The 265,842-nt window shown below is 42.6% G+C and overlaps 6 protein-coding genes and 1 long non-coding RNA gene across 17 annotated transcripts; 4 read left to right on the forward strand and 3 right to left on the reverse strand.

Annotated features, from left to right (window-relative positions):
- Positions 1-3,576: 3,576 nt before the first annotated feature.
- mthfs (5,10-methenyltetrahydrofolate synthetase (5-formyltetrahydrofolate cyclo-ligase)) lies at positions 3,577-92,033 on the reverse strand. 2 transcript variants are annotated; one of them, XM_059639293.1, is made up of 3 exons: positions 91,915-92,033; positions 36,565-36,826; positions 3,577-4,120 (listed from the first exon to the last, which is right to left on the reverse strand). In XM_059639293.1, the coding sequence occupies exons 2-3, from the start codon at positions 36,770-36,772 to the stop codon at positions 3,897-3,899; spliced, it is 432 nt and encodes a 143-aa protein (XP_059495276.1). In that variant the 5' UTR covers positions 36,773-36,826; positions 91,915-92,033; the 3' UTR covers positions 3,577-3,896. The 2 variants fall into 2 exon arrangements, with proteins under 2 accessions (XP_059495276.1, XP_048418478.1); XM_048562521.2 differs by lacking the exon at positions 91,915-92,033 and adding an exon at positions 40,899-41,096.
- Positions 15,076-29,154, forward strand: LOC125467104 (complement C1q tumor necrosis factor-related protein 3-like). 2 transcript variants are annotated; one of them, XM_048562523.1, is made up of 5 exons: positions 15,076-15,206; positions 15,290-15,367; positions 23,521-23,614; positions 27,794-27,896; positions 28,480-29,154. In XM_048562523.1, the coding sequence occupies exons 1-5, from the start codon at positions 15,189-15,191 to the stop codon at positions 28,484-28,486; spliced, it is 300 nt and encodes a 99-aa protein (XP_048418480.1). In that variant the 5' UTR covers positions 15,076-15,188; the 3' UTR covers positions 28,487-29,154. The 2 variants fall into 2 exon arrangements, with proteins under 2 accessions (XP_048418480.1, XP_048418479.1); XM_048562522.2 differs by lacking the exon at positions 28,480-29,154 and having other exon boundaries at positions 27,794-28,203.
- LOC125467105 (bcl-2-related protein A1-like) lies at positions 60,878-61,964 on the reverse strand. Its single transcript, XM_048562524.2, has 2 exons — positions 61,354-61,964; positions 60,878-61,226 (listed from the first exon to the last, which is right to left on the reverse strand). Exons 1-2 carry the CDS (start codon positions 61,774-61,776, stop codon positions 61,080-61,082), a joined length of 570 nt encoding a protein of 189 aa, XP_048418481.1. The 5' UTR covers positions 61,777-61,964; the 3' UTR covers positions 60,878-61,079.
- On the forward strand, positions 61,055-67,550 carry LOC125467106 (uncharacterized). The gene is made up of 3 exons (XR_007250569.2): positions 61,055-61,854; positions 63,973-64,136; positions 66,211-67,550. It is a non-coding gene; the product is annotated as an uncharacterized LOC125467106 (long non-coding RNA).
- zfand6 (zinc finger, AN1-type domain 6) lies at positions 91,609-130,472 on the forward strand. Of its 9 annotated transcripts, XM_059639285.1 has the most exons (8): positions 91,648-91,762; positions 91,964-92,145; positions 100,068-100,230; positions 103,136-103,247; positions 107,197-107,292; positions 117,409-117,518; positions 120,773-120,889; positions 127,264-130,472. In XM_059639285.1, exons 3-8 carry the CDS (start codon positions 100,083-100,085, stop codon positions 127,410-127,412), a joined length of 732 nt encoding a protein of 243 aa, XP_059495268.1. In that variant the 5' UTR covers positions 91,648-91,762; positions 91,964-92,145; positions 100,068-100,082; the 3' UTR covers positions 127,413-130,472. The 9 variants fall into 9 exon arrangements, with proteins under 9 accessions (XP_059495275.1, XP_059495268.1, XP_059495269.1 ...); XM_059639292.1 differs by lacking the exon at positions 91,964-92,145 and having other exon boundaries at positions 91,609-91,762; XM_059639286.1 differs by lacking the exon at positions 91,648-91,762 and having other exon boundaries at positions 91,946-92,145.
- A 13,424-nt stretch (positions 130,473-143,896) lies between these two features.
- On the forward strand, positions 143,897-187,144 carry fah (fumarylacetoacetate hydrolase (fumarylacetoacetase)). Its single transcript, XM_048562892.2, has 14 exons — positions 143,897-144,148; positions 150,511-150,621; positions 151,997-152,118; positions 154,608-154,657; positions 158,396-158,486; positions 161,273-161,370; positions 162,874-162,926; positions 165,656-165,755; positions 168,320-168,450; positions 171,974-172,049; positions 178,920-178,966; positions 181,663-181,764; positions 184,624-184,741; positions 186,804-187,144. Exons 1-14 carry the CDS (start codon positions 144,068-144,070, stop codon positions 186,875-186,877), a joined length of 1,254 nt encoding a protein of 417 aa, XP_048418849.1. The 5' UTR covers positions 143,897-144,067; the 3' UTR covers positions 186,878-187,144.
- Positions 187,145-221,751: 34,607 nt separating this feature from the next.
- Positions 221,752-265,532, reverse strand: LOC125467317 (cortexin domain-containing 1 protein). The gene is made up of 3 exons (XM_048562991.2): positions 265,272-265,532; positions 264,999-265,192; positions 221,752-223,664 (listed from the first exon to the last, which is right to left on the reverse strand). Exon 3 carries the CDS (start codon positions 223,608-223,610, stop codon positions 223,431-223,433), a length of 180 nt encoding a protein of 59 aa, XP_048418948.1. The 5' UTR covers positions 223,611-223,664; positions 264,999-265,192; positions 265,272-265,532; the 3' UTR covers positions 221,752-223,430.
- Between the last annotated feature and the right edge of the window lie 310 nt (positions 265,533-265,842).

The following is a 265,842-nucleotide window of genomic DNA, read 5'->3' on the forward strand; positions in this document are numbered from 1 at the left end:
CCAAACCTTCATTTTCGCTCTGGCCATATTTGAGTTCGGCAGCGACCAACATTCGGGAAGCATATGATATCAGGTGTTCCTCTCCAATGGTCCACCAGTGAGCCAACACTACCCCTTTACCACGTGAAGAGACATGGCGTGTCAGCACCACATCTCACTTGCGATCACAGTGGGCCAAAGCCTGAGGCAAGGACAGCTGGTTTTTGAAGTATCTAAAACGGTACCTCTTCATTAAACGCCCATTTCCAAGACTGACCTTTTCCTCTAGCTGGTGTACAGGTGCCAAGATGGATGCCAGGTTATGTATGAATTTTCCATAATAATTCACCAACCCAAGGGAAGACCTCAGCTCTGGGACTGAAGAGGAGCTGGGGCATCTTTCACTGCCCTCACTTTATTTTCCAATAGGTGCAACCCTGTCTTGGCAATTCTGTAGCCCAGGTACTTACTTGGCACGCTTGGAACACACGTTTTTCCAGTCTGAGGCTTATACGTGCCTGGGAGAAATGTTTAAGCAACATACCCAAGTTCCCCAAGTGCTCTTTATTGTTCTTCCTGGTTATGAGCACAACATCCAGGTGAACAGCAACCTAGGATAGACCTTGTAAAATGTTCTCCATCATCTGCTGGAAGAGGGCACAGGCTGATGATACCCCAAGTGGCAGGCTTGCCTATTGGTACAAAACCAATACGTATGGGCATTAAGTATGGCATACATCTAGTCATGATAGCAGGTACGCATGGTTCATGTCCAGCTTCATGAAGACAGCACACCCCCACCACTTTTACATACAAAAATGCTCTATGCAAGGTGTTAGGTATTTATCCAGCTCCAATAAGTGGTTTAACATTTGCTTAAAATCCCCACAAAGGCGAACTGACCCATCAAGCTTCATATCGGTCTGTCCAGTACTGCCCATTCCACAAACTATACTGGTTTCAGGATTCCTTTGCTTTCCAGTCTCCCGATTTCTGCCTCCACTTTACACGTAAGGTAAATGGCACTGGGCAGCCTTTGCAGAATCACTGAGTTGCTTCCTGGCCACCTTACATGTTGACCTTGGTTCCTTTGGTATTCCTTTGACCTTCCTGAAAAACATCTAATTATTCAATTCAGACTTCATTTAGGCAGCCATTTTCTAATCAAAAAATGTTGAGCCAATCAAAGTGAATCTTTCTTAACCAATTCCACCCTCTTGAGCTTGGGCCTGAGCCTTTTACGACATTCAGTGGTAATTGTACTATCTGCTTCTCATATGAGACCGGAATTGAAATCAAACACTTAATCTATTATGGTTCCCTAAGATACATTCTCAGTCTAACCAAAGTCTTACACAAACTTAAGGGTTTGAATCCAGCATTAATCACATTAAAGACTGGCTCTGTAATCACTGATATTGGCCTCCGTTAAAAACGAGCGACCATTTAACTCGACATTTATTTTGATTGGCTCTGATTTGGATATTGCTAATCATCTGCAGGTCGACTTTCCACAGTGCACTCTCCTGGATACTAGCCTACGAGTTCTCTTACTCAATCCAGGCCTAGTGGGACGAGTGACATAATCTGCTTACGGGCAGTAACTACAGTGGCTTGCAGGCCTGGATTTTGAAGGATATTTTAGCCATTTGGCTGAGGTACACCTTGTTTTGGGGTTTTGCTGTGGGCTGACCTAGGATCCCTCCGCTCAGCATATGTCCTGCGTGAAGCTCTACAATTGCCTACACTCAAGTGGTGTTTCCCAGGCTCAGCCTGGGGAGGGCATCCACTCCAGCTGCCTACTCTGTAGCTCACACTTTCCATTTGCCACGTTTTCTAATGACAAAACCAGTTGTAATGCCTGTTTGAAGTCCAGTTGGAACTCAGCTAGTAGACTCCCTTGCTTGGTTACATCATTAATTCCATACACAAAACAGTCTGTCAGCATCTCATTCAAGAATAACCCAAAATCACATGCCTCTGCCAGTCTCCTTAATCTCATCAAAAACCTCTGTATAGACACCCCTGATCTTAAACTGTCGAATAAAATCAATAGCATCTCAGAATTAGAGGAAATTTGGCGTTATAATATCCCTTAACTAAATCTGTGGACTCCTGAAAGATTTTAGTATCTGGTGCCTCATGGAAAGTTAGGCTACTAATAACTAACGATGCTGAGAGTCCACAAGCAGGCAGAAAAATTCCTCCTTGCTTTTCATCTGCCTGGAAAAACAAGCACTTTCCACAAATTGGGCCCAGGCTTTGGCAGTAGGATCAAATGATTCAAGCTTCCCAAATAAACACATTGTACCAAAAAAATACTTACTCCAACTCAAAGACGACTGTTACAAGTGAATTTTCTTAAGCAGCAAAGATAGTAGGAACTGCAGATGCTGGAGAATCATGAAATAACAAGGTGTAGAGCTGGATGAATACAGCAGGCCAAGCAGCAAAGGAGCAGGAAAGCTAACATTTTGGGCCGAGACCCTTCTGAAGAAGGATCCAGGCCCGAAACGTCAGCCTTGCTACTCCTCAGCCTGCTGCGTTCATCCAGCTCTACACCTTGTTTTCTTAAGCAGCATCCTGTTTTCTCTCGTCACCAATGAAACAACTCCATGGAGGCTGGATTCCCATCACCAAGTTGCCCTTTACTTCCATATGTACAGTTCATAGTGTCTGACCAGCTAGTTCAGAGCCAGTCCCTAAAGTGAGGAGAATCTTTAAGTTGCCTGTTTATATCTATCAGCCAGGACTCCCTGATTGGCCTAGGTTAACAGCCACTTCAGGGAACTCATTCTCAATGAGATCCAACTGATCAATCTTGCTCCAATCACTACAAGGTGATAGCATCTGTTCTTTAAAGCTAGATTAAATAGCCAGGAGTTCATGCTTGTCTCTCCCTCCTTTTTATATGTTTTCATGTGGTGCCCAGAAGAGGGCATAACACAAGTCTTTTATAGAGCTTCATCCTAACCTCTTTGCTTTATCAAATCTAGGATCACATATGTCGTTTTAACTGATTTATCGATTTTTCAATTTTTCCATGACACCTTCAATATTTTGTGCATCAACACCCCAGCTAGGGATTTAGTATAGTGCTAATGTTACTGGGCCCAGAATTCAGAGACCAAGCATAATGCTCTTAGGTTCAACATTCAAATCCCTCCATTGCAACTGACGGAATTTAAATTCAATTATTAAAAGAAAAAAATCAGAAAATAGTTGCAGTAACGATAACAATAAAACAATCATTGATTACGTAATGCGAGTGCATGATAGATCTTAAGCATTAACTTTGCTTTCTTTTTACCAATGCTGTCAGACCTGCTGACTTTCTCCAACAATATCGGTTTCTCATTCAAAATTTTTTTTGCTTTATTTTAGTTGCGTTAGACTAGACACAGCTCAGTTTTGGGCACGATCAATCAATAACTCATTTGTCAAAATACAATGAAGGATGAGGATAGAAGTGTTGAAGAGGAGCAGCAAGTGACAAAAGTATGACAGAGATTGGTTCTAGAGTTAATGAGGTATTTTCTGCCCAATTTCTCCAGAGACAAGTAGACAAGTTAAAACACAGTGCAGCAGGTGCCCACATTCATGAAGCAAATATTTTATTAAATCACAAAATTAAAGATGAATTACATTTGGATAAAAATATAGACATTATCATTGTTTTTGACTGCTTTCTGAAACAAAAGGTACAAAATTTGCTCATCAGTTTTACTTATCATTAATATTTGCTACAACAAATAATTACCAGAAAAAAATCATCAGTTTCCTTTTTTAAAAAATAAAAATTATTTTCCTCTTCAAATGGAATTGATGCATGATTCTCTTCACTTACGTGACCAATTGCCGTGTAATATTTAGAATGAATCCCAGCTCTGCTCCTCTGCACTTTTTAATGAACTCAACTATGGGGAATCATACAATACCTCATCAATTTGCTTATCAGTTTCAACCACAGGGATCTGGTCACAGATCTGTTCCTTGAAGGCCAGAGCAATGGTGTAGGGTCTGCCCTTTGGATGATGCCAGCAACGTTCCAGGTAAGTATCATAATAACCCTTCCCTCTGCCCAGTCTGTTTCCATGTTTGTCAAATCCCAGACCAGGCATCAGGATCAGATCAAGCCCTCCTGTTCAAAAGATAAATAATGGTAATTTCATTATTTTACAGCAAAAGCTAAAGACAAAATCCAAAAGAATAAATTTGCAGTAACAAATATATCCTAACTTTCTTTTTCAAGATAACAAAGTGTGGAGCTGGATGAACACAGCAGGCCAAGCATCATCTTAGGAGCAGAAAAGCTGATGTTTCGGGCCTAGGCCCTTCATCAGAAAAGGGGGATGGGGAGAGGGTGAGGGGCGGGGATGGCCCACTCTCTCCAGGACTCCCTTGTCTGCTCCACACTCCCCTCCAACCCCACCATACCCGGCACTTTCCCTTGCAACCGGAGGAAGTGCTACATTAGCCCGCACATCTCCTCCCTCACCCCCATCCCAGGCTCCAAGAAGACTTTCCACATCAAGCATATGTTCACCTGCACATCTGCCAATGTGGTATACTGCATGCGCTGTACCTACCCGTTGTGGCTTCCTCTACATCGGGAAACCAAGTGGAGGCTTGGGGACTGCTTTGCAGAACACCTATGCTTGGTTCACAATAAACTACTGCACCTCCCAGTCGTGAACCATTTCAACTCCCCCTCACAGTCCTTAGACGATATGTCCATCCTGGGCCTCCTGCAGCGCCACAACAATGCCACCCGAAGGTTGCAGGAACAGCAACTCATATTCCGCTTGGGAACCCGGTAGCATAATGGTATCAATGTGGATTTCACAATCTTCAAAATTTCCCCTACCCCCACTGCATCCCAAAATCAGCCCAGTTCGTCCCTGCCTCCCTAACAGTTTCTTCCTCTCACCTATCTCCTCCTCCCACCTCAAGCCGCACCTCCATTTCCTACCTACTAACCTCATCCCGCTCCCTTGACCTGTCCATCATCCTGGACCGACCTATCCCCTCCCCACCTATACTTACCTCTACAGGCTCCATCCCCGCACTTTAACTTGTCTGTTTCCTCTCCACCTATCTTCTCCTCTACCTATCTTCGATTTGCCTCCCACTCGTTCCCTACTTCTTTCAGAACGCTCTCCCTTTTCTGATGAAGGGTCTAGGCCCGAAACATCAGCTTTTGTGCTCCTAAGATGCTACTTGGCCTGCTGTGTTCACCCAGCTCCACACTTTGTTATCACGGATTCTCCAGCATCTGCAGTTCCCATTATCTCCGATACAATTTCTCTTTCAAGTGTTGTTTGTTACCTGTCTAATGTCTAATTTGTATTAGTTTGTTTATTCTTAAAACAAAATATGAGAAAGATAAGGGTCTCGGCCCAAAACGTCAGCTTTCCTGCTCCTCTGATGCTGCTGGGCCTGCTGTGCTCATCCAGCTCTACACCTTATTATCTCAGATTCTCCAGCATCGGCAGTGCCTACTATCTCCAAGAGAAAGATATAACATAGCTTTCAGATAGAAAGATGGAACTGTGTTATGATCCCTGTGGGAGAACTGCCGGCAACTGTAATCAGATTTACTAAGTGACTGAAATGTAGAAATTGCAAAATGTTTCCACTTTCTGAAATATTTGTTTTAATATAACTCAATCAACACAAATGAACTAATAAATAATATTTCAAATAAAAATGTAAATCATTGACACAGCAAAGGTATATCTTACACAATCGCAAGTAATACCCTTCAGCAATTACAGCATTATCTAACTAATAGTCCCACAATGCATAATTCTTTGTTCTGAGGCCCAAAATGCCCTCTCAAATGGACATAAAGGATAGCACAGCACTATTAAAAACAAACAGGGGAGTCCTGAGACTAAAATTGTGTCAGTGATAATGGGAACTGCTGATGCTGCAGAATCCAAGATAACAAAGTGCGGAGCTGGATGAACACAGCAGGCCAAGCAGCATCTCAGGAGCACAAAAGCTGACGTTTCGGGCCTACACCCTTCATCAGAGAGGGGGATGGGGAGAGGGAACTGGAATAAATAGAGAGTGAGGGGGAGGCGGACCGAAGATGGAGAGAAAAAAAGATAGGTAGAGAGGAGAGTATAGGTGGTGAGGTAGGGAGGGGATAAGTCAGTCCAGGGAAGATGGACAGGTCAAGGAGGTGGGATGAGGTGGTAGGTAGGAAATGGAGGTACGGCTTGAGGTGGGAGGAAGGGATGGGTGAGAGGAAGAAGGTGTGGACTTGTTGGGCTAAAGGGCCTGTTTCCACACTGCAGGGAATCTAACCTAATCTAAACCAGGTTAGGGAAGCAGAGGCAGGCTGGGCTGGTTTTGGAATGCAGTGGGGGGAGGAGACGAGCTGGGCTGGTTTTGTGATGCAGTGGAGGGAGGGGAAGAACTGGGCTGGTTTTGGGATGCAGTGGGGGAAGGGGAGATTTTGAAGCTTGTGAAGTCCACATTGATACCATTGGGCTGCAGGGTTCCCAAGCGGAATATGCGTTGCTGTTCTTGCAACCTTCGGACGGCATCAGTGTCGCATCATCGAGTGCTTTATAACTGTCTAAACTTTTCAATGTAGGAATTTAAATTGTGGCAATCATTTTGATACAGGACTCCGATTCCAAATATTAATAGAATCAAATGTTGACATGAGAGCATGACCAATATACAGAGAATGGGAATGATTCTTAGTAACATGCTTGCAAATCTTCAATCAAGAGAAAGTATAGGGCCAAAGCATTCTTATGTAAATCTGTTCTCATTTTAAAGTTATGCATTTGGTTGTTCTTATTATTAAACAGTACTTTGTCATGGCATTATGAGTCATATCATTAAGTATCAAAACTCTGAAGTAGATTTAGGCAATTTCTCTGCACCTCAGGCTGAGGTGCTAAGAGCTGTAAAACTAAGGTGCTATAACACCATGCTTTACAGTGAAGAGTTTAGCTATGCAAACTAATACGTTTGCACACGTAGTTTTTATGAAACGAGTACAGAAATTTACAATGAAAAGCAAGCAGTTCATGCAAAGAATGCCAAGGAATTTGCTGCTTCTATTTCTAACACAAAGTTTATTCCAAGTAAAGTGACTTCTTCTTTCTGGCTGCTACTGTACAGTAAAAGTGAATTTCAGTCTCAATTCCTGCCTAGAATTTGTCAAGCTGCTTGTCTGACTTCTAGAACTGAGTAAGCAGATATTCCTCCAATTAAATATTGAGAAACAATTATTTTGGTTTTACATACAAATTACGTTTCCAATCAAGGACTCTATTCCTCCCCTATGCAAGTGTTTAAGTTTGACCCAGTGATTTTGAAAATTAGCCACTTTTATGCGTGAGCTAAGCCTCCAACAAAATAATTGCCTCCATCACCCTTCCTTCTACATTGGCAACATGGCCCATCTCCATCTATGTTTCAACTCATCTGCTGAAATCCTCATTCATGCTTTCATTACCTTAAGCTTGCTTATTCCAACAGTCACGTGGTCAGCATCACATCTTGCACTCTCTAAACTTGAATTCCGCACATTCTTGCAGTCCGTAACCTAATCCACACAAAATCATATTTACCATCACCTGTTCATATGCCTACCTATTTTGGCTCTTATCCCAAATACTTCTGTACGGTTGTATTTATTTCATAATAGTACTGTTAAAACTTAAATGCCATGCCCATTTGAACATTGATTAGAATTCTATTTTTTGGAAGCTAACCACAAACATATGATGGATCAGTCAACAAAGTTAACTTGAGTTCGGTAGAAGTCATCAGAGATAACGGGAACTGCAGATGCTGGAGAATCCGAGAGAACAAAATGTGGGGCTGGATGAACACAGCAGGCCAAGCAGCATCTTAGGAGCACAAAAGCTGATGTTTCGGGCCTCGACCCTTCCTCAGAAAAGGGGGATGGGGAGAGGATTCAGCTCGTTCCAGCCTGCCTAACCTGTTCTTCCTCTCACCTATCCCCTCCTCCCACCTCAAGCCACACCTCCATTTCCTACCTACTAATCTCATCCCACCCCCTGACCTGTCCGTCTTCCCCTATATTTAACCTTGTTATACCTCGTCTGACCAAGAATGTTTGACAAACAGTTTTAGTCTGAATCTGACTAACTGTGGAGAACATGATGTTGACTTGTGTGACTGAATTTTGGGGCGGAATGGTGGCTCAGTGGTTAGCACTGCAGCCTCACAGCCACCAGTGACCCAGGTTCAATTCCAGCCTCGGGTGACTGTCTGTGTGAAGTTTGTACATCCTCCCCGTACCTGCCTGGGTTTCCTTCAGGTGCTCCAGTTTCCTCCCACAGTCCAAAGATGTGCAGTATTGGCCACGCTAAATTGTGCTTAGTGTTCAGGGGTGTGTGGGCTATAGGGGGATGGGTCTGGGTGGGGTGCTTCAACGGGTAGTGTGGATTTGTTGGGCCAAACGGCCTGTTTCCACACTGTAGGGAATCTAATCTTCTGTTTATTAACCACTACCTCACTGTTCACAAAATGTTGATAAATTGCACATGATGCTGAAATAGTCTGAAAAACCAACAGTTCAAGTTATTTTTGTCTTTGTTCATTGTTCACGCATTGAACGTGTGTGTAACTGAGCTACGTGCTTAAAATTAGTGGAACAGTGCCTGTGGTTTCCTGCTGCTGCTGTCTGAGAGAAGCTAAATGAAAGTCGATTACCCGAAGACCAAGCACCTCATGGTGACTGATTATGTGAATCTGCACTATATTTCCCCAAGTGTGAATGCCAAATGTGAAAAACAAAATGGTCAAGACTAACTACTCAAAGTGAAAGTCAGAGTGGCCCACAGGCTTGGAACCAGACATGAATGAATTTGGTTTGAAGTTTGGCCTCCCTGCATGCTACACTATTCAGGGCTATGCTAAGAACGAATGCCAGAGGCTACAGTTTCTGCTCTTGACTGCTGGTAACAAAGACATTTATAGAGGTTATATTTCATAAAACATCCTCAGGATGTTCCAAACAGAACAAAGAACAAAGAAAATTACAGTACAAGCACAAGCCCTTTGGCCCTGCAAGCCTGCACTGACATGTTGCCCATCACAGCTAAAACCCCCAACCCTTCTAGGGACTGTATCCCTCTATTCCCATCATATTCATGCATTTGTCAAGACCGTCTTTAAAAGTTACTATAATATCTGCTTCCAGTACCTTCCCTGGCAGCAAGTTTGAGGCACCCACACCCTGTGTAAAAACAAAACTTGCCTCATACATCACCTTTAAACCTTGCATCTTGCACCTTAAACTCATGGCTCCTGGTAATTGACTCTTCCACCCTGGGAAAAAGCTTGACTGTCCACTCTGTCCATGCTCTTCACGATCTTGTAGACATCGATCAGGTCATCCCTCAACCTCTGACATTCCAGTGAGAACAACCCAAGTTTCTTCAACCTCTCCACAGTTAATGCTCTCCCTACCGGGCAACATCCTGGTAAATCTTTTCTGTAACCTCTCCAAAGCCACCACGACCTTCTGGTAAACGTGGCAACCAGAATTGAACACAATATTCCAAATGTGGCCGAACTAAAGTTCCATAAGTAATACAATCAACAATAAATACGCAACTTATTTCTAACACAAAGTTAACAGGTGGTAAATACGGATAATAGACTTTAGAAGTCCTCCTGTCTTGAGATCTTTCAAAAAAAATCAAGAGGTAGTAAGTAGGGCATGAAGTGGAATCATTGAATCAAAGGAGGCCCTTCAGCCTACTGAGTCTGTACCACCAAAAATATACAATTACCTACACTAGTCCCACTTTCCTGCACTAGGTTCATTGCCTTCAATGTTATGACATTTAAGTGCTCATTCAAGTACTTTTTAAAAGGTTGTGAAGTTTCCCATCTCAACTACTCTCCCAGGCAGCACATTCCAAAACCCCAACATAATCTGAGTGAAAATCTTTTTTCTTAAAATTGCCTTCTGAACCTCCTGCTTTTTACTTTAAAATTATGATCCCTTTGTAACGACTTCAACTTCAGTGAACAACTGCTTTCTAATCACCCTGTACACAACCCTCATAATCTTATGCACCTCTATCAAGTTGCCCTCAATCTTTTCTGCTTCAAAGAAAACAACCTATGTTTGTCCAGCCTCTCTTCAGTTGAAATGTTCCAACTCAGGCAACATTTTGATGAATCTCCTTTGCAGCCCCTCCAGTGCAATCAGATCCTTTCCATACTGTGGTGACCAGAACTGCACATCGTACTCCATCTGTGGCTTAACCAAAGCTTTGGGTGGCTCCAGTGTAATCTCCCTGTTATTATATTCTATGCCATGAATGATAAAAGCAAATATCCTGTACAAATATCCTTAACCACCCTATTAACCTGTCCTGCGACCTTCAGGGGTCTCTGGACAAACACCCCAAGATCACGCTATTTCTTAATTTCCTCATGTCTTGCCATTCATTGAGTATTCCCTTGTCGCAATATTTCTTCCAAAGTGCATCACCTCACATTTATCAGATTAAATTCCATCTGCCACTCATCTGACTACCTGATCATTCTGTTTAAATTCCACCTGCAATTTAACATCTTTCTCTTCATGGTTGACCACCCCACCGATCATTGTCATTTGCAAACTTATTCATCATCACCCCTGCCATCCCCAACATTCTTAGATCCATCACTTATGAATATTTCAAACAATAAAAGACTCAGCACTAATCCCTGTAGTATGCCACTACACACAGGCTTCAATTACATAAACAACCTTCTAAAATCACCCGGTCTCCTCCCACAAAGCCAACTTCAGATCCAATGAGCCAAGTTACCTGGATTCCACGAGCATTCACCTTCTTTATCAGTTTCTTATATCGGACCTTATCAAAGCCCTTGCTGAAATGTATATAAACTACATCAACTACAAGACCCTCAACCAAACACTTGTTCACCTCCACAGTAAATTCAATTAGATTTGTTAGGCATGGCCTCTCTATGACAAAGCTATGCTGATTATTTGATGAAACCATGCATCTATTAAATAGAGATTAAGTTTTTCCTTCACTGTTTTCTTCAACACTTTCTTGGCCACTGATATTTGGCTCACCGCCTATAGTTCCATGGTCTATCTCTACCATCCTTCTTGTAAAGTGAAACCACATTAACTGGACTTCAACAGATCGACAACGAATATACTGAATGACAGAACATTCTCTTGGGGCTAAATGTTTTAATTCTCTCCCTATTTCTTGTTTATATGACTGTAAACAAGGAATAGGAGTAGGCCTTTAAAACCTTCAAGCCTGTTCTGCCATTTAAGTCCACAGCTGATCTGACTGTACAAAGTACGTGACTAACTTCTCCTGTAGCAGAATGGGCACCAATTTCAGCAGGTGAGAAAGGCAGAAGCAAAATCATAAATACAGGAGGAACTGGTTTCAGTGGATTCTCTTTTTAACTAAGTCCAATTGCTCCTCTAATGAAAACATTAATAAAATCCTGCTTAAAGCTGGCAACCTTACATACTATAGATTTCAGTCAGATATTAACAATGAGTAGAATCAGATTCGCACAAAAGGAATTTCGATCCTCCCACTGACCAACTGCTAGCATTCAGTCCTTCTCTTGCCTTCTTCTCTAGGTGCTGTTGACTGACTATCTCAGAGTCTTCCACTTGCCTGCTGCACTAGGCGTTGTGACTGCTTGTATCAGTGTTTGCCATTCACCTGCTCCTCTGGGTGCCATTGATTTCTGCATCAGCTCTCTTACCTGTTTCTACTAAATATTTTGTTTCTTGCTTTACCTGCAGTGCTAAAAAACAATTTCTAGATGATTCTACGCAGTCTTTTAGATTGCTTCAAATAATTATTTACATTATCTTTCCATTCAATGACCCACGTACTAGTTGAAGGCCTTGTGACTTCACTGTTTACTCTTTCTGATAGAACCATGGTCCCGGAATGAAGCCTATCCCAATATTTCCTTCATGTCCCAAGCTGGTGCCAGTGTTGCAAAAAGTACAATCCATCTTTCCTGCACCAGTCTTTCAGTCAGATAAAACTAATCTGTTTATTCCTATGCAAATCTGCATGTAGTTTAGGTGATAATCCAGAGATTATAAACTTTGAAGATCTGTTCCATAATTTAGCTAAATTAGTTAAAATGTCTTCAAACAGGGCTCCTTCCTTTCTCCTCAGTGCTCTTCCCCATGTTTCTGCTTCCAACAAGGATCTTCCAGATCTTTCTCCTAATCCTTTCAAACTGATTACAGGTCTCCCTCCCCAGGTACCAGGGTGACACACACCATTTGGGGCTGTCGATCCTGCTTGCAAAGATGTGATCTATCCACAGAATTATTTAATTATCTTTCACTACCACAACAGATTTTTCTCCTCCACTTTGGGAAGTTTTCTGCTCCAATGTGCTTTGGGCGTTGTTCTGGCTATCCTTCCAGTCCAGAGCTTTATCTATTACACACAAAACAGTGTACTTGATTTGTCCTCCCTCTATTTCAGTTTAAGTATGCAACAATTCAAAGGTGCTTTGCCAGCACTTTTTCAAGAGGAATTACAGATATGCAATCCATGATAGCCTGGCCTCTGACGTCTCTGTTCCTTGAATTAATATTTAATAAAAGTGACAATGTACTTACTGCTGCTACTGTTCAGAGTTATGGGCCAGACTAGACCCCCTGAAAGTATATTAAGAAGATAGTCTAGACCTTACCTTACCTCTAAAATAAGAAAAAGGTAAGTGGCTGCATTCCAGATGCAATTCATTTGGGCAAATTACTCAACATTGAGCAAAACACAATTTAACTAACTCTACTGACGTGCTTAACAAAATAATAGATGAGGTAACGATTATGAATTAACTATTACAATACAGTAACATAATAAAAAACGCATGCTTGGCAAAGTCAATAAAACAGATTGTCTCAAGGCAACTCCAGCAGCTCAGGAAGAAACACATCAAGAGAATTTGGAGAGTGTAGCAGGGAGTGATATACTGCAGCAATGGACCCAGCAACAACTGCTGTTAAGAAACTGAAATTCCTGTTTCTAGGAGGGTTTGGCTACACCACTTCAGGCTGCCTCTATTGTTCCAATGCTTTAAAAAAACCCAAGGCCTCACAAGCTGTTTACTTTATTCACTATCTTAATAAACAGCTCAGCACAACTATCTTAAAACCTCTATTTTAAAAATAAACAGGACAAAATAATTTCTTAAATCCACAGTATCATCACACGAGCTTCTTGAGCTTTGTTCATCCAGGCAAGGGGAGATATTCTATCACATGCGTGATCTGTGCCTTATAGATGACAGGTAGGCTTTGTGGAGCCAGGTGAGTTATTCATTAAGATTTCCCAGCCGCTGATCTCATGTGCTCATCTACTTAGCGATGATGTGGCTGGCCCAATTCAGGTTCTAGTCACTGATAATGCTAAGGCTGTTGAGAGTAGGGTATTCAGAAATGATAACGCAGATAGTTAGCTGGTAATATTAGTACTGCGTAAATGTTCTTTGTCACTTATCAGCCCAAACCAGAATATTGTCCAGGAATTGCTACATATTAATATGAACTGTTTCAGCAGTTTAGGAGTCACGAACAAGAGCACACGGTGCATCATGTGACCATCTAAGTCCTACCATATGATTGATTGAAGGTCATCGATGAAACAGCAGTGGGCCCAGGTCTCTGAGGAATTCCTGCAGAGATATCCTTGGGTGATGGTGTCAAGTCTCCTGGAACAACAGCTATCTTCCTGTGCATGCTAGATACAATTCCAAACAGTGGACCAAAAGACCAGAAAACATGGACACAGAAGTCAGTCATTTGGCCCATCAAACCTGATCCACCATTCAATGAGATCTTGGCTGATCAAATAGTTCTGAATTCCAAGCAAAAAACAAAGAACTGCAGATGTTAGAAACCTGGAGGAAAACAGAAACAGTCAGAGAAACTCAGAAGTCTGGCAGCATCTGTGGAGAGAAAGCAGAGTCAATATTTCAGGTCCAGTGATATTATTTCAGAGTAAAATTCTCAACTCTCACTTCCCTGTTTATTGCGCCGTAGCCCTCAATTCCTTGGCTGATTAGAAATCTCTGCCTTGAACTCATACTATAAGACACAGCATCTATAGCTCTCTGGAGTAAAAAATTCCAAGTATTCACTTTGACAGTGGCTATTCCTCCTTAGCACCGTCTCAAACGGCAGAAGCTCACTCGGGAACTATGCTCTCTGGCCCTAAATTATCCTACAAGGGGAAAACAACCTTTCAGTATCTACCTTGTCAAGCCCTTCAAGAATCTTATGAGGACAGGCCCAATCTACTCAACCTCTCCTCATAAGAAAATTCCTCCATGCCCAGAACAAACCTGTTGAATCTTCATTGGACTACTTCTATTCGCAGCATATCTTTCCTTAGGTAAAGGGACAAAACTATTCACAGTATTCTAGGAGGGGCCTAGCTGCTCTGCACAGTTTGAGTAATAGTTCTTTATTTTTTATACTCCATTCCCTTTGAAATAAAACCAACATTCCATTCACCTTCCCTAACACCTACTGAATTTGGGTGCTAGCTTTTGATATCAATAACATTATTTCCTCTCTCCTCTACATCAACTTCCCCACTCTTCCAAATTTCTGATATTTCCTGATTGGGTGCTCCACGCTTTTCTTCATGACCACACTCTGGAAGAATGAGTTAGACTCGGAGATGGAGCAATGAGTCTAAATTTTCAGTTCAGCAGGGATGCAGGGGACATACGGTATATGGGATATGGTATTTGATTGGAGGAACGGGTGGAGAGGATTCATGGCAGCAAAGGTCATGCCAATGCATTGTAAAAATAACAAAGGCGAAAAGTGCTGTTGTGAGAAACCAAATGCTACTGCTGACAGAAGAATCATCTAACTGAATGGCACTTGGTTGCTACGAGAGACAACGCCTTCAGTTACTGGAGTTTGTGAGCCATGCATGTGGGTGATTTGGTTTTAACACCTGCATGTTTACCAAAATCTGAATGACATTAGATGGCGGTTGCGGTTAGGGGCACTTTTTTTTATAAAATCTGAAGGAAGGAACAGGAAATTGCAGAAAAAGCTAAAAAAGAGCTAAGATCTATAAAATGTGGAGATCTAGCACAGGCTGAACAACATTAGGTCGAGGACAAGTTGAAGAGAAGTTATTTTGGCCTCAAAGTCAATAAGAATGGATTCCTTTGGATTGGTAGGTTCAATTAACAATGACTGTTGATGCTTTGCATGCCTGCTTCCTTCTATTTCACATAAAAGAACTTTTCTTTGTTTCAGGGAAACTTGTTGTGGTTAATCCTGTTTCACAGTATCTATCAGACTTATGCCTTGGAAAATACACAGGAAGATTTTCAGGTAAGGATAACATACTAACTGAATTTGTCTGTCATCCGTTTCACCCTTTATCTTGTAAGGCATGTTTATTTCTCTGTTTTTGATCTCCATTTCTGTCTCCTTTGCCTGCTTGTTACATTTCCTTGCTCCTTTTTACATAGTTTCCCTTGATTAACTCGGCAGTACATATGCCTGTCTGCATTTGCCTAACCATTTAATGCCAGGCCTTGTTAGGTCAAGTAAAATGTTATCAGTTGTGTTCATATGTACCAGAATTGAGCATTATTTTAGGAACAGACTGGCATTCAAAAGTAACATCCAGCTCCTTCTCTATACTGCAACGCTTCTTAAATCCCTTCCTAAATCTATACGACTCATATCCAACATGCTCAAGGAATTCATGGTCTTTGAGTCATTCAGACATAGATTGTCCAGTTAGCTGTCTCTGTTACTTTATTCCCTTCCCTTATTTTTCTAAGGTTCCATCCTGCCATAACAATGAACTCACTTCTTTCTCTATTTGCTCCCCTAACTCCCTTTATGCAGACACTGAACAGACATTGTTAATGGGACTTCTCACTCCGTTCAATCCAATTCTCCTCTAACTAGTGTAAAAGTTAAATATAGTGGCTGCTGGAGACCAAAAGATACAGGAGTAGAAATAGGCCATTCAGCCCAATGAGGAGATAATAGCAGATATGATAATCCTCAATTCTACATTTCTGCCTTTTATTCATAACCCTTGATTCGCTTACTGATTAATTTTATTCAAGGCTGACATACATTTTTAATGACCATTCTCAACAGCCCTCTATGGTAAAGGATTCCACAGATCCACGGCCCTCAGAGAAAAATCCTCTTCACTTCTATCTTAAACGTGTGGCCTCTGAGATTATGCCTCTGCTCCTTGACTCTCTCACAAGGGGAAGAAACCTTTCCACATTTACCCTATCAACTCCTCTAAGAATCTTATATGTTTCAATAAGGTCACCTGTCATTCTTCTTCATTCAAAGTACACTCCCAAATCACTCAACCTCTCCTCATAAAGACGGTCTTTCCAGACCTGATATCAGCTGAGTGAATCCTCTTTGCACTGTCTCCAATGCCAGTACATCTTGCCAAGATAAGGGGCTCAAAACTGTTTACAGTATTCCAGCTGTAGTTGAATCGTACCTTGCACAGTTTTAGCAAAATCCCCCTATTTTTGTACACCATTCCCTGAGAAATAAAAGCCAATATTCCATTTGTCTTCTCTATTACTCACAGAACCTGGATGCAAACTTTCTGTGATTCATGTCCCAAATCCCAAACAGTTAGTGCTGGAAAAAAACTTAGCAGGTCTGGCAGCATCCGAGGAGCAAAATAAGAGTGAATATTTTGAGTCCAATATGGCTTTCTTGAACTTCCCAGTCAGTTGACATTGGTAACAGTTCTCTCTCTTCTGGTTCTGTCCATTTCTCTTTCAAGTCTACCATCATCATCCCAACTCAAAGATAATGCCTAATCCCATTGTCTTTGTAAACCTTCACCCCTATCTCCAATCCTTCTTACGTCTGAATATATTTTTCCCAGAAAATTTGGGGCCCATCTTATGCTCAACTCAATATTTGAATCTCTCCAATCAGGTATCTATTCCGATCAGTCATAAATGGGTTCTTAATCAAAAACTCACAAATGGCATTTTTGGTCATGTGACACAGGCAAACCATTTCTCCCTATCCTTGTCAACGTGTCTGTAACCTTCAGTGATGGCTGACTACACCTTCCTGCAATCAGCTGTAACTGCTTCTCTTCTGCTTGTGTACCACTACTTCTAGTATCCCTTGACAATTTTTCCTTGTCCTGCTCCTAAATATCATCTAATAACAGTGTCCACACTAACAGCTGCCAGCTCCAACTCATTATCATCTCTCCTGACACTTTCATCACTTCTATAAACTATCAGACTGTCTGATCGCCAATAGCATACAAGCAGAAATTGCCTCCAATTAAATAACTGGAAATAAAATTTACTGTCTTTCAATCCTTGTGGTAAACTTCAGTGTCTATATACTAGTTCCATTCCTCTGTCTGGTAACTGCTTGAGGCTGAACTACCCTGTTCACAATCTGAACATCAGCTACCCATGTAATTGAATTTATAATCCAGAAGTCCTAGCTAATGTTCTCAGGATCAGGGTTCAAATCCCACCACAGCAGATGGCAGAATTTAGATTCAATTAATATACAGTGTCATAGAGAACAGAAGCAGAACCTTTGGTCCAACCAGTCCACGTCAAACATAATCCCAAACTCGACCCACCTCCCTGCTGGCTCCTGGCCCATATCCCTCCAAACCTTTCCTATTCATGTACTTATCCAAATATCTTTTAACAACTGCCATTATACCCACATCCACCACTTCCTCAGTAAGTTCAATCCACACGTGAGCCACACTCTGCGTAAAAAAACTGCCCGCCATGTCTTTTTTAAATCTTTCTCCTCTCAACTTAGACATATACCCCCTAGTCATGAAACCCCCATCCCAAGGAAAGACGACAACCATTAACTCTGTCTAGACCCACCTCTTAGTTATGGAAAAACATGGTGATTATCATGAAAAAAACATATTTGTTTCACTAATGTCTTTTAGAAAGGAACATGTGACTCTACACCCACATCAACGCTGACTCTTAATTGCCTTGAAATAGGGAAGCAAGCCTCTTACTTCAAGACTAGTTATGGGTGGACAACTAATGTTGGCCTTGCAAGTGTGTGTATATCCCATGAAAATATTTTTTTAGACAATATGATTTTTGAGATGAGAATCTGATCAGAGATCCATGCCATCATCAAGATTATTTATTTCTACCTCCAATCACATCACCATTACCATTCTCTGTTCATTTGTTGCTGAAACTTTCAGTCAGACCTTTGCTCCCTTTAGAATTGACTATTTCCATGCAGTCCTCATTGTCCACCCTCATAATCTTCATAAATTTTACAATTATCCAAAATTCTGCTGTCAACACCCAAACTGTCATGCCCTGGATCTCACAAAGTCCCATCCACCTGTGAGCTTGCTAACCTACTCTGGTTCCAAGTCAAGGAAGCCATTGACCTAAAAAACTCTCAACCTTGTTTTCAAATCCCTCCATGACATTGTGCCTTTCTACTTCTATAATATTCTCCAGCCCACAATGTTCTGAGATATCTGTGCTCATTTAATTCTGGCCTCTTTACTGAATTCTAACCTTGATTTTAATTGATTCACCATTAGCGGTCAAGTCTGGCGTCTCTTGTACCTCCAACTCTCTCAACTTCTTTCACCCTCTGTACCTTTTCCTCTGCATATGTTTGTGCCCTCTCACCATGTTGCTTGCTCCTTTTGTTCGTCTGTATTTTCCTATCCCCTTGCAACTGCCTCCTCTCTGTCTCTCGTGTTCTTCTATAACACTTCCCTAAGGGGTCCCCATGTAATTTGCTATCTTTCAAAATTAATTAAATTATCTTCACTGGATTTTCCCAATATGTACACATGATGTGTGCAAAAAACATGTCCAATAAAATGTAAAGTTATGGGTGAAGGTAGAAAAATGGCACCAGGCAAGACATTCATTCAGTGAGCTGACACAAACATGAATGGACCAAATAGTCTCCTTTTGCACTGTATGAATGCTATAATTCTATGAACATTTGAAATTACTTGCAATTTGTCCGAAAGGAGCTGAAGGCAGAGCTCGGGAAACCAGTGTTAGGCCATTGTCGGTCTGCCAAACGTCCATACACCTACATTTCTGCAATATCAGAAATTTGGCTAATCTTTTGTCTCTCCTGCCCCTGCCCAGTTCAGCTCAGCTCAGCCTAAAATCGACAAAAAAAACTGAAGGAAAAATCAGAGGGAGGAGATAAATGGTGTGTAAACTTGCTGTGTAACAGCAACACAGGCAGCTGAAGCTTCTTTACAAACCAAACGGAAATGAGCCCCTTAGAAATGAGGTTGGGAAAATAATAATTGGAAACCAGAAAATAGTAAAGGAGTTGAATATATGCTTTGCATCAGTCTTCATGGTGGAAGACATTAATGGCATCCCAAGATTAGTAAATGTTCGCAGGACAAATGCACAAGAGGAAATAGGGCTAGTTCAGTTTGTCAAACTTAGTTGGCATCGAAGAGTTAATCAAAGGGTCTGTTTTTATGCAGTTTGACGCTGAAATATTATAATTATCACTGCAGAAAAAGGTGCTAGAGAAACTAATCAGGGACAAAGACCCGTAAGTACATGGGCCTGAGGAAACTCTAAGGATAGTAAAGAGAGTAGCTACAGAGGAAGTGGATACACTGATAGGATTCCTGGAAGATTACTTCAATTACAGAAAATTCCCAGCGAATTGGAAACTGTCAATGTAACACCTTTGTTTAAAAAAAGGGAAGAGGGCAAACAAAAACAGGTAACTACAGGCCAATTAGCTCAACTGATATTGATATTGGAAATGTGATACTCCAATATAAAGGATGTAACAGCACAGCGTTTAGAAATGCATAACAGTTCAAGCAGAGTCAGCACAGCCACACAAAGGGGAAATCATGATTCACAAATTTACTAGAATTCTTTGAGGAGTCAACAAGCAGGACAGATAAATGAGAAGCAGTGGATATTATATAAGTGATAATGGGAACTGCAGATGCTGGAGAATCCAAGATAACAAAGTGTGGAGCTGGATGAACACAGCAGGCCAAGCATCATCATCTGAAGAAGGGTCTAGGCCCGAAACGTCAGCTTTTGTGCTCCCGAGATGCTGTTTGGCCTACTGTGTTCATCCAGCTCCACACTTTGTTATAGTGGATATTACATATTTGGATTTGCAGAAGGCATTTGATAAGGTACCACACATTAAGCTACTTAACAATACAAGAGCACATAGTGTTAGAGGTAGTGAATTAGCATAAATACAGGACTGGCCAGCTAATAGACAAAGTTGGCATGAAGAGGCATTGTTTCAGAGACAGTAGGAACTGCAGATGCAGGAGAATCTGAGATGACACGGTGTAGAGCCAGATGAACACAACAGGCCTTGCGGCATCAGAGGAATATGTAGGCTGACATTTCGGGCCTAGGCCCTTCTTGAAAGGCCCGAAATATCAGCCTTCCTGCTCCTCTGATGCTGCTTGGCCTGCTGTATTCTCCAGCTCTACACCTTGATATTTAGGAAGAGGCATTTGCTAGATGGCAACCTGTAACTAGTGGTCTGCCACAGCGATCAGTCCTCAGTCCTGGGGTCACAATTAATTATCATGTATCTTAATGACTTGGATGAAGAAACTGAACATACCATCACCAAATTTCTGGATGATACAAAAATAAGTTAGAAGGCCATTGGTGAGGATGACACACAGAATCTGCAGAGGGACACAGACAGGTTAAGTGAGTGGGCTAAAACCTGGCAGGTGGAATATTAGGGAAAATGCGAAGTTATGCACTTTAGCAGCAAGTTTAAAGGAATTCAATACTTACTTAGATGAGGAAAGACTACAGAAAGCTACAGAACAGAGGGATTTAGGAATCCTCGTCCATGAACACAAATGCATCCAAGTTCAATGGTTCATAGGGAAAGCAAATGGAACACTGGCCTTTATTTCAAAGAGAGTGATGTATAAATGTAAGGTGCTAATGCTCCAAATTGGCCTCCTCTCACCTCTGTGAGCACGGGGAATCACCCAATCTTGTCCTAATTTACCAATCCAGCTCAAAGTAGCCCAACACCATCAATTTAAAACACTCATCGCTGAAGTGAAAACCCTGCATGACCATATTCCTTCCTAATCCAGTTACCTTTCCCACAGATAATATACAATTTATCACAGAAGCAGGGCATAACTATCTGGCTGACTATTTGAAGATTTGTGGGAGTAACAGCAAAATGTGATCATAAAGAAGACGTATATCTTCCTCCATCCAATACAGCATAGGTACAGTGGTCCGAGGGGAATTTTGATTCATGAATATCTGAAAGGTCACTGGATTAGAAAAATGAACTCTTTTTCTCTTTCCACACGTGCTGTCAGACCTGCCGAGTTTGTCCAGCAATTTCTGTCATTGTCAGCTCAGCCCAGGATATATTTGATAAACTTGCCTCCGTTGCTCACTGAGGAGATACTGCAACAATTACGAAAAACACAGAATCCTCACCATGATCTATCTTAAATGGGAAAACTTTAGTTTCAAACAAAGCCCCTAACTTCTAGATTCCCTCAGATGAAGAAAAATCTTCCAGGGTCTCACAACCCACATCTACCTACTTTCAAAAATTTACAAACAAGACTGACCCATCGCTTCAGCCTGCTCCTGCAGTTCTTCATATTTTGATTCTACTTTTTCTCCCTTGGTTCAGTCTCTTCCCGCTTACGTTTGGGATTCTTCTGACATGTTACATCAGTTCCACAATTCCCAGTCGTCTGGCCTGAACTGCTTCCTCTTCACCATAGATGTGCAATCCTTCTGCACATCCATCCTCCATCAGGACGGTCTGAAGGTACTCCTCTTCTTTCTTGAAAGGATGCCTGAACAGTCCCCGTCACGCACCATACTCCACAACTTGGCTGAGCCAGTTCTCACTTTGAAAAAGTTTTTTTTACCCCATCTCACCCTTCAGGTCAAGGGAGTGGATATGGACACTTGCATGGGTCCTAGTTACACCTTTCCCTTTATCAGGTATGTAAAATATTTCTTGATACAGTCCTCCTCAGGAACTGCTCTCACAACTCTTTCTCCAATATGTGGATGATCACTGATGCTCTCAACTGGAATTGGAAAAAATATCAGTTTTGATTTCAACTTCTATGCTTCTTTCACCTTAACCAGGTCTGTTTTCGATGCTTCCTTTCCCTTCCTCAAGTTTGCTGTTTCCATTTCTGAGGACAGGCTGTCCACCATGATCATCAACAACCTCACCAAGGCCCAACAGTTAACACCTCATACCCTGCTACTAGAAGGACTCTATAGCATTTATCCTGTTTCTCTGCAGCACCTGTTTTCATAGCGTAACCTTCCACGGGTGTGTCTCCAGTGGGCACTCCTTTTTCCTCAATTAAGGATTCCCAGCCACTGTGGTTGACTCAGTTCTCAGCCAGATCCAATCCATTTCCTACAATTCCACCTCTACCTCTTCTCCTTCCCAGAACAATGATAGTACTTCCTTTGTTCTCACTTTTCACTCCTTCAGTCTCCTGCATTCAAGAGATCATCCTTCGCCAATTCCTCTGTGTGTCTCTTTCCACTAGCAAGAACATCGTTCCCTCCCCTCCATTACGAGCACTCCCACAGACCACACCCTAGCTTGTTTACACTTCCATCACTCCTAACACCTCTTCATCCCCACCCTCCCCGTGGTACATCCCACGTCACAGCAGAAGATGTCACACTTGCCCTCCTCCTCGCTCATTGAGCTACGTCTTATTCTAGATGAAGCAGAAATTTACTTCTACCTTTCTCAATCCAATCTACTGTATTCATTACTAACAATGCAGTCTCTTTGACATTGGCAAGATCAGACTGGGTGGCTTACTTTGCTGAACACCTTTGCTTTGCCTGTCATAACAATATTGACCTTCCAGTTTCCTGCCATTTCAATAAATGATCTTACTCCCATGCTAACGTTCCTGTCCTGAGCCTGCTATATTGTTTCAACAAAGCTCAACACAAGCTTGAGAAATTGTCTCTCATTTTCTATTCAGAATCTTTACAGGCTTCAGGACTCAACATGGAATTCAACAACTTCAAACTATGACCTCATGTTACTCACCTCCCTATCTTGTTAACTTTACACCCAGCAAATCTGACCTATTTTCTCCAAGTCATACCGATCATTAACACTTACTTGATATCTCAATCTCTCCTTTATGAATACTAAAACCCCTTTTTGTCTGCTCTGGACACCCTCACAGTATGTTCCTCTTGCTCCGTCTCTCCCTCTATCAACAGCATAAAAAGTACCATTTTCTCGCCCCTTTCAATTCTGAAGATGGGTCATATCAGACTTGAAACACTAACTCTGTGTCTGTCTCTGATAAATCCTGTCTGACCTGCAAGGTTTCTCAAGCATTTTCTGTTTTTATCATCCTGCAAATGCTGACCTTCAGCTGTGCATATCAGAAAATGAACAATCATTTCCTCCAATTTTCCAATTTGTTCCAGGGAGCTGTAAATGAAAAGATGAAACCAATTAATCTGCTGAAACAGATCACAGAAGCAAAAGCCAGGCTCGGACCTACTTTCACTTGGAATAAAGGTGAGTTCAGGCAACATTCCCAACAAGCTTCGGGAACAAGTCATCAGACAGAGTGTGGAAAGGGCAGGAATCTGACTTCAGGCACATCAGATGAGGGGACAACTACGAGGATTGGGGCAGTCAATGCAGGACCGAGGGTGCCGTCCTTAAATGCAAGCAGTATACAAAACTAGATAAATGAGCTTGTTGCACAGAATGAAATCAGTGGGCACTATGTTGTGAGAATCACAAAGACTGGGCTACAAGGGAATCAGGGCTGGGAACTAAATATTGAAGGATAGGCATTTGATTGAAAGGACGGGCAAGTGTGTAAAGGGAGCAGGATTTCCTTGTTACTAAAAATTAAAACTAAATTGGCAGTAATAAGTGAAATGGAGGGGGGTGGTGGAATAGGCTGTATTTGTATTGAATTGAGGAACCACAAAAGGAAGAAAAACCCCCGATGGCAGTTATGTACAAGCTTCCTAGCACGACTCAGGACGTCGGTTAGAAAATAAATGAGGAGATAGTTTGACAGCAAAAAGACTGAATCAGATCTCATGGTATTATAATTGAATGAAGGTAAAACATGATGGAGAATCTGGCCCAAGCTGACTGAAAAGGAATCTCGCAGGAAAGACGGAAAAGCAGCAATGGCAGGGGTTTATGCGAGTAATTTGGGAGGGACAGATATTCATCCCAAGGAAGAAGAATCATACTAAAGGGAGGACAAGGCAACCATGGCTGACAAGGGCAGTCAGGAACAGCATAAAACAAAAGAAAAAGTACACTATGTGGTGAAAATTAGTGGGAAGCCAGAAGACTGGGAAGACTTTAAAACCAGCAGAGACTAACTAAAAAAAACAGTAACGGAAGCAAAGATGAAATATGAAAGTAAGCTAGTAATATAAAAGATGATTGCAAGAGTTTTTTTTAACAAATATGAAAGGTAAGAGAGAGGCAAGAGTGGACACTGGAGAAGTAATAATTGCAAAAAAGAAATTACAAAGGAATTGAATTGATATCCTGCACTTGTCTTCACAGTGGAAGACACCAGTAGCATAGCAGAACTTTGAGAGAGTCAGGGAGCAGAGATGAGTGTTGAGACCATCTATAGGGAGGTGGTGTTAGGAAAGTTGAAATGTTTGAAGTGGATAGATCTAGACTGAACAGACTACACCTCAGAGTTCTGAAGGAGACAGCTGGGGAGATTGTGGCAGAAGTGATGGTGATGACTTAGAAAAATATACTGGAGGGATTGAAGGTCCCAGAGGACCAAAACAGAAATGGCTAATGTAATATTTCTCTTTACAAACACAGGGAAACAGAAGACAGAAAATTATAGGCCAGTTAGCCTGACCTCTGGCATTGGGAAGATTTCAGAGTCCATTATTAAGAATGACACTACCGAGTCCTGGTATTGTGAGAATTTACCATAGTATAATTGAGTGAAGGCAACTACAAAGACATACAGGAGAATCTGGCCAGAACTGACTGGAAGGGAGTCTCGCAGAGAAAACTGTAGAGCAGCAGTGAATACATGGTGAAATCAGACTGAGTCAGCATGGCTTTGTCGACTCATGCCTGACAAATCTGTTAGAATTCTTTGAGGAGGTAATGAGCAAGTTAAACAAAGGGTAGCCAGCAGATGTGATCTACGTGCATTCCCAGAATGCCTTTGACAAGGTGTCACACAGGAAGCTATTAGATAAGACAAGAGCCCATGGGTGTTAAAGAGCCAAGGTACTGGCCTGAATAGAGGATTGGCTAACTGGCAGAAGACAGTGAGGGGAGTTAAAAGGATCTTTTTCAGGATGATAGCTGGGAAATAGTGGAGTTCTGCATGGCTAACTATTGATGTTAATATATTAAAGAACTGGACGAAGAAATTGAGGGCATTGTTGCTAATGTTGCGAAGCTTGCAGATGACAGAAAGGCAGGTGGAAGGAGAGATCATTTTGAAGAGGCAAGAAGGCTGCAGAAGGACTTGGACAGGCAAGGAGAGAGGGAAAAAATGTGCAAATAGAATATAATGTAGAAAAGTGTGAGGTTATGTACTTTGGTAGGAAGAATGCAAGCATGGGCTATCTTCTAAATGGGGAAAGGCTTCAGGAATCTGAAGCACAAAAGGGACTTAGTAGTCCAAGTTTAGGATTCTCAGGCTTAACATGCAGGTTCAGTTGGCAGTTAGGAAGGCAACGCAATGTTAACATTTATTTTGACAGGGCTAGAATATAAGAGCAGGGATGTATTACCGAGGCTGCATCAGGCTCTGATCAGAACTCATTTGAAACACTGAGCTGTTTTGGGCCCTATATCCAAGGAAGGATATGCTGGCCAAGAGGATTTCCAAACAAAGCGCCAAAAACGATCCCAGGAATGAAGGGTCTGTTAAATGAGGAGCAGTTGAGGACTCTGGGTCTGCACTTAAACAAATTTGGGATAAGTGGGGATCAGATTGAAATTTTAAAAATACTAAAGGCCTGAATAGAGTGGAGAAGATGTTTGCACTTGTCAGAGAGACTAGGACCCAAGGGTACAGGCTTATGAAGGCATGGCCCTTTAGATCTGAGGTGAGGAGGAATTTTTTTTCAGCCACAGGGTGGTTCCTCTGTGGAACCTAATGCTGCGGAAGGCAGTGGAGGTCAGGTCATTGACTGTATTTAAAACAGAGATAGGTAGATTCTTGATCAGTAAGGGAATCAGAGGGTAGGGCGAATAGATAGGAGAATGGGACTGGAAAGCATATCAGACATGATCCAATGGTAGAATAGACTCCATGGGCCAAATAGCCTAATGGCCTAATTCTGCTCCTAAATCTTAGGGTTTTAAGGTCTTATACAACAAGGTCTTTTACCAGGTCGATGAGACGTCCATTAATAACTAAAAACATGAGAAAGAAAAAGAAAATCATGGAGTGTAGATGTGCTGGATGGTGTATTGTGAAGGCTCAGTGTGGCTCAGGTGGATAGATGCACAACACATGGAGGTACTAAAAGATACAAACTTGGTGGTAAAGCCAACCAGGATCCTCAAACCGGGTTCACAACCTTTGGATTGGCATACAAGAAAAGAAAATTAGCCAGGGTTTTCATCTTTGATCATCATCCATTGATGCCGGCTGAAGGTGCAGATGCTCAGCACAGACATATTCAGGGTTTAGTGTCTTTCCAACTATAACTGAGTACGTAAACCCATGTGAATAGGCAACGACAAGGTGAAGTGGGAAAAGACATTGCTCTTCACCATCTGGGTTCAAATCTAATCCAGACAAGACAGGATGAACTTTGCTGAGCTGTGAAATAAGTTTGAACAGCCTCAGTCAGTCCCCAAATGGTATGAGGGTACAGCACAGAAGTAGCACTGCCCAACAGAGTGTGGCTGGTGGCAGCAGAAATTTTACACTGAGGAGGTACAGGTGATGGCTCTGTGAGATGGGAGCAGAGGGTTTTTCTTAGATCAGAGAGAGAGTGGGGCAGTGGTGGTGGAAGATTAATTTAGTATCTCTCCTTGGATGATTTTTTTTTATTCATACTGATCATCTGAAAGAGGTGCTGTTTGATCACCCAACACAAGTTCCCCTCAATAAAGTGCATCAACTGGGCAGAGGTAAGGTATACCGCTCATACATCTGTCCACGATTAAGGCACACACCGTCAAGTATGGGAAGGGAAAATGAGAGGAAAAATACTGACATTATCCATAACCCAGGGCATCAGAAAGTTTGAGGGAAGACCCAAGGTCATCTTAACCTGCCAAGTGAAGAAAAATAGTTGCAGAATGATTCATTTGAAAAGCCACAACAATGCTAAAGTACAGGTGGGTCCTAAATAAAACCAGAAGAACTTCAGATGCTGTAAATCAATCAGAAACAAAAACAGAAATTGCGAGAAAAGCTCAGCAGGTCTGGCAGCCTCTGTGAAGAGAAATGATTTAACGTTTCTAAGGGTTACCAGACTTGAGAAATCAACTCTGATATCTCTTCATGGATGCTGCCAAACTTCCTGAGCTTTTCCAGCAATCTCTACTTTTGTTTCTGAAGTACAGGTGACTGTCCTTCACTTCCACGTTCTTATTGCGCATTCTGCTGTTGCTTAACTAGATTGCATCCCTACATTTTATTAAAAAGATCTCTCAATTGAGAGATTAAAAATGCTTTTAATACTCATCATATTCAATGATCGTTTTCTACTTTGTCAGAATTGGATGTGGTTTACGATGTACAGCGCTCCACAATGAACCATGTGCAGACTCCTGTGGATCCAATCGTGTACGATGAGGTCAATGTGAATCTTGGACACGGGTACAGTAACAAGACTGGAAAGTTCACATGTCCCAAGTGTGGGCTGTATTTTTTCTCTTACTCTTCATTGCCAGGGAGGGGAGTGATGACAGATGTGGCCCTGATCAAGAACAACAAGACTGTCAGTGTGATCCATAGCGTGCTTCCAAAAAACAGCTCCCAGATGTCACTCAAAACTGTGATCCTTGATCTCCATAAAGGAGACCAGGTATGGGTCAAGCTGATTTCTGGGAATCTCTGGAGTCGGAATGGATCACTCAGCTTCCAGGGATTTCTACTGACTCATTCTGCTCAATAATGATTGAGATAAATTTTTCTCTTCTGTGTTGGTGGGCCAGAAGCCTTTGCCACAAATTGGTCAATATTTTCTGGCTACCCAATGAATTATCGTACCTAAGTGTATGATAACAGCACACATAGTTAAGCTCACCTTCACCAAAGAGGAAAATCTAATACGTTTATCTCTGGGATACAAATGTTGATTTCAAGATAGTTATGAATTAACTAATGCTTAATATCTGCTGTACAGTCTGCTCCAGGAAGCTATCCTGTTAACAAATATCTCTTTAAATAATTGGCACAGACAGTAAAGGAGACACCAAGACACCGGGATAGAGAAAAAAAGGTCAGACAGAATGAAGGATGTAAGAATAACAGATCGAGAAGCAGAAGTAGCCAATTCAGCCCTCAAGCCTGTTCTACCATTTGACACAATCAGGACTGATCTAATCATGGCCTCAACTTTCCTGCCAACTCTCCATAACCCTCCAACCCATCACTAATTAGCTATCGCTCTATCTTCTCCTTAAATTTACTTAATGTGCCAGCATTCACCACAATCTAGGGTAGTCAATTCCACAGATTCGTGACTGTTTCAGAGAAATAATTTCTTCTCTGTTTTAAATCTGTTAAACTACTGAAGCAAACTCAGTTTTGAGATGCAGTTTCCACTGCAAAAAGTACATCACAGTGCAAGGCTTTGAGAGTAAGCTCAGATTTCCAGTTAGGAACTATACCAGTAGGGAAGGTTGTAGAATTGACACCGTGGTGGTAAAACCTATGATTAACCCACATTAGCACCTGGTATCAAAATCTCTTATTGAGAAGGACACATTGAAATGTAAACAGTGGCTTTCATGTACGAATTCTCACATTTAAAGGGTGTTTGCCAAATGATTTTCATGCCTGTCTACATGGATGTGACTATCTAGAATCAATGCAAATAGCTCTGTGCATCAGATTTTGAAATAAAGCTTCTTTCAGCATTGAAGTTCAAGCTGTAATTGATTGAAATGACAGCATTCCGAATCAGACTAAAGTTGGGATAAGAACAAAGTGCTGGAAAAATCCAGCAGGTCTGGCAGCATTTCTAGAGAGTGAAACAGTGTTAATGTTCCAAGCCCAGTATGACTTCTTCAGAACAGAGTACGACTAAACTCAGCAAATAAAACAAAACAAAAGTTGCCTCAAAGAAGTCAGTGGGTAAAAGATTTGTGCAGGCTAACAACAAGCAGCCATGGACTAGGTTTTATACTGAGCTTATCATGATTTAACCTTTTTCTTGGGCAGTCCCTCATGCTGGAGGATGAATTAACTTAAAATTAGTCTCAGGTGAATGATGACTCCAGTGAAAGACCTACAGTATCAGTCACAGGTGGGACGAACTATGGTTGGGGAGATAGAAAAGTGGGATGGCGAGGTTGCCAAGCACTCCCTTCTCTGTCTAGTCAGGACTTCCTCAGGGAACTGCTGTGTTGAAGCTCTGAGTGGAGTACTTGATTTGGGAGTTTCATCTCTGGCAATGCGATGTGGCCTGCCCAGCAGAGCTGATCATGCATGTTGATGTGGTGATACTAGGCTGAGCAGGAACACTGATACTGATGCACTTCTCCTGAAAGTGGATTTCCTGGATCTTGCACAGGCTGGTGGTACTTCCCCTGGGATTTGAACTGCTTTGTGTAGTTTGTCAATGTCTCTGACCCCTACAGGAGGGTGGGTGTCATGACTGCACTATCGAACATGAACTTGTTATTTCCTCTGTTTGAGATATACATTCTCTTCTTCAGGATGCCAAAGGTTAGACTGGCACAATGAAGGTCGTTATTCCCCTCTTCATCAATGCCTGCCCTTGGTGACATTAGGTTCCCGAGGTATGCACATGACCTACACTGTCTAAGGCGTCTTCAGGAATTTTGATAACGGAGGCAGGGTACAGTGTGAGGTGGGGGTTTCCTGCTCGGCCTGCTGTGTTCCTCCAGCTCTACACCTCGTTAGCTCAGCATTTGTGCTGGGTATAGGGGCTACACATGGATTCAGCATCACTGGATCCAATGAGACAGTAAAAAAAAATCGCATGGTTTACAGCTATTGCTTCCTATCGACTGACTGTCTACTGGACCACACACCTGGAAACTCAGTTCAATTTTCATTTCAGAATGTTATATTAGAGCAAATAGTCTTCCATGCCGTGGTATACAGGGACTTGAAAACAATTGCAAACTTCATGACAAGGGCAGCAAAGAACAGCAAAAAACTAAACCAGGAAAGGGAAAATGAGAAACAGGAGAGAGAGGGAAGGTTCATGATAATGTAGAAACAGATGGTTAATGATGCTCTTATAAGTTTACAAATAGTTGCAATATGGAGATAAGGAAGTAATGGTTTAGAGAAGGGGTAGCACGAGCTGAAAATCACACGGATTACAATTCCAGCAGTACATCAGGGACAAATCAGGACTGAAGCTGATAGAGAGAAATCAGTTGATGAAATGTCAGTAGTGGGGGGTCATGGGGGCCCAAGATGAATTAGGCTCTACAATGACATTTACTTTCTTTCTTTCCTCTACATTACTGTGTAACTCTTCACATGCGTCTCTCTTATTTTCATTCAATAATCACTAGTTTTCAAAACTAAACTTAGAATCAGAAGATCCCCATAAATAGAAAAGGGCCTTCCTCCAAATACAGAGCCCAAATATCTCAAGTAAATGACTGGTCTCCAAAACTGCGAAACCATGGAATCATTGCGAAGACACAAGAATTAAAATCTGCTGTCATTAAGCAGTCTCGCCCACACCAATTTGGTCAACTCTACCGCAGTCTGCAAAGGCCTAGAAAGCCACTCAATTGTACCAAAGCACAACAAAAGAAATCTGAAAAGAACTCTGCACCTACTCCACACAGACTGAAACAGATCAAAAACAGTGACAATGATATTTGCATTGTGTAGCCTGAGTACAATGAAACAAGTGAGAGAGGATACTGATCAAATATTTCAAAGCATCATAGATTCCAAAATGCTCCTACCCACCTGCATCATACACACATGTGCGCGCGCCCACTCACCCACGCAATAAAACAGGCAGACACACCTACACATCCTACTCACTATCTGCCCTAGCTTTGAGAAGTACCTGGGAGCACTACTGTGAACAAAAGCAAAATGTAAGGCTAACCAAGATTTTCTTCAGAGTGCTTCTTGCACCAACACTAAATCTTCCCTCGAAAAGGGACTGAAGCCCTATCACAGTTAGGGACGCAGGGTGGCAGTGGCTCTGAGACAAGTCCAGCCACCAAGTAGAATTTTAGTTCGTGAATGTGAAAATAGAGAATGAATTCATGTCTGAACTTCATTGTGGCAGATTTCACGGCAATAAAATTAATTATTCCAATTTGTTCCAGGTTGCTGACTTTACATTGCATCTTTGATTGCTGCAGGATGTCCTCTGAGGAACTGACTGATGCAAGTGTAGTGCCTCACTATGCATTACTGTCCCCTCATTACCAATTGTTTCAGCTTTAATTTTTTTTGGTGTGGAAGAATGCTGCTTAACCCACAATTTGCTAAATTTTGTCATAGTCTGCCACCTGGTGGGGAAATTATTTACAATGATGGTGACACCGAAAGAATTGCAATTATAAGCAAAATAAATCTGAAGAAATATCTCTTCAAATACAAACTTATAATATCAGTAATGGACAATGCACTGAGAGGGGTTTTTAGGCTGCAGACCTCTTGTGTAGGCTGCGTACCAGGGGAGGAAATACATCTTGGGATCTTTCCTTTGGTCATGAGAATGTAAGCACCACAGGCAAAACCAGCAATTATTGTCCATCCGTAACTATCCTGAAAAAGGTGCTGGTGAGCTGCTTCATGAACAATCGCAGACCATGTGGTGTAGGTACCCCCACAGTGCTGTCAGAGTGTGTGTTCAGGGACTTTGACCCAGTGACAGTAAAGGAGAAGTGATACTAGTTCCAATTTAGAATGGTCTGTAACACAGGTGGTGGTGTTCTAATCGGTCTACTATCACTGCACTTCTAAGTGGTAGTCATCGTCAGCTGGAAGCTGTACTCATCAATGCAAGTGGAGGATATTCCACTGCACTTCTGACTTTTGGCTTGTAATGGTGAACAGACCTGATGGGGGAAATCAAGAGCCAAATTACTCGCTGCAAAATTCCCAAACTTTGATCCGCTCGTTAACTCCAGTAGTTATTTGAATGGTCCAGTTTAGTCAAAAGTAACCCGGGGAATGTTGATGGGGATTCAATAATGGTTAACAACAATTTATGTTTACAAAGTTCCTTTACATTATAGTACATCATGAGGAATTTCACAGGAGCACACTGAGCAACATCAGGAAACATTAGGATGAAGATTAGAAGTTTGGTCAGAGGTGTGGCTTTTAAGATGCATCATAAACAAGGAAAGCAAGGCAGTGGGGTAAAGAAGTACAGTCAAGAATTCCAGAACTCATCATCTTGACACCTGAAGACACAGCCACCAAGTGAAGTGCAAAATCAGAATGTGCAGGAGGGTAGTGTGGTTGCAGCTGATTAAAGTTAGAAACTCGGCCATGGAGGAATTTGAGAACAAGATGAGAATTTTAGAATCAACATGTTTCTTGATCAGTAATAAATGTGGATCAAGAACAATGTTAATAACTGAATAGAACTTGGTCCAAATTGACACACCTGGAGTTTACAGAGGGTAGAAGGTGGGCAAGCAGCCAGGAGTGAATTAATAGTCAAATCCAGAGATAATAAATACATGAATGGAGGGCATCACCAGGAGATGAGCCCAGATAGAGGTGAAGTCAAGTGGAACTAGGTGGTCTTAGTGATGCCATAATGAGAAGCTCAGTTCTGGAATCAGTTAAGTTACAGATGTTGCTAAACATGCAGGAGCAAATTACCACAGATGCTGAAATCCAAACCAAAAACAACAAATGCAGAGGATCACAGTGAGTCAAGCAGTATCACGGAGAGACAGCAAGCTAACGTTCTGAGTGTGGATGGCTCTGATAAAGCTTGATCTCTTTCCATGGATGCTGCCTGACCCACTACAGCATTTGTTGCTTTCAATTGCTAAGAAGCAGCTTGCAGATGAGAAATAGGAGGGGGCCAAGGAGAAATCGTTGCCCAGGGTTAGGGTACAGATGAAGGAAGAGTAGCTGTTACATACAAAACACGGCTACAATCAGAAAGGTAAAGGAATTAGCACGGGATCAAAACATATGCAAGACGCATCCCTCAAGCAGATGAACGCACTGTTTAATCTCGTTAGGGATATAGAGATAGCTCAGGTCAGGGAGCCAATTTTAGGAAGTACTTTTTGGGTAGTGATGACAGCATAAGGTTTCAGGTCGAACTGTAACAGCTTTCAATTGTGTCACACCTTTTTGTAGAATTAAAGTTGCAAACGCTTCAGAGGAATTGTAAAGCAAAATTTGACACTGATTAACTTAGGGAGACTTGCGCACAGATGGCCAAAATCTTCATGGAAGGAACAGATTTTAAGGAGCATCTTAAAGAAAGAGAATTGAAGAAATATAGAAGCTTGAGTCCGGTGGGGAGGGTGGGAGATTGGATTCTAGAGCTAGCACCAAGAGATTCTCAAAAAGCAATAACTGGAGGAGCACATAGATTGCAGAATGAGAGATATTAATGGAAGAGGTAGCCCAACTTGATGGGGGGGTGGGGGTGGGAACAAAGTGCTGGATTGGACTCGGGTAGACTTTCGGAAAATGAACAAAGCAAGTACAGATGTGAAGTGGAGAAAGGAGATGAAAGTGGAAATTGCTAAGACCCTAGAAATTATATTTCAGCACTCATTCAATGTCAGTATGATCTGCAAACTGGAGAACGGCCAATGTACAATGCCTTTTTTAAGGAAAGATGACAACTAATCTTGGTAAGTGCAGCACTGTTAGTTTAACATCCATGTCAGGGATAATTTTAGTGTGTTTAGCTAAGAATGGAGGATCTAGTGGTGTCGGAACTTGCAGATACCACCAAAATAGAAGGTGCTAAGGGACACGATGTGTGAATGGGCTAAATGGAAGACAGAATATACTATTACTAAATGTAAGGCAATGTAATTTGATCTGAAATATCACAGTGGTGATTTAACTGTGAATGAAACAACAAAGGGAATGTGAGGGCTATATTCATTAGATATTAAAAGCAGCACCCCCAGGCTGATCAGACTGAAACAAATAATAGAATTCTAGATTTTATCACAAGGTCAAGAATATGAAAGATTATGGATAATGATAAGCCACATACAAATTTAGAAACTTCAAAGGAACTTGGGATCAAGATTAGCTCATTTAGCTCTTCAAGCAATAGGATTGTGGCTGATCCCACTTTCCACCATAAACCTTGAATCCCTTGTCTATCAAAAATCTACCAACTCTGCCTTGAATGAAGTCATTGACTCTACCTCCAACACTTTTAGAGGACAAGAATTCCACAAATTCGCAACACAATGAAAGAACAAAAACTCCCTTATACTCTTCATTTAAATAAGGAAACCAAAACTATACACAATACTCTAATTGTGGGCTCATCAATGCTTGTACAGGTTCAGGAACACTTCCCTACTTTTACATTCTATTTCCTTGCAATAAATATTAACATTCCATTTACATTCCTAATTACTTGCTGTGTGTCCACATTAACTTTTTTTGGGATTATGTGTACCAGGTCACCCAGATCCCACTGCAGCAACAAAACCTGCAATATCTCTCAATTTAATAGAATATATCTTTTCTATTCTTCCTGCCAAAGTAGAAAAGTTCACATTTGATCCCCATTGGTGTTCCATGCGCTTGGATTGACATGGATATTCAGCCTCTTATCTTGGAGCAAGTGCCCTCCAAGGCAGCCTTTGAGATGCACAAACATGCAGAATCGGCGAGCAGAAACTGATAGCCAAGTTCCATGCCCATGAACAAAAACAAAGTTGCTGGAAAAGCTCAGCAGATCTGGCAGCAGTGAAGGAGAAAACAGAGTTAACGTTTCGGGTCCGGTGACCCTTCCTCAGAACTCATGAAGATACCCATAAAGATGGCTTCAACCGTGATCTTGGGCTCATATTGCACTACATGCGACCACACCATATCTGTAAAATCTTCCTTACTGTCCTGTTTTGTCACCATCAGCTTGATAAATTGTCATGATCTCTCTACCCTAATTAGTTTGTACAGTTTTGGACTGCTTATGACTTTGATTAGACCCTCGGCATGTGACTCTTATACCTATCATGTTATTCCAGTAATTTGGTTTGTCTCCAACACCACCTTATTTTGAATTTTTTGTAATTGTCTCTCTGCCTCATTGATCATATTTTCAGTGAACACACTGTTTGCTATTCAGCTGTTGATACTTACTCACACCGTCAAACACTTCAAATCACCTGCAGGGGCTTATTATTCATCACTCAACTCGCACCATTTGTAGGGTCTTTTAATCCCTCTGCCCTTGGTCTTTCTCTGCCCATAAATTCTGTGTTCTGTGTGATTCCCTCTCACATCACCCGACAAAGGGGCTAAGGTCCAAAAGTTTGTGATTTTGAACAAACCTATTGGACTGTAATCTGGTGCCGTGTGACTTCTGATTTTAAAAACAATCTCAGTAGCCAATTTGCCAAGCTAGTTAAAATTCAATCTAAATTGAGCTTGGTGAAAAATTAACTGAGGCAACATTCAACCTATCACCACAAAATTCACTGCATAGACACATTATAAAAAGGAACAAAAGTAAAAGAAAAAAATCAGTCATTTGTTTTCCTTAAATTTCTTTGTGGTATTTTTAGGAAGCCCAAATGTTACCACAGTTGATGAGGTAAGTACTCCAATCATGACAGAAAATCACATACTTTTAACCTGTAACTTTGAACATCAGAGCCTAAATCCTGAGGTCTGAGTTTGAGGAGCATAGAGTTTCAGATAGTTGGAGGAGGTCACAAAGGTTGGGCAGTATATTTTGAACAAAAGGATGAGAACATACAAACTGAGGTGCTGAGAGCAAAAATGGACCAGTGTGCACAAGGATGAATGGGGCTAAGTGCAAGTTTGCACACAGGCAGCAGAGTTTCGGATCTCTAAAGAGATATACTTTTGGAGGCTGAAAAGCACTGAAATAATCAGGTTTGGAAGTAATACAGGCACGTATGAAGGTTTTAGGAGATGCACCGATAAGGGGCATAAAACAGTGAGGTTATGTGGTGTTAAAAGCAGAACTCTTAATCAAGTAGAATATTGAAGATTCTGAATGGTTTATCATAGAATCCCAACTGTGTGGAAACAGACCCCTCAGCCCAACAAGTCCACACTGACCCTCAGAGCATCACAGGTCCTAAAATCCTAAACATTCACTACCAACCTGAAGTTAAAGCTTCTTCCAGTGAACCATCTTCAGCAGGTTGACGAATGTTCCAAGATGTCAGAGGAAGGCAGTGAATTTCTTCAGCAGAGCCCAGTTTCACCATATCCATGTGATTGCTTCCAGATTTATATCGAGGAATGAAACATTCTTTTCCACACTGGAAAACATCTTTTATTATATCTTCCGTCTGTATTTCATCAGACATGCTTAAAAAGACTGCAATTCTTTGGCAATTCTGGTACTTGGGGTGAGCGATCAGCTGAAATAGAATGATAGATGTTGTCAGTAGGAATCCTAAGAACATAGGAACAATAGGAAGCTATTTAGCATCTTAAGCCTGTTCTTCCAATGAGACCACAGCTGTTCTGTAACCTAATTCCATAGATACACACCATATCCCTTAATAGTTTTATTTAATAAAAAGCAATCAATCCCAGAGTTAAAATTAACAATTGACCTAGCCTTCAATTAGAGGATATAGAAAATCTCTGCAAACATCTGCCACACTCTGTACATGAAGTCTATCCTAAGATCAGAGACAGCAGGAGCTGCAGATGCGGGAGAATCTGAGATAACAAGGTGCAGAACTGGATGAACAGAGCAGGCCAAGCAGCAGAGGAGAAGGAAAGCTGATGTTTTGGGCCTAGGCCCTTCTTCAGAAATGGTGGAGGGAAAGGGGGTTCTGAAATAAATAGGGAGAGATGAGGAGGGGGATAGAAGATGGATAGAGGGTAAGATAGGGGAGAAGAGACAGACAGGTCAAAGAGGCGGGGATGAGCCAGTAAAGGTGAGTATAGGTGGGGAGTTAGCGAGGGGATAGGCCAGTCCAGGGAGGATGGACAGGTCAAGGGGGCGGGGTGAGGCTAGTAGGTAAGAGATGGAGGTGGGGCTGGATGTGGGAGGAAGGGACAGGTAGGAGGAAGGACAGGGTAGCAGGGCAGGGAGAGGCTGGGCTGGTTTTGGGATGTGGTAGGAGGAGGGGAGATTTTGAAGCTTGTGAAATCCACATTGATGCCATTGGGCTGCACGGATCCCAAGCGGAATATGAGGTGCTGTTCCTGCAGCCTTCAGGTGGCATCGTTGTGGCACTGCAGGAGGCCTACGATGGACAAGTCATCTGAAAAATTGAAGGGGGAATTGAAATGGTTTGCGACTGGGAGGTGCAGTTGTTTAGTGCGAACCAAATCTAGGTGTTCCACAAAGCGGTCCCCGAGCCTGAGCTTGGTTTCCCCTATGTAGAGGAGGCCACATTGGGAACAGCAGATACAGTAAACCACATTAGCAGATGTGCAGGTAAACTTGGGGCCTGAGATGGGGGTGAGGGGAGAGGAGTGGGGGCAGGTGTAGCACTTCCTGCGGTTGCAGGGAAAGGTGCCGGGTGTGCTGGGGCTAGGGCTGAGTGTGGAACGGACAAGGGAGTCCAGGAGAGAGTGGTCCCTCCGGAAAGCAGATAAGGGTGGGGAGGAAAAAATGTCTTTGGTGGTGGGGTCGGATTGCAGATGGCAGAAGTGTCGGAGGATGATGTGTTGGATCTGGAAGTTGGTGCAGTGGTACGTGAGGACGAGGGGAAATTATGTTTTGGTTGTTACTGCGAGCAGTGGTGTGAGGGATGAGTTGCAGGAAATGCGGGAGACATGGTCAAGGGCATTCTTGACCACTGAGGCAGGAAAGTTGCGGTCCTTGAAAAACAAGGACATCGGAGATGCTCGGGAGTGGAATGCCTCATCATGGGAGCAGATGCAGCGGAGGTGAAGGAATTGGGAATAGGGGGTGGCATTTTCGCAGGATGGTGGGTGGGAGGTGGTGTATTCTAGGTAGCTGCGGGAGTCGGTGGGCTTGACGTGGATATTGGTTTCCAGGCCCAAGCAATGCCTGCCTCTGAAGGTTATGGGGAACAATCCCTCTTCCGTAACTACACTGGCCCTAAACCCAACCTCTTCCTCCGTTACACTGATGGCTGTATCGGCGCTGCCTTGTGCTGCCACGAGGAGCTTGAACAGTTCATTCACTTCACCAACATCTTCCACCCCAACCTTAAGTTCACAAGGACCATCTCTGATACATCTCTCTCCTTCCTAGACCTCTCTGTTTCCATCTCCAGCAGCCATCTGGAAACCGATATCCTTAGGTCACACCTGACAGATCTAATTCTAATATTTAGACCATGCCTTACTTCTAGACTCCCCAACAAGCAGGAATTGTTTCTACCTATCTTATTTGTTCATCTTAATATCTTGAAAACAGTGATTTAAAAGAACCACTCAACTTTTTAATTTCCAGATAATACAATTTAAGGCCCTTAAGGCCAATATATGCTTTATAAAGGTGTGGTGCCCACAAATGCACATAGGTATAGTACAACCAGGGTGTTGTACAGCTGACACATGACTATTCGACAGCCCACCTCCCTTCAATGCCATATGCCTTTCTGACTATCTTCTTTACCTATTCACATTTTAATTATCTGTGTGCATGGACCTCCGGGAATGTACCTTCTCCAAGCTTTCCACGTTTGGAAAGTACAAGGTTCAATCTGTTTTAGATCCAAATCTGATGACCTAATATTTGGCTGCCGTGACATCTATCTGTTGCAGTTTTACCCCTTCATTTAATCAATTAATATCTCATTGCAATCTTATAATTCATCTATACTGCTAGAGATAATGAAAGGAAAATTTTAATTTTCTTCCTATTAATTGTTGTGGGTTATGTGAACATAAACTGGGCATGTAAATAAAAATAACATCAGCTTTTACAGGAAAAAAAACTACCATTTCTGAAAGCTGCAGTATGGTCTCTGGTTTGAGTTGACTGAATACCACCATACATGATTCACCATTGTAACATGTCACCCGAATTTACAGGCTTCTCTTCATGTTTTATGTAAACACTAGTCGAGTAAGGCACAAAATGCAGCCACTGGCTAACAGGGAAATGGGGGGGGGGGGGGGGGGGAGAAGAGCGGGGGGGGGGGGAGAAGAGCGGGGGGGGGGGGGGGAGAAGAGCGGGGGGGGGGGGGGAGAAGAGCGGGGGGGGGGGCGGGGGGGGGGGGAGAAGAGCGGGGGGGGGGGCGGGGGGGGGGGGGAGAAGAGCGGGGGGGGGGGGGGAGAAGAGCGGGGGGGGGGGGAGAAGAGCGGGGGGGGGGGGGGAGAAGAGCGGGGGGGGGGGGAGAAGAGCGGGGGGGGGGGGGAGAAGAGCGGGGGGGGGGGGAGAAGAGCGGGGGGGGGGGAGAAGAGCGGGGGGGGGGGGGAGAAGAAGAGCGGGGGGGGGGGGGGAGAAGAAGAGCGGGGGGGGGGGGGGAGAAGAAGAGCGGGGGGGGGGGGGAGAAGAAGAGCGGGGGGGGGGGAGAAGAAGAGCGGGGGGGGGGGAGAAGAAGAGCGGGGGGGGGGGAGAAGAAGAGCGGGGGGGGGGGGGGGGAGAAGAAGAGCGGGGGGGGGGGGGGGGAGAAGAAGAGCGGGGGGGGGGGAGAAGAAGAGCGGGGGGGGGGGGAGAAGAAGAGCGGGGGGGGGGGGAGAAGAAGAGCGGGGGGGGGGGGGAGAAGAAGAGCGGGGGGGGGGGGAGAAGAAGAGCGGGGGGGGGGGGGGAGAAGAAGAGCGGGGGGGGGGGGGGAGAAGAAGAGCGGGGGGGGGGGGGGAGAAGAAGAGCGGGGGGGGGGGGGGAGAAGAAGAGCGGGGGGGGGGGGGAGAAGAAGAGCGGGGGGGGGGGGGAGAAGAAGAGCGGGGGGGGGGGGGGAGAAGAAGAGCGGGGGGGGGGGGGGAGAAGAAGAGCGGGGGGGGGGGGGAGAAGAAGAGCGGGGGGGGGGGGGGAGAAGAAGAGCGGGGGGGGGGGGGGAGAAGAAGAGCGGGGGGGGGGGGGAGAAGAAGAGCGGGGGGGGGGGGGAGAAGAAGAGCGGGGGGGGGGGAGAAGAAGAGCGGGGGGGGGGGGGAGAAGAAGAGCGGGGGGGGGGGGGAGAAGAAGAGCGGGGGGGGGGGGGAGAAGAAGAGCGGGGGGGGGGGGGGAGAAGAAGAGCGGGGGGGGGGGGGGGAGAAGAAGAGCGGGGGGGGGGGGGGGAGAAGAAGAGCGGGGGGGGGGGGGGAGAAGAAGAGCGGGGGGGGGGGGGAGAAGAAGAGCGGGGGGGGGGGGGTGGGGAGTGCAGTGGGGAAGGGAGTCAGTGAGGGGGCAGAGACAAAGGGGTGAATGGTTCAGTCAGGGGGTCGAGGTGGGTCAGTGAAGCGGAGTTAGGTCTGCCTGATGGAAATTGCAGTAAAGCCTCCTCCCGGGACGGGGGGGGTTCGACCTGCTGTAATCGGGAAGACATGGCGGTGGGCGTGTGTCGTCTCGCTGTCACTCACCCGCCGGCTGACGGCTTCTGTCTGCCTCCGCTTCTCAGCGTCACTCAGCGCCGCCACCTTGCGCTTCATTTCCAGGCGCAGTGCCGTCTTGGCAGCTCGCAGCGCGGCCATGTTCCCCGGGATGGGAGCGAGCGGCGCGCCACCACCCTCCATCAACAACGGGAGCGCACGTGTTGACCAGGAGTGTAGTTTGACCTCCGAGGCTCCGCCCATCGGCCCCGACCGCGCCCCTGACGTCCCGCCCCTCAGTCCACCCTCACCCTCGCCATGACCCTGTCCCTAACCTTACCCAAATATATCCTTGGTGGTAACCCTGCCGTTACTCTTCATGCAAACGCTACTCTGACCATAAGCAAACATAGCCACCTGCTAACATTCTCACAGTAACAATTTCTGCAGTTTAACGCCTGGTCTTTTTATTTCTTTTTAGGTTGTGGCAACTCTATCAATTCAGTATGTCCTGAATTAAGTTAACTGGAATGTGGGGCACAAATCATGTGTTGGTCACATCAAAAGCACGACAAGTTCTTTCCATTGAAAGATGCTTAGGAAAGCTGATGATTTTTCTAACATAAATAAAGCAGCTTTTAGGATCGGAAATAATCAGTTCTGTTAAGTTGAGCATTACCTACGTTCTGTCAGCAGAAAGACACTGAGCTTCTGGTTGCCTGCCACTTGAACACACCACCGTGTTCCCCTGGCCTGTCTCAGACTTGTTACAAGTTCATTACAAGCTGGAAGAACAGCACCTCATTTTCCACTGGGGAACCCTACAGCCTTCTGGACTTAACATCGAGTTCAACAATTTTAGGGCTTGAACACCTCCTGTGTCTTTACCCCAACCCCTATAGACCTGGCCTTGTCATCGCATGACCTGCTACTGCAAAAACCCATTGTCAGCCATGAAAGGTCCCCATTAGCTGCTATTCATTCTTCTCAGATGATGTTTACTCATTCCTTTTCTAGCCAACTGTTGTTCTCTCTCTCTCTGGGCTCCATCTTGACCTGTCATTTACTCTTGCCCAGTCTACTCCCATGCCCCCTCACCAACCCCCAACACATCTTCAGAATATCTACCAACATTTTTGTAGCTACAGTCAGTTCTGAAGGAGGGTCACCAGACCCAAAATATTAATTCTGCTTTCTCTCCATAGTGTTTCTAATTGGAATGTAGGGCAGTGTAGAAAAAGCTTTTCAGTTCTCTAGCCACATTTTACAGTTCTGGATGTGAGTTTGCTCGCTGAGCTGGAAGGTTAGTTTTCAGACATTTCGTCACCATTCTAGGTATCCCTCAACCTGAGCTACAAATCTTCTCAAAACTCACTAACATTTTAGAGTCATAAAATCACAGAATTGTACAGCATGGAAACAGACCCTTTGGTACAACATGTCTGTGCTGGCCAAATATGTTTAATCTGGCTCCATTTGGCCCATAACCCTCTAAACTCTTCCGATTCAAGTGGCCATCCAGATGCCTTTTAAATGTTGTAATTGTACCACTCTCCATTACTTCTTCTGGCAGCTCATTCCACCCATGCATCATCCTCTGTGTGATAAAGTTGTCTCTTAGGTTCCTTTTAGATATTTCCCTTCTCACCTTAAACGTATGCCCTCCAGTTTTGGACTCTCCTACCCTGGGATATTCATGCCCATCATGATTTTATCAAACTCTATAAGGTCACCCCTCAGTCTCCAATGCTCCAGGGAAAATAGTCTCAGCCTATTCATTCTCTGTCTATTACTCAAACCCTATAACCCCTTGCAAATCTTTTCTGAACCCTTTCAAGTTTAACAACATTTTCCTATAGCAGGGAGACCAGAATTGAATGCAGTATTCCAAAAGTAGCCTAAACACTGTCCTGTACAACTGCAACATGATATCCCAACTCCTACATTCAATGCACTGACCAATAAAGACAAGCATACGAAACGCCTTTCTCACTACCCTGTCCACCTGTCACTCCACCTACAAGGAACGATGAACTTGCACCCCAACGTCTCTTTGTTCAGCAACACTCGCCAGGACCCTGCCATTAAGTGCCAAGTCCTGCCCTGATTTGCCTTACCAAAATGCAACACCTTACATTTATCTAAACTCCATCTGCCATTCCTCAGTCCATCTGACTAAGGATCACTGAGTACGCTGAGATAACCTTCTTCACTGACCACTACATCACCAATTGTGGTGTCAGCTGCAAGCTTCCTAACTTATTTCTCCAATATTCAATTCCAAATCATTCATATAAATGACAAAAAGCAGTGGACCCAGCACCGATCCTTTCGGCAACCTGCTGGTTAAAGGCCTCCGAAAACAGTCCGAAAAACAACCCTCCACAACCAGCCTGTCTCCTATGTTCAAACCAATTTTGTACCCAAATGGCTAGCTCCTCCTGGATTCAATGTGATCTAACCTTGCTAATCAGTCAACCACAAGGAACCTTATTGAACGCCTTACTGAAGTCCACACAGACAACATCTATTGCTCTGTCTTCATCAATCTTCTTTGTCACTTCTTCGAAAAACTCATTCAATTTAGTGAGGCATGATTTTCCACACGCAAAGCCTTGTTGACTATCCCTAATCAGTCCTCACCTTTCCAAATATGTGATCCTGTCCCTCAGAAGCCCCTTCAGCAACTTTCCCACTTCTGACGTCAGGCTCGTTGGTCTATAGTTCTCTGGCGTTTCCTCACTACCTTTCTTAAATAATGGCACCACATTAGCCACCCTCCAGTCTTCCAATATCTAACCCAGAGCCATCGATGATCCAAATATCTCAGCAAGGAGCCCAGCAATCACTCCCCTAACTTCCCATCAAGTTCTGGGACACACCTGATTGGATCCCAGGGATTTATCCACCTTTATGTGTTTTAAGACATCCAGCACCTACTCCCCTGTAATATGGACACTTTTCAAGCTATCTCTGTTTATTTCTCTGAATTCTCTGATTTCCATATCCTTGTCCACAGTAAATAATGATGCAAAATAGTCATTTAGTATCTCCCCCATCTTCTGCAATTCAACACATAGGCAGCTGAACTGATCTTTCAGGGGCTCTATTCTCTCCCTAGTTACTCTTTTGCCCTTAATGTATTGTTGAATCTCTTTGGATTCTCCTTAGTCTTATTTTCAAAGCTATCTCATATCCTTTTTTCACCGTCCCATATATACTCCTTACTGCCCTGATACTCTTTGAGGGATTCACTCAATCGCAGCCATCCATACCTGTTTCCTTCTTTTTCTTGATCAGACTCTCAATTTCTCTAGTTATCCAGCACTCCCTACACCTACCAGCCTTGCCTTTCACATTAATAGGAAATCTGCCTCTGGATTCTCATCTCATTTTTGAAGGCCTCCCACTTTCCAACCAACCCTTTAGCTGTGATATACACTTCCACTCAACTATTGAACATTCTTGCCAAATACGGGCAAAATTGGCCTTCCTCCAATTTAGAACTTTAACTTTTGGATCAGGTCTATGGTTTTCCGTTACATTTTTAAAACCAGTAGAATTATGATCACTCGCCCAAAGTGCTTCCCCACTGACGCCTCAGTGATTTACCCTGCCTTATTTCCCACAAGAAGGTCACGTTTTGCTCCTTCCCTAGTAGGTTCATCCACACACTGAACAGTAAAATTTCTTGTACACACTTGACAAATTCTTCTCATCCAAGCCCTGATCATTAATCTATGTTTGGAAAGTTAAAATCTCCTTACTACCCTACCATTCTTACAAATATAAGTGAGATCTCCTTACAAATTTGCTTCTCAATTTCCCACTGACTATTGGGGATCCCTGTAGTACAATCCCAATAAAGAGATCATCCCTTTCTTATTTCTCAGTTCCACCCAAATAACTTCAGTAATGTACTCCCAGGAATATCCTGTCTAAGTACAACTGTAATTTTATCCCTAATCAAAAACTCCACTGCCTTTCCTCTCTTGCCTCTTTTCCATCTTTCCTATAGCATCTATACCCTGGAACATTAAGCCACATTTCTGTGTTAGCTATGATATTCCAGTTCCATGTTCTCAACCATAGACTGAGTTTATCTGCCTTACCTGTTATGCCTCATGCATTGAAATAAATGCAGTTTAATTTATCAATCTTACTTCATTCTCTGCCTTGCTGTTGCCTGCCTTGATTGTTTGACCTACACCACTTCTCAAATGTATTAGTCTCAGACTCATATCTTTTCTCAATATCTCTTTGGATACCACCCCCACCCGACCCCGCCTTTCCATACTAGGTTAAATCTTCCCAAGTAGCACTAGCAAATTTCCTCACCAGGATATTAGTCCCCGTCCAATTCAGGTGCAAAATGTCCCTATACAAGTTACTTCTACCCCAGAAGAGATTCCAATGGTCCAAAAATGCTAATTCCTGCCCCCTGTACCAACTCAGCCACACACTCATCTGTTCTATCCTTCTATTCCTACTCTCTGGGTGTAATCCAGATATTGATACACTTCAGGACCCACATTTTAAACTCCTGTCTAGTTTCCTATATTCTCTCTTCAGAACCTCATTCTTTTCTCTTCCTATATCATTGGTACCAATGTGTACAATAACCTCCTGCCGGTCACTCTCCATTCTGCACTGTCTCCAAAATATCTTTACCCCAGCACCAAAGAGGCAACAGAACATTCTGATGGCTTGCTGTTGGCCAAAGAAACGTCTGCACCTCTGACTAGAGAGACCCCGACTACAATTGATCAGTTGGAACCTGACATAGCCCCATTAGAGCCAGTTTTAGTACTGGAAACTTGAGCTGCCAGTGCTATATTCCCCAGTGAGTCCATCAACCCCCAAATTTTCCAAAACAGCATACTTGTTTGAGATAACTGAACTCTAACCAATCCAATAGGATTCACAATCAAACATACTCCTGTAGGCTTAGTAATCAGGAACTTCTCTCTAATCTCCCACATCTGACAGGAACAGCCCATCACTCTCACTAAAGGCCATCACCAGATCTTAATCTAGACACTCGGAAAATACCACAGTTTTACTGCCCTAAAAACACTGCTCTGTGATAACCACACTTAAGTTCTAAGTTATAAGTTTTATAAGTCTTAAAGGCAAACATTTAGCTGATTGATGAAATCCTGACAATCCCAGCTGTGACTAATTCGGATAATGAGGTCTCTCCAAGGTCAGCAATGAAATTTCACTGTTTTGTTTGTTTTTCTTCTGATTCTGATTTCCAGAGATGCTTGTAATTTCACAGTCAGTCTGCTGTGAACTTGCACCAGTACTTTTTTTTGATGAACTTTGGACCTGTTCTCAGACCTCCCACATGATCTGTTCCAGAGTTCCTGCTCTCTCTCTTACTTGGAGTTGTATGGAAACAGCATATTTATTAAAATGAGTTTACTAGCAGACCAAGTCTTGCCCATCTGTTGGTTAAAATCTATGCTATTTTGCATGATTCTAGCTTTTCAGGCATACATGTCCAGCAGTTCCTTTATCTGACTTATTTCCATGGTAATTGATATTGGCAGATTCTTCTAAAAGAACAAGACCCATATAGGAATCCAAATATTGTAGCAAATCCCTTAGCATTTCTCAACGCCACACTCCATCTGACAGTTCATTTAATAAAATCTATGATTTCTAATTTAATACGAAATTAATAATTCTAGCACTCCTCTTCTTTTTTACTCTACCTTAAGAAAATACCATAGCTGGGAGTATCAAGTTCCAAACCTTTCATTGTTTAAAGCCATGTTCCTGCCAAGGGTATGAAATTCTTCCACTGTATTCAGTATGTTGCTATTTCTGATGTTGTTTCACATTCGTACTAAACCAAACATCATTGTCCTTCCATTGGTGTCCTGATTTGATTCATCTTAATTTTTCCAGTGTCAGCTCACATGTGGTTTTGAAGTCACATGTAGGCCAGACGAGGTAAGGACAGTGAAGTTTTAAAATACACCACACCGCTGATTTATGATCATTATTACTGAGACTAGATTTTATTTCCAGCTTTATTAATTGAGTTTAAATTCCACCAGCTCCCATGGTGGAATTTGAAGTTATGTCTCCTGAGCATTAACCTGGGCCTCTGGTTGACATTAACACGATATCACTGTGTCCCTGTACCGAATTTTAGTTAATTACTGACAGTAGAAAAGTAAACAAAAACATTGAAGGTATTTCTGACAGATCTTACTACTCCAAGGTGACAGAAACCCAAATCCCAACTATACCCGAAGTGCCATAACACAATGGCTCTGTTTGCAAACCAGTAATGTCGCTTGAACATTTATCACAGCCTCTTTGTTTCAGTAAAGCTCAAATCTCAATTAATAGGTTATTTAAAACTATATGTTTTCAGTTTCTGGGTGAAACACAGCATTTCGAACTTTTGGTCAAAATCCTGGAGCTCCTTCATTAACAGCACTGTAGGTGTAGCTGCATCCAAGGATTGCAATGGTTCAAAAATGTGACTCATCACCACTTTCTCTGGGGTAATTAGGGGCAGTCAATAGAAACTAGCCTAGGCAGCAATACCTGTATCCTGTGAATGCATTCAAAAACAACATAATAATGCGAACAAATTCCCTTCATGAATCAGCTTTCACATGTTGGAAAGCTTGCTATGTGTCAGTCATCTTCCTATTTTCAGTGTTGGTAGATCACAAAGGAAAATTGAAATTGAGGGTTGTACAGTTGATGTAGTCTACATGGACTTCAGTAAAGTTTTTGTCAAGGTGTGAACTGAGAGACTGCTCAAGGAAGGAAGAGGCCATGGGATCCAGGGCAATTTAATAATTTGGATCCAGATAGGCTTATTCACAAGAGGCAAAGGGTAATGTTCAAAGGTTGCTTTTGAGATTCAAAACCCGTGTCTAGGGGTGCAAAGTGACGTTCAGTGCTGGACCTTTTGCTGTTTATCATCCACAAAGGAAAGTCTTTGACTCCAAGAAAGTAATGACTGTCAGGACAGATGGGCAAAACAATGGAAAGTGGAATTTAATCTGGAAAAGTGTGAGGCGAATTTTGGGTGACTACCAAAGCAAGGAAGTACCTAATGAATCGTAGGACTCTAAGTTGTACTGAGGATCAGAGGGACTTTGCTGTGCATATCCACAGATCCTTGAAGGCAACCGGACAGTAGATAAGGTGGTTAAAAAGGCCTATGTGGTATTTGCTTTACTAATAAAAGTATTGAGTACAAGATCAAGGAGGTTATCATGGATCTGTATTAGACATCAGTTAGGCAACAACTAGAGTACTGTGTGCAGTTATGGACAACATACCATCAGAAGGTTGTGACTACAGTAGGGAGGATGCAGAGGAGATTCACCAAGATTTTGCCTGAGCTGGAATGATTCAACAATGACGAGAATCTGGATTGGCTTGGAGCTCCTTAGAGCAGAGAAGGCTCAGGGGGAAGCCTGATTGAAGTGTACAAAGTTATGAAGGGCATAGATAGGGTAGATAGGAACAAATCTTTCCATTGGTAGGGTAAGTGCCAGATGGTGAATAAAAGGAAGGCAAGGAGCGAATAAAAGGAAGACAAGCTATAGCACAGTGGCCATTTTTGGAGCAGCCATTTTGAGAAGGGCAGCTTTGTGGTGCTGGAGGTTTAAGTGTCGGCTTAAGTGAACACTGGGCTTTGCTGAGGAAGGAAAGCAGCAGTGAGGCAAGGCAGCTGGAGCAGGAGCGAACTAGTGCAGCTGCTAAAGACACAAGTGTAAAGGAGAAGTAGAAGGAAGTGTAACAGTGAAGTCGCAGACAGCAGGTAAGTGAGTAGCTGGTGACTGGTAGGAAGTCACTCCTCTCTTATCTTCTCTTCACTTTGCTATTGTTGTTAACTTAAGGGTTAAGTCACGGCAGGAGATCCCAGACCCATATCATGCTCCTCCTGTGCAATGTGGGAATTATGATGTCCCTGACTCCTTCATGTGCAGCAAGTGTGTCCAGCTGCTGCACCTATCTGATCACTTGACAGCTCTGCAGCTGGGTTCACTTTGGAGCATCCATAAGGCTCAGTAAGTTGGTCACTCCACAGATAAAACTTACCGAGGAACTTAGGGAATGGGTGACCAACAGGCAGAGGAAGAATAGGAAGGTAGTGCTGGGGTCCCCTATGGTCATCTTCCTCCAAAACAGATAAACCATTTTGGGGGAGATGGTTCACCAGGGGAAAGTGCCAGCAGCCTGGTTCGTGGCACAGTGACTGGCTCTGCTGCATAGGAGGGCACGAAAAAGAATGGCAGAGCTGTAGTGATAGGGGATTCAATTGTAAGGGGAATAGATAGGCTTTTCTGCGGCTGCAAATGAGAGTCTCGGATGGAATATTGTCTTCCTGGTTCAAGGGACAAGCATGTCTCAGAGCAACTGCAGGAAATTCTGCAGGGGGAGGGTGAGCAACCAGCTGACGTGGTGCATACAGGCACCAATGATACAGGTAAAAAAATTGGATCCTACAAACTGATTTTAGGGAGTTGGGAGTTAAACTAAAAAGTAGGACCTCAAAAGGTAGTAATCTCCCAATTGCTACCAGTGTCACATGCTCATCAGAGTAGGAAGGGAAGGATAGCAAAGATAAATATGTGGCTTGAAGGATGGTACAAGAGGGAGGGATTCAAATTCCTGGGACATTAGAACCGGTTCTGGGGGACGTGGGGCCAGTACAAACCGACAGTCTGCACCTGCACAGGACTAGAACCAATTTCCTAGCAGAAGTGCTGTTAGTGTTGTTGGGAAGGTTTAAACTAATATGGCAGGGGGATGGAAACCAATGCAGGAAGTCAGAGGGAAGTAAAGTGGGGACAAAAATGAAGGACAGTCATGGGAAAAGTGGAAGTGGAAGACAGAGAAACCAAAGACAAAAATCAAAAAGGGCCACAATGATTCTAAAAGGGTAATAAATGTCAAAAAAATGTTTCTGAAGGCTCTGTGTCAAAATGCAAGGAGCATTTGTAATATGGTGGATGAATTAATTGCGCAGGCTGTTATTAATGGATATAATGTAATCAGGATCACAGAGACCTAGCTCCAGGGTAGTCAATGATGGAAACTCAACATCTAGGGTTATTCAATTTTCAGAAAAGATGAACAGAAGGGAGAGGGGGGTGGGGTAGTATTGCTGGTGAAGGAGGAGATTAACACAATCGTCAGGTAGGAAATTAGCCTGGATAATGTGGAATCACCATGGGTAATGCTGTGGAACACTAGAGGAAAAAAGACATTAGTGGGAGTTGTGTACAGACCACCAAACAGTAGTTGTGATGCTGGGGGACTGTATCAAATAGGCAATTAAAGATGCATGCAATCAGTTATTATGGATGACTTCAATCTACACATTGATTGGACTAACCAAACTGGTAACAATGTGATGGAGGAGAATTTCCTGGAATGTATGAGGGATGGTTTCTTCAACCAATATGTTAAGGAATGAACTAGACATCCTAGACTGGGTATTGTGAAATGAGAGAGAATTAATTAGTAACATTATGGTGCGAAATCCTTTGGGGAAGAGTGAATATAATATGGTAGAATTCTTCACAAAGATGGAGAGTGACACAGTTAAATCAGAGGCTAGGGTTCTGGACTTAAGGAAAGCTAACTTTGATTGTATGAGGCATGAATTGGCTAGGATAAGCTGGCTAAGGATACTTAAGTGGTTGACAGTGAATAGGCAATGGCAGACATTTAAAGAACACATGGATGAACTTTAGCAATTGTACATCACCGTCTGGCACAGGAATAAAACAGAAAAGGTGGCTCAACCATAGCTAACAAGGGAAATTAGGGACAGCATTAAAGCCAAAGAGGAAGTATATTAATTGGCCAGAAAGAACAACAAACCTGAGGACTGGGAGAAATTTAAAATTAAACAGAGGAGGGCAAAGGGTGTAATTCGGAAAGGGAAAATAGGATATAAAAATATGCTTGCAGAAAATGTAAAAACTGGCTGCAAAATCTTTAGTAGATATGTGAAAAGAAGACTGGTGAAGACAAATTAGGTCTGATGCAGCTAGAATTAGGTGAATTCATATGAACAACAGAGATGGCAGACTAGCTGAACAATCACTTTGGATCTGTCTTCACTAAGGAGAAAACAAATAATCTTCAAAAAATACTGGGGGACAAGGGGTCAAGCATTAAGGGAGAACTGAAGTAAAGCCTTATCAGTCAGGAAATAGTATCGGGGAAATTAATGCAATTAAAACCCAATAAGTCCCCAGGGCCTGATATTCTGCAACTCAGCGTATATAAGGAAGTGGCCCGAGAAAGAGCAGATATATTTGAGATCATTTTCCAGAAGTCTGTCGACTCTGGAAGAGGAGTTCCAATGGACTGGAGGGCAGATAATGTAACCCCACTCTTTTAAGAAAAGAGGGAGCAAGAAAATGGGGAATTACAGGCCAGTTAACTGGACATCAGTGGTGGAGAAAATGCTGGAGTCAATTATTAAGCATGTAATAACTGAGCATTTGGAAGAATGGGTTCCATTCAGCATGGATTCATTAAAGGGGAATAATGCTTGACAAATATTCTCTAATTTTTTGAGGATTTGACCAGTAGAGTGGACAAAGGTGAATCAGTAGATGTTGTGTATTGGAACTTTCAAAGGCTTTTGACAAGGTTCCACACAAGAGATTAGTAAGGAAAACTAAAGTTCATGGTATTGGAAGTAATATATTTACATGGACAGAGAACGGGTTGGCAGACAGGAAACAGAGAGTTAGAATAAACAAGTCCCTTTTAAAGTGGCAGGTAGCGACAAGTTAGGTAACACAGGGTTTAGTGCTGGACCTCAGCTGTTCACAGTACACACTGACGATTTGAACAAAGGAATTTAATGCAGTATCTCTGCAATATTGCAGACCACACTAAGCTGGGTGGCAGTGATTGCTGTGAGGGGGATGCTGAGAGGCTGCACGGTGGCTTGGACAGACTGGCTGAGTAGGCAAATAGTCGGCATATGCATCATAATGTGGATAAAAGTGAGCTTATCCACTTTGGTCACAAAAGTAGGGAAGCAGATTATTCTCTGAATGGTGGCAGTTTAGGAAAAGGTGAGGTGCAACAAGACCCAGGTGTCATGGTGGAACAGTTGCTGACGGTTGGTACCCAGGTGCAGCAGGCAGTGAGGAAAGCTAATGGCATGTTGGCCTTCATAGCGAGGGGATTTGAGTATAGGAATACGAATGTCTAACTGCAGTTATACAGGGTCTGAGTATTGTGTTCGGTTTCAGTCTCCTAGTCTGAGAAAGAACATTTTTGCTACTGGGGGAGTCCAGCGAAGGTTCACCAGACTGATTCCTGGGATGGCAGGACTGACATACGAGGAAAGGTTGTATCAAATGGGCCTATGTTTGCTGGAATTTGGGGGGGTATGAATGAGGGGGTAGCATAGAAACATGCAAAATCCTAATGGGACTGGACAGAATAGATGCAGGAAGAATGTTCCCAATATTGGGGAAGTCCAGAACTAGGGGTCACAGTATAAGAATAAGGGGTAAGCCATTCAAGACTGAGATGAGGAAGAATTTCTTCACTTACAGAGTTGTCAGCCCATGGAATTCTCTCCCACAGGAAGCTAAGTTCATTAGATATATTCAAGGAGGAGCTGGATGTGGCCCAAGTATCAAGGCATGTGCGGAAAGGGTGGTAATGGGATAGTGAGACTGCATGATCTGTCATTATCGCATTGAATGGTGGTGCAGGCTCAAAGGGCCGAATGGCCTGCTCCTGCTCCTATTTTCTGTGTTCCCATAATAGTAGAGAGATCAATACCAAAAGGCATAGATTAAAATAAAGGTCAGGAGGTTTAGAAGGGGTAAAGGATTTTTTGACTCAGCAGGAAGTGAGTATACACTTTTCTTTTGCTTTGTTTTATTCATAATCAGCCAGGTACACTGATAGCTTTGTTTGTTTTTCCTCCATGTGGCGATGTAGTCTGACTATCCCTAAACAATCTCCCCTTTAAAAGCAGCCCATTTCTCCATTACAGTTTTAGATTGTAAGACTATAAGAATTAGGAAGAGAGGTAGGCCATTCAGCCCCACAAGCCTGCTCCACCATGCAATAGGATTGTGGTTGATTTGACATTTCTCATGTTCACTTTCCTGTCTTTTTCTCCCATAACCCCTGATTCCACAACCGATCAAGAATCCAACCAGCTCAGAGTTCAATATACACAAGTCTCTGCACAAAGTCTCTGGCCCCACAGCTCTCTGTAGTTAGGAGTTCCAAAGGCCCACAACCTTCTGAGAGAAGAAATTCCTTTACATCTCAGCCTTAATTCTGAGACAATGCCCTCTAGTCCCAGACTGTCCCATGAGAGGAAGTGTCCTCTCATTGTCTATCCTATGAAGCCCAGCAAGAGTTACTTAATTTCAATGAAATTACCTCTCATTTTTCTAAAATACCAACAGGTAGAATCCCAGCCTCTTGCTCATAAGCTAATTCCTCCATATCAGGGATCATCCTAGTGAACCTTCTCTGAACTGCTTCCAATGAAATAATGTATTTTCTTAAATAAGTGGACCAAAACTGCTCATAGTGACCAGAACTAGCTTTCTTTCTCCAAGTCAATAACATACGTAGTAAAAAAGATAGTTGCCCCAGTGCTCATCGCCATGGCAAAACACAAGTAACAGGTTCCATTCTGGAAATGCCTTCCTTATCTCCATTCCCTGTTTAATGCCCATGACCCAATTCTCTATTCATGTCAATATCCTACCCCAAACACAGTGTACTCTTATCTTATTACTTAACCTTTTGTGAAGTACCTGGTCGAGTGTCTTCTGGAAGTACAAATGCAACATTTCTACTGGTTCACCTCTATCTATTCAAGTTGAGACTTACTTAAAAACACTGATAAGTTAGTCAGACCCAATTTTGCATACGTGAAGTCATGCTGACTCTCTGCTAATTAGATTATGATTTCCAAATGTTCTTGTACTACTTACTAATTGATTCCAATACTTTTCTCACAATAGGGGAGGGGATGGTCCAGTGGTATTATTACTAGACCTATTAATCCTGTCTCGGAGAACTTGGGTAATGTTCTGGGGTTACAGGCTCAAATCCTGCCATGGAGGAATTTGAATCTAATTTTTAAAATGTAGAATTGAGTGTCTAATGATGACTACAAAACCATTGTCAATTGTCAGGAAAACCTATGTGGTTCACTAATGTTCTTGAGGGAGGGAAACTGCCATCCTTACCTGGTCCAGCCTACATGTAATTCAAGACCCACGGCAATGCGGTTGCCTGTTGACTGCCCTCTGAGCAATTGGGCTTAGGCAATATTTGCTTGCCTACCGAGCAATGCCTACATCTACATGATTGAATTAAAAAGATGTTAGGCTACTTTGCCTCCTCCTTTTTGAATGGGGCATCACATTGGCAGTTTTCCAATACTCGGTTACTTCTCCAGAATCCAAGGAATTTTGGAAAATTACAACCAATGTATCTGTTATCTCTGCAGCTATTTCTCTGAGGAAGCTACTTTGCAAGACATAAAGGCCCAGGGGACTTATCTGCCTTTAACCCCATTAGTTTGCCTAATGTTATTTCTCCAGCAGTGTTGATGGTACTTAATTCTGCTCCAACACCCCCAACCTCTGTATTCTCTAATCTCAATGGTATGTTTGGTATGTTTTACATCAGTAAAATATCTGTTGAACTCTTTTGCCATTTCCTTGTTCCCATAACTGCTTCCCCAGATTCATTTTCTAAGAGACCTATGTGGCTTTGACCTCTCTCTTCCTTTTTGCCCTAGTGTTTTCTGTGTCTTTATTATCTTTTTAGTCCTCTGCTGGATTCTGAATTTATCCAGGTCTTTGGGGCTATCACTGACTTTTGTCTCCTTATATGCTTTATTTTTTCAACTTAATACTCTCCTTAACTCCCTTGGTTAACCATGGTTGGTTTATTCCCTCTCTCGGAAAATTTCCCCAACTGGGATGTATTTTTGCTGAGAGTCATGAATTACCTCCCTACATGCGAACATGTATGAAATCTCCTTTCAATCTTCTTCTCTCCGAAGAAAACAGATCCATCTTTTCCAAACAGTGCAATAATTGAACTTCCACATCCCAGAAACTATTCTCATGAAATCCCTCTTGCTCCTTTTCATTTGGGCAGCATGGTGGCTCAATGGTTAGCACTGCAGCCTCACAGTGCCAGTGACCCAAGTTCAATTCCAGCCTTAGGTAACTGTCTGTGCAGAGATTGCACACATTCTCCCTGTGTCTGTGTGAGTTTCCTCCCACAGTCCAAAGATGTGTGGGCTAGGTGGATCGGCCGTGCTAAATTGCCCATAGTGTTCAGGGGTGTGTGGGTTATAGGTCTGGGTGGGATGCTTCAAAGGGGTGGTGTGGACTTGTTGGGCCAAAGGGCTTGTTTCCACACTGTAGGGAATATAATCTTTCCTAAAGTGCAGTGTGTACAATTACACTCAATCCTCCAGCCAAGGTCAATCTAATGTTTCATACAGCGTTATCATAATTTCTTTGCTTACACGCCAAAGCCTCTATTTACACAACCTAGAATCCTGTATGCTTTACTAACAACATTTCAAAGTGCCCTGCTACCTTCAATGCATTGTGCCAAGGTCCCTCTGCTTCTGCATTCCCTTTAGAATTGCACCCTTCATTTTAAATTGTCTCTCCTCATTCTTCTCACCAAAATGAATCAAATGACTCTTCCCTGCATTAAATTGCATCTGCTAATTGCTTGACTGTACAACTGTCCTTTTGTAGATTAAAATTATCCTCCTTGTATTTCCTAATATTTACAAGATTTTTTTGTCACTGCAAATTTTGAAATTATGCACCGAATACTTGAGACTAGCCATTTAATGTGTGGCAAGAGAAGCACTGTCTTAGGAATAACAGTTGGTCTGCAAAACAATTGGTCACCATTAGTCTCTGTTCCCAGTCATTCAACCAATTTTGTATCCATGTTGCTAATGTCCCTTTTTATTCCATGAGTTCTAACGTTACTCACAAATCTGTTGATTGGCAACTTGTCAAACAAATTTTGTCAGTTCACGTACACAACATCAACTGCATTGCCCTAATTAATCCTGTCTGTTGCTTAATCAACATAAACAAGTTAGTTAAACACAATTTGTGCTTAAAAAATCTGTACTAGCTTTGCTCAATTAATCCACATATCCGAAGTGACAGCTCCTCATTCATCCTCTGTTACATAATCAATGTACTCAAGAAGCTAGTTAAACAGAATTTGCACTTAAAAGGTCCATGCTTTAAAGGATCCTTGTTTAATTGATCCATTAAGCGATCATTAATTTTGTCCCAAATTGCCCTTTCTGAGGACGTCTGTATTACCAAGATCAAACTAACTGATTTGTAATTGTTTGGTTTATCCTTAAATCTTTCATTGAACAAGCATGTAACATTTGCAATTTTCCAGATCCCAGCACCCATATCTACATTGAACTGAACGTTTATGGCCAATGCCTCCACAATTTCTATTCCCATCTCCCTCAATATCTTCAAAAGCTTCTCATCCAATTATGGTGTCAAACCAACTTTAAGTACAGCCAACCTGTTCAGTAACACTGAAGAAGGGTCTAGACCCGAAACGTCAGCTTTCCTGATCCTCTGATGCTGCTAGACCTGCTGTGTTCATCCAGCTCTATACCTTGTTAATTCATGTTCAATAACACCACGTTAGCAATGTTCAGTCTATCCATTATTTCAGTTACCCCTATCATAATGACTCAGGCTGATCTTTCCTTCTTTATTTAAAGACTCATTTTAATACGTAGCCATGACTCTGTCTCCATTTGGTAGTCTGTATTTAGTTAGTTAAAGTCTCTCATGATAATTAGTTATAGTTGCTGCACTTTTCTGCATTTTGCTGGCAAATTTATCCCTCAGATTGTTTTCCATACAGATGGCAGCCAACAAATGTTCTCGGTGATGTAAAGGTAAACTGCATTGTTGCTTAGCTCTAGCTAAGTAGATTCTTTCTTTAACTGGGATATCCTGTTTTTGTACTTTCTAATGCTGCCCTTAATGAATACTGCTGTCCGTCATACTTTCTTTTGCTATTTTTCCTGAAGGCCAATATTTGAACCCAGGCACCACCCTTGTTGAGCTACAACATTATATTTCCATGCAGCTACCTGCACTTGCAATTCAAGAATCTTGTTTGCCAGATGCCATTCATTCATGTACACGGAAAGCAAACATAATGTAGATCTTATTACTTCTGTCTTAGTCTGCCCCCACCTCACATCTTATACTTCTTTCTTTAGTGCGACCTATCTTTCTACATTCTTTAAGCTCTGTAGTTTTTCTCTCTAGTGTTACCTCCAGATTCCCACATACCTGCTCTACATTGGCAAATTGGACTGCAAAGGTAGAAAATGTCAGTTAACTCAAAAGTGACATAACTGTTTGATAGAGAAACAAATAAAACACAGTAACAAACACATTAGCAGTGGCATGGTGGCTCAGTGGTTAGCACTACTACTTCATAGTGTTGGGGACCTGGGTTCAATCCCACCTTTGGGCAACTGTCTGTGTGGAGTTTGCACATCCTCCCTGTGTCTGCATGGGTTTCCTCCCACAGTCCAAAGATGTGCAGGCTAGGTGGATTGGCCATGCTAAATTGCCCATAGTGTTCAGGGATGTGTAGATTAGGTGGGTTATAGGGGGCTGGGTCTGGGTGGGATGCTCTGAGGGTAAGTGTGGACTTGTTGGGCCAAAGGGCCTGGTTCCACACTGAAGGGATTCTATAAAAAATTGTCTGCCACTCTTGAACTGAATGTTAAATTTTATCACGTTATGATCACCACTTCCTAGGGATCTTTTACTCAGAAGTCATTTTTTAAACTTGCCTTATTATCCATTACCAGATTCCAAATAGCCTGCTCCTTGATTGGCTCCATGATATATTGCTCTAAGAAACTATCCCAAACACACTCTATAAATTTCTTGTTGTAGCTGCCTTCCCGGTTTGATTCATGCAATTGTCTGTTAATCTTTTATTTCAATTTAGCAGGGCCAGATTCATTCTCACTGAGTTGAAGATGGCCTTCTTCTGATTAACGAATTTTAGTCTGGATTGCTCCTTGTCCTGTTCTATGGCTAACTGAAATGCTATGGCACAGTCACTGTCTCCTAAATGTGATCCTACTGACACATCATATTCTTACAGGACTGGCTGCACCAAACTGATATTGACATTCAACACAATTACGGTCAATCATAATTCATAGAATGCTGGTCTGAGGTAATGGACGAACTCCTACACCACTGCTGGGAGTTGGTGGACAAGTGCACATTTAAGAACTCAGTGGCCAACCTGCCGTCATGGACTTTATCAGTAAGTGTGTTGAGGACTGCGTGCCTAAGAAATTAATCCCAGTGTTCCCCAACTGGAAACCATGGATGAAACAGAAGACTCACTCCCTGTTGCAGTCTAGGTCTGAGGCATTCAAATCAAATGACCTTGACCTATACTGGAAATCCAGGTACGATCTTCGGAAAACCATCAGGTATGCCAAGAGACCATACTAGACAAAACTAGAGTCCCAGACTAACCACACAAACAGACGTCGACTGTGGCAAGATGTACATGATATAACGGGCTACAAAGCAAAATCGACTAGAATCGCTGATGACAGCACATCCTTCTCCTATGAGCTCCAAGTATTCTGCGCTCGTTTTGAGCAGAATATCAGTAAAATGTTGTCACCTGCCTCAACAGCCTTGGGTGCACGTGTACCCACGGTCACTGTCACAGATGTCAGATTGACCTTCTTGAAGATGAACCCATGGAAAGCGACTGACCAGGATGGAAGCCCCAGCTGTGCACTCGGATCCTGCACAGATCAGCTGACGCAAATATTTGCAGACAATTTTAACATCTCCTTATTACAGTGTAGGGTTCCCAAATGCTTCAGGAAGACCACTATCATCCTGGTGTCAAAGAAAAATCAAGCAATGTGCCTTAATGACTTCCGCCCCTCTGACATCCATCATTATGAAGGGCATCAAGAGGTTAGCCATGGCACACATCAACCTTAGCCTCTCAGAATGTCTTGATCTGCTACAATTTTCCTATCATCACTATAGGTCCATGGCATACACCAGCTTCTTGGCCCTACAGTCATCCCTTGAACATACGGATAACAAAGGACACCTACATCAGATTCCTATTTGTATCAGTGGATAATGGGAACTGCAGATGCTGGAGAATCCAAGATAACAAAGTGTGGAGCTGGATGAACACAGCAGGCCAAGCAGCATCTCAGGAGCATAAAAGCTGACATTTCGGGCCTAGACCTTTCCTCAGAGAGGGGGATGTGGAGAGGGAACTGGAATAAACAGGGAGAGAGGGGGAGGCGGACCGAAGATGGAGAGAAAACCTATGTAACATGCAAATCCTGTCCCTCAGGATTCCCTCCAACAACCTGCCCACCACCGATGTCGTGCTCACTGGTGTATAGTTCCCTGGCTTTTCCTTATTATCTTTCTTAAATAATGGCAGCACATTAGCCAACCTCCAGTCTTCCAGCACCTCACCTGTGGCTTTTGATGATACAAATATCTCAGCAAAGTGCCCAGCAATGAGTTCCCCAGCTTCCCTTTGTGTATTTTAAGACATCCAGCACCTCCTCCTCTGTAACATTGGATATTTTTCATCTACATTTCCAACCTCTCACCATTTAAGAAATACTCTACATGTTTCTCTTACTAAAGTGGATAACGTCACATTTTATATGCCATGTTCTTGCCCATTTGCAAAACCTATCTAAATTCTCCTGAAGCCACTTTACATCTTCCTTTCAACACATAATCCACTTAAATAAAAGGCAAAACAGAGCAGATGCTGGAAATCTGAAATGAAAAAAGAAGTGCTGGAGAAACTTAACAGGTCTGGCAGTATTGTGGAGTCAGAAACAGAGCTGATGTTTCAAATCCAATATGACTGTTCTTCAGAAATATTACACACTCCCACTTAGCTTTGATTAATCCGCAAATTGGGAAATATCACATTTGGTCTCCAAATTCAAATCACTGTTATATATTGTGATCAGCTGGAGCCCAAGGTGTGATCCTCACAGACTCCCATAGTCATAGCCTGTCAACACAAAAATAATCCACTTTATTCCTATAGTCTGTTTTCTGTCTGTTAGTCTATCACTAATTCAACATCATCAACCTCTAACCAACCTATACAGGATTTTATCAAAACCCTTCTGAAAATCTAACTGTACTTGCTTTGATCAAGTTTGTTTGTAACAACTTCAAAAAATTTCAGAAAGTTCATCAAACACAATTTCCAATTCACAAGATAGTACGGGTCTAGGCCCGAAACGTCAGCTTTCCTGCTCCTCTGATGCTGCTTGGCCTGCTGTGTTCACCCAGCTCTATACCTTGGTATCTCATATTCCAATTCACAGAATGTACTTCCAAACGTTTAAAGGCTGTCCCTCATACGTATGTAAAAGATAGTACCACTCTCCTATCTTGGGGTCCTAGCCAAGGTTTATCCTTTAACCAACATCATTAGAACAAATCACTTTTCCCCAGGGCAGGATTAACTGCCACGAGGGGTCATAGCTTTAAGGTGTTAGAAGGAAGGTATAGAGGAGACATCAGAGGGAGGTTCTTCACCCAGAGAGTTGTGAGCGCATGGAATAGTTTGCCAATGGTAGTCGTGGAAACGGAGTCATTAGCGACATTTAAGCGACTGCTGGACATGCACATGGACAGCAGTGAATTGAGGGGAATGTAGGTTAGGTTATTTTATTTTTGGATTAGGATTATTCCACGGCACAATATCATGGGCCAAAGGGCCTGTACTGTGCTGTACTTTTCTATGTTCTAAATTACGTGGTTATTATCGTATTGTACTTTGTGGGATATCCAACATTACAACAGTGACATCACATCTGAAGCACTAGATTTGGCTTTAGTGTTTCCAAATATCCTGAGAATATGACAGGCTCTACACAAATGCAAACCTTCTCACTGAAATATTTATTTAAATAAAAAAGTACATTTTATTACAAATCAAAGTTTCTGTATTTTAACGTTATGCATTCGCTGGGATAAAACAAACTTTATAAAAGGTTAACAAAACCCAAATCCAGATTCTCCCGTCAGGAGTCAATGTTCTTCCGCTGGTCGCTTACTGTGTGTAAAGAGCTCAGCCACTTCCCTATTCTCAGTGTTGGTAGAGCACAAAGGAGAATGCAGCAATAATCCCTGTGACCGCTGCTAACTTCGCATATGAAAATCGGGGACTTTTCTGCCGATAGTGTTCCATAAACCCGGGGTTTTCCTGTTTAAAGTATTCTACGAAACCCTTCTCCTAGATGGAAAAAAAAGTAAATTTTATGAATGAACGCAACACCGTGACACAAATTTCCGTCATCTGCAAAGAGCGGAACAGTGGGTAATCTTAGTGGTGAGTGTTTGAAGTGGAAGCAATTTCCTACCCAGCCGCCTTTCTCCTGGATCCACGCAGCTTTGAGAGTACACGTGTGATGAGCCATACACTGAGCCATTTCCTCAACCAGTTCTTCCTCTGGAATGCCTCTCCTTCTCAACTGCCTCGCTAACTCTCCACAAAACGCGTACAAAGCCACAAGTCTGCCCCAGTTATCCTCCCCATCTGAGGAGATCTCGCTCATTAGAATGGGAAACGCTCGCTTCACGTCCTCTATGGAAGCGAATCTAAGTTGTTTGATGTAGAGTTCAAACTCGTGTTCCCTGACTCGCTGGAAGAGGGCGGCCGCCTTACGCAGAGTTTCAGCCGCGCTGCTGGTGGCAGGAACTGACTGAGATCCATCTAACGCAAACTTCAAATAATCCTTCACCAACCCGTAGACGAACTGCTTGGAGTGTGAATCGTGGCCCATAATGATCAGTGCTGGTCTTTCTCAGCTGCTTGTTGAGTCTGACACACTGACCTCTTCGTTTTTATTAGCAGCAGCCTGGTACGGACTTTCCATTTTGGTGAACCAATATGTTATTGGGATCCGCCCACTTCTTTCCGAAGTAAAATTTCCCCAAGTACTTAAATGGAACAAATTCTGTTTTGGTTACTCTCTCTCTCTCTCTCTCTCTCAAGAGGGAAAGTGAAGATCACCCAATTGCCCCAACTCTGTTCTAAGCTGAAAACAAAATCAAATGTTTCCTCACATACCACCCCACCAACCTCCAGATCCGTCGCAGCATTCTCTGACACTTCCACCACCAGCAATCTGACCTCACCACCGAAGACATTTTTCCCTCCCCACCCTTCTCTGTTTTCCGGAGGGGCCACCCTCTCCGGGACTCCCTTGTCCGATCCACATTCCCCTCCAGCCCCACCAAACCCGCACTTTCCCCTGCAACCGCAGGAAGTGCTACACCTACTCCCACATCTCCTCCCTCAACCCCATCCCAGGCCCCAAGAAGACCTTCCACATCAAGCCGATGTTCACCTGCACATCTGCTGATGTGGTATACTGTATTCGCTGTTCCAGTGGTGGCCTCCTCTACATTGGGGAAACCAAGCGCAGGGTTGAGGACCGCTTTGCAGAACACCTATGCTCGGTTTGCAATAAACAATTGCACCTCTCCATCGCAAACCATTTCAACTCCCCCTCCCATTCCGCAGACGACATGTCCATCCTGTGCCTTCTGCAGTGCCACAATGATGCCACCTGAAGGTTGCAGGAACAGCACCTCATATTCCGCTTGGGAATTCTGCAGCCCAATGGTATTAATATGGACTGCACAAGCTTCAAAATCTCCCCTCCCCCTACAGCATCCCAAAACCAGCCCAGCTTGTCCCTGCCTCTCTAACCTGTCTTTCCTCCCACCTATCCCCTCCTCCCACTTCAAGCTCCACCCCCATCTCCTACCTACTAACCTCATCCCGTCCCTTAACCTGTCCGTCCTCCCTGAACTGACCTCTCTCCTCCCTAACTCCCCACCTACACTCACCTTTACTGGCTCCATCCTGCTTCTTTGACCTGTCTGTCTCCTCTCCACCTATCTTCTCCTTTATCCATATTCCATCTGCCTCCCCCTCTCTCCCTTTTTATTTCAGAATGCCCTTCCCTTCCCCCATTTCTGATGAAGGGTCTAGGCCCGAAATGTCACCCTTCCTGCTACTAAGATGCTGCTTGGCCTGCTGTGTTCATCCAGCTCTGTACCTTGCTATCTCAGATTCTCCAGCATCTGCAGTTCTTACTATCTCTGAAACAAACGTTCAAAACATGATTTGTGACGGCTCTCTGCCAAACTATTTAGCTTTTAAAATCGAATCTGTAATGGGCAGGAAGGTGTACTTCACGAAAGAATATTGCAAAGCATTTGCTGCTCTGTAGCCGATTTAAGAATCTCAGGCCACCCCTAAAAGTACCCAATTGGGTACCACCAAGGTATAGTTACTATTTCAATGTCGGAGTCAGCTAACTTGAGCACAGCAGGATCCGACAAATTGAAATGTGATCATGACCAGATAACCTGTGGACAAAAAGTTATTTCAGAGGTCATACTTGGAGACTGGTTGCATTTGGTCTCCATTTTGAAGGATTGGAGGAGACAGATCAGCATTGTCTCATTCACCATTATTATTGATGTCGATTTAAGGATAGTTAACCCAGAAAGTATCACAGAGATTACCTCAGCTCATTGACCCATGCCACACTATCTGCTATATTCATTTTGATTTGATATTGTCACATGTACAGTGAAAAGTATTGTACTGTGTGCTATCTAGGCAAATCATACCTTACATAAGTACACCAGGGTAATGGCATATAATGCAGAATATAGTGTTACAGCAATAGAGAAGGTGCAGAGAAGGATCAACTCTGAATATATGAAAGGTCTGTTCAAAAGTCTGGTAGCAGTGGGGAAGATGCTGTTGGTACGTGTTTTCAAACTTCTGTATTTTCTGCCCAGTGGAAGAGGTGGAAGACAGTATAACCAGGGTGGGAGTGGTCTTTGATAATGTTGCTCCTTTCCTGAGGCAGGGAGAAGTTTAGACAGATTCAGTGGAATGAAGGCTGGTTTGCGTGATGGACTGGGCTGCATTCACAATGTTCTGTAATTTTTTACAGTCTTGGGCAGAGCAGATGCCATATCAAGCTGTGCTCCATCTGGATAGAACGTCTATAAAAATCATTAAGAGTCATTGTGGACATGCTGAATTTCCTTAGCCTTCTGAGGAAGTGAAGACATTGGCGTGCTTTCTTGACCATACCATCAACATGGATTTGACAGGGTAAATGAGGTCACAGATTAACTTCCCATCTGAAATCTATATCAATGCAAAATTTAGGCTGACATTCTGGTGTGAGGTTATTGCAGAAACCACTGTTCAGATGGCACTTTGTGAAAATAAAAACAGGTGGGGAGTTTTCCTTGTATTCAAAACAAATTATCTCCCTCAACCTAGGTCAGCATTACAGGTATTTGGTCACTTATCTTATTATTGCTTGTTGAGCTTGTCCACCATATTTTCCAATGTGCAACATTAACAATAATTAAAATAATTCATGCGTGTGCAGTGTTTTAAGATATTTTGAGGTTGTCAAAGGCACTGTATAACCACCAGCTTACTCTTTCAAATATGAATGACCAATTCCAGTTATTTACTGTACATCAGAAATCGATTCCAATAAAAACTGGGCAGAATATTTTAATTCATTGCGTGACAATAAAAACAGTTTATTTAAGGATAAGAATGTCATCATGATTCAGTTTTTAAAATAGAAATTACGTTCATTGAAAAGGCCAGAACCCAAACACTTCCTACAGCATTAGAACTCATCTGTCCACACACAGTACAGTCCCATTGCAGAAACATTTACTGTATATGTAATTGCAATAGCACAAAAACAACAATAATAAACATCTGTGAAATAACTCAGTCTGCTGTACATCGGGAAAACATTTTGCTTTCTTTCAGTAGAAGAAGCTAAGAGTATGCAGTAAAGCACAGCATTAACCAATGCTCTTCAGGTCAGAACTCACCTCTAGCCTGTACTCCCAAGGTGCAGCAATCTGCTCTTATATAGGTTATTAAAATGAATGTGGGGAGTCCTTAACTTGCTGTGGGTGCTGGAGTGATTCTTATGTTTAACATTTTTATTCAAATATAAAATACAGTTGGTTCTGTTATAATGCGATAGTTGCATTCTTGTGCAACATTGCACGATAGAAAATCACACTATAGAAATAACAGGGCCTGTGAGGAAAAGGGGATTGGGGCAAACAACTAAAAGAAAAATCACTCAAAAGCTTAACACAAAGGATAGCTCAATTTGAATAAATGTTTAACTCGTATCTAATAATGAAATAAAAGTAAATTTAATACCTTATCTTGAAAAATTGTCAAGATGACTTGAGGGGGGAGTAGGTTGTGCTGTACCTCTCACAGAAAGCACTTCACGACAAAGTCCATAAAATGATCACGTGATGCTGGCGTGGAGACTCTTTTGGCACTAACATTGTACATATTCACAACTAAGGGTGTCAAACGATCATGTGATGTTGACACATACGCCTCCATGCACTAATGTAATCGCGTTATAGCCAACACAGGTTCACATTTTCGAAACAGCATTCCCCTATTTATCAATTGTGTTACAGCCAATTCACATTGACAGAATACATATTAAAGCAGAACTGACAGTAAATTTGTGGTGAGCATTCTCTGTCTATATAAACAAATTCTAGTTGCCATAACTGTTTAAATGCATATTGATCTTAATGGGCGCACGTGTAGCGTTGCCTTTAATTTGCATAAATATGGCTACTGCTAACTGACCCTGTGGTCATGTTTGGGATTTAGCACTGTTTGAGGTCTTTCTGCCAAAGTGAAATGGGGGTCCGTTCAGTTATCAGACCATCCTAGTGCTTCAAATGCATGTAATGTAGCCTTGTATGTCTAAGAGATTTTGGTTTGTTTGGATAGAGTCAAACTCCACATTTTGTTTGTTTTTTTGATATGCTACCATATAAATAGAACTGCATTTGTATATAAAAAGTTTTTACGAATAAAGTATATTTTTAAAATGAAAAAAAGAGACTGGAGAATGGCAACAGAGTATTGAAATCACCCAGTCTGGCAGTTTCAGCCAAACAGCATGAGGCAGGTGACTGACTGGCAATGTCATGGAGGAAAAAGAATTTTCACTCTTTGTGATGAAGAAATTATGTGGTTTTTTTCAGTTTTCCCTTTTATTGAGTACCTTTTCCCTCTCTAAGTATATCATTTTAAAGCATGGCACCTTTTAGTTTACACTTAAGTGATGTAGCATTATAATTCAGCATTCTTTTTGTGTTGTTCATAGTTGCCCTATGGTGGGACTACACAACAAATGTACTATAGTCATGGCTAACATCAGCTCTAGCCTCCCCCAGCCTGCCTCAATCCCTTTGCCAACTGGCACAACAGTCCACAGCAGATTCCATTTCCTTAGCTGTACCTCAACTCTGGAACATCTGGATAATAAGCTTACCTACATCAGGTTTCTACTTATTGACTTCTGCCCCACCTTCAGCACAATAATCCCAAACAAGGTAAACTCCAAATTCCAAAACTGAGCTCTCTGCTCCACTCTCTGCAACTGGATCCTCAATTTCCTGACCCAAGACTGCAATCAGTGAAGATAGGCAATAGCGCCTCCTCTACAAGAATCCTCAACACTGGCACCTTGCAAGGATGCATATTCAGCCCCCTACTGTACTCCATGTACACTCATGACTGTGTGGCCAAATTGCATCTGAACTCCATCTACAAGTTCACTGACGTCACCTGTGTTGTAGGCCGGATACCAAACAATGACGAGACAGAATACAGGAAAAGAAATAGAATGCTTGGTGAAATGGTGCAAAGATAACAATCTCTCCCTCAATGTCAGCAAAACTAAAGAGCTGATCATCAACTTCAGGAATCAAGGAGAAAAACACACCTTTATCTACATCAACGGAGCTAAGGTGGAGACAGCCAAGAGTGTCAAGTTCTTAGGAGTGATGATCGCCAACAGTCTTGTCCAGGAACACACACGTTGATGCGAGAGTCAAGAAGGCATAACAATGCCTCTTCTTCCTCAGGAGGCTAAGGAAATTCAACATGGCCATAAGGCCCCCCCACCAGCTTTTACAGTTGCAACACAGAAAGCATTCTGTTTGGGTGAATCACATATTGGTATGGCAACTGCTCTGCTCAGGACCATAAGAAACTACAGAAAGTTGTGAAAACAGCCCAGACCGTAAAGCAAGCCAACCTTTCATCCACTGACTCTATCTATATTTCTCATTGCTGCAGAAAGGCAACCAACATCATCAAAGACCCTCTCATTCTGGTTATAATCTCTTCCACCAGGCAGAAGATAAAAAAAGTTTAAACACGCATACCAACAGGTTCAACAACAGCGTCTTCCTTGCTGTTATTTGACTTCAGAATGGACCTCTCAAATGTGAAATCTAATGTTGATCTTGCTTTTTGTACAACTTCTTTGTAGCCGTAACTTAGTATTCCTCAGTCTGTACAATCACCTTGTCACCTTTGTGTCTTTGAATGTTATGGTCTGCTGTACTGCACACAAAACAAAACTTTTCACTGTACTTAGATACACATGACAATAATAAATCAAATCAAATTGAATCAAATCAAATCACATCCCTTTCTCTTAACCATCAATTATATCTATATATCTTATCAATGATATTTTGGTCGCATTTGTTTTACTTTTCATTATTAGTACCTTCCATTTGTCCAGAGTCAACTTCACCTGTTAATAAAGTACCCAATTACAGAATGTATTTAAATCAGTTTTATCAGACCCCGTGCATGACATCCATCTCTATAACTTTTCCTAGTTTAGTATCATGTATAGCCTTAATCAGTTTGCATTTAGTTCAGAGCACAGATCAAAATAGTGGAGCTCCAGCACTACTCCTTTAAACACACACAAGGTTCTTTTACATTTTTCAATTTCTTTAAGAGCCTTATAAACTGTACCACTGCCATCTTTCTCAAGAAATAGATATTCAGCTGTGTATAGTTTTGTACTTTACCAGCCATTTCAACTGTTAGTTATTTAATTATGCACAACCTTTGTAGTTTTCCTCCTCGTGATTAATTCCAATATTTTATGAACTATTGTTGTATTATTCTGATGGATCTTTCCATTGCCTGGTTGAGATTTCTCCAAATTCTTGTTCAAACTATGTCAGCTTGTCTTCATACTAAATATATATCTGCTAATTCACCAGCTTTTAGCTCTGCTCAAATATTATAATATGTTTCCCTTCATCCAATAGGATCAGGAATAAGGTTGCTCTGAGCCATCCTCTTAGCTTGGCTATAATTCAAGGTCTTTAAGCCTAGATTCATCACAATCATCAATCAGCTGCCTCTGGGAAGCAGTTACTAAGTTTTTTGTGAATAGTCTAAGTAAATCTGCATTGAGCAATACAATTATTTGATCTTCAACTTCATTTCCTTTGGCATTCTTTAAAGTTCTGATTCCTTCCCTGACGACCTTCATCATGTTAGGAAAACACAGACATTTCTTGCTGTTGTTTAGCATCTCCAGTTGTATTCATTTCCACTTCCTTTCAATGACACTTTTGAGTGCTTCTGAAAATTCTGATGTATACCAGGAGCTTGACATCTCCTCCCCACTACTTCCTGCTGGGTTTTTGGCACCCACTTTTCTTCCTCATTTCAGTTCTGATTTTCTCAATGAACCATATGTATGATGCTATGTGAATGTTCAGTTTAACTTTACCTCAATGATGAGAGTTGTCCTTTTCTGTAGTTTCCCTGTGCTTTCCCTAATCTCAGTGACATGATAGGTCATGAATTTTAATGCTATCCAATTACTAATATTGGTTTCTATTCACTTCCTGTTCACAATTTGGTGGGCTTAAACGTCCATTTATATTGTTTCCTTGTTTTTCCTATTACTTCAGAAAATATTTTGTCTTTACTTAAATTAGGATGTTCAATAACATTTGAGTGATTTTTTTTGGTTGCATTAAAAATCTCCAGCCTAGCTATATCACTATGTATTTTCCCCTTCCAACAGTATGTACTTCCTTTACCATCTGTGAATGATAACATGCAGAACTACCTCCATTTTTCTATTTATTCATAGAATTCATAGAACCCCTATACTGTGGAAACGGGCCCTTTGGCCCAACAAGTCCACACTGAATCTCAGAGCATTCCACCCAGATCCTATCCCCCTATAACCCAACTAATCTATACGTCCCCAAAAACTATGGGCAATTTAGCATGGCCAAGCCACCTAGCCCGCACATCTTTGTGGGAGGAAACCCACGCAGACACGGGGAGAACGTGTAAACACCACACAGACATTTGCCTGAGGGTGGAATTGAACCCGGGTCTATGGCACTGTGAGGCAGCAGTGCTAACCACTGAGCCACCGTGCCACCCCAAAAGTAATTCCAACTCTGAAGCTGCCAGGGATTGAACCCGGGGCCTCATACATGCAAAACACACACTCTACCACTGAGCTACATTTCCAATTGTTACAGGACATGAAGGGGATATTTGGCCCATCGTGTTCTGTTATCTAGTGTTAATCTCCTACCTTCTCCACATATTCAGGCACACCATTTCTATCAAAGCAACCATCTAATGCCCTCTTGAAAACCTCAATTGAATCTGCCTCCACCACATCTCTAAGTAGTGCATTCCATCCCTAACTACTCATACTGTGAAAGTTTTTTCTCACATCTCCCTTGCTTCATTTGCACAGCGCTTCAAGTCTATGCCCTCTCATTCTTTTCTCCTTTACGAGCAGCAATGGCTTCTTCCTATCCACTCTGTTCAGCCTCCTCATGATTTTGAAAATCTTTATCAAATCTCCTCTCAGCCTTCTCCTCACCAAGGAGAACAGTTCCAACTTCTTCAATCTGTCATCTCAACTGGAGTTTCTATTCTATTTTCCCCGAGCTTTTCACGAAACCTTTGCTTGTATCCATCCTCATTACTAGGGCAAGCTAGGTTGGGACAATTCGATTAGGTCTTAGCTTTGCTCAAATTGGTTGTAAATTTTTCCAAACGTAATTATACTTGAGAAAAGTTCAGTGGTAATAAGGACTCATGCGGTTATGAAAATGATTCTCTTGGCTATCCACTCACTCCTTTTTCCCCAGTCCCTGTCAGTACCTTAAATATCACATTTTCCGAACTGCTAATATTTCTGAACAAGGGTCAATAGACTGAGATTGTTAACTTTGTTGCCTCTCCACAAAAGCTGCCAGGCCTGCTGAGTTTCTGCAGCAATTGCTGTTTTTGACCTTTTATGTTGATTGTTATTCTATTAGAACATATAGAACATAGAACAGTACAGCGCAGAACAGGCCCTTCGGTCCTCGATGTTGCGCCGACCCGTGAACTAATCTAAGCCCATCCCCCTATGCTATCCCATCATCATCCATATGCTTATCCAAGGACTGTTTAAATGCCCCCAATGTGGCTGAGTTAACTACATTGGCAGGCAGGGGGTTCCATGCCCTTACCACTCTCTGAGCAAAGAACCTGCCTCTGACATCTGTCCTAAATCTATCACCCCTCAATTTGTAGCTATGCCCCCTTGTACAAGCTGACGTCATCATCCTCGGAAAAAGACTCTTACTATCCACCCTATCTAATCCTCTGATCATCTTGTATGTCTCTATTAAATCCCCTCTTAGCCTTCTTCTCTCAAATGAAAACAGACCCAAGTCCCTCAGCCTTTCCTCATTAGGCCTTCCTTCCAGACCAGGCAACATCCTGGTAAATCTCCTCTGCACCTTTTCCAATGCTTCCACATCCTTCCTGTAATGGGGCAACTAGAACTGCACGCAATATTCCAAATGAGGCCACTCTAGCATTTTGTACAGTTGCAGCATGACATCACAGCTCTGGAACTCAATCCCTCGACCAATAAAACCTAACACACTGTAAGCCTTCTTAACAGCACTATCAACCTGGGTGGCAACTTTCAGGGATCTATGTACATGGGCACCAAGAACCGTTTGCACATCCACACTACCAAGAATCTTTCCATTGACTCAGTATTCTGCCTTCCTATTATTCTTCCCAAAGTGAATCATCTCACATTTATCCACATTGAATTCCATTTGCCACCTTTCAGCCCAATTCTGCAGTTTATCCAAGTCTCCCTGCAACCTGTAACATTCTTCCACACCGTCCACCACTCCACCGACTTTAGTGTCATCTGCAAACTTACTAACCCATCCACCAATGCCTGCGTCAAAGTCATTTATAAAAATGACAAACAGCAGTGGTCTCAAAACAGATGCTTGAGGCACACCACTAGTAACTGGACTCCAGGCTAAATATTTTCCAGCAACCACCACTTGTTGCCTTCTTATAGAAAGCCGGTTTGTAATCCAAACTGCTAAATCTCCCTAATCCCATGCCTCCGTATTTTCTCCAATAGCCTACCATGTGGAACCTTATCAAAGGCTTTACTGAAGTCCATGTACACCACGTCAACTACCCTACCCTCATCTACATGCTTGGTCACCTTCTCAAAAAACTCAATGAGGTTTGTGAGACACGACCTGCCCTTGACGAATCCATGTTGACTATCTCCAATCAAATTGTTGCTTGCTAGATTATTATAAATCCTATCTCCTATAATCCTTTCCAAAACTTTTCCTACAACAGACATAAGGGTCACAGGTCTATAATTACTTGGGTCATCTCTATTGCCCTTCTTGAACAAGGGCACAACATTTGAAATCCTCCAGTCCACTGGTACTAAACCAGTAGACAATAATGACTCAAAGATCAAGGCCAAAGGCTCCGCCAACTCCTCCCTAGCTTTGCACAGAATCCTCCGAAAAATCCCATCTGGCCCAGGGGATTTATCTACCTTCACAGCTTCTAGAATTGATAACAATTCTCCTAAAAACCTCAATCCTTTCAATTCTAGTAGTCCGTAACTCAGTCTTCTCCTCTATAATATTCTCCTTTTCCTGAGTGAAAACAGATGAGAAATATTCGTTTAGCACCTCTCCGATCTCCACAGGGTCCACACACAACTTCCCACTTCTGTCTTTGACTGGCCCTATTCCTACCCCAGTTATCCTCTTATTCCTCACATACCTATTCTCACATTTTCTTTGCCAAGCTTATTTTTCTATTAAATTTTCCTCTCAACTTATTGTATCTTGCCTCGATCTCTGTTGGAGTGTTCACCTGATGTGCATCATGTATTTGCTTTTTTTTTGTTTAAACATATTCTCCATCTCCCTTGTCTTCCAAAAACTTAAAAAGTTTATTTCTTAAATCAACCATTATTCCATGACATTTTTCCTGTCAGTTCTTGTTTCCTGTTTACTCCGTATAGATCCCTTATCAGTTAATTGCAATCAGTACTCTTCTACTTAGACGTTGTAATTTGAATTTTTCTTACTTGGTTTTATTATATGTGTTGTGGAACCAACGCTATTGGATAATAGTTGGGGTAGTGTGCTGTTACCAATTCTTCTTTCTACTCTTCTGAAGTAAATGTTAAACAGTCCCTGGTGGATTCCTCCATTCAATATTGAGTCATAGGAAGTATTTGTGAGTCTTGGGAAATTATCTTAACAACATTATGTCATTTATTGCATGATTACAATAGGTGCAAATTACCATAAGACTATGAGAAATAGGCACAGGAGTTGGCTATTTGGCAGCTTGAGTCAGCTCTGCCAATAGACAATAGACAATAGGTGCAGGAGTAGGCCATTCGGCACTTTGAGCCAGCAGCATGATTCATTAGGATCATGGCTGATCTGACATTCTTCATGTCACTTTCCTGTCTTTGCCCCTGATTGAGAATCTCTTTATCTGAGCCCTAAATATACACATGGACTCTGCCCTCACCAATCTCTATGACAAATAGTTCCAAAGACTCACAACACTTTTGAGAGTAGAAATTCCTTTTCACCTTAGTTTTAAATTGGGGACGCTTTTGTTCTCAGACAATGCCTTCTGGTATTAGACTCTTCCATGAGTGGGAATGTCCTTTCAACATTTACCCTGTCAAGCTTCTTAAGAATCTGATATGTTTCAATAGGATCATCTCTCATTCTTCTAAACACCAGTGGGTACAGTCCCAACCTGTTTAGACTTTGCTCATAAGACAATCCCTCCATACCAGGTGTCATCCCAGTGAACCTTCTCTGAACTGCCTCAAATGAATTGGCATCTTTCCTTAAACAAAGGGACCAAACTTGCGCACAATGCTCCAGATGTTGTTTTACACTAACACCTTGTACAGCTGTAGGAGGACTTCCCTACTCTTCCACTCCAGCCCCCTTGAAATAAGAGCCAACATTCCATTAGGCTTCCTGATTGCTTGCCGTACCTGTGTGCTAGCATTTCTGATTTTCTGATGAAGGGTCTAGGCCCGAAATGTCAGCTTTTGTGCTCCTAAGATGCTGTTTGGCCTGCTGTGTTCATTAAGCTCTACACTTTGTTATCTCGGATTTTCTGGCATCTGCAGTTCCTATTATCTCTGCTAGTGTTTTGTGTTTTGTGCACATGTGCCCTACTCTCTTCGTGTTACTATTTTCTGCAGTTTTTCTCCATTTAAATAATACTCTTTTGTTCTCGCTTCCAAAATGAAAACTTCCATATTTTTTCACAACATTCCTCAACATTTTGCCAACTTTTTACCCCCTTATTTTTGGTTTAGACTTGATGGCCTGAAGGGCGTCTTCTGCACTGTATGAGTCTATGATTCTACCTAAACTATCACTGTCTCTCTGCAAACTGTTTGTATCCTCTTGTACCTTGCCCTTCCACCTATTTTTGTGTTGTCTGCAAATTTGGCAGCAGTAAATTCACATCCTTTCTCTGAATTATTAATATATATTTTAAACAGTTTACAGTCCCAGAACTGATCCCTGTGGAACCCCAACAGTGACAGATTGCCAACTTAGAAAAGAACCTCATATCCCCAGTTACTGTTTCCTGCCCGTTAGCCAATTCTCTATCCATGACCGATAGACGAACTCCAACACCACGAGCTCTCGTCTTAATGATTTAACCTTTTTGTAACGTTCCTTGTCGAATGCCTTCTAGAAGTTCAAATATAACACTTCTACTGGGTTCCCCTCTATTCACTCTCATTGAGACTTCCTCGAAAAACGCTAATAAATTTTGTTTATAATCTTGTTTATAATGGATGTCTAGAATGCTTTAGGAATCTCCTTAACCTTACTTGCCAAGGTCATTTCTTTGCCCCTTCTTGCTGTCCTAATTCCCTATTTGAGTTCCCTGCTTTCCTTATACTCCTCACAGGCCCTGTCTGATTTTAGGTTCCTAAACCTTACATATGCTTGTTTTTCCCTCTGGATTAAATTCACAACCTCCCTCATTGTACAAGGTTCCTTAACTTGCCAATCCTGTCCTTCCTCCTCGCGGGAACATGCCAGTTTCGAACTCTCCCCAGCAGGTCTTAAACAATACCCACAGGTCAAATGTGAACTTGAATGATAACAGCCCCTGTCAATTAACACTCCCTAGCTCCTGCCTAATACTGATGTAATTTGCCTTCCCCCAATTTAGTACCTTTCTGTGAGGTCCTGATTTATTCTTGTTCAAGCTATCTTGAAACTTAAGCAGTTGTGATCACTGTTTCCAAAATGTTCTCCCACTGAAAGGTCAGTCACCTGCACCAGGCTTATTAGCCAACACTGGCTCCAGTATGGCCTCTCCTTTATTTGGATTATCCACATACTGTTTCAAGAAACCCTCTTGGATGCACTTGAAAAATTCTGCCCTGCCTAAGCCTCTTGCTGTAAGGAAGTCCCAGCCAATATTGGGGAAGTTAAAGTCACCTTGTTTCTATTGCATTTTTCCATAATCTGCCTATATATTTGTTCCTCAATGTCTCAGTGGCTGTTGCGAGGCCTGTAGTGTAATCCAACCAGTGTTGCACCCATCTTATTTTTGAGCTCTACCCACATTGCCTCAGTGGGTGAATCTCTATGATGTCCTCTCTAAATGCAGATGTAACACCCTCCCTGATTTGTAATGCCCAACTCCTCAACCTCTTTTACCTTCCCCTCTGTCTCATCTAAAATGACGAGACCCTGGAATGTTGAGCAGCCAGTCCTGTCCCTCTCTCAATCAAGTCTCTGCAATGGCCAGAAATATCATAGCCGCATGGACTGATCCAGACTCTAAGCTCATCTGCCTTACCTATGTACTTCAGCCCATTCGTACCATCATGTTCATTCACCTGTCTCTGAGTGTCCTTTCTTTCCAATTTACTGGTCCTAACATCCACCTTCTCCTCAATCCATCTACTTGCTGACCTGCTGCTCTGGTTCCCAGCTCCCTCCACTCAACTTTAAGCAGCACTACCAAACGTCCCTGCGAGGAATACTGGTTCCTCTCCAAATTTGGTGTATTCAGACCTTCTGGTACAGGTCACCCCTACCCCAGTGCTAAGAGAAAATTCACTGTGATCCTTGTACTATCATTACAAAGGATTATAGAATCATTGCAGTGTGAAAGCAAGCTATTCATCCCATTGAGTCCTCATCAATCCTCCCAACAGCATCCCACACCCTACCCTATCCCTGTAATCCTGCATTTCCCAGAGTTAATACAACTAACCTGCACATCCCTAGACACTTCAACAATACCAATCCACCTAAGTTGCACATCTTTGGACTGTGGGAGGAAACCAGAGGAAACCCACACTGACCCAGGGACAACATACAAACTCCACATACACCTGAGGGTAGAATTAAACTCAGGTCCCTAATCCTGTGAGGCAGTAGTGCTAACCAATCAGCCATGTGCATTTGATATGAAACCTCTGTGTGTAAACTTGGCTCCAGCATTTTGAAATGTAAAGCAGATTTAAGAAGTTGGGTTTCTACAGCACGGTGGCTCAGTGGTTAGCAATGCAGCCTCACAGCGCCAGGGACCCGGGTTCGATTCCAGCCTCGGGTGACTGTGTGGAGGTTGCCCATTCTCCCTGTGTCTGTGTGGGTTTCCTCCGGGTGCTCCGGTTTCCTCCCACAGTCCAAAGATATGCAGGCTGGGTGGATTGGCCATGCTAAATTGCACATAGTGTTCAGGAGTGTGTAGATTAGCTGGGTTATAGGGGGATGGATCTGGGTGGGACGCTCCAAGGGGCGGTGTGGGCTTGTTGGGCCGAAAGACCTGTTTCCACACTGTAGGGAATCTAACCTAATCTACTGTGGAGGCATTGAGAAAATGACCTTAGGCAAGAGAAATGGAACGAAAGAACCAGCATACCAGCTAGTTATGCAAATTCCAAGCCAGTTACTCCCTTGCGGGTGTACACATTTAGACTCTCGTGTTTGGTTTTGGATTCACTACTATTTGAAAAAAATAAAGCTCTTTCTGAATTACCAGAAACACAAAATGCAAATGGTCTGAACAAATAAAATTTCAAAGTATCAGGAAATAAAGTTGAGAATTTGCTGGTTCAATAATAGTAAGTTTAATGCCCATTGCATTACAGTTTAAAAGAAATGCCAATTTTAGCAACAAAGAAGCAGGGCACAAGTTATCTGTCAGCACAAATTTGCCTCATGGGGTGACAAGTGGGCGAAGAACAGTAAACTACAGTTGATGAAACACTATTCTCTTGGTTTAGTATCATCTGTGGTCTTCACCAGTTGTATTAGTTTCACGAACACAGATCGAAAACAGAAGTGGTTTTAACACCATTCTCTGGACATTCAAGCTAGAGTTTAATTCCCAAAACAAATTATTTCCTCTTGGGTTATTGCCTCATTCAAACATTAGTGTTTGTCACTGGTTTTAGTTTCAGTAACAACCTAGACTTCCTTTTTATTCATTCATGGAGATGGATGGGGGTGACTTTTCTCCCATTTGTTATGAATGTGATTGGATTTTTTAAGATATTTGGAGGGTTTGTGGGTGATTTCACCTAGCAGCCTTGTGTATTTTGAGCAATGTATTTTAAAACTCTGTCGAGTATTCTAAAAAGCTACAGCTGTCATAACAAAAGGACAGCGTGGTGGCACAGTTATTAGCACTGCTTTGTCACAGTGCCAAAAACCCCAGTTTGATTCCAGCTTTGGGTGACTGACTTTGTGGTGTTTGCATGTCCTCCCTATGTCAATGTCTGTCTTGTCTGGGTGCTCTGGTTTCCTTCTGCAGTCCAAACATATGCAGGCTAGCTGGGTTGGCCATGCTAAATTGCCCTTAGTGCCCAGGGATGTGCATGCTAGGTGGGTTGGCCATGCTAAATTGCCCTTACTGCCCAAGGATGTGCAGGCTAGGTGGGTTGGCCGTGCTAAATTGCCCATAGTGCCCAGGGATGTGCAGGCTAGGTGGGTTGGTCGTGCTAAATTGCCCATAGTGCCCAGGGATGTGCAGGCTATGTGAGTTGCCATGGGAAATGTAGGGTTACAGGAATAGGAATCTCTAGAGGATCAGTGCAGACCCAATAGGCTGAATGGTCTCTATCTGTACTGTACAGATTCTATGAAAATAGAACCATACATTGATGGTAGTGGCAGATCTTACTAGTCTCCTATTTCCACATCAAGGCAGAGTGTCAATTAATCAGTTGATGGAAGAGGATGCTGAGATCTGTTGTTCAAGTTTTCAAAAAAACATCTTAACAGCCTGCTGTCAATCAACTGAAATCACAACGCAAAATATAGCAATAGACGCTGACAGGACATTAGTGTATTATGACAATTTTGATTTTGAAAAGAACTGTAGTACATGACAATAAATACACAAAGCTAGTCAACGTAAGGGTCAACACAACCTTGCACCTGGCCGTCACAACCAAAGCCTTACTGGCCTTGCAACCCTGCCTGGCAGCCCCTCTTGCCTTGCTCCTCCAACCACAAGCTGTTCTCTCTCAGCTTTACTGCTAATTTATTCACAATGAACCTATCAATAGCAAACAAGGGAGAGAATTATGCTGTGACTGGAGGAGTGGTACCACACTATTTCCTTCCATGTTTTTTACAGTAGAAGCCTGAAGATTTGTTTACTCTGTGAGTGGATTTTCTGAAGTAATTTCAGCATTTCAGGGATGGATTCACCTGCTACATCCATATATTTTGAGTGTTGTCCTCAGCTATTTAGAAGTTATACTAATGTTTTAAAACCAAGAGGCTGAATATAATACATAATTGCCTTGGAGGCAACAGTTTAGGCATATTATTATGAGACTATTAATCCAGCAACCCAGATAATGCCTGAATTCCAAATAGCCAAAAGGTAGAATTTGAATTCTGCAGTGACTGGAACAAGGTCAGCCAGGTAGGTATCATAGATTGTGAGTTCCCTGATTAGGGCTGTTAATCTGGTACAATCAGCGAGTCATGGCTTCTGCTCACTCTAGCAACTGGCTGTGAGCTAGTTGGGTCAGTGTCATCTACTATGTATGTGTAAATAAAAGGTGACTTGGTAAGGGGATACCGGCCTTTGTGGAGCACCAACAGAAAAACATGTCTCTGAAGAGATTCACTCGCAATAGTCATCTTCGAGACAGGGGTAAGCATTTCTAGCATCGTGTTGCTATTCAGGAAGCTTGACTCATTTGATCCTGCCATCAAAGACTGGGCCCAGTATGTGGAAAGAATGCATTATTTCTTCCAGGCAAATGACATTGGGGCAGACAAAAAGCAACAAGTAATTCTCCTGACAACTCATGGACCCAGAACCCTTTCAGTTATTGGAAGCCTTACTTTCCCGGAAGCACGAAATACTAAGGCCTTTCAAGAATTGACAGATTTAACTGAGGAAATCACAACACCAAGCCTCCTTTAATTCTTACATGCTATTAGTTTAACTCAACAGTTCAAGAACCAGGGGAATCCGTACAAGAACTTTTGATGAGGTTAAGATGACTGGCAGAGGCATGTGATTTTAGTTTAACACTAAGCGAGATGCCAAGAGACTGTTTGGATGTGGGATTAATAACGTGACCATGCAAAAGCGCCTACTAGCTGAAGCCATCTGGATTTCAAACAGGCACTACAACTGGCTTTGTCATTAGAAAATGTGGCAAGTGGAGTTTATCAGTTACAGGATATGTTGATGAAAATGGACACCCTCATCAGGCCAATTTAGAACATATCCCAAAAGAGGGATCCTAGGTCAGCACCCTGCAAAACCCCAAAACAAAGCCAAGCTTCAGCCAAATGGTTAAAATTTTCTTGAGGATCTGAGCCACTGTAATGGAGAGCATTTTACAGGTCCATCCCAGGTTGCCATTTATCTGGATGACGTGCTAATGACTGGGAAGACCAATAGAGAGCACTTGGAGATCTTGGATATGGTTCTTAAATGATTCTCCAAGGCGGGTGTACTCCTTATAAAGGAAAAGTATGTATTCCAGGCACCCAAAGTGACCTACTTGAGCTACAGAGTCGACAAAAGCAGGTTACACCCATTGGAAGATAAAGTAAGGACAATCAAAGGTGCCCCAGCTCCCATACCTGTACCAGAATTTAGATCTTTCCTTGGGTTGGTAAATTATTACAGAAAATTCTTACGGAACCTGGTCTCCATTCTGACACTGTTACATTTGCTATTGAGAAAGGGTCAACCTTGGAAATGGACTCATAGCCAAGATGTAGCCTTTAGGTAAGAGAAGCAGCAGCTATCATTGCCTAAGGTGTGGACACATTACCATTCCAAGCAAGATGTGGTGCTGAAATGTGATAGCTTCCTATACAGTATCAGGGTAGTGATGGCTCACCGATGGCCCAAAGGAGAGGAACTCTCAATAGCATATACTTCCTTCATGTTTGCTAATACCAAATGTAAATACACCCAGTTAGACAAGGAAAGTTTGGTAGTCATCTTTGGTGTGAGAAAGTTCCACCAATACCTTTTATGGATGTAAATTTGTCATAGTAACAGACTACACATCCCTGCGAGGGTACTTAAGTAAGACAAGGCTGTGCCTCCAATAGCTTCAAGTCAAATTCAGTGGTGGGCTCTTGGTCTGAGTGTGTAGAATTACAAGTTGGAACATTGTCAAGAGGCCAAGTGACAAATGTGGATGCCTTGAGATATCTCCCATTGACAGATACACCACCAGTGGTGCCGGCACTGAAAGTGTCCATTCTGATGTGGTAGACACCCTTCCAGACGCTGATGATAATATCAGACTGTCGACACAAAACGATCCTGCCTTTTCAAAGCTAAAACAGCTGGTGTTGACGGGGGTAACAAAAGGGCAATCACTACCAGAATTGAAACCTTTCTGGACCAAGCGAGACCTGATCACCATAGAGGACGGCATATTCTTAGGGGAGCAAGAGTGATTGTCTCAAGCAAAGGTCAGTGCCAGATACTGGCTGAATTCCACCAGGCTCATCCAAGGGTTTCCAAAATGGCAAGAAGTTATGTCTGGTGGCCAGGATTGGATGCCAACATAACCGTGTTAGTGGGGCATTTCCCAGAGTGCCAACAAAGATAAAGATTACTGCCAGCAGCTGACCCACATTCATGGGAATGGCTGGGTACACTCTGGAACTTGATTGCATGTTGATTATGCTGGTCATTTCATGGGCTCCATGTTTTTAGCCATTGTGAACGTCCATTCAGAGTGGTTGCACATACACAGAGTTCATTCGTCAAACACAGGGATAACAATTGAAAAGCTGCGAGCATTTTTTGTGATATACAGATCCTAGAAGTGTTGGTCACAGATAATGGGCCATCACTTACCAACAGGAAATTTGAGTATTTCCTAAACTTGAATGGGATTCAGCATGTAAGGACAGCTCTATACTATTCAACACCCAATGGTAGAAAGAGTAGTCTGAATTTGGATGGCAGGTTTAAAGAAACAGCCTTCAGCATCACTCAATGCCAAACTGTCCTGGGTTCCTGTTTGATTATAGGACCATTCCTCATGAAACTACAGGGATAGCTCCAGCAGGGTTGCTAATGTGGAGAAGACTCAGCACCGGGTTAAATCTGATCTTCCCAGGCCTTCTAGGAGGGTGAAACAGCATCAGGAACGCTAATGCTGACATAAGCATTAAACGACTAAACAACTGACGCAGTTTACTTCAGGTGAATAAGTTTGATGTCAAAACCATGGGAATGGCCCAGCATGGGTAACAAGCATGATTGATGCAGGGTCAGGTTCTATGATGTACAAAGTTTGGGTAGGAGAGATGGTCCTGAACAAACAAGTGGACTATATCAAAGCTAGAGTCTTGCAAATCGTGTAGGAGCAAAACATACCCAGAACAGCCAGCTCATTGTTGTTTTCCCCCTCTCTTTAGCATTACAGCAAACTCTGAAGACAAGATGGACACGGCAGATGTCACAGCCTCAACACCATCACCACCTAAAAAAGAAGAGTTACGGCCGAGATGCTCTGGGGGCAAGAGGCAGGCTACGGTCCAGTATATGCTGCCAGTATCCAAGAAAGAGTCCGAGGAGCTAGACCTGGTGCAAAATCACCTCAGAGAAGCTACAGGAAAAAGAAACAGTCTGTGTCCCAGGACTTGAACAGGGAGGGATGTAGTGGTCCAATCAGGGAATCCTGGCTGATAGATATAAACAGGATTGTCAGGAGCTCTGCTCAATCTCGAAGCTGGCTGTGAGCTAGCTGGGTCAGTGTCATGTACTATGCACGTGTAAATGAAGGGTGACTTGGTGACGGGATACCAGTCTTTGTGGAGTTATTTCAAATTCAATCAAAAATTCTGGAATTAGGAATGTAATGATAATGATGTAACCATTGTTGCTTGTTGGAAAACTCATCTGGTTTATTAATGTGCTCCAGGCAGGGAAACTGTTATCCTTGTCTGGTCTGATGTATACATGACCCAGCAATGTATTAGTTGATTCTTAATCACCTGCTGAGCAATTAGGCATGAGCAATAAATGCTGACCTAGTCAATGACACCCAGATCCCACAAATCACAATCACCCCAACAAACTTCACATTCAACGTATCATTCTCTGCCACATTTGCCCCTACAATCCAACTCCCACAACCAAAGATATATTTCCCTGCCCACTCCTATCTGCCTTTCGTAGGGACAACACTCTCTGTAACTCCCTTGTCTGCTCCACACTCCCCATTAACCCCACTCCCCCGGCACTTTCCCCTGCAACCAAAGGAAGTGCTACACCTGCCCCGACATCTCACCCCTCACCTCCATCCAAACACAAAATAAACCTTCCACATCAGACATGGATTCACCTGGACATCCGTTAACGCGGTCTTATGTCAAGGTAAGCATTGATTATTGGGTTCCAGTGGTGGGGGGAGGTGTGGAATTAGCGTCAATGTCCGGAGGGTGGTGACATTTCCACCAGAGCAAGGTCCAGTAGCAAGCAGCAAGCAGTTGGGTTTCAGGGAGGCCAGGAAGGGATGTCAAGTCTGGTAGCAAGAAACAGGTGTTGGGTTGGATTGCAGGAAGGCAGTTGCTTGGTCCGGCGGCAGCGCCAGTCAGGTCTGAAGTGCGTAGGAGAATGCTAGGAGCAGGAGTTGTTGGGTCCAGTGGGTAGCGAGAAGTTAGATCATGCAGTGAGGAGGAGACTGTCCACTCCCAGGGGAGTAGGATGGTATGGGGTCAGGATGTGGGAGTATAAGGGATCTGGGGAAGAGTACTTTGGGGGTGTGTGAACTATGTTGTGGGATCAGTTGAATAGTTATGCAGGGGTTAGGCTAGGTATTTAATTGACTGACTTTTCCTGAGTAACTACTTACTTAACTGCAGTAGAAACTTCCAAATTCTCCAGTTTAATTTAATTTTTCAAGAGGTTTCCAGGCACAAGCAGAATTTTAAGTTTCCCAGTCAATGCAATCAGGATGATGCTGAGCTCAGGATTCTACAGGGTTGCCAAAGTGCAACTCCCCTCTACAGTTCAGAAACAATTATCTGCTATTGCAAAATCCAGGCCATTGTCTTTAAAGTTTTAGCAAAGATCTGTAGCTCGGATTAAGTATCAGTCTGTTGACTTGCTCGCTGAGCTGGCTTGCTTTTGTTAAGACATTTTGTCACCATGCTAGGTAACATCATCAGTGAGCCCTCCGATGCAGCACAGTTGTTCTACTCTGCTTAGAATTTATACTGTCTGGTCCGTTATGGTGAGTACTGTGATTTCTGGTTTTAATCTGTATGGGTTTGTAAATGGGGTCCAATTCTATACGTTTGTCTATTATATGACAGGTGGAGAACCATGCCTCTAGGAATTACCGTGCATGTCTATGTTTGGCTTGGACTACTATGGTTACCTTGTTCCAGTTAAACTGATTAAACGTCATTGTCTGAGTGTACAGATATTAAGGAAAGTTCGTTGTGCTGTTTTGCTGCTAGCTGATGTTCCTTCCTGTCTGTCTAATGTAAAGTTTGTGGCAGTCGTTGCATGGTATATTGTAAACCACATTCGTTCTGCATGTTGTGGGAATGGGGTCTTTAATCCTTGTGACTGTTTGTCGTAGAGTGGCTGTAGGCTTATGTGCTACCATGATTACTTGTGGTCTTAGGAGTCTTGTTGTCAGTTTTGATGTTCTTGACGTAGGGCGGTGCGGCTAGTGTGTTACGGCACACTGTGTCCTCCTGTTGTTGTCTGTTTAGTGGGCATCTGCAGATGAATTTGCGGGCATATCCATTCATAGCGAAGATTTTGTATAGGTGCTCTTCCTCTTCCATGCATAGTTCTGGAGTGTTGCAGTGTGTCATGGCCCATTTAACTAACGTCCTAATGCAACTTTGTTTGTAGGTGTTGGGGTAGTTGCTGTGGAAGTTGAGAATTTTATCAGTGTGGATTGCTTTTCTGTATACCAAGGTTTGGAACTCCCCGTTGGTCGTACGTCCAACTCTAACATTCAAAAACGGAAGTTGATTGTTGTTTTCTTCTTCCTTGTGAATTTAATCCCTGTGAATACACTGTTGATGAGGTCATGGGTCTCTTTTAATTTGTTGTGTTTAATAATGACAAATGTGTCATCGCATACACATATTAGGTTGAATGCAAGAGAGTGTGGTGTGTTCGTCATTGCATGATTGCGTCTGCAATGAGTCCTGAGATGGGTGACCCCATTGGCGTACCGTTGATCTGTCTGTACAATTGACCATTAAAGACAAAGTATGTGGTGAGGCACAGGTCTAGTATTTTAAGTATGTTGTCATTGATAACGGGGCTGCTGGTCTGCATTGCTGCTTCCCCTAGTAATGTGGCCACTGTTTCTTTGGCCAGTGGGATTTCAATTAATGTGAATAAAGCTGTGACGTCTATGGATACCGTAATCTCGCCATCGCTGACTTTTTGTTCTTGAGGGTATTGAGGAATTCTTAGATTGAGCGGATGGAATGAGGTGATCCATCAACTTGGTATTTCAATCTCTGTTGTAGGTCCTTGGCCACTTTGTGTTAAGGTATAACACAGCATGGAGCTGGAGGAACACAGCAGGCCAGCAGCATCAGAGGAGCAGGAAAGTTGATGTTTTGGGTTGGGACCCTTCTTCATTTTTTTTCTGAAGGGTCCTGACCCAAAATGCCAACTTTCCTGCTCCTCTGATGCTGCCTGGCCTGCTGTGCTCTTCCAGCTCCACACTGTTGTTATCTCTGACATCGGCAGTTCTTACTATCTCGGTGTCTGGGTGATCCTATTACCTAGCTGCGGTGTTGGGTCTATCACCACCTGTTGGGAAGTGGTTGTATCTGCGAGTAATGCTTGTGCTTACTGAACTTCTTCAGGGGGTCTAGCCCGAAACGTCAGCTTTCTTGCTCCTCTGATGATGCTTTGCCTGCTGTGTTCATCCAGCTCTACACCTTGTTATCTCTTACTTAACATAGTCTAGTTTGCTCGTAATGATGGTCATGTGCCCTTTGTCTGCTGGTAAAGTTATAATGTTCCTGCCTTTCTTGAGTTTATCTAGTGGTTTTCTCTCTGATATGTTCAGGTTGTCTCCTTTGTTCCTTCTGTGTAATGTGGGCATGTTGTGTTTCATTTATGGGTCTGTTGTCTGTTGTCTTTTAATGAAGCCTCCAGGGCGGCCATGAAGTCTGTTCTGTTTGTATCTTTGTAGCTGTAGTTCAGTCTGCGTAATAAGACAGCTTTCTCAAGATTCTGAGAGTCGTCTACAGGATAGGTTTCTTATCCATGTGTCCAGTTTGTTGTTGCCACTGTCTTTCTGGTGGAACAATATTATAAATTTCTCCTGTAGCCTGTGTCTCTTCTTAGTTTTGATCTTGTGTTGATTGATGGTAATGGCCTGTTCTAGGGCTGTAGTCCACTGCTGGTCCATAGTGTTTAGATACTATGATTTTTGGCACAAAATTTCGCATTCGTACTTTGGAGTCAGTTACGCGCGTCATTAATTATTACCCGTAGCATTCTGCGTCTGTTCTGTTCAGCTATTTTATATGCCTGTGGGTTGTTGCGTGAAGGTTTGTACTTCACGCTGTGGGGTAATACCTGCGTCCTGAGGCATTCATGGAGAAAGTGGAGTTGTTGTCGTAGAGCTCAGTCGGTTGGCAAAGGCTTCGCATTGCTGGGCAATTTGTAGTGTGTTACACCTGTAGGTGTTTAAAGTTTTGGCAAAGATTTGTAGCATAGATTGTCTGTGAGGTTGTTGACACAAACATTACATCAGACAGACAAGAAGGAAACTAGCCATCAGAGTACACGAACATCTGCTACCAGCAAAATGGCATGACAAACTCTTCTCAATATCAGTAGACTCAGACAATCAGTTAAAGCCAGCAGGGTAAAGTAACCATAGTAGCCCAAGCCAAACATAAATGGGAATTCCTATAGGCATGGTTCTCCACCTGTAATGCAATCAACAAACATATAAAATTGAACTCCATTTACAAACCTATACAGATCAAAGCCAGAAATGATGCTACTCATCATAACGGACCAGACAGTATAAATTCCAAGAGGAGTAGAAAACATTGCTTCATCGAGGCCTCACGTATGATGTCACCTAACATGGTGTGGAAATGCCTGAATGAAAACAAGCCAGCTCGGCGAGCAAGTCAACAACCTCCCCAGGCCATTTTTTTAATCTTAATTTTTATTGGCAATCTTTAGGTTTCTCATCGCACCCCTGACTACCTTCTATATATTAAATGATGAAGAAATGTCTTGCTGTTGTTTAGCATCTGTGGCTTCATTTATTTCCACTTCCTTTTAATGACATTTCTGAAATTTCTCGTCTCTACCAAAAGTCCATTTCCCACCCCCTCCTTTCTGTGGGTGTTTTGGTACCTTCCTCATTTCAGTTCTAATTCTTTCAACAAACCACGAGTGTGATGCTATTTGATTGTACAGTTTATCTTTAGCTACAGAATGAGAATTGTCCATTTCAGTAATTTCTGTGTATCTTCTCGATTCTCAATGACACGCCAGGTCACGAGTTTGTACGCGTTACATTTTGCTAAATTTGACTTTATGTCACTTCCTCATTTATATTTAGGGGAGGAAATCTCCCATTGATAGCACTTTCTTGCTTTCACAAACCCTCCTTATGACTTCAGAAAATATTCTGTCCTTCCTCGAATTGGAAGCTGATGAGTCAATAACAAACTAAATATTATTTTAGTCTTGTTGCAGTAACAATCTCCAGTCAGACTACTGTACTCAGTTTAGCTCAGATGGCCGGACAGTTGGTTTACGAAGCAGTGTGATGCCAACAGCAAGGGTTGATGTGAGAAATGTGAGGTGATGAAAGGACAAGTACAGCTGAGCTGGAAATTATACAGTGAATGGCAGAACCCTTACAAGTATTGATACACAGAAGAAAATGGATGTGCAGGTCCATAGATCACTAAAGGTGGCAGCACAGGAAGATAAGGTAGTAAAAAAAAGGCCTATGGCATGCTTCCCTTCATTGAAAGGGTACTGACTACATGGTTAGACAAGTTATGCTGCAGCTTTATAGAACTTTAGTTAGGCCACACTTGGAATACTGCATACAGTTCTGGTCAACATACTACCAGAAGGATGCGGATGCTTCGGAGAGGGTACAGAAAAGGTTTACAAGGAGGTTGCCTGGAATGGGGGATTTTAGCTATGAAGAAAGGCTGGATAGACTGGACTTGATTTCACTGGGATGCAGGACGTTGAGGGGCGACCTGATAGATGTTTATAAAATTGTGAATGACATGGATAGAGTTGAAAGTGAGGATTTTGAGGGTTTTTCCCGGGGTGGGGGATCAATTACTAGGGGACATAGGTTTAAGGGGTGTGTGTAAGTGGGGAGGGAGTGGATTTCAAAAGAGATGTGCAAGGCAAATTTTTCACACAATGTGTGGTGAGTGCCTAAAAACGCTGCCAGAGGAGGTGGTGGAAGCAGACACAATAGCAGGACTCAAGAAGCACCTGGACAAACACATGAAGTGTGTGTGAATAGAAGGATACAGATGCTGCAAGTGAAGGCAGTGTCAGCACAAGCATGGAGAGCTGAAGGGCCCGTTTCTGTGGTGTATTGTTACTTGTTCAATTCCTGCACCAGCTCAGGTTACAATGAAGGAATTTCCTTCTCAACCTCTCCCCTCGCTTGAAGTGTGGCGGCCCTCAGATTAAATCACTGCCATCAGACATAATGGGAACTGCAGATGCTGGAGAATCTGTGATAATGAAGTGTGGAGCTGGATGAACACAGCAGGCTAAGCAGCATCTTAAGATGCTGCTTGGCCTACTGTGTTCATCCAGCTCCACGCTTTGTTAAATCACTGCCAGTTGTCTCTATCAAATGAGAGAGCAGCCCCACGGTGTGTTAAGACTATGGCAACTTGATTCAACTGTTTCGTAAAGATTACCACTTAAGTACTTCCCATGATCAACACAGGCAAATACAGGGTCACAGTTCAGGTTTTGTGGACTGTTGATGCACAGAAAAGGTGCTAAAGCACAGTTGCCTTCAAATGTAAGATAACGAAGTGTGGAGCTGGATGAACACAGCAGGCCAAGGAGCATCTCAGGAGCACAAAAGCTGACGTTTCGGGCCTAGACCCTTCATCAGAGAGTGTGATGTTTCCAAGTGTTGTCTGTACATTGTTTATTAAATTCAGTATAAGAGAAAGCCATTCATCACCACAGGTCTAAATTACTCAAAAATATCAAACCATCAAAACTTGTGATTGTGGTCTTAACTCCACTTTTCTGGCTTCTTCCCCATAATCACCAACACTTGTCAATCAAAAATCTGTCTAACTAATATTCGATGACCCAGGCATCTCTCCTTTCTGAGAAAGAAAATTCCAATTGCCGAAATCCTGTCAGAGAAAAAACTGACATCTTGAATGGCAGACTCTTTATTTTAAACTGTGCCCCTAGTTCAAGATTTTGTTGTTCCCTGCAGGCTCTAAATAAGCTCTTCAATGGCCTGTCTTATATCAAAATAATGCAATACTGTACGCTTTGTAATTCTGTCCATTTCCCATGAACTCTGTGAATCAGTGGTTTTGTGAATGTGATTTTTTTTCTTTCTTCAGTGGGTAAAAATGTGAGTATCATGATCTAATGGTTAAGCAAACATTTAACAGAAGAAACATGACCAGAAAGATAATGTGATTATCAAGATTGTCACTGATATCTGGCATTAAAAATTTGCTTTCCAAACCCTAATATCGTTGAATACGTTACTTCTTGAAGTGTAGTCACTGATGTAACGTGGAAACAGGCAACCAATACACAGCCCTTCATCTTGTGTACCTTACTGTTCTATTTGAGTTGCTTTTCCCAGCCAGCTTTAAATTTGAGAGTCAGGTTCCTCTGTATTGCTGCCTTGGCGTTTGTCAAAACCTCAGGATTGAGCCATCATTCACTATCATTCTAATGTATGGCAGGCTGTGGGCTACCAGAGTTCCCAACAAGTTATTTTTGGCAAATCCTACTAAATACAATCATGTCTGGTTCCCAGTAGTCTTTAGTCACTTGCCTGCAAATAGATCTAATGCCACTCTGCTAGCTGTTGAGTCTGCTCTAAGTGGAAGAATAGCCTGCCCTAACGCAACCGAAAATCACATCTTTCAGATCACTGGTGTTGACCGCGCCCCCAACTTAGTGACTGCAGATATGCTTCCGTATATCATCCTGTCTAATGAGAACATGTTCAGCTTTTTCACTTCATTACATCATAGTTGTTAATCTCCCCTATCAGCTCAATACTAGCAAAGCAATCTGAAGTATCTCGTTGGTGCATCAGCTTCAAAACAACAGCTAGCATCTTCTCTAAAATGTCACAGGGCGCACCACGTAATCACCTTGCAATGGTGCCAGACCTGGTGCTCTGGATGAATGTTTGCTGCTGCAAGGGCCACACTGATTTTGGTGGACCAGGCTGAGAGGATCTTGCCATCATTCCACTATATTGGATCCCATCATTGGGCTCTTTCCTCTCTTCATTCCAGTTGATGCCACCTTCCCTAATGCAATGAAACAAAGTATAGCCCAGGCCTCTCAGATTAATTTCCTATAGGGTCCATGGTCAATCTCTTCATGTACCCAACTCTGAGTTATCCTGTAAGTTACCTTATCCTTCAGTTGCCTCTCGGCCTTATCAGCCCTCTCCAGGTTTTGGCACTTTGTTCAAATCAAGGCTGGAACTCACTCTTACTCTCAAGAGCCAGACATTGTAAATACTGCACCCACTGTTTAACTTCTCCTCCTGTGCTTTCCTCTCCTGCCTTTCACTAGTTAATTCTGCCACCAGCGGATTCACCAGGATAGCTGGTGTACACAAATGTCCTGTCTTCCAACTCTGTCATTTCTTTCTGAACCCACTTTAAGTTTCCCTGTCAGAATGCCTCTGAGTACAGAAATGTTCTGCTCATCCACTGCCTTGTCCTCTGGATAGCTAATGCATATTAGGAGATGCATTTACCATACAGAAACCCTTAACTTGCTTCCCGTACACATGACCTTACACTGAGATTTGACCGGGTCAGGATTTTGTTGTCAACTTTAAAGTCCTACTATGATCACCAGATTCTGTAAACAGTTCATGTTCCACTCTAATGATGGTTTGTAGACTTAGATTTTTTATAACGAACAAAATCATAGACACAGGGCTTGGATCAACTATGAAATTCTTGTTTATACGAATAACCCCTAAAATGCCCTTACAGACAGCCTCTACGCTAGTCTAAATGACATACCTAGATGGCTTCTTCAGATTTAAATCCCTCCATGATTTAACCTCTGCATTCACCCAAAACACACAAAGCCACCACAACTTATTAGAAAACAAAATGGAAAAAGCTGGAGAAACCTCAACAGGTTTGGCAGCATTTGTGGAGAGAAAGTGGAGTCAATGTTCCATGTCCAGTGACCCTTCTTAAGAACCGACTGTAGCTGGAATAAAGTTGGCATATGTGGTACAGAAGAGGTGGGGGAAGGGTGAAGGAATAAATGATAGGTGGAGATGCTGTCCAGAGAGTGAGGGGGAAGGGGAGAGAAAACAGCAGTTGAGCAGACAAAGGAATGAATAATGGTAGGCCTGGGAGAAAGAAAAGCTGGTAATGCAGACTGTGGGCGGAAATGTTGTGGTGAAAACAGCCCATGTGATGACAAGGCCTGATGTGTGGGAAGAAATTGCAGTGTGGGGCTGGGGGAACTAAGGCCTGAGGCGGTGGACGGAAGGCCACCAGAAGCGGAGAGGTCGTAGACAGCGTGGGAGACAGTAGCTTGATGGGCCACGTTGGGGTCATGGAACATGGTATTGGAGAGTTGACATTCAGCCTTTGCGACAGAGGTCTGTCCTCATGACTAATACCACCCCGCCTTTGTCAGCAGGTTTGATAGTTAGCAACAAAAAGGTCCAGGGTGGGGAAGAGGCTGGCAGGGGGTGTCGAGGAGGAGGAGGAGGAAGGCTGGAGGCAGGAGCAGGTGTCCTGGGTGGGTGGTTGGAAGTCTTTAATCGAAGAAGGAGGCACAGAGGCAGAAGCAGTGGAAGAAGAGTTCCATGTCATGGCAGACATAAAACTCGTTCAGGTGGGGGTGGAATAACACAAACATGAGCCCTTTACTGAGGACAGAATGTTTGGCCTCAGAAGTTTCGAGGTCAGGGAAAATTAAAGCCCTTTCCATTTCCATCCATTCCTCCAAACTATAACATATATCTGAAAAGTGCATGTTGCTGTAGCAGCAGGGACTCTGAGTGAACAGTAATTACCACATATTTTGTGTGGCCATGTGTAACAGATAATAGGCATCTAATGCATATCAAGATAGAACCATACTTTTGACAAATATTTTGTACGATTATCTTTGCCGATAGCTTGCAGACGGTCAGAAGTCACATGGCACTAAGTTATAGTCCAACAGGTTTATTTGAAATCACAAGCTTTTGGAGTACTGTTCCTTCGTTTGGTGAAGTTATGGTAAAAGGGCAGGAGAATAGCACCAAATCAAGATCCTCTTCGACAATGGCCAGAACAGCTTTACTTGCAATATAACAATTCTGTAAGGCAACTTAATTTAATACCAGAGAAAACTTGAAGATAGCCAATCCTTTCATGACATCCCAGACGGTTTAGCCACGCCATAAGAGTGACAGCTGTGAGGCTCTAATAACACTACCAACAGTCGAAACTCACACACAAAAAGCGACATACAGTATTTCCTACAGCTGGCTTGCAGCAGCAGTCCTGCAAGTGACCTTACTCTCCCAGGGGCTTTGATTGACAGGAGCAAAGTTTCCCGTGCTGGTGATGACGCGGCGGCCCCACCCGGCAGCCAATGGGCGGCGCCGCGCCGTGTGTGACGTCAGGGGCAGGCTGAGCCGGCCGCTTTGTCCGTGTAAACAGGCCCAGGGAGGCCAGGCCAAGCCCAGCCGAGCTGGCGGACACAGGCCGCTCGCTCTTTGCCCTTTTTTTCCCGTTATTTTAATTTTGGAGGTAGGTCACCGCTGCCGCGAGATTTAAGAGGAATTCTACCTAATCAGTATTCCCCCCACTTGCGTTGAGATGTACTAGCCACCGCGGGCTTGCGGCCTCGTCAGGCAATTCCCCTCACCCCGCCCACAGCTAAAGGGATTGATGTACCCTACCTGTACATGCTTTATTTTATAACTATTATTCTTGCTCCCCTTCACTCAGGCCTCGCACGCCCTCCACTTGAACCCCGTACCGACAGAGGAAGCGCCAAGAGGGGACGCGGCTAGCTAAAGGGGCGGGGCCCGTGTCGATCTGATTGACGTCGCCGTAAGCCAATGGGAAGTGGGCGTGTCCGGTTTGGCGGCCGTGATTGACAACTTCGCGGGGAGGCCGTGTCCAATCAGGTTGGGCATGGTGGGCGGGGCTTCCGGCTGTCTGTTTGAGCGGTGGGGCGGAGTTCGATGATGGTGGGATCAGGTCTCTCTGGCCTGGGCAGTGTTTGCTGCCAGGGCACGGGAGAGGCTGGAGCGGAAAAAGGCCATGGGGGGGGGAGGAAAGGCCCGGTTTGATGTCGAAGGATATTCTGTTCATTCACCGAACTTCCAAAACATGAGTCGGGAGGGGGCCGGGTTTATCGGTGACTTCTGGGCGAGACAGTTGCCATGGTGAGAAGGCGCGGGTGGGTGGGGCTAAATTGCCCTCTTCCCCCGGAACCTGCTACTGGGCGGTGGTATCATGTACAGCACCAATCGTCCAACTCCTGAGCCTTGTCATTAGTATATTGTAAGTAAAGAGATTCAAATTTGTTTTTTTTTAAAAAAGCGTAAAGCCCGTGTAGTGAGTTTATTAGAAAAATCTCAAGGAGCCTGACTACATCGAAACGATGACATTTGTAAGAAAAAGATTTACTTTCTACATTTGTTACTGTACAATTTGTCAACAACGTTTAAGGATCTAATTCCTATACTCAGCTGCTGTAGCCTTTTTCTTTTAAAATAGCCAATAACTCTGACTAATTTAAATCCTATATTAGTTTTGCATTTCTCTTCCTCTTTAAATTATATTTTCTTCATTAATTTGTCTCCAAATCATGAAAGTTAGTTCCCATTTTCCCAGACTAAAAGGCTGGATGTGTGTGACAATCTGGTATAGAGCAATAAAGGCCCATTAAGACTGAAACCAGAGATTGCGAGGGCATCAGAAGCTGACATGACAACGGCCTACCAAGCTTAGTCAACCCTGCAATATCCTCCTTGCAAATTTGCTAGAACTGGGAGGGCTGTCCCTCAAACTGCTCGAACCACATCATTGTCATTTCTACAGATTGTCAGTAAGATAGCATTCAATTTGTAAGAGCAACCCATTCCTGATTACATTCCTATCCATCAGAAATGTTGTGTAATCCAGACCAAGGCTCTGAGAATTCACAGCATTGATATATTACTGCAATAGCTTAAATTTGGGCAAGGAAACCTAAAAGAGAATGTCTGCTGACATCATGTAAACGCAAAACGCAGAGGCACAGTAACCCTGCCAGTGGTAACCAGTGATATCTGTAAATTGATGCTTCACCTCAATGCTGTGCCTGTGGCCTTTGGAGGGGTTGGACAGCTTGCAGGTGGAAGGGCCAATGTGTAGGTGCTGTGGGACAGGCAATTGGTATTGAGGACTCAGAGTGGACCACGGTGCCACAGAGCGAATAATACTTTTGCACTTCTGAAAAAGGTACTATGCTGGAAGTGGATGTTTTATTTAGTGTGACAACTGATGAGTTGGGAAGGGAGAAAGATGACATAAGGTTTGAGGGTTTCATCCTGGAGGAATGTCCTTGGTTGGGTGGAAAAAGATGATGTCAGAAACACTGATGGAGTCAGACAAATATGACAGAAAATCTGGAAGAATGGACCATTGGATAAGTTGTGGATTTGCATCAGAAGCGAGAAGATTGCGGGAGGAAAAATGTTTGAGAAAGCAAGAAATACATACTATGGGGCAAGAACAAATTGGAATAGTTGGCTTATTCCAGAAGCAACGTGTGATCCTACAAGTAATGGTTCATCAAAGCTCTGTTGAATCCGAACACAGTGGCTAGTTAAGCAACTGTTGAGAGAAGGATGCTGTATGAGCAGCCTAGATGGAAGAGCCTGATGTGTGAATGCAAAATACCAAGAGAACTGTTTGCAACTAACTTCAACCAGAAGTACCAAGAAATTTATCCATCTACTCATCCTGAGATCCTCAATATCACAAATGCTAGCCTTCAGCCAATTGAATACAATGTAAGTCATACCAAATAATAGCTGAGCGCACTAGATCCACTAGAGCTGTGGGACCTGGCAACAATCCAGGTGTAGCATTGTGTTAGGAAATTCACATTGCTCGTTTTATCAGTTCCCAGAACTAGAGAGTGATGGTCTAGTTATTCGTTCTTGGGACATAAATATGTACCTGATAATTCTGTAATGGGAGATTTCCGGTGTTGTGTTTTTGTTTTTGAAAAAGTTAAATTTTCTTGTAGTAAAAGGGTTAAGCACTTACATTGTGCCTTTCCTTTAGGAATGTTATTAACATTAAAAATTAACACAAAAATACATGGAGCTGCAAAAGAGTTTGGGTAGGTGAATCGTAAAGAAATTTGGGGAGTAATTCCAGAGTATGGGGGCTGTGGAGCTGAGAGCACAGTCATCAATGCTGGTACAGTTCAAATCAGGGATATGCAAACGCCACATTGTGAGCATTGATCCAAAGCATTATATTTCATGCTTTTTGTATCGTTGCTGCTTGACCTACTGAGTATACTCAACATCAACAGTATTTTACTTCAGTCATTTGGGAAAATATAGTTATCCAGCTATCCATTTTGAAATGCATGGGTTGCCCCCAGTAGTAGCAATGCAGTGAGCCTCTCTTTGCTCTTAAAGGAAGCCCTGATAATGAATCCAGGCAAGGTTACAGATCGGTTATGTTAAATAGCCACACTTGGAACTCTTGTTAATTCAGGAGATTGCATAATATATATGACATAGAAACATGCTGGCCTAATCAACAAGCCCATGCTGGTATTATACTCCAAGTAAGCTTCCTCCCTTTCCTCATCTATATCTCTCATTGTACTCCTCTAATCCCTTCTCCCTCAGTTGCTTTTCTAAATTCACCTGAGATGCTTCCAAACTATTCAATTCAGCCACTCCCCTGGCAATGAATCTCACAATGAAAAAAGTTTCTTTTGAATTCTCTTATGTGTTGGTGAAGAATTTCATTTTGGTAGCCCCAAGTTGCAGCATGCAGTTCTCTCTTTCCTCTTACAATGTCCCTGTATCCACTCTATCAAAACATTTCAGAGTTTAAAGTTAGTAGATCATTTTCAGCCCTTTTTATGTCCTTCAAAATAACAAACTGGTTGTCGAATCTTCTCCTGATTTATGTATCAATGCATTTGTGGTATCATTTTTAATCTTTTTTGCATCTTCTCTGGTGTCTGTATGCCCTTTTCATAATACGTCAAGTAGAATGATAACGCAGTACCATTATAAATTTGATCTAACCAAGGCTCAGTACAGGTTGAGCGTAACTTCTTTCTTTGCAATGTTATTTCTCTAGAAATAAAACTGACTCTTCTTTAAACATCACCTAACTCCAGTTGCAGCTTTGTGATTGCTCAATTTGTGCTTGCAGAGAAGTTCTTGTGCATCTAAGATAATAAAATGTGAGGCTGGATGAACACAGCAGGCCAAGCAGCATCTCAGGAGCACAAAAGCTGACATTTCGGGCCTAGACCCTTCATCAGAGAGGGGGATGGGGAGAGGGAACTGGAATAAATAGGGAGAGAGGGGGAGGTGGACCGAAGATGGAGAGTAAAGAAGATAGGTGGAGAGAGTGTAGGTGGGGAGGTAGGGAGGGGACAGGTCAGTCCAGGGAAGACGGACAGGTCAAGGAGGTGGGATGAGGTTAGTAGGTAGCTGGGGGTGCGGCTTGGGGTAGGAGGAAGGGATGGGTGAGAGGAAGAACAGGTTAGGGAGGCAGAGACAGGTTGGACTGGTTTTGGGATGCAGTGGGTGGGGGGGGAAGAGCTGGGCTGGTTGTGTGGTGCAGTGGGGCGAGGGGACGAACTGGGCTGGTTTAGGGATGCAGTCGGGGAAAGGGAGATTTTGAAACTCGTGAAGTCCACATTGATACCATATGGCTGTAGCGTTCCCAGGCGGAATATGAGATGCTGTTCCTGCAACCTTCGGGTGGCATCATTGTGGCATTGCAGGAGGCCCATGACGGACATGTCATCTAGAGAATGGGAGGGGGAGTGGAAATGGTTTGCGACTGGGAGGTGCAGTTGTTTGTTGCGAACTGAGCGGAGGTGTTCTGCAAAGCGGTCCCCAAGCCTCTGCTTGGTTTCCCCAATGTAGAGGAAGCCGCACCGGGTACAGTGGATGCAGTATACCACATTGGCAGATGTGCAGGTGAACCTCTGCTTAATGTGGAATGTCATCTTGGGGCCTGGGATGGGGGTGAGGGAGGAGGTGTGGGGACAGGTGTAGCATTTCCTGCGGTTGCAGGGGAAGGTGCCGGGTGTGGTGGAGTTGGAGGGCAGTGTGGAGCGAACAAGGGAGTCACGGAGAGAGTGGTCTCTCCGGAAAGCTGACAGGGGAGGGGATGGAAAAATGTCTTGGGTGGTGGGGTCAGATTGTAAATGGCGGAAGTGTCGGAGGATAATGCGTTGTATCCGGAGGTTGGTAGGGTGGTGTGTGAGAACGAGGGGGATCCTCTTTGGGCGGTTGGGGCGGGGTGTGAGGGATGTGTTGCAGGAAATACGGGAGACGCGGTCAAGGGCGTTCTCGATCACTGTGGGGGGAAAGTTGTGGTCCTGAAAGAACTTGGACATCTGGGATGTGCGGGAGTGGAATGTCTTATCGTGGGAGCAGATGCGGCGGAGGCGGAGGAATTGGGAATAGGGGATGGAATTTTTGCAGGAGGGTGGGTGGGAGGAGGTGTATTCTAGGTAGCTGTGGGAGTCGGTGGGCTTGAAATGGACATCAGTTACAAGCTGGTTGCCTGAGATGGAGACTGAGAGGTCCAGGAAGGTGAGGGATGTGCTGGAGATTGCCCAGGTGAACTGAAGGTTGGGGTGGAAGGTGTTGGTGAAGTGGATGAACTCTTCTTGTGCATCTATTCTGTTTTACTTCATATTTCTCCCATTTTCTGTCTTCAGTACTTTAAGATCAAAATAATTTGTAGTTCTGTGTGAATATTTGGATGAAGTGAAACGATTTGTAGGAAATTACCTGAAGTAGCTTAGTTAATTAACTATGGATCTGGTGTTTTCCCCACATTGGATAAGGTGTTGTAGTGGGTGTGGCTTGCTGATATGACATCACATTGACTGACAGCTGATCTTGTGCTGACGAAACAATAAGTATTACGGTAAACCTGGGGGTGGGGGAAACCTGTATGCAGTCAGGGATACAAATTATGCAAAAATCAAGAAATTGAGGTATATGCTGACTTTTAAACTCATTTTAATAAGCAAGTTGGTTGGTAGAAAAGTTTGTATGAGGGTGAATTTCTAGCCTAAAATCCTGCTACAGACTTCTAGAATTAATCTAGCATACCTGAAATCTTCAGTGAAAAGAGTAACTTATTTTCTTCTTTCCTTGAACATATTTAACATTGAACTATTTGTGCAGTGATTTAGTAGGTGATGTCTGCTTAAACTGAGTTCAGATCTCCAGAATTGGTAAAATTGTCAGTTTCTTTTGATTTTCAGTAATGATGACATGCTGTTTGTCAAGAATTGGTTATTCTTTACTTTGATTACTCCAATGGACTTAATTCTTGTTAAGATTCTTTCTTTTTCAGCTTGCATTTTCACCCCTACTGGGAGAGAAATGTGTTCAGTTCACATGCTTTGGTTCCCTGTACATATTTGTAACAAACTCTAGTTGAGCTAATCTGAGGGCTGTTGTCAGGCAGTCTTTCCTTAACTCAATGACTCTTGGTGCCACTGTATCTCAAAGAAACAACCTCACTGTTCCAAAAATCAGTATTATCTTTCACTAGGTCAAATCTGCACTACCTGATTATCATCCCCCCCCCCCCCCCCCCCCCCCCCCCCCGCCGCCAAGTTGCAAAACTCTCTTCGTATTTCAAGTACATAATGATCTACAACTTCCAGTTTATAGTCTAAAATGGAAAAAAAGTAGTCCCTTGCACGAGCATAGAAGATTACAAAATTGTCAAACTACAAATTTCAACTTTCTAAAATTTAAAATTGTTCCACAATATAATGGTTCTGAAAAGGTTAATGTTGGAGACTGAACAAGGACTTGGGTCTTTAAGACTTGGATGAAGAAAAGGCAGTAGAGCTTAGAATCTGTTGGAGTAAAACTATATTTTGGATCCTTTCGTATGTCTAACTTACTGATGTTCCTTTTGTACATGTTTTCTATGAGGCAGTAAACCACATGAGTGGGTTTTGTAGTGCAATGGTAATGCCCCTCTCTCTTAACCAGAAGAAGTTGGTTCAAGTCACAGCTACCCCAGAGATGTCAGGTGTCCAAACAGGTTGATTTTAAAATAACATGAAACAGTTTCACAATATTAAAGGATGTTATCTTTTAATGAAAACAAGCTGTTTTACAGTTAATTCATTTTTCTCTGCCACTGTAAGCCAAGTAGGCCCTTTAAACCACTGAAGGAAATGGGATGGTGGCAGGAAAATACCCTAGCTATAATCTGGTAATTGGCATCACAAAATATACAAGAAAAACACAAATAAAATAAAGCGAACCAATTGACATCCCTACACTATCTTCGCATTGAAGCTGTGAGAAGATGGCCCATTTGAGGTGCTGATCCACATATGCTCACTGTGGTGTTTGTCACTGTATAACTGGTGTAATCAATTGAATGCTTTCCTTTACTCCTTTAGTGAAAGTTTCTAATTTTTTTTTCTAGAGATTGAATTCTCCCTCTTATTCTGTACTATCCCTTTTACAAATGTGTAGATTAATGTGTAAATTAGTAAATATACAAATTCCCTGACATGGTAATGGGAAGTTTTTTTTTTGGAAATATCTGTCCTCTCCCTGTTTCTCTTCGTTCCATTTCTCCCACTTCCAGAGCAAGACTTAAATGTAGAGATAGTGGCCTGAGATTCTGAAATTGGCTACAGAGCAGCAAATGCTTTGCGATATTCTTTTATGAAGCACACCTTTCTTGCCAATTACAGATTCGATTTTAAAAGATTGGCGGAGAGCCGTCACAAATCATGTTTTGAACATTTGTTTCAGAGATAGGAACTGCAGATGTTGGAGAATCTGAGATAACAGGGTGTAGAGCTGCATGAACACAGCAGGCCAAGCAGCATCAGAGGAGCAAGAAGGCTGATGTTTCGGGCTTAGACCCTTCAGAAAAACCCCAGAAGAAGGGCCTAGACCCGAAATGTCAGCCTTCCTCCTCCTCCGAAGCTGCTTGGCCTGCTGTGTTCACGCAGCTCTACACCTTCTTATCTAAGACTTAAACGTACCTGTTTTGTAATGTTAAGTACCTTGGTTACCTTAGTCACGTTTTTTAAAAATCCTTTACTGGTGTTGTACTCTCCCAGTTATTTTACAATAATGCTGATTTTTTTTTTGAAAGGAAAAAAGTTATGAATTTTAAGGCAACAACCCAGTGTGATCCTATTTGTTCAGATCAGTAATACTCTGGACCACAATTGATGAAAGCTTGCTTCCTTCTAAGATGAATCAAGTTTAGTAGATATCACAGACCTAGCCACAGGTGTGGAAATAAGCATTCTGGCTGCTGCAGCCTCATCTTAGAAAATATTTTTTCCATGGGCACACTATATAGCTAAACGTATTACACCTGTGTATATTAACAAACATCTACATGCAACTTCCGTGGAAGTAAAGCTCATGATAGAAGCAATAGCACAGTGCTGCAACCATTGCTCATTTATTTTACCAAAATATGTATGTATACCATCATGCAGTGATTTTTTTCAGTGTAAAAATCTATGTTCAGGTTTATTACTCTTGCCTAATTTGAAATGCTATTAGGCGTATCTGCCAACGAGCAAATCACCAGTGTCGTCTTATGCTTAATACTCAGAGTTAAGACCTCGACAAACAAGGAAGATTTTAATTGTATTGTGGCAACACATTGTTCTGCAAACACTAATTTGAAAGCCTTTTTTTTCCCTAATATTCTTCCCAAACTGTATTTTACATAGATGTCAGTACAACCTACAACACTATTGCATTTCTGGCTTTGCAACTGTCATATCTTGTGACTGTGTGACTCTTTTAAATTTCTAACTTTCTCTTGCAAGGTCTGTTGGAGGAACATGGCTCAAGAAACCAATCAGACTCAAGTGCCTATGCTGTGTACCACTGGCTGTGGATTTTATGGGAACCCACGAACGAATGGCATGTGTTCAGTTTGCTATAAGGATTTTCTTCAAAGGCAAAACAATAATGGCAGAATAAGTCCTGGTAAATATCTAACTAAATAAACATGCAACCTATAATTGAAGTTGATCTTTCTTTGTTAACCTGCCATAAATTTGTTTGCCTGTGAAATGTGGCTTACGCTAGAATTACTTTCTGTTTAAAGCCACTCTGGGAGTGAAAGAGATTTTTGTTTGGATTTGAAAACTAATGCCACTTCGTAGAATTCAGTTTCCTCCTGAAGTGCTGGTTAGTGATTTTCAGTATTTTAAGATTTGTGATATCGCCTGGTACTAAGCAGTCATGCAAGTCTTGAGTCTCAAGGTAATACATGGTTTTATTTGATTATTGTCTGCATCCCCCTTTTAGGGTGTGTTCTGATTGGTCTTTACTTAATTAATTGTGCAAATAATCTATCTTGTATGCTTTCAAATTTAATTTTTAATTGCATTTAAAAATACTGGAATCCATCAGAACATGGTGCTGCTAATCTGTGAAAACAATTTTGCTGTATTATTTCATATTTTTTGCACTGTTGTAACTATGTAGTCTTTCAAACAAAGTATAACGTTCCCAGCAGGGAACAAAAGCCTTCAACCTATTTATCTGTGAAACTAGAATAATTTTAACTGTTTAATCTTTCATCAGCTGATAGCTTATAAATGAATTCCAGCTATTCAGTTAAAATGATATTTGCTGTATAAGATCACGAGATAGGTTGAACCTATGGAATTACTCGGGCAATTGCATTCAGGCAAGTGTTGGGAAGTGGGGAGTTTTGTGGAATGAGGGGTATCTGTTCCTTAAAACTCTTGTCTCTTTCAATGTCTGTTTTAAACTGCTTCTTTAAAAAGGTGCATATCCTTAAGTATTCTACATATCAAACAATTCATGTTTGTTTTTGCATGATTTCTTAAAGTCCTAATGATTTGTCTTATGAATGTGATAAAATGTTTGCTTTCTTTACTGTATTTTAAGACTTCCCGTATGTTCATGTTGCACCATCCTTGCAAGGTACCAAATCATGGTGCATCATCTTTTCATCCATGAAGGACATGACTGTTACCAGGCTTTTCTCAACTGTCATGATTCTGGGCTCCTGCTTGTGCCTAATATCAGTAAGACCCCCACTGTTAAAGAGCAATTATGACGACATTTGTATGCTGGGTATGTCATGGCTCCTTCTATGTGCTAGTGGTTTGGTGGGAATTGCCCTGATGGGCTTAGATTTGACTGGAAAAGAGAAGCTAATGTTGGTTGGATCGTTGAATTGTTTTTTTTATTTCCGATTTTGTTCCCTGCCTAAAGTGTTTTGGAATTGAATCCATTGACTCAGTGTTGATTACTTTGTCTCCTCTAATTTGAGCCATATTTAAATTATTAATGTCACTAGTAAATTGTAAAGCCATACTTTGAGATTGTGATCTATGTTCAATCCCAAAATGTGGGATGGAGTTCATCACAACTTGCAGTGTGTCTTCGGTACGTTGTAGGAAAACAGTTTGTGATACAGGAAATCAATCCAATAGAAATAGCGACGACACCATATTACCTGCTACTTTTGTATTTGGTGAGCAGCTTTCCTAGTCACCATGTATGTCCCTGCAATATCCTCACATATTTTATTTGTGCCCACTAACTGCTTCAAATGTTAAACTATTTTTGTATTTTAAATAGCTTGCTGTATAATTTTACTTCAGATATTTTATAGAAACAAACCTTTTGGTCCTGTGCTGTCTATGCTGATCAGGTTTCCCAAACTAAACTAGTTTGCCTACATTTGGTCTGTATCCCCCTCTATCATTTCCTATTCAAAATGCATCTACCACTTCCTCTGGCAGCCCATTCCACATATGAACCAAATTGTCCTGCTATTTTTTTTTTGGCCCCTCCATCAGTGTTAACTTTCTGATGTTTGTTGAAATAAAGATTAAAAAGATTTTCTATTTAGTATTAATAATGTTTTTTTTAAAAACTAAATTGCGTCCTCAGAATACTGCCCAGTTTGAGATTCGATTGCTATTTATTTTGCCTTATTCTGTGAGGGTGAGTGGCCTCTTGGGGCTTCAGCAGGATCATCCAATGGCTGAAGATTGGGCGGTGCATTAAAGATATCAATTTTTGTATCCTTTCCTCCTACCTTCCTCACATTTCCTGTGGGAGAAAATCACAAGGTGTTTCCTGTGAACTAAATAAAGTTTTTAGCAAGATGGCGATTGTGCACCCACCATTTTGTATCCACTCGTATCAAATGCTCGTGGCTACACCAACTAATTTTAAATTACATTTTTGGAAAGTTGGTATTCCACAATTAATCTGACACAAGTTACCCTATTTTAACTGAGCTAGCAGTAGGTGCATACAATATATATGATACACTTGCTTAGTAGTAAGAATAAGAGTACACTTTTAAAAAGTTTGAATTTAGAACTTTTTTTGCAAATTCATGATGTCCCAGGTGTTTCATGACCAATGAAGCACTTCTGTTACAATGTTTAAAAGAGAAACTCTAATTTGCACTCAAGAATGTCCTTTAAAAATCTAACAATGACCAGGCAATTAGTCTTTGTGATCTGGTTTCATGGATAAATGTTGACTGGGTGCTGGGAAGACTTCTGAGTATTCTTTTGAGTAGACCTGTGAGATCTTTGCATACACTTGTGAAGAAAACTGGAATCATGAGTTAGGGTTACATTGAAAGATAGGAAGTGCTGTGCTGTCTGAAGTGTCAGTCTGTATTATATGCTCAAACCTCAAGTAAATGTGTAGCCTTCTGTATCAGAAGTCAGTATGCATAACTGAACCACACTGATACCAACCATGTAACCTTCCAATTGCCCTTCACAATTTGTGTGAAGACTAGAAACTCCCATAGCAATGCTAAATAAATAGCCTTCATAAAATGCATATTTTATTGTACATTGTACAATTCATTTTTTTCCTCATGCAGTGTCTCCCAATTTGAACAATTTAACTGAAGTGTATCCTGTTCACTGTACAGAAGAGAATCTCCCAGAAATACCATCATCATTCTCTTCTTCCTCCACTTCAGGCCAATCAAGGTATGTAAACAATTTCTGGAAAATTGAAAAATTTAAAGCTCTGCTTCAGGCACCATAAGAAATGTCAGAACTCAGCTGTTTTTGCATAAGTCAAAAACTAATTGAGTATACTTATTAGTGACCAATAATATACTTTCATAACTAGCAGGTCTACCTACTAACAACTTTAAAATGTTAATTTATTCTTAAAAACTAGCAAAGGCTTGGTTACTTGAGTCAAAGACAACTGTGTGCAATTACTGGTTTCTATTGGTCCTATTCAGTTCTTTTCTAGTTGAATTGAGCACATATTGTAGTTGACTTTGTATTCGGCTACAGGCAACAAGTGGTGACAGAAGGATTGATGTAGCTTTGCAAGTAATAATTAATGTAACAATATAATCTGTTCAGCGGCATTGTCTCTGGAATTATTTTTTGGTATAACTGAAAATATCTTGCCTCTGAATTGAATGCTTTTGAAATGTTCCACTAACACAGTGCACAAATCACATTTCAGTAATATGATTTCAAATAAAATAAATCTACACAGTAATAGAAATTGTATGTCCTGAATAATGTTACAAACATTTTTGCCATGTGTTTGAAGTCTTGATCAAAAATTGACGAATTGTTGATGAGAATTGATTTTAAAATTAGTCAGTTCAGCTACAGAAAAACTAGTGAAGTTTATTCTCACCAAGACCTGTGCCACAGATTAGCAATGTAATTTAAAAAGAACAAAGAAACAGATCAAGCACAACTTTTATTTCTAGAAGGATACAATTGAAGATTAACGAAACTTGCTAAACCTATCAAACCTTGGCCTGACCACACTTGGATTATTATGTGCAATTCTGGTTGCTCTATTAGATATAGGGTATAGAGCATGCAGAAACAGAATGCAAGTCAGAAATCTTCGAAGATTTACTGTGTGGATTTCTTAAATCTGTTACCAATAGAAGACACATGTCTTTGTTCCTGCTTTCACCCCTCCAGCTTGATCTATTTAGCCTTAAGAATGAATATTTTCAACAAGGAAATATGTGTTGGACCTTAACTGCTTTCTGGGTGAAGAAATTCCTTCTCCTCTCAGTCCTAAATAGAACATAGAACATAGAACAGTACAGCACAGAACAGGCCCTTCAGCCCACAATGTTGTGCCGACCACTGATCCTCATGTATGCACCCTCAAATTTCTGTGACCATATACATGTCCAGCAGTCTCTCAAATGACCCCAATGACCTTGCTTCCACAACTGCTGCTGGCAACGCATTCCATGCTCTCTCAACTCTCTGCGTAAAGAACCTGCCTCTGACATCCCCTCTATACTTTCCACCAACCAGCTTAAAACTATGACCCCTCGTGCTAGCCATTTCTACCCTGGGAAATAGTCTCTGGCTATCAACTCTATCTATGCCTCTCATTATCTTGTATACCTCAATTAGGTCCCCTCTCCTCCTCCTTTTCTCCAATGAAAAGAGACCGAGCTCAGTCAACCTGTCTTCATAAGATAAGCCCTCCAGTCCAGGCAGCATCCTGGTAAAAAAATGACACATCCTGTATCTTTTAGTCTGTGACTGCCTCCACTACACCCACTCTTACCCCACCCACCTACCTCCACTCCAGTTCTGGACTCATTGGTAGCGCACAAGGGAGCACTGCAGTGTGCGTGTGCGTGCGTAATCAGAAATACATCTGTGAGAGGAAGCAGTGTTACCGTTTCGGATCCGGTGACCTCTCTCGCGAACCAAGCATGTTACACATTGGAAAGACTACAGTGGAGATTTTTAATTTACTGGATTACTAGACCACTGGGTTTTTTTAAAGTCTGATTGAGATCTAACACAATAAGATTAATCATTTCTCATTGCACAATCTAGAATACTGTTCACTGGTCCCTTTTAATATATTGGGTTTAAAAAAAACTATCACCTGCGGTAGGGTTATCAGGCTATCAGAAATCATCCTCCAAAATACTATTGCAAGTTTGGTTTGTCCAATTTATATATAAATTGTAGTCACTCGTGACTACAGTTGTACCTTTATTGCATGTATCTCTGATTTCTTGTTTAATCCCTTTCCTTATGTCTTCAGTACTGTTTGCGGGAGGATGGACTTAATGCTCCCAGTATTTCTTATCTCCTCCAGTAGATTCAATATCCTGATTTTCTGAGCCAGTATCTTTCCTTGGTGTGGCATTGAGAGCCTCCTTCGCTTGCAGTGCTACTTGACAACTTTCCTTTTTGTCTATCCTTTCCAAGTAGTTCCCATCGTTGATCATCCTGCAACCATGTCTTTGAAATCACAACTGTCATAAATTAGTAACATAAGTAGATATAAATGGTTATGTACCTAATTGCAAGCACTCTGCGTTAGAGCACAAAGACTTCAGATCTATTTAGTTCTATCTATCTTGTTAGTCATCTTAGTATAATTTTGTACTATGACCCTATTTGTTTATCACTTGATTTTTCTGTCTTCAGTTTTGGCTCCTGACCATTCTGTCTCTTGGCCTTTTACTTTTATCCTTATTTCTGCTGCCTCTGTCTGCTCAGATTCCTGCAACTTTGCCATTCTAGTTTGAGCCCTTCCCCACAGCACTAGCCAACACTCCAACTCCCCAAAATCACTGATAGTGATTTTGTCTGGGTAAATTCTGATGAAACCAAAACATTAACTGTTTCTCTAGACTCTGCCAAACCTGTGGGCACATTTAGGATTTTCTGTTTTTATTTCAAATTTCTAGTATCTGCATAAGCTTGTATTTGTGATATTATAAAGTGCTTGGGTTTGATTGCAAGGGAGAGATATAGTCATCGTTCAATTCAGTATAGATTGTATAGATTAATTGTATACTGTTGGAAGAATGGACAAATAGAAACCAGTAACACTTATGGTCAGTGGATGAGTGTCTGGGTCCCACGTCGTTGTGATTTTGTAATGGCAAATGCACACAGGTTTGGAACCTTTAAATTTGGTGTCCAAAAAAGTCTGGAAAAAAAATAGTAATTTACCATAAGTAGTCATAAACCTCTATGGTTAATTAAATCACTAAAATTAACCGGATGATTTCAGAATTCTTTCTCTTCTATCTTCTGCCATTGAAATTTGTAGAACCTTCCACTTTGTTCTGTCCTGCAGCTGAATTGGTGTTTTAACAACCATACCTGTTGTGATTTTTTAAAAAAATGCTGCTGGTTTAGAGCTTTATCTTGAGGACAGGTTCTTGTGTTCTACTTTCTAGTTATTGAACATTGCCATGTCAGTCAATTCTACTGCAATTGCCCCTTATTCCTGATCTCTGTGGGAAGTTTAAAAATAAAATTTAGCCAATAGAATAACTGTACACTTTTTTTTGCTTTTGTGGAATCATTTCAAGAGCCAAACTATTTTGTTATCCAGTATTTTTCTCTTGTGAACAACTTGAGTTTTATAATCTGCATTGGTTTTGTGTCCTTAGCTGTGGTTCTCGTCCGTTTAAAGACCATAGTGTTCACAAACAGATGTCTGTTGGTTGAAATTCTTTACTCTAGGTTTTAGTGGAGGTGTTGGATCAATTTAAACATGTCATCTCTTCTAAAAGAAAAAGCAGAGTAAAGCATTTCTTGCTAACATGTTCATAGATCAGTGCCCCTGAGTGTTATGTTACGGCCACTTGTCAATCTGGCCATGTAGCAATCGCTAAAATAGACTTGGGAATTCTACATTCGACCATTATTTCTCAACTCTGATCAATTAATTTAAATAATGAGGAGAGGGTTTTAAAAGAATTGTGCTCCTGTGAAAATCCCAGTTATAGGACACTATATTTTTAAGCTTGTTATTAACTAAATAAAGTAAGAGCTATTGTAAATTGTTTGTTTTTGCTGTTGTTTTTATTAATCTGATTTTAAAATAAATTAGTTTAATATGGTAAGGTAATTAATGGCGAAAGATGTATGAACTGTTGTATGTTTACTCAACCTTCAGTCCACAACCAATAATGGGAAGAGGGAAAAGGGGAAGAAAGCAAAGAGAGAAGAAGGGAAGATCTATTAAAAGAGAGGGAAGAAAGGGAAGGAAGAGGTAAGAAAAAGGATTAGGAGAGCACATAAATTTTAAAGGAAGAATAAGAAAAATATAGGAGGAAGTTAGAAACTCTTAAGATTTGGGAATATGATAAAATGACTTGTGCATACAGCAAAACCAGTTCATGATATTAAATTCTGTGAATGGTTCATCTTTTCTCTATTAAGCTCTATACTGATCTCTTCCACAGTAAGAAGTCAATTTCTGTGATTAATTAAATCTTTTAATTAGCAGAACTGTAATGGAGATAAGGCAATTTTTAAGGCAGATTTCCTGATATTATTTGGTGCCAGTTTCACACTTTTGGCTATTGTTTTTGCTGTATTTTCCCTGCACGGGATTTATCTAGTCTCAGTTGCTTTTCTTTAAAAGAACTCTTCAGGTGAAATGTGTAATTTAATTGAATCAATTTTAATAATGCAAAATTTAATTGATAGATCTGAAACTAAATGTGTTAAACAACCAAAATTGAAGGTTACTTCGTATGACACACTTTTTAAAAAGACACAAAAATATTTCCATAAAGATAGCCCTTTATGGCAGACCCTCACTACAAGTGAGAATAATTAAATGTATGTCTGTACAAAAGTGGCCTGAGAATTCAGTTTAGTCAATAGTTAAGATTTTGTTTGATTTGTGATTTTCAAAAAAGTTGAGGCCAATATAGACGTGGAGTCATATAGTACGTACATAAGTTTTAGGGTACGGAACTGAAGAGAACTCTGCAATTTGGGAAATATTTTTTGAGAATTGGTAAATGCCCACTTGGTCTGCTTGGTTAGGTTAGTAACAGGGTAATAGTTTATTGGGAAGAAGTCAAATCGGACACTTCCATAGAAATGGATTGGTAAGATTAAGAGGGTTTTATTCAGTCTTGGTTAAATGGGTGAGATTTACTGAGTGCATTCAGACTGCTTCCTCCTAGTAGTACATGAAAAGGAAAGAAGCAAATGAGACTTGGCTGTGAAGGAAAAAGTGGGACAGATGAACTTGAAAATGGCGGGGGGGGGGTGGTGGTGCGGGCGGCCGGGCAGGATATAGCGGGGTAGGTGAGACAACTGATCGGCATCCACTTAGATTTGCTATTAAAGTTGAGAGGGGGATAAAAGGTTTTGTTAAAGAGACACAGGAACCAGTTAAGGAATATTTAACCTGGATAAGCTAGGGATGCAAGTAACCTCACGTGTGAAATTGATGCAATATTGTTTAGTAGTATTTGAAGTTGAACAAAGATTATTTCCAATGTTGGGCTGAGGACATGAGACAGAATTGAAGAAAGATATGTGTAATGCCTTAATCTGAAAATTTTTAGTTGAAAGTGAAATTACAAAGTGATGACTTTTGTTATTTCCTCTAGAATTGGTATAATTGTGAAAAAGAAATATGAGCAGAATTCATAGTTTATAAGTCGCGCACTGCTTTCTTTTCCCAATGTCTCAGGTTGGGCAGGGTATATGTGTGCACTGTTTCCCAAGCTTGTGCAGTGATTTAACGGTATTGGCTATATGGAATTATGCTGTTCTATTTCACCTCCATTCCCTACCCCATCCCATCCATACACAGATACACACGCAACCATTTAGCATTTGTCTTAATTCTCCTTAGAATCTTACATTGGATGAGACCAGGATTACTATGGTGTCCTTTCACTAACTTTTGACTAGGCAATCTTCATCTTTTCCTTTGCCAGCTTCATGATTGGATGCCTCAGCTCCCTGTTTGGGATGTCAGCAGATTTCCAACAGTCTTGTTACAGCTTCCCAGACCAGCTCCACTGATTTGTTTTCTGCTACGTGGTGTAGATGGCTTTTACTAACTGTAAATAAATGCAAACCATTCCCCCATGAAATTCAAAAGGTGAATGAGCCTCACTTGCATTCCGTTTGAATAGTAAAGTTAGGCATTTCAGGCAGAACAAATTCTATTTCTTCCTGCAGGTTCCTTCAATTAATGAAATACAGTCGTCACCATTGCAGAGCTACATTTGCCTTTGTTTGTCCCCAGATGAAGCTGCCCACTTCTGTCATGGAACATGTACAGCTAAATTAAATAAAATAGCCTTCAATTCACTCTGAATTACTACTTCCATGGTGGTGCAGCATGTTTTGGAATGATTGAATCAGAAATGCGATGAATTATTTTACCTTCAAGTTTGTCCTTGTATCAATAACCCATTTGAATAATCTGTTATGTAGCGTTATGACTTTCTTTCCCAGAATTGTCTGCTCTAACTCTTAGATCAACATGAGGATAGATTTTGGTTTGATTCCCAAGACCTTCTGTTCTTTGGTCTCCATTCTACAGATTCTTTTACATCTTTTTTCAGAGACCGCTGCAGAGCTTGCTGCATCAAATTACAGAACTTCATTACTGGCAACAACTTATAGCAACTGATGAGAGAAAATAATTGGCTTTCTACTGATGCACAGTCTGTTCTTCTGGTACTCCAGAGGCATCTCACTTTCTCTCTACATTGTAAACAGCCAAGCTCTTCACTTTCCAAGAGCCAGTCAAAGCGCTGTTGTCAAGTTGATGACATCCACAACTGGTCACACATGTACAAGACCAAAGAACTGTAGATGCTGGAAATCAGAAAAGCTAACAGAAATTGCTGGAAAATACCAGCAAGTTTGGCAGTGTCAGCGGGGAGAAAGCAGGCTATCACTCTGCTCACAAGCCCCAATGCTTTGTTTCTTTCCTCTCGCATTGCTTAACCAAAGCTCATAATACGGCTTATAATGAGTTCCTTGTATTTTCAAAGCGCAACAATTCCATTTGTGGTCTCTGGATTTAAAGTCAGAAATCACACAACACCAGGTTACAGTTCAGCAGGTTTGTTTGAAAACATTGCTTTCGGAGCCTCAGCCGCCCTCCTGGTGTTAGTGAAAGAGGTAGTGTCAGACACAGAATTTATAAGTGAAAGATCAAAGGTTCACCTCATTAATGAGGATGTGCTAATAACCTAAGATGCTGCTAAATTTTTAATCAGTTAGAAGGTTTTAATTGATTTAATATGATTAGATTAGATTCCCTACAGTGCGGAAACAGGCCCTTTGGCCCCAGCAAGTCCACATTGCCACTTGAAGCATCCCACCCAGACCCATCCCCCTGAACCCACACACCCCTGAACACTGCGGGCAATTTAGCATGGCTGATCCACCTAACCTGCACATCTTTGGACTGTGGGAGGAAAACGGAGCACCCGGAGGAAACCCACGCAGACATGGGGAGAATGTGCAAACTCCACACAGACAGTCGTCCAAGGCTGGAATCGAACCCGGGTCCCTGGCACTGTGAGACTGCAGTGCTAATATGTATCTGTAAATCCCCAAATTCCTTTCAAGTCACAGACCGAAGAGAATTAAAGACTTTATTGGTATAAAGAAGAGATGATATTTTAGGTCTAGCAATGCATCTCAGGTGTGAGACCTTGTTTAGAATCTGTGTTTTAGTTTGGAGTAGACTAGTTTTAGTCCTAAAGGAGGTATTTATAAAAACAACCATGTTGACGATCCATAAATTATGTGCTTTTTGAACAAAACAAAATAAAATTGTATCCAAAGTAGGAGGAATTTGAGTAGCTTGATGGAATAGCGAAATATGAACAAGGGGATGCAGTAGAGAGACTTCCAGAAAATGTTTGTGCCAAGTGTAGAGACTTGGTGTCTGCACAACAAGGAAGGCAGTAATACAGAAAAGAGTACAGGAAATATGCTGTGGCCGGATCTTTCTCATTTAGCTAGGAAATAATTCTCCAGGTAGAAGGGTGTCTAGGTATTGTGGATCGGGGTGACTGTCTGTGTTGTGTTTGCACATTCTCCCCGTGTCTCTGTGGATTTCCTCCCACTGTGCATAGATATGCAGGCCAGGTGGATTGGCCATGCTAAATTCCCCGTAGTGTTTTGGGGTGTGTAGATTATATGGATTACAGGGGGATGGGTCTGAATGGGATACTCAGAGTCAGTGTGGACTTCTTGGGCAGAAGGGCATGTTTTCACACTACGGATTCTATGATCAGCAATAATTACTCATACCAACCTGAGGGAGTGGCAGACCTAAGCAAAAGTAAAGTGAAAGCTGCATTGGCCAGAAGGTGGTGTAGCAGGTGAATGTGGTGCTCTATATCTTGAAGCTTTAAAAATAATCAGTGGCTAGTTTTGATTTGTGTTGGATGAGGTGACTAGTGTTGCAAAATGAGTGAAGAGTGAAAGTGGAAATTATTCATTTTGTGTAGGTACATAAATGAAGTGTGCTGAATTCATCATGAGATTTTGGAGTTTGAATTGAGAGTATTGGGCAGTTTATGATTGCAAAATTACAGTTAGACCATATTTTGGAAGCTTTGGAGCTCGTCCTCTTTTTTTTTAAATAATCATAGCTGGCCTAGGCAATACAGTAGATTCTGTTACATAGGGGAGGTCAACACCTCTCTGAAAATTAAAACTGAAACCCACAGAGGAAGTGCGAAGAGTGGTATAATCTGCCTGTTGTCTCCAATCTGTTATGATGGAACAGTTAAATGAAAATATACTTGATATTCACTCTAAAAGCAACAATTGATTTATCTAAATCTAACAGTGAACAAGTTAACAGAACTAACAAACAGAACAATTTCACCCCCTTCCCTTAACAACTAATTATTCCCAAATAAAACAATTCTAATGGTAAGCTGTTCCAATAGATACAAATCCCACTTATATAATGCAAATTAATAAATTAATCTCTCAAAGTTACAGTCAAGATAAATCTTCCAGATATTCTTTGCCCTCTCAGTTGTTCATCAGACACGGATGCCTTCGTTGAATTCTTGTGTCGGAAATATTAGCTAAGAGTGCTGTAGTACATTCATTTAGATGGTGCTTACTCTGAGAGCTTAGAGATTCACCTAATATAGCAGTTTGCTCTCACCCTGATTCTCAAATGGCCTCTTTTATACCTTTTGACCTACCAATTTCTTACAATAGGATTGTCTTAGGTACCCAAAACCATCAGATTTCAATTGGGTTTTGGTATCTAGGGCATATTTTAAATTTAACTGGCTAAATTGAAAAACATTTTGTCTTGGTAAAAATGCTGCTTTGCCTGCTGACAGTATGGCCTTTAATACCAAATTTCAATTTCAAGAGCTCTCTGTACATCTGTCGGCAGACAATTATTTTAAATCTCTAAACCTTTTTTAAAAAAAACTTCTAAAACAGCCGTGTACACCCCCTTTTCCATCCCCCCCCCCCCATCGTTTTACAAACAAATTCTAACCTCCTGTGTACCAACTTCACAATTCATATCAGTGATAATGGGAACTGCAGATGCTGGAGAATCCAAGATAGTGTGGAGCTGGATGAACACAGCAGGCCAAGCAGCATCTCCAGAGCACACAAGGTGACGTATTGGGCACCTGGTGTGGCGTCCTCTACATTGGGGAAACCAAGCGGAGGCTTGGGGACCGCTTTGCAGAACACTCCGCTCGGTTCGCAACAAACAACTGCACCTCCCAGTCGCGAACCATTTTAACTCCCCCCCACCCCCCCCCCCCCCCAATATTCCTCAGACGACATGTCCATCATGGGCCTCCTGCAGTGCCACAATGATGCCACCCGAAGGTTGCAGGAACAGCAACTCCTATTCCGCTTGGGAACCCTGCAGCCCAATGGTATCAATATGGACTTCTCAAGCTTCAAAATCTCCCCTTCCCCCACTGCATCCCAAAACCAGCCCAGTTCTCCCCCTGCCACCCCCCCACTACATCCCAAAACCAGCCCAGCCTGTCTCTGCTTCCCTAACCTGTTCTTCCTCTCACCCATCCCTTCCTTCCACCTCAAGCCGCACCTCCATTTCCTACCTACCACCTCATCCCACCTCCTTGACCTGTCCATCTTCCCTGGACTGACCTATTCCCTACCTCCTCACCTATACTCTCCTCTCTACCCATTTTGTTTTCTCTCTATCTTCGGTCCGCCTTCCCCCTCTCCCCATCCCCCTCTCTGAAGGGTCTAGGTCCGAAACGTCAGCTTTTGTTCTCCTGAGATGCTGCTTGGCCTGCTGTGTTCATCCAGCTCCACACTTTGTTATCACAATTCATATGATCACTTACTGGAACTTATTGAGTCTTGATCAACGTAGGTATAAATGTTGGTGTTTTCTATTATGGACACAAACTTGGCTGAGTGATAGCAAACAGTAATGTTCAATGGATAGTTTTCCTTCTGGTGGAAGGTTTCTAGTAGAGTTCCATTTGTCCATATTGAGAACCTTGCAATATCTTGAAGTGGACAATTTTAAGTAGAGGCAGAAATCTTGTAACATTTAAATTCAGATTTAGATGTACACTCGTGATGCCAAGGTGTATAACGTTAGAGACCAAGTGCTGTAACATGTGATTAGAATTGTTGGGTCTGTGCCAGTCCTTTGATCCATTTTTCTGAGCTGTAGAATCAAAAGCTCTAAGTGTGAGGTGATGCATTTTGATAGGAGAAAGTGGACTGATGATATAAAATAAAGGATGCAGTTCTAAAGGGGCACAGGAGCAGAGTACAGGATCTGGGTACATATGTGCACAGATTACTGAAGGTATCAGGACAGGCTGAGAAAGGAATTAATAATGCAAGAGCAAGGAGGTGATGTCAAACTTGCATAAGACACTTGTTAGACCTCAGCTTGAGTATTGTATACAGTTCTGAGTGCCACATTATAGAAAGGAATTCATTGGAGACAGTTCAGAAGTGATTTACAGAATGATTCCATTGAGAAATTTTAGCTATGAGAACAGATTGAAGATGTTTGGACAGTTCCTCTGGGAGAGAATAAAAGTGGAGATCTGATAGAAATGTTTAAAATCACGAGAGTTATCCAGATAAAATAGATGGGAAGAAGCCATATGTTAGGGGTGGCACGGTGGCTCAGTGGTTAGCACTGCAGCCTCACAGTCCCAGGGACCTAGGTTTGATTTCAGCCTCAGGTAACTGTCTGTGTGGAGTTTGCACATTCTCCCTATGTCTGTGTGGGTTTCCTCTGGTTTCCTCCCACAGTCCAAAGATGTGCAGGTGGTTCGGCCATGCTAAATTGCCCATAGTGTTCAGGGGTGTGGGTTATAGGGGGATGGGTCTGGGTGGGGTGCTCCAAGGGGCAGTATGGACTTGTTGGGCCGAAGGGCCTGTTTCCACACTCTAGGGAATCTAATCTCTTTAGGAAAAAAAAAAGTAAAAGTGAGAGAACGAAGATTTAAAATGATTTGCAAAAAACAAAACCTTTGCACACAACTTTGAGACTGGGATACCTGCTGAATTTTTGCTGTACTGCGATGTTAGTAGTATATCTTCCTTTAAATACGTATTCCAGTGTGATCTCACCAAGACTGTTTACAGTTATAACAAAACTCATAGTCCCCCTGCAACAAAGGTCAACAAACCATTTGCCTTTCCAATTGCTTGCTGTATCTGAACCCTGCAGTTGTTTGGGATACCAAGTCTCTGGATACTGATATCTATACATAGTATCAGAGATAATGGGAACTGCAGATGCTGGAGAATTCCAAGATAATAAAATGTGAGGCTGGATGAACACAGCAGGCCAAGCAGCATCTCAGGAGCACAAAAGCTGACGTTTCGGGCCTGGACCCTTCATCAGAGAGGGGGATGGGGAGAGGGAACTGGAATAAATAGGGAGAGAGGGGGAGGCGGACCGAAGATGGAGAGTAAAGAAGATAGGTGGAGAGAGTATAGGTAGGTAGAGGGGATAGGTCAGTCCAGGGAAGACTGACAGATCAAGGAGGTGGGATGAGGTTAGTAGGTAGATGGGGGTGTGGCTTGGGGTGGGAGGAAGGGATGGGTGAGAGGAAGAACCGGTTAGGGAGGCAGAGACAGGTTGGACTGGTATTGGGATGCAGTGGGTGGGGGGGAAGAGCTGGGCTGGTTGTGTGGTGCAGTGGGGGAAGGGGACGAACTGGGCTGGTTTAGGGATGCAGTAGGGGAAGGGGAGATTTTGAAACTAGTGAAGTCCACATTGATACCATTAGGCTGCAGGGTTCCCAGGCGGAATATGAGTTGCTGTTCCTGCATAAGACAAGTTGCTGCCCCTCCCTTCCTCCCCACCTATACTCTCTCCACCTATCTTCTTTTCTCTCCGTCTTCGGTCCGCCTCCCCCTCTCTCCCTATTTATTCCAGTTCCCTCTCCCCATCCCCCTCTCTGATGAAGGGTCCAGGCCCGAAACGTCAGCTTTTGTGCTCCTGAGATGCTGCTTGGCCTGCTGTGTTCATCCAGCCTCACATTTTATTATCTTGATATCTATACATGTCTATTCTCAGATCAAAGTGAATACTTCACACTTTCCCACATGATAACTCAAAATGCCTACCTATATAACTTTTGTGTGTATATCTTCGCAGTCCCTCTGGGTCATCCCTAAAGCTTCCGGCTAGATCTGTTTATAAGCAACTTGATTACATTACTCTCTCTTCACCTTCATTAGTATACCTCATAAATAAGGGGCCCAAGTACAGATTCTTATGGCACTCCACCGATCACAGCCTGCCAACTTGAAAATGTTCTGTTTATCCCTGCTGTTTACTTCCAGTGTCCTCTATCCATGCTAATATTATGCCTAACTCCATGAAGCATTACCTTACCTATTAAACTTGTGTTTTATCTTTCATTGATTTTGTTTTTCCTTTGAAATCTGGGCATACTACATCAGCTAGTTCCCTGTTTCAACCCTGGTAATTCCATCAAAAAACTCTCTCAATTTGTCAAAACAAGGAAACTTTTTGCAAAACCACTTTGAATTGTTCTCACGATTAGAACTTGGTGCACGTCTAACTGCAAACTTTTGAACCCAGCTAATAATCATACCAGGCAAGTTGGAGCCCAGAGTGCAAACAGCCTCATTGACCATGACCACAAACAAGTTGCTAGAAAAGCTCAGCAGATCTGGCAGTATCTGTGAAGAAAGATCAGAGTTAACATTTAGGGTCCAGTGACCCTTCCTCAGAACTGATGGTAGCTTGGAACATGTTGGTTTATATTGCAGAAGATAGGGTGAGGGAGGGGGTAAAGATTAAATCGTGGGTGAGGATAGAGCCCAAAGAGAGAGAACAGTTGGACAGACAAACTAGTTGATGATTTGGCTAGGAGGGTGAATAGTTGTTAACCACAGATTCCATTAACAATAGGTAGTGTGTAGTGACAGGCTATGCGATAACAAAGCCAGGTGTCTGAGGTAGAAGTCTAGGACATGAGTGTTCCGGCCCTAAAGTTATGGAACTCTATTGAGTCCAGAGGGCTACAGGGTCCCAAGTGGAAAATGAGGTGTTATTCTAGCTTACATTGACCTTCACTGGAACACCTGCAGCAAGCTTGAGACAAATGTTGGCCAGGGAAACAGGGTGGTGTGTTGAAGTGCCAGGCAGCTGAAAGCTCGGTTTTTTTTTAAATGGGCAGAACATAGATGTTTTAGATCTGGTGACTTTTCCTCAGAATTCAGCAAATTTCCTCCTCATCTTCTCTCTTTCTGGAATACAACATTACTTCACTGTCTCTGCTATACCTTCACACTCCATAATGATTTCTCCTGTCCTGTTTCAAATGTTTCTTTTTATGTAATACTTTTTTAAATAAAATTGAGTTTATGGTTGGTTTACTGTTTTCTCCCATTTTTAACCTTTTTAGTGATCCTTTGATTTTTTTTTTAAACACGCCTAATCCTCAGACCACTATTTTCCTTTGTAATATTGCAATCAACATTGGTTCTGCATCTGCCACCATTGGTCTTGTGGTGCAGTGGTCCAGCTGCTCACTTTGCCTTTGAGCTATGCCAAAACAGAATTATAGGGAGTTCAACCTTATTTTCAGGCAGTGTCATGTGTGTTGATGAGTGCTGAACTCATCACAGCATTTGTGGAGGTACTGGATAAATGGATGTGAGAAAACAATATGAATGAAAAAGCAAAAAAAAAAGGGGCCGTGTAAAAATATCCCCTGGGTTCTTGAAGAACGCGTAGAATGTTCTTTGCACTTGTAAACTGTGTGTAGGCTAAACGGAATGGTCATGTTTTTAAATACCTGCTTTCTAAACTTTAAATTTTACTTGTTTGGAATTTAAATTCTGCTTTCTTTTGCAGATCAGTGTCCAATCAGCTGCTGCTACTATCCCGTGAATCGGTAACGAGTCCCCAAAGTGATGGGGACCACACAGAAGATAACCAAGCAATGACTAAAAAAGAGTTGCAGGGTAACTTTTTTATTTTCAGATATCGTTTTCAGTGCCATCTGATTGAAAATTTAACTTTAAATCTGCTTGAACACAAAACATTACAACATGCAAATTAAGTACTTTAAAAGTAAACATGTACGATCAGCATTCCAGGAGAAATGATTTGATTGAAGATATCTCTAGATAGGGAGAATAAGTAGGTGGCTAATGTGTCTGAATTGTTCCTTTGCATCAAGTGCATGGAGCATTTGCGATGTGATTGAGATTTTATCCAATTTAAAACACAGTCTTCACCTCTAATTTGAAATTTGTTCTGAGCTCCTAATTTATTAAAAAAATCCGTGGTCTCTGTGACTTTGTTACCCTCCTTTTTCTTTCTCCTCTTGCCTTTTCTGCCCTTTTCTTCTCTCCCTCCCTCCCTCCCTCCCTCCCTCCCTCCCCCCCCCCCCCCGCCCCCCCCCCCCCCTCCCGCCCCACTACTCCTTACTCAATCTCTATACCCTGTCCTGATGTCCATGTAGTATATGTATCAAGTGCTTCTGTTTTTGTTGGCTTGTTACAACCACTGCACTATTATAGTTGGCCTTGCCATCCCCATGTAGCAGAGGAAAATCAGTTCAGTTCTGGCATAATGTTGTTTTACACCTGTGGAAATAAGTCCCCTGTGGACATGTGATGAGACGGCTGGATGAATCCGGTATGGCTGTGATGCCCTTTATGGTTCCAATGCCTGCTGAACCAGCCTCGTGCAAAATAATGTTTGGGTAAGTTGAAGAGCTGGCATCTACAGGAGGGAAATAAAATGGAACCAGAAGTATTTGGTAAGTTTTAAGTAAACTCTGAAATTTGACCAAATAGAATTAAGAGTTTACAGCCTTGTTTGGAAATGATAGCAAAGTACCATATTTATAAAAAGAAAACTCCAGGTTAAAATAGTGGAATGGAGTTGGAGAAAAGGCTTGAAATTTCAACTGATCTGATTCTTGTGGCAGATTTGGGTGGGAATCAACAGTTAGAGCGAACAACGCTGGACAGTTGTGACAGATCATTAGTGGGGAATAATGGCGAAGACTGTTCAGATTACTCCAGCTCATCCAAGAACACAGACACAGGGTACAGCTATGATGCTAGCACAGAGAGTGAGGCAGATGACTGCATACCGCTGGAGGAGGTTTCACGGAGGACTAAGAGAAAAATAGAGGAGGCATACACAGACCTAGGTAAAACTTTCTTTTTAGGATATATACTATGCACAGATAATACTGTAGCAGTTCTCCCTTTCCCCTTTTTTAATACCCCATTTCACACATGTTGCATGTGATTCACGTACAGGTTTTTGGCACATACAGCTTTTGGGAATAGGAGTAGGCCTTTTGGCCCTTGTGATGTACTCTGCCATTGAATAAGATTGTGGCTGATTTGGCTGTGGTCTAAACCTCCATTCATCTGTCAGCACCCATGACCCTCAACTACTTGTCAAAAATCAACCTAACCTGGCTCCAAATAAACTTAATGATCAACCTCCTATGCTCTGGAGAGGAGAATTTCACATTCGGAAGACTGAGTGGGGGTGGGGGGGGACCTCTAATCCCTTAAAGCAAGACCTCTTATTCTTGAGTTATTACCTATGTTTAGTCTGCCCACAAGATTTCTTCCTGGTATCTACCAATAGAACCCCCTTAATCTTCTGTTTTGATTAAAATCACCTCTCGTTCTCAAACTCCATTAGATATAGGTTTAAACTGTTCAATCTTTCTTCATAGGCTCTCCATCCTGAAAGTATTAACAGCCATGCCTTTAGAAGACTCTAGGATGCTGGCCATCTTGTTCTGGAGCTTGTCAGCCTTTTGCTTCAAGTTTTCCTCGTGTCTGTCCTTTGATTTATTTGGTTTTTAGTTCATGCTTCCCCATTTCCTCTTAATTTTCAATTATCCTTAGGAAATTTACCAAGTCTTCATGATAGAAAACAGAAAATTCCTGTTAAAAGCCTCTGCACTTCCATTACCAATCACTTACTCTTTTCCTGTCTAAATACCTATTTTAAAAACTGACATTCCATTATATATTGCCAAGCAGCCTTCTCTAATACCATGCTTACTGCCTGTCTCTTTATTCTCTTTTAGTGATTCTTAAAGTATACCCAGTCCTGTGACCTACTAATGCTTTAATATTAAATTAAAAATTTGATCTACAGTTTTTGTTAATTTATTTAGCTATGGATAATGCATGTTCTGAAAGACCATTACTTTCTCACTAGGATAATGCATTTGGATAGTAACTGCTTTCATACCCTAAAGGTCGTCATTATTTGGTTTTAAAGCACCAGACATGGCCCTCCACTTTACTGTTCAAACTGAGCATTAAATTCTGTTGCATTGTGATTGTGTTACCAAGATGCTGCTTTAACATGAAGTAATTGATTGATCGTGTCTCATTGGCTATTTTAGAGATTTGGTAATATACAACCTGGAAACAGGCAATGTAACATGCTGTTCTGAGAAACACACTGAAAACTCATTCCACTTTTGCCAATCTAAATATAAGAATTACAGGTGACTGGCTGCATGATCTCTTTTACATGCCTCATTTACTTCCTGTATGCTCCTTCGTACAGTGGAAGTGTTTGGGATCTACAATTATACCCACAAATGGCATCTTAACTTTTACTATTTCCTGTCTGTAACCAGACTAAGGTCATCTGTTTAGTATTGAAGTAGTGCCATTCTTGATGTGTCAGAGTAGTTCTTTTAATTTTGTTTTAATCTTTCTGTCATTCCAATAGGTTATATATCCTTCAATATTTAAGGTTCCATTCTTGGTCACCTTTCAGCCATGCCTCTATAATGTCTGAGTCAATAATTCATCCCTTTTTGTTAAAAATGCTGCATGCGTTCAGATCCAGAGTCTTACTTTAAAAAAAACACTTTTGCAATATCTGGATTTGTCTGCTGATGCAGTCCAAATGACTGTACAATTTATCACTGGTAATCCTCACTCAGATTTCTGCTCTATTGTATTACTACTTTTTTTCCTTTTACTATATCCCCTCTCCTGTGATCTCCTCAGCCCCCACACATTTTTAATTTTAGTGACCTCTTTACCACCCTGATTATACAATTTTGCCAAAATACTGCCCTAGCAATTGTACAACCCTCCCTTTTTGAGCCAGGTCTTCTCAGTCTTGTCTTATTTACTTTGACAATTTGTTTGTCACTCTGGAAAAAATCCAGAAATTTGGTGTTTGATAATTAGTTCATTATTATCTGTTAAAGCTTCTACATCTGAAGAAATTGCAGAGACATCTTCTGACAGACAGGATAAATCTCCTGAAAAACCCAAGCAGAAGAAGAATCGTTGTTTTACCTGCCGGAAAAAAGTAGGACTTACAGGTCAGTATTGCCTGCTGGACAGGATTCAGTGCATAGGACATGTATGTGTAGCTCAGTTATGAGTATCTGATTGGACATGTCTCTGTGTAGGAATGCAGAAGTGGTGGTGATTGTTCTCGTGCTGATTTTGAATTTTTCATCTGTCTAATTCACCACCTTATTAACTCACTGTTGTGCCTATTTTAACTTGGGATCAAGTCACTGCCTTGGCTAGAATTTTCATGTTTTTAAAAAGTTCTGCCATGGTGATTGTGTATTCCGTGTCTTAGCCAGTGAAGCAAGATGGGAATTTATTGCCTTGTTAATGCTACTGTTAGTGTTTGACCACGTAATGGAGTAGCCTGATGTTCTCACCCCACTAGCTGATCCTTGCATGAAACTGAGTTTCTTGAAGATTATATATTTGCTGTCAATCCATAGCTCAGTTTATTGATGTGCTAACTCTATTGGGCACACTATATAATCTTGAAGCTATAGAATAATTTGACAAGCAAGGTGTTTGCATGGAAATAGTGCTGCACTGTATGAAATTTATTTAATTGTTATTTCTTGGCTGTTTTACTACTCTAGCATCAGAGAAGTAAGGATAACCCCAACCTGTTACCCAGCACAAGCTGAGAGAGGAGCTCATCAATTTCCTTCATAATATTGATATTGTTTATACAGCTATCCCTTCCTGCTTCCCTGTCTGTCCCCACCCTTAGACTTCTTATGAAGTTCTCTGTCTGCCCCCTCAACTCCTTTCTCCTTTCCACAATCTCCCCTTAGCACAGTGTTTCTGATGCCTGAATGTGTCTCCTTTTGTTTTCCCCTTTGTGCAGATTGTGTATCTCTCTTCCAGTCACTGGCCTACAAAACTGAGATTACCCTACAGCTGTGCACTGTCTCATCTTGCCCGTCATGGCTTCATAGTTATCCATACAATAACTTTTTTTTTGTTCAATATTGTCTCCACCCTATCTTGATTTTTATTCTTGCATGTTCCAAGGTTCCAACAGAGCTTGGTGATTCTTGAGGAGAGATTTTACATTAATGTGGAGTGTGTACAATTCTGTATTTAACTTGTGTTGTAACTGCCCTGAGGACATTTGATTGGGAGGTTCTCTTTGAACTTCAAAGAAATTAGTAAGAGGGGAGAAAGTAAAGAAATACAAATGTGGTGTTGGATTGGGGTGGACAAGGTCAGAAATCAAATGACACCAGGTATTTGGAAAAACTGACAGTAAAGGCTGTACATGTGTTTAGACAAGGAGAATTTGCCAAAGCGAACATCCTTCCCTTAGGTGAGATATGGGGAAATAATAGTCTCATAGTTTGGAATATCAGAGGTTTTGAACAGAACGAACAGTAGAAAATGAGGAGGCAAATGAGAGAAAAACTTATACCAATCACTATTGCTGGATGGAATGTAAAGGGAGAACTAGAGGAACTGAAGGCTGTCAAACACCTCCTTCAAGAAAGGAAAACAGGAAATTTATGTAAATCACAAAGAACAGTGGTGAACGACAGCAAATGACACTGAAACTGGTGGTTTAGTGGACAGTGGAGAAGGTGACCACGAGACAAAATAAGAGATAGACAAGTAGTTAAGGAATCTCCTGTGGCCAATTCACTGGTATTTGGTAATAGGGGATGGCATTTTTACAGGAAGGTGGCTGCGAGGAGGAATATCCCAGGTAGTTGTGGGAGTTGGTAGGTTTAAAATGGATATCGGTTTCCACGTGAGATGAAGACAGAGGTCCAGGAAGGAGAGCGAGATGTCAGAGATGGTCCAGGTAAACTTAAGTTTGGGGTGGAAGGTGTTAGTGAAGTGGATGAACTGTTCAAGCTCCTTGTGGGAACACGAGGCGGCGCCAAAACAGTCATCAGTGTAATGGAGGAAGAGATGGGGAATAGGGCCAGTGTAGCTTCGGAAGAGGGATTGTTCCACGTAACCTACGAAGAGACAGGCATAGCTTGGGCCCATGCGGGTACCCATGGCCACCCCCTTTGTCTGTAAGAAGTGGGAGAAATTAATGGAGAATTTGTTGAGGGTGAGGATGAGTTCGGCTAAGCAGATGAGGGTGTTAGTGGAGGCGGACTGGTCGGGTCTTTGGGAGAGGAAGAAGCAGAAAGTTTTTAAGCCATCGGCATGGGGAATGCAGGTGTCCAGTGTGAAAATGAGGTGTTGGGGACCAGGGGAATTGGAAGTTCTGGAGGAGGTGAAGAGCATGGGTGGTGTCACGGACATAGGTAGGGAGTCCCTGGACCAAGGAGGAGAAAATGGAATCCAGATAGGTGGAGATGAGTTTGGTGGGGCAGGAGCCACCATGATGGTATGTTGCCTCCCTGGCGCCAAGGTCAAAGATGTCTGAATGGGTGCAGGACATTCTGGAGGGGGAAAGTGTGAGCAGCCAATGGTCGCGGTATACATTGGTACAAACGACATAGGTAAAAGATGAGATCCTGAAAGCAGAATACAGGGAGTTATGAAGAATACTAAGAAATTGGCCCTCAAAGGTAGCGATCTCAGGATTTCTACTGGGGCCACATGCTAGTCAATAGAATTGACAGGATTTATCAGACGAATACGTGACTGAAAAGATGGTGTCAGGAGGAGGGTTTCAGATTCCTGGGAAGGTGGGGCCTGAACAAATTAGACGGGTCATACCTCAGCAGAATGCTCGCTAGAGCGTTTTGTGGACGGTTTAAACTAATATGCCAGGGGGATGGGAACCTATGTAAGGAGGTCAGAGGGGGGAGTGAGGACAAAAACAAAAGTTAGAAAAGGGAGTAAGAAAAGAGGCAGAGGAACCAAGGACAAAATTCAAACAGGGCTACTGAGAAATGAGTGAGACAGAAGATCCTGAAAAGACAAGCTTAAAGGCTTTGTGCCTTAACGTGTGGGGCATCTGCAATAAAGTGGATGAATTAATCATGCAGATTAATGTAAATGGGTACAACATTAATTGGGATTATAGAGACAAAGTTGCATGGTGACCAGGGATGAGAACTGAATGATCCAGGTTATTCAGTATTTAGGAAGGACAGGCAGAAAGGAAAAGATGGCAGAGTGGCTTTGCTGGTTAAAGGAAATTCTCACAATAGTGAAAAAGGATACTAGCTTTGACAATGTGGAGTCTATATGGTTGAAGTTGGTAAACACCCAGAGGCAATAAATGTTAGTAGGTGTCATTATATAGATCCCAAACTGCAGTGGTGATGTTGGGAATGGTATTAAACAGGAAATTAGAAAGCACATGGTAAGGGTATATCGGTGATCATGGGTGACTTTAATCTGCACATAGATTGGGCAAATCAAATTAGCCACAATGCAGTAGAGGAATTCCTGGAGTGTATACAAGATGGTTTTCTTGACTAATATGTGGAGAAATCAACTAGAGAACAGGCCATCTTATACTGGGTGCTGTGTAATGAGAAGGGAACCATTAGCAGTCTAGCTATGCGAGATCCCTTGGGGTGAGAGACCATAACATTTATAGCATTTTTTTCTTTAGTCAAGATGGAGAATGAGAAATTTGACTAGGGTGCTGAATTCTAATAGAGGAAACTATGAAGATATGAGGCATGAGTTGGCCTTGATTGGGGAGAGTTACTTAAAGGGATAACAATGGGTAGGCAATTACAAATATTCAAGGAACGCATAGGGGAATTACAACAACTGTTTTATTTCTGTCTGGCACAAAAGCAAAATAGGTAAGAGGACCAGTCCATGGCTTACCAAGGAAACTAGAGACTGTCCAATCCAAGGATTGGATTGGTGAGCCACACCTGGAATATTGTATCCAGTTTTGGTCTCCTTTCCTGGGGAAGGATGCTCTTGCTCTTGTGGGAGTGCAGTGAAGGCTGATTCTGGGGATGGCAGGACTGACATATGAGGAGAAATTGACTGACTAGGTTAGAATTGTTTTCGCTGGAGTTCAGCCGAAATGAGGGGAGTCTCTCAGACTTATAAAATTCTAACAGGACTGGTCAGGGTAGATGCAGGAAGGATGTTCCTGATGCTGGGTGTTTCCAGAACGATGGGTCACCAGTCTGAGGATTCAGGGTAGATCATTTAGGATAGAGATAAGGAGACATTACTTCTCAAAGTAGTGAGCTTGTGGAATTCATTACATAGTTCACTACACGTAGTTCCTTGAAAGTAGTGTCACAGGTAGACAGGGTGGAAAAGAAGGCATTTGGCCCACTTGCCATCATTGCTCTGAGCATTGAGCACAAGAGTTGGGACTGCACATTATGGCTGTACGAAATCTTGGTAAGATCACATTTGGAGTATTGCATACAATTCCTGGTTGCCTTGATAGAAGAACAAATTTATTAAACTGAAAAGGGTTCAAAAGAGATTTTACAAGGATGTTGCTGAGGTTTACGTTATAACGAGAGGCTGGATAGGCTGGGAACTTCCTCCCTGAAACATAGGAGGCTGGGGTGGGGTGGGGTGACCTTCACTCATGATTTTATAAACCTCTAAGATGAATAGCCAAGGTCACTTCTTCCCCCCCTCCCCCAACCTGGAGGGCATGAGAGGGAAAAGATGTACAAGGGCCCTGAAGGGCAAATTTTTCTTGGTGCATGTATGTGGAATGAAATGCCAGAAGAAGTGGTAGAGGGGAATAAAATTGCAACATTTTAAAATATATTTGTACAGGTATATTGATAGGAAAGATTTAGTGGGTTATGGACCAAATGCAGGCAGATGAAGCCAGTTCAGTTTAGGAAACCTGGTTGGCATGGCTGAGTTGGGCCAAAGAGTCTGACTGTGTTGTATAACTATAGGCAGGGCAGTATGATATGTCACTGGGAGATACTTGAATACCTTATTTATGAGGTCATAGCAAAGACATTTTGGTCAGGCAGTGTCTGTAGTTTTGGAACATAGTAACTTATGCTTGACAGACCTATTGGAGTTCTCTTTGAGGATATGAGAAGCTGAGCCTTTAAAATGGAGTCGTAGATGTCGCGTTCATTTGATATTCTGAAGAGTTACTACATAATGTAAATGTATATGTTGTTTTGGCTGATCTATTAGCATGTATTGAGGTCTGGCTAATAGGAAATAGTCAGGATAAATGGGCCATTTTCAATTTGGCAGACTTTAACTATTGGAATGTTAGAGAGACCTCCTACGAAGGCCTCCTCTAACTAGGGTCCATATAAAAATGACTTGGATGAACAGACTATCTTGCAGTCAGATCTCTGAAAGATACTTGAGTAAATAGGGAAGTAAGTTGCGAGGAGGCTACAAAGTGGCCAAAAGTGATATGAGTGACTTAGATGAAGGAGCTGAATGTGTCGTTGCTAAATTTGCCGATGATATAAAGATATTGTTTTGAAGATATGAGTTAACAAAAGGATATCGACGGGTTAAATGGGACATAAGATGGGAAAATGTGAAGCTGTACATTTGTTGGAAAGAAGAGAAAGAAAAAACCCATTTAAATGGAGAGACCTTGCAGAACTCGGCAGTATATTTGAGTATCGTTGTATGAGAATCAAAGTGCCAATATGCAAATTCCTCAATTAGGAAGGTAAATCAGTGCTGTGTTTATTGTTTTTTTTTAAAAAGTAGACTGTAAAAGTAGAAAAGTCATGTTATGGCTGTATAGGGCATTGAGACCAATTGACCACTGTACATCTTGGTTAAAGAGGGATATGTTGGTGTTGGAAGCAGTTCAGAACACACTTAGTTAACTGGTTCCTGAAGTGAAGGATTTGCCTTTATTATGAAATGTTGAGCAAGTTGGACTTTTACTTAGTTTAGAGAAAAGGGCGCTATCTGATTGAAAAGAATAATACACTGAAAAGACTTGACTTTATAGATTCTAGGAGTATGCTTCCTCTCCTATAAAGGTATTTAGGACTAGGAGACAGATGTCCCATCTCACATGGAGCTTGGGAAGAATTTGTTATTCGTGGAATTCTCTCTTTTGAGAGAACAATGGAGACGAGAGCATTGAGCATATTCAGTGCTGAGTTAGATGGATGTTTGACAAAGGAGTGAAAGGTAATGGGGGGGTGGGGGGGGTGGGGGGGGTGCGGGTGGAGACAGGGAGGTGCTAAATGAAAATGGAATGAAGGCCACAACCAAATCAGCCATGATCTTGTTGAATTGCAGAGCAGGACCAAGGCACCCAAACTACCTACTACTACTCCTAATTCTTAATTCTCGTGGAGCACTTAGCATGTCCCTGTGTACATTGTTAAATATTTGGTAAGAAACTTGAATAAAATGTAGGGAGGGAGAGAGGTGCTACAAACACAGTATAATCTTACAGTATCAGTGAAATAACAGTGAGTCACCTGTAAGTATTTGCTCTTTCAACTCCTAAATTTATAATGGATGCATGTTCTAACTCTGTTCTTGTTTCCAGGATTTGATTGCAGATGTGGAAATTTGTTCTGTGGATTACATCGTTATTCTGATAAGCACAGTTGTCCTTATGATTACAAAGCTGACGCTGCTGAAAAAATAAGGAAAGAAAATCCTGTTGTAGTTGGAGAGAAGATCCAGAAAATTTGAACTGCTACTTACATTAAATTTTTTCTTTTAAACCACGTGAACCTAATTAAACAGCGGAGAGGATAAGCTGAGCTTTGTAGTTCATTCTGGGAGTTTGAAGCATTGTACTTGCATAGAACTTTAAATCATGCATGCCACGAACAATAGAATTTGAGAACAGACTGAAGTTCTTTTTTTCTTTTAAATATTCTGTGTTTGAACAATTACTGCTTATTTAAGAACAAGTCCATTTGCAGCCATTTTAATCTTAGGTTAATTGTTGAGCTTTTTTTAAGTGTAGGTGTTCAAGGGCAGCAGTTTTTCATATTAAGCATGCATGTTTCAAATTCACCTTTTCTTCCTTTGTGTATGTGGCCTTTCTCAGTAGCACGATTTCTCTCAAGGCAGTGTCACAAATGGGCCTATCAGTAACTGTACTCTAATCACTGCTTTGTTCCATTCATGAAAAGGCCCCATGTGTTACATCATAGCTTGTTTGCTGCTCCATCTCATTGATAATTTATGTACATAAATATATATGGTTTATGAATTGTCCTGAATATGTCATCAATGCTGACTACAAGTTTGATAAGAAAATACAGTAAGGCTTAACCCTAAGCATAAGTCAAACACAAGTTGGTAATAGTGCTGTATTTATGTTAGTTTATGCACTGTCTTAATCTTGATTTAAATAAAGTTATAAAGGAAAACTACTGATTGTTTGGAGAAACAAAAAAGAATATCTTTAGAGAGCTCCTATCTGTGCCTTGATATAAATATAAGACTTGTAATACAGAGTTTTTAAATATTGCTGAACGGAAGGACATATTGTTGAAGCTCTGCATTTTGTGCTCATCAGGGCAAACATAAATGAATGTCAATTTATGCTCCAGGTAAAAAGAATGTTGATTAGTTGGCAAGTCATTTCTGGTCACGTCATTGCCATAAAGAAAAACTGTAGGTTTCCCAAGCTAGTGTCCAATTCAAAAGCATATTCCCTTTCCCTGCATACAAATGATTCTGATGCATAATGTATATTACTTACAGCAGGCATAAGTGAGTCATGTTACAAGCCTTGCCCAGTTTAAAATTACCTGGAAGCTTGGAGACCCTATTATTGGCTGAGAAAGCAATCAGAATCAACTTGTCAGTCAATCAACACACTTTTTTTTTCTCCTGCAGTATGAATTGCTGTGATTATTTGACATTCTTACAATTGTCCTGATGAGACACAGCTTCGGCAGCATGTCCCTTCTCAGCAATCTATGTATATGGAACTTTGGTTAAAGCATTCTCCTCTTGCACCCTGCCATCCTCCATTTTGATGATGTTTTTAATTATTTTTGTGAGTAAGTTCATTGGTTATTAAACCCTACAGATTGGTTTCATATATGGAAACATATATATAGTTTCTTGACTTGTGTAACTAAGCTTTGCAAATGTGGACCAGTACATAATGCTACTGAACCAGCAATGAAATGTATTTCATGTGGATACATATTTAAAGAGGATCGTATTTTGGAGTATTAATGTTAGTTACTCGAACAATAATCTTTTCCAATTCTCTTTTTGGTCTGGTGCTTATGTGGGGGATTTGGTTTAAGCTCTATGGTTTAACTCCTTAATTAATAACAGTGCATTTTATGGCTTGTTGATTCAAACAATTATGGGCAAAAATAGAGCCTCATGATGTTCCTCCTGGAAGTCTTGACTTTGAGCCCTGGAGCACTTGGCTATGCCACATTCGTTTCCAGGGAACTAAATAAAAATATGAACTAAACATGTGCAATGTTAGAAAGAAGTAATGATGGTGGGAGTTTTTATTTCAGGTGATTGTGTTGATTTGAAGCTGCAACAGTGATTCAAAGTAAAACTATTTAAATAGCAAGTTGAAAGCAGCAGGTGCTTTTTTTTTACATTTTCCCACTGATACAATTCTAGGAATGCTGAGTAATGTTTAAACATGATCCTGTGGTCAGCAACCGCTGTCTGTCCTATAACACTGGAGCTTTAGATAAAGTGAGTTCACTGTATAACAGCTGAGCCCATTCTTGTTTGCTGCATCTGTGTACATTCTGCAGCTGGAGTAATAAGCAGGAAGCTCACCTCAATTTTCCGTTCCTCCTTAAACTCTACTTCAGATTCTAGCATCTCCAGAAATAATGTTGAATGAGATGGGGACAAATAGCAGTTCTGCCAATGCCACCAGAAGCAAAATCTTTAGAACCAAATACTTTTTGAAGTACAGGTGTATTGTATCATGGTAGTAGCCTGTGAAACAACACAATGGCAACAAGGCTTTTGCTATTTTCTAGAAAAGTATCAAATTATTAGATTATTCTAAAATTTTACTTCAGCGTAGGGAATAGAGTCTCAAATCAGTAGAACAACATTGTGATTTATGATCTCTCGCCATTTATTTATAATACATGACTACAAATCCAGCTGTGAAAGCATTTTGTCTGCATGTTTGCTTTACTGGCAGCAAATTTAAATGCACTCTGAGTTCAGGTTCTCAAAACTTCCTTGAAACCGGTTCTGTTTTGATTGGCATTCCAGTCTGACAGGACCCTTTTATCCAATCACATCACATCTGATGTGACACTGAAGCATTACGTCAAACTTGTGCTAATGTCATTGATGTGAAGCTGATATTAACATAATGTTTCCACAGTAATAGCATAACCCAACAACAAACAATTTCTCAAATTATACTTTTTGTTTTAGATTTATTTTCAGACCTCCTAAATGGTGCTTCCACATAACAAGTACATTTCATGGGAATTAACATGTTTTGTTTCACTTTATCATTAATCAGAATATCTTAAGTCTTTCTTTTGTCTACATAACTATCTTTCATACTTAATCGAATGTATCTGATCACTCTGCAGTCAGTTTCAATTAGAAGGCAAGCATGTGTGATTATGTATTTTGTAAAATTTCACTTTCCAAAAATGTGACTATGATTTCTGTATTATATTTTTATATGACTGTAGATAGCCAAGGTTAATGTATTTTAGGAATTATTATTAAGGTCACAGTCTTCCTACTAAATTTGAAATTGCAGACCAGAGTCCAGCTGCTTATGTACAGAAGCTAGGTTTTAGCAGCTAATCAAAGTATTGCTCGTTTCAAAGAGCATTAAGTATCTGCCAACATTTGGAGTTGACATTTCAGTTAAGGAATTTTTTCAATTCCTGGCAAAATATAAAAATTTACTGACATAATTTCCTCAAAGTATCTTCCATCAGCATCCTTAAAGCAAATTTTAAGAGTATTAAACGTAAGTTGACCATCCAGTTTGGGATTGGTTGAGATTGACTGTCGACATGCTGTTTACAAGAACTTGCTAATGGTTGATATTGGTGGATCAATGAGAAAAATCAGTTATGTTGAACGTTGTCTTGAGCTGAGTTGGTGAATGATTGTCCATTTCCAATAACAGATACTCTGAAAGCTACTGGAGCAAACACAATCACATCACATCTGATGTGATACTGAAGCATTACATCAAACTTGTGCTAATGTCATTGATGTGAAGCTGATATTAACATAATGTTTCCACAGTAATAGCTGGATTGCAGTAATAGCAAGGATTTGGGCTTTGCAAGCATTTTTGCGTAAGACAAATATTGTACTAGTTTCTTGCTGTGTCTTTCTGCTTCTGTATAATACTTGTAAATAAATTTTGATTTTAGTTTTAGTCTTCCTTTTGGTCTGGTATGGTGGACTTACTGACATTGACATTGAAATTGACAGTAATGCATTCTGTCCCACATGGTCTCCAGTATCCAAAGTCAGTTGGGACTTAGGAGTAAGTTTTGTAGTGTGCCACTTCACTTCTACCGAAAACATGCAGATTTTCCTAAGATGACTTGTGGAATTTGCTATTTTACTGTAATGAAATTCAAACCAATTTTTTTTTTCTGTAGCATGTAGATGTAGAGATTTTAAAAGCAGAGTACATCTTATCTCTGACCTGTCAAACGTACCCTCAACCAGCATTATTTGGTTTAGATATTGTTTCCAAACAGACTTAGTTGCTGTTTGTTACATCTTGTGCATAAATTGGCTGCTGCAGTGCCTACCATTACAGTGACTGCATTTCAAATGTATTTATTTGTAAAGTGCTTTGGGGTATCTTTTTGAAAGATGCTAAATAAATGCAGAACTTACTTCACTGTTTGGTTTCTCAATTAACTTCACACTATTTGCAGCTTATGCTTCCAAAGTATAAATTACATAATATCACTGCCAGAAGGGCAGCAAAAGTACGAGTGTTTGGATCCCTGATTACTACTTTGTTCAGCACTTGCTATCATACAAGACAATTCCACAGATTTGGCTGGTTTTATGACAAGCATAGATGCAAAGTGCAGGACTCTACTTCGAAGAACTGTCTGGCTGCCAGGAAAGAAATGTAAACTTAAAAAGGCAAATCTCTACCCATAGGGGCAGCATGGTGGCTCAGTGGTTAGCACTGCAGCCTCACAGCTCCAGGGACTCTGGTTCGATTCCAGCCCTGGGTAACTGTCTGTGTGGAGTTTGCACATTCTCTCCATGACTGTGTGGGTTTCCTCCAGGTGTGCCGGTTTCCTCCCACAGTCCAAAGATGTGCAGGCTAGGTGGATTGGTCATGCTAAATTGCCCATAGTGTTCAGGGGTGTGTGGGTTATAGGGGGATGGGTCTGGGTTGTATGCTTCAAGGGGCGGTGTGGACTTCCTGGGGCCGAAGGGCCTGTTTCCACACTGTAGGGAATCTAATCTAATATCTTAATCTGCTGCAAGTCCTGTTAGCATGTAATATGCAGCATTCCTGTGAAGTATCTTGGTGTTTTATGTTCAAGGCACTATGAACTCCAGTTGTAGGTTGAAGTTTTCAGTATGGCATGGATATAATGGACTGATTCTGGTATAAATGCTGTGTTACCATCCGTAATAATAGTGTTATAATCTTACTGGAATAGTTATTCAATAGCCTGATCAAGGGCTCTAGAAGTAGGAATTAAAATGGTACAGGAGCAGGTGAATGAATTTAATAATTAGGAAAACCTGGATTGTTTGAATTAAAAAGTTTATTAATCCAGTTTGGCCCCCAGCAATGTGTCTGGCTTTGAAATGTCCTAGCAAGCAACTTGGTTATGTTTTTCTCCAGCTACACTGCATTATACATGACAAATGTCCATTACTTGCCATGATTTTTATTGAAAATGTATGAATAAAATTCATGCAGTTGCCAATGACCTTTTTAAAAGGACAAAAAGTTTAAAAACCAAAGAACTGCAGATGTAAATCAGGAGCAAAAACAAACTTGCTGGAAAAGCTGAGCAGGTCTGGCAGCATCTATGATGGGGGAGAAAAAAAAACAATTAATGTTTCTGGTCCGGTGACCCTCAGAACTGATGGTGGCTGGGACGCCTTCCCATTTGAATCTTCCCTTGCAATAACCCCTCCCTTTTAAGTGCTTGTCTAGCTTGTTCTGAATGTTGCTACTACTCATTTCAACAACTCCCTGTGTGGTAGGTAGTTCCAAATTCTCACTATCTTTGTAGAAGTAATTTGGTATGAATAGAAATTCTGTCCTGAATACACAGGTGAGAGAGAGGACTACCAAAATGTATTGAGCACTTGCATGTGGAATCTCTGGAGTGGAAAAAGCATTCCAACATGTGACTAACTGGTAGAATGATGACTTTAATGATATATTGTACTGACATTTGTCATGCGTAATTGAACCTATAAAAGACACCATAAACTGAAGGCCTGGGGATCTCTAATCTTACTGATGCTGATGTAAGTAGTCAAAGATGACACTTGTGACCTGTGCTTGTTATAATTGATGTCAGTCTGTCATGCACACCATGTAGGGAACCATCTTATTATGAGCAAAAGAACTGTGAATGCTGGAAATCAAACAAAAATAGAAATTGCTGGAAAAGTTCACCAGGCCTGGTAGCATCTGTGTAAAGTGAAGATCAGTTTTGAAGAAGGGTCACTGAACCTGAAACATTCGGTGTTGAGAAATCATGGTTAGATTTCTCTTAAACAGAATGTATCTGGTTCAGTAACTCTCCTTCAGAACTCTGATTTCTTTACATAGATGCTGCCAGGCCTGCTGAGCTTTTCCAGCAATTTCCATTTTTTGTCTTATTTGATCAGTAAATCAAGATAATGAGTCCCTAGTCTTCAAGTTTTGAAGACAAAGAAAGTATGGAAGTAAACCATACCTTTTTATGAAAGGTCAGAAGAGGTAAATAATAATGATATCTTGCATAGACAGGTTACAATGCAGTAGGAAGAGCTTTATTTTCTATATTTGTTCATAGGCAGCATTTATTGCCCATTCCTGATTGCCCAAAGAGCAGTTAAGAGTCAACCACATTGCTGTAGGTCTGGAGTCACATGTAGGCCAGACTAGATAAAGATGGCAGTTTCCTTCCCTAAAGGACATCAATGAACCAGGTGGGTGTTTTCCCAATCCAATTGGCAACAGATTCATGGTCACTGATTTTTTTTTTCTCTCGCGCTCTCTCTCCCTCTCCATTCAAATTCCTCCATCTGCTGTGGCAGGATTCAAACTGGAGTCACCAGAACATTACCTGGATCTCTGTAATAACAGTCCAATAATAATAATACCAGTAAGCCATTGCCTCCCTGAACTCTAAATCCTGCCACAGTAGCCACTTCCTCAGCTGACAGTCCAGTGTGGTACTGCAGGCATGCTATGTTGTTGCCAATGTTTTCTTCTGCCTGCTCAAGTTAAAAATTCCATGGCACTATTTGAAAACAGTAGATTTTCTGGGTACAAATCAGTTGCCAGATTTGTGAAAATAATTATTAATGCATTTCAGAGGTACTTTGTTGACAGTAAACTACTTTTGAGAGTATCTGAGGATATGAAAGGCATTACGTAAATGGAACTTTCAAATACCCTTCCTGTACTTTTCCTCATGTTGTCTATCTTTTAATTTTCGCCCCACTTGTCCTTTTGCTTCCAGTTCTCTCTTTCCTACCCTACTTTTTCCCTTTCCTTTTTATTTTACTTGTCACCCTCTGACGTAGTGGTAGTCTAGGTAAGGGAAGATAGGGGTGAAGAAGTGATGTTTGCTGGAAGTACTGAATTTTCTTGGTCAGTGAGGCAAGGTGATGACCTAGTGGTATTATTGCTAGACCATTAATCCAAAGACCCAGATAATGTTCTGGGCTCCTGGGTTTGAATCCTGCCATGGTAGCTAGTGGAATTTGAATTCAATAAATATCTGGAGTTGAGAGTCTGATGATGACCATGAATCTATTGCTGATTGTCAGGAAAAAACCCATCCAGTTCACTAAGTCTTATTAAGGGAAGGAAGCTGCTATACTTATTTTGTCTGGCCTACATGTGACTCCATACCCACAGAACAAAATTGATGTAATAATATCGAGAGGATTTCGGACTCAGTGCTGTAGACATGGTTAAACATGATGCTCAAGGATGGAAGAAGCGTTGTGGGGGAAAAGAAACTTAAAGGCAAAATAATTTTCCAAGACTCTGGTTTATCTATGGATGTAATGTCATGTTTTTATCAGCTGTGAGGACCCTCAATTTTCACCCAGTGTATGTTTTTTGTATTTTTTTTAATGCCTATAGCTAGTAAGGCCTTGGTAGCTACCATCAAAATCTTTGGACAGAGTGTACCAAGCAAAATAGGTTTTGCTATTGTTCTGTAATTTCCCATAGTTGTACTACGGTTAACTCACCTGACCAGCTGTTGAAAGTAAGGATACATTGGAAGTTTTAAAACTGAGTTCACTGGATATTTGTCAGCTATGGCAGGTAAGATACAGATCATTCATGAATTGAAAATCGGGACAGACTCGGCTGAATGGTTTGTACTAGCTTGAGATACTGCAGTGGTCTGTTTTCATATTCAATAAGACTTGGATAACAGGCAGACTTGGGCTGATAAGTGGCCTTTGCCAACACTGCTCATCTTTAATAGAAAATATAATCCTATCTTTCTTGCATTCAGTTGCATTTTCATCACTGAAACTTCCACCATTAACTACCTTGCTGTCATTTATTGACCAAAAGCTGGATCAGCTGTATAAATAATATGGCTGCACTTCACCGGATGATTGCTGTCTAATACTGGTCAAAAAGCTCAACCATCATTTAGTCAAAGCAACTCATTTGACTGCTGGTTGGTGGGTTGCCAATGAAGCGAACTGCTGTGCATGGTGAAGGAAAATTAGATGGAACATCATCGTATACCATCTATGTGCAAGATGCACTGTGACAAATTGCCAATGCTCCTTAGCACCTTCCAAGTGCTAGACAATTGTTGCTTTGAACAACGGCAGCATTTACATTGAAACACAATTAGCTGTAAATTCTCCAAGTCATATACCAAGTGAGTTAATGACAAAAGCGGCCAGAATGGCTAAACCAGTTCCTGCACTGCATCCATGATGTGGAAATATATTTTACTCCTTTACTGTCTGAGTCAAGATGCTGGAACTTGCAGACTAGGACCGTGAGCACATCTATGCCACATTTGCTGTAGCAGTTCAAGAAGGTAGCTCACAATGATCTCTTGGGCAATTTAGGAATGGGTAACAAATGCTTCCATTTAAGTGATTCCTATAGCCCCTGAGTAAAATAAAGCAGATCTTATTCTGTAATGTGTTTCGGTATCCCTGCTGGCTTTCCTTTCCCTAGGATGTCAACTGTACCTTTTTTTGATGGAAAATAAAAACCAAGAGTTGTGGTCCTTGTAAATGTAAATCAAAAACAGAAGTTGCTGGAAAAGCTCAGCAAGTCTGGGAGCATCTGTGAAGAAGAGTCAGAATTGAAACATTTGACTCTGATTTCTCTTCACAGATGTTGCCAGAGCTGCTGAGCTTTTCCAGTAGCTTCTGTTTTTTTTTGTCACCTTTTTTGAAATCCTCTGAGAAAGGCTGACCAACTTAAGGAACAAGTGCACCTCTGTCAAAAACCCTTTAAATGACAACTTGGATTTAGCAGTTTGCCATAAGTGAGTCTGCTATGTGACAGAGCTTATGGGAATACACTTTTTGATAGGGCATGATGTGTGTCTAAGACAGCAGCAGAATGGTAACAACACACTCAGATGTGTGACTGATTGCAATATATGTGGAAAAAGCATGTCAAAATTAAACTCGTAACTAAGGTCAGAGATCTTCGATGATAAACGAACTACTTCCTGTCTTTTGGTTAACCCATGTTCTCTTTCGATTTTGTAATGTTCCACAGGGATTGATTAAAGATCATTGTTAGTTGCCATTGTTAGAATTGTAGTGAAATGGACTATCGTTAGTCAAAGTTCATCATTTGACTTTCGTGGACTAAAAGGCTTTTAAAAAGGACATTGCTATGTCAAAGTGGCTGCTGTAACCATCAGATAAGCCCATGTAACCCAGATGTAACATGCAAAACTAGCTACAGTAGAGTTACAATGGTAATTAAGAGGCAAATTTCAACTGCGCCTAGAGGACCATCAACTCCATGAAAGACGCACTTAGCACAAACTTGCTGGTCTTCCAGTGTAAAGAGTTGCCTTCAACTAAATGTTTCGGACTGGCACGTTCCAATATCCAGGCCTGTGTGCCAAGGGACATACTAAGGCTTTGGGCAGCTGCTGACAAAGTGCAGTGGGGAAAGACCATCCTCTAAGCCTTTCTGCCAAAGTACAAGGGTGATCAGCTCAGTTATCAGATACTATCTTCACCCCCCAATGCAAATGTTTAATTCCTGCATGAATTTAAAAATATCCTTGTTATTGTAACTGCAGGGTAGCTCTGTAGGATGTAAGATTCCAATGTATCATTTGTGTTTCTATTCCCTGATAGAAAAATTCTACAGAACAGCATGAGAAACGTCTTGTACTACTTATAGATGGTTCTTTTATGAACATTGTAAATTTTTGAAATAAAGAAGTCTCTTGTTCTTTCTCAAGCTCAAAAATTAGCTGCAGGACAGGATACTGCAGCTTTGCAATTACAGAGGAAACAAGCACCCTTTTGTAAATGATGTGAAACCCACCCACAACCTCCCGGTCTTTACAGTCCTCTATCACTGAGGCCTTAGATAACAGTACATGGCAGAATCTGGACAAATTTCTCTCTCTGGGTGAGCTAGAGTCTGTTTCTGGCTAGTAGCATGTGTGAATCTATCTACAAATGGAAAGGGGACAGGGAGAAAATTAAGAATTGGTGACCAATCTCACCGTTAAATATTGAATACAAGTATTTGTCCAAGGCCATCACTCACCCTGACCAGACTGTGTGTAAATCTGGGGATGTTCTATGCAGTTTTAGTCTCGTCGCCTTATGAAGGATGTGCTGGTCACAGAAACAGTGCAAATTAGGTTTACCGGACTGATTCCAGGGGTGGCAGAACTGACACATGAAATGGGATTGTATTGGTTTGGACAATATTCACTGAGGTTTTGAAGAATGTGGGGGATCACATATAGATCTATAAAGTTCTATTTAAGACTAAGATGAGGAGAAATGTCGTCTTCAGAGAGTGGAGAGTCTGTGGAATTGTCTGTCGTGATAAACGGTTGAGACCAAAACATTGAATGTTTTCAAGATGGAGATATCATTCTTGGGGCTTAAGGGATCAAAGGATTTGGAGGAAAATGGGAACAGGGTGCTGAGTTGAATGATCTGTGATTGTATTAAATGACTGAACAGGCTCAAAAGGCCTGCCTCATCAGCCTCAAGAAGAAGGCGGCCTTTGGCAGGATATTGGACACCTACATGAGGGATGTGCCCCCAAACTGGGTTTTGGGCAGGGAATGTACAAATAGATCCAACTGCTTAACGTCAACAGCAGTCAGGCAAAGTTAATCAATAGGTGGGAATCAGAAAGCTTCAAGATTAGATCTGGAGTGAGGCAGGGCTAGACACTCTTTCTCCTGCCTTGTTTGTGTGTTGTACAGAGCCTTTTGCAGAGTCCATCAGGAAGGAAGCGAGCCTGAGAGGGCTGACTATTCTAGGCAGTGGAGGCGTGCAGGTCAAAGCCTCCTTGTACGTGAATGATGACGTCATTTTCTGCTCAGATTCTCTGCCAATGCATCGACTCATGAGCATCTAAGACCAGTTTGAGCTGGCCTTGGGAGCCAAAAAAATTGAGGCAAGAGCGAGGCCCTGTTCTTTGAGAACTGGGGCCCATTGATCCTTTATCCCTTTAACCATGAGGTCAGATTACCTGTAGGTGCGTGGTAAAGGGTTCAGAGGGACTGGGTACATGTGCTATAATGTAGAAGGAGTGTATCACCAATGTAATTCAAAAACTGGGCATGTGAAAAATCTGTGCCATCTCCGTGGCGGGTATAAACCTGGTCACTACATGTGAGATTCTCTTGGTGTAGGTCTGGCCCATTCCCCTGTGCTACAGTGATCACCCAAACCAGTTTCTATTTCACCTGAAAATCAAAGATGGATCATGTTCACTGGGAAGCTCTGTACAATTCTCTGGACGGAGGCAGGAAGAATATATCCGATGTCACCCTCATCCTGATGGTTATCTTTGTGTGCAACTGCATCATGCTATGCATAGACTCGCAGTACACAAATACCAAGTGTCACTATGTGATGAGATTCTACCTGTCCCTGGTATTATGAAGCATATGTCTAGTCACATTGCTGCAAATGCTCCAAGTAGTTGAACTGTACTGTATCAAATGCAATACTTTTATTTTCAGTAATGATCATCTTGCATTGTTTTATTATGTACTTATAGATAATTTATGAATAAAGCATTTTCTTGCAAACTAGAAAAGATCAGAGAGGGTTCAAAGCAGCAACCAGTAGATGATGAAGCATCATCTAGACTTGAAGCGTTAGCTTGCTGTCTCTCCATGGATGCTACCTGACTGTGATCTCCAGCATTTTTGTTTTCAGTTCACTGAATAGTTGGATTTTGGTCTTTATAAATACTGCAACTAAAGGAACTCTTAAGAGCTAAAGCTGTGCTGGATTTTATTATTCCTTTCTGTACAAGTGACCCTTCTTCCCAACCATCTGTTTCAAAGTTTATTACCTGAGTTTGTGTTTGAGGTTGCATCTTCTTATTTTTCTCAAGTTTGATAGGTAATAAAACTCCACTCTCTCTCTGTTATGCATATCTAGCAATCGTATGACCTTCATTTTTCATCCGGTCAACTAAGAATTAGAATTAGAATCCCTACAGCGTGGAAACAGGCCCTTCAGCCCTTTGAAGTACAAAGGGATCTTGGAGTGTTGGTCCAGGATTCTCTAAAGGTTAACTTGCAGGTAGAGTCCGTAATTAAGAAAGTGAATGTAATGTTGTCGTTTATCTCAAGAGGGTTGGAATATAAAAGCAGCGATGTGCTTCTGAGGCTTTATAAAGCTCTAGTTAGGCCCCATTTAGAATACTGTGTCCAATTTTGGGCCCCACAGCTCAGGAAGGACATACTAGCCCTCGAGTGTGTCCAGCGGAGATTCACAGGGATGATCCCTGGAATGGTAGGTTTAACGTATGATGAACGGCTAAGGATCCTGGGATTGTACTCATTAGAGTTTAGAAGGTTGAGGGGAGATCTAATAGAAACTTACAAGATAATGTATGGTTTAGAAGGGGTGGACGCTAGGAAGTTGTTTCTGTTAGGAGACTAGGACCCGTGGGCACAGCCTTAAAATTAGAGGGGGTGAATTTAAAACTGAAATAAGACGACATTTCTTCAGCCAGAGAGTGGTAGGCTTGTGGAATTAATTACCACGAAGTGCAGTGGAGGCCGGGACGTTGGATGCCTTCAAGGCAGAGATCGACAAATTCTTGATCTCAGAAGGAATCAAGGGCTACGGGGAGAGTGCAGGGAAGTGGTGTTGAAATGCTCATCAGCCATGATTTAAATGGCGGAGTGGACTTGATGGGCTGAATGGCCTTACTTCTACTTCTATGTCTTATGTTCTTATGGCCCAACAAGTCTACACCAAACCTCAGAACATCCCACCCAGACCCAGCCCCCATAACCCACCTAATCTGCACATGCCTGAACACTATGGGCAATTTAGCATGGCCAATCCACCTAGCCTGCGCATCTTTGGACTGTGGGAGGAAACCGGAGCACCTGGAGGAAACCCACACAGACACAGGGAGAATATGCAAACTCTACGTAGGCAGTCGCCCGAGGCTGGAATCAAATCCAAGTCCCTGGTGCTGTGAGGCAGCATTGCTAACCACTGAGCCACTGTGCTGCCCTAATTTATTTCTATTGACCATGGAGGTAAAACAAGGAGAAATGAATCACCCCTCTTCACCTGACAACATCACCATTTATCTCAACAATTCAGAGTCTGGAAAGAGGAGCGTTATCTTAAATTTAAAGAAGTTCAGCATCAAAAGACCAGAAGACATTCATAAACATGCAGAACTTGGGTGTAATTGACTTTGAGATTGGCAAATATAAGATGTTATATTTTGGTAGGAAGAATATTGAAGCCACATACTCCTTGTACAATAGAGGTCTAGATAGAGTAAGGAACAGTGAAATCTGGGGGTGCAAGTGCACAATTAGGTAAAAATAACAAAAATGATTTATAAAGTGTTCATTTCTAGAAGAAAAGAATAGAATTGATGATGGGATTAAAGTTAAAATATTAATAGCTAGACTGCATTATCAGCGATGTCAGATGGTGTCATGTCATATGAAACTGGAAACTGATTGCAAACCTGATTTATCCTCACTATCAACATCCTGGGGGTTACCATAGACCAGAAACTGAACTGGACTAGCCACATAAATACAATGGTTACAAGAAAAGGTCTGAGGCTAGGAATCCTGCAGGAAATAACTCCCCCCACCCCACCCCCCCAACGAGTCTCCAAAGCCTGTCCACTGTTTACAAGGCACAAGTCAGAGTGCAATGGACTACTCCCCACTTGCCTGGACTGTTGTTCCAACAACACTCAAGAACAGAACACCACTCAGGACAAAGCAGCCTGCTGGACTGGCACCACATCCATAAGCTTTCTCCATCACTGACACTATGTAGCAGTAGTGTGTACTATCAATAAGATGCACTGAAGAAATTCCCCAGAGCTCCTTACACAGCATCTTACACAGCATCTTCCAAACCCACACCACTGCCATCTAAAAGGACAAGGGCAGCAGATACATGGGAACATTCCCAGTAGCAAGCCACTTACCATCCTGACTTGGAAATGTATCGCCGTTCCTTCGGTGTCCCTGCATCAAAATCATGGAATTCCATCTCTCATGGCATTGTGGGTCTACTGACAGTACGTGGGCTGCAGCAGTTCAAGAAGGCAGTTCACCATCACCTTCTCAAGGGGCAACTAGGGACGGGCAATAAATGCTGGCCTGGCCATTAGCACCTATATCCCATGTCTGAATAAAAACATAGTCCTGGCAAAGTCCTGCAGCATCATGTATCTGATTACAATGTAAGTTGTTGGTAAACGTTCCATGGTTTTCACTAGTATGGTGTTTAGTCTTTGTGTGTCTAAAGCTCCCAAAAGCTGCTCAACTATTTCTATGCTGGAAAGCAAACAGGTTGTACTAAAATTGTATGAAGACTTCGGTGGCAACGCATCGGAGTCTGCAAATATTTCTGGGGTCCATTTCATGAAAGTGACATAGATGCACAAGAAAGTTACCAGAATGATGCTGGAGCTGGGAGGCTATCTTCATCAGGGAAGTTTGAGGAGGATGGATGTTCTTCTCTAGACAGAACATCACGAGGTAATCTAATAAAGGTCTTTAAGGGCTTGATCTGAGTGAAAAGATGATGTTTCTATTTGAAGGGTGAAAATCTAGGGGCAATAGGGTTACTAATGAATCCAATGCGGAATTCGGGAAAAACCTCTTCGGCTGGAGCGGAGAGTATGTGAAACTAGCCAGAAGCTGGATAACACAGTGTGGAGGTGGAAGGAACACAGCAGGTCAGGCAGCAGCAGAGGAGCAGGAGAGTCGACGTTTCAGGACGGGACCCTTCATCAGGCCTGCTGTATTCTTCCAGCTCTGCACTGTGTTATCTCTGACTCCAGCATCGGCAGCTCTTACTCTCTCCGTGAAGCTTTCATCCCAAAGAAAAGAAAGATTATCTGGTTGGTGGGGGGGGTGAAATTAGACAGTCATGGCTGATAGAGGAAGTCAGGAAATGTATCAAAGAAAACGAGACAGCCTATAAAATGGCCAAGAGTACGGGGAAATCACAAGATTGGGAAGGCTACAAAAACAAACAAAGGATAACAAAGAGAGAAATAAGGAAGGACAGGATCAAATATGAAGGTAAGCTAGCTGGTAATATTAGAAATGATAGTAAAAGTTTCTTTCAATACATAAGAAACAAACGAGAGGTAAAAGTAGACATTGGGCCAATCCAAGTTGATGCTGGGAGGCTAGTGATGGGAGATAAAGAAATAGCTGAAGAACTTAATAATTACTTTACGTCAGTCTTCACAGTGGAAGACATGATAGTATCCCAACAATTAAGGAGAGTCAGGGGGCAGAGTTGAGTATGGTAGGCATTACAAAAGAGAAAGTGCTAGAAAAGCTAAAGGGTCTAAAAATTGATAAATTTCCTGGCCCCGATGGGCTACATCCTAGAATTCTGAGGGAGGTCGCTGAGGAAATAGCAGAGGCTTTTGTTGTGATCTTTCAAAAGTCACTGGAGTCAGGGAAAGTCCCAGATGATTGGAAAATTGCTGTTGTAACCCCCTTGTTTAAGAAAGGATCAAGGCAAAGTTGGAAAATTATAGGCCAATTAGCCTAACCTCGGTTGTTGGTAAAATTCTAGAATCCGTTGTCAAGGATGAGATTTCTAAATTCTTGGAAGTGCAGGGTCAGATTAGAACAAGTCAGCATGGATTCAGTAAGGGAGGTTGTGCCTGACAATCAGAGGGGGTAAATTTAAAACGGAAATGAGATATTTCTTCAGCCAGAGAGTGGTGGACCTGTGGAATTCATGGTCACAGAGCATAGTGGAGGCCGGGATGTTAAATGTCTCAAGGTGGAAATTGATAAATTCTTGATCTCACAAAGAATCAAGGGCTACGGGGAGAGTGCAGGGACGTGGAGTTGAAATGCCCAGCAGCCCTGATTAAATGGGGGAGTGGACTTGATGGGCCGAATGGCCTTACTTCCACTCCTATGTCTTACGGTCTTATGGAATAAAAGACGGGGTTCAGGGTGCGGGAGGGGAATGGGAGGATATGATAACAGTCTAGAGAGGGTGAGGCTGGAACATGCGGGCTGTTTGGGCCAAGTAGCTTGTAATGTTTAGAATGCTGCATGGCACATGGGACTGTTACAAAATAAATTCACCCCAAAAGTGCGATTATTCCAGTGTTACTTAAATATAGAATGAGTTAAAAATAGAATTTCGTGTTTACAGAATCGCGGAGACTTTCAATGCTTATAGATAGTAGGAACTGCCGATGCTAGAGTCTGAGATAACAAGCTCCATTAGCTTTCCTCCTCCTCTGATTCTGCCAGGCCTGCACTGTTCCTCTCGCTCCAGACCTTGTGTTCCAATGCTCAGTTGTACTTCGTATCTTGTCAAGATACAACACGATTGGCGGTGCAGCTACGAATTGACTCGTATTGATTCAGCTCTTTGTTGAACATTGAAAAGGAAGTGCCTTCCCTCTCACTGTGTCAGTCTGTCTCCTCAGAAACATGTCCTTCCTGAAAGTGGAAGAGGACTCGGATTTCCCAATCCAGAACCTTCCGTTCGGTGTATTTTCCACTCCGGATAACGTAGGTGACTCGAAAATATTTCACACCATGGTGGGGGCGGAGGCTTTTATCAGGAGCGGTGTGAGTTTCAGTTTGGGCAAAGTGTCTGAAATGGACTCAAAGCCTATGAAAACTTAACGATGTTGGGATAACTCGGCAGTTCCGGTGTCGCATTCGAAACGTTAAACTCTGTTACAGATTCAGCTAGCTTCCCAACACTTTTTTGTGTTTCATTTTTCCAGAACCCGCAACGTTTGCTTTAGCTTTGATGTCTGGTCTGTGAACCAGTGTACACCATTTTACCACACCTAGTGCAGCGAGAAACAGGAGCTTTACAATATTAACTCTTTCCCCGTGAAATTGAGCCGTGAAACCCCCACTTCAGGACAAAAGGAAATTTCTCTGTGCCTGGATAACTCCCCGATGTTTCTGTCACTTTTCAATCAATTTATTTAGCTTGGGAACGCGTTTGAAGTGTCTACCATTGCGTTATCCCTGAGTAGTGTTCATTTGTGCCCATCAAACGTTGAGCAGCAGGGCTGAACTTAGATAGCGCCTTTCACAGTATCAGCAATGTTCAGAATGAAATATTCCCGAAAGTTACTCACCGTTGCAATGTCCCATTGTATCAGTCAGAACAATTCCCCAGACACAGCAATGAGATAAATAATCATAATGTTTGTAGTGATATTGCTGTCAGGACAAATATGGATCGGAAAATCAAGGAAAACTTAATTGAACTGGTCCTATGGAATCTTGGGTGTTTACTTGAGAGGACAAGTAATTGATTTAACTTTTGACCCAAAAGGGGATCTGACTGACAGTGCCCTCAGTGCTGTGCTAGAGGTGCAAACCTAGGAGAGGGCATACAGCAATGCTTGTCCAGCCTCGAACCTCTGGTTTACGGATTACAGCTAGTGCCATATGGTACAATAGACCTCCTTTGAAAGTGACACAGAGGCTGAGCAAGGGTAAGGCTAGGTGAATGGATTTGGTGAATATGCGCTCAGGTGAACGCTACATAACTGCAGATTGTCATTACCATGTTTATAGTGAAGAGACGTCTCAGAGTTTGTTTTCGAGAAGCTGCAAAACAGGGTCCACTGCAGGGACCTGATGTTCAGAATGCATTAGCAATTGGCCAGAGATTTCACAAGATTGTAAATAAACCATAATCAGCATCAGAAACATCTGAAAAACAGTTTAGCAACCTGGTCAAAGGGGAGTGTTTAAAGAAATTCACATTTATTTAAAGAAAGATACAATTGCATGGATCAAGGGTATCCATTTGTAGGTTAAGCCAAGGGCCACAGTCAAACAGTGTCATGAAGCCAGCAGTAAAACTAGTTCCTGCCAACAGTACACTGATCTTCACAGGCTCTGGGTCAGAGACCTCTGCCGGCAGAGTTATGCAGTCCTTGGATTGCTATCAGGAGACAAACTTCATCATCAATCATTGTCAGAAAAGTCAACAAGGTCTTTAAAATTATTGAAAGTAAAAGTTACTGCTGAAAATATGTTAATGATTTACAACTTTTATGTGAAGTGTGGCTTAAGCAAAGCCAGAAAGAGCAGCTCTGCATTTGTCAGTGTCTTGCTTTTGGACAGGAGAAAGAAGCTGTAAAAACAAAGGGGGTTGGGGTCTCAGAACGTTGGCTAAAGAAACAGTCGTTGGCTGGAATGACAGTGGAGATGCCAGAAATAAGATCAAGTGTGTTCACACAGGTTGAACAAATGAATAAAAAACGGAGAAATCACACTGCCAGGAGTCTTCGTCAGATACCAAACAGGAAGAGAGAAAAGCAGCCGTGTAGGCAAATTACGGAGAAGTGATGACACAAGTGGACAGTAACAGTGGGGCGAATATTCCACCTGAATATTAACTTGGATAAATTCAGTGTAGTAGGCGCAGAATACCAGAATGCATGCAGTCAGAAAATATGTCAGAAGGTAGCAAGGGCAAAAAGAAAAAGATTCAGTTTAAGGATATGAAGCTGAGTAGATAGAAGAGAAATTAGTAGGGGAATATAATGATGGTTACTATCATAATTCAGATAGATTTGACATTGTTACAGAAAAGTGCACAGTAGACCAAAAACAATGTTACTAAACTGAGATGTGATTGACAAAAGTAGCCCGGAAACAGCTGTAGGTGTTGAAGGTAATTTAAAAAAAAATGTTTACTCTTGGGATGTGGGCACCATTGGCTGGTAAGCGTTTATAATCTGTCCCTGGCTGCCCTTGAGAAGGTGGTGGTGAGCTGCCTTCTTGAACCGCTGCAGTCCACATGCTGTAGGTCGACCCACAATGCCCTTAGGGAGGGAATTCCAGAATTTTGAACATTGAAGGAATGGCAGTATATCATAGAACATAGAACATTACAGCACAGTACAGGCCCTTCGGCCCTCGATGTTGTGCCGACCTGTCATACCGATCTCAAGCCCATCTAACCTACACTATTCCATGTACGTCCATATGCTTGTCCAATGATGACTTAAATGTACCTAAAGTTGGCAAATCTACTACCGTTGCAGGCAAAGCATTCCATTCCCTTACTACTCTCTGAGTAAAGAAACTACCTCTGACATCTGTCCTATACCTTTCACCCCTCAATTTAAAGCTATGCCCCCTCGTGCTCGCCGTCACCATCCTAGGAAAAAGGCTCTCCCTATCCACCCTATCTAACCCTCTGATTATTTTATATGTTTCAATTAAGTCACCTCTCAACCTTCTTCTCTCTAATGAAAACAGCCTCAAGTCCCTCAGCCTTTCCTCGTAAGACCTTCCCTCCATACCAGGCAACATCCTAGTAAATCTTCTCTGCACCCTTTCCAAAGCTTCCACATCCTTCTTATAATGTGGTGACCAGAACTGTACGTAATATTCCAAGTGCGGCAGCACCAGAGTTTTGTACAGCTTCACCATAACCTCTTTGTTCCGGAACTCGATCCCCCTATTAATAAAAGCTAAAACACTGTATGCCTTCTTAACAGCCCTGTCAACCTGGGTGGTAACTTTCAAGGATCTGTGTACATGGACACCGAGATCTCTCTGCTCATCTACACTGCTATGAATCTTACCATTATCCCTGTACTTTGCCTTCCGGTTACTCCTACCAAAGTGCATCACCTCACACTTGTCCGCATTAAACACCATTTGCCACCTCTCAGCCCAGCTCTGCAGCTTATCTATGTCTCTCTGCAACCTACAGCATCCTTCGTCACTATCCACAACTCCACCGACCTTAGTGTCATCTGCAAATTTACTAACTCATCCTTCTACGCCCTCATCCAGGTCATTTATAAAAATGACAAACAGCAGTGGACCCAACACCGACCCTTGCAGTACACCACTAGTAACTGCTCTCCAGGATGAACATTTCCCATCAACTATCACCCTCTGTCTTCTTTCAGCAAGCCAATTTCCGATCCAAACTGCTATAACTCCCACAATTCCATTCCTCCGCATTTTGTACAATAGCCTATTGTGGGGAACCTTATCGAACGCCTTGCTGAAATCCATATACACCACATCAACCGGTTTACTCTCATCTACCTGTTTGGTCACCTTCTCAAAGAACTCAATAAAGTTTGTGAGGCACAACCTACCCTTCACAAAACTGTGCTGACTATCCCTAATCAATTTATTCTTTTCTAGATGATTATAAATCCTATCCCTTATAACCTTTTCCAATAGTTTACCAACAACTGAGGTAAGGCTCACTGGTCTATAATTACCAGGGTTGTCTCTACTCCCCTTCTTGAACAGGGGAACCACATTTGCTATCCTCCAGTCATCTGGCACTATTCCTGTAAATATATCACGCCATATATATGGCAATATATATTACGGGGAGGCGATGGCCTAATGGTATTCTCTCTGGACTATTAATCCAGAGACCCAGACAACATTGTGGGGACCTGGGTTCGAATCCCGCAACAAGAGATGGTGGAATTGAATTTAATAAATATCTGGAATTAAGAGGGCAATGATGACCATGAATCCATTGCCAATTGTTGGGAAAAAAACCACCTGGTTTATTAGGGAAGGGAACTGCCATCCTTACCTGGTCGGCCTACATGTTACTCCAGACTCACATCAATGCAGTTGAGTCTTAACTGCCCTCTGGGCAATTAGGGGTGTGCAATAAATGCAGCCTGGTCAGCGATGCCCTCATCCCATAAATGAGTAAAGAAGAAAAAACGCATTCCAAGTCAGGATGGTGAGTGACTTGGAGGGGAACTTGCAAGTGGTAGTGTTTCCATGTATCTGTGCTCTGTTCCTTGGAAGTGGTTACGGGTTTGGAAGGGTCTCGACCTGAAACACCAACTTTCCTGCTCTGATGCTGCCTGGCCAGCTGTGTTCCTCCAGCCCCACACTGTGTTATCTCTGACTCCGGCATCTGCAGTTCTTGTTATTCCCAGCTTCTGTTCTGCTCTTGTAGCCACTGTGTTTGTGTAGTGAGTACAGTTGAGTTTCTGGTCAATAGTAATCTCCTGAATGCAGATAGTGTGGGATTCAGAGGCAGTGGTTAGATCATCTCTTATTGGAGATCTATGAATTCTCTCTCTCTCCCTCTCACTCTTTCCCTCAACCACATACATATGCGCACATATATGTATATCTATGGGGTGAATCTGTATTTGCAGATACATTCTATTTTGTTTAGAAAGCATGCAATTTATAGATAGCCAGTCAATGCGGTATTTTATAAATTCCTACTTTGGAAATATAACCAGTCTGACTCCAAACCAAAACACTAACAGATTCTAAACAAGGTTTCACACCTAACATGCATTGTCTGACCTAAAATCTCACCTCTTCTTTACACTGATAAATCCTTTAATTCTCTCAGGTCAGTGACTTGAAATGAATTCAGGGATTTAGATGTACAATCAATTAAAACCTTCTAACTGATTAAAGATTTAACAGCATCTTAGGTTTGTTTAATACATTCTCATCCATGGTGTGACCCTTTGATCTTTTACGTATAAATTCTGCATCTGGTACCATCTCACTAATACCTGAAGGAGGACCGAGGCTCCGAAAGCTTGTGTTTTCAAATAAACCCTGTTGGACTATAACCTGGTGCTGTATGTTTTCTGACCTTGTCCACCCCAGTCCAACACCAGCACCTCCATATTATGAATAATGAAATCAGTGAGCAGTGGGAAGTATTCAAGAAGGAGAAAGAGAGTGCTCAAAACAAGTGTGATCACAGAAAGAATAAGAGCAGTTATCCCAACTCTTTAGCCCCAGATGTCAAAGACCATGTAGGACAGGACAAGGCACACAAAAGGGAAGCTTGTCCCAATACTGTAGAAAACCTAGAGCATTACAAACATGCATGGTAAAATTTCTAATCACATTAGGAAAGCAAAGAGTATGCATGAAAAGATATTGGCAAGTAAGTTAAAAAGATCCCTAAATCCATAAACAACAAAAGGATAACTAAGGAAAAGATCAAAAAGTTCAAAGGTAGAAGATGTAGACATGTTTATTTCAACACGTGCAGAATCTCTGAGGTTGTCAGTCATCAACTGGAGTGTATTCATTGGGAGAACAGGCCAGATATTGTCTTTTACTAAGAGACTTTCTAGGCTACATGAGAACAATAAATCAGGAAAAAGAAATAAATATTTGCAGAAAGATTAAAACCAGAGGCAGGATGTAAATGTCGTGGGCAGACATCACAGAACATAAAGGAAGTATTTCCAGTGTAAGGAAGCAATACTATAGCTGCAAGAAACTGTATCTAAGAACCAAAAGCGGATGCTGTAAATCAGGAACAAAAAGAAAGTTGCTGGAAAAGCTCAGCAGGTCTGTCAGTATCTGTGGAGGAGAAAAAAAGAGTTAACGTTTTGGGTCCGGTGACCCTTCCTCAGAACTGTATGTGTTTAGTTGGAAAGAAGCAAAGGAAGCTTAGAGGGAGAGACAGGTGATAAAGCGATGTCAGACAATGATTCTGGTGCATCGTTCAGCAGGTTGGTGATGTCAGGTCTAAAGATACTTATGGTTTGTGTTTGTTAGAATGATGACTGCAGAAGAAGAACATCGAATGAATATGAAGTATCAGATAGACACTGATACTTCATGTAACATCAAGAGTTTTGAAGAACTGTGTGAAGTGGCTCAAGATGGTACTTAACAAGCAAGATTATTGGACAGTGAGCAGAAGTTTCTGAGTTCTAGCATCTGTTTATTTCTAATTTATTGTGGAGTATGTTTGTTGCTACTGACCAGCTCAGCACAGACTGTGGATGGGGAATCTCTTGAGTCTGGCCTTTACACGGCCATGTGAAATTTCATCTGCAGACATTTGTACGATTGAGACTAGTAGAAAGGATATTTTAATTATCTCTGCTTTCCTTTTGTGCTTTCAGCCAAACCATAGAATCGGTGTTGCCATTGGAGACCAGATCTTAGACCTCAGTGTCGTCAAACATCTCTTCACTGGCTCAGCTCTCTCTAAACATCAACATGTCTTCGCCCAGGTAAGGTGCACCACAAGCTGGAATAAGTGGCCAGTCTTCTGTGAAGTAATTTCTAGTCCCTTCGAGCCCATGTAAAGCCGGGGTAATTATCAAGCTGTACTTCACAGGAAGAAATCACTTACAGTTTAATAGTGCCGGACACCCCAATGTCCTTTACTGCCACTGAAATGTTTTTCCAAGGTGTGGTCAATAGAAATATGCAGAACAGCGAGCAGCAAGGGGATTCTGACCAGCCCAATCCCCTACAGATATTGAATGTTAAATATTGGTCAGGATTGCAGGGGGATCTTTAAACTGTGCTGTAGACTCATTCACCACCTGACAGATAACTCCATCACCTGGAATTTGTGTTCAGTTCTCTAGGAAGAGTCTTGAGCTGACAGTTCTGAGAGATAGGAATACTAACATTAAGCCAGGCTAACATCTTAGAAGAATGCACGTATTGATTTAGATTATTACCTAGTATAGGGACTAATGTGGAGTTTCAGTAAATTAAGATTTAATTCAAATTAACATTAGAATAGATTGGTGAGAAATAAGCTTTGACCACATCCCTCCAGATTGGATTTATTAGCAATACAGAGAGTTAGTTGGTCAACATCAAACATTTTCAAATGCTTTAAATAAATTTCACCTATTCAGGGGTATCAAACTACACCCGCTCGGTGATATACCTGTTGCTGTATCATGCCACATTATATTTGGATCCTTGATCAACCTACAATTTTCAGACACACCCAGTCAGATGAAACTAAACACACACTTGATAAGACCCTCAAGATGCTTCAAAGCTTTGGATGAAAATGCACACAACAGGGACTCTCGTCAGAATGTGCCATCCCTCCCTGTCTTTGCTAGAGTTTATTGCAGCACTGTGTTGCCGTGCAGTCTCGTGACTCAGCACTGTGGCCCATCAATTCTCTACGCTCTTTCCTCTTTAAGTATCATTGTGATTCTTGTTATTCACAAACATGTTTCGGAAAACACACTTAGGCCCAACATCTGACACTGTGTAATGCCAGGAAGCAGTTTGGAACCTCACACGCAGAGTCTGACCACACACACACACACACACACACACACACACACACACACACACACACACACACACACACACACACACACACACACACACACCAACAAGCGCATGCAGCAGGATACAGCGTAAAGGTCTGCCAAATGATTATAAATGTGAGATTTCTTCTGTGTATCAGAACAGTCCCATTGAATTAGTTACTAGCAATACTACTACTGAGTTAGAATCATGGAATGATCTACCACAGAAGAAGACCACTCTGCCCACCATGCCTGTGCTATATTCTTGCATTTGTAGGATACTAATGACTGTGAAACATTGTCTGTGTCTTTCTTGCAGCCAACCCTTAACCCTTTCATGGCTCTTGGCCGTGAAGCCTGGAAGGAAGCTCGAGGCTTTCTGCAGCAGCTGTTGTCAGCTGGTGAAGCGACACTGCGGGATAACAAGGAACTGAGGCAGAAGTAAGGAACCAATATGTGGACCTGGCCACAATAAGCCTTTAATGAATGCTGTTAAAATTAATCTTTTAAATGTAGTGATGATTAGCTTGGATGAAACCCCCCATCAACATCCTGGAAGTTACCATTGACCAGAAACTCAACTGGACTGACCACATTAACAGAGTGGCTACAAGAGCAGCTCAGAAGTTCGGAGTACTGCAGCGAGTAGCACACCTCCTGACTCCTCAAAGCCTGTCTACCATCTACAAGGCACAAGTCAGGAGTGTGATGGAATACTCCCCACTTGCCTGGATCAGTGCAGCCCCAACAACACTCAAGAAGCTTGACACCATCCAGGACAAAGCAGCCGCTTGATTGGCACTACATCCACAAGCATCCACTCCCTCCACCACTGACACTCAATAGTAGCAGTGTGTGCCATCTACAAGATGCACTGCAGAAATTCACCAAAGATCCTCAGACAGCACCTTCCAAACCCACAACTACTTCTATCTAGAAGGACAAGGGCAGCAGATACATGGGAACACCACCACCTCCAATTTCCTCTCCAAGTCACTCACCACCCTGACTTGGAAATATATTGCCCTTGCTTCACTGTTGCTGGGTCAAAGTCCTGGACTTCCCTCCCTGATAGCATTGTGGGTCAACGCAAAGCACGAGGAATGCAGCAGTTCAAGAAGGCAGCTCGCCTCCACCTTCTGAAGGGCACCTAGGGATGGGCAAGAAATGCTGGCTCGTCAGCAATGCCCACATCCCACAAAATGAATAGAAAAAAAAATCTGCACATCTTTAGGCTGTGGGAAGAAACCAGTGCACCTGTCAGAAATGTGTGCAGACACAGGGAGAATGTTAAAACTCCATACGGACAGTCACCTGAGGCTGGAATCAAACCTGGTTCTCTGGAGCTCTGAGGCAGCAGTGCTACCCACTGAGCCGCTTGATTGGCACTACCCTTCCTGCTGGAAGGGACTCTGTTGTCCTCACCTGATCTGACCTACATATGACCCATGATTCTCAGAACATGGGTGACTCTTAAATGCCCTCCAGAATGGTCCAGAAAATGCCAATTACAAGGGCGGTGATGGATGGTCAACAAATGCTGGCCTTGCCAGTAATGTCACATTCTGTGAAAGGATACAAAGAAAACAGGCAGTGACAAAGTCATGACAGTCCTCCCTTGGAATCCAGACTTCAGGAGCTGAAGTCCCCATTTGTGAGAGGTGCCAGCCAATCTAGGGCAACAGCTCTTGTGCTCAGCAGCACCACCGAGGAGGTGTGGTTGTTACTGGAAGTACACCCACCTCCTCCTCCTGATGCAGGTCCCAGGATTGCAGAATGCCCAGGCCATTGTTACATAATGTAGCGAGTAGTGCATCGATTAGGTGTTAGGGCCGAGGGCAATGGGCAAGGGGTCAAATGCAAGGGAAGGAGGTGGCTGTCACAGCTCACCTGGCCCCACACCCCCACTTCAGACAGGACACAGCTCCCTTGACTAGGTCCCTGCCACCTCAGCCCAGGTTAGACAGTATGACTTGTTGGACACTCCCCAGTGTTGGCAGGTGCCTGCTGTAGCTGGGTTAATCTCGGTAGTAACTGGTTGAGGTCCTTTGGTCATCTTTAATTGGCTGCTTAAAGGGGTCAAGTGGTAGCACATGGGACAGCTGACCAAAGGCTTCCCACCCAAAACAAAATTCCAGTTGAGATGGTGTAAGAGCAAAGGTTGGGGTACACCGTCCCCCCCCCAAATAAAATGCCCTTCCCAGTTCCAACACCAGTGGGAGCCGAAGTGTCCATCCCGATTTTGTCCTGCTCCTCCAGCACCGAAAGATATTGTTAGAACTCATTATAGGGCAGTGGATGGATACAGAACAGGGAGGGAAAGGAGAGTTCATCAATGCATCGACACTGAGAGAGTGAGGTCGAGAGGATGAGGGGCAAAGTGGTTGCAAGATATGCCCTGCTCAAAGGACTTGCATGTAACCTCGATTTGTGTTTAGGTCAGTACTGATCCCCGTGCTCTCCTGGGTGTGCATTCTCCTTCTAAAGATTTTTGGCTTGGGAGAGAAATGTATCACTTCAAGCCTCCAACAGTTTTCTGTCTGTCTTCCCCTCGGACCCCGCTTTCTCGTTGGCTGACCACAAGCAATAAGTCTCACATGTTGATGACGTTACTGTATCCAGGAAACTACACTACCACTTTGTTACCATGTCATTTGAACACTGCTGGCCTTTTCTGAGGAAGAGGGTCGGCGCACTCTCTTAAGAAACCTCTAGAAGTGGAAATGAAACACAAATCAATGAAAACCCTGTGCCCCACCATTCTTTTCTCTGCTGTGCACCAGCAAACTCTGGGGCAGATGACAAGAGAAAACAGTGTCAAATGCAGGAGTTGAAATAGGATTGTTGATGAATTCTGACCTCATGTCCCATCTTGCTGTCATTGGGTCTACTTGTGTGTATGTACAAACATTTACTTTATTGTTTTACAGAGCATTTGTGCCCCAGGCTTCAGCCACCATGCATCTCCCTGCACAGATCGGTATGTGTTAAATCTAGAAATGCAATTTAACTGACAGGGAGGACACCTATCGAGGCTCTGATAGATCAAATGGCGTATTACTATCTTCTAGACCCTATGTAATGAATTTTCCTGGACACAAACTTACAGAAATGCAGGGAAAAAGAATGACTTTTCCAGCCTGTCCCAACAATCCCATTGGAGTTTCCACCATTTGGGGTTGTTTACCTCCTTTAACTCGGCCACAATTTCATGAAAGTGGGCCTTGATAAAGCATTACCTCCAGGGTGACATTAACGGACCTAATCTGAGAATTCCTGTGGACCCATCAACCTAGCAGTCCCAGCATGGAGTCTCAGTCGATAGGCTGGAGAAAGGGTAGCAGCATGGTCTCTGTCCACCTTGCCCAGTGCCCTGGCACATGGCTCCACACTGGAACATACTGGGTCCTGATGCCCCATGTTCAATGTTTCTGCCCATCACGGCTGCCCGGGCCCAATGCAGCAACTGAACAAAAACAACAACATTTAAAATATTTGAACCTCGGCAACACTCCACGTTTGAAAGGTAATTGTAGAATTCATTGTTACCCTTCTGCTTTCACCACATTCCCTTTGAAGTGAGAGGTTTAGGCATCCCCTTCCCCTCATTCTGCCACACACAGTTACTTCTCACATCGTGCATCATATTAGAATCCCTACAGTATGGAAGCAGGCTATTTGGCCCATCGAGTCCACACTGACCCTCCAAACAGCATCCCACCCAGACCCGCTTCGCCCCTATCTAACCCTGTATTTCCAATGGCTAATCCACCCAGCCTGTACATCTTTGGACTGTGGGAGGAAACCGGAGCACCCTGAGAAAACCCACAGTCACCAAAGGGTAGAATTGAACCCGAATCCCTGGTGCTGTGAGTTGGTATTGCTAACTGCTGAGTCATCATGCCACCCATTAATTGAGAGAGTAATCATGGGCTTTTGTTCATTCCCTGCTCCAGGGCCCTTTACAAACCTTGCCCTCATATTTAACCTTGCCCTCCTTGTCCTTCGGCTGCCCCAAATCAGGAACTGTAGTCTGTTGTGTTAAACTGTTTTACACTGGTTTAACAAAACCAGTTCAAATGAAGAGTCATTATTGGACTCAAAACATTCCTTCATTTTCCCTTTCAGCAGATGATGCCAGACTGACTGAACTTCTCCAGCACTTTCAGTTTCTGTTAGCAAAACCTCTTTCCTTTATGCCCTATGCCCCTATTTATAAAGTCCATTGAAAACAGTTTCATATCATAAACTTGACAACCAAGACTTCATCAGACAAGTACACGCAACTTAATTAGTTGCACAATGCAACCTGCTTTACTCCTTTAACCAGGCCTTAGGTAGTGTCCAGGCAACAACAGCTCATAGGGGGTGGCTCAGTGATTAGCACTGCTGCCTCACAGCACCAGGGACCCAGGTTTGATTCCAGCCTCGGGCGCCTGTCTGTGTGGACTTTGTACATTCTCCCCGTGTCTGCGTGGGTTTCCTCCAGCTGCTAGTTTCCTCCCATGGTCCAAAGATGTGCAAGGTAGGTAGATTGGCCATGCTAAATTGCCCATAGTGTTCAGGGATGTGTAGATTAGGTGGGTTATAAGGGGATGGGTCTGGGTGGGATGCACTGAGGTTCACTGTGGACTTATTGGGTTGAAGGGCCTGTTTCCACACTGTTAGGGATTCTATGATTCTAACAAGGTTTGGAGCTGGAGGAACACAGCAGGTCAGGCAGCATCAGAGGAGCAGGAAAGCTGATATTTCAGGCTCTGGACCCTTCTTCAAAGAAACTTTGTCACTGAATGAAATATATTTTCTTATTTTAAATTGTAGCCAGCCACTCTCAATGAATGCAGGGCAGAGAGCAAATAATAGGAGAGCAAAATATTGCAGATGCTGGCAATGAGCACAATTTTCATTTCCTCTTAGAGCTGGAGTTTGGTTTCCAGGGGCTCCCTTTTTATTCTCACTAACCTGTTTATTAGGTGATACAGTCATATAGCAACATTGCCATCTGTATTTTGTTGGCATGTGGTATATTCAGACTCTCACAGAGGCAGAATTAGAAGAATTCAGCAATCTCTTCAATAATCACCACTATTCTATTAAATTTAAAACTACAACATGCAAGGAAAACCCTGAATTCCTAGGCACTACAGCACTTAAATTAATGCAACACAACAGGTATAAGTGAGTCGCAAGAGTTTTTTATTGTCCCCAAAAGAACTGCAACACACTTCTAAACATAAAATGCTATCACCTTAAACATACCTTACGCAAACTGATACGGTCACGGTTAATTAAATTCCGTTGCAAAAGTGAAAGATTTTGAACAGTTTGCTACTATTGTTACTGTATGTCTGGTCTCAACCTCAAATTTAGCCTTAAGAATTGTGACAGTGTTCATTACTAGAGCATCCATTGCATATTTCCCAGGGAGTAGCCCTGGACCATATCAGCCTAAAACTAGAGATTTCACATTAATTTTCTCGAATTCCATTACCTTGATAATGAAAAGTTTTCTTTAATCCACATTAGCTAACTAACTCAAAGTTAGCTGCAAGTACCGACAGTGAGTTAAGTCCCTCACTATTGGCTCTTCCATTCCTAACCGCTCGCTACTGTCCAATCACAGATGCTTTCTCTCCTGTGCTTACTGCTGATAGGCTCACTACTGAACCTTCTTACTTCTACTTACTGTGGGAATTCTCTTTGATTGGTCACCCTTGTGCTCAGATGTTCCTGGGCCCTGGTTTGGGGGCTTGTGGGGATTCTGAGTCTTAGGATTCTTGTTGCCCCCTCAGTGAATCTAACCCTGAATGGGGTGGAAATGTGGCCAAGTGAGAATGTACTGAAGAACACCAAGACTCCGTCAGGTGGACTGCATCACCCAGCATGCATCTTGGTTGCCAAACCAGTAGCTGCAGGGACTTAGGTTACTGTTCCATGTAATCTGGCACTCAAAGACTAAATTTCATCTGAAATGGAATGCCCTCTACAATCATGTTTGCAAGGTCATTGAGGGCAAGAGGCTGCACTACCTGAGCCTGGATCCCACTTAAGCAGGACACCTCCTCTCCCAGGCCCTTTTGACCATCCCAGCAGTCCCTTGTACACACTCCCCTGAACACCCCCCCCCCATCCCTCCCCTCAGTTTAGAGCATAGACAGGGCACACATCCTTGAGGGGGATAAGATTCCACATGCCCCCACCTGCTGCCCCTAGAGACCTGCCTCCGATAGTTAAGGTCTTTCTGCAGTGAGCTGAACTGTCCCAGCTCTCCCACCCAAGATATTCCTGCTCAGGTAGTGTCTTGTTGACATTAATGTCATTAATTTGACAAACTCAACACTTCATATGCTTTCTGTGACAGTTGCTATTGAAATCAGATATATCCCTGGACCATTCGTTATTGTCAGCCTTTTATTTCTCTGGGAGCATGTGTAAGATTGGAAGTTCCATTTCACGTTGTCCAGTGAGGGGCAGCAGAGAGCAGAGGAATGTGCCCTGAACCATCACTAAACTGAAGTAAGGGCATGGTTAACTCTGAACAGTATTTTAGGCTGGTCTTCTCCAAATGTGGCGATATGCAGCTTATGTTTTGAGGGAAATACAGGTTCATAAAGGCATTTTTTAAAATTTAATGTTAATCAAAGACTAACAGAGGAAAAATATCAATAAAATTAAGTAGACTGTTGTTTTACATTTTATGTGTGTGTTTTATTTTCAGGGGATTACACAGATTTCTATTCATCCCTTCATCATGCAACAAATGTTGGAATCATGTTTCGAGGAAAGGACAACGCTCTCATGCCCAACTGGTGAGTGATGACTCTGTAATCCTCCCATGGCCCAAACCAATGTGCACTCCAATCTAGAAGGAAAAGGGCAGCAGAAACATGGGAACACCACCCCCTGCAAGTTCCCCTCCGAGTCACTCACCGTCCTGACTTGGAAATATATTGCTGTTCCTTCACTGTTGCTGGGTCACAATCCTGGAATTGTCACTGTAACAGCGTTGTGGATCTAACCACAGCACATGAACTGCACCAGTTCAAGAAGGCAGCTCACCATCACCTTCTCAGTGGCAACTAGGGACGGGCAATAAATGCTACAAGTAACACTAACCAATGAATAAAGAAGAAAAAGCTCCTATATGGCTACTGGGGGGAGTGTGATGCCTGGGTGAATGTTTCCAAGTAAAAGTTACCAACTCTAGTTGAATGTATTCCTGAAGGTTTCCAAAAGACCTGCCATCTCCAAATACCGATATTTGTGGAACAGATTCACAAAGGTTTTCAAAGGACGACAGATGCACAATATTTCTAAAGACCTCTGATTTTTCTCAACAGTATCCACGAGATTAATTTTAAATCTTGGCAATTCCAGGACATTCCTGGGTTAGCAATCCCATATCCAAACAGAAGCTGGATTTTCGATTGCTCGCTCTGGGATGGTTCAATGTCAGGGTTGGATGTCAATGGTCAGTCAGCTCCTGAATCTTGTCCACAGCAGCCTGTGATGCCTCTCATGGTCAGTCACCGAGAAGTGTATCAGTGCTAATATGAATCCCGCCAATTGACTGTAAGAGGAAGCAGTGGCACAGTGCTACTGTTCCTGGACTAATCCTGGACTAATTGGATCCAATGTCCCAGACTCACGTTCTGTGGACAGGGGTTTGAACCCCATCATGGCAGATAGTGAAACTTGACTCCAATAAAAATCTGGCATTAAAAGCTTCTAGTTTTAAACTGAAATGTACGAAGTTGGACAGATTATTTCTAATTAATGAATCACCATGTTGCCGAAGGAGTTGACATGAACAGAGATGAATGTTCCTGTTTACAAGATAGAAGATAAAATTAGACTCAATTACTATATCCTAAAATCAAGAACTTTGGTCCATTTGTGCCCAGTATGAGTGTCCACTTATGCCCAATAATGTTCAAGCTCTGAAGGTAATTCAGAAATATCAAGAATTTAAAAGGAAAAGCTGGGAAAATTTGTGATGTTGATGTCAGGAGGAGGAGATGGAAGCTTTCTGGTAAAGATTTATGAAGTGATAAGACACTTTGAAGGAGATACTTCTGAAAACATAGCTCAATTTACAGGAAGAAAATTGGACATAAGGACACAGATCTTAGCAAACAAATGGCAAATTTCAACCTCATATGAGAAAGTTATTCACACAGAGTGATATGCACATGGAACTAACTGGTGGCAATTAGATCAGCCAGTAACTGGACCGACTGCACCCAGCCCATTAGATAACTGGTTTCAGTTGAGCCAATTAACAAGTCAATTGTTTTCAGTGTAAAATCTGTAGATTAAACTCTTGTGTCAACTACATGTGGTGGGAGTCCTACCTAGGCTTTTAGCACAATCACAGCCATTCCTAATGGATCCAGTTGAAATTGTTGTACATAGGTCTGAAAGGATTCAATCTGAGGTGTACCTTCGGCACCGCCAACTATGATGATATCTAAAGCTAGATACTGGATATTTAAAACTAGAGAGCATAGGTTTAGGGTGAGAAGGGAGAGGTTTAAAAGGGATCTGAGGGGCAACTTTTTCACAGAGGCTGGTGCATGTATGGAATGAACTGTCAGAGGAAGTGATAGATGCAGGTACAGTTCCTGCATTTAAAAGACGTTTAGACAGGAACATGAATAGGACAAGTTTAGAGGGGTACAATCCTAACAGGCAAATATGGACTAGTTTAGTTTGGGAACCTGCTCAGCATAGATGAGTTAGACAGAAGGGTCTGTTTCCATGCTGTATGACTCTATATGGACTTGAGGGTGAATAACGCACAATCTCAAAGGAATGAGACCTAGTGTCTGGTCCTCATCAAACCCCCTGGCATGAAATCACTGTAACCTGTAACTAATCACTGATGTACAATACACTATACCTTGTTCACAACAAAAATATCTTTGGTTAGATCAGTAAGTGGTTTTCCTCTGAAGAAGAGTCATACTGGACTCAAAATGTTAACTCCATGTTTCTCTCCACAGATGCTGCCAGACCTGCTGAGTTTCTCCAGCCTTCTCTGTGTTTGTTTGAAGTGGTTTTCTTCCACCTCAGTAGACCAAGCAGACCCTGGAAAATGATGACACCAATCTTCATCACAGCAGCTTACACAGTGCAGTGAGCGGCGTAGCCACACAACAAGAACTAGCTGGACCAGTTACCTCTGGCTGAAACCAGTCGAGACCAGTTGAAATTTCCAGTTGGTTTTGATTGGCTGTCTTTCCAGATGAGCTGAGCAAGCTCTCCCACACACATCAACTTGTGAGAGACAAAGACAACTGAGGACACAGGACTGAGAAACAGTCACCAGACCCGAAACATTAACTCTTTTTTTTCCCTCACAGATACTGCCACACTTGCAGAGCTTTTCCAGCAACTTTGTTTTTGTTCCTGATTTACAACATCTGCAGTTCTTTCGGTTTTAACTTGTGAGGGATCCATGTTCAATCTTACTCAGGACATATACATGCCTGAGATTAGTTAAGATTAAGAGCACCATCCATGGATGTAGATTAAAGCCTTGGAATGTAGAGATGGCTGGCGTTTATCCTACCTTTCTATGTACCACTCCCAGGTTGCATTTACCTGTTGCCTACAATGGGCGCGCATCATCTGTCATTGTGTCTGGAACACCCATCAGAAGACCCATGGGACAGATAAGATCAGATGAGAGTAAGTACGAGGCTGTGTGGAATTACTTTGTTGACTTAAATACTGAATGGTGAGAAATAGCTTGAAGCCCAAAATGTTAGCCTAAAGAAATTGTTAGCTCTCTAATAATTCTTCAAAGTACTGACATCAGAAAAAAAACTATTCAAAGCTGTAACATTACTGACAATATTGAAATTATGTTGATGTCACAGTTTTGACATCTGGATGATATTGTTCTATTGGTTTTTTTGGAAGCTCTGCAGCAGCTCAAGAGCATATGGTACAGTGGTAGTGGCTCATACCATTTGTTCAAATTCATTTTAATGATTGCAAGCAGTTCATGAGGATGTGACATTTTTTAGAAGGGATCATGTCCTAAATAAAACCTTCCGCTTTATTTGACATGTATACATCAATAAATTGCATTTTAATAGAATCTTTAGAGCAATAAAACATCCCAGGCATTACACAGGAATGTTTCAAACAAAATTAGCATGAGGAGGTTGTAAGTCAGGTGATCAAATGTTTGATCAAAGAGATAATGGTATGGCTTAAGGATTGTTTTAAACAAGGGGAGAGCATCTGGCCGGGGATCCAAACTTTGGAGTCTTCATAACCTCAAGGTACAGACAATATGAAAAGCTGCAGAGACTCAAGGCCAGAATGGGAGGATAGAAAAGATATAAAGGGATGTAAGGCAGGAGAAAGTTACAGTGATAGGAAGCAAAGCAGGATTTGAAAACCATTCTAAGAAAATTAAAGTTGAGGTGTTGCTAGACAGAGAGACAACTTGTCTCAGCAAATGCAGTTGGAACGAGTGAATGGCATGGTGTGGGTTAGCATACAGGCAGCAGAGGTTTGGATGAGTTCAGGCTTGTTGGACGGTAGAATGTAGGAAATGAGCCAGGACAGCATTGGAATAGGCACCTCTACGAGTACCAACTGGATTAAGATTTCAGCAGCAGATGAACTGAATCGGGAGTAGCATCTGAGGTGCTGTTACTTTGGCAAAAGTAGGCAATCTTGGTGTGAAATGATTATGGTGTTGGAAGCTGCCCATCAGATCCCCATTACCATCATTACCTAGTGGCCCTAAATCCCAGCTGAGGGTAGTACCTGCAACACTGCCAATCAACAGATCTGTTGCTCTCTAGAGTTTATCTAGATTATCAACCCTAGGGATTTTTCATCTTTCTCACTAGAGACTCCTCACTAGACCTGAGGCTCCCCAGTACTTTGGGAAAGTTTTCTGTGCCTTCTTCCATGAAGACAGAGTTAAAGTAGTTGTTTAATTGTTGTGTCATTTCTTTGTTTTCTGTTATTGATTCTCATGTTTTGGACTAAGAAGAACCTACCTTTTCATCTGTAATCTTTTTCATTTTGAATACCTATAGCAGCTTTTACAGTCCTATTTTATGTTGCTTACACATTTACTGTCATATTCGACTTTCCCGTCTTAACCAAGTTCTTGGTCTTCCTTATTCGTAAGTGTTTTACTGATTGCTACAAACATTCTCATTACAGTGAAGCCACCCGTATTTGGAGCTAGCAAACTTCTAGACTTTGAGTTGGAAATGGTATGTTTATTTTATTCAAACTTGGGTTACACATCACTAACAAGGCTAATAGTTATCAGTGTCTGCTCACACCAGCATTTCAACCAATGAATTGAACAGCAGTGGTGGGCACTTGTGGGACTTGTGTTAGTGTCCTCACCTCTGAGCCAAGAGGTCACAGGTTCAAGTCCCACTGCTTTGGAATTGTATAACAATTTTGCTGAACAGGTTAACGTAAAGGGTGGGGCTTATTGCAGGATCACAATGGTTGATATTACAGCATGGAAAAATCTATTTACTCAGCACATAGTGAAGCAAGCCAAGTTTAAACCAGTCCTTACTGCAGTCTATGAGTTAAAGCGTTTACTCTGTGTTTTCCTGCTTAGCAACTACCTTGAGTAATGGGATGGATTTTGCCATTCTACTAGCGGCACAATTGGAAGCCACTTATCTAGCTACCGTGTGGGATTTGGACTGTTTCCCCAACAGCATTAACCTATGCTGGATTAGTAGACCAGCAACATTACCACCACACCACCATCTCTCACACTACAGCTGAGAGTCTATTTAAACAGAACACTTCTACATTCTACAGAGCCTGTTTAAACAGTGCATGACTACAAACGACAGAGCCTATATAAATATTACACTATTACAGTTTATCGTGTCTATTTAAAAGGGAGAATCCATGACCTACATCAAATGGATGTCACTCTAAACGACCATATGTTCTCCTAATCAAGCGTACTGACTAGAACAGAGTAACACAAAGTACTTGATACAAAATGATTTCTGTAAATCAGGCCAAATCATTTACGATAATATGGGCTCAGGGCATGATTGACAGGGAAATTCACCATTGCTGTTCTAGTTAAAGCCTAAATAACCAGCATTTGTTTCTCATCCATAATTGCCACTTGAGGAGTTAATGGTGAGTGAGCTGTAGTCAATACGATGTAGATCAGAATGGTGTGTGATTTGGACCCAGTTCTACAGGGCAAGGCGTTCCCAATCCACCTGCTGCGTATTACAGGGCCTCGTGGTGGTCTATCTGAATCAGCAGGAATTCAAGCCAATGATAGCAATTTTTACCGACTGCCGACACTTTTTGGCTGAGTGCAAAGGGTAGAGAAATGGTGATAGCCCCATATGCCCAGGACCTTGTGTGGGTCAGACATCAATGTGAACAGCTGTCATCTCCACTCCCACGAGTAAAACAGAAGTAACAGGGTCTACTCTGTGAATCAGTATCCTACCTTGGGTTCATTTTCAGATACAAATGGGTGGAGCATCAATCATGCATTGTGATCTTTCCTGTAGGATAACGAGCACTGTGCACTCTGACCTTTCCCGTAGGATAGCGAGTGCTGCGCTCTCTGACCTTTCCTGTAGGATAACGAGCACTGTGCACTCTGACCTTTCCCGTAGGATAGCGAGCGCTGCGCTCTCTGACCTTTCCCGTAGGATAGTGAGCACTGCGCACTCTGACCTTTCCCATAGGATAGCGAGCACTGTGCACTCTGACCTTGCCTATAGGATAGTGAGCACTGCACTGTCTGACCTTTCCCGTAGGATAGCGAGCACTGCACTCTCTGACCTTTCCCGTAGGATTGCGAGTGCTGTGCTCTCTGACCTTTCTAGTCAGTAAGGGGCTGAGTCAAAAGTCCCATAATAAATCAGCAGAAATCAGCCATAAAATCCATTTCGATATGAGTAAGTACATTATTTGCTGTAGGATTTGATTAATACCTTGACACCTGACTTTGAAAATTGGCCAACCTTAAATTAAATGGAATGCACATGACCCCTCTGAACCTAGTGGTTGGATTGGGAGACAGAAGGTCTAATGGTTGATACTGCTCCAGTGACCTGAGCTTCTAATCCAAGCTGATCCCCTAATGCCATATTGAGGACGTTTACAAGGATGTTGCTGGGATTGGAGGGTTTGAACTGTAGGGAGAGGCTGAACAAGGGGTCTTTTTCACCTGCTGCGTTGGGTGAAGAGTGGTGACGTGAGAGGTTTCTAAAATCACGGGGGGCATGGAGAAGGTGAATATCCAAAGTGTTTTCCCCAGGGTAGGTGAGTGGAAAACTAGAGGACATAGGTTTAAGGTGAGGTGGGAAAAATTTAAAATGGACCTGAAGTGCAACTTGTTCATGCATTGGGTAGAGCGAAGCATAGAGGGAATGAGCTGCCAAGAAGAAGTGGTAGAGAATGTACAATTGCAACATTTAAAAGGCATTTGGATGGGTGTATCATTACGAATGGTTTAGGGAGATATGGACCAAATGCTGGAAAATGGGACTAGATTAATTTATGATATTTGGTCAGCATGGACGAGTTGGACCGAAGGGTCGGTTTCCGTACTGTTCACTTCCATGGCTGTAAGTGCTGCCCTGTCAGAGGTGTCACCTTGTGAGTGAATGGTTAAACAAGGGCCTGTCTGCACTCTTTGTAAAGAACCCTCTGGCTGCAGAAAGGCAGGGGGAATTCTTTCTGTAAGCTCATTCAAGCTGCTCTGGTGTACAGGACAGCACTGGGAAGCAATCACATTTAGAATTTCTTTCCAAACTAGCGATTTCAAAGCTCAGACATTGGAGATCTCATGAATCCAACTGTGCCCCAAACAATATCTGCTATGCTTCCCATTCAACATCTACAGGAGCTGTATAATCTAGAAAACTCTGTGCTGGGAATGATCTGAAAAATAAACTGCATTCTAACTTTCACTGCACCTTTCTTAAACTAGGCTTTTTTTGTCGGACCAGGCACCAAGTTAGGAGAGAGAATTGATATATCCCGGGCCCATGAACATATCTTTGGGATGGTTCTTATGAATGACTGGAGTGGTAAGGCTCAATATTTATTAGTAAACTTGCTCATCGCTCAAGGAGGAAGATCACTATCCTCAAACAGGGGACAACAAACTTAAACACAAATGGGTTAACATTCGCATACAAGGAGGGGTCAGCAGTAAAACTTGAATGTCTGGAGATTCCCAAAATCTTCATATTGCGATGCAGTTTTCAAAGGAAGGCTGCTGGTGGTATTGGGTGGGGGGATCTCGGACTCTAGTCACTTCCAATTAACTTTAGATCAAGCTCCTTGAAGAGTTTGTTCATGGCCAGGAGGTGATTTTTAAGTTAGGAGTTCCAAAGCTGCACAGCCTGGTACATAATACTTCACAGGGCTCAAAGTGAACAGTGATAAAGTTTTCTGTATGCTAGAAAGATTTACCCCTGGGTGTTTTTGCTGTGAAATTGGGCATGGTACCTGTTACTGGTAATTGTGCGGGCCTGTATCTGACTGTTTTGCCTATGATCTGCAGACTGAAGCTTTTGGGTTCTAGCCTTCTGGCTTGTGCAAGGCAGAGGCAGGCTATTTTTCTTTATTCATTCACGGGATGAGGGCATCGCAGTGTTTATTGCCCATTGTTAATTCTCCAGAGGGCAATTAGGGGGCAACCACATTGCTGTGGGTCTGGAGTCACATGTAGGCCAGACCAGGTAAGGATGGCAGTTTCCTTCCCTAAAGCACATCAACGAAACTTCTGAAGTTTTCTGACATCGACAGTGGTCATCATTAGATCCTTATTTCGAGATATTTATTGAATTCAAATTCCACTACCTGTCATGGTGGGATTCAAACCCACGTCCCTAGAACATTACTTGGGTCTCTGGATTAACAGTCCAGCAATAATACCACTAGGCCGTCACCACCCCCGTTTTATATGTCCGCCCTCTGCCTTTGACACTCTGCTCTAAATGGCATCTCCCACTTTCCCATAAAAATCAAGCTCAGGTTGCTGACCAAGGACTTACCCCTCCAGAAAACACAAACAGATAAAGCTGGAAAAATCCCAGAGCATGCTGCTTAAGAAAGACCTAGTCATTGTTTTCCTTATCCTATTGTAAGCAGAAAAACACGGAATGGAGACAGGTTGTTTAGTCCAGACACATTTGCCCATCTCCCTCACCTTCTTCTTCTTCACCTGCATCTCCAATTCCTGGATTGTTTCTGCCTTATCCAATGGCCCAGCAAGTGAATCTGACAGCCTTGCAACCTCCTTCAGGAAGCAGTTTCTGCCCTTGCCTGAATCCATTACATTCCATCTTGTATCTGTGACTCCTTATCCTTGACGTGACATGTAATTGAACAAACAGTATTCTATTCGTAATAAAGATCAGGTAGGAGTCAGTGATCTGCATTTCAATAATCATGACATTGGGGCTTCTTTATTCTGCATGTTATGACATAATCTGGAATTCCAGGGTGTTTTATAGCCTTACCAGGTTGATGGGGTTGGGGTTGGTGGGGGTGGTGTGGTGATTGGGGAGCAGGGCAGTGTGCTGCCTTTACTATCCCATTAATCCATCCTCTCCCCACCCCCACCATTCCCACTATTTATCCACAGCACTTAGTCTGTGTCAGTCAGAGCATAATTACAACTTTAATTCTTTTGGAGCCACATCTATTAGCACACATTTATCAGAAGTGATTTTATCTGTCACATTTAGCCCTTTCTCTAACCTCATTAACATCCCTTTGCATCTTCCTTTGTATCCTCTATGGAGGGTATTTTTCTACCTATTTTTGTACCATCTGCAAACCACTCCTTCAAGTCTTTCAATATCATGGATTTATATTGATTACAGAACCAAACCCTGTGGAGCCCCATTTCTCTCATAAATGCTGGAAACCTGCTGTCTTCTCCCTGTCCAATCCAGTTTGATAATCTCCCACTATTTCCATGCCCCATAGTCCTCTCTCCTATACAATACCTTGTCAGAGTGCTTGCACATCCCCAATCCAGGAAACGTCCTCAAAGAATCCTGTGAGATTTGTAATCATGGTTTTCTCTTTTCAAGTAAGTACTGGCCATTTCTAACAATTTTCTCTTCACATGAGGAGACTTCCATTCTCAACTCGAGATTCTCAAATGTACCAGTGACAAATATGAAGAAAATTGAATTATTCTCCAAGGGATGCTTGTAGTACAGTGGCAGTATCCCTACCTCTGAGCCAGGAGACCTTGGTTCAAGTTCTGTCTGCTCCAGAGGTGTACAATAACATTTCTGAACAGGTTGATTAGAAAATATTGAAATGGGTACTATATTGCCCAACCTATAGTCCTAGCTGTGCATCTGTACTCAATGTCACTCTGAAATACAACAGTGTTGCCTGTTGTATAAAATCTGTTTCACCCGTCAGCTTCCAGCCTCAATTGGAGCATCCCTTTGAGGAAAGCTCCAATTCAGCAACAAATATATCTTGTTTCATTGTTGAGGCTTCATTATCCATTAGAAGGAAGCAGTAGAAGGTAGTGTTGTTGGTGTAACTGACTGATTGTATCATATCAGAGGTAGGCATTGACATTCTGGCTTCAGACTGACATCATTTTGGTGTGTTTCAGCTCGCGATATTCAGAAATGGGAATACGTTCCACTGGGACCATTCCTAGGGAAGAGTTTTGGAACGACCATTTCACCTTGGGTTGTAACGATGGAAGCTCTGTCACCATTCATTGTGGCCAATCCTGCCCAAGTAAGTTTGCAGGTGACAGACTCACCTGATGTACTCCATGTGGATGTAAATTTAAAGCTGAAATAATTGCATGTAAAGTGGAAGGAGTTTCCAAACGGCTAGAAGGTTGGCTGGTAGGGCGGAGGCGGTGGGGGGGGGAGGGCGGTGGCAGAGGGGGTGCAGTGGGGTGTGCTGGAGGGGAATGGGAATTGAACCCACTTTCACCAGTCCCTCCAGAGCCAGGGAATACAAGCCTCTTGTAGCAGACCCTGGGTCTGAGACCATAATGGTGGTTAGAGAAGGAAGTGAATGACGAGGTTGGCAGGAGCAATCAGGCAGGCCCTGGCCAGGGCTGCAGGGTCAGGGGAACGTCTAACCAGGGCCCCTGCCCTTAATGACTTCAGTGGGTCTGAGGGTGGGTAGCACCTGGCCACTCTGTCCTCCCACTGGTAGAATACAAGGGGAGGTGTGGCACACTGTTCCCCTTGTCATCCAAACCACTTTGTACATCCTTTGCCTGGCCTCTCCTGGTAGGTGTGAACAGTAGGGTATAGAATTTCAGCCTTTGACTGTGCACCATGACATCTGATGCTATTGGTTCAGTGGAGTGAGGATTGTGTCTTTTGTGCTTTTCCCAGTTGCAGGACATCTCCATGAGCAGTACAACCAATACAGCAGGATTAAAGTGTAGTCACAATTTTGAGATTGGTCCAGATCTTCCATGCTATGGAATGTTGGAGACAGACCCAGATGTACAATCGGAGAGGTGTTATCAGGATCCCATGAAAAATCCAGATGTACTGACTTGGAATTACCCAGGAAGTTATAACTTTCAACAAGCATTCCACTTTCCCCTGCCCCAGGACCCTCAAAAAAAGTCTCCAACACTTTTAGAGAGTTACAACTTACCAAGAAACATTAGATACAAAAATACTAAGCATACCCTTGGGCAACGAGATAACAGGACACCACCCACACCACCCTCGATTTGCCCCACAACAGCCCCAGATCCCTCTTAACCTCCTCCATGACCGAACCTGACAAACTCAACCAGCTGATCTCCCACTGACCCAGACTTCGTCACCAATCTCCGGACTGCTCCCTTGACACAACCTTACAGCTTCTCCCAAATAAACCCACTGACCACCCTGCCCCCCTACCCACTTCCCTCACCCACCTGAAGAATCCATGATGGACTACACCCCAGAATTGCAAAGGATATAGCTGAAGAGATAGTGGAGGCATTAGTAGTAATCTTTCAGAAGTCAGGGAGGATTGGAAAATCACTAATGCAACCCCCTTCCCCTGTTTAAGAAGGGAGTGAGGCAAAAGACGGGAAATTACAGGCTGATTAGCCTGATCTCAGTCCTTGGTAAGATTTTGGAGTCCATTGTGAAGGATGTGATTTCTGAATTCTTAGAATTGCATGGTAAAATCGGGCAAAGTCAGCATGGTTTCATCAATGGGAGATCATGTCTAACAAATCAGTTAGAATTCTTTGATGAAGTAACGAGTAGATTAGACTAAGGAGAGCCAATGGATGTTATCTACCTGGGCTTCAAGAAGACCTTTGACAAGGTGCCGCACAGGAGGCTGCTGAGTAAGATAAGGGCCCATGGTGTTAGAGGCAAGGTGCTAGCATGGATAGAAGATTGGCTGCCTGGCAGAAAGCAGAGAGTGGGGATAAAAGGGTCTTTTCTCAGGATGGCAGCCAAAGACAAGTGGTGTTCTGCACAGGCCAGTGTTGGGACCACAACTTTTCTCTTTATACATTAATGATCTAGATGAAGGAACTGTGGGCATTCTGGCTAAGTTTGTGGATGATACAAAGGTAGGTGGAGGGACAGGTAGTATTGAGGATGTGGGGAGGCTGCAGAAGGATTTAGACAGGTTAGGAGAGTGGGCTCAGAAGTGGCAGATGGAATAAAAGGTGGGAAGTTGTGAGGTCATGCACTTTAGTAGGAAGAATGGAGGCATAGGCTATTTTCTAAATTGGGAGAAAATTCCTGAGATATGGGGCCCAAAATTGCTCTCAATGTTCTAAATGTGGTCTGACCAGAGCCTTATAACATCTCAGAAGTATATCCCTGCTTTTATATTCTCGTCCTCTTGAAATAAATGCCTACATTGTATTTGCCTTCCTAACTACCAACTCAACCTGCAAGTTAATCTTAAGAGAATCCTGGATTGGGACTCCTAAGTCCATTTGTAATTCAGAATTTGATGTAGGTTCTGATTGGGAACAAGGGAAAAGTGCAGACATGTTAACATTGGTCACTCCAGTCTCCACCAAAGTTAAACTTGCAGCTACAGTGACAGTAATGGACATTTTAACCGAGAGTTGATTTATTGCGATCAGTTCAGGGAACACAACTCTCCAATATTTAGTGATAATGGGAACTACAGATGCTGGAGAATCCAAGATAACAAAGTGTGGAGCTGGATGAACACAGCAGGCCAAGCAGCATCTCAGGAGCACAAAAGCTGACATTTCGGGCCTAGACCCTTCATCGGAGAGGGTTCTGAAATAAATAGGGAGACAGGGGGAGGCGGACCAAAGGTGGAGAGGAGAGTATAGGTGAGGAGGTAGGGAGGGGATAGGTCAGTCCAGGGAAGACGGACAGGTCAAGGAGGCAGGATGAGGTGGTAGGTAGGAGATGGAGGTACGGCTTGGGGTGGGAGGAAGGGATGGGTGAGAGGAAGAACAGGTTAGGGAAGCGGAGACAGGCTGGGCTGGTTTTGGGATGCCTCCCCCTTTGTCCCTATTTATTCCAGTTCCCTCTCCCCATCCCCCTCTCTGATGAAGGGTCTAGGCCTGAAACGTCAGCTTTTGTGCTCCTGAGATGCTGCTTGGCCTGCTGTGTTCATCCAGCTCCACACTTTGTTATCTCCAATATTCAGTTTGTTCAGTTGTGTTTCAATCTGCTTAAAGCATTTTAATTGTTTTCTCAAAGTTGAACAGTTCCATTTCAATGCCATCGATTGAAAACTAACTTCTTGTCTGTCTTAAAATGTTCTTAAATTCAGGCTCTAGCGAGTTTTGAGAAGATTTGTAGCTCAGGTTGAGGTTCTTGATGTGAGTTTGCTCGCTGAGCTGGAAGGTTAGTTTTCAGATGTTTCGTCACCATTCTAGGTAACATCACCAGTGAGCCTCCGACGAAGCGCTGGTGTTATGTCCTGCTTTCTGTTTATCACCAGCGCTTCGTCGGAGGCTCACTGATGATGTTACCTAGAATGGTGACGAAACGTATGAAAACTAACCTTCCAGCTCAGCGAGCAAACTCACATTCAGGCTCTGTTAAAGAAATGTGCTGAAATAGAGAGGAACAGAACTGTTCCTTACAATCCGGTGCCCTTTCGGATGCCCCCATGTAGCTTAACCTCCCAATTTCAGGAAGCTCGGTTATATAAATTACATCTGATCAGTTTATGGGAACACATCTGACTCTGGAAGAATAAATGACGCGTATAGCATATAGAATGAGCCCTGGATTGTCAGAATGCCTTTAGTTATACTTTATTCCATGATCTTTCATTTGTGCAGGATCCCAAGCCTTTGCCATACCTGTACAGCGATGACTCGTACACTTTTGACATCAACCTTTTGGTTTCTATTAAAGGTGAGTTAAACCTAGTGACTGCCAACATTTCTGTGTGCTCCTTTATAAATCAACAAAAAAGAATTTTTAAAGGACATTTTTAAAAATGGTGATTGAATGATGGCTTTGTACTTTTCATTTTATAAATGTTACCATTCAATGTCCGGTGTGATTGATTAATCCTTTGGGTCCCTGATAAGGTGGGTTTATTCTGAATACTCATTTTCGCAATGGTCCTGAATTTCCTTCCAATCTCAGATTTATGGTTGTAACTGAAAGGAAATTAGTAAAACCCTGGTAAAATTAGCTCAATGTTAGCCTTATCCATGTGATTATTGGGTCTAACCCATGTGCAGATCTATCTGTTCTAGACTAGAATGTACTTTGCAGATAGTTTACAAACGTGTTGCACTGCTCCCTCTCTTCAGGAAGGATCAAGTGCTTTCATGACAGACATCAGTGAGGAAAGATTTGCTGCTTCCTGCTCACAATCTGAAAAGTTTGGTTCTGGTATCCCCTCCTAGATTTGTGCTCAATTTCTTGGGTATCATTTGGAAACAGAGCATGGGGAAGCTCTGCCCATGCCAGGATCGGAAGACAGAGGAGTGGCTGTTGGTGCGTTGTTATTCAGAGAGCTGGGGCAGACGGAATGGACTCTTTCTGTAACTGTATCAATTTTATGCTTCTGAGTGGACACATACAGAACATAAGAAATGGAAGCAGGAATAGGCCATTCAGCCCTTCATATCATTTCCACCACTCTGTAAGATCTCAGCTGATATTCTACTTCAACACCATTTTCCCACTTTATCTCTGTAATTTCCCTTGAAATCTTTGATGTGAAGAAATCTATCAGTCTGTTTCTTGAACACACTCAGTGACTGATCCTCCATAACTTCTAAGGCAGAGAATTGTAAAGATTCACCATTATCCACAGGATGAGAAGGCTCAGTGGATCAGTCACAGTAAATGTGGGGTTATAAGGATAAGTGAGTGGGGGGTCTGTCTGGGTGGGGTGCTCTTTCAGATGGTTGGTGCAGACTTGATGGACCAAATGTCGTCTTTATACGCAGTAGGGAATTCTAGGGATTTTGTGATCTAGGTGAAAAAGTTCCTTCTCCACTCAAGACTCCACCTCCAAATGAAAACTCCTCCCACATTCACAGCAGCCATTTTAACTTTGATGGCATTTTGCGTCTCTCAGCACAGTGAGATTCACTTTCCCTATTGGATCATTTGAAAACCAGCCACTGTCCCCACACTGTGACCCACCACCTCCTTCACCCCACCTCTGCCAGTTTGCCCTACCTGTTTGTTTTTGTAATCCTCCATTTCACCCTCCCCTCCTCACCACAGCTGAAACCTGGGCTTAATTCCACTCTCGGGCAACTGTCCATGTGAAGTTTCCACATTCTCCCAGTGTCTGTGTGGATTTCCTCTGGGTGCTCTGGTTTCGTCCCACACTCCAAAGAATTTCAGCTTAGCTGCATTGGCCATACTAAAATGCCCATAATGGTATTGATGATAGCCCACTGGGACAGGCTGTCTTCCTCCACTTGTTGTTCAGGGGAGTTGTAGTGTGAGAGACTGTCAGTATTGCTTAAAGTCTCATTGCTACAAGGGCAAAGAATCAAGCACTTACCCCTAGGGTGAATGAAGAGATGTTGGTTGCCTACCTCATCCCAGAACGCCAATTCCATGACTGATTCCAGCCCCATCTTACCACATGCTGTTCCCAGAGCAATGCAATAAAATTTCACCAATCCCTTCCACATTCCACGTCTTTCCAGATCTGACTGTGATAAGCACTATCACTCCAGAGCTGCCCTGCACAGTTCCTGACATTTGTCCTGGACATGGTGGAATTGGGCATTTGTGGGCAAGGACCTGGGGGTCTGGGTAGCACAGGATGTCCTCTTTCCCTCTGGACTGGCAGTGGAGGACACCACCGAGACCCTGCTAGCTTGGTCTGAGATTACCACCCGGGTCAGTGCGGCCACATCCACCCAGAGGAATGCCCAGCTCCCGTAGGAAGAAGGTCAATGACCTCCTCTACTCTGCCAGGGTAAGTGCCACCGTCTTCTCTCTAATATCTCACACACATTCTCTCTCTGATACTGTACCGTCCTCATGCTGTACTGCTCTCACTATTACCTGTGACATCTCTCCTGACTCACTGTCACCCACACCAACCCCCAACACCACTAAATATAAACCAAAAGAAGTGCGGATGCTGTAAATCAGGAACAGAAACGGAAGTTGCTGGAAAAGCTCAGCAGGTCTGGCAGCATCTGTGAAGAAAAGATCAAAGTTAACATTTCAGGTCCTTGGAACTGAGGAAGGGCCACCGGACCCGAAACGTTAAGTCTGATTCTTTCTTCACAGATGCTGCCAGACCTGCTGAGCTTTTCCAGCAACTTCCGTTTTTGTTCCCAACACCACTAACCCTGCTTGCCCAATGCACTGCCAATTCACTCTCTTGGGAGACCTTCCCACCAACAATAACAGCTACACCACCCACTTCCAACTGTCGTGATGCGTCCCTGCAGCATTCTATCTCTTTCCCTTACGGCTATGTGTGCCTCCGAGGCCCCTATATGCAGCCGCAGCTTCCAGAACTGGAAAACCCAGCAGTGCTGAATATGCATGGAACATGGAGTTGGCTGCACGTGCATGGAGCTGTGCAGCTGATAGGGAACGTCGGCTGCCTGCCTCTCATACCAGGAGGTAGAGAGTAAAAAGAATTGAGATGGATGGTGGGCTGCCTGACATTCAGTTCCTCAACCCTTTTATGAAGAGGCTTCTCACTCTGACCACCCCAAGTGACTGATTCATCCAAACTCCTGACCTGGCAGCAGAGGACGCCCTTGACTTACTGTGCTGACAGCCCGTGAGCAAAGGCTATCCCTCTTTGACTCGGAATATCACAGCAAGCAAAGGATGCACAGATCAAAAAGACCTAGAGGCATTCAGGTTGCATTGCGGGTTACGTTATTTGAGATTACAATCCATTCAACAGTCTGATAACAACCAGAAAGAAGCGGCTGTTGAACCTGCTTGAGTGTGAGCTCAGTCTTCTATATCTTCTGCCCGAACGGAAGAGGTTGTAGGAGATCATTACCAGGGTGCGCTGGGTGTTTGCTGATGTTGGCCATCTTTCTGCGCAGCGAGCAGTGTAAATAGAGTCCCTGGATGGAAGGTTGGCTCCTCTGATGATCTGGGCTGTGCACACCACCTTCTGTAGTTTCTTACGGTCCTGGGCAGAACAGTTTCCATACGAGGCCATTATGCACATGGATAGTACGCTTTCAATGGTGTATCAGTAGAAGTTGGTGAGGGGCCTGATGGACAGGCCAATTTTCCTGAGCCACCTGTGGAAGAAGTGGTGTTGTTGTGCCTTCCTGACTCGTTTGCATTTGATTCTGCCATAAATCCCACCACAGCACATTGTAGTGATTGGAACCAAGTGGATCTTGTTGACTGAGATCTTTAACTGGGGTTGTTAACCTGGGCCAATCAGGAAGCACTGGCTGACTAATATAAAAAGGGGATTTAGAATCTGGGACTGACTGTGAGCTGGCTGATTACAGCCAGTGCATTGTGCACAAATAAATAAAGGGTGGCTTGATGGTGGGGTACCAGCTTCTGTGCAGTTGTTTTGCCCATGTTGTTCAGACCCCTATAAGAGTTTGCCATCTGTTTTCTGTCTAATCACCAGCTCTCAATCCTTGCCCAGTACATTCCACCACCATCCTGCAAATTTCATATGCTGAAACTTTGATTTCAAACCTCTTGCATGAAACCTTACTGAGAGCCTTTGAAAATCTAAATATTACCACATCTACTGATATTTCCTTCCCAATCTTGCTAGTTACATCTTCAAAAACTAAGATAATAGGTTTGTCAAAAGTGACTTTCCTTTCATAAATCCATATTGGCTCGGCCTAATCCCATCATCGTTCTCTATCTGTCCTTGTTATAACAGCCTTTATTGTAGATTCTAGCGTTTCTCCTTTGTCTGATGTTAGACTGACAGGTTTTCTCTCCCCCCTTACTTAAATACGAAGTTACAACTGGTGACTTCTAATCTGCTAGGGCTATTCTAGATTCTATAGGGTTTTTCAAAGGTTTTCAGTAATGCATTTACTGCATCTACAGCCATATCTTTCAACACTTTGGGAGGTAGATCATCAGGCTTCTAGAGGATTTAGTTTCTTTAAATGTCATTAATTTTTCCAGTTCTGTTATTTTATTAATATTGCAGTTTCTTGTTGACACTAAACTCTAGTTTCTCCGTTATTTTTGGGAGATTGTTAGTACTTTTCTCAGTGAAGGCAGACAAGTATTTGTTCAATTTCTGTGCCGTTTCCTTATTCCCATTGTAAATTCTCCTGACTGCTTATAGTGACTGACATTTCTGAAGAAGGGTCTAGGCCTGAAACGTCAGCCTTCCTGCTTCTGTGATGCTGCTTGGCCTGCTGTGTGCATCCAGCTCTATACCTTGTTATCTGACATTTGTTTTGGCTTTTTACATGCTTATAGATGCTTTAACTGTTCGTTTTCAAATTCCTCACTAGTTTACTCATGTTTTTTTTTTCTCTTTTTCTTGGTCCTCCTTTGCAAAATTCTAAAATGGTTCCAGGCTTCAGGATTGCCATTCTTTGGACAATATAATTGGCCTCTACCTTTTGATCCAGTGGAATTTTTGATTTCTCCTGGTAGCCACAGTTGGAAAATGCTTCTCATTTGATATTTATGTATTAAAGCAGTGTACTTTTGTTGTAAACTACATATTCATTCTTTAAATGTTAGCCATTGTCTGTCTACTGTCATATCTTTCGACACGGTTTCTCAAGCTACACTCATGGCTTCACAGTTTACTTTGGTTAGATTTAAGACCCTAGTTTCTGATTGAACTACATCACTTTTAAACTTAATGTAAAACGCTACTGCATTAAGCTCATTTATTTTAAAAACAAGATTGTTAATTAACAAGATTGTTCATTGCATAATACTAGATCTAAAATAGCCCAAACCCTAGTTAGTTGCTCAGTGTACTGTTTTAGGAGATCTTTTTACTTTCCAAAAAGCCATCATCCACAATATCAGTACTAATTTCTCATATATGTAAATTGAAATCACTCATAATTATATATTACCCTTGTTACACACACCTCTAATTTCACGACTTATACTATGATTTTCTTTGTCTCTTTAATATGGTGTCTAATATATAATTCCCACCTAAGCTGCCAGCCTTTTCCTGTTTATTTCAATCCAAAACTGATTTTACATCTTGAACTTTAGAATAATGGTCCTCTCTCACTGCAGTACAATGGTTAAGAGAACTACCTCGTCACCTTTTCCCAAGCACCTTGTCCTCCCTGTTTGCCACTTTGGAATTTAAGACCCACTGCTCTGGTTTCCTTGTAATCATGTCTTTGTACTGGCGGTCAGGCCATATATATGAATTCCTATTTGAGGTGATCGTTCATCTGTTTTATTTTAAATATTGTGGATATTCAGATACAGTCTTTAATTGGGTGAGGGTGGCACGGTGGCTCAGTGGTTAGCACTGCAGCCTCACAGCACCAGGGACCCGGGTTCGATTCCAACCTCGGGCGACTATCTGTGTAGAGTTTGCACATTCTCCCTGTGTCTGTGTGGGTTTCCTCCGGGTGCTCCGGTTTCCTCCCACCGTCCAAAGATGTGCAGGCTAGGTGGATCGGCCATGCTAAATTGCCCATAGTGTTCAGGGGTGTGTGGGTTATAGGGGGATGGGTCAGGGTGGGATGCTTCAAGGGGCGGTGTGGACTTGTTGGGCTGCCACTCCTGTGCTGTGGGTAGAACCACAGTGCTTTAAGGAAGGAAGTTCAGGATTTTGATTCATGAGTATGGCTATGTCAGGTTGTGAGACAGTCCTTCCAGTTTTGTCACTAGCCCCCAGATGTTGGTGAGGAGCTATGTTCCCTGTAATATTTCCTGCCGTAGCCAGACCTCCCAGGTCCTGACATCAGTGAGTGTTTGCACGCCTTCTGAGTGAGACCGCATTACTTAGAGAAAAGATTGGTAAGGAGAACTTTGTAGGGTTGACAGGACTTGTTTGGCAGTTATTATCTGCAGTAACTAAGTCAATGTTAGGTGGTCCATCCAGTTTCGTTCCTCTGAGACTTTGTAACAATTGCTATAACTGGATGGCTTGATAGACTATTTTGGAGGGCAGTTAAGAGTCAATCACATTGACATGGTCAGGAGTCACATGGGCGAGAGCAGGTTTGGGCAGCAGTTTCCTTTCCTGTAAGGCATTTGTGAACTAGATGAGTTTTTAACAAAAGTCACGATGGTCATCATTACATTATTACATTGCCAGATTTTTTTTGAATATTAAAACTACCCATTTAGAATCCCTACCATGTGGAAGGTGTCAATTAGGCCCATTAGGTCCATACTGACCCTCCAAAGAGTATACCACCCAGACCCAACCTCTACCATGTATTTCTCATGGCTAACCCACCTAAGTTCCACATCCCAGGACACTATGAGCGATTTAGCATAGCCAATCCACCTACCCTGCACATCTTTGGACTGTGGGAGGAAACTGGAGCACCCAGAAGAAACCCATGCAGACACGTAGAACATGCAAACTCCACACATACAATTTTCCAATCAAACCCAGATTCCTGGTGCTATGAGGTAGCAGTGCTAACCCGAGCCATCATGTCGCCCAAAAGTTTGCCATGTTGGGATTTGTATCTGGCTCCCAAGAACACTTACCCTGGGTCTCTAGGATTATTAGTCAGGCACTAACTGCATCCCCGTTACCATTTCACGTTTACTTAAAATGTTGACTCTATTGTGGCTCAAGAATTTTCTTTGTGTGTTTCACGGCAGGTGAGGCAATGATGGAAAAGGCAACAATCTGTCGATCCAACTTCAAGGTGAGCTCAGTGTCCAATGATAAGTTACAATCACAGAGCCTCACTCTGCTGATGGAGGCTATTCACTTAATCATGTTCGTCACATCTTTTTGCATGAGCTATCCATTTATCCATCTTTGTTGATTTCTTCCGATCATCCTGTAAAATTTTCCTTTTCAAGTAATCTACAATTGAATTTGGTTCCCCACTGTTTTTCTCAGGCTGTGCATTCCATGTCATCATTTTTAGGGGGTAACAGATAAATTCCTATTTTTGCCCCTGTAATTTTTTTTGCCAATTCTCTGTCCCCTGGTTACCAACCATCCTGCTGGCAGTAACAGTTTATTTTCAAACATTTTCATGATCTTGAACATTTCTATTAAATCCCTCCTCAACTTTCTTTGCTCAAAAGACAACAGTCCCAGTTTGTCCATTACCCAAAGCCACTGTGGCCTTTTATCCCTTGTACCTTTCCAGCAATTCCCCCCCGCCAACACCCTCTACAAGGGCTTCCTGTCACAGCTAAGGTCCATCTATTCTAAATAACAGCCATTGGATAATTGTAGCTTGAGAGAAAATGGTTCCTCAACAGCTCGGAGAAATAAGCTCTGAAGTTCTCCAGGGATTCCCCTGATCTCCCATTGCATCATTTGTGGGAAATTTGCAAAACAAGCAAACAAACAACAAAAACCCAGAGTGTGATTTCCCTCTGTGGGATTTGGGACTATTAGTGATCTTGATCCTACTTCATTGTAAGGCTGTGAGGCAATGGATTTTCTGGCATTCAAGCCCTTAGTTCATCTGGAGATGGGCCTGTCACCAGAAGAAGAATGATTCCAGACCAGGTTCTGTTACCCACAAATATCAGCCTATTTTTTCTAATGTAAACACTGGCAGAGTTGAGTTGTATCGGAAAGGCCTCACAATCTATAGAAATGTAAATGTTCTGGTCAATCTAACCCCTATCCCTTGCACCCATTATCCACTTGATGAACAATTGTAGATTGATCGAAAAGGAAAATTTTACAGGATGATCGGAAGATATCAGCAAAGATGGATAAATGGATAGCTCATGCAAAGAGATATGATGGACCTGATTAAGTGAATATTATTCACAAGACTTATTGTAACATTTGGAAGCCGTTGAATAGCCCATATCTCTCCTGACTCTTGAAGCATTTGTGAAATGATTGGTTTGCAGTGAAGAGCCCACAAAACTCTCCACTTAAAGAAACTGACCTCAGAACTGCTGTCTCTAATTGCAGTTATGAATAAGAAATGGGAAACGATTAAACATACACACTTGGTGATCATACTAGCTACCTTTCAATAGTATGAAATATACTGTACTTTTTTAAAAATTCATCAGCCGATTTATTTCTCACTTATCAGAAGAATTTTCTGCACTTGCAATGTTGAATTTAACATTTTGATCTTTAGTTTCAAAACCTTTAATGATTCCTCCCCTCTCTATCACAATCCCAGTGGTTGCCATCTCTTTTTTTGTATATGACACCATTGGGCACCAATTGACCTTGCTGTATTTGCCTCCATTTGGGCCAGCAAAAAATTGTCAGAATTAACGGAAACTTGCAGAAACAATAAACATTTTACTGAATCTTGCTAATAAGCGTAATGATTTAAAAATAAATATTGTAAGTTAATTATTAATTCATTCTGAACAGAAAGTATAGCCATTTCAATCTGAACAACATTTCTACAAGAGAACATGTTTATTCGAAGCATTCTAATAATGAAAGTGACAATCATACCTGAGACTGATATTTGCCTTACATTTATTCCAGTGAAATAAAATCAACTAGAGCTTAAATCCTGCCAACAGAGCCTCTTTTCTGGTGCTCAACTCCTGCCAGACATCTCGGAGCCAGTCTGCTTATTTAATGCCACACAAGAGATTTCTGGCATATTCTGTCATTTTGTCTCCATTGTGGTGAATGTTGTGTAAGGCAGTCTGTCGACGTCATGTGGGCATCCTCCCACTTACTATCTGTAACATAGTCTAAGTCCAAAAAGAGAATTGATGGCAGCAAATCTACCCAAGGTATCTCATACAGTTCGAGTGAATGCAAACACATATACCATGCTGACGGGGGGGCGGGATTACATCATAGAGACAAGTGAAACAGGTCCGTGACTTACATTTAGGACCAGGTTATCCATGGACTGGACTACACCTAACGAGTTTCTCCTCTAGTTGTGCAAATGCTCAAGATGTCTAGTGTCCTCTAATTCTGCCTTTTTGATTGTGTCAGATGATCACTGCTGCAGCATTCAACTGGCAAGGTCCTAAACACCTCGCCTACCCACCTCTCTCTCTCTCTTTCTCTCTCTCTCTCTTTCTCTCACTCTCTTTCTCTCACTCTCTCTCACTCTCTCACTCTCTCTCTCTCTCACTCACTCTCACTCTCACTCTCTCACTCTCTCTCACTCTCACTCTCACTCCCACTCTCTCATTCTCACTCTCTCTCTCTCTCTCTCTCTCTCCCTCTCTCTCTCTCTCTCATCCTTTCCTTCAAGCCATTCCCAGTTTCTGGTTACTGGTCTGAATATTTCTTTATGTGGCTTGATGTGAAATGTTGAGATTGCCCTTTTGAAGCTAATTTTACTGCGTTAAAGGTGATATTTAAACACGCCTTGCTGTTGCTTTGTTGAATATGTTTTACAATAGATAAATCTTCACTGCTTCTTCTCTTCAGCACATGTACTGGACCATGAAGCAACAGTTGGCTCACCACACTGTTAATGGGTGCAATGTGAGACCTGGAGACTTGCTGGCTTCTGGAACCATCAGTGGCCCTGTGAGTTGTCTTTTCCTTTCATTTCCTGACATGTATCAAACTTGGCATCTGTTAAGTAATAATTATTTTAATTTCAGTGTTAAGTAAGCACGATTTACATTTATTTTTGTATTTAAAATTGAGTTTATGTTCAGATACATATATTTAATACAAGTCTATATTTCTATAATAAGGCACGATCAGATCAAGATTTGTTCCCTGCCTGTCAGTGGCACTTCCAAAATAAATGTATAAACATAAAAGTTAGGAGCAGGAGTAGGATACTCAGCCCATTGACCTGTTCCACAACTCACTAATGTCATATCTTATCAGATTAGTCCACATTCCTCCCCTACCCACTCCCTCCGATAATCTTTCACCCTCGGCTTAACACAAATCTGTCTACCTCTACCTTAAAAAGAATGAAAAGCTCTGCTGCCCATGCATTTTGAGAAATTTCCAAAAATGATGTGACTCATTAACTTCAGTAACACATAAACTGATAGTACCAGGGTTTTTATGAAGGACTGAGAAGTGTGGTTCAGGCAAATACCCAAACCTACAAACCTGTCTTCAGTAAGGAAGACCCTTCCACCACATTCATGTTTCAGCTTGGTAGAATGGATTAAGATTACAATCAATAGGGATAATTGACCAGGTTTAAGTATTATCAAAGCCCTGGAACAATGGTGTAGGATCTGAATTGTCAGCTATCGGAGGCTGATTGATGTATGTCTGAGTGAAAAATACATAGCCTCAAGAGCAGTATTCACTGGTGAGTGTGTGAATGGTTCATCTCCTTGCTGTACCGGATAGCACTGGGAGGGAGGCTGGCAGGACTATGTAGACACTCTGAACAGGAAATGGAGTATAGGCAAAGTTCCCATTGTCCTACCAGACCATAGGGCTGCTCTCACATGAGAAAGAGATGACTGGTAGTTTAACCTGAGTTCATCATGCGTCAGTTGAGGGTGAGAGGTTGATAAGGAGATTCCTTAGTGCAGGAATTGAGCCTGTGCTGTTGGCATCACTGCATCATAAACCAGCTATCCAGTCAACTGAGCTAACCCAACTCTCTGCAATGGGGTTTCAGTTATGGGACAAAACTCAGTGGATACCATGCTTGGTCTATGGGATTTTCTTCACCAGAGATCAGTGGAGGCTTGAGGGTAGTGGTGCAGGGTTGTTTAGACTGGAGGCCTGTGACCAGCAGTGTTCCACAGGAATTGATACTGAGTCCACTTTTGTCATTTATATAAATGATTTGGATGAGAATATATTGTTATTAACTCTGGTTAAGCATGGTTATTAACTCTGCAGATGACCACAAAATTGGAGATCTTGAGCAGTTTGGGTCAATGGTCTGAGTAGTGCCAGATGGAGTTTAATTTGGATAAATGCGAAGTAGTGAATTTTGGTAAAACTAATAAGGGCAGGACATATACAATTAATGGTAGGGCCCTGGGTAGTGTTGTCAAACACAGAGGCTTTCGGGGTTCAGGTAAATATTTCTTTGAAATTTTTTTTGAAATTTCTTTGAAATTATCATGGATAGACAGGGTGCTTAAGAAGGCATTTAGGATGCTTGCCTTCATTACTCAGACCTTTCAGTGTAGGAGTTGAAACATCCTGTTGAGGTTGTACAGGACATTGGTGAGACCTCTTCTAAAGTACTGTGTGCAGTTCTGGTCGGTCTGTTATAGGAAGGGTATTATTAAAGTGGAGAGTGTTCAGAAAAGATTTACCAGGATGTTGTCAAGATTGGAAGGTTTAAGTTACAAAAATAGGCTGGATAGGCCAGGGCTTTTCTCACTGGAGCATAGGAGATTGTGAGGTAACCTTATAGAGTTTATAAAATCATGAGGGGCACAGATAAAGTGAAAAACAAAGGTCTTTTCCCGAGGGTGGGAGAGTTCAAAACAAGGGGGCATATTTTTAAGGTGAGAGGAGAAAATTTTGAGAAGGACGTGAAGGGTAACTTTTTTACATAGTGATTTGTGAGTGGAATGTACTGCCAGAGAAAGTGGTAGATGCAGGTACAGTTACAACATCTAAAAGACATTTGGATAAGTACATGAATAGGAAAGATTTAGAGGGATACAGGCCAAATGCAGGCAGGAACTACTAGTTTAGTTTGGGAACTAGCAGAACAGAGTGGATTAATTGGACTGAAATGTCTGTCTCCATGTTGAATGACTCTATGACTCTATTAAATATTTTGTAAAATTTAGATGGATCTTTACATGACAAGGAGGTCAGAGGTGATAGTGGGATAACAGACAAGTGGAGTTGAGATCCTAATCAGATCAGTTATAATCTTAATGAAAGTGGAGCAGGCTCAACGAGTTGAATGGCCTGTTCCTGCTCCTGATTTGGGTAGTCTAGGTTCCTCAGCAGAAGACAGCCTAGAAAATACAAATCTAGGTTCCAAACTGAAATAGCATGTCTTTAATCAGTATCCTACATCGAAAGGAATAAAATCTTGGACAATGCAATATATCTCAGAATTTGTAAGCCTTAATACCATTCTGAAACTGTAAACAAGTTTTTGCTTAGTATTGCCAGAGATAGTATAGAAAATAGAACTACTCAAAGGGACTGAAACAGTAAATGGATCACAGCAGCTACTGACAGATGGCTGGTCCTGTGGATAGTTGGTGCAAGTTGAATTTTAGAAGCTTAATGTGTTCCTGCAAATTCCCACGCAAACTATCCAATTCAGTCATTGATTATGAATCAATGATGTAGATCATGTCATTAATTCATTTTTAGCGTTAATATTTTTCAACCTTCAACTGTTTTGTTAGCTTATTGGGTGTCTAGTTGTCTATGTTTAAACCGGCATTTGTGTAATAGCTTATTTATGGTTATGCTTTTCAGACCCCAGAGAGTTTTGGCTCAATGTTGGAGTTGTCCTGGAAGGGAACAAAAATCATTGACCTCGGGAACGGGAACACCCGCAAATTCCTTCAGGATGGTGATGAAGTCATCTTGACTGGTGGGGCCCCTTCTATCTGAATGAGATTCAGTGGTGCAGGTCCTTGTATGATTAAACAAATCAGAGTCCTGACTGACAAAGTGTTCGCTGAGGCTGTGCAGCCACTTGTGGTGTGTCTCAGGTATAGAGAGAGAGCAGACCTTGAATCCAGCCCCTGACCAGGCTTAACAATAGAATTAAAAAGCAAAATACTGCAGATGCTGCAATTCGGAAATAAGATTGGGAACTGCTGGAAATGCAAAGCAATAGTGATGGCATCTGTGAAGACAGAGGACAAAGGGCTAGATATTACTTGGCAGTGTATTGCAGAACAGAACTATGCACTGTGTGAAAATTTTTTTTTCACATCGCCTTTGCTTTGTTTGCACATCATTCCCGTGCTCATCCTCTTAACACAGAAGGTGGCTGGCTGCCTAAATTGGTTGCTGTCAATCATGTGTAAATCAATAACTAAGGGTCAATTGAGTTTGTTAAATGCTAATGCACACCCACCCCCCCTGCGTTATCCTGCCCACACCATGCCATAGTTGGCATGAGCAGGTAGGCAGGAGTGGGCAGTTCATTTTATTTTTGAAAACTTTTAAAAGTCCAGGAGTGAGGAGTTTTTCTATACTTGGCTGGTGCTCTTTGTGCATTGGGCAAGCTCACAGAAAGTAGTACCTGCCTCCCTTCCATGGCACACATTATAATTCTCACCTCCAGCCTTCTTGCCCTCTCCTGTCTGAGATTGCCAAATCCTCCTTATTTAATGCCCCTCCATCACTTGGGTCAGGGGTCCCACTGGACTGTTTGTGCTGGGAACTGAGTTTGGCACTGCCTGGAGCAATCTGATTGGTGGCCACTTCTTCCCATTGAAGTACGGAAGTCCCATTCTGCACAACATTATCCCAGAACACCAGTGTCAGAACCTGTGATAGGGTCAATACTCATTTTCAAACATCTCCCAGCTCTTCATGAGCTGATTGGTGAGTTATCTCATTGGTGGGAATGGTACATTAGTCACCACCTGACACACTCACCCCCAACATTTTAAAGACTAAGAGATTGTGCCATAAAGTATTGTACAACCACATAATGCCTCAGTATGCTTTACATGTATTTTCATGTAGTTTGTTGTACTGTTGAAGTGTAGCTACTGTTTTAATGTGGTCAATATAGCAACCAATTTATGAACAGTAAGCACCTCAAACAGTAGTATAGTTGTGAACAGGGTATCTATTTTTTGGTATTGGTCGAAGGATAATAATTACAAGTCCTCTACCCTTTATCAAGGTAGCATATGGGGTCTTCCACATTTGTGGCAGCTTCCATTTTAGCACCTCACCTGAAAGGGCAGCATAGTGGCTCAGTGGTTACCGCTGCTGCCTCACAGCGCCAGGGACCTGGGGGTTTGGTTCCACCCTCGGGCAACTGTGTGGAGTCTGCATATTTTCCATGTGTCAGTGTGGGTTTCCTCTGGGCGCTCCAGTTTCCTCCCACAGTCCAAAGATGTACAGAGCAGATGGATTGGCCATTAGAAATGCAGGATTGCAATGGTGGGGTGGGTCAGTGTGAGATGCTATTCAGAGGGTCAGTGTGGATTCACTAGACTGAATGGCCTGTTTCCATATCGTAGGAAATCTATGATTTGAGAGTGTAGCACTCAGTCAGCAACTCCCAGACTGGTTAATGCATACAAATGCTGCTCACCTGTATCAGACCACTCACAGGTTGGTAACAGGAGCTTTTCCTTTATCCTGGCTGACTGCTAGCCACTAGTTCCCGATGCTGAGATACAGCAAAGTAACGCCAGGGGCAGGGGAAGCACACAGAGCAAGTGAAGCAGCCCCATTGAATTTGATGTTTTCAGTTTATGCCATTTGCACGCAATGGAATGTGAAATAGGGATGTAAAGTGTTAACAAGGTACATGTGTTCCAGCTGACAGGAGTAGAGATGGAGAGGATAAAGCTGACAGTGCGAATGAAACAGACGACATCATCTATGTGAGAATATTTCAGTGAGATTTACTGTAAGCTTTAATCTGATTTTTAAATGCATGAATGCTATTGTTTTTGTTATAGGTTATTGCCAGGGCAATGGCTACCGAATCGGCTTTGGAGAATGTACCGGAAAAGTGCTTCCAGCAATTTTGTAATGCACTGAGTGTGTTCTGAATGGGGAATAGAGAATGTCATCATATTTCTCCTACTTTAACCGTTTAATGGAACTGATCACAAACAAATATCCCCTTGGTCTGATCTCCAATTAGAAACTTGGCCGGTTTGACACCATCTCACCATCTCCAGTTCATTCACAACTTAATTCTTGTCATTATTGAATTTAATAATGATTTATAATAATAGTTCATTTAATAGCCAACATTAATTTTCTCACTGACTCTGTAAGATCTTCGAAGTCTTTTTTTTATTTGATTAACTGTTATGAAAACATGCTAACTCAATAAGAACTGCCATTGAAAGTATAGTGTTTGGGATGAGGTCAGCCAGGTGGACATCATAGAATATGAGTCCCCTGACTATGGCTAGTAATCTGGTCAAATCAGGGAGCCCTGGCTGACAGATACAAATAGGAATGTCAAAGGTTCTGCTTACTCTAGGAGCTGGCTCTAAGCCAACTGGGTCAGTGTCATGTACAAGGCACATGTAATTAGAGGATAACTTGGTTAGGGGAAATCGGAATTGCTTCAGTGGCGATGAGAGATATACATGCCCTGGAGAGATTCAATTGCAACAGTTATCTTCGGATTGGAGTAAGCATTCCTGACACCATGCTGCTATTTGGGAAGCTTGACTTGTTCGATCCTGTCATTGAAGACTGGACCCAGCATGTGGAAAGAATGCATTATTCCTTCCGGGTAAATAACACTGGGGCAGATGAAAGCAAAAAGTAATTCTCCTGACAGCTCGTGGACCTGCAGCTTTTTTGGTTATTCGAAGCCTAACTTGCCCTGACGCACCAGATACTAAAACCTTTCAAGAGTTGGCATTGCACTAAGGAATGTTAGGATCCCAACCTTCCTCTAATTCTGAGATGTTATCGATTTTACTCAGCAGTTCGAGAACCGGGGAATCCATGTCAGGATTTTTGATGAGGTTAAGATGACTGGCAGAGGCATGTGATTTTGGTTTAACCCTAGTTGAGATGCTGACAGACCACTTGCAATGTGGGATTAATGATGTGGCTGTGCAAAAGCGCCTACTAGCTGAAGCTCAACTGTACTTCAGACAGACACTATAACTGGTTTTGTCATTACGAAATGCAGCAAATGGAACCGATGAGTTACAGGATATGCCGATGGAAGTGGACATCCTTGTCAGGCCTATTGAGCCTGGGGGACACCACTTGAGTGAAGGTAATTGCATAGCCTCACTCAGGACATATCCCGAACAGTGGGCTCAAGGTCAGCACACTCCAAAGCCCAAAATAAAACCAAGCCTTGGACAAATGGTTAAAATTTTCTTGATGATCTGGGCTGGCATGCCCTTCTAGTTGCTACCAGTACGCAGAGCTAAGACAACAAACAAGTCCCACAAGGCCTGAATTGAGTAATAGAATTTTTTAGGCCAGTATCCAGGAGGGTGCATACCCTGGAAAGCCCACCTATATCTGGTTTGGAACAGTTAAACTGCTTAGCAACACCCAATTCAGAACCAATCAAAAGAAATGTCTGGTTAAATACTCACCCTGTTCTAATGGAGGTCTATACCAGCACAGCCATTAACAAAATTTGCTCTGGACTCCAACTCTTAAGTTTGAGTAAGAGCTCGGCTAGACTAAGAACCTATACTAGGGAACCTTTACAGAGAAAGGATACAGTGTCGGTCCCAGTCTCTCATGTGAAGCAGCTGGTACAGTTACTAATGATTGTAGTAAAAGGCTCAGGCCAAACTTGATGGTGGCTAGATTGGTTGAGAAAGATTCACTCTGATTGCCTCAACATTTTTTGATTAAAAAATGGCTGCCTGAGTGAAGTCCTAATTAAACTCCTGGAAGTTTTTCAGGAAGATCTAGGGACTATCAAAGGGACCAAGGCCACCTTGCACATTGACCTAATACCAATTCCATGATTCTGCAAGGCCCACCCAGTGCCATTTGCCTGATGTGCAAAATTCGAGGCAGAAGTCAGAAGGCTAGAAAGCAAAGGAATCATCAAATCAATCCAGTCTGTAGAGTGGGGCAGCACTGGTTGTACCGATTGTGAGGCCTGATGGGTCGGTCTGCCTTTGTGGAGATTTCAAATAAACAGTAAACTGCTCCTTGCACCTGGATAAATACCCAGTCCCTCACATAGAGGATTTATATGCAAAACTGGGGGGACGGTGCAGGTGCTATCCTTTGTAAAGCTGGATATGAGCCATGTGTACGTGGAGTTGCAGTTAGATGAGAATCCCTGGAGTAAGCTACAATTAATACCCATAAGGGTTTGTACCAGTATACAAGATTGCCATTTGGGGTATCATCAACAAGTGCCATTTTCCAGCTGATGATGAAGAACAATTTACAAGGTCTACCCCAGGCCTCCATTTATCTCTGACATGCTAATAACTGGTAAGACAAACAAAGGTATGCCCGGATAGAAAAGGAAAGTTTGGCAGGCATCTTTGATTTGAGAAAATTCCACCGATACCTTTATGGAGATAAATTGGTAATAATAACTGCAAAGACCTGCTCGGGCTACTTGAAAAGAATAGGTCCATACTACTCATAGCTTCAGGTCGAATACAGCAGTGGTCTCTTATTCTCAGTGCATACACTTGCTAGTTGGAACATCATCTGGCAGGCCAAGAGACAAATGCGGATGCCTTGAGCAACTTCCTACTGGTTGATAGACCATATGCAGTACCACCACTAGGAGACCACCACCATTCTGCTTTTAAACTTTCTGGACACCCTTCTGGAATATCAGACTGTAGGCACAAGAAGACCCTGTCCTGGTTATGGGCGAAACACAAGGGCCATCACAACCAGAACTGACACCTTTCTGCACCCAGTGAGACCTGATCACCAAAGAGGACGGCATATTATTACAGGGAGCATGAGTGAATGCCCCCAGCAAAGGTCACCCCAAATACTGGCTGAACTTCACCAGGGTCATCCAGGGGTATCCAAAATGAAGATGTTGGCGAGAAGTTATGTCTGGTGGCCAGGATTAGATGCCAACATGGCAGCATTGGTGGGCAGTGCTACCAGAGCACCAACAAGGACAAAAATTACAGCCAGCAGTTCTCCGACATTCATGGGAATGGCTGGCTAAACCCTGGGCTTAGTTACATGTTGAGTGTGCCGGTCATTTCATGGGCTCTTATGTTTTTAGCCACTGTGAATGTTAGAGTTCATATTAGACACCGGGATATGAATGAAAAGCAGCGAGTATCTTTTGTGATGCACTGACTCCCAGAAGTGTTGGTCACAGACAACGGGCCAACATTTACCAGCAGAAAATTTGAGTGTTTCCTTAAATCGAATGGCATGCGGCATGTGAGGACAGCTCCATACCATCCATCATCCAATGATCTGGTGGAAAGAGCTGTACAGATGTTTAAAGCAGCCTTAAAGAAACAGCTTCACTCGATACCAAACTGTTCCGATTCCTGTTTGTTTATGGGACCACCCCTTACATAACTACGGGGTCAGCTCTATCAGAGTTGCCAATGGGGAGAACGACACCAGATTAAACCTGATCTTTCCAGGCCTTCGGGGAGGGTGAAACAGCATCAGGAATGCCAATGCTGATGCACGACTCCTCTAAATGACTGAGGCAGTTTACTTCAGGGGATGAAGTTTGAAGGGCCCAGCATGGGTAAGAGGTATGGCCGACGCTAGGTCAGGTCCCATGACATACAAAGTTTGGGTAGGCAAGATGGTCCTGAACACACGTGTGGACCATATCAAAGCTGTAATCTCGCAAACGGTGCAGGAGAAAAACATACCCGGCCCACCAGTACATCCAGCAAGATTGTCAGAACCTGTGGATCCTCCCCTCCACCTAACATGGAATAAACCTCTGAGGACAAGATGGACATGACAAGTGTTGCAGTCTCAACAACATTACCAGAAAAAGGTGAGTTACGGCCTGGATGCTTTGGTTGCAAGAGGCAGGCTACGGTGTTGTATATGCTGCCAGTTTCCGAAGCAGAGTTGAAGGAGTCAGACCTGGTGTGGAAATGCCCTGTATGAAGCTACAGGGGAAAGAAACTGGCTCTGTCCCAGGACTTAGAGGGGCAGGGATGAAACAAGATCTGCCAGGTGGACCTCATAGCATATGATTCCTGTGATTGGGCAGTTAACCTGTTCCAATTGGGGAGCCCTGGCTGGCAGATATGAAGAGGAATGTTAGGGGTTCTGTTCATATGAGGAGCTGGTTCTGAACAAGCTTGGTTAGTGTCATGTACAATGCACATGTAAATGAAAGGTGACTTGGTGATTGGATACCAGTCTTTGTGGAATTATTTCAGAAAAATCAGTCACCTGTTCATGTGCTTGGAGGTCACAGCAGGGAAGAATAGTGACAATAAAGAATAGCATTTATATAACATCTTTCCAGACAACCCAAATCACTTCCCAGTCTGAGAGTCAATTGTTTCTGTTCAAGACGTTTTTGCTCACCTCTAAGCCAGATGGGACTTGAACCTGGGTCTCCTGGGACAGACGCAGGGAGTGCTCAGCCTATGAGTATTTCTGCACTGTCACAATGTAGGAACAATAAAATTTAATTTTGCATGCAGCGAACTCCCACAGATAGTAATGACACAAACTGTTTCAGTGAGGTTGGTTGTGGATTTTGTGTTGTCCAGGACACAGAGACTCTTGTTGAAAAAGCGCTGGGAATTTTTTTACACGTGAGTGAGCAGGCAGTTGAATTTCAGTATAACACAGCTTCCAAAAGATGTAAATAACTTCAAATGTCGTTGAAATTTCATTGGTCATTGGATCTATACCAAAAATCACTTTTCTTAATTAGATACAGAGTAATTAACAGTATTTAGTTTACAAGAATAATAGAATCCCTATAGTGAATTGAGTCCACACATACCTTCCGAAGAGCATCCCAGCCTCCTCCCAACCCCCTACAATAAATATCCCTGTAACCCTGCATTTCCCATAACCAATCCACCTACCCTGCATATCTTTGGACTGTGGGAGGAAACCCATGCAGGCACTGGGAGAATGTCCAAACTGCACACAGACAGTCACCCACAGGCAGAATGGAACCCAGGTCCCTGGCGCTGTGAGGCAGCATTGCTATATCACAGCTGACCTGCACAAAAGTAAAAGGTAAAATACTGTAGCAGAGATCTTCCTGCTAAGAGATGGGTGGATAGTCAGCCTCTCATTATTTCTTTTTAGCCCCTGTCGTGAAATATTCCTGAGTCTGTACAGGTCTGACATCCCATGGATGCTCAGAGGACCCTGATAGAGAGTACATTTACATCCCCCAGTGTTTTCTTTTGACTGTAACAGTCCTCTTTTAAGAAAAAAAACATTAGAATTAAAGGTTTAATTTGTCCATATGTAATTAGGGCTCTGACGTCTCATTATGACATTCCCCCTGCAGTATGAATTCAAGGAGTTTCATTCTCTTTTAATTACAAAAGGATGAGAGTATTAAATGTATAAACAACAAACTCACCCACGCAAACATGCATTCTCTTAACCCCAATCACAATTATTGTTTCAGTTTTCACTGGGTGCCTTTAAGTTCTGAACAGCTCGTCTGCAACCGTAGAATCCCTACAGTGTGGGAGAAGATCATTCAGCCCATTGAGCCTTCACTGCCCCTCCAAAGAGCATCTCATCCACATCCCTACCCTATCCCTGTAATCCTGCATTTTTCCAAATTGCTAATCCACCTAGCCACACATCCCTGGACAGTATGGTCAATTTAGCACGGCCAATCCACCTAACCTGCACATCTTTGGACGGTGGGAGGAAACCGGAGCAAACCCACGCAGACACCAGGAGAATGTGCAAACTCCACGCAGACAGTCACCCAAGGCTGGAATCGAACCCAGGTCCCTGACACTGTGAGGCAGCAAAGCTAACCACTGAGCCAGCAACGTGGCTGATTTGTAAGTGGTATGGTTGAAGGGACAAACTCCAACAAAAAGGCCTGATGTGCTGGGTCTTAAACTGTGTCATTAAAACTTAACAGTTTGTAGTCAGTATATACTGTGGTTCTCTGCATCCATTTCAGACATATTTCAAAATACTTGTGAACCTTATCTACTGTGGAGTATCATTCCTGATACATGTTTAGTTCTGCATTGAAGAAGTACCTGATTGGTCTCTTGACTGTCTGGCTTGACATTCCTGAAGCAGGATAGCCCCTATCCTGATGTCACTCATGTTGATGGCTATTCTAAATGCTTGGGCGCTGGGGTATCATATTTACCTTTGCAGCTCTGAGCAGTACTCATCCTTATATCATGTGACAAAGCATCAAAAGTTAGCCATTTGGCCCATCAAGTCTGTTCTGCCAGTTAATGAGACAATGGCCGATCTTTTGATCCTCAATTTAACTTTGCAGCCCTTTCTCTAAACTCTCAAATCCCTCACTGATTAAAAATCTTTCTACATGAGCCTAGAATGTATTTAATGATATAGCCTGAACAGCTGTGTGTGGTTAAAAGGAAATATCCCACATATTCACTACCCTCTGAGAGAAGAAATTCCACCTCTTTTCTGTCTTAAACAGGTGATCTCCAACTCTGACATTATCTCTGTTGGTCCTAGAACTTTCTGAATTTAACCTGTCAATCTGCCTAAGAATCTTATTAGTTTCAAGAAGGTCACCTCTAATTCTTCTATATTCAAGGCCCAATCTACTCAACCTTCTCCTCATAAAACAAAATCCCTCCATACCGGGGATTAGCCTCAAAAAGCTCAACAGCATCCAGGACTAAGCAGTTTGTCTTGATTGACACCTCATCTACTGCCTTCAACATTTGTTCTCTCTACAAGTGTTGTTCAATATGTCCTGAGAATGCACTATATCAATATGCACTGCAGCAACTCATCATGGGCGCTCTGTCAGCAATCTCCAGAATTCTGATTTCGAACATTAAGAAAGACTTAGGCTTAAATGCATGGGAAGACCATCAACTCCAAGCAACACAATGGCCTGATTCATGAATCCCCCTCACTCTCTGTCCAGCAGCACTAACTCTTTGTACGTCTCTAAAATGTCAATAAGATCCCACACTTTATTCTGTATGTGTGTGATTAATTCAGTTATTTTGTTCCAAATACTATGTGGATTCAGGAAAAGAGCCACTAATTTTGCCTTTTTACTGTTTTCCCCCTCTGACCCTATTTGCTGCTGTGTTACTGTGTTTGCACACTTTGTCCAATTCTGTCCCACTCTGGGTACTGTATTCTAAATAGCTGCCCTGTAATGTCACAATATCATCTTGCTTTGTAAAACTACATTTCCACTTTCCCAAACCACTCTTCCGATTAGTTTAAAGCCCTCTTGACCCCTCTTAGTTATTTGATTCATAGAATCCCTACAACGTGGAAGCAGGCTGTTCAAGTCCACACAGGCCCTCCGAAGAAATCCCACCCAGATCCATCCCCCTACCCTATATCTATAACCTTGCATTCCCCTGGAAAATCTACCTAGCCTGCACATTCTTAGACATGATGGGCAATTTAGCATGGCCACGCTACCAAACCTGTGCATCTTTGGATTTGCCAGGACTCTGGTCCCAACATGGTTCAAGTGAAGCCCATCTCATTGGAACAGCTCCCTTCTAGTTCCAATGCCCCATGAACTGAAACCCATTCAACCCACATCTTTAACTCCTTACCTTTATTTATCCTTTGCCAGATTTTCCATGGCTCAGGTAGTATTCCTGAGATTATTAATTTGGATGATCTGATTTTTAATTTTAGTCCTAACTGTTCAAACTCTTCCAGCAAAACCTCATTTTCTAGACCTATCAATGTCACTGGTATCACTGTGGATGACAATGACAACTGAATCCATCTCATCCTTCTCCAAGGACTGAGGAGATGACCTTAACCCTGGCACCGTGCAAGCAGCACAATTTTTGGAACTCAGCCATATGGTGCATAGAACAGCTTTTATCCCCCTACCACTGTTAGGGGCTAAGGCTCCTCCATTTGAGTTCTCTGGATGTCTACACCTGTCACATCCTTCTGTCCTTGACAACAGACCAATTTTGAATGACATATTCTGAAGGGTGCCCTGAAACAAAGTGTGTAGATAACATTCCACTTGCTTCCCTTGATGTGGTGCATTGCCTGAATTTCAGACTCCTGCTCCTCAACTCAGATCTGATGTTCCTTGAGGTTTAGAAACTTACTACAGATGAGTTTACACTAGATCGTATTGGTGTCCAGGAGCTTCCACATGTTATTAGCAACAACAAATCACCCATCCTGCCATTTATGCGTTAATTAGTGTTAATTTCTTGCTCTTTACACTTTACTATTATGATAATTTATTTGTATAAAATAAAAAAATTTGCAGGTTTCAATCTAATGCTTAAGTAGTAACTTCTGAGAGAAGAAAAGAAAACCTAAACACAAACTTTACCCAGAGTAGAAATATTCACCAGTTCCACTCACCATCAGCTTCTTTCCCCACACTCACAGCACACTTTGGTTTGTGATATTTCTCTGCCATTGGTTTTACTGCAGGTTGGCCACTTGACCTTTGCTTTTTATCCTGTCCCACTCACCTCTCACTCTGAGACTTCACTTCTAGCAGTAAATCCCAGTTAAACCATCTCTGCCTCACTTTGCAATGAACTTCCACTTTGAAACAAACTTGCAACAATAGCTCACTCTTGTCCAGGTGAGGTGTGCAGTGGGTCAGTGAGTGACTGGGGTTGGAGTACAGTGGGTCAGTGAGTGACTGGGGTTGGAGTACAGTGGCCAGTGAGTGACTGGGGGAGGGGTGTAGTGGTCAGTGAGGGATGAAGGGTGGTATGCAGTGATCCATGAATCATCAGGGGAGGTGTATAGTGGTCATTAAATGACCAGGGAGGAGTCCAGTGGACACTAAGTGACCAGGGATGAGTTCAGTGGTCAGTGAGTGATTGGAGGAAGTGTTCAGTGAATGACCATGAGAGGAGTGTAGTGATCAGTGAGTATCAGGGGGAGAAGTGTGGTGGTCACTGAGTGTCAGGGGAGAAGTGCAGTGGTCAGTGAGTGACCCGGGGAGAAGTGCAGTTGTCAGTTGGTGACCCAGGGAGGTGTGCAATGGTCAGTTAGTGACCCGGGGAAGTGTGCAGTGGTCAGTAAGTCTCCAGAAGAGGTGTTTATCTCCAGTGAGTGACTAGGGAAGGTGTGCTGTCCTCAGTGAGTGACCACAGGAGGGGTCCGGTGGTCATTGTGTAATCGTGAAGGAGTGCAGTGGTCAGTGATTGACTGAGGGATGTGTGAGTGGTCAGTGAGTGACCACGAGGAGGGGTGAGTGGTCAGTGAGTGACCAGAGGGAAGGTGAGTGGTCAGTGAGTGAGGTTAGATCCTAATCAGTGATTGTGTTGTCGTGAGGTTGTGAAAAACACCAAGCCACAGCAAGTGTCGCATTTGGATTAAAAGATTTAACCTTTGTCATTCTTTAGCTCAGGTCAGTAATGTACCTCTGAAATGTTATAATGTGATTGTATTTTGTAGATCCTCCTCTGTGTAGAATTGCACTACTGCTGATAAATCTGATTGGTTAAACACAGCTCCAGCAGATCTTTGAGCAGCGCTATGCTTGCTTATTTCACGTAATTTAGCTGGGACATCTGAAAGGATCGATGCTCTGTTGCACCAAGAGTTGAACTTGAGGCTTGGCGACTGTAATTTTGGAATATCTACTCCATTCAGAACACTGTGCCTGCAAGAACAAATGATGATTCAGAATGTTTCCAGAACAGAATAAAAATGTGGATGAGTCCAATGTCCAATAAAATCTTGATTATTCTTGGACAGCAGCAGTTGGGGGCTGGAGGGGGTGACAATGCCTCCTATCCCTGTAGAGTGAGGCAGGCAGAGAGGATTGGAAAAGGGCCTTGTGGGGATGAAGAACTGTTTTTTGTGCCTCTGTGTGAAAACTAACAAATAATGTTTATTTGAATCCGAGGAATAGATTGGAATTAATTCTATCTTTACTTAGTTTCAATCATAAGCTCCTGGCCCAGTTCATTGTTTACTAAATTAATCCATTCAATGTGAACTGTGTGATTCTTCCATGAACCCAGTTTAGAAACAGACTTTGGAAGATTTATTTACCATTAAATAAGATGTTTTTGTAAATTTTAGATTCAATTCAAAGATTTGGTTATGTTTAGTGATTATGTTTACATTCTTTATCTAAAGAAAAACACTCACAAATCATTTCAACATAAATACGGAAGTGAATGTTCCTGCTACTTAGATGTTTAATCTAAGAAATGAATTAATGAGAACAAGAAAGGGACTGTTACAAATGAAGAAAGTAGCCCCGGGCAATCAAAAAGTCAAGAATGTCTCACAAACAGCCCCCAAAAATGAAAGTATTTTGAACCCTGATTGCTACATTAGAAATAGGTAAGTGAGGCGATTTGCTTCCACTCCCTTCCCTGAGCCCACCTGTCATTCAATAAAATCTTAACTTATCTGACTGCGCTCTCAACCTCACTTTTCTGTCTGTTCCCCATAAGCCACGATGGTAGAAAGTATGTCCAGATCAATGTTGTAGCCTCCACTGATGCTGTGATAGAGAATTCTGAACACTTACGACCCATTCAGAGAAGACCTTCCTCCTTATCTCCATCTTAAATGCTTGTTTTGAAACTATACACCCCCATCCCCTCTCTGCCTTTCTCCTCCCATTGAACCTTTTGGAGCAAAGCCCTTACAGCACCAATTGCATCAAAACCTTCACAGAATCTTAAATGTTATCCTTGGCACCTTATCTTTTGTCTGGTGTAGGAATCATTGATGTGACACCTCAATGAGTCCCTTTTAGGAACCTTAAAAATTATAAAAACAGGACCCTTTTGATTCACTTTGCTTCCTACATCCTCAAATAATTTTGTCATACACAACATTAACTCTGCTTTCTCTCCACAGATGCTGCCAGATCTGCTAAGTTTTTTCCTGCAATTGTATCAGAGATAATGGGAACTGCAGATGCTGGAGAATCCAAGACAACAAAATGTGAGGCTGGATGAACACAGCAGGCCAAGCAGCATCTCAGGAGCACAAAAGCTGACGTTTCGGGCCTTTCGACCCCTCTGATGAAGGGTCTAGGCCCGAAACGTCAGCTTTTGTGCTCCTGAGATGCTGCTTGGCCTGCTGTGTTCATCCAGCCTCACATTTTGTTGTCTTTTTCCTGCAATTTCTCTTTTTGTTCCCTTTCATAAAGCCATTTTGATTTTGTTATACTCCACAATGATTTGTCCTGCTGCTGCTACCCTCTTTGAGTTCTGAGGAAGCATTAGTGAGCCAAAACATCAACCCTGGCCAGGACATTGTCTACAGTATGTCATCCCTTTGTCTGAATCAGAATTGTGCACCATTTCCACGTTCCCTCTTCCCACCTTTCCCTCCTGATTGCGATTAAAATGCGAAGTGCCAGCCGTGTGGGGCACGGAAAACACATGTGAGTGCAAGGTAGGGGTAAGCTGCCATCAGCTGACAGTGCTGCAGCTTCAGGCAGCTCATGAAAGAAGCTCCTGGGCAAACAGGAAGGTTGTTCATCACTGTCACATTCCCCCTGCTTGACTCCACTGTCACCAACATGAGTCTCTCTGAAAAGGGCAGGGGCACCTTTCACATTGATTCACTTTTCTCATCTGTGCATCACTGTTATTTGTGTTTAGGTCAGGGCTCAATATACTAGCACAGCTCATGGTCAGTACACATCCATGGTGACAAGGAGTTAGCAACATTGTGAAGGAAACAGTGTTGTGTTTCTTTGATCACTTTTTATTGAATGTTCATGGTCGAGCCCAATGTTCACCACTCGAGGGAATAAAGGACATTGTCCAAACATTCTCTCACCAGCAGTGATTGAAATACTGTGCATATTGAAATAATTGAAATATTGTGGCTATTGGAGTAATGGAAACATTGTGTAACTATCCAATCCATGAAATGACACTGTAAGCCAGTATGCTGAGATGGAGCCATGCTTGGACTGCACTGACACTGCCCTTTAAGTTGCTTAATTTCTTCTCCTCACTGGCTGTCCCCATCAGGCCCTGCCTCCTCCTACGTGACCATAACACTGAGGAATGGCAACTTATATTCCACTTAGGAACCCTGCAGCCCAATGGTATCAATGTGGATTTCACAGGCTTCAAAATCTCCCCTCCCCCTACTGCATCCCAAAACCAGCCCAGCTCGTCCCCACCTCCCTAACCTGTTCTTCCTCCCACCTATCCCCTCCTCCCACCTCAAGCCCCACCCCCATCTCCTATCTACTAACCTCATCCTGCCTCCTTGACTTGTCTGTCCTTCCCGGACTGACCTATCCCCTCCCCACCTACACTCACCTCTACTGGCTCCATCCCTGCCCCTTTAACTTGTCTGTCTCCTCTCCACCTATCTTCTCCTCTGTCCATCTTTGATCCGCCACACCCCTCTCCCTATTTATTTCAGAACCCTCTCCCCTCTTCCCCATTTCTGATGAAGGGTCTCGGCCCGAAACGTCAGCTTTTCTGCTCCTAAGATGCTGCTTGGCCTGCTGTGTTCGTCCAGCTCTACACCTTGTTATCTCGGACATCAAACCCTCCTCACTTCACTCCTCTAAGCCCCCTAACTCCACCCTCTGTCCTCCTCCTGATCCCTCTCCCCCTCCACTGACCACAGTCCACGAACTCCCCTCACTACTGATTTACCCTTGCCGTCCCATGTGTCAATTAACACTGGCATCCTCCTGCTACCTGCCTTGTGCCTTCACCATGGAGTTCCACTGGCTTCAGGCGCAATTGACCAGTGAAAACCACCTTGAAACCATCACAAACCTATTGACCATTTCTAACACGTGTTCGAATCCCGCCATGGCAGATGGTGGAATTTGAATTCAATAATCTGGAATTAAAATTCCAACGATGACCGTGAATCCATTGTTGATTGTTGGAAAAACCCGTCTGGTTCACGAATGTCATATAGGGAAGGCAATGACCATCCTTACCTGGTCTGGCCTACATGTGACTCCTGACCCACAACAATGTGGTTGACTCTGAACTGTCCTCTGGGCAATTAGAGCTGGGCAATAAATGTTGCCTTGTCAGCAACACCCTTGTGTGAAGTTACTCTGAAGAACCTCCTCTCGACCCTCCCTTTGCCTGATCTGTGGTGCTCCTCGGGTTAACCATCTCTCTTTAATGAGAATGTTGGACTACGGCGACTTTACTCTGAACAACAAACAATTTCATTTCCGTGTTAGTAAAACATTGAGGCAGACTGATTGCTCCCAGCCACACAAAGGCAAGTCGAAGAGAAGTAAGACGAATAGATTTTATTGATTCAGATTTGTTATGACTGGTAGCTTGGAAAACAACATGGCTGTAAATATTTGTACTGTGCAACGTCTTGTAAACGTTATCAGTTTTTTTAAAAAACACATTCAGAGCCAGATGGCATGTGCAATGTGTCTTCATTCATTGATCTTTAATGGAATAAATGTACATGTTTTTGATAGTAGGAACTGCCGATGCTGGAGTATCTGAGATAACAAGATATAGAGCTGGATGAACACAGCAGGCCAAGCAGCATCAGAGGAGCAGGAAAACTGATGTTTTGGGTTGGGATCCTTCTTCAGAAATGGGGGAGGGGAAGGGGGATCTGAAATAAACAGGGAGATGGGGGAGGAAGATAGAAGATGGATAGAGGGGAAGATAGGTGGAGAGGAGACAAAGAGGTCAAGGAGGTGGGGATGGAGCCTGTAAAGATGAGTGTAGGTGGAGTTAGGGAGGGAACAGGTCAGTCCAGAGACGACGGACAGATCAAGGGGGCAGGATGAGGCTGGTAGATAGGAGATGGGGGTGGGGCCTGAGATGGAAGGAGGGAATAGGTGGGAGGAAGGACAGGTTAGGGAGGTGGAGACGAGCTGGGCTCATTTTGGGATGTGGTAGGGGGAGGGGAGATTTTGAAGCTTGTGAAGTCCACATTGATACCATTGGGCTGCAAGGTTCCCAAGCAGAATATGAGGTGCTGTTCCTGCAGCTTTCAGGTGGCATCATTGTGACATTGCAGGAGGCCCAGGATGGACATGTTGTCGAAGGATTGAGAGGGGGAGCTGAAATGGCTCGCGACTGGGAGGTGCAGTTGTTTATTGTGAACTGAACGTGGGTAATTTGCAAAGCGGTCCCCGAGCCTCTGCTTGGTTTCCCCAATGTAGAGGAGGCCACAACGTGTACAGCGGATACAGTATACCACATTAACAGATGTGCAGGTGAACCTCTGCTTGATTGGAAAGTCTTCTTGGGGCCTGTGATGGAGGTGAGGGAGGGGGTGTGGGGGCAGGTGTAGCACTTCCTGTGGTTACAGGGAAAAGTGTTGGGTGAGGAGGGGCTGGAGGGAAGCATGGAATGGATAAGGCCGTCCCAGAGAGAGTGGTCCCTCCGGAAAGCAGGTAAGGGTGGGGAGGGAAAAATGTCTTTGGTGGTGGGGTGATGGTGGAAGTGTTGGAGGATGTTGCGTTGGATCCAAAGGTTGGTGGGGTGGTATGTAAGGACGATGGGGATTCTCTTTTGATTGTTATTGTGGGGATGGGGTGTGAGAGATGAGTTGCGTTAGACATGGCTGAGGGCGTTCTTGACCACTGCGGAGGGGACGTTGTGGTCCTTGAAAAACGAGGATATCTGAGATGTACGGGAGTGGAATGCTTCATCCTGGGAGCAGATGCGGTGGAGGTGAGGGAATTGGGATTAGGGGGGTGGCATTTTTGTAGGGAGGTGGGTGGAAGGAGGTGTATTCTAGGTAGCTGTGGGAGTTGGTGGGCTTGAAATGGGAATCGGTTTCCACGTGGTTGCCTGAGATGGAAACAGAGAGGCCCAGGAAGGAGAGAGACGTATCAGAGATGGTCCAGGTGAACTTTAAGGTTGGGGTGGAAGGTATTGGTGAAGTGTATGTACTGTTCGTCATGGGACATTTACTTAATATTGTGAATTCTTCTTAGGAAGCCAGGGCATGTTCTTGTCAGTAAAATGAATGAGGATTCACATTTTTCCCATGTTATCCATCTACAAGCCCATATCCTCATGGGAGCAAGAGGTGGCGCCGATACAGTCATCAATATAATGGAGGAAGAGGTGAGGTTTAGGGCCAGTGTAGGTACAGAAGAGGGATTGGTCCACGTTACCTACAAAGAGATGGGCATAGCTTGGGCCCATGCAGGTAGCCAAGGCCACCCCCATTGTCTGTAGGAAGTGGGAGGAATCGAAAGAGAAGTTGTTGAGGGTGAGGACGAGTTCAGCTAAGCCGATGAGGGTGTCATTGGAGAGGGACTGGTCAGGCCTGCGGGACAGGAAGAAGCGGAGGCCCTTTAGGCCATCTGCATGGGGAATGCAGGTGTTTAGGGGCTGGACGTCCATGGTAAAGATGAGGTGTTGGCAACCAGGGAGTTGGAAGTTCTGGAGGAGGTGGAGGACATGGGTGATGTCACAGATGTAGGTAGGGAGATCCTGGGCCAAGAGGGAGAAAATGGGGTCCAGATAGGTGGAGATAAGTTTGATGGGGCAGGAGCAGGTGAAGACAATGGGTCGACCAGGGCAGGCAGGCTCGTGGATTTTGGGAAGGAACATGTTTTTATATATTTTTGATGCTTTGTTTGGATGATTGCCATGATACAGAATAAATCTAATTATCACTTAAATGTTCAACTTTCTGTGATTTATTTCCTAGAGTTTCCAGGAATAATTTGTCTCCTTTCACAAACCGACACTTTTCTGGCAGTTTTCCATATTAGCTGGTGAATTTTCAGCCAGCTGGGACTGTCTGTTTGGAGCTAGAGTTAAGGTTGATTTGTTGCAGGAGCAGGAGTAGCAACAGAGGGATTGGGATATTATATCCACTGATTGGGCAGGCATTGTGATTCCTATCGTTCATGTCAGTTTCACTGTTAATTTCTTTTCATTTACTTAATATTGTGAACTCTTCTAAGGAAGCCAGGGCATGTTCTTGTCAGTAAATTGAATGAGGATTCACATTTTGCTCATGTTATCCATCTACAAGCCCAGCATCCATGGGGATAAACTGGGAACAAGGTTCACATAGACTTTACCTTCTCACCAATGCTCAGATAGGCTTTCATAGCTCAACAGTTCCATGACTCTGCTGTGGGCTCTGCTGCTCGGCCATGAGCCAATGTTAATATCTAGATCCCTGAGCCTCAGATGACATTTCGACTCAAACAAAGTGAAAGAGGCTATTTCATGGCATTGATGCAACTGGTTAATTTCACCTGATGGGTGCAGAGTACTGTAGGTAAAGAAAGCATCTCAACTCTAGGATTTATTTGAGTAATAAATCAGATAAAGATCTTGACATTATCTGATAGTGTAATATTGGTTCATATAGACATGGAACTGCTTTATTTTGATCTGCCCTTAAAACAAATTAAGTCTTTTCTTGTAATGGAGACCACTCTGCTAATGACTTACTGTGGAGAGTAATGGTATGTCAGCTCATATTACCATACCATCGATAAACCAGTCCAGGGCCCACAGAACACCCAAAAAAAATTGACTGGTCAATCTCAGGAGAACAAAACTCTGCAACTGGAGCGATCCAATGGTTTAGTGTTAGTGTAAAAGGGGAAAGCCACTTCCAGATCAATTACCACCAACTCCTCACTGTAATTCAGAAGCCAGTCCCCAGGATGTGGCATTCCTATTACTGGACCTAACCTGTATACACCCAACGCCACCTCCTGCCACAAGCCAAATTTCCCAGACCCAACCCCTGCCAGAGCTGATTTCTTCAGTTCCCCTGCCCACCCTAAACACTTACTTGACCCCTACCTTGCTAACTGGCACCCTGCCTCTTTCCACACCTGGTATCCTACTCGCTCCCCATCTGGCACCCTAATCCCTCCCCACCTGGCACACCACTCCTTCCACACCTGGCACCATGCCCTGTTCCACACCTGGCAGTCTATCCCCTCCACAACTGGCACCCTCACGGTTAAGAAAGTACAACAACGGCTCTTCTTCCTCGGGCAGCTCAGGAAGTTTGACATGACCATAAGGTCCCTCACTAACTTCTACAGATGCACCACTGAAAGCAAACTGTCCAGGTGTATACGGCCTGGTATGGCAACTGCTCTGCCCAGGACCATAAGAAACTACACAAGGTGCTGTGCACAGCCCAGACCATCAGAGGAGCCAACCTTTTATCCATGGACTCCAATTACACGGCTCACTGCTGCAGAAAGGTGGCCAACATCATCAAAGGCCCATTGCACCCCAGTAATGATCTCCTACAACCTCTTCGTTCAGGCAGATGATACGGAAGATTGAATACATGCACAAGCAGGCTCAGGGAACAGCTTTGTTCTGACCATTTTCAGACTGATGATTGGACTCTAGCCTCAAATAATATAACCTGTATGTCTCTAAATCTTCTTGATCTGTACATCCCTCGCTTACTGTGATCTGCCTGTATTGCTCGTAAACAAAGTTTTTCACTGTATTTCGGTACACGTGGCAATAAAATCAATCAATCAATTGTCAAAGTGTCTTTAAGGACCTTTACATTTCAGAATGTGGCAGCTGATTGCAGTGAAAAGGTGGCCCTTCCTTTGTCAGCTCTACACCAGAATGTAAGTGCGGCTCTGCATTTCAGAAATGCGGTGCCCCCTTCTTCAATATAAAAGAAAGGCTAGAGTAGCAATCTGCATGAAATTCACAAAATCTGGCTCTGTGTCTGAAATTGCAGGCATATTTTGTGTTTTTCTCTTTGACGAATACTCAAGAATAGGAGTTGAAAAGCTACTCTCAATCGAATAGACATTAACAATGGGACAGAACACTCTCGTGTACCAACCTGGGTTCAAGTATTAGCATGTCGTAAATGCCACAGTTGAAGAACTGTTCCCTAGTTACCCCAGTGGTGCAAGTGACTCTTCAGATATGGAAGCAGTCCGTGTTCAAATGCAACAAGATCTGGACAATATTCAGACTTGGGCTGACAATAACAAGTGACTAGTGACATTCCAATAAGGAACAATCTAACCACCACCCTTGGCATTCAATGGTGCTACAATCACTGAAACCCCACGATCAATGTCCTGCAGGTTATCATTGACCAGAAACTCAACTGGACTCATCACATAACCGCAGTGGCTACAACAGCAGGTCAGAAGCTAGGAATACTGCAGCAAGACTGCATTCACCTTTCTGACTTGGAAATATATTGCTGTACCTTCACTGTCTTTGGATCAAAATCCTGGAATTCCCAACCTAATGGCATTGTGGGTCAACCCACAGCAGGAGGAATGCAGCGGTTCAAGAAGGCAGCTCACCACCACCTTCTCAGGGGCAATTAGAGATGGGCAAGAAATGCTGGCTGAACCAGCAATGCCCAATCCCTCTAAACCCTTCCTATACACATACCCATTCAAATGCTTTTCAAAAGTTGTAATTGTACCAGCCTCCACCATTTCCACTATCAGCTCATTCCACACAGACACCACCCTCGGTGAAAAAGGGTGCACACTAGATCTGTTATAGATCTTTCCTTTGTCAACTGAAATCTTTGCTCCTGAGTTTTGGACTCCACTACCCTGAGAAAAAGACTTTGGTTATTCATCCTATCCATTCTATAAACCTCCATAAGGTCACCCCTCAGTCTCCAATGCTCCAGGGATAATAGCCCCAACCTATTCAGCCTCTCCCTATATCTCAAACCCTCCAGCAACATCCTTGTAAATCTTTTCTGAACCATTTCAGTTTTAAGAGGAGCTTTCCTATAGCAGGGGAACTAGAATTGAACACAGTATTCCAAAAGTAGCCTAACCAATGTCCTGTGCAGCCATAATATAACATACCAACCCCCATACTCAATGCACTGACCAATAAAGGCAAGCATACCAAACACCTTCTTCACTATCCTGTCTACCTGTGACTCCACTTTCAAGAAACTATGAACCTGCACTGCAAGGTCTCTTTGTTCAGCAAAACTTCTTAGGATGCTATGATTATAAGTCCTGCTCTGATTGGCCTTCCCGACACCTTACTTTTATTTAAATTAAATTCCATTTGCCACATCTTGGCCAATCCGCCCATTTGTTCAAGATCCCACTCAACTCCGAAATAAACATCCTCACTGCCCACTATACCACCAGCCAGTAAGCAAACTAGCTACCTCCAGTGGAATTCCTTTGTCCCACAAATATATATTATTCATAGATGAGCATTTCAAGCTATTAAATAAAGTAGAAACAAAATAATTTTTTCAATACAGTTACTCACTGTATTTACAATTGCAGTTAATATTTATAACGTTCACCCTCAGTGGAAATGGATGGATGAAGTTCAGAAATACTGTTTTACAAAGTGTAGAGCTGGATGAACACAGCAGGCCAAGCAGCATCATAGGAGCAGAAAGTAAATGTTTCGGGCCTAGACCCTTCTGAAGAAGAGTCTAGGCCCGAAATATTAGCTTTCCTGCTCTTATGATGCTGTTTGGCCTGCAGTGTTTATCTAGTTCTACACCTTGTAATCTCAGATTCTCCAACATCTGCAGTTCGTACTATCTCTGTGTTACAAAGCCATTGGTTCCATTCTGCTTATGAGGTCTGCTTTACATGCAGAAGTTTCTGGGTTTATGCAGGTATATACCCGGGGGATCCAGTGCTAGAGAGTCTTCTGAAACAGTATTAGCATCTCAATATCTAGGCTAGAAAGCCCAGATTAAAATATCAACTGCCATGCTGATGTGCCGTAATACATTTGAACAGAATGGTCTAAAATATTAAAGTGGGAAGCTGGATGAACGCAGCAGGCCGAGCAGCATCTCAGGAGCACAAAAGCTGACTCTTCGGGCCTAGACCCTTCATCAGAGAGGGGGATGGGGTGAGGGCTCTGGAATAAATAGGGAGAGGGGGGAGGCGGACCAAAGATGGAGAGTAAAGAAGATAGGTGGAGAGGAGAGTATAGGTGGGGAGGTAGGGAGGGGATAGGTCAGTCCAGGGAAGACGGACAGGTCAAGGAGGTGGGATGAGGTTAGTAGGTAGGAAATGGAGGTGTGACTTGGGGTGGGAGGAAGGGATGGGCGAGAGGAAGAACAGATTAGGGAGTCAGAGACAGGCTGGGCTCGTTTTGGGATGCAGTGGGGGAGGGGAAGAGCTGGGCTGGTTGTGTGATGCAGTGGGGGGAGGCGACAAACTGGGCTGGTTTTGGGATGTGGTGGGGGAAGGGGAGACCTCCGCTCAGTTCGCAATAAACAACTGCACCTCCTAGTCGCGAACCATTTCAACTCCCCCTCCCATTCTTTAGATGATATGTCCATCATGGGCCTCCTGCAGTGCCACAATGATGCCACCCAAAGGTTGCAGGAACAGCAACTCATATTCCGCTTGGGAACCCTGCAGCCCAATGGTATCAATGTGGACTTCACCAGCTTCAAAATCTCTCCTTCCCCCGCAGCATCCCAAAACCAGCCCAGTTCGTCCTCTCCCCCCGATGCATCACACAACCAGTCCAGCTCTTCCCCTCCCCCCACTGCATCCCACAACCAGCCCAGCCTGTCTCTGCCTCCCTAACCTGTTCTTCCTCTCACCCATCCCTTCCTCCCACCCAAAGCCGCACCTCCATCTCCTACCTACTAACCTCATCCCACGTCCTTGACCTGTCCATCTTCCCTGGACTGACCTATCCCCTCCCTACCTCCCCACCTATACTCTCCACTCCACCTATCTTCTTTTCTCTCCATCTTCAGTCCGCCTCCGCCTCTCTCCCTATTTATTCCAGAACCGTCACCCCATCCCCCTCTCTGATGAAGGGTCTAGGCCCGAAACGTCAGCTTTTGTGCTCCTGAGATGCTGCTTGGCCTGCTGTGTTCATCCAGCTTCACACTTTATTATCTTGGATTCTCCAGCATCTATAGTTCCCATTATCTCTGGTCTAAAATATTGTTCAGCAAACATTAAGCTGTTTAGCGCTTTCAGCCGAGTTCAGGTTATGGTAATCAGCAATGAACCTTAATCCTCAATAAATTATTATTAAATCCGAAACCTTCAAACAGGATGAGATGAGTAGAATATTACAGAACTTGAAAGTCTAAATAAAAAAAGGCTGGAAATTCTCCACAGATTGTGGCAGCAAAAGTGTCGTATTCGGACAACACCTGGTTATAATGTTTTCATCAGAAGTAAAAATTCTAGGTATCCCAGGGAATGCAAGTTTAAAATGAGGTTTAATTCCCTTCATTTATTCTTGAGAATGAATTTGAAGGCGCCCTAGCTCTCTTCAATTGTCACCAGGATAGCATGCATAATGCTTCAATTCTCATAAAGAAATACAAATTAAACTACTGCATCTTGTTACCACGGGAGATAGGGTTCATCCATAATTCATCATCTGTAAATTGCATTTTAGTTGCTGAACATGATGCGTAGTCCTGAGGAACAGCAAAGGATTTATTCTGAATTCTACGAGCATTCCAGTTAATAGCTTCCCCCAGCATCAATCAGTTTAACATCTTGTAAATATGATGCTGGTGCAATGATGCAGTAGTTTTATTAGCATGAGTGCTATTTCAAGACCTGAACTGAAATTGCCCTAGAGGTCTTTAATATTAGAACCAACCCTAATTTCACTGTGGACTGTGAGGACGTCACAGAGACAGCCTGGACATGTGTATCTGGTCCATCAGAGCCTGTTTCAGTTGGCCCATCACCTTATTATTTTACTTTCAGGTTTCCCATTTAACCAACGACAGTGAATGTGATGTGAATCCTCATGACGTGATCGCTCAAAAGGTGCAAGTTGAAGAGTTTTGGAGCAGCAGAATGGAGTCAACAGAAAGGCAAGGGTTTTCCTTTGTTCCAGTGATGCTGCTTTAGCTTTTTTGAAATGCATTCTTTTGTTTCTGGCAAGGCCAGCAATCACTGCTCTTGAAAATGAAGTGATTAACTGCCTCTTTGAACCGGTCCAGTCCTTGGGGTATACAGACATTCTCAGTGCCGCGAGGGAGGGAGTTCCAGGATTCAGCAGCAGAATTGTACTCCAATACAATCTGCAACTTCATGGCCCAGCATATCGCCCACTCAACCATTTCCATCAAGCCAGGGGATCAACCCTGGTTCAGTGGACAGTGCAGGAGGGCATGCCAGGAGCATACCAAAAATGATATGTCAACCAGTTGAAGCTACTTAACAGGACTACTTGCAAGCCAAACAGCACAAGCACTGAGTGCTGGACAGATCTAAGTGATCCCAAAACCAACGGATCAGATCTAAGCTCTGCAGCCCTGTCACATCCAGTTGTGAATAATGGTGGACAGTTAAACAATTCACTGGAGGAGGAGACTCCACAAATATCACCACCCTCAATGATGGAAGAGCCCAGCACATCAGTGCAAACGATTAGGCTGAAGCATTCACAGCAATTTTCAACCAGAAGTGCTGAGTGGATGATCCATCTCGGCTTCCTCCAGTGGTCCCCAACATTACAGACACCAGTCTTCGGCCAAATCCATTTACTCCAAGTGATATCAAGAAACAATCGGAGACAATGGATATTGCAAAGGCTATGGGCCTGACAACATTCTGGCAACAGCACTGAAGACTTGTGCTCCAGAACATCCTACTCCTCAAGCCAAGCTTTTCCAGCACTGGCATCTAACAGACAGTAAGGAAAATTACCCAGATGTGTCCTGTATACAAAAAGCAGGACAAATCCAACACGGCCAATTAACGCCCCATCATTCTACTCTTAATCATTAGTAAAGTGATGGAAGATGTCATCAAAAGTGCTATCAAGCAGCACCTGCTCAGCAATAACCTGCTCAGTGATGCCCAGTTTGGGGTCCGCCAGGGCCACTCAGCTCCTGAACTCATTACAGCCTTGGTTCCAACATGGACAAAAGAGCTGAATTCTGGAGGGGAGGTGAGTGTGACAGCCCTTGACATCAAGACTGCATTTGACTGAGTGTGGCATCAAGGAGCCCTAGCAAAACTGGAATCGATGGGCATCAGGGAATAAATTCTCTGGTGGTTGGAGTCATATCTGGTGCAAGGGAAGATGGTATTAGTTGTTAGAAGTCAGTTATCTCAGCTACAGGATAACCCTGCAGGTGTTCCTCAGGGTTCATCAGGGTTTTGGACCAAAATATTGATGTTCCTGATCCTCTGATATTTGACCTGCTGTGCTTAAGCAGATCTATGTTTATTAACTCAAAATTATTGGTGTTCCCCTATGTCTGCTGCCCTTGTCCTTCTAGATGGAAGTGGTCATGGGTTTGGAAGGTGCTGTTTGAGGATCTTTGGTGAATTTCTGCAGTGTATCTTGTAAATAGTACACACTGCTGCTACTGAGCATCAGTAGTGAAGAAAGGGAACGTTTGGAGGGAGCATAGTGCCAGTTGAGCAGGCTGCTTCATCCTCGATGGTATCAAGCTTGTTGAGTATTGTTGGGCTGCACGCATCCAGGCAAGTGGGGTGTATTCCATCACACTCCTGACTTGTGCCTTGTAAATGGTGGACAGGCTTTGGAGAGTCAGGAGGTGAGTTACTCACTGCAGTATTCCTAGCTTCTGGCCTGCTTCTTGTAGCCACCGTATTTATGCCACAGAGTCATACAACTGTACAGCATGGAAACAGACCCCTCAGTCCAACTTATCCATGCTGACCAGAGATCCTAAATAAATCTAGGCTCATTTGCCAGCATTTAGCCCACTTCCAACTAAATCCTTCCTATCCATGTACCCATCCAGGTGCCTTTTCAATGTTGTAATTGTACCAGACTCCACCACTTCCTCTGGTAGCTCATTCCATACACACACCACTCTCTATGTGAAAGCGTTGCCCCTTAGGTCCCTTATAAATATTTCCTCTCTCACCATGAAACTATCATGTCTAGTTCTGAATGCCACTACCCTGGGGAAAAGACCATATCTATGCTCCTCATTATTTTATAAACTTCTACAAGGTCACCCCTCAGCCTCTAACGTTCTAGGGGAAATAGCTCCAGCCTATTCAGTTTGTCTCTATAACTCAAACTTTCCAATCTGTGCAACATCCTTGTAAATCTTCTTTGAACCCTTTCAAGTTTCACAATATCTTTCCTAATGCAGGGACACCAGAACTGAATGCAATATTCGAAAAGTGGCCAAACTAATGTCCTGTACAATAGCAACATGACCTCCCAACTCCTATCATCAATGCACTGATCAATAAAGGCAAACATACCAAACACCTTCTTTACTATCCTATCTACCTGGGACTCCATTTTCAAGGAACTATGAACTTGCCCTCTAAGGTGCCTTTGTTCAGCAACATTCCGGAGAACATTATCGTTACATGCACAAGTTCTGCATTGATTTGCCTTTCCAAAATGCAGTACCTCACATTTATCTAAATTAAGGTCCATCTGCCACTCCTTGGCAAACCAGCCCATCTCATCAAGGTCCTATAGTACTCTGAGGTAACCTTCTTTGCTGCCCATTACACCACTAATTTTGATGTCTTCTGCAAACTAATCAACCAAACTTCTTACGTTCACATCCAAATCATTCACATAAATTATGAAAAGCAATGGAACTGGGACTGATCTTTGTGGCATACTGCTGGCCACAGGCCTCCAGTCCAAAAAACAACCTTCTGTCTCCTACCTTCGAGCCAGTTCTGTATCCAAGTAGCTCACTCTCCCTGTATTCCATGTGACCTAACCTTGCTAACCGGTCTAATATGCAGAACATTGTCGAGCACCCTACTGAAGTCAATATAGATCACGTCCACCATTCTGCCCCATCAATCCTCTTTGTTAATTCTTCAAAAAACTCAATTAAGCTAGTGAGACATGACTTCCCATGCACAAAGCCAAGTTAACTATCCCTAATCATCCCTTGCCTTTCCAAATACATTTAAATCCTGACCCTCAGGATTCTCTCCAACAACTTGCCCACCACTGATGTCAGGCTGATCGGTCTATAGTTCCCTAGCACTTCTTTACCACCTTGCTTAAATAATGGCACCACATTAGCCAGCTTCCAGTCTTCCAGCTCCCTAGCTGTGGCTATCGAAGATACAAATATCTCAGCAAGGGGCCCAGCAATCTCTTCCCAAACTTCCCTCAAAGTTCTAGGGTATATCTGATCGGGCCCAGGGAATTTATCCACCTTTCTGTGTTTTAAATTGTCCAGCACCACCTCCTCTGTAAAGGACATGTTTCAAGATGTCGCTAATAATTTCCCCACATTCTATATCTTCCGTATCTTTCTCCACAGTAAATACTGATGCAAAATATCCGTTTAGTATCTCCCCCACCTCCTGAGATTCCACACATAAGCAGACTTGCTGATCTTTAAGGGTCCCCATTCTCTCCCTTGTTACCTTTTTATCTTTAATGTATTTGTAGAATCCCTTTGGATTCTCCTTAACCCTATTACTCAGAGCTATCTCATAGTCCCCTTTTTGCTCTCCTGATTTCCCTCTGTAGTCTATTCCTACTGCCTTTATATTCCTCTAGGGATTCACTCTATACCTGATGCATGCTTCCTTCTTTCCCTTGACCAATGTCTCCAGTCATCCAGCATTCCCTACACCTAGCAGCCTTGCCCTTCACCCCAACAGGGACATACTGACTCTGGATTCTCTTTATCTCACTTTTGAAAGCTTCCCATTTTCCAGCTGTCTCTTTACCTGCAAATATCCACTCCCCAATCAACTTTTGAAAGTTCTTGCATAATACCATCAAAATTGCCCTTCCCCCATTTAGAACATTAACTTTTAGATCTGGCCTATTCTTTTCTATCGCTGTTTTGAAACTAATAGGATTATGGTTACTGGCCCCAAAGTGTTCCTCCACTAACCCCTCAATCACCTGCTCTGCCTTACTACCCAAGAGTAGGTCAGATTTTGCTCCCTCCGCAGTAGGTACATCCGCATACTGAATCAGAACATTTTCTTGTACACACTTAACAAATTGCTCTCCACTAATGCCTTTAACACTGTGGCAGTCCCAGTCTACATTTGAAAAGTTAAAATTCCCTACCATAACCAGCCTATTATTCTTACAGGTAACTGAGATCTCCTTGCAAATTTGCTCATCACTTTCCTGCTGACAATGGGGGTGGGTGTCTATAGTACAATCCCAATAAGGTGATCATCCCTTTCTTATTTCTCAATTCCACCCAAATAACTTCCATGGACTTATTCCCAGGAATGTCCCCCTACCTATAGCCGTAATACTATCCCTAATCAAAAATGTCACTCCCCTTCCTCTCTTGCCCCCCAACTTTCTATCCTTCCTATTGCATCTATATCCTGAAACATTAAGCTGCCAGTCCTGTCCATCCCTGAGCCATGTATCTGTAATTGTTATGATATTCCAGTCCCATGTTCCCAACTATGACCCCAAATCATCTGCCTTACCTGTTAGTGATAATGGAAACTGCAGATGCTGGAGAATCCAAGATAATAAAATGTGAGGCTGGATGAACACAGCAGGCCCAGCAGCATCTCAGGAGCACAAAAGCTGACATTTCGGGCCTGTACCCTACATCAGACTCTCTGATGAAGGGTCCAGGCTCGAAACGTCAGCTTTTGTGCTCCTGAGATGCTGCTGGGCCTGCTGTGTTCATCCACCCTCACATTTTATTATCTTGCCTTACCTGTTAAGTCGCTTGCATTGAAATAAATGCAGTTTATCAGTCCTGCCTCCCTCTCTGCATTGTTTCTGCCTGCCCTTACTATTTGACTTGCTCCTTTTCCCAACTGCACAAGTCTCAGTACCTCCCTGGTTCCCAACTCACGCTCCTCCCTTACTAGTTTAAATACTCCTGAGTAGCTCCAGCTAATCTCTTTGTTAGTATGTTGGTCACCTTCCAATTCAGATGCAATCTGTCCTTCTTACACAAATCACTTCTACCCCAGAAGAGATTCCAATGGTCCAAAAATGTCAATCCTTCTCCCCTGCACCAGCTCCTCAGCCATGCTATCATCTGCTCCATCCTCGTATTTCTAATCTAATGACACCAGAAAATATCCAGGTATTACTACCCTCCATGACCTCCTTTATAAATTCCTGCCTAATTTCCTATCTCTCTCCTCCAAACCTTGTCCTTTTCTCGTCCTATGTTATTAGCTCCAATGTGTGCAATGACATCCTGCTACTCTTTCGCTCCTTTGTGAATATTTTGTACCTTATCCTAGATATCCTTGATCCTGGCACCAGGCAGCTAACACACCATTCTGACATCTCATTGCTGCAGCAGGAACATCTGCCAGTGCCCCTGGCTAGACAGTCCCCTATCACAACTGATTGTTTGGAACCTGACGTGCCCTTGGTTACAGTAAAGCCAGTTTCAATACCAGAAAATTGGTAGTGAGTGCAACATGCCCCTGAGAGCCCATCACTCCCTACATTTTCAAAAACAGTGTACTTGTTTGAGATGGAGATAGCCACAGGAGACTCCTGCACTACCTGCCTACCTCTCCCAGCTTTCCTGGAGGTAACCCATCTTCCTGACTCTATCGGCAATTTCCATCCATTACAACTTTAGCTCCTGTAAATTCCTCATTGCTTCTAACTTCTGCTCTAACCTATCATTGCAATCTGATAGGATCCACAACCAAGCACACTTAATCATCAGTAACATGGAAACTCTCCCTAATCCCCCACATTCAACAAGAAGGTCATCTTTGCATCTTAACAATCTACTGACCCAGAAAACAGCACAGTCTTGCTGTGCTAAAAAAATGCTGCTCTAAACTAACTTAGTATCAATGTTTTATACTTTTATAGTTTAATTAAGAGACAAATCTCAATAAAACATAATCAAAATAAAACCTATGCCGCTCACTATCATAAATTATTTATAAAAAAAGTAAGTTTGCACTTTAAAAAATAAGTCACTTAGTTGCTCCCTGACTGTGAACTCCCCCACACGGGTTTCTCCAAGGTCAGCTGTGAATTTCACTGTTTGTTTATTTTTCTTAGAACAAATTCCAATGTCCAGAGATACTAGTTATTAAACAGCAGAGGCAGCCAGCTGTGCAGGCTCACTGCTTATTTTTTCACCTTCCATGTGGTGTCTGCTCTCTCTCTCTCCTCCTCCTTTCTTGAAGTGCTACTGTTTTGATTTCTTTTTTTCCAAAACAAGGCAACATTTTATGCAACAGTAATTACTGTTTTAAAAATTTGAAGAAACCAGCTCCAACACTGAAAATACCTCAAAAAAATGGAGCCACTCTTACAGTCACATTTTTTTCCCATCCTCCATCTTGGATTACTGATGAGGCCAGTTAAATTGCTGGTCAATGGTAGATAGCCGGGGATTCAGTGTTTGTAACATCATTGAATGGCAAGGGTGTAGTGGTTGGATGTATGGGCAGCAAATGCATGGGAACACCACCTTCTGCAGGTTACTCTCCAAGCTTTTCACCATCATAAAAGAAAGTGAAAATAATGAAGATGATTTTATTGTCACATATATTTAACGAAAGATACGGTTAAAAGTGCTTTGTCGCCATAATCTGGCATAATTGCGGTATCTCCAGTATCGCTGGGTCAAAATCCTGGAACTCCCTCCCTAATGGCATTGTGGGCCTACCTACAGCACATGGACTGCAGCGGTTCAAAAAGGCAGCTCACCACCACCTTCTCAAGGGCAATTGGGGACAGACAAGAAATGTTGGCCAGCCAGGGGCATCCACCTCTCACAAGTGAATAAAATAAAAAATTTGGACCAAGTGATAGTGAACTATTGGTGATAAATGTCCAGCACGCTATGGTGGGGAGATGGTGTGAGACCTGGAGGAAAACTTGCAGGTGGTGGTTTCGTATACATCTGCTGTCCTTGGCCTTCTTAATGGTAGAGATCATGGGTTTGGAAGATGCTGTTGCAGGAGATGGATGTGTTAGAGTCATATCAGTGCTAGGCAAGATGTTTATAGTTGTTAAAAGCTGAATATCTCAATCCCAGGATCTTGGGATAGAAATATACAAGGTTATGGGAGACATGGACAGACTCAAAAGAATGTAGCTATTCCCCTGAGCAGAAGGGTCAATAATAAGTGGAACAATTTTAAAGTGAAAGGCAACAGGTTAAGCAATGAATTGAAATCCTTAACATTCAAGGGTATGGGTCTAGTGTCAGGGTGTGGCAATAATATAGATTTATTGTAGCACTAGCAGTATAGACTTCATGGGCTGAAGGGCCTCTTCTGTACTGTACGATTCAAAGGTATTGTTGCAGGAGTTCCTCAGAGTTGTGTCCTTTGTCAGACCATCTTCAGTTTATCATCAATGACCTTCTCTCCATCATAAGGTCAGAAATGGGGATATTTGCCGATGATTATACAATGATCAGCATCGTTCGCAACTCCTTTGAGAGTTACTGAAGCAGTCTATATTCACATGCAGCAAAACGTGGAAGACACTTAGATTTGGTACAATAAATGCAGTGATTATGCTATCATCCGCAGCACAAATGAAGTAATTTAATTCTGCTGATTTCGGGATGATTTATTTACTGTTAAACCTAGTACAGGCAGTACACATCTTCAGTCTCAGGTGTTACAATATAGACTGACTGTGGTTCCTGGACATGTGATGGCATCTAGGTACTTGGCTGATCTGCATGTTAAACTTCTCAAAGGAACATTAATCTTAAAAGTGATAACTCGGAAATAAGTGGCAAGTAATATTCACAACACAAAAGGACTAGGCAATGTCTCCTCCAAAAGAAAAAGAGGATCTAAACATTTCCCTTAACATTCTATCACTTAAGCTCCCATCAATAATAAGTGATGGAGGCTGAGAAGCTTTGGAAGGAGGCAACGTCTCTGCTGACAGGAGATAGAAGACTTTGGGGGGGTAGGGAATAACCATGAGATTGGAGGTAATGGGAGAAATCAGCAGCAGCAGCATGTGCCACACACCTGGATTCAGTGCAGAAAGGAAGTTTAAAGAGAGAGCAGGTTGGATAGTTAAATCACACATTCAACTACATCCTGCATAACGCTCTGTTCCTTCACTGTGACTTCTCAAGCTTGTTCCCCACATCATTCTGGATGCCTCCTTGATTAAATTGGCAGATATTTGAGATTTCTGCATTCATCCTCACCCCAGTAATCTGCAATAAAATGTTCTCCAGTTCAGTGGTGCCGGTGAAGTATATTTGGGCAATGAGAGGAACACTGATGCAAGGTAATGGAGTCTACAATCAAAGGATTTGCAGCCTCACCTCTCAGCCAGTACCTGGCTCTTGGCCTAATATTCAGCTTTGTTGCTGCACAGGTTCCATTGCAGCAATGTTAGTGGCACCTGGTGGGTCCCAAAATCCAAGACAACTGTGAATATTGCCTTTTATTTTACTTTCTATGGAACAGCAGGAGACATTCAGCCTTTGGAGCCTGCTTTTCGATTCAATCAGATCATGTAGATCAACTTCATTGATCTGCTTTTGCACCATTCCCAAAAATCTATCAATCCCAATTCTCAAAGCTGTGACTGGTTTTTGGAAACCACTTGGGACGAAAGGGCAACAAGTGACTGAATTACATGGACATGTCATGTTCAGCGATTTCATCACCATGCTAGGTAACATCATCAGTAGGCCCTCTGAAGAAGTAATGTTGTTCTACTCTGCTTAGAATTTATACTGTCCATTCCGTTATGGTGACTAGTGTCATTTCTGGTTTTGATCTATCTGGGTCTGTATATGTGGTCCGATTCTATGTGTTTATTGATTGCATTATGGGTGGAGAAACATGCCTCTAGGAATTCCTGAGCGTATCTATGTTTGGCCTGGGCTACTATGGTTACCTTGTCCCAGCTAAACCAATGGCCTTCATTGTCTGAGTGTACTGATATTAAGGAACGTTCGTTGTGCCGGTTTGCTGCTAACTGATGTCCATGTATTCGGATGGTTAGTTTCCTTCTTGTCTGTCTGATGTAATGATTGTGGCAGTCATTGCATGATATTTTGTAAACCACGCTGGTTCTACATGTTGTGGGGATGAGGTCTTTAATCTTTGCAACTATTTGTCGCAGAGTGGCTGTGGGTTTGTGTGTTACAATGATTCCTAGTGGTCTTAGGAGTCTTGTTGTCAGTTCCAATATGTTCTTGATATAGGACAGTGTGGTCAGTGTGTGAGGGCATGCTGTGTCCTCCTGTTGTTGTCTGTTTATGGATGAAACTCAACATCAACATTAAAAGACAACAGACTCACTGAAACACAACAGGCCACCTGACAAACTATAATCCCCACACTACACAGAAGGAACAAAGGGGACACCCTGATCACATCAGAGAGAAAAGCACTGGATAAACTCAGGAAAGAAAAGAACTTCATAATCCTACCAGCAGACAAATTAATTAAGAATGGTTATCCCCACAACTTAATCTGCAGGCACCTACTAAACAGGCAACAACAGGAGGACGCAGTACACCCTAGCACACTAACCCCACATTGCCTTACATCAAGGGCACCTTTCTGTCTGTGGGTTTGCCCCAACAGTCTAAAGACATACAGGTTCCCAGAATCCCTACAGTGTGGAAACAAACCCTTCGGCCCAACAGGTCCACACCAATCTTCAGAACATTCGACACCAGACCCTGCAACCCTACACAATCTACACATTCTTGAGCACTACGGGCAATTTAGCATGGCCAATCCACCTAGCCTGCTCATCTTTTGGCTGTGGGAGGAAATCACAGCACCCAGAGGAAACCCATGCAGACATGGGAGAAAATGTAAACTGTACACAGACAGTCACCTGAGGGTAGAATCAAACCTGGGTCTTTGGTGCTGTGAGGCTGCAGTGCTAACCACTGAGCCACCATGGATTAGCTATGGCTGTGGCGATTTGTGTACTCTTTGGAGGGTCAGTGCAGGCTGAATGGCCTCTTTCTGCACTCTAAGTATTGTATCTCAAAAGATACATTGAGGGATAAACAATTATTCTAAACTTTTGGCCCCCTCAATCTACAATCTACAAGTAATGAAATGGAACATAATTGTAAACCATAGATCCATAGGCCGTTTACAGCCCATTGTGTCAGTTGCACACTCTCCCTATGTCCTGTATTTCTTCTGCTTAAAATATTCACCCAATGGTCCTTTTATCAGATTTGGCCTTACTGTAGCTTTTCTTTATTTCAATGCACCAACACCCTGCTGCGGAAGAAAATTTTCTTCCTCACATCTTTCATCACACAGTTCTTTCAAATCATTACAGACTCCTTAACCTGGGGAAATCCTGCCTTTTTTTTCCACGCTTTATTCTGACTGCCTTCAGTGATTTTTGTTTTGGGGTCACAACAGCTGAGATACTTGTTAAGTGTAATTTGGAATTGAACATACCGGAAGGGTTGCGGTTATACAAGAGGATAGAGTTTCCATAGAAGCACAAAACACTCGCAGCCTAGAAGCTGGCTGGTTGGGCTATTGTGGCTGTTGATAGACATTACCTACTTCCCAACTCTTGGCCCTTAGCCCTGTAGGTTAAACATTTCAAATATATATCTTGGTATTTTGGAATGAGTTGAGGCTTCTCCTCCAATGCCCTTTCATGCAGTGAGTCCCAGATCCCAACTCCCTTTGGCAGAAAAATATACTCACCAATGCCCCTCTAATCTTTCTGCCGAACACCATAGTTCTATACTCCCTTGTAATTGGCCTGTCTGCCAACCCTCTCATGCACTCAATCTAGCCTCTTCAATTATCGTTTATAGTTCAATTATATGCTTCAGTTGAATGTATCCTCTGACTCTTTGTTATAAAGAAGGTGGGCGCATGGTGGCTCAGTGGTTAGCACTGCAGCCTCACAGCGCCAGGGACCTGGGTTCGATTCCACCCTCAGGCGACTGTCTGTGTGGAGTTTGCACATTCTCCCCGTGTCTGTGTGGGTTTCCTCCGGGTGCTCTGGTTTCTTCCCACAATCCAAAATGTGCAGGCTAGGTGGATCGGCCATGATAAATTGCCCGTAGTGTTCAGGAGTGTGTGGGTTATTGGGGATGGGTCTGGGTGGGATGCTCCAAGGGGCGGTGTGGACTTGTTGGCCGAAGGGCCTGTTCCCACACTGTAGGTAATCCAATCTAATCTAAAGATAATTGCTGTCTTTCCTCACAACTAAATGTCTCCTCCTTTCCTGGTAATATTCTCCAAATTCTGCTCTGTACTGTCCTAGGTGTGATTGATATCTGCAGAGTCACAAATGAACATCATGCAATCAACACTGAGCATCTCCACTTTAGGCTTGATGATGGAGGGAAGACCATTCATAAAGCAGCTGAAGGTGGGTGGGCCTGCAATATGATTCTGAGGAACTAGTGCACTTGTGAATCAATGGTAGTGTCCCTCCCACTGAGCCAGGAGATCTGTGTTCAAGTCACACCTGCTCCAGAGGTGCATAATGCCAATTTTTTCTGAACAGTTTGATGAGAAAATATCTATCGTGAGGAACTAAAGGTGTTGCACTGCAATGGTAATGACCTTATCTCTGAGCCAGAGGGCCTGCGTTCAAGCCCCATCAACTGAAGAGGCATGACATGATACCTCTGAACAGACTGTTTAAAATTAACTATTCTGAGGACGTAGACCTGTAGTGACACAATGGTAAAACCCTACCTCTGGATCAAAAGGTCCGAGATTAAGCCTCATTTGCTCTAAACATGAGCAGACTAAACAGACTGATGAAAAATACAGATCCTGAGGAATTTCTGCAATACTGCCTTGAGTATGAGATGGCTGGCAGACAATAACCACAGTCATATTTTGTACTAGCTATGATTACAAATCACCAACGCCTGTTTGACAATTCCTTCCAAAATCACAAAGGACGCAGGTAGAAAATAAACAAACACAGTGGATGTTGGAGAAATTCAATGGGTCTGGCAGCATCTAAGGAGAAGGAAACAGTTAACAACTTGAATCCAATATGATTCTTCAGGTGCTACTAGACCTGCTGAGTTTCTCCAGTATTCTCTGTGTTTGCTTCAGATTTCCAGCATCCATAATATATTGCCTTCATTTAAGTCACTCCCCGTTCTTATTTAGAACTATATCACTCTTCTTTAACTGTCAGTGGGTCAAAAATCTGCATCTCCCTTCCTAACAGCATTGTGGATGTAGCCTTGGATATGTTTCATTTATTATCCACTTTCAAAGATACTAGTTTCCTTAATATTTTCTCTCACATACTCCTCCTCCTTAACTAGAATATCTGCTTTGTCCCTCCATTTTATGAGAAACAGATTTAAAGTGATAATGGGAACTGCAGATGCTGGAGAATCCAAGATAATAAAATGTGAGGCTGATGAACACAGCAGGCCCAGCAGCATCTCAGGAGCACAAAAGCTGACGTTTCGGGCCTAGACTCTTCATCAGAGAGGGGGATGGGGAGAGGGTTCTGGAATAAATAGGGAGAGAGTGGGAGGCAGACCAAAGATGGAGAGAACAGAAGTATTCATTCAGAACATAAAGTATTCATTCAGAACCATGCTTATGTATCTTGCTTTCACACATGAGTTGCCTTTTTGGTTTCTAATTGGCATTATTCTTTCCTTTTCTTCATTGTATATTTATAAAACATTAGTGCTGTTTTTTCCAATGACGGAGAGCTTCTCCCTTATTGTGAAAATGGCAGAGGAGCTGAAAACAACACCTACCATTTGAATGGGGGCTACCTATAAAAATGTGGGATATTGAGGTGTGACAATACTGTGCCTTTAAGAGATGTGTTCTATCCTGTTTCTCTTGCAGAGGGGTTTTGTCAGAGCGGTGCTGAGGTGTGTCTGCCCAGCAGGCAATTTGTAAATAGATTTGGGTTTCTCCCTGGGTGTTCTATTCTCAGAATGAGACAAAAGAGTCATGAGTGGGCAGGGCTGGGCTCAGACAGACTCTGAGGACATTTGTTTTGCTTTCAGTGGGTATTTTTGTTAGCTGCTGGAGCAGATAACTAGAGTTCTGTCTGCTGCTAGACTGAAGACTCAGACAGGGCATTGTCCGCTTAGAAATCAGAAGGAGCAGATTGTTTATTTCAGTGTTTCTTCCTACTGACCTGGACAGAGGGAGCATGTGAGAATCATAATTGTATTGCTGCATTGCATTTTTTCCGTAGGATGTGTTTATGGGATGCTGTCTATATTCGAACAGTTGATGATTAAGTGGTTAAATAGTACATTGCCCTTTCAAGTATGTGAATAAAGTCATTATACAGATTCTTTGCTTTGCTGTATTTTAATTGTATTGTAAGAATAAAGTGTGTTTTGATTAAAACTTAATGGAGAACCAATCAAATCATATCTCGGACGAAGCACCTTACCCTTGCCTTCAAAACAAATTAAAAGCTAGGATCTAGGCTATCTCAATAAAATATTTTGGGGAAGTCTGGTCTGGTCTCTAACAGACAGTGCCATCTTATGATGAAGGGTTGGACCATTTAGTTTTTGCCCATTGTACTGTATGGAAGGATGAGTGGTGATCTTATTGAAACATATGAAATGCAGAGGGGATTAACTGGGTGGACACAGAGAGGCTGTTTCCCCTATGAGGGGGAATGAGGACTAAATTCTCTATGCTTTACATCAATCCTGAAGAACAAGGTCATTAAAAATAGATGAAAAATGAAAAGAACAAGTCCAGTGGAATCATTGGACACCCAAAGAAATGCAGTCAGTATTTCTGACTGAGTGAACCATGTTGTGGTTTTTAAAAATGGAACTTTATTTTTAAGTTTGTTATATATGGATGTGGCCATTAGCTCCTCCTCCTTACAGTTTCACCACTGGCTATAAGCTGCTATTGGGGTCAGGAGGCAGAAACCTTGCAGATCTAACATTAAGGCCAAGAACGCATAGCTGACAGTTAGTACACAGATGTGTGTAACTCTCAGTTGAAGTGATTTGGTCCAGGGTGTAAACAAACAATAATCATACCATCATTGGTCCATTTAATGGAGTCAAAGTGTGAGAAAACACTGGGTACCCCATTGCGGAGTGGGTCAATCAAAAAGTCATCTGGTGTAAACACAAACTTTGAGTTGATTTTAAAGGACATTAGCACATAAAGCTGTAATGAGAGGTTATAGGTCAAGGAAAGCACCACAACTGTAAACAATTTTCAGAAAACAGAGATATTCATAATGCCTTTCAAACTGATACCATTGCTATATATTGCTTACAGAGAATTAGGGATTTTATGACATAGGATTTAGCAGGCGTAGGCCAAGGCTTTGTCATATGTCTTTATATTTAACAGCAGATAATTGATTCATATTTATCCTGTGCTACCCTAAGACTACTGTTGATATGTGTAAGATATACAGTTCTATTGATCCAGTGCAACTGTACGATATAAACATAAAAGATCATTTAAGACAAACATAATCTTTGCTGAGGCACTTATACACATGCAACTTCCAGTAAACACTTCCACAGGATTTGACGATTAGGTTCAATATTTGTAATGAGTCCTGTCTGCTCAAGCAGACGTGTTAAGCTGGGCATCTTTATCTAGTGGCAGCATGAGGAATCTCTTAGACTTGTCCCCTGTGCCCATGTTGCATTCAGTCATCCAGATGCTGCTCCTCCCAGGTTGATGTGGGGATGGCACTGTATGGGTCCATGATCACTTTGGCACAGCGGATAATCATCATAATCAGGAAGAGGCACAGGAGAACAAAGCAGGCCAATGTCAAACCTTTGTCCACATCAACGTACATTGGTTCAGGTGTGGCATTCTCCATTGCTTTCGACTTTCTTCATCAGCTTCTGTCATCACTGCCACCATCCTGAAATTCCTGACAATAAAAATTGCACATTATCTTTTAACAATCCTGAATAAAAAACAAAGGCGTGCTTTTATTTTGCATATTTCATGATCTTGGGAAATCCTAAAGTTAATGAAGTAATTCTCTTTTTAAATAGAGTCATAGACCATGGAAACAACCAGTCCATGCTGACAATAATCCCAGACTAATCTAGTTCCACCTGTCTTCATTTAGCCTATATCCCTCCAAACATTTCTAATTCATGTACTTATCCAAATGTCTTTTAAATGTTCCAAGTGTACCCACATTCAGTTCTTCCTCTGGAAGTTGATTCCACACACAAATCAGTCACTGTGTAAAAAATTTGCCCCTCATGTCTTTTGTAAATCTTTGCTCTCTCACCTTAAACATATGTCCCCCAGTCTTGAAATATCGCACCCTAGGGAAAAGACACCTGCCATTCATCTTATCTGTACCTGTTACAGTTTAAGAAAGCTCTATAAGGTCACCCCTTCCAACCAGCTACGCTCCAGCGAAAACAGTCCCATCCTAACCAGCCTCTTCTTATAATTAAAACACTCCATTCCCAGCAACATCCTTGTAAATCTCTTCTGAACCCTCTCCAGCGTAATCTTATCTTTTGTACTTTTGCAATGTATCAAACACAGGAATCAACTTGGCAATTCTTTGGAATTCTCTGCTCTAGAGGATTGTAGAAGCTTAGTAATTAAGTCCAGGACAAAGTTTAACTGATAGTTTTCCAGTTACTTATGATGTCAAGAAGACCAGGGATAGTGTGGGAATATGACATTGTGGTAGATGATCAGCATTTATCTAGATTAGCAGTGCATGCTACAAGGGTTGAATGGTGTACTTCTGCTCCAATATTCCTGTACAGTTATCTTGTCTTTATCTCACTGCTGTTTCTTGGAGCTGATGGTGCATAAACCTGTTACTTCAAATAATATTTGTGCCTTGTTTTGGAAATTGGTATGCTCTTAGTATTCAATATTCAGTGCTCCCTGTATGGCATGAATTCTCATTTAACCATGTTACAGTAGTGACTAGCCTCCTGCCTGCATAAACAATCTGTTCTTCTGATGCTGCCTGATCTGCTGTGTTCCTCCAGCTCCACACTGTGTTGACTGATGTCATGACTAGTTGTCTCATGGCCATTGATCAAGAGGATCCAGACAATTAACAGACAATGTTGGTTACCTGCCCCTAGAAGTACGAGATATCAGCAAGTGCTCATGGGAAGAGACTTTCCACATGAGCTCTTCTCATCAGGTGGTCTTCAGAGACCTGTCTTCTCCAGATGGTGATGGACCAGAAGAAGAGGAGAAATACCAACAGAAGAGTTCCCTAACACTGCATCTGGAGAACATGTTGTTGCCCCCACAACTTTAGTGAGATCAACAACTTCTGTACCAATAGTTTGTTTGCCCTTTAATATCAGTGGACCATAGCCAATTGTCACAGTCATATCCTTTTCTTTGTCTAATTAATAAATGCACTATATCTAAACTGCTGCTTCTTAACAAACTCAATAAATAAACAAAAATTCTCCACAAATTGTTGAATGTCTAGCAGTGATTAAAGGCCCCCTAAAAATCAACAGATGATTCCACACCAAAAGAATTGTTATTAATTGAACCTAGCAATGGGTTCCTAGTTTATGTTACTTTGTCTTTCTCATCACAGAAAGAGGACCAGTGAGTGTGTCTTACCAACAGCAAGTCCCAGTATCATTTGTGACTGCTGCGTCTTTCTTGCAGGCATTAATGTTATTTCCCCAGCTCAATGGTAATAAGAAGGAAGATGGCCTTAAACTAGTGTGCAGATTGCATCACAGGGTGAGACAGAACCCTCCATGGAGGTTGGAACCTGGTTGGCTTCTTCCTTTAGCTGCAGGAAGTCTACACTTCTCACAACATGGAAGGCCACCGTCTCAAAACATCTTTTTGAATGTTCATTTCTCCTTCAATCAGGGATTAAGATAGAGACCATACTGATTTCCAAAATATGACACCTTGTTGGTTGTACTCAGAGAGGGAAGAAAGATAGGCATGTTCATGCATTGTGTGCTGCTGCTAAATTTAGCCAATTATTATAATTAAAGGAATTATCTTTTCCAGTACAGATCCTGCATTACAGTCCATCCCCAAGTTCAGGACTAGGTAGAGGGTAATGAATGTATGTGGCTATTGATGACTTCCACTAAAGACGTAGTAGCAAAATCTACAGTGTTTTACACAAGGGCAGCTCGCTTTCATTGTTTTCCCTGTTGCATTAGTAGGCTCATCTGGAGAAGATTGAGTTTTCATTATCATTTGGCAAGCAGTCAAAGTCAATTAGTTATCAGTGCTTCAGTAATCCTTTCTACTCCAAACAAAATTTCAGAAGACAAAGCTCAAAGGGATTTATCCAAACACTTAGAGTTGGAGGTAACTCTATAATTACATTTAAATGAAGCACTGAATTTCTAGGGAAAAGGTTTGGGATATGTTTTATTGCATTCTTCGAAGCAGATTTGTTGTGATCTCAAACCAATTTAATCAATCAAATCCAGTGTCTGTTGAAAGAGCCAAGTGAATTATATTTTACAAAGACTGTAGGCATCATCATTTGAAGTACTGGGTTGAAATTTACATCCAGTATTTGATTCCTGTGGTTGGTTGCTGCTGGTTACCTGGATTCATCACTGATTTGATTCTATTCATAAAGATAAAATACTTCCTACTCTAAAAGGAGTTTAACTCTAAATGGAATGGAAGTTGCCTTAAGCCAACATACCTTATACGTCTGAAATGAGATTACTATGGTGCTCTCCAAAGGAGAATTAGGAAACGTTCATTGTATTCTAGATGGTCTTCGAACTGTTGATAATTATTCTGACTCAGACTGTCAAGTGATATACACTACCCCTGTCACTTGTACATAGTGGTACTTGAGGGGAAGCCACAGTGTCAGAAATGTAATCTTCTGGATGAGCTATTAAATCAAGGAACTGCTTTTGTTCCCAGTGGATGTGAAATATCCAATGCTACTATTAGAATAACAGCTACAGAATCAATATTCATCCCTCGACAGATATTACTAAAATAACTGAATACAAGGTGACCAGGTTTGGAAAATGTGGCCGGATGCACAGTTATTCAAATGGACACATGGAATGGAAACAGGAGGAGGAGAATCCCTGGTAATATAGCATGACAAAAAGACAGGAATAAAATAGGAACTTGGTTCAGTGGGTGGAAAATAAGAATAACAAGGGCCAGAAATTGCTGGTATGTGCAGTTTATAAGCCCCTCAGCAGTTATTACTCTACTAAACAGAGCATTAAGCAAGAAATAATCAGAGATTGTAACAAGTGCAATGTAATGATCATGGTATTTCTAATCTTCTTATAGAATTGAAAAACTAAATTGGCAAATGTAGACAGAAAGATGAATTTTGCAACTACTACCAGAACAATACAGATGTGTTATAAAACCAACTAAGGGCAAAGTTATTTTAGATCTAGTATTGCACAGTAAGGCTGTACTGGGAAAAATAATATCATATTGGAATTAAATGCCATATTAAGTTTGAGAGTAACACACTCTTATCCCAAACCAAATTCTTCAACCTAACCAAAGCTAATTAAATAGGCATGATGCAAGAGCTAGCCAAGGTTGAATGATTAGGAAGACTGAAATGTATGACCAGAAATAATCAGTGCAAAATGTGTAAAGAAATTATGCAAAATATGTTTAACAAAAATATGTCCCATTAAAAATTAAAAAAATAGCTCAATGTGAAAAGTGCAGCGGTTCCTTATTGGCAAAGAAATAGAGGCTAATCATATTGTGAAGAACAGTAGTAAGCCTAGGGACAGGGAGTTTTAGGAATCAGCAAAGGGTGATCAAAATGTTACTAGAAGGGTAACACAGAAGAAGACGGTGCATGAGACAGGAATATAAAAATTGATTTTAAAAGCTTTTATAAGAGAAGGAAGAGAGTAGCTGAAGGAGATATTCGCTTATTAGAGGCAAAGACAGGATAAATTATTATGAAAAATTAGGAAACAGTAAAAAAGTTGGACAAAAGGATGACAATGGTGGCTCAGTGTTTACCACTACTGCCTCACAATACCAGGAATCAGGTTCCATTCCAGTCTTGGGTGACTGTATGGAGTTTAAACGCTCTGTCTGCAAGGATTTCCTCCAGGTGGTCCAGTCTCCTGCCACAGTCCAAGTATGTGCAGGTTAGATAGATTTGCCTTGCTATATTGCCCATAGTATCCAGGAATGTGTATGTAGGGTGGATTAGCCATGGGAAATGCAGGGTGATGGGTAGTGGTAGGGAGTGGGTCTGAGTGGGATGCTGTTCAGAGGGCTGAATGGCCTGCTTCAACACTGTAGGGTTCTATGATTCTATGTAATATTTTGCATGTGTTTTGAGAGTGGAAGGAAGTCAAAGGGCTAATAAGACTGAAGAAATTAAAGTAATTAATACCAACAGAGACAATATATTCAAGAAGCTTAAGGGATTAAAATTTGACAAATTTCCAGATCTGATAGCCTAACAGAACTAAATGATTTTCCAAAATTGCTCAGATTCCAGAAAAAGTCCCAGAGCTGGAGGTTAGCAAACATAACTCTACTATTCAAGAAAGGCTGGAAAAAGAAAAAGGAACTGGAGGCCAAAAAGTTGGCCATTGGGAGAGTGCTGGAATCTATCAATAAGGATGTCTTCACAGAGCAGTTAGATAACCATGATTAGACAGCATCACTATAACTAGAGTCATAGAGTCAAACAGCCTGGAAACAACGTTTGGTCCAACTAGCCCACGCCAAACTAAATGTTCCAAAACTAAATGTCCCACTTGCTTGCATTTGGTCCAATTGGCCTATATTTCTCATATATGGGTCAAATTTCTCACAAACTTATCCAAATGCCTTCCAAACGAAACTGTACCTGTGTCCACCATTTCCTCTGGCAGTTCATTCTACACGCTAACCATTCTCCGTTCAAAAAAGTTGTCCCTCATGCGCTTTTTAAATTCTCCTCTCACCTTAAAAATTTGAAATATTATTTGTTACAGCTGCTCTTAATATTCAAGTTGTTACCCAGGCTGTGGTGAAGTTATTAAAGGTCAGCCCGAAGTTTTCAGAGTTCTCCTTTTACTGAAACAACATCTCAAAAACTATCAGAAATCAAACTTGTCAACAAGATCAGAGCTAATCTGAATATTCTTAACTACAAAATCTCAGATGTAAATCAATTAAACTACAATTCCAGAAGGAACGAAACTTCACACAATTTATTATGGGGCAGTGCTTGCCATTTAGCCCATGGTGCCTGCATCGGCTCTCTGACAATTTAAGTATGTGTCAAACCTTTGCATTTTCCCTATAAACCTGAATATTGTTTCTATCATCCCTCTTGGATGCCTGAGTTAATATTTAACACAGAAGCAATCACAAAGTAGAATACTAAACAAGGTTGGTATGCAGCTGCTATATCCTTAAGAACACAAGAAGTAAGAACAGGAACTACACCTTGATCCGATCCCACCAAGCAAAACAATTATCATTGATCGTTGAGTCATACTGTACAGTACAGGGCCTTTGGCCCATTGCATTTGGACTGACTAAACTACTTGCAACCTACACTAATCTCACATTCCAGCATTTGGCCCATTGCCTTGAATGTTATGACGTTTCAAGTGCTTGTCAAATTACCTTTTAAAGGTTGTAAGATTTCCCACCTCAACTATCCTGCCTGTCAGTGCATTCTAGATTCCTATTAATCCTCCCAAAGCCTCCTGCCTTACCTTAAAATTATGCCCATCATTATTGACCTGTTATTGATCTTCTGCTTCAATACTCCCACATAGTCCCCATTTCCCTTGAATCTCCAAAAGATCATAAATTTTCCAAATCAGCCTTGAATATATTCAGTAATGAACCATTTCCATCCTCTGAGGGCCAGAAATCCAAACATTTATAAGCCTCTGAGTGAAGAAAATTATCCTTATCTTCATGGTAAATAGAACCCTACAAGTGCAGAAGAGGCCATTCGGCCCATCATATCTGCACCGAAGAGCAAATCACGTAGACCCAGTCCATCCCCATAACCCCACATTTTTCATGGCTAACCCACCCAGCCTGCACACTATGAGAAAATTTAGCTTGGCCAATCTACCCAACCTGCACATTGCTGGACTGTGGAAGGAAACTAGAGAACCTAGAAGAAACTGATGCAGACACAGGGAGAATGTAAAAAATCCACACAGTCACTCAAGGCTGGTATCGAACCCAGGTCCCTGGCGCTGAGGCAGCAGTGCTAACCACAGACCCACCATGCTGCCGCCTCATCATAAGGCTTTGCCTATGTGCCCTAGATTTAAATCCCTCACTGTCTACTCTGTTTAGCCAGAGCTACCAGGGATGGATTACAGTCAGAATTTCAGGTTCCTCATTCACAGTCATATCCTTCTCAACCTGACCATTGACCAATTCAAAATTTGCTGGGGTATGATCACTCCCCGCCGACCCTGATACATCACAGTGTCTGTAACTCAGACTTGAGCTCATAAATTATGAGCTGAAGTTCCTCGAGCTACAGGCACTTGCCACAGACATGTTTGCCTTGAATCACAGCAGTATCCAGAAATTCCAACATCCTGCATTTGCTTCACATCACCTATCCTGCTATCTGCATTAAGTTTCAATCAATTTAGTTTCTATTAGCTGATTTATAAATAATAAACCACACTACTACGAGTAATATGTATTACTGTTTGTAAACTTTACTAATACTAATGACATTTTACAAATACCTATACATTTTCTGAGCTTTAAAAGAGAAGGCAAACAAGGAAAATACATACCAAACAAGCAATTATCTGTTCCCTGTGACATCACCTTTTATTTTCAACTGAATGTGGTTTGGTTATTCATAGAACTGATTTCCTGTACCCTCTTGTTTTTAACCTCCACACTAATGTGTCAATAACATAAAAAAAGGAACACCTCACTCTTATCCCCCTTATACACCAAGCTCTCACGCTTACACCCATTTCAGCATTTAAAGCCTTGCACTCGTATCAGTGTTTCTGTTAGAGCTTCATATACTGGGGATGACCGGAGTAGTTTGCTGAGGAATCCTATCCTCATTCCTGGGCAGGAATTGCATTGATGCTAATGGAGGAGGCTGTCTGTATATACCATGCAGCCAAAACATAAATGCTCTCTATTGCTAAAGAGCAGGCACGGTTTTCTGCAACTTATGGAGCAGTCAGAGCCAAACAGTTTCAGAATAATTACTAGTGAAACCCATTGAATTCTCCATTGCACGTTAGCATCGCATTAAAGGATGGACTGTGCCAAGCTCCAGGCTGTTACAGTGTCATCATCTCAGTCTCGCTGGATCATTACTGGCACAAACACATTGTGAATCAGGCCAAGTTGAATCCAGTTTATCACAGCTTCTTGACTTCCCATTGTAAAGGAAAGCAATCTGAATTAAATATATTTTGGTACATTCAGAAGCTTTCATTAATTCATAACCAGTTTGAAAACTCTCCAGTTCCCATTGATGGAACCTGATTTGAAGTATTAATCTTCTATTTGTTTGTTCTTGCTATTATTGCCAGTTTTAAGCTATTGTCACATTCTCTAGCTACATTGCTTCTCTAACCTCCTCTTTTCAGCCAGATTCACTATACCATTTCATTTACAGGTTTTCCGCCTGAACCTGTAAACACTGCTCATGGTACGTTCTGTCTGGAAGCACACTTCAGGCCTAGGCTGAATGCAAAGCAGGAATTAAGGTTGGAAATCTTGAATGCCAGTAACATGTGTGTGTGTGGTTGTTTTCTGAGCAGCTCTCTCACCACAGAGGTGATAGTGCAGAAGTAATGTCACTGGATTATTAGTTTAAACCCCAGGCAAAATCTCAGGGGTCATGTATTTGAATACTACTTTCCAAAAGGAAAACAAACAATAAAACTTGCAAATGTAATGTACTTGTCTGATTCATCTGATAAACTTCAAAATAGAGCTTCACCATGTTCATTTCCAAGAGTTGAATCTTACCAGCAACAGTTTTACTATCGAATTTCATGGAGGATGTCTCTCTGCAAAGACTTTATAGAATCCCTACAACATGGAAAGAGGCCATTCAGCCCATTGTGCCTGCACCAACCTCTGAAGAGCATCCCACCCTGACCCAGTCCACTAGCCTGTCCCATATTTCCCGAGGGCTAATTCATCTCACCTCCGCATCCCTGGACATAATGAGCAATTTAGCTTGGACAATTACCTAACATACACTCTTTGGGCTGTGGGAGGAAACTGGAGCACCCAGAAGAAACTCACACAGACACAGAAACAATGTGTAAACTCCACACGGACAGTCGCCCAAGGGTAGAACTGAGCCCAGATCCCTGGCATTGTGAGGAAGCAGTACTAACCATTGTGCCACATTGCCACCCTTCTGAGCTTTCCCATGCGATTATCCCAAGCTCGTCTCATTGACTAGGTCCACAACTGATGGCAGCCCACTCGTCTGATGCTAGTTCGATTCTCCCACTTCCATATTCACTACTGTTGAGATATTCTGGAATCTCTGGCACTGACACTATGTTTCAAATCCATTGTGCACCTGGTCAAGCATTAGCAGCCTCAAGGTAGCCACCCAGGGCACTAAGGTGTTAACTATCACAGCAATGACCACCACTACTACAAGGGCATCAGTGGCACTAGATTCATAGAGTCACTGAGGCTTACAGCATGGAAACAGGCCCCTCCGCTCAACTCATCCATGCCACTCAGTTTTCACAATTATATTACATATATTCGCTTGCATTTGGTCCATATGCCTCCATACCAAATCCATCCACATACCTGTCTAAATGTTTCTTAAATGATGAAATTGTACTTGCTTCCACCACTATCTTTGGCCGCCCATTCCAGACACTCACCATCCCCCGTGTTAAAAATTTGCCCCTCTGGACCGTTTTGTATCTCTCTCCTCTCTCATTAAAACTATGTCCTCTAATTTTAGACTCCTCTATCATTGGGAAAAGCAGTCCGCTATCTACCTTATCTATCCCTCTCATGATTTTATAGACTTGCAGAAGGTCACCCCTCCATCTCCTATGCTCCAGGGAGAAAAGTCCTAGCCTACACAAACTCACCTTATAACTCAAACCTTCCAGTCCAGGAAGCATCCTGGTAAATGTTTCTTGTTTAATAATATCTTTTCTATAGTAGGGTGACCAGAACTGCATGTAAATGCTCCAGATTTGTCCTTACCAATGTCTTTTACATCTGCAACAAGACTTCCCATCTCCAAAACTCAATGCTCTGACTAATGAAGACAAGCATGCTAAAAACTTTCTTCATCATCTTATTGACCTGTGGCTCGACTTTTAAGGAACTATGAACCTTTAATCTTGGATCTCTTTGTTCTATAGCACTCCCCAGGCTCTAACATTGACTGTGTAAGTACTGCCCTGGTTTGACCTACCAAAATGCAACACCTTGCATTTATCTCAACTAAACTCCATCTGCCATTCCTCAGCCCATTGACTAATTGATCAAGATCTCACAGCATTCCCAGAAAACTTCTTCATTGTCCTCAATACCACAAATCTTGGTGTCACTATCAAACTCACTAGCCATACCTCCTAGATTCTCATCCAAATCATTTTTATAAATGACAAATAACAGTGATCCCTGCCATACACTGTTGATCACAGGCCTCCAGTCTGAAAAACAACCCTCTATCACTTATTGTCTAGCCAATTGGCTAGCTCTCCCTAGATCCTGTCAGGATTAACAATACCCAACAGTCTATCATGCAGTACCTTGTCAAAGGCCTTGCTAAAGACCATGTAGACAATGTCCATCGCACTGCCCTCATCTACCTTCTTGGTCACCCCTTCAAAAAAATTCAGTCAAATTTATGAGACACGGTTTCCCATGCACAGAGCCACACTGACTATCCCAAATCAGTCCTTGCCCATCCAAAGACATGTAGATCCTGTCTCACAGAATCCCCTCCAACAATTCACCACCACAGACATTAGGCTCACCAGTCTGCAGCTCCCAGGTGTTTCTCTGCAGACTTTCCTAAATGGCAACACAACAGGAGCCACCCTCCAACCTTTGGGCATTTCACTGTGGCTGTTAATGGCATAAATGTCTCCACTAGGGACCCCACAATTTCCTCCCTAGTGTCCCACAGAGTCCTGGGGTACATTTCATTAGGTTCCAGGGATTTATCTACCTTAATGCATTTTAAAACTTCAAGTTCCTCCTCTCCTAATGTGGACTCTCTTCAAGATGTTGTTCTTTATTTTCCCAAGTCACCCAGGCATCCATGCCTTTCTCACAGTAAATGCTGAGAAATATTCATTTAGGATATCACCCATCTCTTGTGGCTCCACACATAGATGACTTTGTTGATCTTTAAGGGGTCCTATTCTCACCCTGGTTACTCTTTTGTCCTTCATGTACTTGTAGAATCTCTTTGGATTCCCCTTTACCTAATCTGCCAAAGCCAAGTTGTGTCCCCCTTCAGCTCTCCTGATTTCTCTCAAGTGTAATCTGACATCCCATATTTCCTCCAGGAATTTGCTTGATCCTAGCTGCCCATACATATCTTATGCTTCTGTCTTTCCTCTATTCTCCAGTTTGTTAGAATAAGTACCACTATCATCTGTCCTACCTCACATACTCATTGGGGGAGATGACGGCCTAGTGGTATTATCACTGGACTGTTCACCCAGCGACACAGATAATGTTCTGGGGACCTGGGTTCGAATCCCGCAGTGACAGATGGTAGAATTTGAATTCAATAAACCGCTGGAATTAAGAGTCTTACGATGACCATGATTCTATTTGGAGCCCATCTGGTTCACTAACGTCCATTTAGGGAAGTACACTGCCATCCTTAGCTGGTCTGACCTATATGTGACTCCAGACTCACATAAATGTGGTTGACTCTGAGCTGCCCTCTGGACAATTAGGGCTGGGCAATAAATGCTGCCTGGCCAGTGACACCCTCATCTCATGAAAGAATAAAGAAAAAAGAATTCTGGTATTGTAAACACCTCCTATCAAGGCACATCATCTACCACTCTCACCACTGCATGCAATACTGTCTTGCTCTTGCTCTAATCCTCTACCAAAACCCCACACAAATAACCCTGGCCTGTATGCTGGTTAGTAACTCACTTGGACAGCTCACCACTTTTCTCTGACCAGCACCAACATTAAACAGCTGTGAAACCCACGTCCATATCACCCAACACCTCTCATTCCAGGAGGAAACAGACCCAGCAGGGCTGAAACAGACCGGATGGGTGGCGGGGTGCCAGACATTCAACTCCATATGCTCTATGATTTTGGCACTGGTTGGTGAAAACTGGGCCCAGTTCCTGTGGAAATGTTGATACTTCCATGTCTCTGTGACTAAAGAAGAAACATTGCCCATTGTTGTGCAGTTAACATGAAACTCCCTCTACCCAACGACATGACACATTCTCTTGTTTGCTGCATGCAGGTACCAGCAGAACGTTCACAGTCTCCCCAGTCAAGAGATGGACACAGCAACACTGCCCCTTGTCTAGCTCTGAGGACGCGGGCAGGGCTCTCTGAGACGAAGCACTGACCAGGCGGTCTCCCTGCAGCCTCCAGCAGGCCAGGCACTGACACCTCGGTGGGTCTGTTTTCTAGCTCCGAGTTAGGAGCAGCTCCTGGTGAGAACTTCACAGCCACATCTCCACAGCTGACCAAGGAATAACCACCTCAGGTCGCTGGCACTCACGGGATTGCTAGAGGCCAGGCACCTGCTTAGAGAGTGCATGGGACTTCATGGCACAAACGGACACAGGAGCAGCAGGCAGATTTATCAGAGGCACTGGGTACAGGGGTAGCAGGATTGTAGCAATACAGTCGGGACACTGCTACTTCAGACATGCATGTGTCTGGCTGCCTGTATGGGCAGACTGGCTCTGCCATGGAGATCTGGGTAGTCTCAGAGTCTGCTGGATATCAGTGCGCACAGACCTGTACTGCATTGCCTTTGCCAGCACCGATGGCAAGAGATGAGGAGCTTTGACCTCACTTCAGGTCCCCTCTTGATGAACTCTTGAGCAGCCATGAAATTAATTACCCCACCGGTATGGGCTGCGCCCTCGACTGCCATGACCATAAACTCTGTAAATTCCTCCACGAAATTTGTTACCTGTCTACCTCACATTGTTCCTTAAGATAGTTCTAAAGATATACTTCTTTGGCTGAACTTTTTGTCATCTTTTGCATGATTCGGTATTGAATTCTGTTGATACTGTGAAGAGCGTTTAACATTTTATTACATTAAGAGTGCCATTTAAATGCAACTGCTTGGAATTATCATTTAGCTATCTGTGGTTTGTTGATTGCTGTTCTGTATTGGTTTGACATGTTTAGCGTCAAATCTATCCTTTAACTTATTTCAGCTCCATCCTGAATCTCTGTCATACTATTCAGCAAGTATAGATATTGTCTACAGGCTTACTAGACATAGTTCTACACATCTTTAGGTTCCAAAGCACAATGGTCTATGTCTCATCCTATTTCCTTTGGCAGTCCATGCTCTGATGAATCTCTCTGGAAAGAAATAATTCTTTCCTTCTTCTCAGTGAAACTGTGAATTGATGATCACATTTGTCCACTTAACTGACCAGAGGAAATAGTCTATTAGCTTTATCAATTGTCTTTCAAAACCTCAATTTAATCTCTTCTCAGCCTTTTCTGCTTGAAAGGAAGTCATTGGCCCTGGTAACTCCAATCTCCAATCTTTCACATCATCCTTGTGAAACTAGGTTGAACATTTTATCACTTTAATGTCCTTTGTGTAATGGACTGTTCAAATAACGTAAAGCACCCCAACAGAAAAAAAGTAGGATAGAGGGATAGGTAGATTGGTTGCAGCAGGCTGTAGCCCTTTCAGGAATTGGAAACTGATTGAGCTTTTGAATGAAAAGCTGAACAACAACTTAATATGTTTTTGCAGAATCTTCAGTTACATTTTATAAGTGATTTGCTGGCGTTTTGGTCTGTTAATGAATAACAATTTTGTCTCAAGATACAAGTTGGAGACATAGTTGGGAAAGTCACTCCAGAAATAATCTCATGCTGAAGGGTACGGCTACTATGTGACAGCTGCAACAGAAAAACAGAATGTGGAAAGTTGACAGAGCAATTTGGAATGCTGCACATTGATTGAATTGCACAATCAAGTGTCATGACAACAGAAATGTATCTTTTCAGTCAGAAGGTATACTTGCTATTTGAAATTTATAGAATGTTTCAGCCACGGATCCAGTGTCAAGCAAGTGGAGGGAAGCTAACCAATACTGTAGGGCTTCAATTTCATCTAGTCAATAAATTGACATGAAATATTATTGTGAACTGTTTTATGCAGTTGTTGACCCGCTTAATTAAAAGTACTGTACAAAAGGAATTATGTAATATATCAATAAGTGTTGTGTATCTAAAAGTCCAAGGTTTTAATTATCCCCACTGCACATACATTAATTGACTGTGCCTCATAGCAAAAGTAGAGTCAGGGGTACACTTATGAACCTACATGCCTGCTAGGAACAAATGTCAAGTGCATCTTCGTACTTTATACACATGCCTGTAACAAGTTTCCTATGATAAATGCTCACATTTCTCATTAATGACATTGACAGCTGGCTAAGAATGAATGTTCTTGGACTATTAAAGATTTTGCCTTTAAAATGATTTCGTGTTAACCATTACTTTATTTATATAAGGTGCATGCACGTTACCATACTGTGCTGTCGGTGCAGAATTTCACATGTGCATTGTTCCACAGTCCCTCTTAACCTTACACCCTCTACCACCCAGAAAGACAACAGCAGTATGTGCAAGCATACACTATTCTAAGTCAGACATCATATCCACATCAGTGCAGGGTCGAAAGCCAAGAATTCCCTTTCTAAACAGCACTGTGGGTGGACTTTCACCACAGAGACTGCTCCATTTCACCACCACATTCTCGAGGAAGCTATGGGTGAAATGTCACAGGGGTCTGAGCAACTTGAGCTGGGCTAAAATTTGTGGCAGAATCAGGTCAGAGGTCTGCCAAGGTGTGGGGAGCTTGTCTTGCTACTCAGCAGACCTCAGTCAAGAGGCCATATCTCTTGCTGGGCAAAATGTGTCATGTCAATCACACACTAGCACCATATACCCGCAGCTTACACAGTTTCCCCATAACAGCTAGTCCAGGGCATGGGGCTAACATGGCCAGGAAGGTATACAGTCAGGAAGGTAGTCAGGGGTCCAGGCTCTTCTCATCTGGGGGCTCTCTAATTAAGCCACTCAAGGGGTGGGCAACCGACAGTCTGCCGGGTCTGTCTAAGGGGAAAGAGGGGGAGAAGAGGGGTCATGTTGCAGGAAGCAGACTCTGCAAACTGTTGTCTTAGATTGGGGGAGCTGTAGGCAGGTGGGATGGGGGAATACAATTATGAAGTGGGGAAATGGCACCTGCAAGCTACAGTAAAGCCCGGGCGGGAAGGGGGAGATGCAGGATGGAAGGCCTCATGGTGAGGTTCTAGATTGGGGCAATAGTGAATGCCCACTTGGCATGGTCACTAGGAGCTGGCTTGGGAGAAAGGGGTATAGGTGAATGGCTCATGCAGACGGGTTGGGGACCCAGGGATATGTGGATCTGATGGGTTTTACGGGGAGGTGTTTTAAATTGTTGGTGGATCACAGATATTGAGAAGTGGAGGCTTAAAGACATTGGAGAGGAGCCAATGGAGAAGAAAACAGCTGTGACAATAGTCAGAATGGGTGGGGTAATAACAAACTGCGAGCGATGAGAGTTGCAGGTGCCAACAATGTGAGTACTTTTACAGGGAAACAACATTATACACACAGAGCCATGCTCTGTCCAGGACACAGGCTTGCCCAGCTCCCTAGCAGCTGGACATTCTAATGCATTGGACCCCTGTTCATCTCTCTGACACAGACATCACCGAGCAACTCATTCATTCCAGTCCTTTTGGACACAGAGGCCAGCGAAAGAATAGGGATGCTGTAGGGGATGGGGGCATAAAGTGTAATCTGGAAACCCTTGCCCTGTAAACATTTTGTTCTAAGATAATAAGGTGTAGAGCTGGATGAACACAGCAGGCCAGGCAGCATCAGAAGAGCAGGAAGGCAGATGTTTCGGGCTTAGACCCTTCTTCTTGTTTCCATGTGGTGCAGCAGGCTGTCAACACACATACTGATCCATGGAGCACATTGTAAGACCATGAGGTTATGCCTCCTGCTGGAATGGTTACCTTTCGGGCTCCACAGAGATACAAACAACTGGATGTAAGGTGGAAATAGTGCCATTTACATCTCAACATTCCTGCAGGAGCAGTTCCTGGATTCCCTTCTCTTTTGGGGTGAGGAGCCTAACGTGCGGTCTCTCTTTGCACTATTGTGGACTGTTTCCATCTATAATGACAGGAAGAGAAAGGCTGAGTGAGATGGAAGGGGGTGGCATTCTTGTTGTTGCTGGTGCAGGTGAGTGAAAGGTGGTGAAATATTTTGAGGTAATGAGGAAGCAGAGTATAGACAGGGGTTGTGTTGTGGGGGGTTAAGAGAGAGACAGAGTGAGGCAAGATCTTGCAGTCAATAGTGACAGTGATAGAGCATGAGCATTAGTGGTAGGAGAGTACAGTCGCAGCTAGGCAGAATAGTGAAGAAGGCATTTGTTATGCTTGCCTTCGCTGGTCAGTGCATTGAGTACAGGAGTTGGGAGGTCATGTAGCAGCTGCACAGGAGATTGGTTCAACCACTTTTGGAGTATTGTGTGCAATTCTGGTCCCCCTCCTGTAGGAAGGATATTGAGAAACTGGAAAGGATTCAGAAATGACTTACAAGAATGTTGCCAGGGTTGGAGGGCTATAGGGAAGGGCTGAATAGACTGGGGTTATTTTTCCTGGAGTGTTCGAGGCTGAGGGGTGATCTAATAGAGGTTTATAAAATCACGCTAGGGTAATCCAAGCATAGATAGGGTAAATGGGCAAGATCCTTTTCCCCAGATGGGGGAGTCCAAAACTAAAGGGCATAAGTTTAAGGTGAGAGGGGGAAGGGACCTAAGGGGCAACTTTTTCTAGCAGAGGGTGTTACATGTATGGAATGAGCTGCCAGAGGAAGTGGTGGAGGCTGGTATGGTTACAACATTTAAAATGCATCTAGATGGGTATATGAATAGGAAAGGTTTAGACGGATACGGGCCAACTGCAGGCAAATAGGAGTAGATTTATATAGGAGATCTAGTCAGCATGGGCAAGTTGAACAAAAGGGACTGTTTCCATGCTGTATATCTCTATGACATTTTGACTGTATGAGATTGAGTAAGTGTGAGGTTACAGAATGTGGCACTTGCCCTGGCACAGTGGGGGATGCACACTGACTTCTTACAGTGTTGTTAATCATTTCTCCAGGCTGTGGAGATGGCACTGACCTGGGCAGTGATCTTGAATCAGACTATCAGGGTCTGATGGCATGGTCTCCTCTGCTGATCCTCTGGGAAGCGGACTCATTTCCTTTGCATCACCCAAGTCCCTGTCAGAGAGTTACAATGACAGCTTCCCACCTCAGTCATTTTCCTGAAATGTAGCTTCTTCAAAAGCCATCCCCATCCAGGTTCACAGAGCCTATTTAAAGGTGGCATATCCACAAGGGATATCAGTGTTTTGGTGGATATCTGCTCAGAATCAAGTAGTTATGGGAATATCAGAGATAATGGGAACTGCAGATGCTGGAGAATTCCAAGATAATAAAATGTGAGGCTGGATGAACACAGCAGGCCCAGCAGCATCTCAGGAGCACAAAAGCTGACGTTTCGGGCCTGGACCCTTCATCAGAGAGGGGGATGGGGAGTGGGAACTGGAATAAATAGGAAGAGAGGGGGAGGCGGACCGAAGATGGAGAGTAAAGAAGATAGGTGGAGAGAGTATAGGTGGGGAGGTAGGGAGGGGATAGGTCAGTCCAGGGAAGACGGACAGGTCAAGGAGGTGGGATGAGGTTAGTAGGTAGATGGGGGTGCGGCTTGGGGTGGGAGGAAGGGATGGGTGAGAGGAAGAACAGGTTAGGGAGGCAGAGACAGGTTGGACTGGTTTTGGGATGCAGTGGGTGGGGGGGAAGAGCTGGGCTGGTTGTGTGGTGCAGTGGGGGGGAGGGGACGAACTGGGCTGGTTTAGGGATGCAGTAGGGGAAGGGGAGATTTTGAAACTGGTGAGGTCCACATTGATACCATTAGGCTGCAGGGTTCCCAGGCGGAATATGAGTTGCTGTTCCTGCAACCTTCGGGTGGCATCATTGTGGCAGTGCAGGGGGCCCATGATGGACATGTCATCTAGAGAATGGGAGGGGGAGTGGAAATGGTTTGTGACTGGGAGGTGCAGTTGTTTGTTGCAAACTGAGCGGAGGTGTTCTGCAAAGCGGTCTCCAAGCCTCCGCTTGGTTTCCCCAATGTAGACGAAGCCCACCAGTGGATGCAGTATACCACATTGGCAGATGTGCAGGTGAACCTCTGCTTAATGTGGAATGTCATCTTGGGGCTTGGGATAGGGGTGAGGGAGGAGGTGTGGGGGCAAGTGTAGCATTTCCTGCGGTTGCAGGGGAAGGTGCCGGGTGTGGTGGGGTTGGAGGGCAGTGTGGAGCGGACAAGGGAGTCACGGAGAGAGTGGTCTCTCCGGAAAGCAGACAGGGGTGGGGATGGAAAAATGTCTTGGGTGGTGGGGTCGGATTGTAAATGGCGAAAGTGTCGGAGGATGATGCGTTGTATCTGGAGGTTGGTAGGGTGGTGTGTGAGAACGAGGGGGATCCTCTGAGGGCGGTTGTGGCGGGGGCGGGGTGTGAGGGATGTGTTGCGGGAAATACGGGAGACGCGGTCAAGGGCGTTCTCGATCACTGTGGGGGGAAAGTTGCGGTCCTTAAAGAACTTGGACATCTGGGATGTGCGGGAGTGGAATGTCTTATCGTGGGAGCAGATGCGGCGGAGGCGGAGGAATTAGGAATAGGGGATGGAATTTTTGCAGGAGGGTGGGTGGAAGGAGGTGTATTCTAGGTAGCTGTGGGAGTCGGTGGGCTTGAAATGGACATCAGTTACAAGCTGGTTGCCTGAGATGGAGACTGAGAGGTCCAGGAAGGTGAGGGATGTGCTGGAGATGGCCCAGGTGAACTGAAGGTTGGGGTGGAAGGTGTTGGTGAAGTGGATGAACTGTTCGAGCTCCTCTGGGGAGCAAGAGGCGGCGCCGATACAGTCATCAATGTACCGGAGGAAGAGGTGGGGTTTGGGGCCTGTGTAGGTGCGGAAGAGGGACTGTTCCACGTAACCTACAAAGAGGCAGGCATAGCTGGGGCCCATGCGGGTGCCCATGGCCACCCCCTCAGTCTGTAGGAAGTGGGAGGAGTCAAAAGAGAAGTTGTTGAGGGTGAGGACGAGTTCGGCTAGGCGGATGAGAGTGTCGGTGGAGGGGGACTGGTCGGGTCTGCGGGACAGGAAGAAGCGGAGGGCCTTGAGGCCATCTGCATGCGGAATGCAGGTGTATAGGTTTTTAGTTCTGGGAATATTGCATTTTAAGATGAAGACAGAATTGGATGCAAGGGATGCCTTAGGGGTGGGGGAGCTAGTTAATAAGGCATACTCAGTAAAATACAGCAAGGAAAATACGCTAAGCCTCACTGTGGGAATCCCTCAAGAAACTTCCACACATCTCACACTTAGCAAAAAAAAAGATTCAGCTATAAGAATGCACAATTATTGTTGGTTTTCTTGACAATTTCCACGTCCAATAATTTATTTTTAACTTATAGATGTGTGCTTTCTGAGATTTGATATGAAGGTCAGTGACTCCAATTTCTATCCACTGAGTAGATAGAACATCAAGGGAATCAGAAGCACTGACCTATATGTCTGAATGTCCAATACACCATCCTGTCAGAAACAGCTGCTTAACATTTTACAGCCAAACTCTGGAAAGTCTGTATGCTATGTAGAGAGGTAGCAATGAAGTGATAACTAATAAATTAATGTATTGATCAGTCATAGGCAAGACTGAAGAATCTTACACGGACTAAGGTTCTGTCCCTTCAAATAGCAGTGTTTGGCAAAGGAGACGGTGAATGTTCCTTCTTTGTTTTATAACTAAAGTCATCTGATTATTTAAATCTTAATGAACAGACATCTGGTCTAAAAATAATCACTTTTCTTGAAATCCCAAATTATTGAGTTTACTCAACAGTAGTCTCCATTTAGAAATTATACAGTGAATTAATTCAGAATGTGAAATTGGCCAAACTGGGTAAATTAGGGATATTTGGAACAAGACAGAATGATAGAAATCGCTGAAATCTACCGGTTGTTGTGACATTATGACTTAAATCTGAGGGAATCATGGATTGAGCAATTACAATTTCTACTTCAAATGAGAGGTACATATAGCTTTTACTCTGAGCACCTTATGTTTAAGATCCATTCTTGAAGGTGGGTGCCACTCTTAAGATTGACATTTATTGCCCATCCTTTTTTTTTGTTTATTCATAGGATAAGGGCATCACTGGCTGAGCTGGCATTTATTGCCCATCCTAGAGGGCAAGTAAGAGTCAACCACATTTTCCTTTATTGCCCTTGAAAAGGTGATGGTGAGCTGCTTTCTTTAACAACTGCTGTCCTTGTTGTAAAAGTGCTCTTATAATGCTGTTTGGAAGATTTCAGTATTTTGACCAGGTGACAATGAAGAGAGCATGATATGTGCCCAATCTGGGGCAATATGTGACTCAGAGGTGATAATGCTCTCATGCATCTACTAACCTTGTCCTTCTAGCTAGTGAGGTCTATGGGTGCTGGTGAAGAAGCTTCACCAAATTGCTGCATGCTATCTTGTGGGTGCTACACAGTGTGTCAGCCATGGAGTGAATATTTAAAGATGGCGGAAGGGGAGCCACAGATGTTGGCTAATTTGCTAAATGTGTTGGCCTTTCCTGCTCCGCATCAAATTCTTCCAGTCATGAGAGGTTTACACCTGTACCTCTAAAATGTTGACTGTTTTAGGGCATGCAGAAGACTGCCAGTTTTCACAACGTATTTGATAGAGTTTGTGTGAAATTGTAAAATACCAACATAAAGGTCTCCTTGCAGACTTGATTCACTGGGTTATACACTATGCTGTGAAAGAGTCGAGCAGTTTCAGAAGCATCTTTTAGGCTGAGGGAGGGTCTCACATTACTCCCTCTGGAATTAGGTCAAACATGCTACACCCTGGCAGTAGGCTAACAGTATAACTAAAATTAGATCACCTCTTCATAGCAAGATACTCTATGTGAAACAGAAGATGGAATCGTTTTTAATTCATTCATAGGATATGGGCATTGCTGGCTGGGCTAGTATTTATTGCCCGTCTCTGAGAGGGTGGTGTTGAGCTGCCTTCCTGAACTACTGCATTTAGTTTTCCATATGTAAACCCACAATGCCTTTAGGGAAGGAATTCCAGGATTTTGACCCAGCAACACTGAAGCATCAGCGATATATTTCCAAGTCAGGGTGGTGAGTGACTTGGAGGGGAACTAGCAGATTGTTCCCATATATCTGGGGCCCATGTCCTTCTAGATGGTAGTGGTTGTGGGTTTGTAAAGTACTGTCTAAACAAGCAACACAAACTGCAGACTGGAATTTAGAAATGTCTGTTTGAATGTTACTCTTGCTGGATTTCTGCTGTCCTGTTCTGGACAGCAAACTGAGACTCCATGAAATCATTCCTGAAAATTTGTTTATAACAAGGTTAATAAAACTCCAAGCTGATCAAACAAAGAAGTCGCCAGACCCAGATGGGACACATCCTAGATTGCTGAGAGAAGTTAGGGAGCAAATTTCAAAGCTAATGACAGAAATTTTCCAGGCCTCTGTGAACACTGGATTAGTCCCAGCGGACTGGAGGATAGCAAATGTAACACTTCTGATTAAAGTCAGACACCAGATTATAGTCCAACTGGTTTATTTAAAATCACAAGTTTTTGGAGCTTTGCTCCTTCACAGGTGAGGTTCAGGTTTTGCACCTTATTTTAAAAAAAATTTTAAAACCCTGGAGAGAGCGCGAGGGAGATTTACCAGAGTAATACCAGGAATGAAGGATTTTAGACACAAGGTAAGATTACAGAGATTGCATTTGTTCTCTTTGGAGCAGACAGAACCGAGAAATGACCTTGTTGAGGTGTTCAAAATGATGAACAATTTTGGCAGGGTAAAGAAAGGATATTCCGTTTCCACTTGTTGGTATGTCAGTAACTAGGCGGGGGGTTACGGATTTCAAAACTGTCAGCAAGAGACCTAGGAATGAGATGAGTAGAAACTAGTTTACTCAGAGAGTTGTTAGGATTTGGGACCCACAGCCTGGGAGAGCGGTGGAGGTAGGTTCCATAGAAGGTTTTAAAAGAGAGCTGCATATATATTTGAAAGGAATGAATTTAAAGGCTACAGAGATAAGGCTGGAGGGCGGGACTAGCTAGGCAGCTCTTTTAGGTGTCAGTACAGACATAATGGGTCAAATGGCCTTCTGTACTGTAAAAATCTATGATTTTACAAAGCCATTCAGCACTTTCTCCTGATTTCTTTTCTTCTTTAAGTCTGTGGCTGCTCTGGCTGTTAGTTTACAGCTGCAGTAATTACTGGAATGCTATTATGGTCCCTTAGAGACTGTAGTCACAGCAATCTCATTAGCATTTTAATAGGAAATTATATTTGACACATATTAGCCATGATCAGATGAAATGCTTCTGAAAACTCCGTGTCACTGTGGCATGAATACACACAGATCTCATGTTAATGTTTTGATGATGATTTGGTAAACGAAAGCTCATTTATTTTTTGAAGATGCTAAATTAGCGGAAAATCATTTAAACTGCAATGATCTGTAATGTTACGTTTCCTAATCTGTCGCAGATCGAAGGTCATAGTTCTGGAGTTCAAGTTACATCTATGGTCAGGATAGTGTCCCTGATTTTCCTGTAACAGAAAGACCTGGGAAGTACACCCAAATATTTTCTGATTCCATCTTTCAAAATTGATTTCCAGAGAATTGGTATGACACAATCAATATCAGAGATATGTCCTACTATATGGACTTTGGTGTTAAAGCCAGTCACTACTTGAGAAAAATTGCCTCAGAACTTGCTGGAGCAGTCATAGAGCCATACAGCACGGAAACAGAACCTTCAGTCCAACCAGTCCATGCCAACCATAATCCCAAACTAAACTAGTCCCACCTGCCTGCTCCTGGCCCATATTCCTCTAAACCTTTCCTATTCATGTACTGTCCTTTCTTTGAAATGTTGTAATTATGCCCACATCCACCAATTCCCCAGGAAATTCATTCCACATGTGAACCAAACTCAGTAAAACATTTGCCCCTCATACCTTTTTTAAACCTCTCTCCTCTCACCTTGAAAAAAACCCAGGGTCCAGACCCGAAACGTCAGCTTTTCTGCTCCTCTGACGCTGCCTGGCCTGCTGTGTTCATGCAGCTCTACACCATTCTATAGTGTACTTATTTGGTATTTTCCTGCATACTTCACTGTGAACACTTTTTGCACTATTAAACTTCTGGAAACACATGTGGATAATGGTGTGATGTGGACAATGAGACATTCTAAACCTGGGGTACTAACAATCCAACTGTTTAATGAGATTTAGCACTGAGAAAGAAATAGAAGGTTAGAACATAGAACACAGTACATTGAACTGTATGTACGAACGGGCCTGTCAGCCCATCATGTTGTGCCGAACATCAAGCCAAATAATATCCATTCTGCTTGCTTTTGATTCAATCCCTCCATTCCTTGCATATTCATGTGCTTATCTAAAAGTCCCTTGAATGCCCCTATTGTATCTGCCTCCACCACTACACCTGGCAGCACCTTCCAGACTCCTACTGCTCTCTGTCTAAAAAGCCTGCCCCTCACATATCCTTTGAATGTTTCCCCTCTACCTTAAGTGCATCCTCCCTAGTTTTAGAAATTCCAACTCTGGGAAAAAGATTCTGACCGTCAGCCCTATCTATGCAGCTCATAATTTTGTAGACTTCTATCAAGTCTCCTGTTAGCCTTCACTGCTCCAGAGAAAACAATCCCATTTTTTCTTGCTTCTCCTTCTAGCTCATGCCCTCTAGTCGAGGCAGCATCCTGATAACACTCTTCTGCACCCTCCCCAAAGCCTCCACATTCTTCCTGTAATGTTGCGGCCAGAATTGAGTACAACACTCTAAGTGTGGCCTAATCAAAGTCTTACAAAGCTGCAACATGACATCCTGATTCTTGTACCCAATTCCTGCCCAATAAAGGCAAGCACACCATACCCTTCTTTACCACCCATCTACTTGCATGGCTACTTTCAGGGACCTATGGACGTGAACCTCAAGAACCCTCTGTACATCAATGCTGTTGAGGGTCCTGCTATTAACTATATATTTTTCCTTAACATTTGATTTCCCAATGTGCAGCATCTCACACTTACATACCAGAGGAGAAAAAGTAAATTAGCAAGCACAGAAAGAGAACTGAGGGAGAGAGAAAGGAACAGTTGGATTCAGAAAGGAGACAAAAGTAAGAAAAATACTCAATTTTTTAAAAATTCCTTTAGTAATAATCCCTTAGCCACTGGAACAAGGTTCCAGTTCCAATTGCTTGCTTTCTGGGCTTTCAGATAAAGTGGTAGTGACAACATAATTCACATTATTAAAAAGGTCCTTACAACTTGAAATAGTAGCCCAAAGTATCTGCAGTCATTAATTCACATTTATGAAACAAATCCAGCAATTTCTTGACACTTTTCAGCAGGTTGATGTTGAGTTACAGTTTTTGTGAGGCCAATGGCAAATCATCCAGTAATTGATGACACTTCACATCTTGCAGGCTATCGTGATAATTGTGTGGGTGCTAAACACTAAAATTTTCCCAAGATATTCTGTGCTCATACCTCTCTGCACTTCTAATTGGATAAGGCAACATCAGCAACTCAGCTCTCAGCCAATGATTTATTTCTGCAGGGAATGGAGGTGATCACTACACATCATACACATTAATATCAGTTATTTAAATAATAAAGGTAGGGTTGTCTATACCACACCACTATGGGAGCTCAAAATTGCATTCAGTCCATCACTTAGGTTTGACACATCCCATTGCAGAAGAAAGAAGCAAAAATATAAAGGATTTGGTACTTGTTAACTTACAGTACATTGTTAAGATGTGGATTGGAATTCCGTATAAGATTTCTACCAAAGACCCCATTCAGATTTGGAATCAGAGAATCCCTACAGAGCAGAAACAAGCCATTTGGCCCATTCAGTCTGCACTGACCCTCCAAACAACATTCCAACTAGACCCACCCACCACCCCTTATCCCACATTAACCATAGCTAATCCACTTAGACTGCACAACCCTGGACCTATGCGACAATTTAACATGGTCAATCCACCTAAACTGCACATCTTTGGACCATGGGAGGAAGCCAGATTTCTCTCTATCCAACGTAACCCCAGTGGTTAAATTGGTGACCAAAGAAATTTAATTATGAATCCTCACTTGAATTTTTTCACAAGTTGATCAGTCTGTATCAGGAATACCCCTTCCCTGGCCAACTAAAGGTAGGGTTGTCTATACCACACCACTATGGGAGCTCAAAATTGCATTCAGTCCATCACTTAGGTTTGACACATCCCATTGCAGAAGAAAGAAGCAAAAATATAAAGGATTTGGTACTTGTTAACTTAGAATCTGGATTTGAATCTGGAGCTTCTGGGCCCGGTATGAGCACTAAATCAAAGTTGTCATAAGCTTACTGGACTAGAAGGCTGCTCTTTCATTAGAGAGAGACGACGAGTGGTAGTTTAACCTGACGGTCACTACACCTCCGGCGAGGAAAGAGATTAAGAAAGAATGTCTTTCATAGTAACCTCAGTCATTGTGAGAAATGAACCACACAGTTGGTGTTACTCTGCATCACAGATCAGGTGTCCAGCCACCTGAGCTAACTGAACCCCACTTCCCCACATGATGCGGAAATTTATCATCAGGTGCCACCTCTACTGTACAACAGGATCATGTTTCAACTAATGTCATACCGAGAAGCACTGGGAGAACCATAAATTGTTCCAAAACCTGGATACATTACAAAGTGACAACAAAATAATTACTCAGGTTTAAACTGGGAGTTTAAATAATAAAAAGTCTGTTTCAGTAATGACAATCATGCATCTACGTTTGTGGTAAAGACCCATCCTGTTCACGATGATCCTGCAGGGAAGGAAATGCACCATCTTTACCCAGTCTGGCCTAAATGTGAGTCCAGACCCACAGCAATTTTTTGGCGTTTAACTGCCCTCTGAATTGACCTCGCATGCTACTGTACTGCAAGAATACCCTTCAGAATAGGTGAATAGTAATAAACCCAGATAGAGCACCTGCTATTGATTTGGGCATTGAAAACAGCAAAGGAAACAGTGACACTATTCAATAAACCCACATCCCTGACATAGGGCAGTTTGTGAGATAGTTGGGAGAGCTGTCTCACAGACTAGGCAAGCAGACGTATTCATACACATCAGACTCCACAATGTTCCAGACTCCTCCATCACTATTTCTCAGTACATCCTGTCTAAGTGGAAGGACAGACCCACCATAATTGGCAGTGCAGTGATATAGAGTCAGGACAGAATTGCTCTGGGAGTCCTCAACGTTGACACTGAACACCATGACATCTCATGGCATCTGGTTAAAAATAGAGAACTCTTGCTCGTTACTACATATACCACCTTCACTCAGCTGATGAATCAATACTTCTCCAAACTGCAAGATAATAAAATGTGAGGCTGGATGAACACAGCAGGCCAAGCAGCATCTCAGGAGCACAAAAGCTGATGTTTCGGGCCTAGACCCTTCATGCATATTAGTTGGAAGAAGCACTGAGTGCACAGAATGTACTCTAGGTGTGGGATTTCATTGTTGAGCACCAAGACCAGCTTGGTATCACTACTCATTGAGCTGACCAAGACTTGAAAGACATTATCTGCCAAACTAGAACATGTAGCAGGTGGTGAGATGTAACTAGAGGGATTAAACTCACTTGCTCCTGTCCTCATCTGTCACCAGTATGCCTGTCCATGACAGTATTGATAGGACTGTCAAAGTCTTTGCAGAAACAAGGTACCATCCCTAGGCCGAACACACCTTCCACTGTGTTATGTCAAACTGGCGCTGTGAAAAATGGGATAGAATCAGAACGCAGCTACCAGATTTAAACTGGGCTTCTGAGGGATGATGAGGGTCAACAGAAACAGCGCAATTGTCTGCAACAACAAACCACTGTATCATCATCATCAAGTAGGGGACTAGTCCTAGTTTACTGAAGACCAAGACAAGCACATTAGATAAAACACCTGCCCTATGTACATGACAGTGACATGCCAGCTTGGTGAAGTTTTAACACAGAACTACCTGTATGCCCAGCAGAAGCAGCATTGGTAGCGATAAGTGATTTCACTACTGATGGATCATATCAAAGCTTTGCAGTCCTTCACAATGGTGATGAACAATTATTTGATTTGATTTAATTTATTGTTGTCACTTGTACCAAGATGAAAAGTGTTGTTTTGCATGTTCTAAAGGCAGATCGTACCATACAAAGTACACCAGGGTAGCAGACCAGAGTGCAGAATATAGCGTTACATCTGCAGAGAAGGAGCTGAGAGAGAGATCAATATTGTTGTTGACAGCTCTGTTCAAAAGTCCGGTAACAGTGGGGAGAAAGTAACTAAGTAGAAAGGGAAGTTTCACAAATATCCCCTTCCTCAATGACAAGAAAGCTCAGTACATCAGTGCCAAAGATGATAAGCCTGATGTATCTGCAACTGTCTTCAGCCAGAAGTGCCAAGAGGAAATTTTGTCTCAGCCTCTTTCTGAGATCCACAGCATGTCTGACTTTAATCAAATAAAAGTATTGCAGATTTTGGAGAACTGAAGCAAATGCAGAAAGTGCCAGAAAAACTCAGCAGGCAGCATTTGTGGAGACAGAAACAAAGGCAATGTTTCAACTCCAATATGACTCTTCTTAGAACTGTAGCTCTGAAGAATGTCTGAGTTCTGAATAAGAGATAAACCAGACTCAAAATGTAATCTCTGTTTCTTCCCCCACAGATGCTGCCAGATCTGCTGTGTTTCTCCAGCATTTTCTCAGTTTGTTTTAACCAATTTGATTTACTACGTGATATCAAGAAATAGCTTAAGATACCGAATACATTAAAAGTTAATGAGAGCATCCTGGTTCTAGCTGCCGAAGGCTTGTGCTTCTGAAGCAGCTCTGTTCCCAGCCAAGCTGTCTCAGTACAGCTACAACACTGCAATCTGCCTGATAATGTGGAATTTTGCCAGATATGTTTGATCTATAAAAAGCAGGACAAATCCAACCTGGCCAATTACTGCCCAATCAATCCTCTCTCAATCATCAGCAGAGGGATGTAAGTGCCTCCAACAGTGCTATCAAGTGGAATTTTCTCAACAGTACCTGCCTATTGACATTCAGTGTAGATCCAGCTCCTGGCCCCAATGCAGTCTTGGTCTAAAAATGGATAGAAGAGTTGAATTCCAGAGGTGAGTGACTGCTCCTTTTATTGAAGCTACATTTGACCAAGAGTGGCAATAAGAAACCCTAGCAAAACTGGAGTCAGTGAGAATAGGGAGAAAGATCTCCACTGGTTGGAATCATACCCAGTTCAAAGGAAGATGGTGCAATAATTTCAGTCCCAAGCCAACACAACAGGAGTTCCTCAAACACAAGCTCAAATATCTTCAGCTGCTTTACCAGTGAAACAAAAGTTCAGATGTTTGCTGATGATTACAAGTTAAGCTTCTTGATACTGAAGCAACCTGTGCCATTAAGCAGCAAGGCCTGGGCCGAAAGGTGACTGTTAGCATTCACACCACACAAATGCCAGGCAATAACCATCTCCAACAAGAGAGAATCTAGTCATGTATCTGACATTCAATGGTAATATCATCACTGAATCCTCCACTATCAAAATCCTAGGGCTACCATTGACCAGGAACTGGAATGGACAACTAGCATAAATAAGCAAGTAAGAAGACAGGGAATTCTGTAGTGAATAACTCATCTTCTAAGTCCTTGTAAACAAATAATAAAAAAAAACTCCAGACCATTCCTTCTTTTAACTGGAGCATTTTATGCAAAGAGTTGGTGCTGTCATGTATAAACTACCTTTTTAAGCTCCCTATGTCATTGCATTTAACTGTTTAAGTGATCAAAGTGCAGATAGTGAAGCTGTCATTGCCACTGAGTAGAATTAAGATGGTGGGAGATTTTATCAGACCATGACCTCATTGACCATCGATTCCTGGGGCTTTCATGGTTGTACTGTATGATCCAGATACACCAATCTGATGGCGTAGGTCTCCTGGAAAATATGGATCTGTTTCACTTCAAACTCAGAATGCTAATGTCATCATTGAAACCTGAAGATTTTACTCTGTGGACTAAAAGTTGATATGATGAAAGTTACTTGGCTCAGTTAGGCTCATATTTTCCAGCAGAAAATGACAAAAACTCTCACTACCGGGGAAAGCTTGGAAATCTAGGGCCAGATGTTCTGAGTAGTGGCAATCTCATGCAGATTGTCACTAGGCTTCATTTTCACACAATGAAAGAACTGCATCTATCTGACAGGAGAACCTGATCAAGGCTCCTTCAGAAATAAGAAGCTGTCCTTCTATTCTGACAGATCAAACAACAACGTAGAACAGGCAGGAGAAGGCAAACCATGCCCCTTTTTCACAGCAGTCAGTTGCCAAATTCTGAAAGTTAAAGTCCCAGCATCATCGACAGCCACTTTGACAGCTGCTGCCCATTAGTAAATACATCAGGTAAGGGTGAGGGTGGGGTGCTGGAGGATAGTGTGTCACATGGGAAAGGTGCCCAGTGGGTAGAATGTCAGGCCATAATATCTCTAGAGAGCCAATTAAGCTTTAGATTGTTTAGGATTAATTGGAGTCATAGTGAGATATCAGATCCAGTGTGTGTGGAGGTATACTGATGGTTCATGAAGGTGTGGGCAGCCAGGTCCTGTGGTGGAGCAGGGGCACTGGATTCAGAGTACAGCAGGGAGATAACAGCAGATATCCATGCATCAACACATTAAACATTCAACAGGAAGCTACCCTATAATTGCCTTGATAAGAAAGTCATTCTTCTGTGAAGAAGTCAGATACTGGATAATCTCCTTCACTGTCTTGACTCAACCTGTACTCTGCCCGCTTCCACCCTTGTTACAAATGCTGTTCATCTACATTTCTTGCAGTTAGAAAGAAAGATAAAATCAGAAACATTAACTCTGCCATGTGGATATTGTTGGTCAGACCAGCATTTGTCACCCATTCCTAATTGCACTAGAATTGAGTGGCTTTCTGGTCATTTAAAGGCTGTTCAGAGTCAGCCATGTCGGTGTGGACTTGGAGTTACATGAAGGCTAGAGGAGGTACGGTCAGCTGATTTTCTTGCCTTGTGAACCAGACTTTTCTGACAATCAGTGGTGGTTACTTGGTTACCAGTAAGCTAACATTTTTAATTCCTAGATGTTTACTGAGTTCAAATCCCATATTTTTCCATGGTGGGAGTTGAACCCACATCTCCTGGGGTCTTAAATTACTAGTCTAGCCAAATTATCAATGAAGCTAGGGATTTGTATTTGAGTCCCATGACTTTCTTCAGAGATAGAGTGGATAGCCAGAGACTTTTTCCCAGGGTGGAAATGGCTATTATGAGGGGACATAATTTTAAGGTGATAAGAGAAAGGTAAAGAGAGATGTCAGAGGTAGGTTCTTCACACAGAGAGTGGTGGGCTTGTAAGATGCACTGCCGGCAGTGGTAGTGGAGTCAGATACTTTAGAGACTTTAAGTGACACTTGGATAGGCACATGGAGGGTATGCAGGGTAGTTTGATCTTAGTAGGATAATAGGTTGGCACAAAATTGTGGGCCAAAGGACCTGTGCTATTCTACACTGTTCTAAAGTCAAACTGTCTTTGGACTATAATAAATCTAACAAAGATGCATCAGTGGTTCCAACAGAATGTTTCTTTTTAATTCTGTTTACAAACATCTACCATCCTAATTTTGTGACAGTAAGTTCACAATTGTCACAACATCCATGCCTGCTTTTATGCTTTGACAAAATATAACAATGTATTTACTTGTTCAGCTCATAATTTAGTGTGCAGCTTGGAAACAACTCCATACCATAACAACTGTTTTCTACAAGATGTTCAATCTTTTGTTCTATTGGCCCTTCTCGGAAACTATATCCGCTAGGCAATATGATTTCTCCTGCCATTTCTTTCTATTGTGATATTTATTCTTCTTACTTTGAAGGCTTTTCATTCTAAAGAATCTAAATGTAGCATTACTTTCTTTGCCAAATAGAATATTCCTTCCTTTTTGGTAATGCTATTTTATTTTCCTTTTTGGTAATGCTGTTTTATTTTCCATGTCTTAAAGGCAATTAAGTTCTGTGACATAACAATACTGTACCTTTGCACTTCTCCCATCTTGTATGGCCAAGATGAAGGTTACCCATGTTTTCATTGGCAAAATAGATTATCTCCTGTCTTTCAGGGTTTAATAAACAATACCTGTTCCTTTCTACAATTTCCCAAATAAAAGCTAGTTCTGTGGCTTTAATAATTTCTTCTCATTGGAACAGATGTTTAAATTAAGAACCTCTCACTCTTCTTGTAGCCTCAAACATATTTGTATAATCATTTTGCTTTTAGACTCTACCTACTTCTGCTTCTGTTTGTCACCTTAATTTGGCTTTGAACATTACCACCTTGATTTTAACAATTTGCCTCCTATAGCCATGTCTTGTGGTCTCTATACAAAATGGTGCAGTGTTTATTGTGGTGTGTATGCACTCCTTTTTAACTTACAGGCTTTCAGATGATTCTATGCTGTCAATCTAAAGCTTCGACTTGCTGCTCAGGGATTTTTAACTTAACTCACAGAGCTCCAAAACCTGTTCATTTCCCAGCTGAACCTCTACTAGGGACTGCTCCTACTGCTCCCACTTCCCAACGAAATCTGTAACGGTCAGGTAGGACTTGTTTTTAGCTTTCACTTCTTATTGACTCTGAAATATGAGGTCTTTAATATTAAATGCTGTTTCTCCCCCCTGTTGATCTTTTCATGAGGTGCTCTGCAGGCTGTTTCATTACTTAGTAACTGCATCCGTTAACTGGGTGCATGGGTAGTTCTGAGAGCCATAAAGTCTGTTAAGTTGTAAATGTCCTAAATATTATTGCTTCTAGGTCCACTGGAATTCAGTGCTCTTATGTGTATTGGAATTCTCACTGTTGTTACCTTGTTGTACGACACAGCTCAATCAAATTCTCATCCTCAAATATCAATCTCTGGCAGTTTGTGATTGGGGTAGTTTGCTGCCACAAAATGAATCTTAATGAGAAGACGCTTTTGAATTCAGCACAATGTAGCTTTTTTTCGCAAGGGAGCAATCAGGTACAAATCATATTAATAAGATTGAGATTGCTACTGAGGCTATCACAAGACCAAGGATATAGGTCTTCACTCCGCATTATTCTATGCAATTTTTCAGTATTACCACCCAAGATATTATGGCACGGTGGCTCAGTGATTAGCACTGCAGCCGCACAGCACCAGGGACCCAGGTTCAATTCCAGCCTCGGGCAACTGTCTGTGCGGAGTTTGCACATTCTCCCCATGTCTGCGTGGGTTTCCTCTGGGTGCTCTGGTTTCCTCCCACAGTCCAAAGATATGCAGGCTAGGTGGATCGGCCATGCTAAATTGCCTATAGTGTTCAGGGGCGTGTGGGTTATAGGGGGATGGGTTTGGGTGGGAGGCTCGAAAGGGCGGTGTGGATTTGTTGGACCGAAAGGCCTGTTTCCACACTGTAGGGTATCTAATCTAATCTAATCAGATTGGGAGTAGTTTAATGCTTTCTCCAACATTAGGCCTTTCAGAGCCTTTATGTTATTTACATTTACTGTAGAAGAATTAATCAATTAATAATTAGGAATTATAAGAAAAGTTTTTCCTTCTGTTTATTCAGGCCTGAGGTGATGTAAGATGTAGTGGAATGGCTGCAGTTTAGAACATAGAACATAGAACAATACAGCGCAGAACAGGCCCTTTGGCCCTCGATGTTGCGCCGACCTGTGAACTAATCTAAGCCCCTCCCCCTACACTATCCCATCATCATCCATCTACTTATCCAAAGAAAGTTTCCAAGGAAAGTGTCCAAGTTTAAATAGAGATTTCAGTGTAACTACGGCCTTACTTCTTATGGCCTGCCCGATCACTCATTTTTGGTATCTTGGCACCTTTATTTTCCCAAACCGTTTCACTAATCATTCCCCTGTGCCCTCGTGCTTATCATTACTGCTCAGATGCCTCTATGAACTACCTGCTAAACTCCTTCTCTATTCCATTCCCCTCTGCTCTCATGTTACTTCATGCCTAAACCTGAGGCCAATCTCACATTCACAATTCCCAGCAGCAGGGGTTGAAAGATCAGAGCCCGACTGTTTTCAATTCAATTTCTTTCTTGTTTCTTCAAAGGCACGTTGTTTCTTTTCAAAATTCAATTCGCTTTCTTTAGAAAAAAGAAATTAAATTAGAATCAGAAATAACCAGTCAGTATTTTTGCATTATTCACTATGTCTCCTCCTGACTCACAGGCAATAGAAATGAGAATCCTTGGCCAAGAAATTCAGGAACATTTGTTATGATTCATAACTCAATATATTGAAATAATTTTTCCAAAGTTAAACTTTCATTAAAGAGCTCCCTATACAATTTGAATCTAGTTGATGCTACATATTATTGACAATCTAAGTGAACAGACTCTCATGATTTTGCATAATTTCAAACCACTTCACAGTCAAGTGAAGCATTTTTGAAGTATGCTTACTGTCACAATGTAGGGAAACATAACAGTTAGCAAGCGCACAGCAAGATCCCACAAGCAGCAAAGCAATTCCAGATTCAACCATGCAAATGACTGCACCTCCTGTTGTGCAGCATGCCCTGCAAACTGTGCTACTGGATCAAGTGGTTTGCAAGTATTCTTCTATTTGAGTCATTGGAAGTTATATTTCTGTCAACATCCTGCACAAGTTACAATCGGAGATATCCTGCATGATTCATCCATTCAATTGAGCCAAGTTTAACAGCCCAGGCCTAACTGTTCCTGTTTCTAAATTGCACCATCTCTCGATCCCTTATGTGTTACTTCACAGATTTTGGCGCCAAATACTTCAAGGTGACTTGTAAAAAAATGTCAAATGATTCATATTTTTCCAGAAATGCCTGTTTTTGTGGCACCTGATTCACATTTTATGCAAAGCTGCTTCACTGGCCATTTCAATTGGTTATTTGTGTAAGTTGTATGCAATTCTTGTCATTGTTCATCTCAGGCATGAGGAATCAGAGGTTTTATTTGTCCGTAAAGTGAAATATACTACATAGCAAAACACTGACTATAGGTTAATGCCCAGAAAATAATATCAATGTACTCAGAAAACATTGAGAAACATCTTCCCAGAAGTAAGGATTGGAAATTCTGATATCTGGGAGTATTTTGGGAGGCCAGCACACCAGCTCACTGGGGGACAGGGAGGGGTACGATGTGAGTGAGGGGGGCAAGGTGGGGCCTGGCAGGACTTGCCCACAATATCACCAATGCAGTTCAACAGGAAGGGCGCGGTAACTGGAGAGAAATGGTGGTACTAAGGCTGCAGAGACTGCCATGGGCTACAGTGCATCTGAATCTTCATAGTCCCTACTGCCGACACACCCCCCCCCCCCCCCCCCCCCCCCCCACTCCGGGAAGCAGCAGGGAGGTATCTTCATTGTAGCATATGGCCTTCTGTTGCAGTGGGGCTGGTGATGGCAGCAAAACACCTGCAGTTGGAGAAACATGGGCCTTACTTGGGCCAAAGATAGAAGGAACTGCCCATCTGAAGAATCTGAGATAACACGGTGTGAAGCTGGATGAACACAGCAGGCCAAGCAGCATCAGAGGAGCAGGAAAGTTCAATGTTTTGGGTCGAGACCCTTCTTCAGAAATGGGAGAGGGGAAGGGTAGTCTGAAATAAATAGGGAGAGAGGGGGAGGCGCATCGAAGATGGATAAAGGAGAAGATAGGGTGAGAGGAAACAGACAGATCAAAGAGGCAGGGTTAGGGTCAGTGAAGGTGAGTGTAGGTGGGGAGTTAGTGAGGGGATACGTCAGTCCAGGGAGGACGGACAGGTCAAGGAGGCAGGATGAGGTTAGTGGGTGGGAGATGGGTGCGGGACTCGAGGTGGGAGGAATGGTTAGGGAGGCGGGGGCCAGCTGGGCTGGTTTTGGGATGTGGTCAGGGGAAGGGAGATTTTGAAGCCTGTGAGGTCCACCTACATTCACCTTCACTGGCTCTAACCTCGTCTCTTTGACCTGTCTGTCTCCTGAAACGTCAAAACTTTCCTGCTCCTCTGATGCTGCGTGGCCTGCTGTGTTCATCCAGCTTCACACTGTGTTCCTTTCCTTGGGCCCCTCAGTTTTCAAAATGGCTGCCTGCCTCAATGCAGTATGTAGCTGAGCCACTGTTATTCCAGCCACCGGACAACTTTCCCAGCAGTGGGAGAATATCAGGGAGCAGCCTCCCTGGAATTTTACCGGAACCCCTCATCTCCTAACCCATTAACTGCTGCTCATAAAACATCAACAGTTTGTTTCATCCAAACAAAATCACAAATAGTGAAGTTTATACTCCTGGTCATTCAGATTTGGCAGATGGATTCACTGATAAAGTACCATTTCTGATCTATCTCCAGAATCCATGTGGCTCAGTGGTTAGCACTGCTGCCTTCCAGCACCAAGGGCCTAAGCTCGATTCCACCTTTGAGTGATTGTCTGCGTGGAGCTTGCACAGAGTCGGACTTGTGCTGACTCTGTACTCATAACTGCAGAATGAAGTTCTAGGCCTTAGCTACAGAAACTTTAAATCTGTGCAGCATTACGGGTGAGAGAAAATCTTGCCTTTATATGGCACCTTTGATGACTATCTAACATGACAAAGTCCTTTACAGCCAATGAACTACTCATGAAGAGTAGTCACAGTTGTAATGTAGATGGAAGGAAAGGAGCAGTGGAATCCAAAAGAAAGATAAGAAATGAATAATGTAATGGTATTTTTTCAAAACATTTACAGTCTCCCAAAATGGCTTTGTGAGCCAATCTCAACAAGAAGGGTCCAGGTCCAAATCCTGATTGAGCAGATTGCACCGAGAGCAGTAACATGCATACACTCACCCTGACTGACTGATGGAAAAGAACACTAGCAAGTGTACTTTACACTTTCTTGTTAACTACCAGCAGCCATGAGTCTGAGGGTCAGGATGGGATAGCGTAAGCTGGCTCCCTTTGTTCAATGGGTTGTTCATATGATGCACCAACACCCGGGTAAGGCAGCAGAGGAATGTACAGCCAGATCATAGAGAGTCAGTATTTTCAGAAATGGCAGAAATCAAGCAAATAAACTGTGAAACAAAAACAAAATCACTCAAACATGAATTTGTTGAGGCTCACAGAGTAGAAAGAGAGCATTTGACCATTATGCCTCTTCGCACCTTTTGAAAGAGCTATCCAATTAGCTTAGTCCCTCTGTTTACTTCCACCAGTCTGAAAATACTTCATTTTCATATACACATTCAATGTCCTTTTAAAAGTTATAAATGAATCTGTCTCTCCCACCTTTTCATTCTGCACATTCTAGATCATAATAATTCACCATGCAAAAACAAACGTTCTTTCCTTTCCTGGTTCTTTTACCAATAATGTTAATTCTGCACCAGAGATTACTGATCCTCCTACCAGTTGGAACAATTTCTTCCTATTTTCTCTGTTGGAATAAAGTAAGCTGAAATTCCTAGATGGGAAGGCATTTTGAAGGAGCTGTGCTCAGCGACTGGAATTAGATAAGATTTGAAGGTTGTGATGTCTCCTTAATCACAGGTCATGTCCTTTATAGGCTGTCAAACACTATGCTGAGTTAGAGCTTTTTAAACAGTAGCAGTACAGTACTTTCTGAAGTGTTGCGATGGCTCTGCCCTCAACCTGTCTGAGCATTAATTGAAATTGTGACCATTTGCCTGTTCACAGATTTGCTTCAGTACATGAATAATAGCTGCTTATCTCCAACACTGAGATTGCACCTACTTGTTTCTCAGGCCCTTATTGGGTAGTAGCCTCAGCTGGAACTTTGAAAGTCTTCCCAAAATGAACTGCAGGCATTGTGTTGAACAGATGTTGGTGGAAAATTTCAGCACGGAATAATTTGTTAACTCTCAGTTTCTCTCAGCCGGTAGTACCCATTAGCAATAGTTCGTCATCCTGAATGTTTTTATTTAAATTGGGAATGTTTTTCGACCAGAGCTAATGCAATAAATATTGATTTCCCTCCTCAGTCACAAAATTACATTTAGTAACAGCCAAGTGCACTTTAATACATGTTGAAATTCCCTGATAGTTTGTCATCTTCAGAAGAAGGAATTAAAATAGAAACAGACTGTGTGGCCCAACCAGCTCATCTACCTTCTAATGTACTGCTGGTCTCCAAGATACTCCCAACAACCTTCAATAGCATACTTTTTAAACTAATTTCCTTTGAAAAGAAGTTGTACTAGACTGTCTCAACAAAATAACTTATTCAGAGTTCAACATTCTAATCCATCCATAACCTTGAAGCCATGAACTTCTTAAATCCCTCTTACAATTGTTATATTTTTAAGCATAGCCACTGAGTTTTAAAAAGTTAAGAAATGCACCTACAAAGCTGAATTGAAGCATCAGCTACATCACAAAGGTGGAACCCTTGACGTTTGTGGGTTCAAGTCCCATCCCAGAGCCTTAACTATATAAGCCAAATCATTCATGGTGCAGCACTAATTGAGCGCTGCATAACCAGAAGAGCTGTCTTGCTGATGATAACAGCCCATCTGCCCATTTAATTAGGTATAAAAAGATCCAAAAGCACTGCTTAAAGAAGAGCGGGGTAGTTTCATCTGTGTGCAGATATCCTTCAATGAACATCACCAAAACTGGTTAACTAGTCATGTATTTCATATGCTGCTTGTGGAGCCTTCATGTGCACATGAAGCAGCTGTATCATCTACACTTACAACAATGACTGTGCAGTATAACTTTAGAGTACAAAGGCACTTTAAAAAAATGTGGGTGGCACGATATAAATGCAGATCCTTTCTAATATAAATGTACATCCAATGCTTCACTGTCAATGCAAACAGATTGCTCCCAACTTTCCAACAAATAGAGAAATGTTGATCTGGAAAATTTATCTCAATTTTATATTTTGTCCTCAAAGTCTTGAAAGGTTGGCTGCAAAACTACATTTCTCAACTTACACTTATAAAAGGGAGGTTATGGCCGAGTGGTATTATCACTAGACTATTAATCAGAAGTCCTGGCAATGTTCTGGGGACCTGGGTTCAAATCCTGCCTTGGCAGATGGTGGAATTAGGAGTCTAATGGCGACTATGAAAAACCATTGGTGATTGTTGGGGAAAGCCTATCTGGTTCACAAATATCCTTTAAGGAAGGAAACTGCAATCCTTCCCAGGATTTGCCTACATGTGACTCCAGACCCCCAGCAAAGTGGTTGACACTTAACAGCCTTCTGGGCAATTAGGAGTAGACAATAAATGCTGGCCTAGCCAGTGACACTCACATCCTGCAAACAATTTTTTAAAAAAATCTCTAAATATCCTTTAGTTTCAGCCAATGTGCTTGGCCCTGATATTTATAGATTATTACCATAAGCTATTCACAAAAACAGAGACTTATATAAACACATAGCACATCATTCAGCATTTAAAGAGGACAAACAAGCTGAGATTTTTGGAATGGATCTTTCATCAGAACTGGAGAAGGTTAGAGATGATCAGCATTTAAACAGGAACAGAATGGAAAGCAGGAGACGGCTAAATGATACTGACAATAGAAAATACAAGAAATATCATGCAATAAATTATTTCATTTAAGAGATAGGGAGCAGGCTTAAACAGCTGAGTTAATGCTGGACTTTGTTGAAAGAACACAGTCTGTTTAATAGGTGGCCTGGTGGCTCAGTGGTTGGTACTGCGGCCTCACAGTGCCAAGAACCTGGGTTCAATTTCAGTCTTGGGTGACTGTCTGTGTGGAGTTTGCATATTCTCCCTGTATCTGTGCAGGTTTCAACCAGGTACTCTGGTTTCCTTCCACAGTCCAAAGATATGCAGGGTTGGTGGATTGCTAAGTTGCCCCATGGTGTCTAGGGTGTGCAAGATAGGTGGATTAGCCCTGGGAAATGTGCAGTGAGGCAGAGTGGGGGGAGAGTTTGGTAGATAATGGATGCCAAGTTGATGGGCTGAATGGCCTCTTTTCACACTGTAGGGATTCTATGATTCAATATTAACAAAGGTAGAATTAGGAATGAGACAGGTCAGGACTTTGAAAAGATATTTCATGGAGTAACATATAGCAATCATGCAAGCACACAGTGCAAAAGTCCTGAATAGATCCATTGACTGAGCCATCTCTACTTTTCTGTTGAAGAAAATTCCACAGACTAATGATCCTGCTTCTTACTTGGATCCATCCATTGAGTTCCCTATATCAGTTAGATGGATCAACAGGGTAAGGAGTTAACAAAGATAAGCTTTCATGTAATTCATGTAAATCAAGCATTCCTGCAATTCTATCGGAGGAACCAGAACAGAATTTTGTTTTTTCTGGCAATAACATTGCTCACATTTTTCACCCAACCAAAAGGTTGTGATCGTGAGCCACATCTTGGAATATTTGGTGGCATATTCCTTATGGGTTGAAACGGAACAAGGCCAGGTGATACTGCCCTTGACTCTCTAGTATCCTGGTCAGAAAACAGGGCCAACTCAGAAAGCATTAGCTTAAACTTCAGCCTGAGAATTGCGCATGGAAGGAGAGCGGGATTGTAAAAAAAAGAATTTATTTTGTGACAATCTTGCTAAAATGTAATCATAAATTTGTAATAAAATGTTCCAAAAATTAATAACATTAAACAAAAATAATAGTCCATTCAACGACAAATGCCGGTATCATTTTCTGAAGTCTAACAAGATCCTTCACACTCCTTCACACTGGTTTGAGTAGCTAGAAATCATGTGCAGGACAGACTTCAATATTTACCGTCTTCAGGAATAGCCAAGAGTTTTTCTGCAACCTTTCCAAATCCCTGGCAAAGCCCCCAACTGGCTGAGGGAGTATAGACCCAGGCAGGAAATGCCCATGACCTCCCACTTAACCCACAGGCAGACTGAGGGCACCACGACACTCTCAGGAAGCAAGAAGTGGCTTTTAGGAGGTTCAAACCAGACCAGTAACTGGTTGTGAGTTCCTGGTGCAAAACATCCCCTTTCACAGCAGTGACTAAGTATTTAGACTATGTGATTCTGTGAAAACCTCAACAGTTTACATGATCCCTCAGTTTCTATTTTCTAATCAGAAATGAATGCGCATTTAATATAGATTAAATTGAAAAAGGAAACACGCTTTTTGTTGTGTGTCTAAAGGTCTCTAATGAGCTGTGCATTGACCCAATGGAGAACAATGTCTAAAATCCACGGTAAATGTCTCATTTACTTTCATCCTAAAGTGCATTTTGTAAACCACAACATCTACCAAGCAGCCAATTCATAAATATTACCTGTTTAAGGACCAATTACTCAGTGGCCCTGTAACCCTCTGCTAAATTAAAACCAATGTCGAGATCATGTCAAAGATAGCATTGTGTGCTCAGTGTGTCTGATGAAATCAGAGATGGGGAAAATAGGATTCATGTCCACTTATATCTTTATCGCCTTCACACACAAACCCTCAGGTCTAGGGGAACAGCAGGAACGGAATTTTATAACATAAATCAATCCTCCAAGACACTGAGGCATTTCAGCTTGCAGAAGGTCTAAACCTAGAACTCTTTCCTTTCTAATTCTTTACTAAATGACGCATGTCGGCATGGTCTATTGCATTTTTCAGGATCTAACAAACTGACGAGCAGGCAGAAGCAACTGGCTGCTGCTTCACACATACACACTGAAAGACATAGGCCGATAGACAGACAGACAGACAGACACACACACACACACACACACGCACAAGTACACACAGAGAGACAAAGACAGACAGACAGACATACACACACGTACACACAGAGAGACAGACAGACACATACGCACACATGTGGACAGAGACATATACAGACAGACATAGACATGTACGCACGCACATACACACAGGGAAACATACACAGACAGACATATGCACACACATGCACATAGACAGACATAGACAGACAAACATACACACATGCATACACACAGACAGCCAGACATATACACGCACACATACACACAGAGACATACAAAGGCAGACATGTACACACATACACACAGAGACATACACAGGCATACACACACAGACATATATATATATATACATGGACACAAAGCGAAACAGACACAGACAGACATATACACTCAGAAATAGACAGATACACATACATACAGGGACACAAATTCGCACAGATATATACACAGAGACACGTTCAGACAGACGCAGTGACACATCGACACACAAACGTTCAGATTCTCACACAGACACACTCAGAGATGCATTCACACTCAAACTCACAGACACACACACTCAGATACACACTCAGACACACATACACAGGCGCACCCTGAGATTCAAACCAAGATCCACCGCCAATTCTTACAAAAAGATGAATCATTTGCAGCAGAGAGCGGCGGATTCAGTGCTCAAACCGCAGGCTTACTGGACAACTTTCAAACTGGAGAACGAGCCAGTGTTTTTTTCCCCAGAAACTAATGACTGCGGTATCTCCAAACACATCAGGACACTTTGGTGATGTATCCAAGTATTCATCATACATACATCCCGGACCCTATCTCCAGAAAAACCTGACTAAAAAAGACATTTACAGAATAATAAAACCGGCTGACCTATCTGTGCAAAGTTTCTCTGTAACTGAAAAGAGCAGTCTTTATTTGCAGAAACGGTGTCATTCGTTTTCAAACACGGCCAGCAGAATGGGGTAACAGTCACGGAGATTAAGTCCTCCGCTGCTCGGTAAACTCAGTTAAAACCTGGTTTGTCACTTACTGTATTAGCTGCTGGGTGCACTCCGCAGTGACCGCCGCTCCCAGCCCCACATGCCGAGGCCGTTCACTCATTCAGCACCTGCTAGCTCACTGCTGCTGCTGCCGCCTGCGGCTCCACTCTGAGCTCTCCATAGCTCCCGGTGCTGGGAAACACTGGATAGTCTTCCGGTCAGACAATATCCTTTTCAACAGTTTCTGCAATTAAAACAAAGACAGAAAGGAATGGTGTTTGAACAGCATCGACACCAGAGAGTTAACATGATAGCTTTCTTACCATCTGTAAACTGTCCACAGTCTGAGGGGCCGCTGGTGTTAGATGATTGCAGAGATGTGCAATTTCTGGATGGGCTACAGGGAGAAGGCATTGGCAACTGGCCAAGCCATCAGTGTCGACTTTTCCGGGAGCCCCGAGTGACTGGTGTCAGTTTGGAATGCTGCGGGGATCCACTGATCGGCTGGCTCTACCTGCGATTGGTCACAAAGATACGCTGCTCTTTCTCCCTGACCATTCACCATGGACCGAGAGGGGCCTGAGGTGGGGTTTGTCAGCCTCACGGTGGGAAGTGGGCACAGCTTGCATTTGTCATAATGGTATCAATGTGGACTTCACTAGCTTCAAAATCTCCCCTCCCCCCACAAAGGTTGCAGGAACAGCAACTCATATTCCGCTTGGGAACCCTGCAGCCCAATGGTATCAATGTGGACTTCACCAGCTTCAAAATCTCCCCTTCCCCCACCGCATCCCAAAACCAGCCCAGTTCGTCCCCTCCCCCAACTGCACCACACAACCAGCCCAGCTCTTCCCCTCCGCCCACTGCATCCCAAAACCAGCCCAGCCTGTCTCT

Source organism: Stegostoma tigrinum, chromosome 33 (assembly GCF_030684315.1).
Source record: "Stegostoma tigrinum isolate sSteTig4 chromosome 33, sSteTig4.hap1, whole genome shotgun sequence".
Taxonomy (NCBI): domain Eukaryota; kingdom Metazoa; phylum Chordata; class Chondrichthyes; order Orectolobiformes; family Stegostomatidae; genus Stegostoma; species Stegostoma tigrinum.

Bases quoted from the DNA above. Each gene is read 5' to 3' on its own strand.
- zfand6 (XM_059639284.1), top strand. The intron at 107,293-117,408 runs GTAAGAAAAAGG...TTTCTTTTGCAG, and splicing joins GGAAGAAAGGGAAGGAAGAG to ATCAGTGTCCAATCAGCTGC. The intron at 120,890-127,263 runs GTCAGTATTGCC...TCTTGTTTCCAG, and splicing joins GAAAAAAGTAGGACTTACAG to GATTTGATTGCAGATGTGGA.
- fah (XM_048562892.2), top strand. From the start codon at position 144,068: ATGTCCTTCCTGAAAGTGGAAGAGGACTCGGATTTCCCAATCCAGAAC. The intron at 152,119-154,607 runs GTAAGGAACCAA...ATTGTTTTACAG, and splicing joins AACAAGGAACTGAGGCAGAA to AGCATTTGTGCCCCAGGCTT. The intron at 165,756-168,319 runs GTAAGGCTCAAT...GGTGTGTTTCAG, and splicing joins TCTTATGAATGACTGGAGTG to CTCGCGATATTCAGAAATGG.
- LOC125467104 (XM_048562522.2), top strand. The intron at 15,368-23,520 runs GTAAGGATAACA...AATTTGTTCCAG, and splicing joins ATACACAGGAAGATTTTCAG to GGAGCTGTAAATGAAAAGAT. The intron at 23,615-27,793 runs GTGAGTTCAGGC...CTACTTTGTCAG, and splicing joins TACTTTCACTTGGAATAAAG to AATTGGATGTGGTTTACGAT.
- LOC125467317 (XM_048562991.2), bottom strand. From the start codon at position 223,610: ATGGAGAATGCCACACCTGAACCAATGTACGTTGATGTGGACAAAGGT.
- mthfs (XM_048562521.2), bottom strand. From the start codon at position 41,051: ATGGAGGGTGGTGGCGCGCCGCTCGCTCCCATCCCGGGGAACATGGCC. The intron at 36,827-40,898 runs GTGAGTGACAGC...ATTCTATTTCAG, and splicing joins CAGAAGCCGTCAGCCGGCGG to CTGATCGCTCACCCCAAGTA. The intron at 4,121-36,564 runs GTTGGTAGTGAA...TCTTTTGAACAG, and splicing joins GGAAGAAGCTTTAACTTCAG to GAGGGCTTGATCTGATCCTG.
- LOC125467105 (XM_048562524.2), bottom strand. From the start codon at position 61,776: ATGGGCCACGATTCACACTCCAAGCAGTTCGTCTACGGGTTGGTGAAG. The intron at 61,227-61,353 runs GTAGGAAATTGC...TTTTCCATCTAG, and splicing joins TCCAGGAGAAAGGCGGCTGG to GAGAAGGGTTTCGTAGAATA.